This window comes from Perca fluviatilis, chromosome 2 (assembly GCF_010015445.1).
Source record: "Perca fluviatilis chromosome 2, GENO_Pfluv_1.0, whole genome shotgun sequence".
Classification (NCBI taxonomy): domain Eukaryota; kingdom Metazoa; phylum Chordata; class Actinopteri; order Perciformes; family Percidae; genus Perca; species Perca fluviatilis.
The window spans coordinates 21,255,534-21,490,060 of NC_053113.1; the positions used below are offsets into that span (position 1 = coordinate 21,255,534).

At 39.9% G+C, this 234,527-nt stretch overlaps 5 protein-coding genes and 1 pseudogene across 19 annotated transcripts; 1 reads left to right on the top strand and 5 right to left on the bottom strand.

Annotated features, from left to right (window-relative positions):
- Nucleotides 1-12,170: 12,170 nt before the first annotated feature.
- On the bottom strand, nt 12,171-34,761 carry blmh (bleomycin hydrolase). The gene is made up of 12 exons (XM_039787407.1): nt 34,609-34,761; nt 32,554-32,751; nt 31,509-31,618; nt 29,954-30,095; nt 29,042-29,130; nt 28,839-28,931; nt 19,295-19,450; nt 19,001-19,159; nt 18,814-18,881; nt 17,570-17,687; nt 17,186-17,252; nt 12,171-12,471 (listed from the first exon to the last, which is right to left on the bottom strand). Exons 1-12 carry the CDS (start codon nt 34,616-34,618, stop codon nt 12,323-12,325), a joined length of 1,359 nt encoding a protein of 452 aa, XP_039643341.1. The 5' UTR covers nt 34,619-34,761; the 3' UTR covers nt 12,171-12,322.
- Nucleotides 34,762-36,332: 1,571 nt separating this feature from the next.
- Nucleotides 36,333-39,826, top strand: si:dkey-52l18.4 (uncharacterized protein LOC560708 homolog). Its single transcript, XM_039780986.1, has 5 exons — nt 36,333-36,615; nt 37,516-37,842; nt 38,121-38,354; nt 38,461-38,489; nt 38,670-39,826. Exons 1-5 carry the CDS (start codon nt 36,564-36,566, stop codon nt 38,766-38,768), a joined length of 741 nt encoding a protein of 246 aa, XP_039636920.1. The 5' UTR covers nt 36,333-36,563; the 3' UTR covers nt 38,769-39,826.
- rap1gap2a (RAP1 GTPase activating protein 2a) lies at nt 39,816-149,995 on the bottom strand. 9 transcript variants are annotated; one of them, XM_039780915.1, is made up of 24 exons: nt 149,847-149,995; nt 131,660-131,695; nt 69,859-69,943; nt 60,613-60,648; nt 57,142-57,174; nt 56,419-56,451; nt 55,959-56,180; nt 55,740-55,843; nt 55,228-55,306; nt 53,334-53,387; nt 52,185-52,268; nt 51,947-52,047; nt 51,280-51,409; nt 50,837-50,992; nt 50,507-50,578; nt 49,613-49,699; nt 49,353-49,493; nt 44,790-44,939; nt 44,287-44,399; nt 44,043-44,141; nt 43,769-43,889; nt 42,450-42,552; nt 42,266-42,339; nt 39,816-42,031 (listed from the first exon to the last, which is right to left on the bottom strand). In XM_039780915.1, exons 1-24 carry the CDS (start codon nt 149,885-149,887, stop codon nt 42,023-42,025), a joined length of 2,163 nt encoding a protein of 720 aa, XP_039636849.1. In that variant the 5' UTR covers nt 149,888-149,995; the 3' UTR covers nt 39,816-42,022. The 9 variants fall into 9 exon arrangements, with proteins under 9 accessions (XP_039636849.1, XP_039636897.1, XP_039636882.1 ...); XM_039780963.1 differs by lacking the exon at nt 57,142-57,174 and adding an exon at nt 63,836-63,938 and having other exon boundaries at nt 149,847-149,994; XM_039780948.1 differs by lacking the exon at nt 149,847-149,995 and adding an exon at nt 137,602-137,985.
- Nucleotides 149,996-161,782: 11,787 nt separating this feature from the next.
- LOC120573852 (von Willebrand factor A domain-containing protein 5A-like) lies at nt 161,783-180,360 on the bottom strand. 3 transcript variants are annotated; one of them, XM_039823724.1, is made up of 20 exons: nt 180,212-180,360; nt 178,153-178,200; nt 176,492-176,694; nt 172,908-173,130; nt 172,135-172,301; nt 171,907-172,021; nt 171,649-171,797; nt 171,471-171,559; nt 171,239-171,383; nt 170,532-170,611; nt 170,322-170,436; nt 170,044-170,202; nt 168,762-168,862; nt 168,087-168,310; nt 167,577-167,624; nt 165,273-165,317; nt 165,039-165,083; nt 162,827-163,002; nt 162,284-162,407; nt 161,783-162,167 (listed from the first exon to the last, which is right to left on the bottom strand). In XM_039823724.1, the coding sequence occupies exons 2-20, from the start codon at nt 178,190-178,192 to the stop codon at nt 162,088-162,090; spliced, it is 2,328 nt and encodes a 775-aa protein (XP_039679658.1). In that variant the 5' UTR covers nt 178,193-178,200; nt 180,212-180,360; the 3' UTR covers nt 161,783-162,087. The 3 variants fall into 3 exon arrangements, with proteins under 3 accessions (XP_039679658.1, XP_039679666.1, XP_039679676.1); XM_039823732.1 differs by lacking the exon at nt 180,212-180,360 and adding an exon at nt 178,809-178,834; XM_039823742.1 differs by lacking the exons at nt 161,783-162,167; nt 162,284-162,407; nt 162,827-163,002; nt 165,039-165,083; nt 165,273-165,317 and having other exon boundaries at nt 166,555-167,624.
- A 7,449-nt stretch (nt 180,361-187,809) lies between these two features.
- On the bottom strand, nt 187,810-206,962 carry LOC120573817 (von Willebrand factor A domain-containing protein 5A-like). Of its 5 annotated transcripts, XM_039823663.1 has the most exons (21): nt 206,698-206,962; nt 204,867-204,914; nt 198,457-198,531; nt 196,314-196,385; nt 195,923-195,970; nt 195,475-195,677; nt 195,158-195,380; nt 193,903-194,069; nt 193,691-193,805; nt 193,426-193,574; nt 193,247-193,335; nt 192,794-192,938; nt 191,532-191,611; nt 191,313-191,427; nt 191,027-191,185; nt 190,793-190,896; nt 190,296-190,516; nt 189,017-189,079; nt 188,691-188,860; nt 188,162-188,285; nt 187,810-188,061 (listed from the first exon to the last, which is right to left on the bottom strand). In XM_039823663.1, the coding sequence occupies exons 2-21, from the start codon at nt 204,907-204,909 to the stop codon at nt 187,982-187,984; spliced, it is 2,445 nt and encodes an 814-aa protein (XP_039679597.1). In that variant the 5' UTR covers nt 204,910-204,914; nt 206,698-206,962; the 3' UTR covers nt 187,810-187,981. The 5 variants fall into 5 exon arrangements, with proteins under 5 accessions (XP_039679597.1, XP_039679606.1, XP_039679621.1 ...); XM_039823672.1 differs by lacking the exon at nt 196,314-196,385 and having other exon boundaries at nt 206,698-206,961; XM_039823687.1 differs by lacking the exons at nt 204,867-204,914; nt 206,698-206,962 and adding an exon at nt 198,703-198,924 and having other exon boundaries at nt 198,457-198,528.
- A 511-nt stretch (nt 206,963-207,473) lies between these two features.
- On the bottom strand, nt 207,474-221,431 carry LOC120573872 (annotated as a pseudogene).
- Between the last annotated feature and the right edge of the window lie 13,096 nt (nt 221,432-234,527).

Below are 234,527 nucleotides of genomic sequence, written 5' to 3' on the forward strand. Positions count from 1 at the left end.
TTGCTGCTTGGTTTGGTGACGTACAATAACAACACAAACAGCAATAATGAACTGCAGTTCTGACACAGTATGGTCATGGCAGAGCTCTCATTAAAGCACGCACACTCAGTGCGGACAGGGGAAGTCCTACTCTTGAGTAGCTGTGTGCAAATGTGGGGCTTTGTGTCAGGGTGCTACTCAATACTGTCTGTCACGCACACGCACACGCACACGCACACGCACACACACACGCACACGCACACCTGTTCTATACCAGCAGTACACCGACTCATTCCAGATATTCAAGTGTAAGGTATTTTGACAAATAAAGTTTAAATTCAAATATTCAAACAACTGAATTCTCTGGAAATCACATCACCAAGTTACTGAGCTTTAGTAATAAAAAGCTAGTTTCCCTCCACTGAACACACTCTAGTCTACACGCCAAGTCCAGACAGACACAAGCACAAACATGCAAACACTTTCTTACGCATACCCATGTTGCATGAACTATATTTGCAATCACACGGTTGAGTACGAGCAATCCTACATCGCAAATTATGAAATGTTGAATGAGTAACTAAACCATATTTCATGCTGGAATTTGAAAGTCTCTCCATTATTAACTGTGGATCTGCTCATGAGCATTTGCTTTTGAAATCCCCAAGAGATCCCGAAGGGCGCCTGCTCAGTGTATCTTTTACTCTAAAACAACTCATAAAGCTTTAGGCTCCACGCCAGCTTTTGTAACCTGGCTGTTTTTAAACACAGACTAACACCCTATAGTCTAGGCGAGAGACGTCAGGAATGGTTGAGTAAAAATAATGTGCTTATCAGTGTCTGCTTTGGCAACTCTCAGGGGTTTTTCCTGAAGAATTCTGGACTTGTGTTAGTGGCAAGTGAACAACAACAAGACCAAATCTTTCCACAGTATATATATATCTGTCTGTCTGAAAGTTCTCTCAGTCTGTCCGTCTGTCTGTCGAGCTATCTGAATCTGACTAATAGACGAGTTTTTGAGAGTGATATTGCAAGTTTAAATTTGAGCATTTGAACTTATTAGTGCTCTCCGGTGGACAAACTATGTAATGGAGACTGTTGACCTCAAACTATTTTTTGCATTTCTATACTGCTGAACTGTTTTTACCTATTAGCCGACATTTACACTGATACAGATCTGTGATATTGGCATATATATATACAAAAGTGGCTAATTTATTGGTTTAGCTCTGCTGTTTCTTTCTCCAGTATCCATCTGTCTGTTGGTTGCTATAAAGATTATTTCTGTAGACAAATCACAAAATTAATAAAAAAATTATGATCTTCGCTGAATTTGATGATTGTCGTGTAAAAACACAACAAAGGAATGAAAGAAACATCTGGCCGGCTCTTAAGGTATGCATTGTCAAAATGTCTTTGTCTTGCTATGGCAGCTCATTAAATTGACTAATTACATGTTAAGCTGCTTTAATAAAAATAAAGTATCTGGTAAAAACTAAATAAAAAGAGCAGGCAGAACGTAGATCAAATATTCTCTATCCTTTCATGAATATGGCTCTTGAGGGCATTGGTGGTAAGAAAGATAATCCTTAAACTAAAGAGCTTGAGTTTAAGCCTCTTTGTCAACAAACACCTGCTCTGCTTAAGTGTCTTTGAGCAAAGCACTATATTCCTCCAAGATCATAAGTCACCTTGCTGGGGCAAGGTAAGAAAATTATTAATTATTAATATTCATTATTGGCAGCCCAATATCATTTCATATTTCAAATCTTTAGATTTAAAAAAAAAAACTGATCAAACCATATGACTGACTGGCACGCGCACACACACACACACACACACACACACACACACACACACACTGACATTTTGTCTAATTCACAAAGAGCAGTCCTCTCTTTTATTGACACAAACGTGTTTTGCACTCTTTGGCATACACACATACAGCAGGAGCGCAGAGAGAGAGAGACCAACCTGACAACTTAATAATTTTAGCCTAATTGATAAAGTCCTTGTTTTGCTCTTTCAGTTTGCTCAACAAATCTGGGCTAATAGGTTTCCCATGCCCACCTGACATCATGCCAACTTGAGCCCTGGCTAATTTAGAAATAAACAGTGCTGGCAGACATGGGTGGGGAACACCGTTTAGTGCATTAGGCTGCTAGTCTGAAAGCCTCTACACTGCTGCCACATCTGCACAAATAACACTCAACTAGTCAGTGAAACTTGTACTACTTTAAGAGGAAACTACTCCCAGGAGAAAGGAAAAACACTTTTAAATGTCCCAGATTGCGGGCCAGCCTGATAAATTGACATGCAAACACATTTTTCGTGGCAAATTGTCAAGACATGGAAAGTAACCTGCCCTGAAGGAGAGATTTGCTTCCATTTGCTGTGCAGCAGTTGCACAAGACATTGGGAAATGTTAACACTATGTAACCTTTCTCGCTTCGGTCCCCCTACAGGTTGTCTCATTGGAACTACAGCTCACGCTAAAAGTTACATAGTGTTGCTTTAATGTAGGCAACATAAAATGACGGCCATTGGGGCGGCCTCTAGCTCACCCAGTAAGAGCATTCACTGATTGTATTTATAAATGTTGATTAGGGCTGGGCGATATGGAGAAAATCAAATATCACGATATTTTTGACCAAAAACCTTGATATCCATACCGCAACAATATTGAGGTATTGACTATTGGTGCTTTCACAAAATATTTACACAACAAGAGTTTTGATAAATAATCATCAGTAATGTGGATATAATGACTAAGTGGGTAAAGGCAAATAATAGAACAGCTACAACAGTCTGGTAAGTTCAGAAAATGACATCACTTTACTGTAATGCAGCCTTTAAAACCAGGAAAAGACAACACTTATGCCATATTACGATATTACGATATCCAAAATCTAAGATGATATCTAGTCTCGTATCACGATATTGATATAATATCTATATATTGCCCAGCTCTAATGTTAATAATGATTAACGACAGCTTTCTGCAGATACAGTACATGTTGGGCACAGCCAAATGGTCTTTTAAAAATGTTTTGTGTCACTGACAGACAGTGAGTATGAGTATGAAAATGGTGGCCTAATGATTTGACCAAAACCACTGGACTATATAATGTAAACTAATCTTAATGCACAGAAGAAAAGCATGTCTATTGATGCATATAAATAATCAAGTTAAAGGGAAACGAAAGTTGTAATTTGCACTTTTGATGGCAGTGGATGGCTCTATGTGCCATTTGTCACTTAAAGAATTGGGTGGTGTTTGCATACCATACTGTGGTCCCAAAATCACCCTGGGTGCCATTAAGAGAAAAAAAGGCAACTTTAGACACAAACTCTCCCTTGGATGGACCAGCATCCTCCAACATGACTATGGTGACATGCAGCTACTAAAAATAAAGACAACCCACAGGGCATCCAAGAACAGATTACAGGTGGTTGCTGATCTGAGTGTAATGACGACGACAAGGGTTCAAATAGTTCAGCAGAAGTTACGTAAAAAAGTCAGCCAGTCAATTCAGAGGCTACTGACACAAACGTCCATTAAAGACTGTATTAAACACTTCAGGTTCCAGATATTCAGGTGTAAGGTATTTTGACAAATGATGTTTAAAGGTCCCATGGCATGAAATTTTCACTTCATGATGTTTTTTTAACATTAATATGAGTTCCCCCAGCCTGCCTATGGCCCCCCGGTGGCTAGAAATGGCGATAGGTGTAAACCGAGTCCTGGGTATCCTGCTCTGCCTTTGAGAAAATGGGGAGGTAACCTTGCTCCTTATGAGGTCATAAGGAGCAAGGTTACCTCCCCTTTCTCTGCTTTGCCCACTCAGAGAATTTAGCCCACACATGAGAGAGAGAGAGAGAGAGAGAGACATCATGGCTTTCAAACGACCAAAGTGGCAGTTGGTCAAGGCCACCCCTCCACCTTGCCCCCCCTCTCTCCTCCTCAATAGCTACAGACACAGAAATGGCACATACTAAGGAAAGCTCATTGTGGGACTGGCTCTAGTGGCTGTAATTCTGCACCAAGGCTGAATTTCGGGAAAGAGACTTCAGATACAGTATTAGGGGACCTCTAAGGCCTATATAAAAGCATCCAAAGAGCACCATGTCAAGGGACCTTTAAATTCAGATATTCAAACAATTGAATTCTCTGGAAAAAACATCACCAATTTACACCTGACTGTATGTAATGTGGGTGTGTGTGTGAGCTTTAGTAATAAAAAACTAGTCTCCCTCCACTGAACACACTCTAGTCTACACGCCAAGTCCAGACAGACACAAGCACATGCAAACACTTTCTTATGCACACCCATGTTGCATGAACTATATTTGCAATCGCACAGTTAAGTAAGAGCAATTCTACATCGTAAATTATGAAATGTTGAATTAGTAACTAAACCATATTTCATGCTGGAATTTGAAAGTCTCTCCATTATTAACTGTAGATCTGCTCATGAGCATTTGCTTTTGAAATCCCCAAGAGATCCCGAAGGGCGCCTGCTCAGTGTATCTTTTACTCTTAAACAACTCATAAAGCTTTAGGCTCCATGCCAGCTTTTGTAACCTAGCTTTTTTTAAACATCACACATGTAAACAAAGACATAGGTCTTTGTTTAGACATCACACAAGCTAGGTTATCAAAAATGTCAGAGCATCTACGTACACAAGACATCCCAGTTCTTAAAAAGCACACCGGGGGCAACATGACATTAAATGGCTTCAGGTAGAAAAACGAACAACAATGAAAACAGTACATCATGAGGCAAGAAGAAAACATGTTATTGCTTTCAGATTATTTTTAAATGCACTTGGCATGATGCTAATGGCCTCAGCATGAAGCCAAGTGTATTTTGTAACGAATGGCTTTCAAGCCATGATGTAATCCTTATAGATGGGAGTGACATTGTACACAGCATCTCGGAGATGTTGTTGTGGAAAGATATTTTCCAGACCACCTTTAGCTGCAAACATTATCACCTCATTAATTACTTGAGAAATGATTATTAGAGCTATATACTATTAATATTCCCCATAGTTTTATTAGGATATCAGTATTTCCTTTCCCCAATAGATTTCTGAGAGGAAAATGAAATGATTTAAATACTGAGGATTTATTCAAAACGTGTCAGAGGCATGACCTATGGGTGGTTGAGAGTTATGGCTTGCGTTGTGTTAATTATTTTGGGATTTCTTGAAAAGTGAATGGCTTTATGCCCACATTTTTGCGCTTAAGTGAACAGTGGGAGCTGATCTGTGAAACACTTCGAGATAATTTCCAGCGTTTAAAAAGTTACAACCACACACAACTCTTTCTTTAGTGTTAACCAAAATAACAGATAGACAGACAGACAATGGATGATAGATAGTCAGTAACACAGAAAGTGTTTACAGTATATGGTTTCCCTTCTCTGAGCCTCTCTTGTATTTTATAACACAGAAATTCAAGAAGTAGAAAATTAAACATTACTTTTATATCTTACCTTACTAAACAGAGGGAAAAAATCATAGTGCCATTTCAATTTTTTTCTTTCATTCAATACAACAAGAGACTACATATGTAATTTAGTCACTGTGTAAAATAACAGGAATTTGGATTTGGGTACTAAAATTCCAAATTATATACATTTTACTAATTAAATTGCCAACCCCCAAATCTGGAAGTTTCTAATTTGTTTCCCAGTCACAGATTATAACAAGTCTTATTTTCAATTGTTATGGAAATAATACAAATATGATACGATATGATACAACTTTATTGTCAGCCAAGGCTGAAATTCTTTGTGCATCCCTGGGTAGCTCGTATAAAAAAAGAGGACATACACATACATACAAACATACATGAGATTAATAACACCAACAGACATACATGAAACATTACCACAAATGACAAACCAAATAGAAAATGACATGAACATATACACACAGACAATGTCTGGGAGATGTATATCCCTGAGATAAGTATTGCACTGGATTTAATGTAGCTGGGATGAATGATGAAAAGAAAATTTAAGAAAATAAACTTAACTCACCCTGAAGCTTACACAGAAAAAAAAAAAACTCTCACCTAGTAAACTGCGCAGTGTCACTGGTCCCTGGCTTACACACATGCGCTACATATGTACATATCTTACAGAGATGGCTATCAAAATACATCTATAGCTGAGAAGTGATTGTAGCAAACAGTGATTGTAGTGAACAATGAACCCGCTGGTAATAAAATAATGGGTTGTAAAAAGACAGGGTGGTCTTACCTTGATATTTTTAGCATGACAGCTTGCGTTGTCCATGGAGCGTCTGGTCATCTAGTGTCCAAGACGTCGCCTATCAACGCAGTCTAAACCCAATCACACAAATCACACATGCCTGGGCTTACAGCAGGCCGTATTCTGCTCTGCCTGGCTTAAGACACAAACACACACACACACACACTCAAGCATGCATGCACCCTCTCACACACATGCTCTCACCCAAACGCACACACGCTGAGCTTTAGAAAAAGATCCCTGCCCCTAATCCAAGACTCCTTGATGCATAATTTGTAGGAGGGTCAAAGAGGAGTAAGAGGGGAAGGGAGATACATAAATTATTTTACAAAATGTAGAAAACCATCAAGGGGAAATATTTATATGATGAAGTGTGTGTGAGTGTGAGAGAGAGATTATATGAGTCCCAGCTTTTCTGTGTCATGGTCTAACTAATTAACACATTTACATTAACCTGGAAAACTTCTGGACCAAAAGGCACCATGCCAGGTACGGTAGTAGTCAGTCTACTTCGCCTTCATTGTGTGTGTGTGTGTGTGTGTGTGTGTGTGTGGGTCTATGTGGAGAGAGCTTGAAGAGACATAAAAGAGGGCAGCCTGGGTAGAAGCAGACAACACAGTCCCTGTCATGTATAATCACTGTGTCCTTTCTTTCCATCTCACCCAAACACACACAGCGTCCAGTCTAACCTTCTTGTTAAAAGCCAGCCTGTGTGTGTGTGTGTGTGTGTGTGTTGAACGTCATTCCAATCAGCATCAGCTGAAGTACTAGGTTAATCCTCATTGCAACACACACAAATCCACACACAAATCCAAACACAGACACACACACAACTGAAAAGGGGAAGAAGAGTGGAACAAATTGAAGAGAATAATGAGACCAGGTGTGTGATGAACAGCCGTATGGTTCAACTGTGAGCTAATTCCTCCCGTCAAACACAAACATGGAAATTATCATAATACATTTTTGATGTCAGGACTTGTAAGCCAGGGTGGATGGGTTCAGAAGTTCACCACCCTGCTCTGTTCTGCATCTCATACCTGAAAACATATCCACAGTTAAAGCTGCAAGCAATGACGAATGGGCCCTCGCACCTCCCCGCAATTGAAAGATAGCAGATGTCGTATAACACTGAGTTGCATATTAAACTGGGCCTACAATAACGTGTAGGGCAGCCAAAACCTATACCTTTTTTATTGTGCATACAACACTAAGCTATTAAAACAATAATGATTGAAATATTCATATATTTATACATCATGTTTTAAGGTTAAACATACATGTTGCACAGTGAATCCTTAAGCTTACCTGTATCTGTGGATGGCTACCTTAGTGGCTGCCTTACCTACAGGCCAGTAAGCCTATCGTCAATGTTGTGTACATGATAATGAAAATAACAAAATCACAAATAGGCCCGATTTATCTATGCTAATAATATGATATATTATATATATAAATATATCAATATATGTTTATGTATATTTTCAGACATATTTTAACTTTTGGAAGAAAGACAAAAACTTTCAAGAAATGCTCAAACAATAATTTGGTGGCCCACCAGCAATAACTCTGAGGACCCCCTGTTGAAGATCTCTGTGTTAGACCACATGGACAAAACATGCATTGTATTCTATATCAAGTTTACACAACACAATGCAAATTTAATGTAAATCAGATGATGTTTATCACATGAAGCGGACTTCCTGTTGCCAGTTAGGTGGCGCTATGACTATGGGTCAATATTGGCATGTAGGAAAGGATCTAATAAACATCAAATGACCAAAATGATTGAAATTATAAATGACCATACTGTGAGCTCACATGCACAATTCTCACATGATGGATGTCTCTCTTTTTAATTTTATTTATTTTATTTTTTATTTTTTTTAAAGTCTTTTTGGGGGGCTTTTCCCCTTTATTTGATAGTGACAGTGGATAGACAGGAAAGGTGTGAGAGATGGGGGATGACATGCAACAAAGGGCCGCAGGTCGGACTCGAACCTGGGCCGCAGCAAAGGACTCAGCCTACATGGGGCACTCGCTCTTACTGAGTGAGCTAGAGGTCGCCCCAGATGTCTCTCTTTTAAAAGAAAAATCTGATTTAAAATGCATCCAAAATAAGCAAACAAGTGATTTACGAGTAACTTGGAAATGGAAAATAAAAGAATGACAGAACAGATTTTTTAACTAATAACACACATTTGTTATACAGTTTTTGTTAGTGATTTGTTAGATCCAATCAAACAGCTACTGTATTTATGATTTAAAAATGTGCTTCCCACTCAGTTGTTCATATTTTGTTTGATGTACATTAGATTGTAGTGGAAGCAAAATGAGTGCTAATGGTTTAGACATTTTTAAGTAATAATAATCGAATGCAATATTAAGTTTGTTGAATGGGAACATGGTGTTTGGGTCGGAACAAATGTTGTGAACTCGAGCTGCCTAGCTCTGGTCCACAAGCTCAGACAATATTTATTGGGTAAGTTTTCCAAAACCTTCTTTATAGGGGCTGGCCAGTGTTTGTAGACCAACACAAACGTACACCTAACAGTCTTCACAGGTCCAGTGTAAGAACCACTTGATAGGAACAGCATGCAGTGGCAGATTTCTATAACAACATAACACAGAATACAAAAGCTCTTCCTAAAAGTTTCTGTGAAGACAACATATATAGCCTTTCCTAATTATATTCACTAAGTCCTTGTGACCCCTAACCCCCTATTTGTTTAGCGACCTTGGATACCATGAAAGGCGCTAAGTCCAAGTTATTATTATTATTATTATTATTATTATTATAGCCTAGTGCAGTGGTTCTCAACCTTTTCGAGTCGCGACCACACACACACACACACACACACACACACACACACACACACACACACACACACACACACACACACACACACACACACACACACACACACACACACACACACACACACACACACCACAACGAGAAAAGAGCTGCAAACCGCTGTAAACAGTTGTTTCTACATGCCTCCCCCTGCTGATTTTGAGTGCTTTTTGGGAATGCTCTGATTAATACATATGTAAAGAAACAATTCTGTTTACTTTTTTGTTTAAGCAGGTAGCATCTAGCCTTGTCCAATGTGCTCAAGGCTCTGTGGATTTTTGATGCCTTTGTGACTTTTTCTCTCCCCTGACCTTCCGGAACAGCACCATTTCTGTGTTCCAGGACCTCCTGGTTTACAAATTAAGCTCTGAATATAACTCATGAAATGTACCAAACTTCACACAATAATATAAAAAACAGTCTAAAATATGTCTTTTTTCTCCCCAACCATCTGGCGGCCCCCAGAAATTATCTTGCGACCCCCTTGGGGTTCCCGACCCCCAGGTTGAGAACCACTGGCCTAGTGCATAATGGAGGCTTTTATAGTAAATACATTATAATGTATAGGCCGATTTTATGACTACACTTATAAACACACACACATAATGCTTTCTGGTGCACAATATCAACAGTCATATCACATTATAGATGTGACTTATTGTTAAAATGATAAGTTTAAGTGTATTATGGATGCTCTAGACTTTATGTTGGCAGCTGGGGCTTATAATGCATGACTACCATACACCTCAACAATCAACAGTAGTAACGACAACTACATTAGCCAATATGTAATATGTAATGTCAAACATGATTGCACCTTCAGGAATAACCAGGAAAGGCTTAAATCCAAATCTGACTCAGATATTTAGACCAGTGGTACCATGGTCACCAAACTTTGCCAAGCAAAAATCACTTTTCATGTCTAAATATAAACAAAGACAGATATATAGCTCATAGCATCTGAATTCACATGACACTTGTATGTCATGCCCATGAGCAACAACCATCAAGTTTTGTGATGCACACCAATACTGTAGTTAGAGCGAATACAGTGACCTGTGCCATGACAATTCGGGGATAAGCACAATGCATTTTCTGTAGCTGCGTCACAATAAAAGTCTACGTCGAGCTTTGCCATGAAAAGCTTTTACTTTGAAACACGAGCAGCAAGAAGTGCTCGCTTTGAATTGGCAGTAATTCAGCAGCAGATGCAATCCCAATATTCCAATGTATTGCAAATTACTATTCTACCCTAAATTAGACACGGCAGAGATATTCTGCAACGTTTATTATCCACAACAAAAAATAAATAAATGTTTTGGTGCAGTTGGCCTATATTTTCGTTTGAGCTAAAGTGTAGCTAGATATTACCGCTAGGCTATTTACAGAACTAATTAGTTTGCCCAGGTTAGCTAAATAATAGCGGTGTGGAGGAAGGTCTGGCAATGCGAGACTAGCTAAATAAAAGTACCCTGACAAAATATGAACCATTTTGGTGATAACAGACATCATACCTTATATGAACCTTGATTTATCATCAGGAAAGCATTACAGTAGAGTGTTGAACTCCTTTACAATTTTAAGGAGGTAACGTTATATCCGTTACCTGAGAAGCCGTGTTGACTCCTCTGTCCTGATTGGTTGTCTGATAAGCTCCAATAACCAATTAACACACACCTGTTGCATTATGCTTGAACGGACAAAAACTCTACTGACCAGATGCAATTACTTCACCGACATAAAAAAAAATGCTATGTTAATTCCTTTCTATGCTGGTGGAGACAGTGTCTCAAAGAATTACTCAACCTTGAAATATTATGTGTTAAGAAAAATCACTCTTGCCCAAAGTGTGACTTTGAGGCCCACATGTTCATAGTTTCTTAGCTTTCATAGCCAGCTAATAGTTCTAGTGCACTCTACTCTAAATCAAATCCACATAAAAGAAAATACCATTCCTCTGAGGGAAGACTTCTAGGATAGAAATTGTTGGGCATGTTATCAATTAACACTTACATCTCAGAATCAATCCAGCTTATGTAGCAGGTTTATTGTTATTATATCAAAACAGCTTGACTGTCACTGACTGTATGTGGATTTGATGGATGGAGGAAAACTGTGGAAAACTGGGCGAACGCTTGCCTGACGTCATCATCCTAAGATTCTAGTCAGAAAATGAACAAACTTCCCGACCTCAAATGTTGTGGGCGGGGCTAAGTTCCTGTCACAATAAAAGCTCTCCTGTCCCAGGTCTCCTATCTACCTTAAGCCAGTGATGCTGAATGGGCACTTCTTGCTTTTAACAACCACGCTATAGAAGGTGAGCAGCAATAACTCAGCTGACTGACCAACTGCTGGGAGGTCAGAGGTCGCCCAGACCTTGACAGGAGTGTTTTAAAGCAGGAAGAGTTGGAACGTCACTAAGAAATGATTACAGTCTGCACAGGAAAGTGCCTGGATTTTCACCTGGCAGTGCAATGTAGCTGTTCTGTGTAGAAATGAGGAAGTATTGTTTAAGTATGACCTTTTCCTGCTTTTGACATTCCCAATCAGGGGGGATACAGGCAGAAGATATGAAAACAAATACATATACGCATGCACACACGCATATGCTACTTTTTCTGGTTTACACTGAGTTGTTTGCAGGGAGAGGAAGTTATGGGAAGATTGTGTGTTATTGGAAATGATGTAAGCGTTACTCCAAGAACAGCAAATCACTGCTGTTTGGTCGTGTCCGAGTGAAAGAAGCTGTGGACGACACAGGGGTATACGTGGCATTCAACAGCGGAGTTGACTGCCTTTTACAGTATTTGTCAGAATATAACCATGTCCACAGCTCAGACTGCAGTTACACTCTTAAATCCTCTGCCGTTTGTGAAGCTGCATGGTCTTGAAATGAAGTGTTTATGTAGCAATAGATCCATTTTACCTTTTAAATGCTCAGGCCCAGATTCAGCGACATATTCATTTCACAATCCCAGAAAACAAAAAGGTGTGGAAGTGTGAAGTGCCACTCTCTGGAAGAAATAAAGATAGACACAAGACACAGGCAGTCCAGTAAAAAAAAATCTTTATTATTTTTGTCTAAAAGAACAGGCTGTTTTGGAAGGAGGTGTGGGGGGAATATTGAAGAGGTAAAAGCAGCCGAGGAATAGGGCAGAGTCAAATAGACCAGAGGTTGGGGTTAAAACCTGGATTTCCCTAGTTATGCCAGGGCTCCCATTGGGTCCCAGGCAGGAAGTACAATGGGCTCCTGTTGCATCACTTCCAGGACATCAGGGGGGAGGAACTTCTTGTCTACCACCACCTCGTACACATATTCAGAGAACCAGTCGTCAGTCATGATCAGGTAACCTACAGAGACAGGGAAGACAACCAATCAGTTGTTAAAGTCGGAATATACTGCATCACAACAGAGTTTGATAAAAGAAAAAAAAAAAAAAACATTTTTGGACAGGTGTGTAGATTAGTACAAGATAATTAAACCTGCCGGTCTAAATAAACAGGACCTTGAATGTCTCTTTGTTACAATGTTTATACAATGCATATAAGAGTGGTGCTTCTCCAAATTTGAACATGGTCCTGAGCAGAAAAATTCCTCAACTTAGATGCTGTTTATATTCTCCTAAAGTGAGAGTTTTCCAGCCTGTTCACACTTTTTTGCTAAAATAGCAGGATTTGTGGAAAAAAGTCAAAGTCAATCCGTCAGTTCAAAGAAAGCCTTAATCACAACACATTATTGTGGAGAGAAATACGTGATTCAAGATCACATCATGTCACTAATTAAGCCGAGAGAATGGTCAAACATATTTTACATTAAATTGCTTTAAAGTGCTCTTTATCACTAAACTCTATTGTTTTAACAGGCAGAAGGGTGGAGGACCGGGACCCTCACGGTTCACACTCCCCCACCCTGCAGTGCAGTATGCCTTCAACACTTCTGCTATCACCTCTGTACACCCACCCTGATAAAACTAAACAATGTCCGTCTCCCTCAGCGTGCGTTTGTGTAGTCATAGCGGGTCAACGTGGCCAAATCTGGGGTGTTTATGAAAGCCAACCTTGAACTTACACTGAGAGAAAACATGTTCGGATAACCTAATCTCTTTTTGGAGGAAGACGTAACCCCATGCTGAAATGACTACGGTAATTAAAAGGAAAGATGTCTGCAACAGCTCCGATCTGGTACTGAACTGACACATAATGGAAGCTGGATGAGAACTGGCAACCAGATCTGAGAGTGAAATTTAAATAAGTTATCTCTCTCTCTCTCTCTCTCTCTCTCTCTCTCTCTCTCTCTCTCTCTCTCTCTCTCTGAGTTGAGCAAACGAGAGCATCCCTCCTACTGTCAAGTTGACTTATCAAAGACATCAGGGCAACCGCAAGAACGTGCCATAGTTCAAAACAATGTATCGGGGATGGCGTGTCTGGGTTGTGTATGTGTGCTCTTCCAAGTACGCAAATCTTAGATGGCACGTTGCCTGGTTCTCACTGCGGTATCCCGTGTGTGTGTTGATGTGAGCTTCCTGGAACCCGCGTGTTGGGTGGCATGGTGGTGTGTGTGAATGTTGGGTGTCCTTATTTGTTTTTAGGGATAGGCTGACTGTCCTGTCTCAGAACAGATGGGTGTACTGTAAGCTAGAAGAGTGTGGAGCAGTCATCTTGCTTTCCAATTTGAGCAGCAATCCACAACACCGGACCATCACCGGCCAACATGAACCACGACTTTCATAGAAATTTAGTCGAAATAAGAGAAGTGAACAATAATTAATAAATAAAAAAAAAACTAAGATTTATTTTATTAAACAAGTGAACTGAACAGCTAGGCAATATATCTACTGTATATTAAAATTATAGTGTGATATGAGACTAGATATCGTCTTAGATTTTGGATATTATGGCATAAGTTTAGACTTTTCTTGGTTTTAAAGGCTGCATTACAGTAAAGTGATGTCATTTTCTGAACTTACCAGACTGTTGTAATGGTTCTATTATTTGCCTTTACCCACTTAGTCATTATATCCACATTACTGATGATTATTTAACAAAAATCTCATTGTGTAAATATTTTGCGAAAGCACCAATAGTCAACACTACAATATCGTTGCGGTATTGATATCGAGGTATTTTCAGGCACAGTGGTGCCTTGAGCTAAATGCTAACAATAAATATCTTAACATGCTTATGTAAAGTAGGTATCATTTTTGACCATGTTTTCCATCTTAGTTATTATAAGTCATTAACATATATCGTCTGGGCACCATGAATTACATGCCAACCCATCCAATAGTTGTTTGGTCTGTGGACTGATCAGCTGACAGACATTGGTATCCCTTGAGCCATGGCAGTAGCTTGGCTAAAAGCAATGCTTAATATAGAAACGAAGACACAAGAACATAAAAGTCAAATAAATTGTCACGAGAAGTAGTTTTAAAATGCTCATATTATGGTCATTTTCAGGTTCATAATTGTATTTAGAGGTTATATCAGAATAGGTTTACATGGTTTAATTAAAACAAAAAAAACAACCCATATTTTTGTTGTACTGCACATTGCTGCAGCTCCTCTTTTCACCCTGTGTATTGAGCTCTCTGTTTTAGCTACAGAGTGAGGCATCACACTTCTGTTCCATCTTTGTTGGGAGTTGCACATGCGCAGTAGCTAGGTTAGGACTACTAGCCAGTCAGAAGCAGAGTATGAGGGAGTGCCACGCTAGCAGCTAGGCGAGCATTATAACGTGTGTTACAAAGTGACGCACGATTATCATGGAAGTAAAGGCTGGACTACAATAGAGCTGTTTGGAGCAGTTTGTGAACAGTGTTTTCTGTTGGAGATGGTAAGTGCCTTTGGGGTGGACTTTGGGCTTTTTCACGTTGTAAACCTAGAACATGCACAAAAAGATACATAACACTATAAAAGGAAAGGGAAAAAGACAAAACGCATAATATGAGCACTTTAAGACTGTGGTCATCCTTTGTAGTTTTATGTTTCCACTTGAAAAAGTGGCAAAGTTGTGTGAAGACCACAGAAAAAGCCTTTTTCATTTGATGGGAAATAAAAAGGGGACCTTTAAATGACATGAGGGTACAGATATGTAACTGTGGGTTTGGTGCAAATCAATGGCAAATGATTAGAAGCATACTGAAAAGCTAATGAAGTTTCTCTTCCAAAGAATCTGTTACGGCTGCTACAAAGGAAATCCTTCCATCCACATTAACATCATCTTCTTTTCTATTTACTTAACAATAAAAACATGTGCAAAGAAAATCATAGTTTCTCTCTCTCTCTCTCTCTCTCTCTCACACCGTTAAACGTATTCAGAGCTCAAACAAAATCCGTGACACTTCAGGCTAAAGTCCTATCAAATTGAAAATAAAAACCTCAGAGCGTGTTGCCAAACATTTAGTCTGAAATGGTTTTAAAGTGGCCATATTATGCTCATTTCAGGTTCATAATTGTATTTTGAGGTTGTACCAGAATATGTTTCCATGGTTTAATTTTCAAAAAACACCATATTTCTTTTGTACTACACATCTACTTGCCTTTGTTTTTTCCTTATTTTATAAAGTTTCTACCTGCAATGCGCCTCCATTTCTGTCTCAGCTCTCTCCTTTCTCCTGCATGCTTTCCTCTCCTTTCCTCCACTTGTGCCTCTTTTTCCCCCTCAGCTTTTGTCGAACAAACAAAGACCCCAGATTCCCATGTGAACTCCACTTCACGAACTGATGTTCTCGAAAACTTTATTAATTTGGCTGTGGACAAGCTGGGGGCCCTGGCCCTCCCTATCTGCTGGTGTTTATGGAATAAGATATGCGTGAAATACATTTGATTTGACTGAGGGATTTTCACATGTTTTCCCAACAGTCACTACGGTTTGTGGGTTCAAGCAAATATTGTCGGTATGTGTGTGTCTCTGTGTGTGTATACGCTGCACTGTATGTGTGCGTTGCCAGACAATGCACGACTGACCTGAAATACTCTCCTATAATTTGCAGTGGAATGTAGAGCTCAGAGATGGAGAAGAGAGACAGAGAGGGTCAGAGGAAGATGAGAAACAGAGATGAAAGGATAGAGGGAATAACAACAGTAGACCGTAAAGTCTGGGACAGTGATGTGGACTACCTGCTGTGCTGTGGGGCCTGTTGCATATAGACAAACAATTCTTACTTACTTAATGACAACATTTTCCCCCAATGCATCAAAATGACTTACTGGTAGCCAGCCCAAGACTGACTTAGTTTGTTAAATTCATTTTGAATTTGTGGTTTAAAAAAAACAACTTTGTTAGCTTACCAAAAAAAAAAAGCTGGTTCAAAAGTTCCCAGTTTTAAAAAAGGCTAACTACAAGTCTTAGGTCGCTGTTGCAATACAGAGTTATACTCTTCTCTAGTGTAAAGTCTAAAGGCCTGGTCACACAATCAATTCATTCGGGTAAGCTCCTCAGCTACAGTAGTTTACCAACTTAGCCCTGTTAAGTAGTCACTATGTCACCAAGCCAAAACAAGCCTGTAAAACCAAATATTAATATATTTGGAGGAATTTCACTGTGCTACTTTCTGACCTTAAATATTAGCTTATTCTGTAACTACGTTCATGCAACTTGACCCAGAGGCAGCAGAAAGAGCACAATAAGGGCTGCTGTGCGTGCGTGCGTGCGTGTGAGAGTCTTTATGAAACAGGACACAGCCAATTACAAGTTCATAAAGCAGCAACACAGAGGAACATCTCAGTCTAATCCTGTTCTTAATTCAATAGACACAAACAGGAAGATGAGGATTTATCACGAGACACCGCGGTGTGAGAAAGATGTGAAAGAGAGATGGGGAGGCAGGGGGCCTTTGTTGCAAAAGCATGGGTCAGATTTTGGGACTATATCCAGGTGAAAGCAACCGTTTCAGATGTTTTCAAGCAGCTACTTCTCTGTGGCATGACAATGTAGCCTATTACTTTTGACAACGTAACAATCAGGGTAAAATAACTTATTGCTAGTAATTCATTACAGGTTAACCCTAAAGGAAAGGACTTAAAGTAGGAATTGTAATAATGCGTTACGTGTCTTTCAACTCACCTTTGTTTCCACGGTCATCGCCCCAGGAGTTTTCCACCCTCCACTTCTCATAGCCTTCTTTCCCATCCTGAGAGAGAGAGTGAGAGCGAGAGAGAGAGAGCGAGAAAGAGAGCAGACAATGTGGAGATAAGAGGGACAAGCCGATACTGGAGGAAAGAAAGTGTCCTAACAGCTGGGGTTACTTACAGAAGGGGGAAATTGACATCACTATGAAAAACTGCAGCCGATTAAAGCAACGTAAACACGCAGCAAGGCTTTGATGCAATAAAGCCTGGGAAACTCTGAATGTGTGTATTCCTCTCGGCCTGCTTGTATACATACTGTATGTTTGCATGAGTTTACCGAACAGTCACCCACCTGTGCTGTATGTTTGTGTGAGCGTACCTTATCTGTGACAGCAGTGAGGATCATAGCGTGGGTCATGAGAGAGTCTCCATATATCAGTCGCTCTGCTTTAGAGAGGTTCTTCACTGAAACTCCAAACACTAGCTCATGGTTGAACCTGCGCACACACACACACACACACACACACACACACACACACACACACACACACACACACACACACACACACACACACACACACACACACACACACACACACACACACACACACACACACACACACACACACCTCTGATTAAAGAAACTCAAAGTCTGCACTTGAGTTCATCTACATACTAATCATTTCAAGAGAAAAGGTAACGTTTTGATACTTAATGGGTAATTGCCTATATCATATCCCATCAATCCTAATATTATATTTTTTTTGTAGGGGAAGGGAAAGAGGTGTGATGACCATAAAAAGCCAAATCAAAATCTTCATTAGTCTGGGATTCTGCACGGGCGAACATGTTTCTTGAACATGACTGTAGAAATCAGGCTCCATTAAGCCTCAGCCTTATTCCAATTATAATCTACCAGCACAAGAAAAGATCTGTCTGAAAGATGAGCTACAGCAGAGATGGTAACAGACATTTTTTGCACCATGCTGGATTGGTTCAGTGGGCAAATTTAACCCTGGCGCCAGCAACTCAAGACAGATGTTGCTGCACCTTAAGGGCAATGATAAGCAACCTTTTTCCTGTGGAGAGACTGACACCTCATGAAGGCTCCTGTGTGTGAACCCTGCAGTCACAGCACAGACAAGACTGGGACACAACAGTGCCAAACACAAGTGCGCCAATTCACTGGTAAAATCCATTTTAAGATTGCCATTTTACATTTAGGTAAGTGTTGGGCTGGTTGGTGTTCAGCCGCCTCAAGCATTTCAGAGTGGTACGGTTCAGTATAGTGATAGTGACGAAAAACACTGAATAGTCGGTCCGTAGGATATTGTTGTATTCCCTTGTTGCATTCTCCTCAAAGTATTGTAGTAGTAATAATAATAAAATATCTATCTATATATATTTTTTTTTTTAAACAAACCTACTTGCCCAGAAAACCCACCTCTCCTGAAGGGCTTTGGGACATGCTATCCCCACCTTTGACAAATAAGAACCTAAAGCCATTAATAATGCTAAATGTTAATAAGCTAAATGCATTGCTTCTAATACATTGGACAAATGTGCAGCAGACTAGATTCAAATAGCATTGCAAATAACTTCCACATGATGCATTTTACTTACACATTCATGTCATTAATGCCCAGCTTGCCATGGAAATGTTTCCCGACGTCACAACCAAACCACACCGCCTAAGAGAAAAAAAAAAAAAAAAGGCAGCCGTTTTTGAGATTTATTAAGTTTACACATGACGACACCCTCAAATGGACAAAGGTGTGTGTACAGCTGAAACCTGTTTGCCCCAACCTACCTCTCCGTCTTTGATGGACTCAGCCGCAGCCTTTTTAAGCAGCTGGATGGCCTGGTTGTTGTACAGAGTGCTGCGACCACCAACCATGTTACCTAGAAACTCAACACTGTAAAGCTTCCCATAAGGGTTCTGGGGTCGAGGGTCGTTCACGAGGCAGACCTGAGGATAGAGAGGTCCCATTCAGGCTCAGAAACCGTACAACTTCCCATAGGCAGTCAGAAATGGAGGTCCTACACAGTAGCAACCAACAGAAAGTTACATGGCCTGATCTGATGTGTTTAATGGGTCACATACTTTGTCCTGAATGTTGTATAGAGGTTTGACGTGCTCATTGTAGAACTCCTGTGGGGTGAGGGGTCCCATGCGATGGAAGTTCTTGTCCTTGTCTCTGTATTCCCAACAGATGGTCTCAGGAGGGCTGCCTAGACAAACGCTGGCCACCCGGAACACCTACACAACACACACAGTTTGAACATCAACTTCTTTACCAATCGCATTTGCGTTAAACTAATTTTTAACATGCACAGACAGTCAGTTATTGTTCAAACAAGTTTCAGAGTGAACAGACAGTATCTCTATTTTAACATATCCCGAGGCGACTCCTAGACCTCTACTGAGGTCAAGAGAACCACCACGAGTCAAACTGAACAGGGACATTTGTACGTTCTTGCCTATAGGGAGGTTGTTGGAGAAGTTTGTAAATCATAATTCCAGCTCATATTTTTAACGTGCGCTCATCTAACCCCTACTACTCCATGTCTGTCCTTGCATACACTCATCCATCAGTGCCTGGGGCTCTCTCAACTTTCCCTACATTTCCCCCTCATTTGCCTCTCCTCCATCCTTTTTCATACCCGTCCATTTCCCCATTTGCAGACCACACTCTTCCCCCCTCCCTCCATGTCTTCCTGCGGCGCTGGAGTTCAGACTGAGTTCCTGTCGGCTAAATCGGGTTGTTTGGACTGGGCCGTCTGTCAATCTGGCCCTCCTAACCTCTGATATAGTTATCTCAGGAATTTCCCACTTTTGCTTTTCACCTCTCCCATCCTCTGCTCTCCTCTCCCAGGACCCAGCAAATGCTTTTCCAGTCAAATACGATTAAAAAAGTGCTGAGAAATTAGGATGCGGTGCAGTCCATTGTTGGTGGTAGACAACAGTGTGTACTACGGGGAGTATTGTTCTAATTGTGCAGATGAATGGGGATAGATCACACTCTCACTGTTATGACTACGGGTGTCACAAAGGACATATTTCCAATATATAATGTATAACACCCTGTTTTTATTGACTTCTATTACTGACATCCAGACAAAATTAAACTTCTGTCTAGCTGAATACACAGCTGATGAGGGATTATTTTTGGCTCAGCCTGGAGATATATAGCAGCCATGGCAGCAGTTTCCCCTGCTTAGTCAACACATATTAAATGCACCCTACATAAAGATGACATTCTTGCTTTCTGGTTAGTAGACACTGAGCCCACTGAGCCCACTATTCTCACCCCAAACCTACCCGGGCACATTCTCGCACAGAGACAAACACACAAAAATGCATAAATTCAGGCATGGCTTATTCAAACAAACAACCCCCCCACCTTGTCATCACAGAAATGCGTAAAGTCAAAAGTACAGACGCACACAAAAATACACACATGGGCAGAGTCAACAAAGGCATCTGCTCAACTCCTCATCACCCCCGAGCCATTTTCCTCCTAATTCAACTGCTTTGTTTAGACTTCCCTGTGGGCAAGACGAAATGCCAAGGTGTCCATCCCCTTGTCTGGTCTGTGTTTGCCCAGATGCCCTCGGCACCTTGACAAGACATCTCCCATTCCCTCTTGACCCCCGCCCTTTTCTCTTCTTTCCTGCTTTTTGTCTCTGTCTTCCAAGAAAAACTCTGCTCTCCCTGGTAACTTGAAACTTCTTCACTCCCTTTACAATTTGTCTTTCAGATGGCCCGAGACATACTGTAAGCATCTCTCTTAATGCCAGTTTAGCCTTGCGCCGACCAATCCTGTCCGGGCAAGGTAAATAAAGCAGGTGTGAGGCAAGGGCTGGGCTAACCGAGAGACCTCAGTCAGAGAATAAACAGCCACGGTGACATTTGAGCAGGACCAACATTGAGACACCTGCGGCTTTAATGACAGATGTGTATGAGAAAGACACACAGAAAAGGGAGAGGCTGACAAAACCGTAAAATACCCATCCATATCAAATTAATTACATGATGTCGCTCATTTAATTTGCTGAACACGCAATAACTGCTTTCATAATGCACTGGGAGTTTTAATGATGAATACTGATCATACTCATATGTTAGCAAATTCATCACGGTTGGTTTTTCAAAACAGAATTTACAAAAATAATTTGAGCCCAAGCCCTCAGGGTAAAAGTTCTTCATTACGTCAACCGGCGTTACTCAGAAACTCGACTCATGTTTGGACTGTAACTTCAAAAGACCATCTCATTCATACTTTACCATTCTGAAACATAATAATCAAACTTCACAGGTTGCAGGAACCAGCAGTTTGTTAACAGGCAGTGATCTCTTCAACTCATCAGTCTCTAGCAGAAGGTCCACCTCAGGTCAGTCTCAATTCTGCGACATATCGAGTGTGCGTGTCTCGCTATAAACAAAAAGCTAACTGACTGCACGCTATTGGGGCTAACCGCAACTAATGTTTGATAGCATCTGTACTGCAGTGTCGACCGGCTGGCATCCCTCTGCATGTTTATTTGTTTTGCACAACCCAAACAAATCACCTGGAGTTAGGAGTGAGCCTAACACATACAGTAAGCAGGTCAAACCAATGGCAACACACTACAATATATCTGGATATATGGGTAACCTCGAGCATTCACTCCAGTTTTTAAGATGTCAGCCTTTCCTCTCTCCTGGACTATCTGTGTGGTCCACTCGTTGCCTAAGCCTTTGTAACTTTGGATACATTCTTACTAACACCTAAGTGACTTTATCTATTTATAGGAAAAGTTAAAAAAATTTAAAAAAGGGGTGGCATTTACATCTTTGATTTAGCATGGGCTTTAAAGGCATTATCAAATCGGATGCACCTGCTATCCTGCCCAACTTTAATTGAGATTGGCATGGAACTGTCTAGTTTTTGTAAGCTTGCACGTTATATCGCTTTACAGATGAACACTGAAATAGCATTTTATTTTTTGCTTTTATCATCTTGTGTGGTAGTAAAAAGTGTGAGACTTCTTCTTAGTCCAATGCAGCAATATGTGCACCTGTAACTGACTATCTTGTTTCATTGATAAATATTTATTACTGCAATTAAATGCCAAATACCTGATCAGTCTTCTAAATGAAGTGGATTAAATGCCCCTTGTATTTTGTACATTTAGCATATACATGAGATAAATTAAAATTGTGCTGTGAAAATGATGCAGCCAAATTACTTTTAGTAGAAATAATTTTAACACAGACATAATAAGGGTCTAAAGCTGGCTCTCAACCAGTTAATGCCAAATTGAGGAAAACATGCGCCTCATTGCTACACTGATGCAAATGTATAACTATTGAATAGAAGCTGGACTTGTGTGTGTAAGCAAATGACACCATGCAAACAGTTTGGATAAAAATGAGCAAGGTTTTGATTAAAACCTCCATGTTTTGTAAACATGCAACACATGTGGTCAGTGTTACATTCTAACAATGGTGTAAAAACATTTGAGAAATGTGAGTGGAAATCTATGAAATGGCCAAGCTATCGTTGCAGCTCCTAACAATGACAAATGTGTAGCAACCCACCCCCATGAAACAACCAATCAACTGAGTCAATAGCCAGCAGCGCTGACCCTCGCAGCTCCAGCAGGAAAGTTCCTCTGCGATTTGATGGCTGTCTCGTAAATTAGACTTGTCTGAAGAACCACGCTCCCTTCATTCAGAGCCAAGACCAGAGCCGCACATGGTGTTTCTGATTCCATGACGCAATGGAGCACGGAAGGGCTACAGTTGTGGTGTGAGGGATACAATCTGTGTGTCTCTACTGGCAACTGTACGTGCATACGTACAGTTGCCATTGAATATCACTTTATCTGTTTGGTGCACGCTGCCTACTTGTCTATGTAAGTGAGAGTAGAAGAGCAGGGACACACACCAGATACAGCATGAAAGAGAAAGACTGGCTTTGAAACATAAACTAATCCATTCTGCCTCAATAATGCAGCGTATGGATCCTGTCATCCTAACAGCCTCTATAAAGACAAACGGTGCATGAGATTAGCTTGCTCATTCTTACTGTAGGTGCAGCTTAAAGTGGGTAAAGCTGCTGTTGCAGAGGTTTTTCGATGAATGTGATGTGCAATGCGCCTGACCAATAGATTCTTGACACGCAAAGGGATCAATTTAAATCAAGCGCACCATCAATACAGTAAGTGAAAGCAGAGATGTTGACCCCGGTTGCCTGTCATGGGAGTATGTGTGGGGCTGGCGTGATAAAGACCAGTGCACAATCAAAGCCGCCGCTTAGGGAGGGTGGACAGCATCACCTCCACACACAGCAAAGTAGGACTGACGCAGCACTCAGACCCTGAGAAACACATGTGCACCCATAGATGCAAATGCAGGTGAACATGTATAGGAAACACTAGTTTCCCACTTGTAAGAGTCCAAAGAAACCCTACGCAAGTCTACACACGCACAGTTTTGCACATGCTAATGCGTTAGCTGTTGACCGACAGTACTGTTGAAGCTGGAGAAACTTGCTCTGTAGATGGGGTTATGTGACATTTCTTAGACTGACTTTGGTGATTCTGTATACAATTAGGGATTATTTTCATTATCAACTATGTTATTGGTTATTTGTTAGATGACTCTCTAACTCAATATTGGAGTCACAATAGGATCAAAAGCATGATAAGGTAAAAGTAAAAAATTATTTTGTATTCCATTTGATTCATGATTTCAATCATTGGGATTTGCACAGGTGTGTAAACAATGTACAGATTGGGATTAAATAAATTTTACTTTTTCTACTGAGGTTGGTGTCCAATTATAAATATTGGTTTTTAGAATGATTCTGGTCAGTGATCAAACTATACCGTGGCCTTTGGGGGAGCCCTCATTTTTCTTATTTTTATACATATAAAAATACCTAACATCTACAATTGTATGCACTATACAGGATTTACCCTATTATACTTTATCGACAGGAATTGATAGGTCAAACAGCAAACAGCCACCAACAAATAGTCTATAAACAAAGCATCAGGCTGTCTTTGAGATTTCACATGAACAACAGTTAAAGTTACTCAGGCTACCGAAGAATACCATAATTCCTCCATTCAATTAGGCCTAAGCGACGCACCCCCAAGCTTCCATCCTTAACAGTTTTGCCCACAGCGTGTTAGCATTTGAACAACGTGCTGTGTGTCCACAGTGTGTGCGGACTGTAGTTACAGTTTTGGCTGAGGCCTCTTGGAGGAGCAACACTTAGGTTTTAGTTTGTGATCTCCCTGCAGGGGAAACTGCCTCTAACATGTTCTGTTTGAGCTTTAACTTTACTCTGCAAACAAAAGTGTATTGGGAGTTGCACCTGGAATTGCCTCCAGCCTGAAAATAAACAAGACCTTTGCTATTAAAATGTGAAGTGAAAAACATGCCGTTGTTACTTGCATCTATTCTGAATAAAACCAAAGGATGCAGCCAATGGCCAAGTGTGACTTTGCTCAAGATGCAAAGGCGTTACACTGCCAGCTATTCCATCAATATAATCTCTCTCAAAGGTTAACGATGAAACAAGGGTTAACAAACAGCCATGTATATCAGCTCTTCCAGTCTCTCCACTGCTGGCTATTCCAATTTAACGGGAGAGAGGAGCAAGAAGGGTTAGGATGGTGACCGGCCTCTGACGAGCTGTTACCACCACCATCTTCAGCCAGAGAGGACATTATTTCTTCAGCTTCTTCTTGCGTTGTCACCACTGGCGGGAGGTGTGCTAACGGGGCATGCAGCAGGTGAATCGGTCGTGCTATTAGCGTCATCCCTACACAATATCTTAGTAAAACCAAAATCAATTAAACTGCCTTGTTTTCTTTTTGCCATGGCTATATGATGCTAACTGCAGAATGAATTTCAAGTACTTTGCGCCCCGATTACTGGCCTCCAACTTTTATATTTTTTCTACGAATCTTTGAGTTAACATGTACTAAACAGGAGTTGAATTTGCACTGCAGCACCACCACGCCTTGATGCTCATGACAAGAATAGCATGTTTAGTCATCTTTATTGAAGTGAATTAGGTTTAAATCTCCCTCATGCATGAATGAATGATATTTTTGCAATTTTACACATAATAATCCATGATGATCACATTACACAAAACTGAAATTGCATGTCAAAAATGACACACTGTTAATAATATAGATCCCCACCCCACCAAAAAATTTGTTTTCACAAATCACGTTTTCAGGGGAGCCCATGTCTTATGATGGGGAGCCGAGCTCCCCCTAGCTCCCCCCGTAGTTCGCACCCTGATTCTGGTCAAATGCAACAATATCATTGAACAATTTAGCTGGCTTTATGTCAGCAGTTCATCTGACATGACAAAATCCTTCATCACCATCGGCAGTGACAGAGTGGTGTTTGGCAAAACAAACCACTTCCAGGTGGACAAACAAACACACTGACAACCCTCCAGCCCCCCACTCTATCGTGCAGTGCAGTGAGTCTTTACTGTTGCACAACATACAGTTGTGCGTGTATGCAGAAGTCTGTGTGGGTGGGGGGGGGCGCGCTGTGAGATACAGGCGACTGTTTAAACAAGCAAACAGCCAGCAGCACAATGCAACCAAACAGCTGACTACAATGGCAGCATAACCAGACCCCTGTTCTGTGTGCAATCGTCTCAATGGGAGGCTGATTGACTGACTGACCTTTTCTCTCTCTCTCTCGACTGCATTTGGTAACACTTTATAATAACCATCATTGTTAAATGGTAAATGAATGGTTATTTCAACTTTAGGTAAATGTTACTGTTTTCATCATTAGTTACAGGTTATATAAAATTATTTGTTCATACATTTAGATATATGGTTTACACTTTTTCTAAGGTTAAAAATTGTTTTGTTAACTATTTATAAATTTGGCTATTATAAAGTTGCAACTAATGATACATTCATTTGGCCCAATTAAATCTTTTTTGCTGATCTATAAAAGAGATGATTTGTATATAATAATATTATATTAGCCATCTGAATAATGTTGATTGATGCTTTTTTTAATGTATAAACCATTAACAAAGTGTTCAAATCATGGCAGCCATCCAAATAATCTGATGGTTTACAAACTATTTCTTAAAGGTTTACAAATCATTAAGTTATTATTAACAAATACTTAAATATATAAAATGGTATGTGTGCAACAATAAACTGTTAAATAACATACATTATAGCATTACTAATAATTAGTAAACATTAATGATGATCATTTCATTTATTAATTTCATTAGATTTGTGTTAACAGTAAAGTAACTATTAACTATCAATTATAATTATACCCTGAATTTCAGTGCATGCATACATGGACATAAGTACATAGTGAAAGAGTTTGTTTACATATGCATGGATTTGTTTCATAAACATTCACTTTCTGGGGGTATGTGCAGGTTATTTCTTTTTAAATAGGTTGCTTTTACACACTGTGTGTAATGTGCACATATTGAAAAAGGTACTTTAAATTATACTACACTGCAGACACAGGCAGGTATTCTGCAAGTTCTGTTATAAAAAAATATTTTTTTTAGGCTTTGGAAGTAAGACAGTAAATGGACCTGCAGTGAACGTGAACAAATGTTTTGTTATATTGAAACTATATAAGAATCATTTCTCCCTGTACTACACCTGTCAGTTGAAATGCAAGTTGCTTGCATGTTTATGCACTAGTATCACCTCTGCTATTAATGTAATGGTATGTTGAATTAAGTCAGTTTGATATGAAATCCTAATGATGTAGGTATTATAAAGTGCCACAATATTTCATTGTTAAACCTTCTTGAGTATTAAGAAACCTGCTTAGATTTGCCCCTCTTATTTGGATGGTTGACAGCCCCCTCTTCTGGCAAAATGGGAAAAAAGTTAAACGAGGTGTGCCATTTTTCAATATTTATTAGGTACACCTGTACAATCTATTGGAAGACAATACAACAGCTCTGCCATAAATTGTACCTTTATGAAGTGTATAATGATGATGATTTTTTTTTTAGATTGTCAAAATTGTGTGAATTCAATTAAATGCGTATTACTGAAGTCATGGTTAAAGAAGAAAATGTTGACAGTGTTAAAAAAACCTGAACATTATATGCATCAAAACAGTAGACTTTATAGCAGGACAGATGTAGAGGATTGCATTAGACTGCACAGGCGTACCCAATACAGTGGGCACTGCGTGTATATCCATAAACAAGTCTGCATGTGTCCTTTATTCATGCCTTTATTTAATATAATTCACCCTCTATCAACCTCATAACTTCACAACACATGCAGCATGTTGGAACAGGTAAGGAGTGACTCTGGGTCACTTTGATGTCTCTCATTCCCTCAAATAGTTCCATAAAACTATGGAACCCAAGGAACTAAACTCGGGAACTGAACTCACAACTCAAAAGCCTCTCTTTTGCAAACTCCCACTTGCGTTTCCATTGCCTGAAGATTAAGCCAATTAGACCAATGACGGAACAAAAATGACGGCAGCATTTGAGACGAGAGAGGAAACGCCACCGACTCATCCTGTTGTTCTTTGGCAGTGGAGCGACTTTGATGCCTGGATGGATGTTCTAAATTAATGAAAAGGAGACTAAAAACTTCATAACACCTATCACTAAAATCAAGATGATCTGCTGAGTGACTGATGGTTATGTATTTCTGCTTTACCACATAACCATGATAAAAAAAAATTACCAAAGCTTTATTTCTCGTATTTCACCACCACTTCTTTATTTTCTGTTCTTTTTTTAACTAGTCAAGAACATGACCAGACTACATAGCTGTTTTGAATGTTAACAAACATTATCAAAAATGTCAGTACTTTGTACCAGAGTGACCTAGTGTTTCCTTATTTTGTGAATAAAGCTGTACAGTTGTAATGTTTGATTAATCAGTGACGCCATTGACGTGGCAAACTCTTCCCTGATAGTTCCTGAACAGGGACTGAAGTTAACTTTTTTGGCCACCAGCCACTGTGGCAGTTGGATTTTAAAATCCACTAGCCACACAGGCATTTTACTAGCCAATTTCTTTGCCTCATAAAAGGTGAAATACAGGAAATCCACAAGCATTGTTCTTGAACTTGTTAAGAAAACACATTTAAGTGCTGTGAAGTTATTAATGAAATCAATATAATTAGTGACTCTTATCAAACATATTTTTTTTTATAATGATTTCCTATAATGTCATTTTTAGCTCAAATCCAAGAAAATGGCAGACTTGGTTGAAATGTGAAAGAACAACAATGGCAAAAAAACAACTCTGAATCACTCAATTCTCATTGGCTGCCAAGGTGGCAGGTAGATTGACAGTTTTACCCGCCAATGGCAAAATTCACCCGCATCTGGTGAGTGATCGGATGGTAATTTCAGGCCCTGTTCCTGAACCTTTGGAAAGAACTTACCCACGAGCAGGGACTATTTTTGGCACCTGAAACATATGAGGAACTATAACCCATGTTTGACTGGAAGAACTAGAGACTACATTTAGTTCCTCCAGTCAAACACAGGTTATGTTCCTCAGTTCCTCAAAAGGTTCTTAGTTGGGAAACTTCTTGTGGTGAATATAATATGTCCTACAGGAAACAGTTGTATGTGCTCTTTCAGTCTCACCTCCTCTATCATGGTGTCCATAGCATCAGACAGTTCAGCTTTAGTAGCGTCGCTGGCCACCATGTTCCTCAGTCTTAGGCAGTATTCTCTTAGCTGTAAGACACAGTGAGACAAAATCAAAAGTCAGCACTGCCTCACTGATTACGTGACTCACTGATATGTGAGCGTAATTAGTTTGAACGGAGCGAAATGTGTAAACGCACCTTATGATTAAGGATGTCATTCATTCTGCGTGAGGCCTCGGAGCTGTGTGACTCTGGAAAGCATTTCTTTGGGATGACGCCATACTTTTCTGAAGACAGGACAATATAAACAGAGACGGATTAGAACCCAGATGTCCCAACTAAGAGTAGTTTCCAGTATCTGTGTCCCTGTGGGCTCCACCACGGCCACGCCTCTTTAGGAGACTAGCGGCAGGTCCTGAGTGTATTGATTCCAACAGGAGAAGTGAACGTGAACACAGATTATGAGCGATTCTTCGCCCCAGAGTCATAGGTTATATATTGGTAGTATATATTGGATCCATTTTTCACAAGCCACATATCTCCAGAACATTCTGACACTAAAATGGCATTTTTCAGACTGAAAATCAACTTTGTTTTGAGACCCGTTTCTGTCTCAGGACCAAACTATCGCGAGATCTGGCAACACAGAGAAGCTCACGTCAGCTAAGGTTCGTGAACGCCCTAACAAAACTAATCTCCGTGATGCTAAATATGTCTTTTAGCTGTGTAAATATCCAACGTTAGCAAAAGAACATATTAATAAATGATATCAATATAACTTTTCATCCATCCGCACAACGTTCACTACACTACAGGAAGTGTGTACCGTTTAATTCCATCGGCGCTGCTTGAAATGTGTAAATCTTTAGTATAGAGGATCTTTGGTATAAAACACAATTTAAAACAAGATTCTTAATCCAGTCAAATAACTCTAATGTTCTACCAGTTTTTTCTTCTGTAGAAAGAAGTACAGCTCATTTTTCTAATTACCAAATAGGGACAAATTACCCAACTTAGTCAATCATTCAACATGAACTTCTTACCCAACTTAGTCAATCATTCAACATGAACTTCTTATCAAGGTGATTAGGTTTTATGATGGGAACTAACCAATGAGGTTGACCAACATGTCCCACTGTCCTCCGTCATTGGTTGGATTGGAGAGCAGGAACTGGACAAGGCGTCCGTCGACGGGCTCCTTCCTCTGTGCCGTCTCCACACAGGCCTGGAGGAAGTAGTAGCAACGCTCAACCTGTAGAACAAACGAGCAAACACAACAGAGCAACATGGTGACTGAACAAAGAAACTGTAAGGGGCTGTAGAATCTAATGATGTGACGTTACTATATGTAATGCAGAAGGGTAGACGTGTTCGACTTAAATCACATATTGAAGACTGGAAACCAACAACAATCAAGCTTTTACCTGCAGAAAAATAGAAAATAATTAATAAATAAATGAAGTGCTTGTAATGCACTATCCTTAGATATAGAGCATCTTTGCTATGGATAAGTACCTCATAAAACCCCACTATAAAAAGATCCGAAGTAACCCTAATAGATTTGACTTGCTACAGACTTGCCAACTCAACACATGTAATGTAATAACCTAGAGCACTGGCTGAGAGTGGGGCAGGATATTTTTAGAGGTCCACATTTACTGTTTTTATTCTGTTGGACTATTAGAGTCAGTGTTAGTCCCTACAGCTGGCACTTGTTACACAGAAAAATGTATTCATGGTGGAACAGCCAACTGTCTACACATGTGGGAGAAAAAGACACAAGGTCATAAAGAGAAAGAGAGATAAACATTTAACGAGGTGTCACTGTGATGTCGGACCTGTAAGAGCACTGATCACAACACACAAAAGAGGGTTTTAGGTGGACAATGACTGTATAGTAGTAAAGTGCTGCATAATATTACTGTACCAATGCGTGCACGCACACGCACACACACACACACACACACACACACACACACACACACACACACACACACACACACACACACACACACACACACACACAGTCCTGACTGCAAATCAATAAAAACATTGAAGACTAATAACTTAAAAGGTTATGTGAAAAACACCTACACAACATGATAGCAATCATACCAGGGTTTGGTACTTTGCAGCTAAGGCGGCAGCCTAAGCAACACATGCCTGCCGCCTTAACTACGTCGTCAAAAAAAAATGTATATGAGCGGTATCCGCCGTGTTACTCTGTCCTGTTTTCTCCCTTTCATTCCAAACCACACAGTTGACAACCTGCAGGTGGAAGCGGTGGAGACAGGCTCGGACATACACGCCACAGGCGTTTCAGGAAAGTGGCTGCATGTGTCCGACAATGCACAGAACATTAACCGGTACAAGCCTACAGCTGTCTGCCGACACGGAGTGCGGAAAATGTGTCAGAGCCTTCCGGACAGGTGAAGTGAGACTCCGTTTCCTGCTTGACGGTCAACGGTTAATGATCTGTTAACATTTAATTGTTCTATCTTTTGGAAGGCTGGCTGCCAAAAAAATAAATTAAAAAAACACCCTACCACCTTAACTAACAAATTTTCTGTGGGAAACCCTGCATACCTTACATACACCCGCCCACACACACACACACACAATCACACTAAGGAACAAAGAACACATATGTGGATCTACGCCTTACCTTGTCCCAGAAAAAGAGATAGGACTGACTAAACTCAAACTCCTCTATGTTAAACTTCTTCATGAAGGGAAGTCGCATGACGTTGAGGCACGAGAAGATCCAACATCTCCCTAGTAATGAAGAGAAGACAAAGACAGACAGAACTATGAATTGAAGTGAAACTATGCAGGTCAGTGAGCAACATGCATTTGTACAGGCATCAGTAATGCTGCTTTTGCTCTACATTTAGCTGCTCCGATAGGTGACGAGTCACAAACACACTATGTTCACTAATAACTTCTAAACCCTCAAAGGCTAGAGTCACCGTTCATTACATTTTTTCAGTGAACAACTGAATCATCAATTATCATTTCGAGGTGCTAACAAATGCATGTGGATGACCTATAAAACTTGTCAGATTGACGTAAGAGTTACATGGACCTATATGAAGATAGTTTTGTGTCTCTGTAGGTTTATATCATACCATGATGAACTAAATGACAACAACTGATGGCAAGCAAGTATCGGTTGCAAAACCTATGGTCTTTGTAATGTGTTCCGCATCTTCAGGATGCTCAAAGTGCATCCATCTTTACACTTTCTTTGTTTAGACATTTAGTCTATTTTTGAGACAAAACTAACTTTTGTTGCCTACACTACATCCACCAACACATAATGAGTGGTTCCAGCTGACCAGAGTCCACATAGCAAAACAAGACTTCTGCCAAATAGTGTGTGTATATATATATATACACACACACACACATACATACATACATACATACACACACACACACAAACAGAAGGTTTTGCAGCTTGTCCGGAAAATGTCTATGTTAATTCTGAGCTATTTCAGAAGACTTCACTTAAAAATTTGCGGTAAATAATATCCGTTTGTGCTCTTTGTTGTTGTTGTTAGAAAAATTAAAAAACTGCAAAATCTTAGGCATCTGTGTGTGATAACCCAAGCATGACATTCACTCAAACCCGCATTTGGACGCATTTCTTTTTACTGTATAAGGTACATTTATAATCATGAATGTTGCTATAGTACATTATGTCCTACCTGAGTTTTTCTGGTTGGTGACGGGCTTGCCCTCTGTGGGGATAGAGTGCTGGAAAATGTGCACAGTATCCTGGACAGTCTGCCGGTGCAGACAAACCTCCAACGGGTCAATGCAGGTTGACACATTCTGAGCTAACAGGTAGCGTGGCTCGGCCCGCAGCCGCTTGAGGAATGTGGCTACCTTGTCCTGACTCAGACCTAGAGGAGCAAGAAGAGAGAGGTAGAGAAGGTTGAAGGGAATAATAAAATATAGAACAAAGGAATGACGGAATGAATGGTAAAATAATGAAGGTGGGAAGACACGCAGAAATAACGCTAACTTGTAACAGGAAGACTTTAAAAGATAGGCAGTCAGACAGCTAACCGTAACTACGAGGAGGAATTTCCTACTGTCCCAATTCCCGTGACTCATCTTTGCACTTTAGGCATACAGATTTCCCTCTTAAGATCTGATTTATGAACACTCACATACTCAGATGTCACAATAATGCCGGGAAAATACCAGATCAATAGTCATAAACTAACAGCACAATCACGATTAGAGCGCTGAAAAAGAATGAAGGACAGACTTGGCATAGGGCAAAGCACAAGAGAAAGAACAACAAGGAAGTAATCAAGCATGCTTTCTATAAGTGGCTTTAGGGAGCAAAGGGCCGATCAGAGCTGGCTGGTATCACTTATCTGGCTCCATCTGTGAGAGGAACAAACCGGAAAGCTTGTCTTGTCCCGCCGCACGGGGAAGGATGAGTGCATACACACTTTGATGGAACACACTGCCACTGATGTATATTTTGTAATTCCGTCAAATAATAGTGCAGAGCAATTAAACATTGAGGGGGACATTGCCTAGTCATGCATGCTGCCTAGGATTCAACCCCTCTCTCTCAGCTGCATTCCGTTATTTTCCATTGACACAAATGCACTGACCGCTGCAGATTAGGACCGTGTCAAACTCTATTAACTGTAATGCCCATGTTATCAGAAAATAAGCAGAACCAGGGCTAAGGCAGAGAATATTTGGAGAGCAGGCCTGCATGGGGTCCCATGTCCACATAACATTGATTTGCTTGTGGAGCAAACAGCAGAATTTTTTTGTCGACACTGATGAGTATGCATGGATAACTAAATAGTGAGAGAATCTGTAACAGAATATTAGCCGACAGCTATAAACTGACAGCAGTTTGCACATACACAACATAAGAGTGGTGTGCGTTGAAGAACAAATATTGAAAATCCTAACTAAAGGGTGAGTAGTTGGCCTGGCTGTTATTCAACAAGTGGAGGAATTAATGCTCAGTAGCACACAGAGGTTTTCTATGGAGAGAGGCCAAACACAGGCAGCCAGGGTGACTTGCAAATTTACACATCAATGGTTATACAACTGGCTTTATATTAGTTAAGCACTTTATTATGCCCATCACTGCTCCATGTGCAAAGGGCTGAACTACAGTTGGCATGCAGCCTAACAGTGGAGGCTCAGTAGACATACACAAACAAAATCAGGCCAAAGATCAGAATAGTATGACACTATCAAAGTCCTTATTTTAATTCATACTTAAGAAATATAGGAAAAACGAATGGCTCTAAGAGAACAGTTAGTTAACACATGTTTTCGAAATAGCATATGAGACCAAAGCCTTTTCCTAACGAAAACTGAACCAAAATGAATCGCTACCACTTTAAAGACTTTGACAGCATCTGGTATTTCCAACTCCATTCTTGAGTAACGTTAGCTAGCAACACAAGCTAACATTTCCGGCTCGTGGAAGTGACACCAGATTTTACACAAGTTAAGGTGGGTTAGCTAGCTGTCTTATTTCTCCAGTTTGGATGACGGTACCTTGCTGACAATGTATCAGTATGATCTGACAAAACTAGATGAGTAAACGACGGCAAAGTCATGCTAGCAGGCTGGCATGCTAAAGCAATGAGTGCTAAGTTAGCCTGTTAGCTCCCTCAGCTGTCATCCTCTAGCTGTCAAATACAGACTGCGCTCAGGCTGCCGGTGAAACAAATCACCAAGACTGAAACAGGCGAAAGTGGCACATAACCTACCAGTTTCCATGTTTCCGTGGAGCTTGAGGAGTGTTGTCCGTTTTCCTGAAAAGTTACCGGCTCTTTGTTTATCTCATTCACCGACAGTCAGTGTGTTACAGGGTGCGCTCGTTTGTGGAACCGTTTATGCACTCGCGGGCCGGTCTTTGACGTGGCGGCTGGGCGGAGTTTGCGGGTCACAATGGAGCTGCCAGCAACAATGGGGCTGCCAGCAAACAATAAAAGCTAAATTCATTTAATAAATATTGTGTTTACACTAAAGGACTCTGAAAACATCCATTTATTTATTTGTTTCTAGTATTTTAACCACTTCAGTGTACACTTCCAACGTTTCACAAACAAATAAAGTTTTCTGTAAGTGATTCCTGAACGTGTCATTTTTGGTTTAAGAAATTGTAGGCCTTTTTAATCCGTTTTAGGTCATTAACCTAAACGATTTTTATCTTATTAAAATCGTAATAGTAGAATTTTTTTTTTTAAACCAAACATGTTTATTTATTTGTGTTGTGTTTTCCAACACTATTGTATGCATGACACAACACAATATTCACTAGCTATATTTGTGCTTTCAAGTGCCAAATTAATAATGTATACGTTGAACAAGGCGTGTGGTGGTCCATGCAGACTCAAAATTGTTGAAACAGTTAAGAAACAAACAACCCTAAAAATATCCTCCAGTTTTGGTGACCATTTTCAGCCTATCATCTCTCTCCAAAGTTCATGATGACTCCTGCTGTGAAAGTTACCTACACTGAACTAAAGACAAACTATGATCGAATTCTTGCTGCCTAAAAATTAAATGGACTTTACAGCTGTCATATTTTGCGTTAATAGAGGGCACTACGGGTCTTCCTTCCTCCGGGCTCTGTTATTCCCACAAATCACGTGAGTGGGAGGACACGGAGTGAAGTTAAACGAGCGCGCTTAAAATCAAATTTGACAGAATAATTGCGTATTAAACGTCCGGTTAATGTTTACAAAATATAACCACGCTTTGCAACTATTTGTAAGTATCTCCCAGACTCCCAGTCCATCACTAACACGAGGGGGGGTGTCTTAATGTCGGGTATGAACATGAGGAATAATTACAGCAAGCAAGACCTGCCAAAAAGGTTGTTTAATATGTTTTTCTCTCATTATAAATGACAAGCAGCTTATATTTTGAAGGTTATATTTTGCTGAAAATCGTTGTAATCGCTGGAAATGTACAGGGTAAGGGTGTACACGTAGGTAAAGGATATGACTTTCTTTTCTTAAACTTCTCTTAACTTACTCAGTTAAAAGGAAGTCATCAGTGTTGTAGTGAGTTATTCAGATTTAGCATGCAGCAATGTTATATTTTTATTCCCCTACACACGCACGCACGCACGCACGAACGAACGCACGCACGCACGCCGCACGCACGCACACACACACACCAACCAACAAATAGACCATCATCTGACAGGCATTTTTAATAGGAGAGTATACATTATAAATCAAAAAATTTTGTTTCGATATTGCTTCGTTTTTCCCTCTGTATTAGCCTACTGTTCCTTGAAATTGGCCCCTTTCCTGTTGGGAAGTTTATATTACCATTCATGAGGTCATTGCTTTCCTGTAATTTAGTATTTGAGCCTTGTGGGGTGTGTGTGTGTGTGTGTGTGTGTGTGTGTGTGTGTGTGTGTGTGTGTGTGTGTGTGTGTGTGTGTGTGTGTGTGTGTGTGTAGGGGGGTTGATTAGTTGGTCACTTCCTTCCTTTACCTCCATCTGGACAAATGCAGCAGCAGCATAAAGGAAAGCCTGTTAAATTATTGAGAATAGGAAAAGAAAGTGAGATAAAGAGCACGCTGATGGACTCCCTGCAACTGACAACAATTTGAACAAGCAGTTTTCACACAAGCCATGACTTTGTCTGTACAGAGGAAATAAAACCGACTTGGAATGAAGGTTGACCAACACCGTTACAGTTAGACATGTGTTACTATCTCCTCAGAACAATCAGCTGTCTCTGCCTTCTTCATACTAGTAAGTAAGACATTTTAGTTCTTATTCATATTGTTTTTATAAACAAGGGACATATCTCATACATTAAATTGCATTTGAGGAACTTGGCTGGATAATCTTACCTTTGAATTCACCCCTATTGCAGTAGCTTTGGTGAAGGCTACTCACTGTCTGTATTAGATCTTTTAAAATAAATTATTGTAACTTATTGTTGATATTTGAATTTTAGACATTTAGTCTAACTCCAAATTATATATATAGTTTTTGCAAAGACAAGCTGTGGTAATCACAATCCTGTTTCAGTGTGTCATTTTGCATATGAAATGTTTGTCAAACTGTATGTCTCCTATAATTTGATTAGATTTTTTTATTATTATACTGGAAAAGTAACATTAAAAATGTTACATTTAAACTTGCCAGACCTCATTGCCCAGGCAATTTAAACTGGTCTGACTCAGTTAAAACTGGTTTACTATGTTGTCTCTTTAGTCATAAAAAAGCATGCCGTACAAGCATAGTGTGATATAGGTTATTGCTCTAATGTAATATGGAATCCAGATTTTAGTGTATGTGTGAAAAAAGGTATAATAGAAAAATGTGCTATTGTACGACTGCACAGTTGTTGTAAAATATTTGTAGTTTTATTAAGTCTATACACTTCAAACGAATGTATGATGGCATTATGCACTTCTGACCTTTGTTTGGGTTAGTTTATTATATGACAGAAAAACCGCATGAACGTCTTAATCGGTCAAATGTTCAGACTCTTTATGGTCACATACTGTCTTGAGATAGTACAAGTAAATGGCTTTATCAAAACACTGTCTAACAGTTACCACTGCACAAAATGACAAAATGTCTGTCTATGCAGTTTGTTGTTGCACTACAATGAGCTATAATAGGAGACTTCCCTGTTTTCAGGTCTCCATGCTGAAGAATGCAGCCAGGGTGTACTGGCAGAACGTGAGACATTGTATGTACCAGCAGGGGGCAGTCTGTCTTTGTCCTGTGTGGTCCAGCACTGTGGAGGCGCCTGGACGGGAAACTGGATGCGGACAAATTCAACAAATGAAAAGCTAAGTGTGAGGCACCATCTGACCAATGTGACGCTCTCAGCCAATAAAACTCAACTCATTTTGAATTTCCTGAGTGTCAAACAATCAGACGAAGGTTCTTATGGATGCAGTGTAAAATGGGGCCAAGGTGATACTGATCAGGGACATTTCAAGTATGTGAACGTCACTGCAGGTATGTGCGGCCAAATGTGTGTCAGTGTTTATTAGCGTGTATGTGTCTGTATGTGCAATGCTGAATTAGTTGTTCTCGAAAAAGTAAAGAGCAGAACTACAGAAATCCATCAAAATAGTTCATAAAGGCAAGGCAAGGCAAGGCAGCTTTATTTGTATAGCACATTTCAGCAACAGGGCAATTCAAAGTGCTTTACATAAAACATTAAAGTAATACAACAACAGTGTACTCAGTCTAATTGCATTATTTGTGTATATTATTCTGTGTCCCTCCCCCAGCTGTCCCCTTCCAGAGGAGTGTATTACACAGGGTTTTGGTCTGTGCCGGTGCTTCTCTTTGTCTTCCCATCATTCTGGGATTGGCTCACTGTCTAAGTTCAAAAGTCAAGCCTCAGCCACTTCCAAGGACGCTGTCCATTGCTGCAGCTGTATACAGAGACCAACCACACCCAGCTCCACAGCCTCCACCTCGATGCCCCATACCCCAGAAACGTAGCACTTCCTTTCACAAAGGTATCTTACTTAGTAGCCTGTAACATTGATAAAAAAGTTACTGTAGCACTGTCAAAACTGCTCTATTTATTGCATTGTCATTTATTTATTTTTTTGCATTTTACAGCTGTCCCCAAGTCTAGGCAGAAGATTGAGGTGGGTAAACGTTCTGTTTCAAGACAGGATGCACTCTACAAGGCCCTCAACATTGTTTGTTTCCTCTGACTGGCCTTGAACATGTCTGCAGTCTATGCATATGCTCTCGTGTGTGCTTAAATGGGCTGGCAAAGCGAGACTAGTGCTTAAATAAGCCTTTTCCCATTCACAATGTTAAAGGTGGTGTATGCAGACATTTCCCAGGATGCACTGAGACAACAGGGAGCCACCAGGGAGCCTGACCAGTCCACTGTGTACTCATCCGTCAGATTTTCCTGACTGCTGTCAAAGCAGGTGAACAATTGTCTGCTGAGGATTAATTGCGTTATTTTTGTGGGACTGTGGTTGACCCTTGACGTCTCCACGACATCCTGATGAATATTTCACTATTACGTCATTCTTAAATTCAAGACTTTACCTGTGTTTTGGAAAATCATCACAGCAGAGGAAAAAATAAGCTACAAATTAATGAATTAATATTTGTCTCTCTATGTCTAAGGGCTGTCCTGATTACACTCTGATGTGGAAGTATAGTGTGCAAAAAAATCCTTCATGTGCAGGTAGCATAAAAGACAGCAAGTGTTGTGGCCGGTTAGCTCAGTTGGTAGAGTGGGCGCACATGTGCAGAGGTTTATTCCTCCACGCAGAAGGTCCAGGTCCTGTGACGGTTTTCCTGCAATTCTTCCCCCCCTCTCTCTCCCCTTTCATATCTCAGTTTTCCTCTCTAATAAAGGCAGAAATGCAGTCTGAAAAGCAGATAATGAGGAGATATTGCAGCATTCATCAACCAGCTGAATTGTTAATCAGTGTTTTAAGCCCCCAACGTCTCCTTCCAGGCAGCGCTGCATGGAAGGCACTAAAATTAGGCAATGGTTATGGTTAGGGTTAAAGTTAGGTGCCCTGAAGTCAACGGTCGCAGCACTGCTCCAGCCTTGAAGTCGATTAGGCAATGGTTATGGTTATGGTTAGGGTTAAGATTAGGGTTAGGTGCCTTGAAGTCAATGGTCGCATGGCTGCCTGGAAGGAGACGTTGGGGCCTTGAAACACCATCGAGCAGCTTAACCACAATGAGGTGCTGCAGAGAGCAAAGACTCAGCTATGTGGCATCATATCATTAATATCACCACTTTTAATTATCTTGAAATGTGACTGCGGACAAGAAAAACATAATGTTTTTAAAATGTGAAACAACCTTTGTCTATAATATCTATATATATAATATCTAAGTGTTCCGTGTACATAAAATATTAAAGTATGAACAAAAATACCCATGAACTGTGCTGTAAGCTTGTCGTGTGAGATTAAAAAAATGAGATACCACATAAATGACACAAAATACAACATTTTATTTTAGAATAAATTCTCAATGGCACGTTACATAACCAAATATACATATACATGTTGAGACATCTTTTAAATTAATATATTTCCTTTAATCATTTTACCTTATTAATTAGCATACTCTGCAGTTACATTTGTACATGACATCAAGGCAAAATAAGTTTTCATTTGAATAAATTAAGCATATTAACAGAGGAAAGGCTGCAGAGCATTAGGCGATACCTGCTACAAACAAAAGTACATCTCAACTTCCTGTTTTTGTGTGATTTCTGTCCCTGCTTCCCTTGTTCAAGGTAATCACTGGCCTAACTGAGCACAGTGTGTATCAGTCAACAAGCTGTTCCTTAAAGTCAAAAAATCTGAACTTTCTTTCAGCTTTTCTACAGCTTTCTTGCAAAAATAAAAAAGTCACCCAAATTACAACATATGTGTTTGTAATTTGGGTGAACTGACTCTCTAGGATTTGAGTTTCATGTGACAGAACTTCACACACTATCCCGCCATCCAGGAATGGTTGTCTCTACAGTAAGAGCACATATGCATTCTTTAAAAGACCTACATGCTTGGTTGTTTGGTCACACAGGAAACACATCTGGGTGTCTTTAAGCTTTTTCTTGATTAACACACTCACACCTTCCCCTGTTCTAGTTTAGGCAGCTCCAGGCTAATGTTATGATAGAGTTGAGGACTAGTAGACCTATTGTCCTGTTGTGCTTGTAAGCACCTGGCTTTGCAATTTACTTTTAAGAGACTTTGTAATAACAACTAACAAAGTGTCAAATCAAAATTACCAAAAAAAAAGAGTTCACATTCAATGTGTGGTTCAAAGGTTCATTTAACCTGAAGCATCTTTTTTTCAAGTCATTATTATCAGCGCACATGCTGGGAAGCTTTAAACCCAGGATACTCTCCTGTTCAAAAGTTCCAACAAACATAGCCACAGATACACCGAGCTAGCAAGCTTCAATGGGAGGTATCAGAAGGTGAAATGTTTTCATCGGTGCATCGTCTATTTTCAGTATATGTGGGTGTTAATCGGCTACCCACGACTGTGCTGTAAGCGGATCCAGAAGATTCTTGTCCTCTCACATAGTGAGACAGACAGAGAGAGAAAGAGAGAGAGAGAGAAAAAAAGAGAGAGAGAGAGAGAGAGAGAGAGAGAGAGAGAGACAGCGACAGAGAGCATCAGTGATGAAAAGGGCTTTTGATAGATTGTAAGGCGCGGCTTTGGCTAAAATAAGCGCATGGCAAAATGTGTCGGCAGTGTCTCCTACTGTGCTCCATATGAGCTAATTTCCATTAACCAAGCACTAGAGTTCAGGGATTTGAAGTTACCCTTACAGGTACAGAAATGCTGTCATAGGTATTTCGACTGAGTTTCAGCAATGTCGAGTTAATAGTGCAGTAGACACAATGCAGCAGCTAGCAAGGTTACAAAAGCATCTCGAAAATCAAAGGTGTTTCCTAGAAAAGCATTTTTATATGCAAAGAACAAGCTCAGATCGTACAGTAGAGAATTGAGACTCCCCGTGTTATCATCTCCAAAAGGCTGCTACTGTAAGTCTACATTATGTTTCTGTGCATGTCTGTGTTTGCCTGCATACGTTTTTTTTTAGGCAAAAGAGGAACTGCTGCCAGACGTACCATTCAAGGGCAAAGGCAAAAAGGGAACATCCTGATGTCTGACATTTCCAATTCCACTGACCACTCAGCAGTCGAACAGATAACGAGTAACAGTTCGGCCATAGTCTCATGTTACCATTCTTCTAGATCACTGTATCTCTCTAATAAACTAGATGCTTTACAAAAAGCTGAGGCAGAGTCTAGCTCAGCCTGCACTCACAGTATTACAGCCATGCTAGGACTTCATGTGATGTGAACATTTAACAACTGAGATGCAGCAACTTGTAACAACAGCAAAGTATTGACTAATTTCTGTAGCCTAAGGTTGGTTGAAAAGAATGCCAACATGTCAGCTGCTTCACTTCAATAATACGCTCACAGTATTGTCAGTTAGGTTATAGTGTGTGGGGACTCTGGTGCACTATGTCATCTTGTCAGATTATCCTTGGCATCGGGAAGTGGTTCTATGGTTATTTTGTGGTTGTGGTTGTTGTCATCTTTCTTTTTGCAGCTCCGTCAACCTGTGCAGTCCCTTTGTTGTGCAAGTCTGATATTTCCATTCCACAAAGCTACTCGGACTGAAAGAGGGGAAAGTGAAAAGAGAGTCCAGTTAGAGGAGAGTGTATGCTGACAGCATGCATCTTTCAATAATGATGAGATGATAATAATAATGAGATGACTGTAAGATGGACATTGAGTGTATCAAAAACACACCAGTGGACCTTTCCTTATTGCTTTCAGCCTGCTGCACTAAATACTGTGGTTTCTGCTCTAAGAAGTTATAACCTAAGAAGTTCTAACCTAAGACTTACAGTTGTGGATGAGTGGCTCATTTTGTCAAAGCGGAACTTCAAATTTGACCTCGGTGATGTCTTACTTTTCACATCTGCAAAATATAGAAAAAGGGAACGGAAAAGACAGGAAGGAAATTCTCATTAGATAATCTGTCATCTCTAGGATGTCTTTCTGTTAAAATGTTGGAAATCGTAGGTTTACCTGTTGGACTACGGCACATGATGACAGGGGTACCTGATCCCTGGCTGTCGACACTGAGGGAAGGACTAAAGGCAGAAGAGGACGCTATAGAGGGATGGCCGGCCTGGGGTACGGAGAGCACAAAGGAATTTAGAATGGAAGAGGAGATGGAGACTTAAAAATTCCTGTCAGCAAAGTTAGAGGAACTGAATGTTCGGCAGAAAGTACAACTGGAAATGGTGCTTTGCAGAGAAGAGCTATCCGAAAGTCCTTTTTTGTTGTTGTTGTAATTTGCATAATATACTTTAAAGTTTTAACGCTGGCACAAATCATTGTGATGCAAAGTTATCATAAGGAGTATTAAAGCAATAAATTACCTTGGAAATACATTTATTCACTTTTGTGAAGCTGCAGCCAGCAACCGGTAGGCTTACTTTAGCATAAAGACTTGAAACAATGGGAAACAACTACCTAAAATCCCCCTAACAGCACTTCTAAAGCTCACTGAACACGTTAAAAAACCAAAGCGTAAAAATCAAAAGTTGCTGTTTCACAGGGGGATATGGGCTGGACTATTTCTTGACCAGAAGCAATAGCTTCTTTGAATCTTTTCCCAGAAATAGTCTGATAAAACCACAACTTGTTGTTTTTACACTTGGGTTTTTGTGGGGATTACACAAACAAGATTTAACATATTAATTATTGAGCGTTAAAGGTGCTGGTAGGCACATTTTTAGACAGAGCCAGGCTTGCTGTTTCCCCTGTTTCCAGTCTTTGTGCTGAGCTAAGATGCTTCATATTTACCGTATGGATATCAGAGTGATATAGATTTCCCCATCTAACTCTTGGCAAGAAAGTGAACAAGCAGATTTCAGTGTTGAAATATTCCTTTAAACCCATCAAAATTTAAAGAGGAGAAAAGCAAAAATGTATCTAATTTTGTGATGATCACTGGTGTACTTTGCTGCTCAATAACGATTTATGCATTTTGAAAGCCCACACTGAGCATCCATGCACACGGATCCCATCCAGTTAAATGGTGAGAGTAGGGACAATTTGACAGCATTTCTCACATAGACACTGACAAGCAATGCCATCTAATACACATAAAGTGAGAGGAGCTGTAATCATTATAATCAATGCGCTGACATTCAACACTCACTAGGCAGTTTTTGGTAATTACAGACTATTTCACCCAGAAAGCTTTTGATGCCAACAACCTCACTCAGAACGTGTTTCCAGTTCTGCTCTCTCTTTAAACCCAAACACTCAATTTCCTCCTTTTTCTCTTATAAAGGCAAGCTAACTTGGTTCAAACAAACTGTGAGTGTTGCACTTACTGTCTCCAGTTCTTCCAGAGCTTCTGTTTCTCCCGTGGTGCTGCTGAAGCTGCTGGTGCTGGATGAAGAACGAGAGATGTTTGGCCTGCCACTGCCGCACTCTTTCAGCTTGATGAACGGCCTGTTGAGGAAAACAGAGATGTAGAGAACTTAACATGAGAGAAAATCAGACCAGTGACAAAAGACCAACTTTACCCACTTTGCTTATTAGGCATCTCTTTCTACAGAATATAGAAAAGCTTTGATGATCTCCAGGAACTAGTTATGGTCTTACCTCTCTTTGTTGGGGCAGATCTCAGGTGAGCTGGGATTGGATAATGTCTCTGACCTCACTTCCTGGGACAGCTGGTAAATATCTGCAGGCTTTTGTTCACTGCAGACAAAATACAACACATTAATGACAACACTGACGAGACAACATTCTGGACTCCTGCTACCTGTATAAAAACAACACAGACAATCATGGTGTCTGTGGTGTAACATAATCAAGATACCGAACAGAGTCCCAGAACACCAACCTGCGTGTGTGTTTGTCCGATGGGGATTCTGTGCTGGAGTGGAGACGAGGGAAGAGGCCTGAGCGACGTTTCACTGGGCTCTTCAGAGGAGACTTGGCTGACAACACAGGAGGCTGAAGATCACATATTATAGAATTAGGTTTCTCCTTTAAAAAAGATATGGGAAAAACTCTTGTTTGGAATCAGGGAATTGTCCCTTATAAAATGGCCTAATTCACTGGTTGACACAGAAGCTCTCTCTCTCTCTCTCTCTCTCTCTCTCTCTGTCTCTCTCTCTCTCTGTCTCTCTCTGTGTACTGTGTAAGAGATAGGTCATTTAATTACCTAAAATGACAACACGGATGTACTTTTTTCCCTATTAACCCCCCATTATAGTACTTTAAAGTAAAAAACACTTTTTACCCAGCGGCACAAGTTCTCCTTGATCAATCCCTCCTTCTATTCTGAGTGACCATCCATCTTTCCCTTCCCTCTCTCCCTTCCTTTTATTCCCTCTCACTCACAGTGAAGGTGCTCTTTGTGCATTCGCTGGTGCTTTGTGGTAGCCCTCCTCCACTCACGCTGGCGGGCACCCCACCTCCTACCCCGGGGCTCCTGTGACGGTGGGACCCCACCATGGTCTCCATGGAGTGGCTCCTGACACGCATGGCTCTCTGGAGTATGGAGAAGAAATGGAGAGTGAGTGGATAAGGGAGAGGAGGAGACCATGGAGCACAGAGGAGAAGGGAAGAAGCAGATGGGTAAAGGAAAAGTCAGTGACAGGGACCGTATACGTCGAAGGACAGAGAGGGGAATGGGTGTGAACATAAAGGTACTGAACAAAAGTGAGTTTTTATCATCTTAAATGCAGGATTATTTTAATGTATGAATTAACATTTAGGTTCATAGATGCTATTGCACAATGCAACCACCAGGGGATTCAGTTCTCCATTAATGAAGCCAAGTGATTTGGATTGAATGAATGAACATGTGTTGTATGAATCCTTATTATTCTAATGACTTTACATTCATTTTGTTCATTGATAACAATTTTCATAACATTTCTTCTAGACTCCATAATACATTACAGCCAGTACAATTGAAATAATAATAAAAAAAAACTATTATATAATAATAATGTTTTGTCTTTTTCAATGCTGCTATGTACTGCAGATCCATCATGAAGTGCTTATTTTCTTTGGAAGCATAAACACAAACAACATCATATAAAATAATGTTTATTAATTATGTGGCAATCCTCTTGTATTTACAGTATTGCAGACAGGTAATACACAGTGACTGCAAGGACAGCAATGAGAACAGCACCCCCTGGGACCGACTGCTGAAAGTGCAAAGTAGCTGTCCATAATGCCTGTGAAGAGTAAGAGAGCCAAATTATCACATCAGTCACACATTCATCACACACACACACACACACACACACACACACACACACAAAAAACACACACACACCACACACACACACACACACACACACACACACACACACACACACACACACACACAACGTCACAAAGTGTAGCCAGGCAGCTAGTGTTTTCTTCATATTTTTATTGTAGGCCTGTGTTGTGTTTTGCTTTTGGTTGTTTTCTTTGCTTGCCTGGCACAGACACTGAAGACACCTCCAAACACACCTGAGGCGCATCTCCTAATCACAGGAGAGATGGTGGACACCTGAGTTGGTGCAGGGCTAGATGGTTGTGAAGAACTACAGAAACACGCTCCGGGGGTGCAGGACGGTGCGAGGCTAGACGGGCTGGACAGCGGATCTAGATACAGGAAAACGGGCAGGCTGGCCGGGCAGCGAGAAGTGCGCAGAGGACGTCTGGCAGACCGGCGCACCAGCATTGCACAGATGCCCTGACCAGGAAGAGCGGACTGGACAATACGGGTGCCGCTAGCCCCCTTCCCCACCTCCCTCAGGGTAAAGACTGTAGTCCTTTTCTACAGACTGCTTTAAATCGGATCTTCTATTTTTTTTGTCCACTATAAGAATGTACATTAGCTGCTAGTAAAACGAAAACCATATAAAGACTATTTTAAAACTAAAACCAACGTCTCTATGTGTGTATCAAGCCTGGTAATTTTAAAGGACCTAAAATGTCTACTTTGGGACATTTGATTTCTTGGCGTTGTCAGCAGGATTCCCAGTTCTTGTACACACCTGATTGATAATGGATAGCCACGCAGTAGCTAGCACAGCTAGTACACGGGCCCCCAAGTATGATGTGGGTATGGTATATGGGTGTTCCATTTGCCCCAAAATTTCATGGTAAAAATTTAATGCAATATGGAGACTGGGAAAGTAGGATGAAAGCTCTTCTCAGGGTTCAAGGTAACCCTGTATTTCCTCTTCACTGCAGTAAAGGCTGATACCAGGAGGAAGGTTCACTTACTAGAGGGACAACAAAGAGACACTGCTGACAAAATATTTGACTTTCTTCAAGGTTTATATGGAGGGCAGACCGCAACTGCCAATCTCAGAATCAACTTTTTTAAATGTGAAACAAGGCATAGGGGAGACACTGGGAGACTTTAGCCTCTGGTTAAGAGAAGCCCTCCAAACATGAGGAACTGCTGAACCAGACGGGTCAGCTCATCTGCAACACACAGTGAGGGATCAGATGATACTCGGCCTGCAGTCTGGTTCGCTGAAGGGAATCCAGAGGCAGGTGCATAGAAGCCCAAACTTGACGTTTTCTGAGTTGTTGCAGGAGGTTAAAGAGTTGGAGAGAGAAGGCTTGGCAGAGGAAGGAGATGGACTGTCCTAAAGTCTACACCGTACCCCCTGCTGACCCCCTTGCCAAGTGGAAAGATCAAACCCGCACAGAGCTGCTTAACATGGTTGCAAAGTTGAAGCAAGCCTTGAAAGAGGAGATTGTGAGTACCATGCAGTCAGCCAAAAACAAACTGAACGTCCCAGATGTAAGCATCCCCTGTCCCGCCCGCATTGGAATGACCAGGGGCAGCCCATTTGTCTACACTGTGGACAAGCTGGACATCTTCGACGTGACTGTTCCCAGTGGCAGACAAGTCAACCCCCTTTAAACTCCCAAACCTGGTCACTGTAGGGCAAGGTGACGGAGCACTGGAAGTGGAGTCACCAGCAAAGCCTATTTTTATTTTTTTTTGTCAGAGAATGCCCAGCTGTGGAGGTGTTGACTGGCAGAAAATGTATCCCCTGTATTCTAGACACAGGCTCACAGGTAACCCTGTTTAGTGAAACGTTTTTAAAGATTTATTTTAAAGGCTTTGAGGCCGAGATGGGCACTAAGATGAACTGGTTGAAAGTGAAAGCAGCCATTCAATTTTGGATTTTAAAGTGGGGGGGATTGATGTTCCACAGAGGGGAGTACTCATTGTTTCTGATGACTGTATGGGCCCCTGCCAAGGGCTGTTGGGCATGAATGTTATCCAACCAGTGTGGGAGGCTGTTGGAGAAGGGACATATCCAGGGCTCAAAGCCTTTAAATCCACTGTTCCACCTGCCTCCCAAAGATTGGGAACAGACTTTCACCTGCTGCCAAAGGGTCCTGTCCTCCGGGTCCACCGAGGTCAGACCAGTGATGAAACAGCCTGTGATTGTGCTCACTGAAAGTGAAATGGTCCTATGGACACATGTTCCAGAGAACAATGGTAAGCACTACACAGCTCTGGTAGAAGGCCTGGACAGTGAGAATGAGTGGCAAGTGGCAGACAGTGTAGTAGAGGTGAAGGGAAATATGTAACCGGCACGCCTACTCAATAAAAATGCCACAGCGTCAGCCATTGGCCAAAGTCTGTCAGATATCCCCTGAACAGATTGATGCTAATGACCTTGTGTTGCATAAAAGATCAGATAGGGAGATAGAGGTGGCTGTACGAGCCATTCAAGAGACTGCTGAAGATGATACCTCGGGTGGGGTCCCTCACTGTCCAAACCTCCCCCAATCACAATAGGAGAGGGTGAAGCAAGTTCTTTGGAGGTGTATTTTTGCTCAGGATGATGAGACTTTGGGCGCACTAATGCTGTTTTAAACCAAATGCCCACGATGCACCCCCCTCCCGTGAGCGCTACAGGCTGGTGCCCCCTAACACGTACTAAGAACTACGCTCCCTCCTGCAGACCATGCTGGAGAAAGGAGTAATTTGAGAGAGCAGCAGCCCGTGGGCGACACCAGTCGTCCTACTTAAAAAGAAAGACGGAACCTGGAGGTTTTGTTTTGATTACCGGCGGCTGAATGCCCTCACCCATAAGGAGGCCTAGCCCTTACCACGCATCGAAGAGTCTCAACACCTTGTCCAAACAGAGTGGTACTCAACCTTGGATTTTGCCAGTGGCTACTGGCCGGTTGAATTGGACCCAGCAGACAGAGAGAAGACTGCTTTCACTACACCATTGAGGCTGTTTGAATTCGAGAGGATGCCATTTGGACTAAGCAACGCGCCAGCCACCTTCCAGGGGCTGTTGCAGCAATGTCTTGGCTAGCGGGCAAATTATTCCCTATTGATTTACCTGGATGACATTGTGTATTCAGAAACTTGACAACCATCTTTCTCACCTAGGACGAGTGTTTCAGAAACTAGCATGGAGTGAAAGACACACACACAAAACTGGGTGTGGGAACAGGAAGCCCTTATGCTGTGATTATAGATAAGATCTCAAAGACACTCTGCCATCTCACACACACACACACACACACACACACACACACACACACACACACACACACACACACACACACACACACACAGATGAGGACAAAAGAGATGTTGAGAGATGAGACAGAACCAGTTAGATGGCAAATAAAAATAAACTGAGAAGTAAGATTCGCAAAGAGAAAGGAAACATTTTGTTTTACAAATACATAAGCACAGTAGTGGTTGCATTCATTTCCACACACACATACAACAACGCTACTGATGGTTTAGCACCTAAGTCATTTTGCAGACCTGTGACATTTAGTTGACCTACAGCAAGAAAACCTCACACACTTGTGCAGTAATGACGGTGATTAAATTAACATCACAGAGCTGAGGGAAGAATGCATGGTGTCGTGTACACTTCTGTCCAGGTTCATGTTCACCTTGAAGGACTCTAGCAGACCCCCGTGTCCCCCGTTCTCCAGCTTGTCCTCCTCTCCCGCCTGGCCCAGACCCAGCGTGGCCTGGCTCTGTCTATGCAACTCGTCGTGCAGGTTGTCCAGCAGCGCAGCTCGCGTTCGCCCCTGAAATCAATTTACACACATCGAGAAGGTGATTATGGTCATTATTATGAACAAAGCTGAGCTGTGAATAAAGGCATGCTGTGGTGTTAGAGTGTGGCTGTGCCGCAGACGTGTGTCACCTCTAGTTTGGCAAATTTGTCGGATTTGTAGCAGGCATTTTCAGCATTGATCAACTTTGTCAGCAGGAAGTCTCGAAACTCAGGACCCTGGGGGGTGGGGGGGGAGAGAGAGAGAGAGAGAGAGAGAGAGAGAGAGAGAGAGAGAGAGAGAGAGAGAGAGAGAGAGAGAGAGAGAGAGAGAGAGAGAGAGAGATCAGAAGGGTGAGGCGCAATGTTAAGGAAAGGAAAAGGTGAACTATAATCAGCGCCATAAAGATTACACTATTGCAGGAGTCTGATCAAGATAATCAACTTTATTGATTTAACTCCATCTGCTTCAAATCTCCTTTCTCCCCAAATGCTGCAACTCATGTCCTGATAAGTAACTGAATCTTCTACTGAGTCTAGAAGCCAGACTGTTTTCACAATGCAGTTCCCCCATTGTGACAATGGTCTGATAGAATCATCAAGGCTACCTTTTTAAAATGCAAGATGAAAAGGAGGGTTACAGTTTTTAATGTGCACCCACATGTTAAACTGTTTTTAAATGATTTCAAATACCTACAAGCTGTAGTAGAAGAGTTGAGAACGTTTAAATGCACACCAATATTCCACTATTATTCTGAATATGACAATATTCCGAATTTGATACAGGTCATGTAAACAGCATGTTACGGTTGGATATTCCGAATAAGTCCTTTTTCCAAATTTATCATTTTCCGATAAGACATGGGATATTTTGGTATTATTTGTTTATTAGAAGCATTCTTTACTGCATTTTACCCCCAGTTTACTGCCAATCCCTAAGCCAAAAAACTGAATATTATGTGCATGTAAACGTAGTCAATGTAAAAATACTCCACAAAATCCTAATTCTACTAAAATGACAGAAGTTTTATCTGCTCTTTTTCTCACCTTCCTAAAGACAGCTGGGTTCGGTAGAGGGGGTCCAAAAGAAGGCACATCCTCCCTCGCTGTAACTGACACCTGTTGATATTAAACACGTTATTAGCTCGTATTCCACGAGGGCTCAAGTTTCGAGCTGGGACGATGAAACAACATCCGAGGCAAAACTTGAGAACACTTTGTCTTCGCGAGATGACTATTATTGATGCTTAATTCGTTGTGTACTTGCAGTTATTTATGTGAGCACATGGACCACTGGTAGTTTGAACAACTAATTTAAAGTTATTACAGAGCACCTGTAGGAGCTGTGTCATTTCACCACACAGGCCTTGCTGGTACCTTGTATGTTGTGTGTTCTGTACAGGGGTTCTCAACCTGCACCAGCACGTAAGCATGCAGGAAATTGGATGCGATCATGTCTGGAACAAATGGTGTGGGCTCTTCCTGGAAGACGGTGGCCACGATGTCGTTTCCTATGTGTCTTTTCCTCTGGAGCTAAAAAAGCAGAGGGAAAAATTCATAAGATTATAGGTTGGTAAACAGATTTGGTTTTGTGGTTGTGTAGCTCAGAGGACACTTTTAAAACAAGAGCACAATTTAGGAGTCTTCTATGACACACAAACCACTGAATGCACAGGGGATTTATTGGTTTCTAAGGAGGGTTTTATTGGCTTCATATCAAATAACTTTTAGCCGCATCTGTGCGGTTGATCCTTACTTTGCAGCTCAATCCATCGTGCCTTCAGTGTCACAATAATAAAGCAATTATCAAAGTCACGTACCTGCTGGACGTCTCCTTCAGTAAAGGGAAGCTTGGTTGACACATGGAACATAATCTCTCTCTGCCTGAAGACAGTGTAGACAGATTCAGACCCTGTCTGTCCGTGGGATACATCCAGCCCACCGCGGAACCTGTCACATTATCAAAGCTCATGTCACGTTCTGTGTGGATTCCAGCCTTCAGTAATAAGATAAGATCATATTTTATGTATGTTAAATGTCAGTTTCATCACATTCTCACTAGCTCCAAGGCCACCCAAAAGTGTTGTGCAGCTTTCCGTAACGTGTCTGCTACAATTTAAAGCCTCCCTAACAGTAAAAGTAACAAGTGTAACACAATAGAAAAAAGCCTGCAAGGCAATAAACACCGTTTACAAAGCTCTGATTACCTGTCCATGTGGCATTTTTTTTCTCAGATCTGTTTCGCTAAGCAGTTTATCCCGGTGGCACGCTGAGGCCGAAACAGCAGGACAAATTGCTCCAGGGTTACAGTAATTAAACACAGCTTCTTTGCTCTACTGCAATGCACTTCAATGGCATATCCTTCTTTTTAATTCTTGTGGACCTTTTTTATCTGGTCTCTATTTATTTTAATGTTACGGAATCCTGCCTTTTTTCAGTTTTAAAGCACTTTTCTTTTATAAAATCTCATTCTAGAAATACTCTTACCCTTTAAAGTCTTGAAGTTCCATATTTTCACCCAGGGTACTGAGAAACTCCTTGAAAGCTGGCGTCTCCTCATTATTCCCAAACAACTCTTCCTCTGATGTCTGAGAGGGGGAGACATGATTATAGTATGGAGAACAGAAAAAAGGGTGGAAGATACAAGACATAAACCGTGTATAGGATCAGACGGTGTATGTGAGTTAAACTGGAGTACACTGACAAGATCAATACGATCGCTCACCTGTCCAAACTTCTGGTATACGACTCCAAATTTGAAAGTGTTGTTCACCTCGTGTTCATCATAAGCCACTATCAACTGGGATCCCTGTGCATACACAAAAAAACTATTACTTCCCATGGTTACTTAATTCACTCAACTTTCTACATTTTCTTCTTTCTCCTTAGGAAAACATGTTTTCCTGTTCAACATGTCTCCAGGACAGGTTTATTGGGGCCCATGTTATGTAAGGCTGACATGCAAAGAACTGTCACGGCCCTCAGCAAAGGCAGTGAACTCGTTGCTGCCTCTTGCAGCCTGAGACAGATGGTTTTTCTTTCCTGAGGCTCAGGCTGAAAGCATGCTCCATCACACTCCTCCGCCTGGCTCACAGGAGGAGAAACAGATCCATTGTGTCCATTTTAGAAAGTTGTTGCCCTCTTGTGTCATCAGTCATTTTTGAATAATGCACTTACTGAACAGGGCAGATGTTAGAGAGGTAGGGGGCTTACAGACTGATTTCAAGTAGTGGCGTATGTATGACACGCCAATTTGTATGCCATTTTGGCGTGTTATTAAGACGCATAATCGCTTTTTAGCATGTTTATCAACACTGTTTGGCCTCCATTGACTTACATTACCAAGTAGTATGAAGCTATAGCTCAAAATGCGTACAGATAACATGCCACTTGGCTTTAGAAAGTGGCGTGTATGTTTATGTGAAGTCATGAGGTCATGTTGCGGGCTTATGAGGGTAAATTGTGATAAGTTGTTATTTTTTCTGGTTAAGAGGGCACGAAAAGGAGGTTAAAGTGAAATGTTAATGAAGGTCTTGGTGTATGGAAAGGTGGGTGATAATACAGTAATTAAAGGATACACTGCATCAGTTGATGTAAAATAAAATGCCCCAGGCCATAAGTGAAGGGCATTACATTTTCCTGAATGTGCAGAATATATAAAACAGTTACTAATGAAGGTATAAAGTTGTGGCAGATATTATTGAATGTAGCATTAGCCCTTTCAACCCTACAGTGCCCCATTGACACCCCGCAGAGGAGGCAGAGACAGGAAATGGTAACTCATGTCAGCTTGAATGAATACATTTATAACAGATGAGCTGAGGTCAGACTTGTAATGATAAAGTTGCAATGTGGGAGCTTAGGATAAACTCACCCGAGGGTACAGGACCGGGTTGAACTTCAGCCCTGTGGCATCGTCACACAGAAGCTGAGAGAAGAAAGAGAATCATATATTTGACTGACATCATATGAGAGAAATCTCATATTGTATGGAAAGAATACCATGGTAAGATACAAAAGGGAAAGGTTATTTGATGCCATTGAGCTTATGCACAAAATCGTAAAGGTCCCATGACATGGTGCTCTTTGGATGCTTTTATATAGGCCTTAGTGGTCCCCTAATACTGTATCTGAAGTCTCTTTCCCGAAATTCTGCCATGGTGGAGAATTACAGCCACTAGAGCCAGTCTCACAATGAGCTTTCCTTAGTATGTGCCATTTCTGTGTCTGCAGCTATTGAGCAGGAGAGAGGGGGGGGGGCAAGGTGGAGGGTGGGGGTGTGGCCTTGACCAACTGCGACTTTGCTCTTCTGAAAGTCATGATTTCTCTCATGGCTGGGCCAAATTCTCTGGCCAGAGAAAGGGGAGGTAACCTTCCAGATCGGCCCATCTGAGCTTTCATTTTCTAAAAAGGCAGAGCAGGATACCCAGGGCTCAGTTTACACCTATCGCCATTTCTAGTCACTGGGGGACCATAGGCAGGCTGGGGGAACGCATATTAATGTTAAAAAACCTCATAAAGTGAAATTTTCATGCCATAGGACCTTTAATTCCAAAAATAACAATATGCTTAATGTACAGCCTTGGTCTATCACCACATTTGCTTACAGAATGTTATACCTCTCTTAGTCTGGATTAATGGAAGTACATTTCCAGGATAAAGCCTGACATCCGGCGTGCGGCTCCGTTCTGTTTGTGTTGCCGTTCTCAAAATCCCTTCGCTACGGGAAACAACAACAAACTTCAAACTAACAAGCCACACGCTGAAAATTGCAAGTTTTGGAGAAAATTTGTATCGTTCAATGAGGCAGACCTGCTTAGTTTTAAGTAAATTATTGTAAATGTTGGGACATATTGGTGGGGATTGCTATGGACAATGTACACATGGCGATACACTGGTAAGAGCAAATTACATTTTACCATGTACCCATCTAATTTAAATAGCTCACGTTACTGTATTGTGTGTAACTTCATTTAATATTTTATATGGCATTTTCCTTTGCGGGGTGCTAATATATAATAAATATAAATTTATATTGATTTTCCTCTTTATTTTCAAGATATTGTCTTCCTGAATTGTGTTTTTATGCCGGTCTTTTAACATCTTAAGAACACAGTTTTAAGGGGATAATCATTTTGAACAGTTTTAGTAGTTTCCTTCTCCTGTGTTTGAATAAATTATTCTAACATTCTCTGTCCTTGTCGTCGTTCTTTTGAGTTGCCATACATTCCTCTCCCTTGTAGAAAAGAACCTAGGCCTACCACTTGAAGTGTTTCACAAAACTAGGTGGCGTCGTCGGACAGCAGCTTTAATTAAATCAGCGGTGCCACGCCAGACGCGCTTGGCACCCGTGGCCACACATACACTGGTGGCCAAGCTGATAAACATTCACACACATTCACACACACCAATGGCACAGCATGGGGAGTAATTCTGGGTTCAGCCCAAGGAGACTTCAACGTGGGATTGAACCACCAACCTTACAATTGGTAGACAACCATCTGAGCCACAGCCACAGAGTGTGATTGCAGTGTTCACACCTGCCCAAACAAACCGCACCAAGGGGATAAACTTTTCAGGGTTCGATTCAACCGAACTAAACAAGGCAGGTGTGAAAACACCTTTAATTATAAGATCAGTCAGCTGCTGTAAAGATGTCCTTCTCCATAAGCTTCCTTTATTAGTTAGCCAGCCAGCCAGCCTCTATCAAATCTGGCACTTCAGCTGCCATTATGTCTTGTGTACTTGTAAACTACTATATATCTTACCTTGGCAATCTGGGGTACACTAGGCAGCTGGTTGATGCCCGCTAATGAGATCCTGTCATGGACTGTTTTGATCCTCGACCTGCAAAAGAACAAAAAGAGGAGCTCTCTGGGTCAGAATGATCAGAGATTTGTTACATCAAAGAGATTTCTTAACTTTTACACCTAGTTTATATGCAATTAGGCAATATTAGGAAAAATGATCATGAGTTTAGTCTTAACAGAGAAAGAAAGAAACCGAGAAAAAAATGATGAAAGTTGTCTCTTACAGCACCACAAATCTATTCAGAGGTAATCATGACAAAGAGCATACAGAGCTGCAACAAAAGAGAAGGGAGGAGAGAGGAGTAGGACCCAAACACATTTTCAGGAAAAGAGAGGGAGTGTCCAGGTAGGCCTGCTTCATTATTAATTGTCAGAAATGTTAACATGTCATGTGGTTCTGTGAGAAATTGACAATGTAAAATGCTTCAAATTAAGATACTAATACTGACAGAGCATGTCCCTCATTGTACCTGAGCATGATGCGTAGGAACTCCTGTCCCTCAGCCTCTTCGTGTTTCAGAGACATGATGAGGTTGCCTATGCTGCTGCCTGTGCAGTAATAGTTCATGTGTTCCTGGATGAGTGTAGAAAAGAGGTTATGAGTGTGAGAGAGAGAGAGATTTGAGGTCAAACACAATAACAGTCTTTCTCTTCTAAATACACACTGATGTTAGTACACAGACACTCACATTGCCTATGAAATATTTGCGGTAGGCGCGGGCAGTGCTATTACACTCCAGGCGGTAGCTGTGTCCCCCACCAGGGCTCATGCCCTCTCCTCCGTCCTCCTCCTCACAGAAACTGGACTCTGAGGAGGAGGGGGTCCCTGCTGGTGCCTCCACATCCTCAATCCAGTAACCCCCAAACTGTGGCAGGATTACCTGAGGGTATGGACCACCTTTCTCCAGTATCTTTGTACAGAATGGCAAGGGAGACAGTGAGTTAGATAAAAGCCAAATATATCATTAAATGTAATAGCTCTGGGGAAAGGAAAGTTCTCTAGAATTGCATCTTCATAAATTAAGCTTGCAAAGTACTTCTACTTTAAATGTATTATCTATTGTCGGAAACACTCCTAGCTAGTGGGTACAAATGAGAGGGGTGTAAATGTGTATTATGAGTGTATTGTGTGAGTGAAAAATGACTCACATCTTCTATTCGTGGGTAGGGGATATAGTCATCCTGTCAAATAGAGGACACACACACTGTTAAAGGGAGTCATTTTAACATAGGTGAACTTCACTGACTTTCAGAACAATGATACAGTTGCGAGCACAGTCACAAACACAGGAACAGAAAGGTAACAACTTATAATGCCAAATAGACTTTTAGGTGATGATGCAACAGCCTGAAATGCACAGTCATCAGCAAACATCAATGAGGGCGTGTCACCCCTTCATGATATCAGAGCTGTTTTGATTCAGTAGCCCCTGGGGTTAAGAGCTGTTATGAGCCTGTAGTTATTTGGCAGTCTGCTAGAGTAGCACAGCTCCAATGTATGACCTCTAAATACTGCTGAGGCCCGTCTGCACCACTAAGGGTGCAGCGCTACGGACAGCCAGTCATTTATATTCTGCAGCAGCAGGACTCAGGATACTGGCAGTCCAGAGAGGATCAATTGGCAGTTGGAGTTCATTCAACGTATAATCAATCAGATCAGGAGACTATTGATTTTTTGTACTTTAAAAGCCTTGAGAAAATTTTTAAAAGTGTTCACAGTGGGGGGTTCAGAATCCCTCATGGGCTGACAGATGAGACAAGACCAACCACAGAGAAAATCAGGAGGCATGGTGAAGCAGTGATGAAGTAAAACATGCAGAGGCATAATACAAATGGATCAGATGTGTACAAGTGTGTGCTGTCTGGTCACACCTTCCATCTTTTGGTCTCTTCAGCTTTAGGGACCTAATTAGTGTCCGTACGCAGCATGAGGACGGAAAAGCACAAGGGTCAAAAAGCAAGTTTTGTTTATTTTTGTGCATTTAAAAACTGTGCTGGAACATGGCTCTCTCGTTCTCAGACCACATTGTTTTGTCAGATGACAACTGAGTGAGTCATACATGCTAATTAACTTTTCCGCACACAAACACACACACACACACAGGTAATACAGACCCTTAGTTATTCTATCTCTCTGAATCCAACTTCCAGAAATGCTAAATTGTCCTTGCCTTATTATGTTGCCTTTTTTGTGACACAGCAACACTGAGACACGGATTGAGGCTGCAGTGTTTTGTATATATATGCAGATATGAAAGCCAATTTACACAGAGTAAATTGGCCAATTATGGTAGAGGCCCAGTGGAACAGCTTTTCTACATGGCTGAGCATAATGTAGAAGTGATTTAATGAACATGTGTCAGAGTACTGAACATACACACCACTCCCATCACGTCTAATGACACCAATCATGCCAAAAATGTATTTGTCACAGTACAAGTACAGACACATGGACCACACACACACACACACACACACACACACACACACACACACACACACACACACACTTCTCAGTCTGGTCTGTAGTGATGTGTGTCTGTCTGAGTGCATATTGATGGAGCAGCTGTTATTGTCACGGGGGAGTCATTATCAACAATACGAGACTGATCACCAAGACGCTCTGAAGATGATTTAATTTTCAGTCATAGACAGAGAGACAAAGATGATGAGTGGACAAAGGAGAGAAAAAGGTAGAGGTGGAAAGAGGTGAAGTTTGAAGAGGAAGGAAAAAAGAGATTGGGATCAAAAAGGTGACCTTCATCTGCACCATCCAGATTACAGTATTGAAGCACACTTTGAGCACTGAGTTCCATATGCGGAGTTAGAGGTGGCAGAGTTCAAGAGAGTTGGTCGATGCAAGCTGAGAGTCAGAAAAGATGGATGAGGTGCACAGTTTCTGTGTGTGTGTGTGTGTGTGTATGTGTGACAGAGAGACTCTTTGATCACTGGGCTGTATTGACTGACTGTCATCAACCAGTCACACTTTCCAAATAACTCCACTGATGTCTTCAGTCAGCCTGTGCTTTTGTATCTCTCTGAGCAGCATCTTTCTAACTTTCTCCTTCTGTGTTAGAAATCATGATTCAAAATGACAGTATAAGGCTGGCCTTATTCTATATTTTTAGAGACAAATCACATAAAAAGACCAAGAATATGCTAGTCCCAACTTTCCTAATGTACCTTGTCTGTGGCACTCAAGCCTATTCCTTCATAAAGAAGATGTAAATCTAAAAGAATAGGGTCTCAAATATATAGTTTTATTTTTAAAATAGAAATTTCCTAACAGCTGACTGAGTTTTTTCAGCAAACTTTAGTCAAACAGGGTTCAATTACGGTTCCTCTGAAGTGCAAACCATGACAGGAAATCCCACAACACAATTTTATGTATCATTTTTTTGTATATTTACTAATTTAAATAATTTTATAAATTAAATTACTAAAACACATGTAAAGGTGCTTTGGTGACATTTACCCACCTAAAAGAAATAATTTAAAAAACGGTCAGTCCGTTGGCTGGTCTTCAGTGGCAAGTTTACTCAAACATTGATTCAGACGTTGGGCCAACTGAAGAAGGCAGTGCACACCAACAGTTTACACCAACGGATGATCTTGTGCCTTTATACTCACATAAGGAATAAATTAAAGGGGGTATCTGTCATTTTTGCAAATATACAAAATTAAATAATACATAAAATTAAAAATAACAGTGTCAAATACCCCAAAATATAATATGTGCCACACAACCAACGATCAGTGTCCAATATGTACCTACCCTTTTCCTTTCAGTCTCACCAATGCTGTCGTGTTGTGGTGAATTGGTGTTGTGTCGTTGGATTTGCTGTCGTGTTGTGGCGATTTGCTATTGTGTTGTGGCGATTTGCTGTCCTGTTGTGGGATTTGCCGTTGTGTCATTGTGGGTTTACCATTTCCTTTTTGGGTAGTTGAATGTGCTGCATTTATAGATTGCTACAAAAAACTAACTTTCTCTAACTCATTCCTTTCAGTGTCTACTGGATGTCAACCATGCTGCATAAAAGTCATTCTATTCTCAAAATATGAACATTTCCATTGACTAGGCCTGGTACGATTGCCTAATTCACACATCTTGGATATCTTATCGTGGACCATAAACCCTTATTACCCCCAAAAAAGTCTATATCCTTGACGTTCCACTTCCGGGATTGCTCCGTTGCCGCTGGAGAATCCGTCGGGTTCCACTCATTTAGGCCGTATATCCGTTGCCTTGGACTTCCTTTGTGTTGGCATTTTAAACTCAGGTCAATTTATGAGGACTATGGTTAATGTTTTCTCAGATCTCTGCAGGGTAAATCCAGACAGCTATCTGTCCAATCTGTGTTTTCTGTTGCACGACTAAAACAACTTTTAAATGTACACGTTCCACCAAAACAAGTTCCTTCCGAGCCTATTTTGCAGCGGCACCGCAGCTTTTCTCCGGTGCTTAGCACTGCCCAAGACGATTGTGACTGGTTTAGAGAAATGCCAATAAACCAGAGCATGTTTTCCTTCCACCCCCGAATGCTATGTGGAGTAACCAGACTCTCCTCCAGTGCACTTTGGAGGAGGGTCTGGCAAAGCGAGACTACCCCCAAAAGAACCTGCAAGAAGCACTTCAACTTCTGGATCTTCCTTTGGCCATTTGTTCTCTTTCTTTTTCTGTGCCTTTCATTTCTCCTCACACCTTCTTCCTTCTCCTTTTCTCCCTTTTGTATATCCCCATCTGTCCTCAAACTACTCAGCATGTGCCCTTAGGGGCTTGAGGTGGCAGGTGGGGGGGTTGTGGGCGGTTGTGGTAGCGAGGGGGCTGGCACAAAAAAGTGTCACAGAGAGAGAAAGACTTTTTAAAAGAATCAATACATTGAATATGTTTCATATGGAGAAGGAGAGAATAGTAATGCCAGTCCAGATTGTTTCAGTGCTATTCTTCTTTGCCCCCAGCATGCCCATTATACAATCTGAGCAACAGACTGAACCCAGCTGGCTGACCAACACTGATTGAATCATTAATGTCTGTTTTATCCTTGTATAGGTTAAATCTGGCTGTGGTCAGGGAAAATGACAGGACAAACTCTATCTCCCAGTGTGTTCAAAGTTGTACTCAGTGCAAGAATCTCCTGAATTCACAAACATGCTGCAATGCACATATGCAACTTTTGCCCAATGGTACAGGCTTAGTCAAAGAGAGAGAGAGAGAGAGAGAGAGAGAGAGAGAGAGAGAGAGAGAGAGAGAGAGCGAAAGAACAGAGGTTGTGAAATAAGGAAGAGATACAAGGAAAGAAACTGGATTTACAGTAAAGGAAATAATGAATAAGAATGTCATACCTGCATCCTCTCCAGCATATCGAAGAACTCTGCAGACTGAAACAGACAGAGGGAGATTACAATACATATAAAACAGGCTGTAACTTTGACTTTCAGAGCACCAAAATCGACTAACACCAAATACAAATTTAGTCAGTACAACAGCAGAGTCATTGCCCTTAATTTACACTTTAAATAAGTATTTCGAAGCTCAAAGCAAAACCAAGAGGGCAGGGCAGCGGAGAGACTTCCAGCCTTTCACAACAACATGCACACACAACTAAGCAACCATATCCTCAGAAAGTAACACACGCTCACAAAAACACATGCATCCTCAAGTACATTCACACGTCTCTGTCTCCGGGGCATCCACCTTGACACTTAAACAAGCTGTGAGGGTGATAATGGTGTACATGCTTTGTGTCTTTGTGTTCAGATGTCAGCAAATGTATAATGTGGAAACGCAATGTGTATAGGGTGGTTTGGACCATAGAAATGTGTGCGTGCACATGAACAGTACGCACTCACTTACACCAGATGTCAATTCACGACACCAAACTTGACTTCCTGTTAAAGGAAGAAATTCCTGAAAGCATTTGTAGAAAAGAATCTATGACAGCAGTACTATTCTTCCTCTTTAAATGGCTACACAGTACACTGCTGTTGAATCATGATGTTACCAATGAAAAAGACCCACTTTTCTTGATAAAACTATAACCTATTTGAAAGGACTTTGACAGCCAATACCTCACAGTAACATGCACTATCCAACAGTGTTGTAATGTAACGGAGTACAAATACTTCGTTACTGTACTTAAGTAGAAATTTCACGTATCTGTACTTTACTTCGCTATTTAAATTTATGTCAACTTTCACTTTTACTCCACTACATTTCCTAGATAAAATGTATACTTTTACTCCGTTATATTTCCACTAAGCATCTTCGTTACTCGTTACTAAAAAATAAAATTAGAAGAAATGTGTGCGACTGCAGTAAGAGAGGTTTGGCGAATCACTGCTCCTAGATTGCATTACGCACGCTCCGCACGCCGCGCGCTCTATTTCGGTTTTTTTGTTGCTAAAGGAGGAGGAGGACGCACAACTGAAACCGCCATGGAAGCATGAGCACCTACTGGAGGACCTCCCGTTATCGTAGACGACCAGGCTCGACATAAGCAATGGCCCGATGGCCCGGGGCCAGTAAAAACGTATGTCGGGCTGGTTGCTGCCACAGTCACTGGTGTGTGCGTTACATCACGCAGCACATTTACTTACTGGAAACGTTACCGAGGATTATTTACCGCCGATGAACTAACGCTATACTCGTTACTGTAAGTAGGTAGCCTACAATAAAACCTCCATGATTAAAGAGTCAATACTTATTAATAACCCACGTACCTGTTCTACAGGCAGAAACACATAGAAACCGTCCACCGCGCTGTGCAAATAGCGACTTTACAAACGAGCTAAAATGAAAGATGTTTGTAGTCTAACTGTCTTAATTTGCAACCAATCTTGAACTTTGGACAAACTCTTGTAAACGTAGCTGCTGTCTAAACGAGCCATCCTCTCCGCTGGAGCGGTAAACCTATGGATGTATTTTAAGATCAAAACAAATACATGTGGCTACTTAATATGCACATGAATGACACGTTCTTCATTCTTGACGATGTTGCCGGTTGTATTATTTAGCAACAGAATTGTCTTATTTCAAATTAGGCATACAGGACTAATCGGAGATCATTTTCTAGTTAAGTAGCCTATCTAGTTATCATTATGGATTTTCCATGTTTTTAGGGGTTTGCTTACTTATGTAAAAAATATAGCATTAATTTAGTAAGAAAGTGAAAATATCAAACAAGATGATGCGTATTAGGTATAATTTTATTTTCTTTATTTGAAAGGCCGGCCCCTTGATGTCAGTTCTAAAAATATGCTGTTTGTTCTTTGAACTTAAGATAATTGCGCCTGAAAAGTCCTAGAAAAGAATGTGATTTTGATTTGATGAGTGAGATTAAGAAGATATGGGAACCCTGCTTTATGCTTTACTATAAGAAAGCCACAATAAAAGTTCTAACCGCTTGCTTTTAAAAAAAAAAAAACTTTGACTTCAAATACTTAAGTACATTAAATATCAGAAAATTACTTTTGATACTTAAGTACAGTATATCAGATACTTTAAGACTTTTACTTAAGTAATATTCTAAAAGGTAACTTTCACTTCTACCAAAGTCTTTTTCTAGTACGATACTTGTACTTTTACTCAAGTATTGCTTTCTAGTACTTTATACAACACTGCTATCCAATATCACGTTTATAAATGCACCAGTATGGGTGCTACACATTCAGTAGCGTGATAAAATACAATGCAAGAGGAACCGGGAAATAAATGCCTTACCAATAAACTGTAGCTCCTTAACCAGGAAAGTCCGTAAACGTTTTTACAGCCCTTTAAATGACTGTAATTAGCGGTAATAAACTATAAATAACAGCACAACTGTACTAAAAAATAAACATATTACCCTACACTGGTTACCTGCACTCAGCATTACCACTGCATACAAAACCACACACACAGACAGAGATTATCAAGGAGTTAATATTAACCAGTTCAAGGTGCTGTAAACCGATACAGCGCTGTGAGCTGTACCTGCAGAGTCAACACCTGACAGCCAGACCAACAATAAGCACAGCTGCCTATATCTAGCTAGATAGCAACTTTGGCAGTCAGCATGTGTTCTCAGCCAACTGCCCATGTTATCATGAGGTGTGTGTGTGTGTCTCTGTCCCTCTGTGTGTGTGGTGTTATGCTTTACTGGGATTATTTGAGGACCACTAGAGGAGGTGTATTACTAAAAAGCAGTTTTTGCAGCCTGAGCTTTTCTTTCTTCTTTGAATCTATCGAGATGTCCTCACACACTGTTGACCATGGCAGTTTTAAAGACGCACTGATGCAGCTTGTTCTGGCACTATTTGAGTGGAATCATGTAGTGCTGACAGCGTGTTCAATCATCATGTACATCCCCTGCAGTGACCAGACAAGAGCAAGGACAAGCAAGACCTATCTGTCTTTCTGCCTCCCTGTCAATCTAAAAGATGTCTGTATTTTCTGTCCTTGCACTTTTTTCTGTCCCTTTAAGTGTTTCACAATCCTAATGTGTCCTCTCTCCTCTCGTAATGCTCTATTATCTTTTCTTTCCCAATTATATTTTTGATTTCTTCCCCCTTTCTTCTCCTTTCCTACCTCTTTGCACGTTTTGCCTCAAAGTGTCTCCTTTCTAGCCCAGCAACAAGATCTGCATCTCTTCTCCCATGGCTGTTCACCTGACCGGCAGCCTCATTGGCAGCTAGAATTCACACATATTCATGTACAGTCATGGACACAATCATCCGCACATTGACAACAATGATGATAAGTCACAGACAGGCACAGTGGCCTCCATTTCTCATCATGTTATCTTCAGCATTAAAGGAGTGTTAGTGAATTTAACTTAAACAAAAACACTAATTGAAAGCTTGGGGAAAGAAATTAAATGGGAACGAGCTAAATTTTAGTTTCTTTCTGTCATTAATTGTTTATTCCTTTTCACTATTCTTTAGTCCTGATGAGTCCAACTGTCAAGAGTTCCACAGATATCATGCTCTTATTATATCCACTAGGGGTGTAAGAAAAAAATCTATACACTTGAGTATCACGATATTTTATTTAGCAATATTATACTGATTTTCAAAAACGCAATATTGATTTTTTTTGTTTACGTGCAAAAATATTCATGTAAGACAGTGGTTCACGTTTATGTTGTGTTTAAACCCCCTACCACTAGATGGCTATGCTGAGACACACCACTAGTGTCCTTGCCTAGCAGTGCCTTACTTTTTGCTAGAAGCTAACAACGTAGCTATGGCTGAACTTTGGCCTACTTTAGCATATAAACATTTGCTCACTAAGAACCTGTGGACCACAATCCCAAACTGGCAGTTTGATTTTCTGTGTACTGAATTGTTTATCTAAAGTAAACTTCTTTGACTTTTATGCACATCATGTCTTTTTTTTTTAAATATTAGTTTTTCTAAAATTATACTTTAAAAAAATCCCAATATATCGCCTTATGCACAGTATCGAAATATAGTGCAATAAAAGAATCGTGACCCATGTATCGTGATACGTATCGTATTGCCACATTCTTGGCAATACCCACAACAGCCACTCGTTGTTTTTAGTTGTGTGCAGTTCAGTTCTATTTAAGACAGGCTTGTTCAAAATTTTGAGACAGCCTTGTTCAAAATACCTGCACCTCAGCCAAAGACAGCATTGTCCTAGCATGACCGGGCAGAATCTTTTCTCCTGCCCACAAAACAACTCCTTCTCTGGGTCAAAAAGGTGATGAATGGATGAAGGGATGAGCTTAAGGTGGCAGCTCTGGTCTCTACAGCTATCAGATGTACAGTAAGACCCAAACACCCTTATAGCACAGCTCTGTCAGATATCTGGAACACTGGCTGGCATCTGTATTTAATACATCAGTCAATACTGCTTTGGCTTGGTCCCTGGGTTATGAAATATTGTTGTGAAATGCTTCACATGTGGGAGTAAAATGTATGAAAATCTGCTATAAATATGACATTAAACTGTAGAGATTTCAGAGATGCGGTGCTTGTTCCCCTGCCAGCTTTTTCAAACTAAGCACATTACTGTTAAGTTCTCTACACAGTAGGCCTGATGATGTATTTACAAGGTAATTAGCATGCTGCCGCTGAGCAGTGAAGTGATGAATGGAAGACATTTCCAGAAATACATTTTGAGTGAATTGCTACCTAAAGTCAATGGAGAATTGATATGCAGGTGAACTTCCACACTAAACCACACACTTTGATCTGAAAACATTACATAATAAATTGTTCTCAGTAACAGACTGTCTGACAGACCGTGACAGTCTGGTTGTTTTTTCAGTCAAAATGCAGACTCACCTTAACAATAAAACTTTACCTTAGCTGGTAAAACATCTGAGCCCTCTGATGTCTCTGCCTACTTCTTCTTTTTACTACCCTTCTACCTTTGGAAAGGGACTTCCCTATCACTCGCTTTTAATCTGTATTTTATCTTTTAACGCCTAAAGCCTGAACAGGTAAGTCAAGTCACGCAGCAAACTGAATCTTATGTGAAAACAGAACAGGTTATTCAAGTGTCGACACAAAACACACACACACGCACACACACTAGGTCACCTTGTGGGCCATGTCTACGTTTTGTTTAGCTGTGTCAGCAGCGGTTGACAGTTAATATTAAGCATAGTGTGAGTCACTACAAAGTGTGGCGCACACACACACACACACACACACACACACACACACACGCGTCTCACTATCTTTGTGGGGACCCGTCATTGACATAATGCATTCCCTAGCCCCTTACCCTAACCTTAACCATCACAACTAAATGCCTAACCTTAACCCTTACCCTCACCCTAACCATAACCTAATTTTAACCCCAACCCTAAAACCAAGTCTTAACCCTCAAACAGCCCTTTAATGTTGTGGGGTCCAGCATTTTGGCCCCACAAAGCTGTCCGGACCCCACAAGTATACTGTATTCCCAGTTTTTGGACCCCACAAATGTAGTTAAACGAAAACACACACACACACACACACACACACTCAGTAGGGTTGTGTATTTGCAAGAAACTGGCGATACGATACGTATCATGATACATGGGTCACGATTCAATGTATTGCAATATATTTCGATACTGTGCGTAAGGCGATATATTGGGATTTTTTTAAAGTGTAATTTTAGAAAAACTAATATTTAAAAAAAGACATGATAAGCATAAAAGCCAAAGAAGTTTACTTTAGGTAAACAATTCAGTACACAGAAAATCAAACTGCCAGTTTGGGATTGTGGTCCATAGGTTCGTAGTGAGCAAATGTTTATATGCTAAAGTAGGCCAAAGTTCAGCCATAGCTACGTAGTATTGCTAAGTATGGATACTCAAGTGTATCGATTTTAACTTACACCCCTAACACACACACATACCAACAACTGTGAGGACTGTCCTTAAGCCCATTTATTACCTAACCCTAATTTAAAGGGTCATTTCGTTTTTTCTCAACCTGGGCGCCATTTCCCTTTGCATTTCTGTCTAATAGACTGATGTGAACAAATATTCTGGCTTCCCGGGTGTTATGGTAGGAGGTGTAGTGTACAAACCTATGCTTTATGTGGATGACACATTATTTTTTGTGTACGAACCTTGCAGATCAATACCATGTCTACTCGGGATCATTGACTCTTGCTTGAGGTTTTAAGGTTTGTGTGGTGGATTGGTTCAAGTCAGAAGCCTTACCTTTGCCAGCTTGTGCCACGTGGCAGCCTTCCGATTGGGTGCATTTCAGTTCCCAGGGCAAGGTGTCGTGTGTCTGGGTGTCTTGTTTTTAATTATAATGACCTCATCAACACGGCACCGAAAATCTTTTAGATAACAAACCTAATTTCTGTATCCTACTCTAAAACAACCGATTCCCGGAAAGCCTTTTCTCCCGACTCACCCGAAGCTGAGCCTGTCAGAAGCAAAACCAATCACTTTTAGTGGACAAAAATAGAGGGTGCACAATAGCTCCATTACGTTACACTGCAGCCCCGTTTGCGATGGACGGTCACTGCATTCTCGCTCAATACTGGATCAATTTCAAAGATTTTTTGTCACATCGGTCTATTAGACACAAATGCATGGGAAAATGGGGCTAGGTTAAAAAAAAGACTAAATTACCCTTTAACCCTGTCTACTACGGCATATATGTTTACCCACCACTGCTACCTGATCTCCAAGCTTAAACATCCATCGTAACCTGAAAACTCCTCTTACTGTAAAGAAGAAAGGAAAGACAAAATGTCCTCAGAAAGATCATACAGTTGCAGTGCACACAGTAGCGTGCCGCAGTATGTGTGGCCCCCCAGGACACTCATCTTCGCGGCCACTGTATTAGAAGCAGCAATGCCAATAACTACGTGGTGTAGCAACAGCATGTAGTCTCTGCAAACAGCATTTTGTATTACAATGAGTAGTGCATTATCCAGCACATACAACGTACAATAGAGGACTAGATAGCCTGATACTTGGGCACTATTTTTGACATTTTGTGAAGATGTTTTCCGGTTTGTTGTCAAATTGTACTGCCTTTTTGTTGTAGTAACCTGCAACATGATTTATCTGTGAGGGTTATGCAAATGAGACACCATGATTAAACCAAAAACAAAAATTAATTAACAAGTGCTTATCAATCTAAGCGGCAGGATGAATGTTTTTGAAGAAAGCCAATGTAGTGTATAACTCAAATGTTTAGGCTACTGCACATCATCATCTGTGGTTTCTTCAACACATTTTCCCCTCATACACATTACAGTCTCTTGATGGATTTGATGTGGACTGATTACAGTTACACAACTTCTTTACCAGTGTGACATTGACATATCTGACCACTCTAGCTCACAAATTGTGGGTTGCCGATTGATAATTACCAGAGATCAACCACACATTGAATTGATGTTTGATGTTCAATTGATGCTTTCTGACTTGAGTAATACCTCTCATAAATGTTCTCATATATTATAATGTCTCTTTCTGTCTTGGCCTGACCATATTTTCAGTAAGTCTTTCTCACCATGAGCAAACTTTGCTTTTCCGTTGCCCTCCTCTCTGTGCTATCTCCCTATGTGATGTCTTCAGATTCAATAATGATGGCTTAGTTCAAGGTGACATACTGCAGAAAGTGGCTCCCTCTTGCAGGAGCCGTCATCTATTTCCTGTATATCAGCCTGCTAATCTGCCTCCCTGCAAAATGTATCCTCTCTTTTATCATGCTGGAGGAAAATGATTAATTGTCAGCTGTGGAACAAGTGCAACGCAGTGTGAGTAATGAATGTCTGAAAACGTCAACACCTTACAATCTCATATAAATAGTAAAAACCTTTCTCTATATGTGCAGCACTATAATATGTCACTGCATGAATCAGTGTGACACACCTGAGAAAGATGATCCTCTACAGTCTGATGGATTTAATTTGCATCATTAAAAAAAAGTTTTTGCTCTGATATTTGTTTTTTCAATTTGCAGAGTCACAGCAAAAGTTTCCTTTGATGACACCGTTGGATTGAACGTCACAATTTGTGTTCAGGATACCAACTGAGACTAAAGCTTCCAACCTTTTCCTACTTCAATTGAAATTCCTTTTTCATAACGCAACCTTTTATTGACAATACTATACGCAACCCAAAGACTAAAGGCCATTTTACAGTAGCCGCAGCCAAGCTGGCGCGCGCCATTGTGACGTCAAAGTGACATAGATCTTGCTGGCGCGCCCGTATTTATAGCGCGCAAGCAGAGGTCCACTCCTTTTTTTTCAGCGGTGCACGACACAGAAAGCGTGAACGAGTTCCTGCTCAGGACTCATAAACTTACTGGGTTAAGATGAGTTCTTTTATGGTGAATGAAAGGCTTGATCCGACGAATTAGGTCATCCAATCAAATCGAAGCATTGATGTCAATGCTGCTGCCAGTTCTGCCGTTGTTTACCTTTTTCTTCTTCTTCTAAGGTCCGTAGAAAGAGCAAAGTAGGTAGCCTTTCCTCATTAGCGCCACCTCTGTTCAGGAGAAGACTGCAACTAGTGTCGCGACCACCAGTGCGGGTATAAATAGTTACGGCGATTCCATGACGTCACATTTGCGTGCGCCAGCTGGGCTGCGGCTACTGTATAATGGCCTTAAGAGTCATACCAGAACTGCAAATAAAAGTAGTCTAATGAGGGCAAATAAAATTAAGTTAGATCATGATCTGGCTCGTATTCCCCCCTGCCTCCAAAGGCAACTTAACAAATATTTATAAATACAATATTTGAAATAAATTATGAAGAATCTTACTTGAACAGAGACCGTCCTAACTTGAATTTTGATTCCCTTGATGACCTTGAGATTATAATATACTGATATGCCATACAAAATAGCACAAAACCAAAAAATGATACACGGTGTCTGAGCTGAAAAGTTTGTTTTAACTAATTTTATGTATTAATATGCCAAAAGAATATACTGCTTTGCTTACTAAAATGATTTATTTGCAATAATCAGAATCAATAGATTTTCTAATAGGCCTGAAGGTCTCAAGGGCGAAATACGTCAATGAAAAACTTTGTAAATCAATATCTAGGTGTGTGTGTACACATGTATGTCCCACTATATGTGTGCATGCGAACATGAATGAGTGTGTCCTACCTTCATGTTCGGCGGTGCAGTGCGAGGCGGTGAGGGGGGACATTCTCCTAGAGGGACGGTGGAAATATTCAGCAGCTCCTGTTTCCTGGAGAGAAGAGGACAATATGAGGAATAAACAAGATTGATTGATGCTGATAACCACCAAAATGTTTAAAAAAGGTCACCAGGCTTTATTTTCATTCGCAGTGCACTTTTCACCGTAATTTGATTGGGATAACGCACTGCCCTTCACTTATTTAAGTGTGTGGATAAAGGGCATCTTAGACAATTATTTCCCCTCTGATTACCCTTGCAACATATTCATGGCTTGTTCTGCGCTCGACATTAGCTTAACTGCAAAGGACGTCTCATTTTCAAGAAGTTAATTTCCCCCGTGTCACATGTCTTCCTTTTTGCAATCACTTTGACAAAAATTGAAGAATAACCACATTATATATATAATCAAAAAATCCCTTGAAGAAACTAACAACAAACGTATCCTACTGACACGTTTTGTCAGTGAAAAAACACAATTGTTGTCTTGTAACTATTTAAAACACAAAAAAGTACATTGCCTAAGGAGACATAATTAAGAAGCTCATACACTGTAAACCCAGATTTAGTTGTAATTAAACTTTTTAGTGGTAACTAATTATTCTTTCATGTTTTGTTAAAAAACATATTCATTACTAAATCACTTTAGTTGTTTGCAATAATCAGCTTAAGTATGCAGTGCACATATCATATTAAGCAGAGATAACTAAGGATATTAAGTTTCTGAATGGGAGGGACGGGGTCACTTGAACTGTTTTGGGCTGAAACAATTCAAAGACTCATGGGAAAAGATATATGTTCTGAAAGGTTTTTTCCTAGTTAAAGTGTGTTTTAATAATGTTCTGTTAATGTTTTGGGTGTGCATTTATGTTATCTGGGTTTTAGTTTTGTATGGTTGATTTAGGTTCATGTTTATCTACATTTATTGTTACACCATGACCGAGACCCGGGTAGGGACTGATGGGGTCTGGGCAGCAAGCAAACATTTAGTGGCATATACTAAGAATAGACATTTGTAAATTTGTTTGCTTAGTGATATAGAGCTCTAACGTTTTTTTGCAAACAAACAAATGTAAAGTCATACTGTCCTAAAAGAAAATAAACAACATTTATAGGAACTAATTAGTTCTCTGGTAGTGATAAGAAGTGTAATGTTTTATGTTTGTTATGTTTCTTTGCTTTTCTGTCTCCCCCATAAGAAGTAATGACAACAGAACTGTCGTTGCATCCACATGATACAAACATTCCCTGATCTCGCGCACCACCCCCACCCCTCCTCCATGCAGTTGCTAGTAGCCAAGGAGGACACAGATGATTAAAAAAAGCATGGTCTCTTCAGAAGAGGTAATTCTCTTCACATGATTTTCTGCGCGCGAAAGTCACCGTACGACACCAGTTTCTGAATATAGACATACTAAGAAATTTTTGTGGAACTGATTTTTAATTAGATTTGTATCAACTAAAAACGTTATGCACTAGCTTTAACATGCTTATTTTAGACAACATGACTCCAGAACAAAAAAAATTATGTTTACTAATGATTTTTAGTAATGACTACTAATGCTAACATTTTGTCTACTGCATCAACTTACCGCTCTGTGTTAATACAACTTAACGTGTTAAGTTTAACCTTGTGTAAAAACTTAGACGGTTTAAGGCGTTTCCACACAAAAGTCAACTAATTTGGGATAACAATGTAAGTGCTACATTATCGTGCCTAATTTAGCTAGCTAAAGTAAGGCTACCTCAACAACTAAATAAAAAGCTCACTGGAGCTATCTAACTGTTAAATAAAAACCCAGAGCCATTAACTTACTAAAAAGTACAATTCTGTTTTAACTTTTATTGCAGTTATAATTTAAGTGGTCCAGAGAGCCTATTGGTAGTATACAAGGAAGTACATGATGGCTCACTGCTGTTTTTATATGCTCTCTGGAGTCTTAGGGGCTGTCAAGGAGACTTTAAGATAAGTCCTCAAGAGCTTGAAGCCTCTTCTTCTCTGTTATGCTTTTTTCTCTGCAGCATACTCAGAAGCATGATTGCACATTTTTGATCCCAGATGTGAAAGGTTGAGCTGTCACTGGGACACAGCCAGACGATTAGCTTACACCCCAGAAACCTGCCATCTATTTTCATAAAATCCAGTGGTTTTTCACAAGAACAACTTTAGATACGATACTTGTGGTGGTAATGGACACCTGTCATGCTGAATATATGATCAAGAAAGTTTACAAAGAAGTAAAGAGAGAAAAGAGCAGCAAACCCTCTCTAACCCTACATTGTAGCTGCAGAAAGCACTTAAAACAACACTTTTTCCCCTTACTCTCCTCATCTACCACCTTACTCCAGTAGCTTGTTGGATGTGAATTAGTCATATACAGCCTACCCTATATCTCATCCCATAACCATATTGAGAGAGCCTTTTGTCGGAGTGTAGCACATCAGACTTTCAGGAGGTCGTCACGGATTTGCCCCAGTTACTGCCTCTAATGTTTTACCATTCACTGAGTCACAGGTCTAAACAAAGATGGTGGACAGAAACATGTCGTCTGACAGACGCAAACTGGGGTTAATCGCATTACATTCGCCTATTTTATTAACCATAGTCATGCTATTTCCTCAACCTGAAATCAAATGTTTTAGGTGCCTAACACAGATCATACCCTAGTTTATTTGCCATAGCCACAATCTTTCCTAAACATTAACCTTGCCATGTGCAGATGCTATAGAAAGCAAAGCAAAAACGTTGGGATTGGATGCAATCCAGAATTTCATAGAATTGTTCAATACCAACATAACTGTCTTGTGAAGGAGACTGAAGTAAAGGCCAAAAGACACAGATTACAAAGGGTGACTAGGGGGACCAAAGGGAGGACAGTAATAAGAGATAGATACAAAGTATGGTAACACAAAGAGAGAAAAGGTATCTTGCTGCAAGAGGGGCTCTGTTTAATCAATGTCAGCTCTGAGGAGAAATGGGTGACTTTTTGGTTATAGATTTTTATTAGTTCTGTTCTGTTGATACCTTCACTTTTCACTTCTCTGTTTTAGCTACAGAGTGAGGCATCGCACTGCTCTTCCATCTTTGTTGGGAGTAGGGCTGGGACGATTCGTCGACGTAGTCAACGTCATCGATTACGTAAATGCGTCTACACAAATAATTTAATTTGATGCGTCACTAAATAAAATAAATAAAATAAAACTTGCGTGCAGCCTGGAGCCTCTCGTGTCATGCCATCTCGTCTCATGCCGTCCCCGCCTCGAAAACTTTGGTCTTCGGGTCAGTTACAGAAGGAGGCTCCAGGCAAGAGAGTGGTGGATAAGACAAGGACTGTGTGTCGGGTCAGTGTACTTGGCGGCCAACGGATTTTCGTTTTGAAAGGAAAAAAACAAATACGAAAAACGGCCAGTTTCCCAATTACCATTAGTAAATAGGAAAACCAAAAACGGAAAACAACCCATTATTCGTTTTTTGTTTTGATATTAAAAAACGGAAAACGAAAAACTATCTCGTTAGCCGATTTTCTTTGATGTGTTTGTAGATGGAACTCGGAAATTAAAAATTTTTTCTTGACCCGGAAGCGATCGTAAGTAGTAAGCGGCTGCATACCCGGATCATTTGGACATCAATGAGACCATGGACAGTTAGAATGATACGGACGTAAAAATGTTTATTGGACGAATATGCTAGTTTTATATTAGAAAACCGAAAGAATGGGATGTCTTGTGGGGATATAGCAGCTGCGTTGGGTTCACAGTTTGGAACGGTACGGGGGTTTTCTGAGAGGAGTGTGCGGAGGTGGTGTGCTCAGCAGGGACTTGTGGCGAAACACAAGTTGACTTTTATTATGATGTGGTCACAGGAGATTAGCGCTGACCGCTCTCATTCATCAAAAATGAGTCTACACAACAAGACAACCATCATAGTCTAATAATAATAATAATGAAGCGAAAACATTTTCAAAACTTCTCATTTTCACATAAAAGGTCTCTAACGTTGTTTTGCGCCATTGCTTTGGCAAAGTATCTGTCAAACAAACTAAAATCGAAACCATGATATGGCTTTCCCTTATCAAATCGCAAAAGTTTTGCACAATAGATTTGCACTATTACTTTGCACTCTACATCCTTATCTATTTTGTATTTTGTTGGTAGAACGTTCCCAGAACGTTCTACCAACTTTCCATAATAACCAAAACACAACCAAACCTTACCTTCAGGGAACGTTCGCGCAACCAAAAACGAACGTTCCCAGAACGTTCTGGGGACCAAAAATTGTTAGCTGGGTAATGGTAATTGGGAAACTGGCCGTTTTTCGTGTTTGTTTTTTTCCTTTCAAAACGAAAATCCGTTGGCCGCCAAGTACACGGACCGTGTCGGCGTTGTTCAGCAGTTGTTGGGTATGTGAGTGGAAATATATCTAAAACATGCTAACGCATATCCAACACTATCACCCAGATGTGCCAATCACTGGAACGAGGCAAAAAAACCTGTCCAACTTATAGTGCTTAACCCTTTAGATACAAATAATTAAAGTTAAATTAAAGGGAGAAGAGCTAAGCAAGAGCTTATTCATTATTTTGCCTACTGTTAAAAAAAAAGCAATTAGAAGGCTACTCTTTTTGCACTTGATCTGTTTACTTTAAGTTTTTATTTTGTATTCCTCCTGAAAGTGACTTTATTTTGTGGTTGTATTGATACCCTGCATCTGGCTTCAGGTTGCACTAAAAATTCATTTTACTTGAACAGTGCAGTGTTAAACTATTTTAATGAATAGAGATTTGAACCTTATTGAAATTTGTTTTGTGTAAATTGTTAATATTTGAGCAATGGGAAAATAATCGCTAATTGAATAATTAATCGTTAGATTAATCAAAAAATTAATCTTTAGATTAATCAAAAAATGTATTGTTAGATAAATCGACTAATCTCAAAAATAATCGCTAGATTAATTGTTTAAAAGATAATCGTTTGGGACAGACCTAGTTGGGAGTCGAACATGCGCAGTAAGTAGGTTAGCACTGCTAGCTAGTCAGTTGCAGAGTATGAGAGTGTGCCACCCTAGCAGCTAGGTGAGCATTATAACATGTGTTACAACGTTTGTCACGGAAGTAAAGCAGTTTGTGAACAGTGTTTTCTCTGGAAGATAGTAAGTACCTTTGGGGTGGACTTTGGGCTTTTTGACTTTGTAAACCTATAACATGCACAAAAAAAGATATATAACACAATAAAGGAAAGGGGAAAAGCCAAAAAGCATAACATGAGCACTTTAAACCTCAGGCTCTGAGCTGATGCAAACAATGCATGGCAGAAATTTCCCAGACAAAGTGCAGCGGTTGCCACACAATTACATTATTTTAATACACAGTAAATACTGGCTGCAGGGAACTTAACGGCAGCTGCGTTGGTTTGTGTAACTCTCTCTGGCTGGGCGCTCTGCCAAGAACAGTAAAGTCACCTCTGAAAAAAATGCCTTCATCCACAACAATAAACATGCTCTTTAAAGGAAAGTTAACTCAAGCCTCTGTCACCTCAAGCTAAGATTAAGTGGTTGTAAATCTGCTGGGCAAAAATAGAGCAGATCATGCTCCACATTATCAAAGTAGTACAAGATGTACATTTCTTGTGCACCAACATGTCTATACTCCTGCTTGCATTTGGCTGCCGCTAATTATTGTTAATTCACCAGTAATTACATCTACACAGTCATCATGTTTATCTAATGATGCCAGTAATGTATGTGTGTGTTTGTATGTGTGTGTGAGAGAGAGAGAGAGAAAGAGAGAGACAGATGGTAATACATCTCTGTTATTTCATGTATTGATTAGACCGTTGAGATAAGATTAGGACAGCAGGACATTAGGCACAGGCCAGAATACAGTGAGGGGATTAGGGTGTGAGAACAAAGAAAAAAGGGTACAACACCTCCCCACATGTTGGACTGATCACAGGAAGAGGAGATAGGGGGATAAAAACAGGAAATCAGGGTGATGGAGGGTGCAGAGAGGATACAAATAAAGTAAGTAAGATCAAGGAGAGGGTAAACTGCGGGTCTGGGATATGAAGCTCCTGTTTCCAGTTGGGCATAATATTTGTTATGAAACTTGATAAGGAGACTGATCCTCATGCCAATTTGCCAATTACACAACTGATGGTTTCTGTAATGGAATTAATAGAACAGTAATTGGAGACAGAGAAAAGGAGAAAGATGAGGGTTGTGTAGAGAAGGAGACCGTGGAGGGCAGGGAACATAAGACAGCCTGCTGTGGAGGGTGGGATCCATCAACCCTGATGTGTATTAAAGTAGACTGAGAATGAAGAATCACTTTGCACAGCAAAATCCTCTGCAACATTACATATTAGACATGACAGTCACAACTCTGATAAGCACTTTAAGGGGCTGATGTCACAGGAGGCATGTGGGAAAGGTGATGCCCGTTGCTTAATATAAGCAAAGTTAAAAGCTTTAGTGAGTAACATTTGGATATTAATGAACGCCCCTGACATTCAAGCCATTGCCAAATGAGTTGATATAAAGCTAATTAAGACTATCAGCTCCACACAACTCTCTCTGTATTTCTCAGTATGGCTATGTTCAGAAGATTGTGGCGTCCGCCGACTTTCGCGAGCAGAAACTCGAGTGAAGATAATTACCTCTTCTGAAGAGTCCACCATGTTTTTTTTAATCCTCCGTGTCCTCCTTGGCTACTAGCAACTGTGTGGAGGAGAGGTGGGGGCTGTGCACGATCACGGAAGGCTGTATCATGTGGATGCATCTACAGTTTTGTTGTCATTTCTTAGAATTCCTCATGGGGGCAACAGAAACTACGCACTTCAGCTTTAATTGAGTTAAATTAAGTTACGAGAGTGTGAACACATCTTTACAGAAGATATAAGAAGTACATGGGGGAAGACAATATTTGTGAACATGAGCTACTTTCTCTCACAGCCAGAAACCAGAGCAATAAGTCTCAAACTTGTGATGTCATCAAGTATAAACTCTGAAGCTGCACTATAGATGTTGAATGGGAGACTGATTTTATGGATCCACAGAATGTTTGTTTTCTTTTTTATACCCAAATGAACTTTTTTTATTGCAGTGTTCTCAGTACTATAACAGAAAATGTACCCATGTACTCAGAACATTCCCTTAGGTGCTCTCAGTGTCATCTATAACTTCTACTATATATAACATCTATAACTAAAGAATCTTTCCTGATTTATGGAGCAGGTTCATACTTATATTTACTTGATGAGATCACACATTTGAGTTTTAGCACTCTAGTTCTTGGATTTGGGAGAGAGTTGTTTACTAATATTTTTGGACTGTTCTTTGACCATAGCAATACTATGCACACATTTTGAAAATGGGCATAGTTGCCCTTTTAGTTCAATTTAGATTTGCAACATAAACAATTACCTGCACAAAGCAGGAAACAACAGAGACCACCTTTAGTGGAGTATGGGCACAAATAATGTTAACAACTCGATCAGCTAACCTTCATTTGCGTGTAAGCAGTTGCATGTTTATTCATTTTTTCAGGCTTATATTATGTTTGAACTAAACTTTTAAGTGGCTTTAAGTTCTTAGCGCCACCATGAGATTCACAGTTTGAGTGAATTGGCTCCAGAAATAATGCTACAGAAATAATATAAAAACTACATGTGGAATTGATGTTGAATACATTAATAAACAAGTACAAATATCTAAACTAAATTCTTAAAATCTTAATTTATTGCTCACTAAAGAGTAAACTATTAAGGGTCTATTATAGGAGGTAGTGAATGAGTGAACAAGGGAATGATTTTCCGTCAAAGGCTTATAATAATAATATAATATTCTGTTATATTGTAAGGTACATCACAGTGCTGTCACGTCTCTTGATGCCAGGCAGCATCACCTTGTCTTCTTGTCCTTCCTCTATTTCCCCTGTACGATCAACTATCTATCATTGTGCTCCACATAGATAGAATGTATGAGTCAGTCAGCTGCCAAACAGGAGAGTACAGGCATCTCAGCTATGTGCAGATATGCAGAGAGGTCAGGGGAGAAATAATTAGGAGGCAACTGCACTTTAAGTCACCGGCTGTTTCCTGTGGGAACGCTAGGCCTCGCCCTCTCTCTTACTGTGATATGAATAGATACAAAGATGACAGCAGACAGGAGATAAGACTGTCCAGCCAGACAACCTAAAACACTCTCATTATCAATGAGAGGAAGAGGAACAGACAGACGGGTAGTGAGGTTTGTGATGAGGAGGAGGGGAGCAGCATGTCTCTGGGAGAAACATCACTACTTTAAAAAAAATAATAAGTCCTCCAACTACAGAGCTGGCAAGCAGAAAGAAGAGGAAGTAAATAACATTTTAATATAGCTTTCCCACTGATAGTATAAAGAGAGGAAATGAATTTTGAGTGTGTGTGTTTGAGTGTGTGTGTGAATGTGGGCTTTGTTGCAGGTACAAAACACAAATTCAGACCCTATTTTACATTATGCAAAGTTTAAAAAAACAACAACACACAGCCTTGGTCATTATCACCATCACAACTTCTTTGTGACGGATTAAAATCCATTTTAACAACACACACACACACACACACACACACGCACACACACACACACACACACACACGTTTGTTTCACTATCTTTGTGGGGACCCATCATTGACACACCCTAACCATAACCTAATTATATCTCTAATCCTACAACCAAGTCTTAACCCTCAAACAGCCCTTTAAACTTGTGGGGTATTCCCCCGGTTTTTGGACCCCACGAATATAGTAAAACAAACCCACAGACACACACACACACACACACACACACACACACACACACACACACACACACACACACACACACACACACACACATGACCTTCATGCCTGCCAACACTCCCGTTTCCTGGGTTTCTCTCGGTTTGTTATTTCTCCCTGGATACTCCCGTAATTTAGCTTAGAAATCTAGATGCACCCTAGTGGCAGCAAATTTATTTTGCAGCCAGGGGGGTCTAGGCACTCTCCGTTGACTTGCGAGCTGGAAAAACCAAACTCTGGTCAGGCCAATCACATCGTGTATAGAGTCGGTGGGCGGGCTTATGGCTGCTGCTGCTGGGAACAGCGGTCTTCTGGAAGACTTGGAGTTAAGCTTTTCTTTGAGAAAAGAACAAAGAACGGCACTGAAATCATTCTTAAAAAAGGAAGATGTCTTTGGGGTTTTGCCGACCGGATACGGCAAAAGTTTAAACTATCAACTATCTTCGCTACCTTCTTCGTTGCTCTGCCTGGTTGTAGCACTATCCTATTGCGTGCAAAGGGAATTTGAAAGACAACCGTTTATCCCGCCCCTCGGATTGAGCTCCGTCAATGGTGAGTTCCCAGACCCAACATCTGGATGTGGGTCTGGCTTGTCAGGCTACCCGTAATTTGCATGGCCCAAACTCCTTTATAAATAATTGGACCAATATGTTTGTCTAATGTTGACCAGTTGCCAGATCTTGAATGAAACGCATCCTATTCACACACAATCCACACACCATATACAATTTTCAACCCGTTTGTCACCTCAACCTGGCAATCTGTAACCCAATTGCGCAGTTGATCTCTGCGCAAGCTTCGCGGAAAAGTTCAGACCCGAAAGTGAGCCGATAAAAAAAAGGCAGGTGAAGGCGGTGTTCCCGCAAAGAAATCAAAATATAGCTGTAAATTTCAACAGTGTTGGGCGCAACAATTTACATGCATCTTACCTAGTCATATCGACAACCTCCACGCTTTTTGTAAGGTGTGTCCCATTGATTGTAATGTAGCGTATGGCGTGAAAAAAGACATTACCCAGCACATTAAAACACAGAAGCACCATCGCGCAGAAGAGGCACAAAAGGGCACACAGGCGATTTCATCCTTCATCACGAAAGGACAGACAGAGGCAGAAAACGTGATGCAAGCTGAACTCACTTAACACTAACAATACACTTAACCGTGCTAAGAGACCTCTGATAGACATGCACCTATACTTACATCCAAAAAGCAGGGAGACACTGATAAAGGCCAGGGGTTGAATCATGTTTGTTTCTTTGTCTAGGGTTGTGCTCTATACAGTTAGTCACACTTTAATGGGTAGCTTGGCAGGGCTGATAGTCAATTTACTTTATTTAGTTAGGTGTCTATAATACATTAGTAGGTGCATAAACATGGATCCAGTCAGCACCTGAATAGCAGCCCAATCTGAATAACAAAATGTAATAAAAACACGTAATTGAAAGAAATGCCATTCTGTTTTGGTTCAACAGATGAAAAGATGTCATTTAATTTCTCTTTTGAAATTAATTTCTATTTTAGAATATAGTCACATCCCCTGGATATAATTCTAAGGTGTTCCATGGGAAGATGCACAACTCTTCATTTTTTGTCATTTGCAAATGCTCTGCACACTTATAGTGTTTGACAAAAAATGAGTGCATCTTCTCTTCATCTAAAGAGTGTTCCTATTTCATTATGTGTTAGAGTGATTAGATTAAAATCTTTTGATTTCAACCAGTAGAGGTTTTTTTGTGGTTTGGCACATTACAGCATTGCAGTGAACAAACATTTCTCTGTCATATCATAGTAAATGCCATACATCCTATCTAATTCTTTTCATTTACTGGAACCCACTTCCTCTTTACCATTGCCCAATCTCACACAGTCTCACTGACTTGAGCCAAAAGAATAAAGAAATAGAGTTAAGCATCTGTCAGATGACATTGAATACTGCTCTTCTCAACCAACTCCACCACTACAGACAAGCTGATAACCACAGCAGAGCAGAAAGGTTCTGAAGAAAAGGAGAGAGATATGAAGACAGAGAGGGAAAGGTGCAGAATGAATGAAAGAGAAATTCATCAAAGAGAAAAGGCCACAGAGATAGGTATGGAGAGAGAGAGAGAGAGAGAGAGAATAAATGAATCTCTGCAGACTAAAAATAGCACTCTGAATCCCCTGTGCAGAGCAGGTAAATAGGTCCGCTTTGGGTGGGTCTCTGGACACTTGTTAGAGACAATACCATCTCATCTATTACACCCAAAGACAAAGCTGACTGTCACACACATGCACACAAACATATTTGTACAAACTGACAGCAAAGAGACATGTGAGTTCAAGTGCAATCAAATGTGTGCATGTTTGTGTGTGCATGTAAGTGTGAGAGACTATAGTGGTCCCCCCGCAGCTGTCAATCACAAAAGGAGTGAAACACACAAGAGGAACAAGAGGGAGTTTAAAAAGGGAGTAATTGAGGGTAGAGTGGAAAAACAGAGAGAAGGTGTAATGGAAATACGAGTGAGTCAGTGGAGAAAAAGCAGTTGTGTTAAACAGCCGGAGGAGAAGGGTTCAACAGTGTTTGGAGGGAAATGACAGGACAAGGAAAAACTGTGTAAGTGGACAAAAAAAAGCATGAAAGACTGCAGTTTAAAACATCAGCTCTGCCTTCCTAATTCACATGTGCTAATTGAGTTTTCGATAAACCTTGCGCTAGTGAGAGTGATACTTTGCAATATAAATAGTTTTAAAGAGTGTCTTTTTATTTACCTTCCCAAAACTAAAAACATAAGAGCAAAGTCTAGGAAACACATTACACTGTGTGTTTATCCCAGGCCCCCAGGATGTGTGGAGGGCTTTGAAGCCAATTTCCGTAGTGGCCAAACAGAGAAACTGCAGGTCTGTCATGTGATGTCCTCTGGACCAAAAAGGCTTTTTCCCATATACGTGCATGGGGAAAGTTATTCAATCCAATTCAATTTAATTTAATCATAACACGAGTTATCTCAAGACACTTTACAGATAGAGTAGGTCTAGACCACACTATAATTTACAAAGACCCAACAATTCCAGTAATTCCCCCAAGAAGAAGCATTTAGTCTAAGTGGCAAGGAAAAACTCTCTTTTAGGGAGAAACCTCGGGTTATGTCTGTAAATCACTGGATACATTTTTTGAGCATCACAACCCCTGCGAAATGACTCGTTTCACTATCAGAATTGGATCCAATAACATTCAAATGTTAGAGCCGCATGATTAAATTATTTTATCCCCATTCATGTTAGATGGAGGGCTAAAACGGAAGTAGTTTGGCCAAAATAAGTCTCTGTATGCCCCAGCCAAGCACGTTATCTGAGATAGCATTACGTTTGCCAAGCACATGAGTTATCCTAATAACCTTTTCTCTTGTAATGTTAAAAGTGAAAATACTGACATGCAATAAAGCTTGTTGAAAAATGCACCACAAAAGCAGCCAAATAGACTCATATTTATTATACTAGGGCAGCCTAGCTATACACAGCAATTAAATAACAATGCTGATTATTTCCATGTCTTTAATATGACATGCAGCTTTAGCCTCAGTGTTTTAGCACAATATTATTAATGAAGCCATCAAGTAGTAACCCATTTAGGACACCTTTTATGGGTTTCTCGTTTTCAACCAAGTTATGGAGCTAATATGTGCTTAATTTTCTTGCTAGAAACAGCTAATAGAATTTGCAAGTTACATCATTACAGCCAGCAAAATTGGTGGTCGCAGACTATAAATGAAAAGCCAGCTTTGTCTACTTCTGTCGGAAATCAAAGACAACTTCGTAACACTTTATAATAAGGGTACATGAATTATCATGACTTCATGCATGAAAAAGCATGAATTAATTAATGTAGTAATTCATGAACTATCAGTAATGTGCAAGGTATAGTATTTAATGCATGACTTAATGCAGGAACAATAATTCATAATAATTAATTTATCAATTAAGGTATTTTAATAATTTCTGATTTATTAATGATGTTCATGGCTTCTTCATAGGTAAATCTATAGTTAAAGAGACAGGCTAAAATACTAAATCGTAGTGTTGTATTCATGATTAACTAAATGTTACTTCTTCAATACTTCAGCATGTTTGTGGCCCTTCAAATAAAGTGCTGACCTGGTCCAACATTAATAAGGTATGATTAATGGTGGCATATGCAGCAATCATCTTTGTGACCCCTCAAATAAAGTCAGCCCTTCTGTCTATTTAGGCATCTAATTTTGTGAAAAATTAAATTAAATAATAATTATGGACTTCATCAAGAAATTTCAGGTGTACAGACACTAAGAAGTCAGTAAAAAGTAAAATTCATATCAATATCCTACTTGGTTGAGCATTGTTCTCAGGCATTACCATCTGCCATATGTTGAAGCAACTTTAAAAATGCATCTTCAGTATTCTGTATTTTGTGTAAATGTAATGACCTCAGTATCCTTTTGCCAACCCACTCCTTTAATTCTTAATACTTTTAATTTTATGCTACCATTAATCATCTTATTTATCAATATTAAAGATGGACCAGGTCAGCAATGTATTTGAAGGGCTACAAACATGAAGAAGTAATGTTTAAATACTCATAATTGCAACACTACAATTCATCAGTATATATGTACACTGCTGGGATTGGTCAGTTTTTTGAAGAAGACATGAACATCATTAATAAAATGAAATACCTTAATTGATCAATTAATTAACGTATTTTTCTGCATTAAGTCATGCATGAGATACTATTAATACTTGTACATTACTGATGAATGAATTCATGCTTTTTTATGCATTAAGTCATGCATGAATTCAAGATAATGTACCCTTATTATAAAGTGTTACCAACAATTCTTACAAAAATGACCATGATTTTGAGTTGGACATCTGCTACCATGCGAGAACAGAAAGCTTGATAGGGGTAGCAAGTAAGCCAAGGGTCAATTACAGCTATAATGCCACCAGCCTTCATTTGTTCTTTGCCAATTTTAGCTTGCCTATTTGTTATCAAATTAGATTGAATCAATGTGCAGTCACACAACAGAAGTTAAACCTACATAGATGCTTTGGATTGTGCATATGTGTGTGTCATTTTCCTCTTCTGGACCACTGGCTGGCTGCAGTATAGCGGCTGACTGTGTGTCAGAGGAATGGGTTTGGGCTGCGACCAGCTGCTAGCGTAATTTATTCTTTCAGTTGTTCAGCGCCAAACATTTCAACAAACACATGGCTATTGCAGGAAACAGTTGCACATACTCTAAAACCCGACTGGATGAGAGGCTCTAATCACGAGCTGGTCAATTTAAAAAAAAAGAGAACTTCACCATTAGTGTGCATGCTTGTTTGAAAAGTATAGACATTTTCTAAGCGCACCATGCTCTTCATAGAGAACATCACTCAATTTGTGACCATTTAAATTTCTGTTGTTATGCCCTGCAGACTTCCCTCCACAACATCTTCATATTAAGGACCCTCAAACAGATATATAATAGACCACTGACTAGTGTTTGATGAGATTTTCTCTTTAGGGACTGCAGCTGTTGAGATACTTGCATGTACTGTCAAATCAATTCAATCTATCACTCCAAAGGGAAATATGTTAAGCATGCAGGGTTAAAACACCAAAACAAAACAAATCAGACAACTGGGATAATCACACAAAACTGTGAGACCATAACAAATGATTAAAAACAACTCTGAGAGAAAAAAACTCAGATAATATCAGATTTAATTTAATTTAAGTACAAATACATATGTGGAAAATGCAATATTACAGAGAAAAAAGAGGCCAAGAGGTCAGCTACTAATACTTATACAGTTTTCCATGTTCGGACTATCAATAGTCATCCATACAAGGACAACATTCAGGATTATTGTCTTTATAGCACTGACATGAAGGCAGAAGCTCAAACTCTCTGTGCAGGAAAATCTATGGTTCTGCTTGCAGTAGGGGTGTCACGATACCAAAAATTCAGTAGTCAGTGCCAATACCAGTAAAATAACACGATTCTCGATGCCGATTTCAATACCACGGTAAAAAGAAAAAGGATTTTCTAAGATTCCATGTACTTTAACTTGAAACATGAACTTCTTTATTAAAATATTTGAAAAATGTCATAACAAGACATACAAAACATGTACAATAAAGCATAGAACAACATAAGGTCATAGTGCAACAACTAGTGTCCCCAGACACATTCCAGACTTCTAGGCATCTTTTCAAAAGGTACTGTGCAAAAACAACAACAGTGTTTCTAACAGTTGCGTGACCAGTAGGGCTGTAGCGATACACTAATCTCACGACACGATACGATACACGATATTCAGCTCACGATACGATATATATCACGATATTCAGCCAACGATACGATTCGATATAATTCGATACACTTACATCATTTTCTGAAAGATTTAAAGGGGACAGAGTGATTTTGGTGACATCTTGTGAATGTTCCATTTACTTGGATTTAATTAATTGAACTGAAAACATCAATTACACAATATATGTCTCTGACTGGACAGAGAATCTACAGCAGGGATCAACTACATTTTTTTCAGAATTTTTCTAAGCACTCTGGCAGCCGGACTTTCAAATAAAGAAAATAAAATGAATTTATACCTAATACGCCTATTCTTGTTTGAAATTTTCACTTTCCTACTGAATTAATGCTATATATATATACATTTTTTTTTTTTTTACATTAGCGTGAGCAAACTCCTAAAAAACATGGAAACTCTATAATGATAACTGGCTCTTTAACTAGAAAAAGATCTCAGACTAGGAGGCAGTTCACTGAGGAGTGATGGTTAAAGTCTGTGATTATGGAAAAATTATTGTAGTATGCAGCGTCCTGATTGGTGGAAAATACTTGCAGAAAGAAAGGCTGTTGTCAGGTAAACATGTCACTGTCAAAGAGGCTGAAGCAAAAAGTTGACGTGGAAAAGCCCAGCTTTAATGATGAATGGACTGATAAGCAGGCTATGCACTTGTCATGTATGCCTCATTTGCAATGAAACAATGTTGTTGCAAAATAATACAACCAGCATCATCATCATCACTCGAACATAACGATCGCGTCATTCACGTGCATATTAAGTAAATCCAGATTGTCCGCTCTAGCAGAGAGTTTGGTTTGTTGAGCCAACAGTGAGGTTTACAAGAATTTGTCAAAATTTCCAGATTCCCGGCAACAAACCGACAGCTTTTGTTTTAGCTTGTTTGTAAAAATTTGCTATTTGCAGAGTAGAGCTGTGTTTGCGTAAAACAGCGCGGTGGACTGAGCAGATTGAAATATCACTTTCTACATGTTTATGCTGGTCTACACAGGTGAGTGCATTGATAAGTATTGACTTTCTACTCACGAAGGTTTAATTGTAACCTATTTATAGAAAAGAGACTAGCGTGAGTTCATCTGCCCCAGCGGCCGTTGGTAACTCTACTCACGAAGGTTTAATTGTAGCCTATTTATAGAAAAGAGACCAGCGTGAGTTCATCTGCCCCAGCGGCCGTTGGTAACTCTGTATCATTCCCAGTCAGGTGCTGCGTGTTTTAACCTTTAACGCACACACATCTCGGCTCAGCTGTGTGTGTGGAGCTTGGGCATCGCTGTACAGAATCCCGGCATGTGAATAGAGATGTAAATACAGGGGGCTGGGTTTTTGCTCTAAATGCTTGAAATGATAAATAACAGAACGCATTTTTTCCTCTTAACATTTTGTGAATTCATGATTATTCTGCGGGCCAGACTAAAAGCTTTGATGTTGGCTGCTCTACAGCGACACTAGCGGCTGGCTGACCAAATCGCTCTTCCTGCAACGCGAATGGGGGTAAACACGGGGGATTTGAATGGGACTTATGTATCGATACTCACGGCTTAAAAATCGATACTTTCTTGGGGAAAAAAATATCGATTTATATTGCAGAACCGATAAAATTGCTCAGCCTTAGTGACCAGAGACGTTACAAACCCCGGGTAAATATTGGAGATGTATTTCAAAGATGGAGACAGCTTAAAGCCCAAAAGGATGCCAAGTTCGCTAATTTCCTCCTGAACAGGTCGCTAAGCATTAGCTTCAGGCGTATTTATCACGGCTACAAGGGACGGGCATTTTATGTAATTTCAACATTTGTGTACTCACATTGAATTATATAGCTAGAGTATCCGAGTTGGTTACTCGCAAAAACAATTGAGACACAGCCAGTAAAGTGATCCCGACTGGTCATGGCTAACGCCGCCATGCTAACCCTGCTAAAGGCTAACGTTACCGGAGAAGCAGGCAAGCGGGCCACGGCTGTTTACAACGTGTAGCCTGTTCAGCTGCTGTAGCCGACAACGGTGAGTTATTTGAAGCCAAGAAAGGGAGGCTGTAAATCGGATAGAGAGGACTGTGAATTTGCAGTGAACATGCTGTTTTTTAGGTCGGGTAGAGTTGACACTCGTTCATATTTTTTCGAAAGATATGTACCGGAAGTAGAAGGACGTGAATTCGGCCACTTGTTCATTCTTCTTCTGAATGTATCGACTGGAACACGGTGAAGCGTATACTGCCTCCATCAGTTCCGGAAGAGGCGCAGCACTGATGCTGCTAACACTGGCATCGTCGCTAACGGTGCCTACGGTGCTTCAAAAAATTGCCATCGTCGGTGTTTTGTCATTTTAGAACCGGAAGGTGTCGGTAGTATCGGTTCTCGTGACATCCCTAGCTTGCAGTAAATATCCTTGACAGGGACTGACTCACTCCTACTGTCTCTTGTCACATTAACAAGCCTCTTCTTTCCGTCTGTGTAACGATTTCCATGTCAGACAACAGTAAATAAAGATAAGATGCTTCTATGAAACAGTCATCAAAGCAGAAAAAAACACTTTTTAAAGAGGTCCTTTTACTCAGGATGAAAATATGCTGCTTCACTATTTAAGAAATTCAATTGATTTTAAACTGTTTCTTGTCCAGAACGGTGCCCAACTATTTGTCGTGTTCCACCAGCTCAATTTCCTCTCCCTTAATAATAACATCGCTTCAAACAATCGCTTTAGCAGCAGAGGATGACTCTCTAAAATCAATAGTTGTGTCCTTAGTTTTTGCTACATTTAGCATGATGAAGGACTTGTCACGCCATGACACAAAGTCCTCCTTCAGTCTGGTGATCCTATTCCACCCCATTCGCGTAGCCTGACTGACTAACAACCGAATCATCAGCACATTTTATTATGTGTCTGTTCTCATTATTACTTTGGTGTTGGTGTTATTATAAATAATACATAGTAGGTGAGGAAGACCTGGTGGGGATCCGAAAAGGGATTTAATTTAAGGGGTTTACAGTAACTGAGATCTGTTGGTAAAAGAAATATGGTTTACATTAGATGGAGCATAGTTACAGCACATCACATGTAAGGCTATTGACATTGATTTCTTTTTGATAGAGCTTTTATTGTGTAGTTATTGAATAATTCATTGTCTTTCACCTTTTGTGCATTGGATGATTGGCCAGACCTCTTATCTTAGGGCCTAAGATAAGATCAGCCTTTGTTTGACAAATACGCTTATTTGCTTTATTGCTGAGAGTTAAGTGTAAGGATTGATACCACTCTCATGTCTGTTTATTAAATATGAAGGTGGAGCCAGCAGACAGTTAGCTTAGTTTAGCATAAAGACCGGAAACAGGTCTAGCTTGGTAACCCAATTCTGCCTACAGCACCTCTAAAGCTCACCAATTAATATGTGACATGTTGATTGTTTAATCTTTAAAATATTGAATCATCCTAGCTGTTTTCAGCCTTTGTGCTGAAGCTAACAGGCTGATGACTAGCCTCGTGATTGCTGGTCACATATGAGAGTGATGTCTGTCTAGTCTGACTCTAACTTTGAAGTGAATACATGTATCTAAAATCCATCCGTTATGTTAAAATTAAGGTTCTTCATATAAATATGTTGCTGGTGTAAGTACTTATGCAAGCAGCTGTGTGAAAGATTTGGAGGGCCGGATCTTTACTTTTTCTTGTTTTTTAATACTGAACTCAGAGGTATTTTCTTTTAAAAGGGTTGCCTTGAGTCTTTCACAGCTGAAAGGTAAAACCCTTGATCATTTAAAGGGAGTATCCACAATTCACAAACACCCTTGAAAGATTTCAATTGTAGATGAAAAACAAAGGGGTTCACAACCCCACTGTTAAGGCATTAGGAAAACAGACAAGAACAAGACCAAATCACTATATGTATCCTTATAAATGTATTATGTATATTACCGTAGTACCAATTTACATCCATATGCTGTTAATGCACCTGCAACAACCTCTTCCTGTAAAGCCTTTGAGCAAATAGAATTGGTTTGGGTATTTATTATGAAGCATCTGCTCAGCCTCTCTAGTTATAGTCGCTAGCACATTTCTCCCTCTGTTTGTCAGTGAATCAGTCTTATACAGTTAACCTCTTAATGCAGTTTATTTAAGCCTCAAACCTTTAACAGTGAAGGTCCTGCTTTATCTTTTGCCATAACTGCTCAACTCCCTGTAATCAACAGGAGGTAGTTTCCCACCGGGCCAGTACGGTCATAGAAAATGCTAATTAAATATTGTTTGCAAAACAGATGCATGTTTCTCTCAAAATGACTTTGACATTGTATTGGAACTACAGTATATAATGCTTCATGTCTTGACCAAAATACATGTAACCTAGCATGCCATCTATTATGTAGCAGTAAGTATTGTCATTAAAGTAACATAATTCCGAGATTAAAAGCATTTAATCTGAAAGGGGGACAACACGGTGTGTGAATAAGAAGCCCCATGCTGTGATTATAGATTAGGTCTCAAAAACACTCCAGCATCACACACACACACACACACACACACACACACACTCTTCCTTACCCACCGACTGCACCACATTACCACAAATCGACAGAGAAATGCAACCAAAACCGCTGAGGCACTTGTGTAAGAACCGCCTAAACACAACTCATTCATACAAAGCTACACACTATGGGACAAACATCTTATACGCAAGCACACACACAGACAAAGCAGGTCTGCAGTTGGAGATAAATGCACTGTGGAGGACATTAATGCATGGAGGGTAATATAAACATTCACATACAAGCAGCAGACCTCATGCAGTTCAATTTAATGGAGGGCAAATACATACAGTACGATACATTATGGCTCTATCAGTGCAGAGACAAAGAGTGAGAGGAATACGCGGAAGAAACAGGCAAGGAGCAAGATTGCCTGTATGTTTGCATGTGTTGTTTTGTGTGTTGTGTTGGTAGGAAAGCAGTAAAATGTGGACAAAAAGTGAAAAACGAATTTTCACAAATTCTCTGCTGCAGTCAGGTGGTGTAAAAACCCAATAAAACACTTTTTTTCCTAGACGTCTATGCAAAGTGTTGATTAGTATGTTGTTGTCTTCTAATTTATATTTCCTTGAATTCATTGTTAGAATAAGTTTGTTTTTGGGGGCACGAACTATCTTGTGACAATGGATTGCCGACAGTACCCGGTAGCTCACCCGGTAGAGCGTGTGCACCGTGTATCAAGGCTCAGTCCTTACCACAGCAGCCAGGGTTCTTCCAGCCCAGGCCCTTTGCTGCATGCCATCCCCTTTCTCTCTTTCCCCTGCCATTCCTGTCTCTCTCCAAGCTATCACTATCCAATAATGCAGACATGCTTTAATGGATAGTAAAAAAAAAAAAGAAAAATGTCTGCAATTGTGCATGGATCATTATGTGACATAGCAACAGCAATAGAAATGACAACAGCAAATATTCTTAGTATTCATAGTATCATGCCCTGGGATAATTTCTGCTGTCCAGACATGATTAACGTTGTCATTTAACACAAGGCAATATCATGCAGATTTAAAATTATAAATCACATAGCAAGTATGTGAAAAACATGCAAAAAAGTGTATGTTTTTGTATATCTGTGTGACAATGCAGTATTGTTGCATCACAGACATTCACAGCCTACAAGCGGCTGGATTAATCCATTAGTGCCCTGGGTCAAAAATCAAGTGTTGGGGCCCCAATGAGCACCCCTTCCTCACACTCACTGTGTATGTGCCGTGTTTTGCCGTCAAGCACATATTTTGACCAGAGCCACAAAAACCAAACACGTAATTGAAAGGTGGAAATTCACTTAGCCGCAGGTTTTCTGTATGTCAATTAATAAAAACACATTTATTTTGAAATATATTAATATACACAATGTAAGTGTATGATAAAACCAAGACTTCAGGATTAGGTAATATTACAGATCTCCATTATTTTAGTTGACAATTGTTTTAGTGTTACATATATCTGAACTAAATACAAAATTAATCAAATCACCACAAACCATCTGCCACATAATGAACCTGCAGCTTTTATGGGGCCCAGGAGGTCTGGGGTAGTTTCCTGATTGGCATGGTTTCTAATCCACCCTTGCTTTCCGGGGTTTATTTTACACTATATGAAACTAAATTAGACACACACACACACACACAGAGGTCAGATAAACTTATCAGCATTGGCAAAGTGAGTTACAGTCTATTTCGACGTAGCCTATTTTGGTCCAGGCTATTAAAACAGAGTAGCAAAGTGCAACCAGTGCTGCATATCAGATATTCACATACATACACTTAACCCAGACCACACTGTATACATCCTTCTCCACAATAACACTCAATAATCAAACTCAGTCTGCAACCTTCTGCTCAAGATTCCAATTTAACTGTACTTGCATTGCTGCTAATGTTAGCTCGGCCAAAACAGGTCTTCCCAGAGGGAGGCTTAGTGGGGGAAAGTGTTAGGAGTCTCGACCCTGCCAACCTCTTACACTGTTTGTTACCAGGTGGGATATTCCCAGGGGTCATATTGACTGCACTCATCTCAGGTAGTATAAGCAGGTAGTATATACAAATGTGCCTCCGTATGAAGGTTCTCATGAGATTGCAAAACACAGTTTTGTTTCTTTATTTGCAGCATTCATAGTCAATAATACATTTATAAAAACACTTCTTAAATCCTATATTTACAGCTGCTTTTTACAGCAGGTTTATGGACACTGCACTCTTTTCTCTACTGTAGTTTGCAGCCAGTACACCAACCTACTGACTGATTGATTGATTGATTGATTGATTGATTGATTGATTGATTGATTGATTGATTGATTAATTTTATTTGACCACTTAAATATAAATGAAAGAGATTAAAATACATAAACAGTCAAGGATGACACAATAAAGCCCAAAGACTTATTTCCATTGTGGTCCCTACAATCCTGTGTTTACAGTGCCATAGGCAAAAGGAATACAAAAGTTTCATCTGCATGACAGGCATCAAGTGTCCATTGATGCTTGTGTATACAGCAAAAACTGTAAAGAACCAGCTACACAAAGACACAAATGGATGAGTGGATGACCTTTGCTCTGCACCTTTTACTTTTTATTTGATGCATCTCTCTCTTTAAACACTTTTCATTCTATCTTTCTTTTTCCCATGCTCCTCTCTCTCCGCACCACAGCTTTGCTCGTGTCCTCTCAGTCCCTCTCGTTTGCTCTTCAAAAGCACTCAGAACACCTCTATTCATCTACAATCCTCAATACCCTACCTTTCTCTCTCTTTTCCGTCTTTACCGAGATTGACACAAGACACACACACTAACACACACTAACACACTGACACGTGCGCTCTAATAAAAAGGATCTAGGGTATTATGACTGCAGATGCAAACTCACTGAACCGTAAAAACCACAAAGTGTCCCATGCCTCTGGAATAACAGACATGACCAGCTAATAAAGTGTCCCTAAGCCATACATTATCTACCCAGCCTGCCTCAACAGACGACATAAGGGTACAAACTTCACCCACCCTTCGCTCTCCTCTTTCTCTTTCTCTCTCTCCTTCTCCTTGGCTTTGCGAGACTTGTGCAGGAGTCCGATCAGGATCACGGCGGCCCGAATGCCAGCCTTTTTGTTGTGGAACCGTCCTCCGGTCTGAGACATGCTGGACGTCTCTGCCGGTGCCAGGAGGGGTTCAGGTGACCGACGGTCCAAGGTCAGGCCGGCTCCAGGGTCCCTGGGCTGCAGGACCTGCTTGGTCGTGGCTTTGCGGGGTTCCAGTGTGAGCTGTGGGTGTCACAATCTTGGTTCTGTATGCTGTCTGTTTTTGAGACAGCTGGCAAGTTTCTGCCAAAGCAAGTAGGCTACCTGTTTGATTTCTGGCCCAAGATTGTCACTTCCACTGCCTCGCTGTCAGACGTTCTGTAACCTATAAGTCTGGACCAGTAATCCAAAAGTTAAAGATTCAGAAGACACTCTTGGTTTGGCAGGTTGTCAGATCCGATTAAATCCCTGTTGATGTTGGGATCTATAAGCATTTCTTGTAATCCCAGAGGTCCAGAGTGGCACTGTTGGACTCCAGCTCAAGGTGAACTTCTATCTGCATCCCCCGCTTCTGCAGTGAATCTGTAAATCGTAGCTCCATAACACATCATTGTCCCTGAAGAGAGGATGACGAGTTGCGCTGCTGACAGCCTCACAGACACACACACTGTAGCACTGCATCTCTCGGTCTACCTTACCAGCTCTCCATGCTTCTCTAACATGCTCTGTTTCTGCACCGTCTCTGTGTGCAGCAGCGCTGCACCCTCCTTTCTGACTGCTGAGCCCCGCCCTCCTCCGTCTGATTGGCTGGAGTCGGTACATGGACTGCCTCCTCCTCTTCCTCTACTGTATGGCTCCCTCTATCTCTGCCTGCCCTTGTTTCTGCCTTGTTAATCTCTCTGACCTTGTTCTATCTATGCTTGATTTTATGATTTCATTTCTAGGCACATGCATGCACACCTACCCACCAAGTCTCTCTCTCTCTCTCTCTCTCTCTCTCTCACACACACACACACACACACACACACACACACACACACACACACACACACACAACACACACACACACACACACACACACACACACACACACACACACACACACACACACACACTCAATCCCTCTGTGTGAAATCTCAATTCAAACAGGCTTATCAGCCTATTGCCTGCTGTGCAGTTGCCAAGGACATTGGAATTGAAATGTAACTTCACAGAATGAAAGGAGATTAAATGACACCACATGAAAAAAATTATAATTTTAACAAATTTTGCATGGTCTCTTTTGTGCACAGACACACAGGGAAATAGATGACACATTTTCACACTGCATTTCTTGTTCGTTGCCTGCTATTACCCTGTCGCGACATATCCTCTCCAATTTACTTACTTACCTTATTTACTCCATTTGTATTCCTCCCACTAATAAACTGTCTGCATGCTTTTTGTTTTTTCTCACAAACATACAGTCTACTAAACTAGTGTTTCTCTCCAGTTTCAGCCAGAGACAGTTTACTCTTCACTTCCAGATTAGTAAACAGCGCTATAGTCATCTTCCCAGAATATATTGATCTAACGTGTTCTGTTCCATCTTGACCTGTTAGTGAGCTAACCAACTGATTGACTGAGTGAGTGTGGGATATAACGGTTATCTTGGCCGAGCATTAAGATTGGAAACAGCAGCCACTGGTTGCCTGGTTAGACTGATTTAATAATAGTTAATGAGTAATTTGAGTGTGTTTAAGAGGTGCCCATTGATGGTTTTTTTCACCTTTGGTTAAAGTCAGTTTCCAGTCTTTAAGCTAAGCTAACCGTTTTCTGGCTCCAGCTTCAAACTTAACAAACAGACATGAGTGCATTATCACTCGTCTCACCGAACTTGCAGCAAGAAAATAAATAAAAGCAATTCCCAGAAAGTCGAACCATTCCTATTAGAAACATACATAGCCCTTTAAGCTTGCTTTTTAAAATTGTAAAAATGAATCATACAGCAAAAGTGCATGCACAAGATGTCAAGATGGTCTTCATTTAGTTGACAACCATTTCGCAAGTGCTTCAGTTAATTTTTTCGATTTGTTTTCATCCACAGGTCTGTGGCGACTTGCACTCTCCAAAATAGTGCTTTGCCTGAGTCCACTAACATCAACCTGATTAGCTGTACTAGCTGCATGCTTAGCTCGAAGGTGGTAGCTTAAACTTGAAGTACTTTGGTGATATTTTAGTTCCATTTCACACAAGGTACATATCGCTTTTGACTTCTCAACGGAGCTATCTGGGAGTTTTTTTAAGTAAAACGTGCTATTTAGAACTGTGTTGTTCATCTCCATGGCTGCAGCAAGAGGTAGGAAATGTCTGTGGCAGCTTGACAACAAGTAAAGGTGCCTCAAAGGGTCAAAATAGTAGCAGCCAAAGATTCTAGAGCGTAGCACCTCTTTGTAGCAAAGATTATTTGGTAACTGCACCAGTGAGGTTGTAAAATAAAGAATCTTTGGTGCATGCAATTAATGTGATGAACACAATTATATCCAGTGCTTAATTTGTAAAGTGGGAGGTCCCGGAGCGCAGAGCGGGGGTGGATCTGGCGACTCAAAACAGGGTTTGGAGGTAACGGAACAAAAATAAATTACACTGCCTACGTAGCTTCTCTGACTAAAAAAGCCTAAACAATGCTGTTTATTTTAATTTCAGAACATGCGCTGCATGGGTACGAAATGTAATGTCTCCACATTCTTGATCGGCGGAAACTATTTTTGCTTGTTTGGGATCTGACTTGCCAGCGTATTTGAAAAAGTTAAACAAACTTTGTTGTCTTTTTGACATTTTTCCCCTGAGTGAAACGAGGCTAACAGCAATCTCAACCAGCACAAGCGCATGTGTCACTTGAAGTGCCTCCCCTCCCTCCGTCCCTCTCCCCCCTCTGCCTTACCCTGAAAATTCACCTCAAAACGCATCGAAAATGCAAACTCAAGATTTTTGTGGAACTTCAATGGGGAATAAAGACTAACAAGACAGATAAAAACATTAAATACTACACAAAAAGAATTTTTATTTTTTTATTTAGGCGATTCATTTTTCATAGTGACACAGGAGGTGCTGGATCCAATAAAAAATGAAGCCCTGATTATGACGCGTTATGCTCTGTCTTTAATCTCATCACGATTAACAGGTTAATGTTGACAGCCCTAATTTTTACAGGCATAAACAACAACCCATTTTTTAAATATTTCATGAGAATTCCAGTGACTGGAAGACTCAATTTGTTAAAATAAGACTAATACCCTTTTTCCACCAAAATGAGCGTGTGTATGGGAAAACCAGCTAAAAATAGGTGATAGACTCCTCTCCCATTTCCGGTGGTTACAAAGTTGTGCTAGTAGACAAGTATGCCTTTCTGTTTTTTTTTCTGGTGTGTCACATTCAACGTCACAAACCCGCCGGAAAACAGGGTTAGTAAACAGAAAGCAGCATGGATGCCAGTGAAAATGTTACAGTGGTTACTTCTTTTTTTATATATATATATATATGTTACTTATTAGTCTTTCAAACTCAGTGTTGACTAATTTTGAATGATGTTCAAGTGCTGCTTGCACAGAGACGGACAGAATTTGTGGCTGGGATGACAAAAAGTCAGAAGTTACAGCGACAAGCGCCATAGCAACGTGCCGAAAAAGGGGTGAAAATAGCGGGTCCACCCAGGTGCCATGTTTCCATCACTGCCAATTGAAGTTGGAGAATACTTGTGACTACTGCAGAGTCATTTGTCCTGGAAATGAATGCTGAATGTAACTTTTTCCACTAAAGACAAAAGCCAGATGTTAGTGGGTGTTTTTTTTGTTTTTTGTCCATTGGGAAAGGGGCTTACTGTATTTTATTTTTAGGCCAACTTCTCTCCCAGAATTGTATTCTAAGTAATGTGGAGAAGGCTTTAAGACATGCTGGGAAATGAAATTTACAGAGAGTTTAATTGAACAGTTGCTTGAATAAATAAAATGTGAAAAACCCAGATAATTAGAAGAGGCTGTCTTTTTGGCTTTTTGGTCAACTCAAACTCAGGGTCATTGCAGAATATGGATCAGGGACTCATGACCTCAGTTTATAAGTTATAACATTCTGGCTATCACTTTGCAAGAAACACGTAACATACTGTTTAATTACAATTTTAAATGAAAACAGATGATTCAAGGAATAAGGACCTGCCTTTCTCAAAGAAGTTTAATCAGTGAGTTTCTACTGTAAATGCCTGCAGGTATTCATTCAATATACCTCCACCCACTACTAAACTACACCATATCTGCTCTGAAAATGTATTCAAGTATACTGCTACACCTTAGTGTATCTCACAGGAACAATTTCACACCTTGGGGTGTGTGTATCAGTGTGTGAGTTTGAGAGTGAGAAGAGGGGGGTTAAAGAGAGTGAGTAGTGTATAGATACAGGTGTCTCATTTCCCCTCTTGATGACGCACAATAGGACCCTGAAATGGCCTAATTACTGCAAGTGTGTGTGTGTGAAGGAGAGTGGGTGTATGTGTATGTGCACGTGTCTATGTTTTTTTATTTAATTTTTTTTTTTTTACAGTCGATCTCTAGAGGACATTTGATTGTCCAATTGAGCTTATTTGTATGCCTCCACACGGGGTTTGGGAAAGTCCTCAGGTGGTTTTGAACGAGGGAACCATAATCAATCAAACGTGGATCAAAGATTACAAACTACGGTTTTTGGAAGCAAATTCCACCAAGGGCATTAATCAACAATCTACCGAGCCTTTTCTCGGGTAAGGTGTCAAGGGATACAGCCTTGGCGGTCCTCCGGGCAGATCATCTGGCAGCTGTTCGGTTGCTATGGCGCTGATCACACACAGGAAGAGCAATGCAATACCTTCCATTTAATTGTTGTGTTTGTTGCTGCTGTTTCCTCAACTTAATCTATTCCCTGGCTGCTGTATGAAGCATGTTATCTACTCCAATGTCTTTGTCTCTTGTCTTGACTGATGCATTTCCCTAATTATCCTCTGTACAAGGAGTCTGAGACACTCCATTTCAGCTATCGAACATAATCCCCTTTACTATTGTCACACCTGTCACCCAGGCGAGCTGTACCAGATGTGCAACTTGATTCACTGTGATGTAATTTTCTGTCAGGTTTTTATGTTGCTTGCTTGTTATGTCTGTGTCCTTGTCTGTCTACAGAGTTTTATCTTTGCTGCCATGTGAGAATCCCATAATTCTCCTGGCTATTTTTTTTCTTACCTTGAATTGAAAGTTTATGTTTTATGTTGAGAATGTTTACTGGTCCTCGGAAATATATATAAAAAACCTTTTCAAATCAATGCAGACAAGCCTGTAACGCTCCGCCAGATGGATTGCTTCGCATTTGCTCTGCATATCCATCAGGGAACTTTCCGTTGGAGAACTTTTGGGAAGGGGCGAAAATACTTGTTAGCTAATTGGATAAACCATCTGTCAACCAATCAGATCAAACTCTTGCCGAAACCAGTCGGGAGAAGAGCAAAAACATCTTTTCCTCAGAGAAAAACCTCTAGTGCCGTTTTTTGCTCTTCTTTCAATGAAGAAATACTTTCTAATTCAGATAAAACTTGCGCGTCAGCTACGCTCATCTCATCCGTGGAAGCTGCCATGTTGTTTAGACTAACAGTCGCTTCTCGTTGCGTCACACCTAAACCCGCCTCAAAACCAACGCTGATTGGCCCGGTCGTTTGGCGAACGGCTCCAAATTTTCTCTATCTCAAGATGCCAGACTGATCTGCGAGTGGAAAACTGGAGCTCGCGAGATCAGGACGGTCTCACGAGGCTACTGTAACGCTGCCTGATGAGACAAATGAAAGGTAACAAATCAGCAGCTGACCCGAATGCTTCGATGCTTCGAACGGTAATCTACGTCCAAATCAGTATTTTAATGTTTCGTTGTTGTTTTGTTTTTTTGTTTTTTTAAGTTATTACATATGCATTACCCCCAAAATCACCCATGTAATAATGTATAGGCCGAGTAATCCAACATTATTCATTATGAATTAACATTAATTATTATTAGGTTATATTCTCAGACGGACAGACTGTTTGTTGTGTGTGTGTCAGGGGGTGCATAGGTTTCACTACAGCGTGGGCAGTAGATGATATATACTGTATATATATAGCCTATATATCATCTATATATATATATGTATATATATATATATATATATATATATATATATATATATTCCAATTGCAAAGGTGTTACAGTTTCTGTTATTACTGTAATGCAATGAAAATATATCTTTTGTTTCACAGAAGACAGTGGCTATATCTTTAAGGCAAGCTATATTTCTGAAGACATTGATTTTGTTACCTCAGTCTCGTTGCACATCTTTTGATTTGAAATAATCAAATAAATCTAAAGGTCAAGTTCATAAAGTAACTTTCTTTGCATTCATTTGATTGCCAATCAAGAAACACTGGTAAGAATTGGTTTACATTGATAATACAGACTTAAAAACAGTTATGAAATGAAAAATAATTGAATTTTAATCACGTGATAAAGCATGCAATTAATCGCGATTAACTATGAAATTCAGCGATTAATGGCAATTATGAAAAAATTTATCGTTTGACAGCCCTAGTAAAAATATATATATATATATATATTCTCTTGATTTAGTATTGCGTCGCAGCAATTAGTCAGTCACATCATTTACACTTGTGTTGCAAATGTAAATGTTTGCATGTACAGTTACAAACTCTCTGTTTCTCTTTATTGCACCTACACAGACACACACACACACACACACACACACACACACACACACACACACTGACTTGTGCCTCAATGGTTCTCTAGGAGGCCAAAGGAAGCCTGGCCTCCCCTTAAAAATATAAAACATAATTTAAAATATAAAAACTAAATTTATGATTACCACAGTTGTGTGTTTTACTGATTCTGTCACTGCGTGCATGGTGCTCTGTCTAGTGGTTAGTAAAATGCTACGAACGCTCAAAGGAGGCCAGCTTTTCCTGGCATCCCCAAGAGAAAAAGTAAACATTTTCAGCCAATCAGATTGAGTCCAGGTTTGACCGAGCTCGACATTGAATGGTCAATTCATCGTAAATAAAAAAAACAGGGAGGCCAGGCTAATCACCAATCACATGCCTCAGACCAGATGCGTAATTATGGTAACTACAAGTATGCGGCGGTGCTAGCCGGCGTCAGCTAACAGTAAGTTATACAATGTAAGATTACACAATGTATGGCGATCTTTAGTTTTTTGTGAAAAATGACTTCACTGAACTTGCTTTTGAGCTACAACTGAAAATGAAACACAACGGTAGGCCTACACCGAAGGGGACTTACGTTATGACGCATTGCATTTCTGACTTTGTCTACATTCATTTTCCACCAACAGCACTCAGCAACACTCAAAACTCAAATAAACAGAGTTCTCTTGTAAAGGCTCTCTTGTAAAGGCTAACGGTGCTCGGTTAGCACAATGACAGCATGTTAGAAAGCACAGCTGAAACAATATGTTTTAAACGGAGTAACATAGTGTTAGCCACGCTGCTAACGGCATTGATAACCAAACCACATGGTGCTACTATTACTACAAATTTCTTGCAGATGTCCCGTTAAGAATACAGATGTTAATATATGAAGTCGATGCAGATTCTGACAGCTGGATTAACATTAGCTGTCTACATGAAGCTCCCAGCTGAGGTCCTATAATGTTAACAAGAACGAGCTAATTAATGACAACAGAAGCATTTTGACTTGGTGGATGTCAATTTTAAATTCATGTTAAAAAAGTACAACTAACTCTGTCCCTAAGAAATGACAATGCCTTGTGTTGACTTCTGGTGCTGGTGCATAAAAATGACAAATAAAGGAATCTTGAATCTTGTGTTGCTCACTCCCGCTAACTTTATTGTTCAGATCATCATCAGATGTGACATGACTAAAGCATTTCGTTTCTACATGTGCGTAGGCGTGAGAAGGGTTAGATTTGCAAACGCTGGCCAACACATTTATAAGAAATACACATTTGAATAGTAATTTCAGCATTTGATTAGTATCAATTGTTATGTGATACTCTTCGAATTACATTTGACTTCCGGAATTTCATTGTCAACAGTCATTATCTAACCATAAGGCAACATGATCTCCATACTAAGCTCACTGGCTTCCTCTGTAAAATTTGCCACTGACCGCCACTGGTGCCTTTCTTGTCACTTCACAGCTTCTCAAGTGTCTCACAGACCAACAGATGCCAGTCTACCAACGTCAACTCTTTTTTTCAGCTCATTCTATTACAGGACACACGCACACACACACACACACACACACACACACACACACACACATTGTGCAGCATCAAGGGAGAAAGGGGCAGTGATGACTCCACAGTCCACCAACTTGCTGCTCTCACTGCTGTGGTTAAATTTCAACCAACTGACCCAACTACAAGCCCGCTGGAGAGAATAACCTTCACAACTGCTGCTGAGTAACTACTCAATCATCCCCCAACCGACCTATACACACACACACACACACACACACACACACACACACACACACACACACACACACACACACACACACACACACACACACACACACATACACACACACACATACTCCCTCCTCCCACTTTCCTCTCCAATTCAATCCCCTTCTCTGAAATACTCCATGTTCTTTCTAATAGAAAAACAATTGATCATGCCACTTGTGTCTCTGTATGTGAAACCCATTTATAGTTGTCCATGGGTCGAATGTCATATGGATATCACTGGTATGGCCTGTATGCCTCCCTCTTTTAACTATTCCCTCTGTGTTGCTGTGTATGTATTTGCTCTAACCTGAAATTAGTTTTTTCATGTTAAACTGCTTATGCTGCCGTCTTGACCTGGGACTCCCTGGAAGAAGAGATATTTAATCTCAATGGGACCTTCCTGGCTAAATAAAGGACACATAAATAAATAAACAAAAACAAAATAATGTGTGTCTGAGTCTGTGTGTGGGAATTTCTGCAGATGTGGACCTCCATATAATCAGCTCCACCATGTTCTGTTAGTGGCTAGGACAGGAGCACGTGTCCAATTTTTATGAAGAAACAACAAGGTTCAAATGGAAATGACAAATGTACCGCAAATGAAAGATTAAGTCTGAAATGTCATATTGTCATGAACATCAAAGTTGTTGCTGGTGTAATGTTAGGGAAATTAAACTGGTATTTTATCACTTTAATTAGAGGGATAAAGTCTGAGATGTATTGTTTGGTTTAATTTACCAATTATCTTCTCTATAACTTAATCAATCCAAATATATTGTTTGTCCTTCAAATCCTCATTTTGTTTGGCTTTTACTGTAACTCCTAATGTTAAAATAATCTGGCTAAAGATGTCTTTACTTTGGCTCTCACAGTTGTCCAGCCTCGCTAAGGTTTTTCTGGAGCTTTCTTCTCATCTGTGTCTTTTCACTGTACTACATTCCCTTTTGTTGCTGCTATTTTCCATTAATCCATCTCTTTTTCCCTTCTAACATTCTCCTTGAATTTCCTCTCCCCTCTCTCTTTCTATCTGTTCTGCTTATCAGCAATATTACAAACTCACTTTATAACAGATTACAAATATGCAATTATAAAAGTCAGAAACTGTTATTTAGGGAAAACCAGATAAAGGATAACTTCTGTAGAAAATTATTTTGTTTCAGAACATGTACAGTATATGCAGGAGGCAAGAGTTTTGACCTACCAACCCAATAATTCACATTTTGATGATCACAGAATAACTGATAACACAATCTCCTCTCTAATCTGCACAGTCAGTGGATTTCCCGACATAAGATGTTATCACTGATCATGTTCTATTTAGACAATCAGTAATTTGTAACTGATTACCTGCATCAATTTAGAGTCTAATCCACCCATCCACGCCTAACTGCCGCTTAGTCTCACTTTGTATCACGCCTCCTTTTAATCTCGCCTCTCTGTGTGCCCTCCTCCATCGACCTGATTCTTTTCACCATTCAGTATTTGAATCCAGGCCCATTTTTCCAACTACAGAGTGCACTACTAATACAATGACACACATTACCGTTTTTGCCGATTGCTTACACAATGAAATCAAAAGTATTACACAATTATCAAAACCTTACACTCAAGGAGCAAAACATTGGCCCAGATGTGCACCACTATAAGCACAATGTCAGCCTCACACATTTTGCAAAACAATACACACAAAACACTAAACACACTTGTATACATTAGACACAGAAGTATATCATGATGTCACTTCCTTGCAATTCCAAAGCACTGACAGAACACTGATGTTTGTCTGTTGTTTGTTTAGCTAACAGTGTTATGCACACTACTGTAGCAGCATGAAAACTGGGACATGTTTTACAGTTTTTCTTGATTGCTTTGACCTGCTTACAGTTTTTTCCAACTGCTTACACACAAAATCTTTTCATGTCACACGATTTTTGAAACCTCTCACTCAAAGTGCAAAACTACACAGCAAATCTCCAAAACCATAAACTGTTTCTCAGCCTTTCACTCAGTTTTCAATTGCATAAAACACTTTTTTCAAAACATTTAACACAATTCTCTACCTAAGACACAAAAATCTAACAAGAAGTGACTTGCTATCCATTTCTAAACACAACCAATCAAAATGCTACACTTATTTACCAGGGCACACACACACACTCCTCACATGTGCAAACACATTATGTCATAACTGAACACTAACCAATCATTGCTTTAGTATAGGCCTATACAGAGGCCAAAGGTCAGATTACCTGTTTGGAACAATGGATGCCAACAATAGACAGAGAGCAAGAGAGGAGGAGGAGGGAGAGACAGGGGGATAACAACGGAGGAGGAGGAGGGAAGAAAAGAGTAAGAAGGAGAGCCATTTCTGATGAGATCAGGGAGAGAAGCCCATCTTGAGTAGCTTTACAGTGGCGTCCATACTGCATGCAACTATCTAATGACTATTTCAGCATTACAAATCAATCAGACTTTGTTGTGCACAAAGTGCATACAATTCTGTCCCCCCCCCACACACAAGCATGCACAAACACTCACAACACTCAAACACACACACACACACACACACACACACACACACACACACACACACACACACACACATATATTCTTTATTCTAAAAATGATACCTTTGTCTTACATATGTTTATACTTTTTTTTTCTTGTGTCATGCTACTGTATACAACACTGGGCTACTCTTACAGACTTAATGTTTTGCCCAATACATATTTTCTGTTTTACTGTAACATTACATTGTTTTTTACAGTGCACTTTTCAACCACTTTCAGCAGACTACTTTCTCTCTAGAACATTGTAGATATAAGCCTATGAAAGACAAAACAGCTTTAGATTTAGAACAACAGTGTGTACATGGTATATCCAAAAATTTTGTATTATGAAAAAAGTGTTTGCCATTTGATGCAAATGCTTCATTTTGAGATGTGTTTATGGTATTTTGAATGCAGTGTTTCATTTTGAAGGAGATGTGAGGCATTTTGCATTTTGTGTGTGCAGTTTTGGGAATTGTGTGTAGAGTTTTGAAAAAAGGAGACATAGTTTTGAAAACGTGTGTAAGCAGTTGGAAAAAACTGTAACACGGATGTCATTCAAGCAGTCCAAACTCTATTGTTTTAGCTATGGTAACCAAACAGAAACCATCTGTTCCTAACTATTAAAAACTACCTACATCAGTATGAAATCACTGAAGCACCTGTTTGACACTCCTTTACAAAAATCTTCGATTAGCAATGAGTGTGCAGGGTTAGGCCATGTGGCCCCATAGATCAGTCTGCAGGGTTAGGCCATGTGGCCCCATAGATCAGTCTGCAGGGTTAGGCCATGTGGCCCCATAGATCAGTCTGCAGGGTTAGACCATGTGACCCCATTGTGAAGACACAAGAGACTGAGTATAAATAGTGGCTATTTCTTATACTCTACAGTAATAGATGTTTATACTTTACTGTAATAGATGTTATTTTTATTTTCTTAATTTCTTATACTCTAATAGATTTCATTTTGGTTTACACGTATTTTGTGTAATATTTACAGTATTTCAGTTTTCAACCACAGTTTTAAAATAAGAATCAATGGAATCTGGGTCTGCCGAGGTTTCTTTCTAAAAGGGAGTTTTTCCTCGCCACTGTTGCAACAGCCACTGCTAATGTTTGCTCTTGAGGGAATTACTATAATTGTTGGGGTTTTGGAATTTATAGAGTGTGGTCTAGACCTACTCTATCTGTAAAGTGTCTCGAGATAACTCTGTTATGATTTGATACTATAAATAAAATTTAATTGAATTGAATTGGAATCAATAAAATTTGCATCAAAGCATTTCTGATTCTGGATCCAATTCTTTGCAAGAAGGCAAATTTGACAACAAATGGCACTGGCATGACAGCTACGTAAAGTAATTGGCTACAATAGAGATAGATAGATAGAGATACTTTTTTTATCCCGAAGGAAATTAAGGTGTCCAATAGCTTATACACAACATACATCCACATAGGCACACAGACATATGACATATGACATCCAAGCACACATACTACATAAATACAAAGAAAGATATCAATAGTGTGCCCTTACAGTAAAGTTTGGTTGTAGCGTGTTTAAAGGAGCGGTGTGGAAAAAATGCAGAAAGGTGCAATGGTATCATAGTGCAAGATAGCTTCAGTGCAAATTATATATCTATTCAAGTACAACAGGCAACACAATACATAAAAAATAGAATAATCATTACTTAACTATACATAGACACTAGTAAAAGACTTAGTAGAAAAGTTTAAGTTACGTAAAGTTGAAAACTGTCCATACAGACAAAAGGACAGCATGGTGTATTGACCATACATGCAAGCTAGCAAAACATGACAAGCAATGGTGCACTGATTTGCACTGAGTGCTGTATTTAGTATTTTGTTGTCCACTGTGTAATGGTTGATTGGAAGAGCTCATACACTTTTTTCACACTTTTTTTCAACACAACTTTGCAAGTTGTGTTGTTTGATGGCAAAATTTGCTTTTGTTGCATATGTTAAATGTTTTGGCACGGTTAGAGCCTTTTGCAAACAAAATGTGTCATGTTGACCATGAGTGCCACTGTTTCGGGCCTGTGTGTTAACTGTTTTGAAAAATGTGGAGTTTGAGTTGACTGCTGCGTCAAAGCAATTACAGTTTTTTACGATTGTTTACACACTAAAATAAAAATTTTCACACAATTTGCAAAATTCTACTCCAATGAGCAAAACACCTCCACAGATTTGCACAACATTACACACAATGTCTGCTTCACCCTTTTTGCAAAACATTACACACAGTGATTTGTAAAACTCACACACATTTTCACACCTTAGACACAGATAAGGATTGTGAGGTTACTTCCTTGTCATTACAAAGCACCGGATTGCCAATTACCACACTAATGAACGAATTGGATAAACACATCTACCAGGTGTGGAAGCACACATGTGCTAATTTGAAAACGCAGCACTGAGGTGTGCTATAAAAGGCAGGTGAGTTCACCTGTCTTCAACCAAAATGGAAGGAGTTAGAAGAAGAAGAAGAGTGAGAATGAGAGGGGGAGCTCAAAGAGGAGATGAAGGCGGTAGAGGAAGAGGAGAAGGAGGTAGAGGAAGAGGCCTAGGTAGAGGAAGAGGAGAAGGAGGAAGAGGAGAAAGAGGTAGAGGAAGAGGCCTAGGTAGAGGAAGAGGAGAAGGAGGAAGAGGAGAAAGAGGTAGAGGAAGACGCCTAGGTAGAGGAAGAGAAGAACCTGAACAAAGAAGACGAGGACCAAATTTGACTCGAGAAACACTTATTGACCATGTTATCAACCATGGACTGACACTGATGGAAGCTGGACAAAGAGTTCAACCAAATCTCAGCAGAAATACTGTTGCGTCAGTAATTCGGACATTTCATCGAGAAAACAGGTAAGCTAACCACACAGTATAAATTGAAACTGAAGCTTGTATAATCAATATTGTTTACTGTGACATTTGACTGTAGGCTGTCATATATTTATAAATTTATTTATTTATTTTTCTTATTTTTTTTTTACATAGGATTGAGGGTCGAGGACACCAAGGTGGAAGGGGCCCTATGTTTACTTGTGTACAAGAGCCCGCAATTGTGAACATGGTTTTGGCCAATAATTGTATCAGGCTACGAGAAATCCAAGCCAATATCATCAATGATGACATCCAACGAGTCTCTCTGTCAACATTAGGTCGAATCCTAAAGAAAAATCAAATATACATGAAGCAACTGTATCGGGTACCATTTGACAGAAATTCAGAGAGAGTGAAACATCTGCGCAATGAGTATGTGGAGGTATGCATTGTTCATCTGACTATGGTGTGGTATCATGCACTGCTCATAATGTTCTGTCACAAAAAATATACTGTGCTATAGATATTGAATAGCATCCTATTTTCTTGTGTTTCAGAGAGTCTTGCAAATGGATGCTGCTGAAATTCAACATGAATTTATATATGTGGATGAGGCTGGATTTAACCTTGCAAAAACAAGAAGAAGAGGGAGAAATGTAATAGGGCACAGGGCAATCACTAATGTGCCAGGGCAACGAGGGGGTAACATCACCCCTGCGCGTGCTATCACACAAAATGGGGTCCTCCACCACCATGCAAATCTGGGACCCTATAATGCAAATCTGATACTTGCATTTCTTGACCGATTGCTTGAGATTGTCACCGCATTACACTAAGTGGACCAGATGCGGTACATTGTCGTTTGGGACAATGTCCCATTCCATCGGGCTGCTCTGGTCCAGAACTGGTTCCATGATCACCCTGATTTTGAAGTTTTATATCTTCCCCCATACTCCCCCTTCCTGAATCCTATAGAAGAATTTTTTTCAGCGTGGCGGTGGAAGGTATATGACCTGCGGCCTTATGACCGTTTGCCCCTCATTCAGGCCATGGAACAGGCATGTGATCTTATTGAAGCAGCTTCAGTGCAGGGGTGGATTCGTCACACAAGGCGATTCTTCCAACGGTGCCTTGCCAATGAAGACATAGCCTGTGATGTGGATGAAATTTTATGGCCTGATCCAGCCAGACGGAGAGACGAATAGTTACAGTATTCTTGTTGCTTTTACTGTAGCTTTCTTTCATTTCTGTTTACTTTACTTTTCTTCAGAGTCAAAGTGTATGTACTGTAATTCATGCAGTAATTTTTATTTGTCTACAGATTTTATTTGTTTACAGTAATTGATATCATTGTTGGTTGATGACTGAAACTGATTATGGTAGAAATACTGTAAGTATTGAAATAAATACTAGTCTGCAGCATCAAGTGTTGTGCAGTGACTGCTTGGTAAGGTTATAGTTGGCATACAGTATTTGTGTACTTTCTCCTTAGATCTCAAAACAAATCATGAATGATGTTGTGAGTTTCTCACTATTTTTTGTCACCTAAATTATCTCTTACATAAGAATGTCTTGCCAAAAATCTAATTGCCTACATTTTTTTTTTTTTACAAATATGTGTATATGTTTTGACTGAAGTGTGTATTTTTTGACTGAAGTGTTTCATTTTGCAAACAATCTAGGAATTTTGCAAATTGATTGTGGTGTTTGGATAATTGTGATTATATTTTGACAAAAAGAACCCGGTTTTCTAAATTGTGTGTAAACAATTGAAATAAACTGTAAGAAAAACTGTATTGTGATTCTCCATGTTGACATGTTGACTGCTTTGGGTACATGGAGAGAAATAAATAATATTTTCCTCAGTCTGCAGCATTGGTCTTGTGTAGTGTTTGGTAAACTTATTGTATATTTGCACTTTCTCTGTGTACTTCATTTACAGTACTCTAATCACTGAGAAGTAGAATTGCTAAACGTGTTTTAGGTTAGCAACAGCAGTGTGTATCTGGTTCAAACTGAATTAAGACATATGAAACGTGTGTTTCATTTGGTAACAAAATATGGTTTTTATATGTATAGTTTTTGCAAGAGTGTTTCATTTTGCAAAGGGTCTGAGATGTTCTGCTAATTGGGTGTGTGGTTGTGCTAATTGGGTGTAGTTTTTTTAAAAACCTGTCCATGTTTTCAAAATAATGCTTAAACAATCGTAATGTAATGTATACAGATATATATACAGGTAAAATCAAACACATGCAGGTACACTTGAAAACAAATGTGCAAACACAGACATAAAGTGAAGGCTGTGTCAAGTGATATAGAGGTGTTAAAACACTCAACAGTCATACATAATCATAAACGGTTCCTCTTTCTGTTCCACTCATGTCTTATTAAGTGTAATTTCCCACTCTAGAGTGTGTGTGCAGTCAGGTCAGCAGTGGTCTCTTGTGTTTGCTCTTTCAGCTAAAATTAGAAGTATAGTGCCAGCATGGAATGCCAGATCATTACTGTATATGCACTGCAGAAAGAAAACATATTTACAAAGAATAAAGTGTAAGTGAGTGAAAAGACCAAAACCTAAAATGAATTGATCAAACAAACAAGTAATGTCTGTGTAGCCTAATCACTATTCCTCTGTGCCATAGAGCTCCATTGTTGTCCAGAAACTATTAAATGTCCTGCTGCCCCAAATACTCACTGGAGCACTAAATATACAGTATCTCACAAAAGTGAGTACACCCCTCACATTTCATTATATCTTTTAATGGGACAACACTGAAGAAATGACACTTTGCTACAATGTAAAGTATTAAGGTTACAGCTTGTATAACAGTGTAAATGTGCAGTCCCCTCAAAAACATTTTATTTTAATTCCAAAGGCCAAGGGAACTTTATCAGGATGCATAGTATCCTGGATCCATGAAATAACTTGCCTTTAAAAATAAAAATCTGCCTGCCTCTATGGGAATTTAACATAGGGGTGTAGTGACTTTTGTTGCCAGCGGTTTAGACATTAATGACTGTATGTTGAGTTATTTGAGGGGACTGCACATTTACACTGTTATACAAGCTGTAAACGTAATACTTTACATTGTAGCAAAGTGTCATTTCTTCAGTGTTGTCCCATTAAAAGATATAATGAAATACTTACTAAAATGTGAGGGGTGTACTCACTTTTGTGAGATACTGTAGAAATATAGTCCAACAAAATTCACCTTTTGCGCCTGTTTGAGTATTGTTTGCTAAAACCTACAATGACCAGATGTTTTAGGAAATGACTTAGCCTTTTATGATTTTTTTTTTTTTTTTAAGATTTACATTGTCAATAGGAACAAACAGGCTTAGGGCTGAGTGCCACTGATGGACTGGAGAGTAAGTTTTGAGATGTGGACTAACACATATTTGACATTAGTCTTTTCAGGGGGCTTGGATACACTATATAATATTACCAATATAATTCTCTCAATTTCTATTAATTAAATATCCTTTCTTTACTTTGGATTCATGGTTTGTATACAGTAGCCATTCATTCTCAAGATCACTTCTGTTCTTTAGTCTACAAGCCAAGTTAATGTCGATTGACCCAGTCTTTTCCCATTCAACAGGCTTGTTTTTCTTGAAAAAAAAATCTGTGTGGAATACAATAATAAAGGCACTCAATGTAGACTTCACCTAATAATACAGAAGAAAAGGAGACAGCGAAGTCGATGTTCATTCAGACACATCACTTTTCTTTTCAGCATACTTGCCTTCATCTGTCCAATTAAGCTGTTGTTTCTTTTGTCTTGTTTTTCTGTTAATAATATGTGAGTGTCTTATTTGTCTGTCCAGGCGAGGCAGCTATACCCATTTCCTCTGCAGGCAGCATAAAATGAATCACCAACTGAGTGATAGAGGATTTTTCCAGACCTACTTGACAGCTGTTTATAAATGTAAAAGCTTCATGAATCACTGTTGTACCATATCAGCGACAGAGCAGCAAACACACCACAGAGGGTGGTGGATTATTACTTTAAGATAGCTTCACTGCAGCATGATGTCTGTTCGTCTAAGGCAAGGTAACAGAAGTAAGTTCTTACTCAGACACTGTACTGAGGCAGGGAAATTGCTCTTCTATAAGTAATGCATACATAAAATAACATAGTCACACCCACAGACAAAAATGTACCCAAATACATGCCTGTATATCATATTACTGTATGTGACATGGAAATAGTGTTGGGAGCATTATTTAAAAAATGTAATCTGATACAATTGCTAATTACCTCTAGTCTAATCCACCTATCACGATATTGAAGTAATGTAACTAGATTACTTTCTGTTACTTTTGGATTACCTCAATACCAAATATGCAAATAAAGACAAGAGAAAAGAAATATCAATAAGATGACTTTTATTTAAACCTAATACGCACTTGTGTATTCTTCAAGACAACAGAACAATGTAACCTTAGAAAAAATGGGGAAATCAAGATTTTTAGCATCAAAAATGTGTCTTCTGCTCAGCGTAATTTTTTTAAAGAAAAACATACTTTTCATTAAGCAAATTCACGCAGTAGCCTATAGACCCAGAATGAAAGGACACAACACATGATCACATTCACTCGAGACCAGAGTGGTGTTGCGTGAGACTCATGAAGTGTTGTGATGTGTGCGCATGTGCATGGTAGTGTAAGCTAGTTTGTTGAGTTGCCTCTTAGCGAAGGGCTTTTAGTGTGAAAGGTAAGAACGGTAGGGTGAAGTTGGTTTAGACTACGGAGCAGTCTTGTATAAAGTGCTTGACAGCAATACTTAAGTAAAAGTACAAGTATCTTACCAGAAAATGACATTGGTAGAAGAGTCAACTTTTAGAATGTTCCTTATTAAAAGCCTTAAAGTATCTGATAATTACTGTAGTAATGTTAGAAGTAAAAAATTAAATAAAAAAAAAAAACTTTGATTATGAACTTAATGGCCAAAGGTGTGTAACGTTATCTTCATCACCACTGTCGTTGGGGTGGCCATCGTCTGTATCCATGGCGGCAGAGCCTGCACCAGGTGCTTTCATGACGCTATCAGTTATTATGCTACACCCTCTTCTTCTTTAGTTTTGGCCTATGGGTTGGGTTTTTTTGCTTGCCAAAAAGTAGGCTTTAGGTCACCAACTGGAATGGAGCGAGCAATTTAGGAGCAATGATTCACCACAACAAATTTTATTTTGTAGTAACGAGCCGTGGAGTAAAAGTATACATTTTATTTAGGAAATGTAGTGGAGTAAAAGTTAAAGATTCCGGAAATATAATTAACAAAGTAAAGTACAGATATGTGAAAATTCTACTTAAGTACAGTAAAGAAGTATTTGTACTTTATTACCTTCATAAGTATCAGCGCAACCATAGAAATAGAAGGAGAGTAGAATGGACATTTCCATTCAAATTAACATAGCAGGATGGTCAGAGCGGCGGCCATTTGTATTTGTACCATTGCCATTGCAAAATACTGTGACCGTTGTACGTGGCTAACTCATTCTATTTCTATTGTTTTTCTATCGTTTTTGTTTGAACTAGTCAAATGACCACGACCATTCTACTCTCATTCTGTTTCTATTGGCATAACCATCAACTACAGTGTAGTACATCATTCTTTATGTTAAAATGTCTTTTAAAACAGTACACAACCACAAATGGCATCAACGGATGACAAACCCTTTTTACAGTAAGTACAGTAAATGAATACAAGTCATTTCTGTATACATAAACAGTAAAGTGATGGAGTGAGCAACCTATGTTGTAGAGTATTTTGATATGCTCCGTTATGCAATTGCAAGTGACACTTAATGCCTAGGATCAGTGGATTTCTGTTCTTCAAAGCTTTTACTGAAAAGCAACATAGACAGAAAGAAAGCCTAAGAGCCTGAAAGGTCTGAAATTTCATCAAGGTTTATATTTCGCTCATGGCTGTCTTATTATTAGGGGCCCGGATGCCTGACTTTGCCTCTTTCCCACCTACAGCTCATATAGCCGCCCCAGTCATCCAAGGATGGGGGAGATCTCTCTTAAAATGTCCTCAGGTTTATTGAGGGTTTTCCGTGCAATTTTATCCTTGTGTTCTTTGAGAGCTTGAAGCCTGATTTGGGCTACTACTATACATATAAACATGAGCTGTAGATGGATGAAAAAAAACACATGACACAAGACAAAAAGATGCAACACTGTCTACAATGTAGTTAAAATGACTAATTTCTAATATGGTGTACTGTGCAATATGACTAGCCATTTGGTAATCCAGTTACTGTAATTTATATCAGTTTACAAGGCTACTTTAGTTCAGTGTTTTAAAGGTTGATTATAACAGCAGAACATTGTGTTTGGCGGCCAGACTCCGACCTCATCACTCTCCGTAGTTTGGGTTTACATGAGATATTGGGGAGTGATGATAAAGTAGCTTCCCCCTTGCCGGAGCCTGCAGGTGGATGCTGAGGTGATGCATTGACAAGGCAGAGATGGGGAAATTGTGCAGCTTAAATAGACCGCCAAATTGAAGGGGTGTGCTTGGTAAATGATACGGGTGTGAGGCATGTGTGTACAGCAGTGCAGCTCGAGTTGACTGCCTGAACTGGCTTGCAGACATTGCCCCATTTGTGTTTTACTCAGGTAACCCTATACTTTCTCACAACATAACACAAGTTTCCCTTTGTTCTCTGCCTTCTTTGCCTCTCTCTCTCTCTCTCTCTCTCTTTCTCTCGGTGTTATATTTAGCATTCCGGGAGCAATAGAGGTGTGACGTCTAACACAACAGCATCGGCGTCTAATGTGTGTAAGCCAATCCGCAATGTTAATTAACCACGTGTACCTGACCCAACCCACAAACAGACAACTTAATGCATTATAGTAGCCCCATCGTCAATTAGAGAGAAGGACAGAGACAGCCACAGTACCCATGATGTGTGTGTGTGTGTGTGTGTTTGTTTTTGTTTGTGTACTCAGAATTCTGCTTAGTCATTTTTTGACCTGCCTGTGGGTTGACTCGCGCATCGTACTGCACATAGTCCCGCAATGGCGGCTGTCTTTTACACATAGACGGCTCTATGACTACCTCCGCTGCCGGCTTAAAGGCAGCAACAACTCTTTCCCCCGATTCCGTCTTTGTAACTTTCAAACTGACGGCGAGGCAGCTTAAAGGCACAACATTCCCACCTTGAACAGGCTGTGTGAAAGGGGCTAGTGACTAGCTGGTAAACATATGGAGCATTTAATGTCTGAAGAGCCAGATATTTTCATCAGGAATTGATGGAGACCAAAACAGAGCTACAAGAGAGTGAATATTAGACTTATATTTGTCAGGTAGTCTCGCTTTGCAAGTTCACAGAGCATTCCGGGATGGGAGAAAAATGTGCTTTGGTTTATTGGCATTTCTTTAAACCAATCACAATCGTCATGGGCGGTAACGCTAAGCTCCGCACGGAGCTGCTGCACTGCAAAATATCCTCAGGAAGGAACTTGTTTTGGTGGAACATGTTCAAAAGTTGCTTTAGTTGTGCGAGAAAAAACTCAGATTGGACAGATAGTCTAGCTAGCTGTCTGGATTGACCCTGCAGAGATCTGAGGAGCAGTTAACCATAGTCCTCATAAATCCTCCGGAGTTTAGAATTCCAATACAAAGATAGCGGAAGGTAATGGACATCGGCGAAAAGACATGCATGAATTTACTGCAGCACCGGAGCAATCCCGGAAGTGGAACATCGTGGATATAGACTACTTGTCAGGTGGCCAGAAACAGGACTCCAAAGTAAATGCTAATGCTGCTCAGTATCTGCAAGATATGTAAACAGGCACCTGTTTGCTAGAACAACTGCTGTAACAATTACTGTAATACAGGTTTATACATATTGTAATTGTTTCTGCTTCTATCTTGCCATGTCATGCTATCGTCCTCAAAGTGTTGGTCAAACTACAAGTTCTTGCAACATACTAAACATTTAGAAGGACAGTGAAAAGTGGATTTTGCTGCACTAGGTGTTTGAGATGTTTTACTGGTAAACAGATGGAAAAATCACTTAGATTTGTTTTTGCATACAAGTGGTTAATTTGATGAATTGAATTGACAACACTTTTAGACAATGACATACAGGCCAGAGCTCTCTTTTTAACATTCAACATGCATTCAACATGGTGTCATGGCCCTTTAAGGTTCATATCCTGCCTCTTTTTTCTTCCATCGTAATTTACATGAATTCAAGATGATCAAAGACTTGTGAAGGAGTAAACTACAGATGGTTTACTTTCACGTCTACATGGGGAGAGTGTTTTCTACAGCATGTGTAGTCCTTTAATAAACAATTGGAATCCTAGAGATCTGCATGTCACTTGAGTCCCTGTGACAGGCAGTAGACTGGCACTAAAACATGGCATTCATCATGAGCTGGTGCCAGGTCTCACCCTATCACCCTGCATGCATGTTGAAGAAAAAATAATTACCAGGATAAACTCCTTCTGTGTCGATCCCTCTCTGAGTCTGTGTTTCTCTGTTTCTCCCTGCCCACAATTATTCTCAGTGTTCATGCCTGTTTGCTCTTCCCATCAGCCTATTCCTCTGCTCTCTGTGTCTTATCCTCCTCCATACAAGGTTCATACTCTGGCAGAATTTTCAGGACACACAGGTTGAGTCTGCTAACAGCCTCAAGTGAGTGGACGGCAGTAGATCGCCATTTTATTTCTTGTCTTTCGTTGCTTTCCTTGCTTATTAATTCTCTGCCCCATGATGCACCCGTCTGCCGCATTCTCTGAACTACTGTAAACCCCTACATGCCCTCTACATCACCGAGTCCCGTTATCCTGTGTGTATGATACATGTAGCCCACAGAGCCAGGGGCCTTGCTGAGTCGCCCAAACGAGACACCATGTGTTTGTCAAGAGGCGACAGATGGTGAAGGAGGAGAGGAGAGGGACAGAAAATGGGGTGTGGGAACACACACACACACATACATATGCACACACGCATACAGTATGCACACAGGGCGAGCATTAAAGAGTGAGATTAGGTGACAAATAGAATATGTGCTCATTAAAACTCAGCTGTTGTTAGCTGTTTCACACTGTACTAAAGCTGAAGATAAATCTGTGCCTCAAAAGTCTGAGTCTGAAACAAACTGAATCAGTGCTGAGTGCATGAGGTCAGTCAAACCAAAACAGCAAGATTAGAGTAATAACCAAACTGTTATAAAGTGAAATTGCAGATAAAGCAGTTGAAAGTGTGGTTACACTTTTCAAAACTCCACGCAGACAACGCTCAGTGCAATATAATATAATGGCGAGCCAAAAGCTCTCACGATGTGGTTACACTTTCTTCACAACAGCTTTCTCTATGTCCTGGTGGGTTTGGGAGGGGAGAGTAAGGTAGGGAGAGGTTTTATTCTGTACACAACTGAGAGAAAATACCCCAAAAAAGTATCGTTGGGTATGGGTACCAAATTCCATGGCACCGGCACCGGTATCGGTTCAAATGTGAACCGTACACAACCCTACTCAATATCAAACTGAATGATACCAAATTGTCTAACAGACAATTTTTTTAACTTGCCAAATAGACAATTCAACAACCATGCCCACGTTGTGCGGCAATTGGACTAAAGTCCCAGGTATGAACACATTGGTCTTTAATGGTCCAATGTGTAGGAATTTCTCCCATCTAGCATTGAGATCATATATCGCAATCAACTCTCTCGCACCACACAGTTCAAAGTACGTATTACAGCTACGGTAGCCTTCACGCTTCAAAAAGCGAAAGGCGGAGCAATACGTCCTGTATGTCCCTTACTATTTCAAGATGGTGCATGAATATGGAGCATCTACCTCAGTTCATGCAAATGGAAATGTAAAATTTCAAGCCAAAAGGAATACTTGGAATTGATGGTGGAGGTAAATATTCATGAAAAAGGACAAGTTTGTGAACGGGCAACACAGATTTTGATAATGAACAACTAAACACACTGGACCTTAAATTGACGTTGGACGATGGCGTAAAGTCTGTTTAAGAACATATGAACCATTTAAGGTAATTATTGGGGTGTTTTTAACTGCACTTGGAAATTTAATAATTTTAAAATAGGTTGAAATATCACAAAACCGTTTTTAGGAGGTGGAAAAGTTCATGTATTTTAAAAAAACTATATGCAATTAAATGCAATGGAAAATGACTTGTCAAAGAAACCATGACACACCATGACCACCAGCTGTTTCTGGAAAACACACATTATTCCCATTTTCTTTTGACAATTTTCTGGAGAGATTTGCACTACATTTGGATGGAGACTTGAATATTGTTAATAATATAAGTTATAACTATGCTTTTCCTGCATCAACAATCAAAATATCTGCCGTGGAAAAGCTGTATTGGTCTTTGCAATCTTTGCTATCTATCTTTGCTCGGATCTACCATTCTTGTCTTTTTATCACTACTTCTTCTGAAAAAAGTAACATGCATCAGCCATCTGGTGTTTAAGGCAATAACTGTAAAAGCTTTTATCAACAGACCGTAAGATTGATCACAGCTGTCCTATTCTAATGGGAAATAGACTGTAGCAAATGTGATTAATATGTAATTTTTGTGTTATTACTTTAATTTGAGCTTGAATGCCTCAAGTGTTGTGACTCATTAATATTGGAAAACATGAAGCTCTCTTCGTATTGTGGCAGTAACTTTGCTAGTAGTTTCTTCTCTAACTGTATATATATATATATATATATATATATATATATATATGTGTGTGTATGTGTGTGTTTAGACTTGAATATCATGAGGGATGAGTCAATGTAGACATCAAATTCTGCTGTACATGAACAGTGTTTGTCATGATTGTTGCATGTTCGTTCACCTGGAGCTTGCATGGCCTTGAGTGAAAATGGCAGTAAACACAGAAGCACACACACAATGCTGGGGGACAAGCTGAGCTGCAATATGGGCGAGTCGTAACACATACATGCACATATGCATGCACACACAAACAGCAGTTACTTCTCCTGGGTCCCAGCTGTGGGGAATAACGGCAATAAACTAAAGAGGAAATAGTAATAAAAATGTCTTTGAGAGTGTGCGTACCAACAGGACCAAGTAGCAGTCCTGTGAGATTCAGAGCAGAACGGAGGAGATACAGAGGAGGCAAACAGAGGGAAGGGCCACACACACACACACACAGCACGACAGCCCAGACAGCCATTACAAACTGCTCTCTTGCCCCCAGAGCATCCAAAGTGGTGTCTGATGAATGATCCATCACTATGGGTGCCTGGTCTCCAGATAGGCTGTGACACAGACAACTCAGACAGCCAGTATGCAACACCCTGGCTGCAGCATTTATAATATGAGCGATAGAGTCCTACATGAACACACAATCTATTGCCAAAGTTACAACAGTTTTAGTTATTTCATGTGACAAATTTGAAAGTAATTGTTTTGTCTGAGAAAAACAAACAGAAAAAAATGAATGCCTAATTGACACCAAATCTCATCATGCAGTCAGCCATTTCTTCTTGGTAAATCACTGATGTGACATAAGTGAATCAGTAACAGCTGTGTAGTGAAGCACCGGCCTGCATATGTCCAGTCTTATAAAACATCTGAGACTGAGAAAATGGAGGGAAGTTAGGGAGGAGGAAGTGGATGTGTTTCTATCCATCCTTCTCTCCACCCATTTTCTAGACCACTTATCCTGTTCAGATCGTGGGGGACGGAGTGTATCCCAGTATGCATCACGGGAGAGGCAAAGTACACCGTGGCCTGCACAGGTCGTGAGTCTAACACAGGGCTGAGAGGATGTCTTTTTAAGATTATTCGAAACTGTGAGCACAGAGGCCATTTACAGTATGGATTACATCTTGGTTTATCCAGTCCCATGGCATAACTCTTACAGCATCAGCAATATTTTGACATTTTAGGAAATACGCTACCTTTTAGCCGGGAGTTTGATGAGAAGATCAATATCACATTCATGTCTGTACAGTAAATATGTAGCTGGTTAGCTTAGTTTAGCACAAAGACTGAAAACAGCAGGACTGGCTAACCTGGCTCTGTTCAAAGGAAAACAAGAGTCTCCTCTAAATGTCACTAATTAACATATTATATCTCGTTTTTGTAATTTATACAAACTATTTGGTATAAAACCTAACCTGCGTACAGGCATGAGAGTAGGATGATGCTCTTATCTAACTTATGGCAAGAAAGTGAATTAGTGTATTTCCAAAAATCTCAAACATTAAAGCAATGGTATTGAACCTGTATCCTGAAAAATAGGAAGAAGAAATCAAAAGAGACAAGGATTATACAAATTGTAAAACAGGTAACCAAATAAAAACTAATTATATTATATGGGAAAAGAGTATGATTGAATGAGGAAATGAGAGACACACAACAAACGAGAAGAATTAGCAGTGAGAGATTACAAGAGCTGGAGCATAGAAATGAGATGTGAGTGATGCAAGGCGAAGATGATCAGGAGATATATCCGTTCCTTTTGTGAACGCTGATTACAGTGTCAAATCACAGACAGTCCTTTGTTAATCACCTAGCACACTGGCCTTGACTAGCCCTCCCCTCACTGTTTCGCCACAGAAATGTCCTCTGACAATTATTTTTACATACTCAGGGGTATGATTGTGTATCTCTGCTTGTGATTTGTTGGAAAATTGGAATTGGGCCATCATCCCCCCCTCTCTCTCTCTCATTCAACATTTAACACATTTACATACAGTTGTACAGTAGGATGGAGACAATAAAGCATAAGGTTAACATTCGTGCAAAAGCAACAATCATGTCAAATTTACTCATTGTTCCTCAAAGTGTGGCAGGTAAAGACATAGTCTCTGAGTGTTCTCCCAGCAGGATTGGCATTTTATTTATGTTGGTTATTTGGTCAAATGTAGGGTGTTTGTGTTTGAATTTAGGGAAATATTTAGTTTGGACTGGCTGCAGTTCTGTGCATTCTGTCAGGAAGTGCAGCTCTGTCTCGACTTTGTCTCTCTTGCACAGCTGGCAGAAGCGCTCCTCTTTGGGGAGCCACGATTGTTTGTAGCGGCCTGTCTCGATGGCCAGGTTGTGTTCACTGAGTCTGTACTTTGTCAATGTAGTAGTTTAATATCAGTAACTGTGGTCAGGTAGTCTGCCACACTGTACTCTCTCTTTAGGGACAGATAGCACTGCATTTTGCTTTGTGCTTTTGTTTGTGTGTTCCAATTGGTGATGTAGTTTTGTTTCTGTTGTGTTATAATTTACTTTAATTGGTTCGTTCCCAGACTGGTTCTGAGGCAGAACAGGGTCAGGAAGTGAACTGAGCATCAGGACCAGCTGAGTGAGGAGACTCTTCTCTTTGCTCAGCTCTTGGTATTGCAGGGCTTTCTGCTGATAGGAGTGGGGGGTCACTGTTTTTTAGATGTAGCCAATATTTGATTGCAGATATCTCTCTCTGTCTGTCTCTCTCTCGTATAAAAACAGAAGCGGACGAATTAAGCTCAAAAGAGTTTTTCTCCCGCTCTTTTATCCCTTTGTGTTCTTTCTCCTACCTCTTATCTGACGTCATGCACGACATAAATCAATTTAAGGTAGGTAAATCAATTTCCTCAGTTTGTTTGGCAACTGCTTGAACCTCAGAAGCAAAGAAAAACACTGGGAATTGAAACGGGGGCGGGGGGGGGCATTGGGAAGAATTGAAAGAACTCATTACATTACAGTAGAGTAATTGTGGGGAAGTTTGCACTCCTGCAGCAGGTTGAGAACAAGTTAGTTCTCAACCTGAAAGCCTTTTCTCTTGTAACTGTAAACGTGAAAATGCTATAACAAAATTTTTTAATGGTTTAAATAGTACTACCCCCTTTTTGCACAAGCAGCTGTCACTTTAGCAAAACGGTACATATCTCACTTTACATTTAGATTTTCATCTTCTGTAGCCTGTAATTAGATTTTTGTAGTGAGACTGGGTGTAAATTGACATGATCTATCAACACAAGCTGTAACCATTATACATTGTTAGTAACAGTGTATGGGCAAAGCAGGCAAAGACGAGTTAAGGCCGTATCTGTAGGTTGCTCATATGGAGATGAATTATTCCTTTGAAAGCAAATTGGGTTTCAGCTGAGTTCTGCCGGAGCGAGACAGGGCCTTGTTCCCTGCCTCTGATGTATGTACAAAATGGATGTATGTACAAAATGGACACACCGAGAGAAAAAGTCTGTGTGCTTTCATATATATAAAACACAGAGCTGAACAGGAGCCAAATGCAGCTTTAATATAGATTTGTCCGTTAAGTCCACTTATGACGGCAAATAAGAGCAAGGTAAGCCAATAAGAAACGTGGTTACTCCTGAGCCTCTGACATGTAAAGACACAGTCAGAGGTTAGAGAAAAACAATGGTTGGTTTGATAGAAAGCTCTGAAATGGCTTCTGAATAAGAGGATGGACAAGAACGTCAGCGCTCCACCATCTGTCAACAGCTTTCATGTGACTGTTTGAGGATGACCTCACAGGGTCACAGAGAAGCCACACACATGCATTCACTCTCTCTTTCTCCTACACATGTATCCACAGAGGTCAAACTTTACATGGAGGGAGAGAAGAAAGATTTTCTTTCATGACCCCCAGTCCTCTCGCTTACTTTGACCTCCTCCTTTCTGCCCCCCCCCCCACGCTCTTTTTTCCCAACAGAGAATCCATTTCCTCTCTTTTTTAGATGTGAAGAGCATCTCTGCTGTGCGCGGTAGACAGCAGTGCCATGAAGGAAAATGAGGAAGTACGGTCTGACTTTCTCCTCTCCTTTCTGTTTGTCCAATCTCAACAAAGGATCCATCTCCCCTCATCTATTATTGTCTCCTTGCTCTCTTCTATCACCCTTGATCCTTCTGTCATTCGTCTGAACCATACAAAGTCTCCCTGCATCCCCTTTTTCATTTTCTGCATCACCCTCCTTTCTTTCGGATGCTAAGGAGACGGGCTATAAACAGCATATGTCAAATGTTTGTCTACAAAACAGTAACAAGTGCAATCACAGAGCATAATTTACATCATACTCCTAAGTTGGTTTCCAACAGCAACACCTGGTGCCTGGTGAGTTATGGCAAAGACTCCCAGAGACACAACAGAGATTGACGAAACGGAGAAGAGATGTACTGGGTTGGAACACAACACAACAAGATCAGTTGCTCTGTATCAAGTAGCAATAAAAGATGAAATCACACATATCATTGGGTTTTATTACTTTCCCTAATGAGGACATATTAGTATCCTGCACTTTTTAATCAGCAACTGTGAGAATATTACAGTTATGAAACCCCGTCTAAATGTCAGATTGCTAAAATACATAATTTCCCAATTCGACTTTCTCCTAAATAGTCATCACATTTTCAGCTAGTTAAGATGTGAAATAGAAAACTTAACTTTCTTTTGCTGGAAGATTCCTTAAAATCAGCGCACTAAGTTGTGGATAAAAACTTTAATTGTAATTTATTCATTTAATTTAAAATGTACAGGATAAGCCTGGTGTTATTCCGTATTTCCGTATATATTTATATATATATTTTTTTTTTTTATTGTCAACAATTCCAGTGAAAAGACCAAAACCAACAATGTGTTAGTCCATCTCTCAAAACTGATTTCCCTTCCCTGCCTGTGGCTTTCAACCCTAACTAAGCCCCATGGTTCTTACTGAAGATATACATTCTTAAAAGTGGCCCATATGTATACAGTATTGAACAGTTGATAGTGCATTTGTTTGGGGACTATTTTCAGCAGTGGATTATATGGGGGCAGCAGGACCGTGTGTAAGATTTACTCAAAATAAACTACAGTGTGTGTTCATGGTAATGAAGGAACATGTCAGTGTGTGACTAATTGATGTTTTTAAAATAGTTTTTGGACAGCAAAGGATTTCTCTGTATCTGTATCTATGGCACAGAGGAATAAGCTATACCATGTGTTGGCAATACAGACAATAATTGTTAGTGGGATCAATTCATTCATTTGTTTTTTTTATGTATAAATTATATATTGAGCAACTTAGGCTTTATGTGAGGAGCATCACAATCAAACGAGTAGGTGCCAATGATGTTGCTTTGAACCCCTTTACTGTGATGAATAATGACATTTTTCAGTAACAAATCCAAAGCTGGCATGTTGTATAAAGTTGTCAGATGTGTATTTTGCAGTGCTGCCGAATACATAACTTTAGGATCAGTTTGCAGGTTTGCAGAATCAATCTCTGTATATCTTTATCCTCAAAGAAAGTCAGTGAGGGCAGTAGAAATGAAGACATTCACAGAACAAGAACAGGTACATCCTCTGATCCACTCAACTCCTACCTGTCTCACCTCCTACATCCCCCGTGGATACGGATGTGCATGTAGGTGGCTGGATGTGCATGCGACTGTGCGTGTGTGTATCCACGTGCAAAAGTGTGTGTACTGTTTACACGTTCTCCAATAGGTGAGGGTCTGTTTTATGAGCCCTTAACAGCCAGCACTTAGGCCAGATGGTGCGCTTATCAGCTACTCTGTGTGTCTCAGTGTGTGAGTGTGTGTAGCATCAGCCAGAAGGCAAGAAGTAAATATTTGACAAAAGCAAAGAGGCAGCTGGTTGTCTGGGGGACTTTAGAGTAACAAGACTCCCGCTTAACAAGCAGAGCACACACATAGACACACACAATGACACTAGTGGCAATACATATTTTAGAGATTGAGACTGACGAGAGAGAAAATCAGAGATGATGTTTCATTGTCAGGGACATGGCCATTCATTGACAAGCTGTTAATAAAGCAGTTTTCGGCGAAAAAAGGAAAATAAAAATGAAAGCTACAAAATTACACTAAAGAACATATAGCAACAAATGCCACATACAGGACACAGTTAAATCCTTACTGGCTTGTATAGTTATCAGTTTTATCAGTTTTATGCACACAGTAGAAAACTACAGTACTTCCCAAATTCGAGTTTGGCCGTTTATAAGTAAAAAAAAAAATTAAAGGGACAACTGTTAAGGGTGTTGCATTAATGTTTGATCACAGTAATTAAAGATGTCAATCAACATACAGTATTTATATTAACAATGGATCAAATGACTACATGTATGTGAAAGAGGGTACTTATAGTGACCAATCCACAGATATCACCTGACTCTACAGTTTTATAGCTTCTTTCAGCTCATTGTTTTGCTTTTACAACACGCAACTTTGTTGATTTGGTTTATACCCACCGCTCTCACAGTGTCGTTTCCAGATGCAGCAGGCAGCTGGTTACAGCACCAAATGGCAGACAGAAACAGTTAGCGACTGGCAGGTGAACATGAAGCATTTAGCTGTTAAAGTGCAAAATGTTTCCCTCAGAAGTTGGCAGAGATCAAAACAGAGGTAAAAGACAAGTTCATTTTGGACTTAAATCATCCTGTAGCCAGAAACATTGTGTAACAAAGCAAGTTGCAGCTTCCATCTCTTTACGGTGTGCAAAAAGAAAACATTGACATGTTCTTATGTAACTTTGGGCAAGATAAACATGATGGAGTGCTCATTTAGGCAAAGGAAATGTAAAATGCAAGAAAAACAAGACTTTTAATTGATGACAAAAGTCAAAACATATTAACTCATAAGCATCTCCTCTTATTTCCCCTGAATACAGTACATTAGTGCAGCCTCCACCCCTTAACAGTCACATCAGATTTAACCTTGTTCTAAGCAGAAGATCCTGTCCCTACCTGGTCATCAGCCAGCACCATGCACCTGATCATCCTTTAATAAAGCTGCCTCTTCTCACCATGTCTATAAACCTTGACGCATCTCTTTAATTCCTTCTAATAAAAAGAATGCAGGGCAATGAATTAAATGAAACTTCCCCTACAAACAGTTATGGATCATAACACAGGATACAAAGTACTGTAGGTGTCATGTTACCGCTCATGTTATGCTGTCCCGTGTGTATCGCACACACACGCACGCACGCACTCTTGCACGCACGCACTCACGCATGCACACACACACACATACACAATCTCTAGATCCATTGGGGGAACACACTGTGGTTGTTATGGGCAACCACTAGCACTGCAAGTCAGATTATATTTCCACTGGTCATGTTTTGATGCTCTGGCAATACAGTCTGGCTGCAAGGCGAGACAACCAGGGCATATCACCATGGTAATAAACCATACTGGACCGTCCCTTAGGTGATCATCAGTTCTCGTTGCCACGGCAACAGCCCTGGCTCCATATAGGCTGCTCCTACATATGGCTGAAAAAACATGGTTCACTTGTCTTGCAGTGGTAACCTATACACATAAGGCTACTGGGTTTAAAGTACTGTGTAAGTGACATTTATATGGAGGATGCAGTTTGTGCAGAACTGTGGCTGTTTTTTTCCACCTTGTTTATGTGTAATATAATCAATGTTTGAGTGGTCAAGACACAGGCAGAATTAAAATAAACCATGACTCTGCAATAAAACAAAGATACCTTTTAATTGTCACTGAAGTGTCATCTCTTTTCTTTTGGTTCAACTAATAGATAATAAAAAAGGAGAGTAAATTGGCTTTGCATTGAATGCCAGTCATGTAGAGCTGTTTCCAGTGTCAGCTTCAACAGGTAGACGTGTTAAAAGGTGGGTCAGAGCTCCACACTGATTCAGCACACATGAAAATAAAGAAATGGCTTACTCTAGTGGTCATTTCTCCTCACTTCAGCTGCTTTCACTGCAGTGCACTGATTTCTTCCTCTGAGCACATTGACACAAACATGTGCCGTCAGCTCCATCTTGCGGTCACAGCAGAAATAGGTGAAAATGTGTGGACTGTACTGTTCTACCTCTTGGACTGAGTCATACAGTATTTTTGTGCAAGAGGACAGTGCAAGAAGTAAATCCGTGACCAGAAGATGTTAACCTCAATTAATCCAGGAAATGTTGATTTGAGAGCTTTTTTTCAATGAATGCTGATATAGCTATGCTGTAATCAGCTGTAATCTTAAATCTCTAGTTTAACATAATTTTGATTTCATTCAAAAATAGTTGCCAAAAAATATCAAAAGTCATGTATTAAATTGCTCTCATAAACTGAATTATACTTTGTAGCTCAACGCCAGTGGGATTGAAGTTGTGAGAGGAGAGGAAGTGCAACATCCTCTCCTGAGCGCTTGAGGATGGGTGGAGTTCCACCACTTCCCACATCGTACTGCTACAAGTATTACCGCAACCTTGTTTTTGGTTTCTCTACCTTTTTCCCACACACAGTCATAAAGCCACCCATAGGCAGAGGGAAACAAACTCACAAGCAAGGCCTAAAGTTGTATTGTTTTAAAAAGTAAACTGAAACTGTGTTACGAGAAGTGAGTCAATCCCACCAGATAGCTTTACATGTGCGTGTGAGTGTTTGTGGTCACATTGAATCTTGGTTCCCAAATTAACTCCAGCTGAGCATCATATTGGACAGTAGTGTATCAGATAAAAACTGACTGAATTTCCTCCATTACTGCTCCAATGCTATTGCCTGTGGGCCTGTATTACGTTAGGTAACAGACTGTAACTGTGTACACTACATCAACAACTGCTTCCAATAAGCAAAACACAATAAAACTGACAGCTCATTAAGGCTGCATACAACCTCCCTGTGACTAATCATTGCTTCTTCTCCCGGGATATAGACCAAAGCCTTGAGCTTTAATAAGCCATCACCTAAAGTAAATATGATACCATCAGACATTTGGTCCTGTGTTTGTCTGGTGGCCACAACACACCATCGTTCCCTGCAATATAGAAGGTGCACCAGGAGATAGAGTAAATGCCAGGCTCCAGATATAGCAGCAGCCCATTTGCTCTTTTCCATGATGCTGGCAGACAGATAACATTTAGACCTGGATCCAAAAAAGTAGGCTAGACAGACAACGATAAGGGGAGGGGAAGTTTTAAGGAGAAGGCCCCTCCTCTGATCATGCTCTTCTACTCTTTAAAAAAAAAAAAAAAAAAACATATTTTCATCAAAGCCTATTTTCTCCAGGGCTCTTGTTCAATCTCAGCCTCCTTCCTGTCACTCATCCTGCCTTTCAATCCACACAACAATCCAATCAGGTGGACATTAATGTTATGTATGTTTTCTGTTATATGTGTGAATGAAGTCAAATGTAAGATGATGCAGTCCTAAAACAAGGATAAAAAAACATGGTGGTAAAAATAATTATTTAATGCTTCATTTAGATGACATATCAGCACCATCCAGCAAGGAGTGGCCTGGCTGCAGCCATACTCCTAAAAGCAGAGAGAACGCCGCAGGTGCCTCTCTCTCTCTCTCTCTCTCTCTCTCTCTCTCTCTCTCTCTCTCTCTCTCTCTCTATCACACACACACACACACACACACACACACACACACGCACAACAAGTTAACAACTACCTAAAGCCCTTTTACAACACATACATGGTACAAGACATAAGCACAATTGGCACACTGGACACTAGCAGCTCTTCTTACAAGACTAATTTGAACTAGACAGTGACACACTAGTTAGCAAAACAGATTGATGCATTCTTCCAACTGATGCCAATCGAGTCATTTCATGTATTCTTACTCAGAGCAGAGCCATATGATTGGAAACATCAAATATCCTGAGGGAACACACACAGATACTGTTTTATTATACTGCTCTTGTCCACTCTGTCATATACTGCTCTATATTCTGTATTCGATTCTATTCTATTCAATTTGGCTTTACTGTAGTCCACACATATGCACTCCTCTCCTGTCATTTGTGTCTCCAGATCCCCATTAGCCACTGTAACATCAACAGTAGCTGCTCGTTCTGGGGTCCACATAAATCCATTTACAATATTTTACAACACACAATAACTACAAAAGATAGCTCTACATAATATTATCACCTCTCAGAGAATTGTGATAATCGATTAAGTCGTGAAATTAGTAAACCTGTGACCTCACATAAAGCAGGACAGATAGCTCTCCCCAGTACTATCACATTGTGTTGGAGCAAAACCAGTGCTATCTGTATCCACTCTATTTATTTTGTAATAAATACAACCATAGCTTTTTATTAAAGTGTGCGCTGTGACATCAAAATCCAATCAAGATCTCAAAAAAGTAAACGTAAGTCTAGATATATGTCTTATAACATGTTTCGCAGCCTTCATTCCAAAACGTATAGTGAATTAATACCAATCAAATCACAATACTAATACTTTATATTGATTATTAGCATTCATTCATTTTGGTCAGTGTTTTTTTTGTTTATTGGTAAATGGTGTTGTAAATATTGTGAGCAGCTGTCTTATAACGATCCATCATTTAAATAGTAAATCGTGACGCCAGCAGTCCTTACATGATGTACGTCTCAGCTTGGAAAGCAACTCAACAACAACAGCTTAGGAAGTGAAGGAAAAGAAGATAAAATACTTGTGATCAAGTAATTACAAGTATGCAGGCAGTACAAATACACACAAGACAGACAGCCGTTACTCACCACAGTTTGCGAGGCATCGTCTCACTCTAATAATAAGAAGCTGATCAGGTGAAACCTTTTGCTCTCTCTATCTCTGTTTCATCCTCTCTCCTCTATTATCCCTGTTTGTCCACTTGTAATATTCATTAACCCTCACCACCACTTCAAGACAAAACCCACACACAGATGCAGGTGTTTGCTGACACACACACACACACACACACACACACACACACACACACACACACACACACACACACACACACACACACACACACACAGGTTTGATTATGCAGTTATTAATGAGGTGCTGCATGTACTGTGAAGGCAGAGAGAGATCTCTTTGTAGTAACCATGAGCAGAGGAAAGGCAGAGGAACACTGGGGATTAATGGCAGAGAAGAGAGGGGAGAAAGTTGAGGGAGGAATAAAAGCACACTGTGTGAACTGAGGGCAGGCAGGACAGTAAAGGGAGAAGAAGACAAAATAAAACCCTCACACCAGCTGCCCTGCAGCTGCAACTTTGAAGTGAGCCATCCATCTAATGTATTTGTTCCATTGGTCCTCCACTTTCCTTTTTAACATTTCTCTTTTTTTTGTGGCTTTATTCTCCTATATATTCCTCCTTGTACAATTTCATCGTAGTAGACCAGCTTACAATCAGAGTATGACAAGCTGTGAGTCATGTTTGCTAGGTCCAGGCTTTGTTGGCCAGCTTTGCTGTGACTCAAAAAGGTATTTCTTATAGTCTAAAAAAGAAAATTTGAAATCCCCTGTTAGCAGATCAAGCTTGGCCACAACAAGGATGATAAACTTAAGTTCTCTATCTTTCCGTCCTCACCTTTGCATTGGATTCTAATTGGGAGCCATTATAAGTATAAGGTTAACACATACTAATCGTTTTTCATCCTGCAGAGTGCCATGTCTGATCTTCTCTTTCTTAACTCTATGGTGCTTGTCCGTGCAGTCTTACATCTAACACCGGGATCAAACACTCTCTCTCTCTCACACACAAACACACACACACACACACATGCACACACACACACACACACACACACACACACACATGCACACTAGTCGGAGCTATTCAGTGTCTGGGCAGAGTCACGACTCACTCATTCATATTCAGAGCCACTCCAGAGCAGACGGTCTAACGACACCTGGCCAGGGACTGAGGGAGACACTGGATGTGTGTGTGCATCTGAGAACACTGTAGATAACATACAAGTCGTATTTAACATGACTCAGGCCAACCTGATTTTTTTCTGTATGTCTAAAGCCTGCCTTGTTTAGTGTTTTATCACTGTTGCTTGGAGCCCAAGTCCAGCAGTTTAATCCTGTGTTTCATATTCATGTTCTAGACTATTAAAGGTTTTGACTTTCATGTTCTTTTCATGCAAACCTTTTACAGCCTCAAAATACTCCTGACACACTAAGTCTTCATATGTTGTTAGTCCTCTTATACTGTAGAAATCCAAGACAATCAAAAGAGTAAAAACTAATTTGCACCTGTTTCAAAAGCAGATCATTGTATCTGGCATTTTATAAAATTAAGTATTTTCCTTGATTTAAGTGACATGCCTTACTCATTCTTTTTTTAAATTCTGGAAACAGGTGGACATCATCACTGCTGGCTTTTTTTAATTTTGTTTTTAGGACTCAGTTATAGACAGAAAGGGCTGTCATACATGGTACACACACAATTAAGTCTTGTGATGATTGACCAAACTGAACAACATCCAGGGTAATGCAAGCATTTTTAACTTAAGGCTACAGTACATGTCTCCAAATTGAGTCAATTCTTAAAGAAAACCCCCAAAACAAAGTCACCAGTGAAGTGTAGAGTTTCAACAGGTGGTGCCATTACTGCAAGTATAAACAGCCTGAGCCATGGCAAAGGCAGCAGCTGGAGAGATGAAGACAGTACTTGGGGAAACAAAAAAGGTTTCAACATGTTTGTTCCGAGAGTACATATCAGTGTAATTGACTTAAACGTGAGTGAGACACATACAAAGTGGGGTTAAGGGTGTGGGTACAGACAGAGTTATTATAGACATGCACACACAAACACACACACACACACACAGAAGCTCTTTACCTCCCATCACTCCGGCAACCTCCATTAGCATGGCTTGCCGGTGGTTTGTTTCAACAAAGAGAAGCTCCTCAAACATAATATAATCAAAGAACGTCACATGATGTAGGTACACAACTCAGCAAATGATATTCACATTGGCTCTCTGCTCCAATCCAGAATTCATTTGACCATATACTGTATACCTCCAATGATAATATTCACTTCAAAATGTTTTTTTGCACAACCCAGTCATACATCACAATCCCCATATGTCAAATCCTCTGCTGCTGCTTCTTTGTATAGCTACGAATTGTAAAGGAAACTCATTATCTGTTGAACATCATCACTTCTTGTTTCCAAAACACAGACAACCAAAGTGAGAGTGAACAATGGCAGCTGTCCAATGAATCAAACATCAACAAAGTAAGTGGTGGAGCAACACAGGACAGCTAACCTCAGCTATTAAACCGTACATTGGTCATGTTAAAGAAAAATAATTGGTCAAATCTGACTTTTGTTAAAAGCAACATAAACTACCCTTCCTCATTTTGAAGCTATGGTCTGTCACATTAACACTATATAATATATTTGTTTTAATTGTAATGCTGAGTTCAAGATTTTAGTAAATAGGAAGTATTTCTTCCTCAAGAAACACTGTCCCAAACATCAAATAAATACACATAGGATGTAAAAAAAAATTAAAGGGGTTGTTTTGAAATTACACTCTTGCTGCTTCATATTTATAAAATAAGATAACTTACTACATTCACACCTGGCAGTCACAATACAAACAGTCTTTTACTACAACTCACTGGAGCAAGAAGTTGAGTGCCATGCCCAGGGACTTGGCAGGATGTGATTTTAATCACATTCCTCACATAGCGGCACATGAAGGCAAGTTTGAAAGAGGTGGCGGGTACAACAGTGATAAAGCAGTAAGTTACAATCTCGTAGATCTGTGTTTTGTTCTATTTGGCGATAAGCGGTTATTGCAAGTGGGTTTTTGTATCTCACTTCCCAAAGATAAAAACAGTGTTAGTCTGTTGCGTTAGCTCCGCCTACCCTCTCTGGGGGACCAACCACTACTGGCTGATGGAAAATGCGTCACTAACTGTGCGCCGCTTGTGATTTTTCCCATGAATGTTGCCACAGACACCCAGTTCGTAATACTGCAAATGCAAGGGCTTTCATCATAGGCTCAATCACTATTTAGTTACCTCAAAATGAAATGAAAACCTTTGAGACAATAAGATAGCATCAAAAATGCAGAAGAAAGGAGTCCATTAAAGTCATTTCACAGTCATTTAGTGCAGTGTGAGTTGGAGGGCGTATTGTATTGTGTGCTGCTCAAGTAAAATGACAATAGCGCTATAGTGAATCTATTGTTGAGGTTTTAGTTATAATCAATCACTGGAATGGAAAATAAGTGGAAATTAGGTCCAGGTTCAAAGTAGCTTTTAAGGTCAACCAAAGTCACAGGCTCAGTGTTGATTGGTGCGCAGTTACACACCAGTGCTTCCCCGGAATTTATCCACAAGCACATTTACAAAAATGATGGCTTTGCCTGAGATTAGAATATTGACTAGATATTGAGTACAATTTGATTATATTAGAAGCAAGAAGGTGACCAAAACCAGGATTGAAAGAAGAACTTACCGGGCTTTCAGTGCAGACAAAGTGGACTTGTCAATCCTGGAGAAGAAGCAGGAGAGAAAAGCAGACAAAAACACACATATAAATTGAGATATTATTGATCACATCTCTGATACAAATTGCTCAAAAGCATCAATAAAATGTTGGGCTGTAAATGCCCTTTTTTTCTTTACAGTAAAAAGGACATGAACACCGCAAATAAATATTGTGCATGGTTTCCCTGGGTGCTCTGGCACTTAGAAGAATGTGATTAATGTGTAATTGCTTCTCATATTGGCATTCACTTTAATGTGGAAGGGGGAAATCTTCTTTGATGTGAGGCCTCAAAGTATGCTTACAGCAAACTTGCATGAAACAAAACTGTCAAGATTTCTGAGGCGTGTAAAATGCATTTTGTATTTTGTGCTACCAATCTAATTTCCATAAATTATCTTTAATTCATACAGAGTAGGTAGAGCCGGAGGACAGTAAGTGTTTACAGTTTCAGTGTAAAGTCACTGGCATCACAGCTGACTTGATTTAACAAGGTTCCATCTCTACAAGCTGCTCAGAGTGGTTGAGAGTGTTTATAAGGGATTAATGCATGCTTCAATACACAGTGTTCATACTAAAAACAGTTCAGTTTATTTGCTATCTACTGCTAATCATAGAGGAGGATCTGTGAAGCATGTGAGGTTTGAGGGAACTGTACGAACATGTTTTCACCTCATTTACGTGTGTGTGTGTGTGTGTGTGTGTGTGTGTGTGTGTGTGTGTGTGTGTGTGTGTGTGTGTGTGTGTGTGTGTGTGTGCGCGCATGCATGTATAGCTGCTTTCCGACCGAGTAGCTACAGGAACGTAGTTATAGGAAAAGTCCACTTCTAAGCAGATCTACTAACTACTCTCCCCCAAAACCGTTTTTTTCCATTTGCATTCAAAAAAAAAAAAAAAAAAAAAAAAAAAAAAAAAAAAAAAAAAAAAAAAAAAAAAAAAAAAAAAAAAAAAAAAAAAATAAAAAAATAATATATATAGTCTATAAGTTTAAAAACTAAATTCGGCAAATTTTTTTTTTTTTGTATTCTTGTTTTTGTGTGTGTGTGTGTGACTGTGTTTGTTTTTGTGTGTGTGTGTGTGTGCGCCCGTCAACGGCAAAATAAAAGCCTCTTATTTACGAGATCGGTCTGAGAGACCTCCAGCTTACAGTGGGGTCTCTGAGTATGACTGGCTGAGCAAAGAGCTAGCGGCCGGGGCAGACGCTAGCTGGCTGTCGCGTCACTTCACGGAGCTTCTCAACTCCGAAAACTTTTAAGCAAATTGTCAATTCAGCATCGATTTTCGCAAGTCTGCCTATATTCGAAATCTAAACAGTTCATTTCTTGCCTAAAACGTTGTCAGAAGTGAATTTAGTGATGAATAAGATGGCGAAAATTGTTAAAATTGTCCCGTTGTTGGTCTGTCTGTACTGGAAACCCGACCCTCGTTGACCTAGGTTCCTATGCGGAAAAGGGAACAGCGAAAAGAGCCTGCCCTGAAGTAGGAGCTGAAAGAGTTACAGGAACTGCAGTCAGAGGAACTTAATAATCCCCAAATTGGTCCAGTCGGAACACAAGAAAAAAAGAGTTCTAGGAATTTTATGTTCTAGGAACTGCAAAAATCCCTCTGGTCGGAAAGCGGCTTATGTATATGTGCATTATGTATTTGCATGTCCAGTGCTTGTTTTACAGCACCCTCACATCGAAATAGGACGTTGTCACTGAAAATTGTAGTGACACTTGTGTAGTGTGGCCACATTTTGCCTGTGTGCTGCTTCATGAAAAGCTCATTATGTATCCAAAATGAAGAATGCTCTTCTTTTCAGAAAAATAAATATGTATAATTTCAATATTAAATATTTTGATAGTCCTTTTTTATGAATGGCAATAAAGGATGGCGGCACAATGATTCATCCTCAAAACCAGCTGTTAGGGCGATAATAGCATGCTTGTTTAAGATTATTGAGTGAGAAAGAGATATGCATATTGTCCCCTAACATTGTGTCTGCTTGTCTGTCTTTGCTGCATATTGTTATCTATTAAAAGCCCACACATTCTTGACAGTAATCCACTATACTTGCCTGATATTTACATACTTTCAGTTAAATTTAGATTAGTTTCCCTGCAGAACTGATACACAGCAGGAAAAATCCTGCTTAATGCGTTTTTTCATTTCATATTTAGCCTTTAAGACATTCTAACAAGCCAAAGTTCTGCCAATAAGGTAAAATAATTCCCCTTTTTCAGTGCAGCTTCCCCTGTTTCAGGATTTAATTTGGATTATTGGTAATTATTGGGGGGGGGGGGGAAAGTGTCCCAATGAAATTAAAAGTATAAAAAATGTCTCCCTGGTTTAGTTTTCTGCAGCAGGACAGTTTATTCAATAAAGCATTCCTCAATTTGTGGAGTAATTATTGTGTGAATGCTGATTCAGCTGCATTTACAGTATTGTTTCCCAATTCTTCCGTACGTTTTTCGGTCGCCTACTACTTCTGCATACTTTCAGCTACAAAAACCATTCAAATATTAAAATAATCAGCGCTTTAAGGACATTTGGGCTTGTTTTCAACTTTTCTCCACCATTTATAGTTTTTAAAATATTAAAGGTGCTGTAGGTAGGATTGCGAAGATCCAGGACTTTTGAACATCGACAACTTCTCAGTCCCTCCCCCCTACTTATTTCGACATAATATAATATGACTTTGTTATCACTTTTTTCGACATAGTATACTAAGACCTTTTTCGTAATACTACAACTTGAAATTTTAATGGCTATTTTCGACATACTATACTATGACCTTTTTTGATATGACTTTTTTGTCACTTTATTCGACACACTATACTATGACTTTTTTTTGACATACTACGCTACAACTGTTTTCAACTTTGATTTGTTTGTGACACAATGTCTCAGTGGTTGTCAATGCTGCCAGCAAATAACCTGCAAGTAGTTGCTGAGGACTCTGACCCAGGTTTGATACCCAGTCTGGGCTTACCTGTTTTATGACGTTTTTTTCGACATACTACACCTGACTATAAAATGGCTTTTTTCAACATACTATGCTATTACTGTTTTCAACATCAATTTTGTGGCACAATGGCTCAGTGGTTAGCAATGCTGCCAACAGACAAACAGCAAGTGGGCAATGCAGAGTTTGACCAAGGTTTGTTACCCAGCCCAGGCTGGCCTGTTTTATCACATTTTTTCGACATACTATACTATGACGTTTTTTCCACAGGCTTATACTATGACATTTTTTTCGACATACTATACTTTGTCTTTTTTCTGCATTTTGACTTTTCAATTATGACTTCATCAATTTTATCGACATAATATGACTTTGTTATCACTTTTTTCAACATAGTATACTATGACCTTTTTTTATATATTGTACTGACTTTTTTGTCACTTTTGTCAACATGCTATATTATGACTTTTTTCGGTTATCAACATGCTATACTATGACTTTTTTTCGACACACTATACTATGACTTTTTTTCGACACACACTACACTTAAATTTTTTTAGCACTTTTTTTCAACATACTATATAATATTACTGTTTTCAACATGTAGTTTTTAGAGGCACTATGGCTTAGTGGTTAGCAATGTTGCCAATAGGCAAACATCAAATAGTCACTGCAGAATCTGACACAGATTCAATACACAGTCCAGGCTGGACTGTTTCATGACCTTTTTCGACATAATACAGTTTAAAATTTAAATGGCTTTTTCATACTATTCTATGACTTTCTTATCACTCTTTTCGACATACATAATATAACTTTTTATCACTTTTTTGTAAATGCTACACTATGACTTTTTTTCGACATACTATACTCTGACTTTTATATCACTTTTTGCAACATACTATACATGCATACTATACTATGGCTTTTTTTTCAAAATTTTCGACATGCTGTACTATGACTTTTTTAGATGTGTTATGCTATGACTTTTTTTTCAAAATTTTCTATATGCTATACTATGACTTTTTTTTCATTTTGGACATACTATAGTATGACTTTGGACTAGGACTTTGCTATAGCATGTCGAAAATGTGCTGACTTTTTTTCGACATGCTATAGTATGACTTTTTTCGACATACTATACTATGACTTTTATTTTTTTAAATTTTTGACATACTATACTATGAATTTTTTTCAACATTTTCTACATGCTATACTATGACTTTTTTTCCAACATACTATACTATGACTTTTTTCGTCATTTAATTTAATAATTTTTAAAATGTATATTCTTTATTGATCACCAATGGGGAAATTACAATTTACACTCTGTTGTTATTACACACTACACACAGGCCTGAAATACACACACATGCTCAAGAGATGTCAGAGTGAGTGGGCTGCGACTGCTGAACAGGCGCCCTGAGCTGTTGAGGGGGGTTCGGTGCCTTGCTCAAGAGAAAGCAACTCTCCTGGCATCTCTCCAGCTACCAGTCGACCTCTGTACTTCGGTCTGTACGGGGACATCCTCCGGTTCCCAACCCAACTCCCTACGGACTAAGCTACTGCCACCCCCGACATACTACACTTTGACTTTTTGATGGCTTTTTTCATACTATACTATTGCTGTTTTCAACACAAAGTCTTTGGTGGCAAAATGGCTCAGTGGTTAGCAATGCTGCCAACAGGCAATGAGAAAGTAGTCACTGCAGAGTCTGACCCAGGTTCAATATCCAGTCCATGCTGGCCAGTTTCATGACATTTTTTTTCCGACATACTATACTATGACTTTTTTCGACATAGTACACTTTGACTTGTTAATGGCTTTTTTTCGACATACTATACTATGACTTTTTCCAATAAACTATACTATGATTTGTTTTGATATTTCACACAAACGTATGATGGACATTTGTGTCTCCATTCATACAACATTAAAATGTGTTGCTAACCAGAGCTGGTGCTGATCTGTCCAGCAATTTAGAATTGCACTTCCATTACATTGGTGGACTACCAAGAGCCGGACTTAACAAAGAATGTTCAAAATCAAAGCAGCAGAGGCCAAGATTACATTTTTAGTCCCTAATGGGTAAAACCCACAAAATCACCAGATTTTACAATTCCCACTATGCAACTCAGTGTTATTTTTTTTCTTATGGTAAAATCACTTTCAGAGCCACTTAAGACATTATACAGCTGTTTTCACAGAGCAAGTACTACTTACTTTTGTTTTTTTATGTCTAATTAACCCTGCTACATGTAAAGTGCTGCTCCACAGCTTTGTCTGTTTCAGGTTATTTCAGCCTGTCTGCAGGACGTGCTGCCTGCGCCAAGCTGGAAGGTTTAGTGCTTTTAAGCAGAGTTTCAGTGCCAGAACGACAACCAGCAGGGGAGCCAGCACAGAAACACCGCATTCGAGTGTGTCAGCACATTCAATGCTAAATGGGTGCCCTAGCATCAACTTCAACACTGCATCATGGGAACTCTTTTTACCAGATACAGCAGCACAACATGACTGGTGAGAGCTGTGCCCATAGTTCCATAGCAGGACAGCAGCAAGAACAGACGCAGACACAGACAAAGCAGCCTGTTGATTGTAATCCCTCCTCCCTCCCTAAATGGAGACAGCACATAGTGAAACCATAGTGAATCACACATACACACACACACACACACACACACACACACACACACACACACACACACACACACACACACACACAAAGGACTAAGTGTCAGAGGTGTGACACAGAGGAGCAGCCTCAGCCCTCCACCCATCCTTCCTTTTTAGAAAAAAGTTTACATTTCTGCACAAGACACCCATAACAACCAGCACATACACATTTCAGCAGCATAACATGCATCATTATACACTCACTATGCATCCATAATCATAATATGCACAATCATGCATACATAATGCAGACACACATACACATTAGCATCCAATGAAAAGGCAACCTACCATCCAAATCCACCAAATGACACGCTTCTCCTCCTCCTCAGCATTTTGTCAGACTGAACTTCTCAGCAGTCTCTCTCGCTCTGAGGCTCTCTCCTCTGGGAAGTGTATGCTCTGCTGACAGTCTCTTTCTCAGTACTGTGTAAACTTGCACTTTGTGTCTCTCTCTCTCTCTGACCCTATCTCTCTACTTACCACCCTCCCTTCTCTTTCTCTCTTCTATATTTACCCTCTTTGTTTTTCCTCTTTTGTCTTGTTCTCTTGTTCCTCACCACTTTGCCTCTACAGAGCTGTCGTTTTCCACTTTGCCACTTGACCAGTCAACTACTTTCCTGAAACACTGCTTGCTCTTTGGCTTTCACAGGCTGCTAAACAGACACAGTCTAACACGTACAGGTACACTGAGGTATATACAAACGTCTCAGCAGGGGGAGGAGCAAGGTGAGAGGGAGGGACCACAATCTACCAACTGAACCTCTGTTTCACAAACACACTCACACTCTGTGAGCTGTTCTGCAGATTGTAGGAAAAAAAAGCAACCGATTCTACTCTGGCTCAAAAGGCCAGAGTCTTTTAAGAACCACCAATCACTTCTCAAAGTTTCCCCTTTAAATATTGTGTTCGTTGAAAGGCAGACGAAGAAATGAATACTCATGATTCGTTCAGTTAAACTATAACAATCTTTAGTAAAATGATATTGCAAACAGATATTTCATATGCACATGGATCAGCCGCTCCTTCGAGACTTTCTCTCCCTAACCACCAACAAAGTCTTTCCGGGTGTTACACCGGACCTTCCTTTTCCCTATTATTTTATTCATCTTCATGTTCCTCCTCCCGCCATTGCGTCTGGACCGCCAATTGGTTGGATATCACTCAGATTTTCTGTCTCCGAGAGGATAGAGAAGTTGCGCGCTAGCCTTGGGATCGCTCTCATTCTCTTCTTCTCTCACGGCTTAAAGATTGTCTGTTCCTTTAAGATATTTCATTAGATGCATTCTGTTCCAAATGTTTATTAAACAACTCAGGAGCACTTTTGCTCCACTAAATTTGAACCTGTCTTATCTTACACATGCCAGACAGGAGGAGACAGCGAGGCCATCCCAGGCTACAGGACATTCTTATTCTAAACCCAATATATTTCTACAAGATGCAGTAGCATTTTGAATCTTGAATCATCACAACCAGCCTCAACATCTGTGGCCTGCCCACAGCCAGCAAATGAGGCCATTTCCTGCACTGTGTAACTTGTGGTGAGCCAGGTGGCCACCCACAGTTCATACTCACACAGTATGCTTACTGATAACTCTAAAATGCAAAAAACATCCTGAATGGGCAAAGATAAAGCAAAGTATACTGGAATTACGATACACCCACAACACATGATATACCTGCAGTGTGATAAACAAAATAACAATGAGATCATGTTTCCAGTCAATGGTTCAAATCTTGATATTTCATTTTGGATTGTGTAGCTTGAAGGCACAGAGTCATTACAATACATTACTGTAAAACTTAATTGCTGGACTCCGTGTTGAATGGAACTTCTGCCAGATGATTTTGTAACACAGAGTGTGATATTAGGGGTTGAACAGTCGTGCAGTCAGACCGCGTTATATACATAGAAACCTCCCATGTTGTGACCAAAGGGAGTGTCCTTCCTGACACCCTTCCTCATCACTACAGGTTTGAAAGCTCTCACTCTCAGAGTTAACGTTCCCACAGCTAATGTACTTTTAGAACTTTAGAGTTTTTTTCAAGAAACCTTATGGGATACATTGCTCTTCAAAGCTTAACAAATTTGATTGTTTATTATGCTATTTGCATATTGAGACCTTTTCATTAATATCTTATATAATATGTAATGTATTACAATGATGGGCAAAATGTACTTATAGCTCCTATTTTGACCCCCAGCCACACAACTACTGCCCTCTGTGTATTGTGTGTATAGTGCAAAAAGCAGATTACACATTTTAGCTTCATTATCTGTCCAGGGACCCAGAGAACAACCAGTACTACCAAAATTAGCTTTGTGCTAACTCTGGTACAATACATAAAATGGCAACATTTCTGTTTACTATTGTACATGGCCACTATAACAAATCATATTAAATAAATACTGCTGGAGAAATACTACCTGGCCCCAGTTTCTGAAATTTGAATTATCCTCACTTTATGTACAAGGAAATATATTGGAGGGTTTGTGAACCTCTCAGCTTCACTAAGGTCACGACTTCTATCATCATAGTCTTCTGTCGCCACAGCTTACTGTAAATCACAGATGGGAATAAGCTAGCAATGTCAGCCCCAAGATGGTTAACCTGAAGTGATATTAGGAACTTCATTTTTATATAAAACCTACAACTCTGTCCTTTCTTCTTTGAAAAGAACATTGATTTTGAATACCTTTTACTGTAAAAAAAATAATGGCTCAAGAAACCATACAGGCACTTCTGAAACATGTTGAGAATGATTATTGTCAAAAGCCTTTGCAATTAAAATTACCAATGTGCTCTGACTCACTCATTCGTTGTGGCTGATGAGTGGATGACTGGATGTGCTCTCAGTCCATACCTCTATCATGGTGAGACTGCACTGATTAAAAGCAATAAAATGCTCCACTGGCATAACCTGGTGGTGGTGGTGGTGGAGGTGTGTGTGTGTGTGTGTGTGTGTGTGTGTGTGCATGTGTGTGTGTGTGTGTGTGTGTGCGTGTGTGTGTGTGTGTGCGTGTGTGTGCGTGCGTGCGTGTGTGTGCACGTGTGTGTGTGTGTGTGTGTGTATGTGTATGTGTACCTGCATGTGTGTGTGTGTGTGTGTGTGTGTGCACGTGTGTGTGGGAGAGAAAGGTGAGAAAAACAGAGAGTCAGTCTGGCATTGCATTAGTAATAAGAGATGAAATAGAATAGAAAATGGGTTCAACAGCATTTAAGAAACTGCACTTCAATAAAACAGCATGTATCCAAGTGACAGTTCTGAATGCAGACCTCACCCTCCCTCTAGTGGTTTAGAGTTACCCTGTGCACAATTTATTTTTATTTAAGTCAGACTGGTGCTGTAGAACAGGGGTCTTCAAAATTTTTTTGTGCAAGGACCCCTTAGCTGAAAGAGACGCAGAGCAGGGACCCCCCACCACATATATTGTTTACAAATTTTGTTCCATATTAACATGGGCAAAAAGGATGGATGGATATTTAGAAAGTTTATTATCTAGACATGTTTTAATGTCAAACGTATGTGAAAGGCACATTAAATCCTTAAACTTACTTGTACGTATGTGTGGCTGGCTACCATAATGGCATACCTTATCGTAGGTATCATCAATGTTGTGTAAATGCTTTTTTTTTACTAATAGGCCAATTAATCTTTGCTAATAATATGTTGGATTCATGTTAATATATATTAACATGACACAGACATATTAAAATTTTTTAAGAAAAAAAACCTACTTCCAAATAAATATCAAACAGTAATTTGGTGGCCCCCCCTGCAGATACTCTGAGGACCCCCTAGGGGTCACAGACCCCCTGTTGAAGATCTTTGCTGTAGAAGAAAAATGAGAGGAAGAAGGAAAGAAATAATCATTTTGTTCATCAGTTTGTTGTATAATAAATGTTGTAGAATTACAATATCTTGTAATTTAAGGCCCAGTTTTAACACTTGGTTCTTCTTGGTTTTTGCTCAGTTAGCAAGCAGTCACATACACTAACATGTGAAACATTACATGATCTTTGTAGCCATTGATGAATATTAGGTAATGTGCTGAATTAAATTGCAGATTAAATGCTGCTATGGATCACAGTGTTTTTAGGAACGCAACGGTATCCAGCGTGGAAATAGCTCATTACGCTTTTTGAAACAGTATGGCATCGTTTGGCCCTAGCAAGCTAATTTTTTTAGCAAAAAAACTCTAAAACTGACTTTATGCTATGTGCCTAGCATCAAATAGCAGACAGACACAGTAAGACACTAGCTGGTGAACATACTGGAGCATTTAGTGGCTAAAGAGCCTGATATTTTTTATTAAGAATTGGCGGAGAGAATTAGGCTTCAATGTGTCCAGAAATATGATTTTGAATGAATGCTATGTGCACCTATCAGCTGGATATGTAAATAGGCATCTGTTTGCTAACATGTTTGCCTTATAAACTTAAAAAGTGATGGTATGCCAATGTTGTGTTTAAAGTTTGTTGTGCTATCCCCATGTGACCAAAATAATCCATTACGTAATATTGGAAAAGAAAAAAAAGCAATTTCCAGATTTTCTTATTTTCTTTTGTGTTTTTCTTTAGGAAGTGTCCATGGTATTAAATGTCTCAACCTTGTTTGTGCGAAATCATTTTCCTCCTATCAACCGTGACCCTGAAAGGTCAATAACAACATAATTTAGTTGATGTGTCAAACACACACTTACAAACTGTATATTTTTCACAGAATAAAGATAAATATAACTTAATGTAGATACAGCAAAGACAGCAATTCTTGTTTTAATGATTTGCCTTCAGATCTAAAACAGATCATTATGTTCTGTTTGTTTTATGGTACATCACCTCATGATTCATGCATTGCACACAATGGTTTTATTTGTTGAACCTGGCTGCTACTGCAATGCCCACATGTAATGTGGGCAACTTTTAAGAACATTATCAATTTCGAATTTAGAAGAGTCTGGAAAAGAGTCCTCATGTGTCCTCAGTGTGTCAAAGTAAATCGACATTATCAACATTATTCCAAAATGAGAAACTTTCATTCACACATTTTCTGTTACCACTGAAATGTTAGTAAGTGGGTTGTGTGACATCACCCTACAGCAACCAGTTGGAGGATGACATCCCGCTCTATCGCACTTACATAAACAGGTGTGTATGTGTGTGTGTGTGTTTGTGTGTGTGTGTGTGTGTGTGTGTGTGTAGGTGGTAGAAAAAGGTGAAAAAACAGAGAGAAAAAGCCAAATTGCGCTAAGCTAAATTAAACTGTGGCTAAATTTATAGTCTCAGCTAGGCACACTGACATGCTATTTGTATTCACAGATCTCTAATAGCAGGCCTTGTTTCGGCTGCAGCACTTTAAACCTGCAATCATGTATTTTTTTTGGTTACTGCAGCTGCAGCTGCAGGGTAGCAGAAATAAGTTGTGAATACAACATCGACGTATCATCAGCTTTCAAGTTGATACTGCAAACTTGTTAGCAAACAGATGCTTATAATATTTATATATTCAGCAGTTATGAAGCAACATTATCATTCATTTGGCATCATGTTTGTGTCCACCTGATAAATGTAACTCCATATTCACTCTGGTCTCTATCAACTCCTGAGGGAAATATCTGGCTGTTTAGCTGCAAATGCTCCACTATGTTCACAAGCTAGCCTCTAACTGTGTCTGTCTGCTGTTTGGTGCTACAACAAATTGTGGTTTTGGCACAAATTTGATCTCTCAAAATCTTGGCACATAAAAAACAAAGCTAGCTGGTAATGGGATACCACTACGGTAAGTGAGAAAATATGTTTTCTGACTCTTTAAAAATGAATCTTCTGCAAAAGAACATTGTGATTTACTGTTTTGCAGTTTATTCATGTTTCATGCAAACAGCACACAACAGTGCTAAGTGTTTTTTAGACGATGAGTATCCATAGTGATGCAGTGTGTGTGAAATGGATGCACTGTCTCACTTATAGGTTATATATTTATGTCTCACAGACAATTTTTTTAAACTTCATTAGTTCACTTTTTATTGTGTTCTATCTCAACTTTTTCTCTTTTCGATCAATCCAGTTTTATTTAGTTTCAGTCCCTCATCTCATTCTTAATAACTTTCTCCCTGTCATCCATTCTTTCTCCCTATCATCAGTGAGACTCCATGAGAGATGTGATGTTTCCATCTTTATTACTTTTGTTCCTTCAACGCTGCCTCTCGTCTCTTCCATCTCTCTCCCCCACCATGTAATAACGTATTTTGTCATTAAATGGATTCCCAGGGGGGTGATATATGCCCAGATGGACTTGAGAGACCTTTCTCTCTGCCTTCATCTATCTCTCCCTCCCTTGATCTATCCCACCCTTCTGTGTCTCTAGTAGCTTACTTAGTCATGAGGTTTTGCAGGAGGGTTGCCGATTCAGAGACTGAGCTGATGCATCGACAGCCATCACTATCTATTATGACACACGGATACTCACATTCACAGAGCTCAGAGGCACCAAGCCTACATATCGAGCAACAGCCGATTCCTGAATGCAACTTGGTATTACTTTTAATGCCTACATGCATACTGACCTATGATACCAACTGGTAAAGCACGGCTGTTTCCTAAAGGGAAATAGTTTAAGCTGCAAACTCTTAACTTCAAGTCATAAAGATATAAAGTTTGAATCCAGCTAGTAAATGAGTTGACCATGATCATACCAGATGCATTTTATTCCGATTAAATTAAGATTGTTATCCCATTATCATCACATGTCAGCGGAGATCACAAGGGATTAATTTATCATAATTAAAGTTATGACGCAGACGTTGTACCCTTTTGGATTCCTCGAATTAAATCAAAATCATTGTAAAAAAGAAATTGTTAAATGACGATTATGAGATAATTCAATAGTGTATACATGAAAACATGATGAGCTAATCACATCATTGAGTTGATGTTGGGAAATTAACAGTAATTAAACATTTGTGGCCTGACTTTGTATATGTGTTTTAAAACACCACATGGACACATGCTTTGAACATGAGTAAATAAATCAGAATTAATCGAATTATCAGGAAATGCACTTGCAATATCTTAAAGTACTTGAAGTATGCATTATGCAGCAGAATAGCCTCTGTCAGTGTTGTGTCATAAATATTATGATGTTAGAGATGATGTATTAATGTGTAAGAAGCATTTATTTTATTTTGTCACTGATGGAGGTGGAGCTAATTTTAAATACTTGATATCCTGTTGGGCAGTTTAATCTATACCAATGCATTTTATACACTTTTATAAAATGATAATGTGTTTTGTATGTGAACTCTAAATCTGTACAGTAACAATGAACTATACTATGTAGTAGACTAAAAAGTGTAACATTTGCCTTTGAAATGTTGTGGAGAAGAAATAAAAGTAAAAGACACGTACCTAAAAATAATTATACTTCAGTACTTGAGTTAATGTACTTACAGTAGTTTTTCTCCACTTGTGCTGGTATTGAAGGAGAGGTTTGTAGTGTTACATTTGTGGTGGTCTGCACTTACATGGCTAACGGTTTGACTTATAAAGGAGCTTAGCACATTACCATTACGATCAACAGATAGTAAAGCAATATTACCTAAACATACTTTTATTACATTTTAAGGACATCCTTTAGCTTTAATCTTCCTTGGGTACAGGAATGTGCACACAAATATGTAGATATGCATTTCTTCTTTTATTGCATTCCTCTATCTTGTTCCTAGCCCTCATTATTTTCTATCCTTCTTATATCTTCCCATTTGTCATCTTTCATAATCGCCAGTCATCACTAAACCCTCTTCTTGTTGTTGAATTCTATTTTTATTTTCTTACTTTTCTCCCCCTATAGTTCTTCTCTCTGCAGTTGGATTTGAGTGAAAGTGACAGCAAGCCCACCCATACACCCACTCTTCCAGATCACACACACACAAATGAATGTATCCATCCTACACACAATCACAGACGACCACAGATATACATACAGCACTGCATGCGCTCATGCACACAAGCACACAGGCTTGGTTCGTATGCACATTCATGCACACACATTAACAAGCTGTGACATTTGCAGACACACACACACACACACATAATGCACCTCCTCCACCCACGGCCTCCACAGTGCCTTCAGTCCTCATTTGCCCCATTGTTCACTCTTCCAGACGACATTGATCAGAGAAAAACATCCATTTAATTCACGTACTTCCCCTTCACTGCAGCTCTGGCAGGCTATAAAGAGCAGCACACAGACCTAAGATCCTACAAACACAACGAGAAACACCCACAGGGGCAAATGCTCAGCCCACACAAAACCAATTTAATCAGGTGCGCCCTAAGAACATGGCAATTTCCTCACACCGTTTCATTTTCCACTTAATGGGAACACACAAATACAAACCCAAGCTGCAGTAGTTTAAAGCAAATCCCCTCTGCAGCTGCTGTGTCTCATGTGTCACTGTATCAAAGTTGGCATTGATCTCATCACCAAAGGAGGTGAGGGAATAAGAGGCAGATTAATGGAGGAAGAGACTAGGTTCGGTTAGGTTTGGAATCAATTAGAGCCAAAGAATAAAGAAAAGCAATTACAGAGGTGGAGCGCAACAAAGGTTTGGAAAGGTATGCGTAACGATCTATGGGAGGGGATGAGGTACAATTAGAGATGAGACGTTAATGACCACAGGAGCATGGGTGACAGAGGAAGGCATGAAGGTGTAAAGGGAAAAGGAGTAGGGAAGGAAGACGGGAAGTGAGAAGTGTTAGCAGATTGAGTGTGGATTAATTAAAGATGGTTAAAGACCAGCAGAGGAAGGAGGAGAGGAGAGGTGAGAGGAGAGGGTGTGTGTAGTCTTCTTTGAGTGGTTTTTTACTTTTATCAGCTCTCAAGTGGACTACTTAAAGGGATACGCCACCGTTTGTTGAAATAGGGCCTATCACGGTCTCCCCTAGCTGTAGATAGGTGGGCCAACGCATTTTTTGTGCATGCATTGTTTTAGTCCGGTGCAACAATGGCAGCGCCGCCGCCAGTTAGCTTAGCGTAGTGAATGGTATCCTATGTTAGCATGTTGTGAGTAAAAGTGAGCCAACAAAAGACAAAAAAACAACCTAATTACTTGCACTGAGACAGAAAATGCGTTGGCCCACCTATCTCCAGCTAGGGGAGACCGTGATAAGCCCCATTACAACAAACGCTGGTGTATTCCTTTAAGTCATAATAGGGACCAAAAAGAGATGTTGCAGAGAGTGTGGGCATAAAGAACACATTTACTCCAATACTAGAGTAAAAAGAATTAGGGAAATGGCACATTCACTTTGAAAGGTAATAACACTAAATAATAATAATAATAATAATAATAATAATAATAATAATAATAATAATTATTATTATTATTATTATTATTATTATTATAATAAAAGAGAAAAAAGAAAACATTCCTGTCTCTGGCCAGTTCTGGCTTTCCAGAAGCGTTGACACTGGTAGCACACAGTATGTGCAAGTGCATATTTGAGCACACACATTTAAGTAACTGGGACGAATCCTGAATTCATGCCAGCTGAGAGGTACAGATAAGCCACCATCTATTTGGAGCTGGAATCAGCAGCTGATAGTACACAGAGCTTCCTTCAGGACCATGCTGCCCCCTTGACACTGCAGAACTGTGATTTGTCAAGAGTCTCTTTCTGCCTTTTTGGTTGATATTGGGGCTATTTATTCATATCTTACTCTGCACTTTAGCTGTATTCTACTGTTTAAGTTGTCTAATTCTATTTAAGCTTATTTTTATGTTCTATTTTAGTTTGTTTTACTTTTTAAAAATCCTAATGTGTCTTTTAAAGGTGCAGTAAGCGGTGCTGCGCAAAGATTGTTGATATTTGAACTCAACTGCCAAACAAATAAGTCCCTCTTTAGAAGCTCCGTCCCCCAGATCCATAGACAGATAACTACTGGCCAGCAGGCACATTCACATGCTGTCCCCCAAAAAGTGTATTTGATTAACATCACTTACTGCACCTTTAATATTGCTTTGTGTTTAATACATGTTCTTAATGCCTTTATTTCTTAAAGCACTTTAAATTGCCTTCAGTACTGAATGGTGGTGTACAAATAAACGTGCCTTGCCTTTATATGAGCATGATTTAGAAGCTCCAAAGCCTGAATAAATATTACAAAGTCAGCAATCACGGACAGTCATACTTGGAGGGTTCCAGCTGCAGCTGGCAGTAACTCCCCACTGAGCACACAAAATGTTGACACAAATCAATTTCTTACACAAAAAATGGTGGTGGGATACCAAAGATAGAAATGTGTTTTCTGGTGTGTATTATGTCACTGATAGTGCTCAGGGTAAAGGAACTTGTTTCAGAGAAGGGTTTTAGTAAATCGAGCTGTAACTTTTTGCTAAACAGCGGCCACTAGGGCCATAAATGATAATTATGGGAAAGTGCTAAATGTCAAAGCGTTGCGTAACAGTGGTAGAAATGAGTCAGAAAGTCAGTGAACTGACACAGTTATGTGTAGATATATCTAACTTCAGTTTATTAACATTTGCTAACATTAGCCACCATAAGTTACTGGTCATGGCAGATCAAATCTATCAAATCTATCAACACCGTTATTTCCCATTTTTTGGGCTTAATAAAAATCTATCTATCTATCTATCTATCTATCTATCTATCTATCTATCTATCTATCTATCTATCTATCTATCTATCTATCTAAATAAGGCTGTCATGGGAAAAAAACAGAGGGCAATGAACTGTGCAAGGGAGCTTGTATTAAGATTGTTTTTGGGCATGTTAGGCCTTTATTTGATAGAATAGCAGAATATATGAAAGGGGAGAGAGAGGGGGAATGACATGCAACAAAAGCAAAGGTACACAGGTTGGATTCGAGCCGGCGGCCTAAAGATTAATCTTTTCATTTGTAGGAGGGAGAATGTTATTCTTCCAAAATTACAGTCTTACTATAAAGTCAGTCCAGAACAGAGAATGAAATATAATAATTTTCTGCATTAAAGCTAGTGCATAGTTTCTGTCGCCCCCATGAGGAATTCTAAGTAATGACAAAAACGCTGTTGGTGTGTCCACATGATAAAAGCCTTCCGTGACCGCACACGCGCCCCCACCCCACCTCCATGCAGTTGCCAGTAGCCAAGGAGGACACGGAAGATTAAAAAACATAATGGACTCTTCAGATGAGGTAATTATCTTCACTCGAGCTTCTACGCTGGAAAGTCACCGGACGTCACAATCTTCTGAACATAGCCATACAATAATAGAGAGAGAGTGTTTTGTGGAGCTGATAGTCTTGATTAGCTTTGTAGCAACTCATTTTGGCAATGGCTTGAGTGTAACGGACATTTATTAATATCAAAAAGTTATGCACTAAAGCTTTAGTAATTGAGGTATATCACATGTACCTCATCTGTTTTTCAGATGATACAAGTAGATCTTTGCATTCCTTTGCTGTAAATGACTTAACTAAAACCTTCATCTCTTGCTAGATGTCTTGAAAGATGTTTAATGTCCACTATTACCACACACACACTGCTTCCTCTGGAGAAACAGACTCATACTGTAAATCAAACAACATCTCCCTCTGTTCTGCATTCAGAGGGAACATGTTTGCTCAGGGGGACTTTTGCTTGCACATATTACACACACTCACCATGTACTGTACATGTATATGCACATAAACATGAATGAAGACCCACTGGCAGTGGCACACACAATTGCTAGAATGTTCATGCATGCATAAAGAAATTTACCATTTGGCTCACTCAGTTCAGAACACTCACATTTCACATAATATTCACATATTCTTCTTCTCATGACAAAACTACAACTACAAATAATACAAATTAAGAAATATTCTTATTTTTATGTCCTAGAATTATAAAATATCTTTTGCTTTCCTTGAATTTCCTCCTGTGGCATGAACACAGTATTTTGAGTTTAATTTATGAAAATATATAGAAACACTGTTCCTATCCACCCACTCCCATATGCAGAAACCTAACTTCATGCCCCCCACTAATCGTCCTTTCCACAGTCAAACACATACAAACATATGAACACAAAATGGTGCCATAAACCGTCCGAAAATATAGCACCATAACCAGACATTGCAGCACCGTTGCAGCATTACTCGAAAGATAATTTGCATGCCACCAGGCTTCCACTGGCTCTCTCACAGTATGTACAAGGAGACTTATGCACACACGTTTACTCTACACACAACACAAATACATACTCACACAGAGCAACATTTTTCTCAAGTTTGAGACAATACAGAAAGGTCAAAGAACAAATAGATTAATTCTTCACTTGATTATGTGTGTGTATCTAGCTCACGGTAACAAGTGTTTTACTTAACCTGCAACTCCAGCTGGAGAGTTCTCACAGAAATCAGCACACACACACACACACACAAACACAAACACACACACACACTCGCGCCTTTCCTATCATTCATTTGATTTTCAGTTAGCTGTTGTCAGCAGCCATCAGCTCCAGAGGGAACGGTTATGAAAGTCTTACCTCGGCTCCCCTGCAGATCCTTTACAAGCTGGGGTGAACATCTCGCAGTCAGTGGATGGTGCAGCATTAGCAGAAGACCAGCTGCCAGAGCAGGAGAGGTTGAGTGTATGTGTTTGATAGAGGAGAGGAGAGAGAGGGTAGCTGGAGAGGGAGTGCATATAGGGGGAGGGTACAGCGATAAAGCGCAGGGTAGGACAGAATTACGAGATGAGAGACAGCAAGAAAATGTGTGTGTGTGTGTGTGTGTGTGTGTGTGTGTGTGTGTGTGTGTGTGTGTGTGTGTGTGTGTGTGTGTGTGTGTGTGTGTGTGTGTGTGTGTGTGTGTGTGTGTGTGTGTGTGTGTAAGAATAGAAGATGGTGTTACCATGGAGAGGGCTACGCCTAAAATCCTTTGGAGTACAAGAAAGCTGAAAGAGAAAATCAGGCTGAATTCTTTTTTTTTGCAAAGGCAGAAATGACAGACTTAAAGATCATAGGGGATAGTCACTAGAAAAGGTTTTTAATAAGGAGAGAGGAAGGGAGGGGTTAGGTCACTGAAAAGTCCCAAAGGACGATGACCCGGGGCAAAATGAACTCTCAGCTCATCATTAGTAGCGACAGCAGCATCGCACAGGTCGAATACTGGTACATAGTCTGACTTTATATGCTGCCAACAAATTAAATTTGAAAATCCAGATTGAACTATTTTTAAGATGAATATTTAACCTAAAGAAATCATCACAATAAAACCTACATAACACTCTAAAAAAAAGCACATACTGTGCTCTGCCTTTGGATCATCTTCAGAGAATTCAAAAGTTGGTATCCACAAACAAAATGTGTTCTGACAGCTTTCTTGTCCATTTGTGCTATTTGTTTAAAAGAATAAACTTCAGGGATTATATGTTTCTGTGTTTTCTAGCTAGACATTTATATCTGTCCATTTGCCATTTAGAGTATATTTATATCAATAATATAGGCAAAATCAAATTATGATGTAGTGCACTACAACATGTAGTGAGTGTGTTTTTGGCTCTGTATGACTATTACAATGAATAAACCCCTGTTCTCACCTCACAGAAGTGTGCTAAAAGGTTTTACAGTAAAGGTCACTGATTTTGATTTTTGACACATGTTTCAACTCCCATCACTGACACACGCATACACACAATAACCACCAAACACCATGGGACCATTGGTGTCTGTTATTCAATAAAGTAGAGCCCAAGTACAAAGGATATCAGATCAATCACCCACCCACACACACACACACACACACAGTATGTGATTGATGTGCTGCTCAGAGGCCACACTGGTCCACTGATGGCCATAAAGAAAACACTCTAAACTATTTGTTATTGATCTGGTTTCCTGCCTGTGACTTGAACAACACACAGACCCACAGCAGTCTTAGAGAGAGAAACACAGGAAGTGAAGGGAAGATGGCAGGTTTAATTACATCTTGCCCCCTTAATGCAGACACAACTGAGCCTCTGTCTATGTATCTCACCCCCCACCCCCACCACCACCACCACCACCACGTGTGCACACACACACACACACCAACACACAAACACAGACTGACAGACCGACAGATCAGAGCACCGTTCTTTCATTTGTTGTGTTTGTTTTGAGGATAGATGAAGAGGTGTCTTCTTTCCCTACAATCTCCAGGCAGTTTAGTGCTCGGGTGTCCTTTGTCAATTCTAATTGGTCCTGCAGGTTGGGGTTGCCTTGGAAACCAGTTCAGAAAGTGTTGGTTGGAGGTCTGCCAAAGGTTTGGGTAAGATTGGCTGTAATGAGCTACTGTAACTGACACTGTATCACTGATGCAAATAGAGACACGCTAACACTATGAATAGTGAAGCGGTTTGCTATTTGTAGTCCTCTTTAGACGTCAGAAACATGCCGTCTTAAGTTATTTTAAATACAGCTCCAATGAGTTGAACAAACAACATGCTGCATTTGGTCAATCTTTCTGAATACAGAGTACTAAACCTCACTTTGAGGATGACAAACATCCAAATAAACAACCATAACTTGTGTAGTTAAGAGGAGGATTTATAAGATCTAAATTGGAGGAGCCTTGGTTGACGTTGGTGACAGCAGGTATCACTGTTGCATGCTGTCAACAAGTAACAAGTCCCCCACAGGCTTAAATTTGTCTTTCTGAGCTTCAGTAACATGCAAACTGTCTGAGCCTTTTTAGGGTGTGAGCTGATGGTAAGCCAGAGCTTATTGTTCCTTCCTATTATATCTGTAGGCAGGAACAGACTCCAGCAGACTGAGCACTGCCTCTTCCAAGTTGTGACACCACAGAGAGACTACCGCCTGCTCCACCAATGACAAACACTGGCTGGACGCAACTACCTAGCTGTATGTTTTTTACAATTGCTTACACACTAAAATTAAAACTTTCCCACAATTAGCAAAACCTTACACTCGAGCAAAACACTGGCCTAGATTTGCACAACTGTAAGCATATTGTCAGCTTCACACTTTTTGCAAAACATCACACACAGTGATTTGTAAAACACTAAACACACTTGTATGCATTTGACACAGAAATTTATCATGAAGTCATTTCCTTGCAATTTCAAAGCAAAGGCTTTCAAATGAACACACACATGAACCAATTGGTAAAACACAGCCACCAGGTATGCAAACACATGATTGCTTAATTGTAGATACACCAATCAGGTTTAAGCACTATATAAAATGCAGCAGGTAAGTTCACCTGCCTTCAACCAAAATGGAAGGAGTCAGAAGAAGAAGACTGAGAGTGAGAGGGAGAATCCACAGAGGAGGAGAAGGAGGTAGAGGAAGAGGAAGAGGCCCAGCCAGAGGTAGAGGCCGAGGCGGAGGTAGAGGAAGAGGGAGAGGGAGAGGAAGACCTGAAGCCGGAGAATATGCTCAAAGAAGAAGAGGACCAAATTTATCAAATGAAAGTTGCGCAACACTAGTGGACCATGTTGTGAACCACGGATTGATGCTGAGGGAGGCTGGACTAAGAGTTCAGCCAAATCTTAGCAGATATACAGTGGCATCTGTCATAAGGACATTCAACAAGGAAACAGGTAAAAGAAAATCTGTCTACAGTTACAGTAATCAGATGCTCATTGTATGCACCATATCAGCACTTTTGATACCCCTCCCTGTGACATTTGAGGATTGAGGGTCGAGAACAACAAGGAGGAAGGGGGCCCTTATTCACGCGAGGGTTTACGATCTCCGGCCCCAGGCTCAGGTACCCCTCATTCAGGCCATGGAGGTCGCCTGTGACCAAGTCGACGCCGCAGCTGTGCAAGGATGGATTCGACATTCAAGACGGTTGTCTTGCCAAGGAGGATATCGCCTGTGATGTTGATGAAATTCTCTGGCCAGATCCAGCTAGGCGAAGAGATAATGTCTAGTATTTGCTGTATTTTTTCAGATCTTTCATTTTGTTTGTCTGTTTTTTCTGTGATTGTAACCTGTACTGGATACCGTATTTTATGTTTGTCTGTTGTTTGCTGAGCTAACAGTGTTATGCACACTACCATAGTAGCATGAAAACTGGGACTTGTTTTGTTATTGATTATCCATGTTGACATGTTGACTGATTTGGGTATATGGAGAGAAATACATTATATTTTCCTCAGTCTGCAGCATTGGTCTTGTGTAGTGTTTGGTGAACTTATTGTATATTTTCACTTTCTCTGTGTAGTTAATTTACAGTACCGGTACTCTAATCACTGAGAAGTAGAATTGCTAAAAGTGTTTTAGGTTAGCAACAGCAGTGTGTAACTGGTTCAAACATAATTAAGTCAAATGAAACGTGTGTGTTTCATATGGTAACAAAATATGTTTTTTATAAATTAGTGTATAGTTTTTGCAAGAGTGTTTAATTTTGCAAAGGGTCTGAGGTGTTCTGCTAATTGGGTGTGTGGTTGTGTGTAGTGTTTTGAAAAAGACTGTCCCTGTTTTCAAAATTGTGCTTAAGCAATTGAAAAAAAACTGTAAGCAGCTCCACCTTTACCAGTTTCAACATTAAACCAGTTAAAATTATAATCACACAATATAATTTACATTTTTCTGAAATAAGACATTCTGCATGAATACTTTAACTTCTGATGCTAATACTTTTGTGCTTTTACTTGAGAAGTTTTAAAGCCTGACTTTTACTTTTAACAGAGTATGTTTACACTGTAGTATTGCTACTTTTACTTAAGTACAACATTTAAGTACTCCTCTGCATGTCTTATTATAATATACAACTATTAACAACCTTGAGAATGTAATATTGATACTAAGTTGACTCTCCCCTTTGTTTAGATATTGATTATCAATTGGTCTCAATAGCTTTCCATTTTTCTTTGCCGTACAATTTAAACATTTGATCAAATCCATTAACTTAAAGTGCTCATATTATGCTTTTTGGCTTTTTCCCTTTCCTTTATTGTTTTTATATCTTTTTTGTGCACGTTATAGTTTTACAAAGTGAAAAAGTCCACCCCAAAGGCACTTACTAAAGCTCTACTTCTAAATATCTACAGGCCACCTAAATACTGTGCATCCTTCTTTGATGACTTTACTGAACTGCTGTCTATAATCTGTATTAACTTTGACCGTGTAATTATTGCTGGTTATTTTAACATTCATGTTGACAACCCCCAGGACCGAGGGACCAAAGAACTGTGTTGTGTTTTTGAGAGCTATGGACTGACTCAGCATGTGACACAGCCCACGCACAATAAGGGGCACACTCTGGACTTGATTATCTCCAAGGGTCTGAACATTTCCAAGGTTGTGGTGACGGATGTTGCTCTCTCTGATCATTCCTGTGTTTTCTTTAACGGCACTATCTCTGTGCCCCAAAGTGTTCAAACAAAGTTAATCAGAAAACAGTATATCACTGAAAACACCAGTGAATCATTCATTCAGCTTTTCTCCTCTACACCCACCCTCACTGGGGCCTCAGTCACTGAGCTTGTAGATAATTTCAACTGTAAAATTACGAACGTTATTGATGCTATTGCTCCCACTAAGGTCAAAGCTGTCTCTGGTAAGAAAAGATCTCCATGGAGAAATTTTATAGTTGTGAGAACAGAAAAAAGAGAGTGTCGAAAAGCTGAACGCAGTTGGCGAAAATCTAATCTCCAGGTCCATTATAACACTTATAAAGAGAGACTTCGCATTTATAATCTGGAACTAAGAAATGCAAGGCGGGCCTTTTTATCTGACATTATTGCCAGAAACAATAATAATTCACGTGCTTTGTTTGCTACTGTTGATAGATTAACTAACCCTCCAGTACCAGTAGCATCTGAACTGTTTTCTACCAAGGCTTGCAATGACTTTGCCTCCTTCTTCACAGACAAAATTCAGAAAATTAGACAAACAGTCAGTGCTTCCATATCAAGTACACGATATGTGTTGTCACAGTGTGCACGCAAAACAAATTCCAACATGACACAATTTCATACGATCAACCTTAAAAACCTGGAGGACATTATACAACATCTGAAAACCTCCTCCTGTTGTCTTGATATTCTACCAGCGGGTGTTTTCAAAAATGTTTCAAATTGTTTGGCTTCTGATCTTCTACAGATTGTAAACACATCTCTGCTCTCAGGTATCTTCCCACAGGCCCTGAAAACTGCAGTCATCAAGCCACTCCTAAAAAAGAACAATCTAGACACGACACTAATGAGCAACTATAGGCCAATATCAAACCTTCCATTTTTAAGTAAAATCATAGAAAAAGTGTTTTTTCAACAACTCAACCTTTTCTTATCGCTAAACAACAGTTTTGATGCCTTCCAGTCAGGTTTTCGACCACACCACAGCACTGAGACGGCGTTTGTTAAAGTCTTTAATGACATCAACTTAAACACAGATAGTGGCAAAATTTCAGTCTTAGTATTACTTGATCTCAGTGCTGCATTTGATACGGTAGACCATGACATATTGATTGACCTATTGGAAAACTGGGTTGGTCTTTCTGGCTCAGTCCTAAAGTGGTTTGAATCCTATTTAAAGAATAGGAACTACTTTGTGTCTATAGGTAATTATACATCTGAGCATACAAATATGACGTGTGGAGTTCCCCAAGGCTCAGTTCTGGGGCCTCTTCTGTTCAACATCTACATGCTTCCACTGGCTCAGATTATGGAAAACAACAAAATAAGTTACCATAGTTATGCGGATGACACCCAAATTTACATAACCTTATCGCCAGGGAACTATAGCTCAATACAACAATTAAATATGTGCATTGAACAGATTAATGATTGGATGTGCCAGAACTTTCTTAAATTAAATGAAGAAAAAATGGAGGTGGTTGTTTTTGGAGTAAAAGAGGAACGATTAAAAGTCAGCACTCAGCTTCAAACGACAATGTTGAAAACAACAGACAAAGCCAGAAATCTTGGTGTAGTCATGGACTCAGACCTGAATTTTAAAAGCCACATTAACATAATAAAAAAATCAGCCTATTATCACCTTAAAAATATATCAAGGGTTAAAGGACTTATGTCTCAGCAGGATCTGGAAAAACTTGTCCATGCTTTTATCTTCAGTAGACTTGACTACTGTAACGCTGTCTTTACAGGTCTCCCCAAAAAATCAATCAGACAGCTGCAGCTGATTCAGAACGCTGCTGCTCGAGTCCTCACTAAGACCAAGAAAGTGGATCACATCACTCCAGTACTGAAGTCTCTACACTGGCTTCCAGTGCCTCAAAGAATTGATTTCAAAATACTTTTACTGGTTTATAAATCACTAAACGGTTTAGGGCCAAAATACATTTCTGATCTGCTACTATACTATGACCCACCCAGACCTCTCAGGTCGTCTGGGACAGGTCTACTTGTTGTCCCCAGAGTCAGAACTAAACAGGGGGAAGCAGCGTTCAGTTTTTATGCTCCACATATTTGGAACAAACTCCCAGAAACCTGTAGGTCCGCTCCAACTCTCAGTTCTTTTAAATCTAAGCTAAAGACCTATCTTTTTGATGTTGCTTTTCTTCAAATAATCTATTTTATTAACTTTAATTTCTTATACTGCACTGTAACTTTTATTCTTATACTGCACTATCAATTTTATTCTTGTCTTTTAATGTTTTTAATTAGTTTATTGATGTTTTTAAATTGTTTTAAATTGTTTTCTTACTGCTCTTTAATGTTTTATGTAAAGCACTTTGAATTGCCCTGTTGCTGAAATGTGCTATACAAATAAAGCTGCCTTGCCTTGCCTTGCCTTGCCTTACCATCTCCAACAGAAAACACTGTTCACAAACTGCTCCAAACAGCTCTATTGTAGTCCAGCCTTTACTTCCGTGACAAATATGCGTCACTTTGTAACACGTTATAATGCTCACCTAGCTGCTAGCGTTGCACTCCCTCATACTCTGCTTCTGACTGGGTAGTAGTCCTTACATAGATACTGCGCATGTGTGACTCCCAACAAAGATGGAACAGAAGTGTGATGCCTCACTCTGTAGCTAAAACAGAGAGCTCAACACACAGGGTGAAAAGAGGAGCTGCAGCATTGTGCAGTACAACAAAAATATGTATTTCTTTGAAAATTAAACCATGTAAACCTATTCTGATAGAACCTCTAAATACAATTATGAACCTGAGAAATGAGCATAATATGAGCACTTTAACACCTGCTGTATGTTTATAAATAATATAAAAAAAAATATTGGTATTTTGTGTTCTCAGATGTTTCAAAGATGATCAAAAATGGATTGACTTTGGGAATAACAGCATAAATATATAGACACTGATTCACATATTTTTTATAAAAACAAGGCTTTTCCAGAGTCATAATATCTGTGTATATACAGCATATTCATAGAGAAATATTTTAAATAGATAAAAAAAAATGTATCTCAGTTTTTCTCAGACAGAACACTCTGTGAATTATGCATCTACAAGGCAAGCAATATATCTTGTCACTGACAGAAAACAGTGGGTGAGAGGTATGATTGAAAGAGTGAGTCAAAGGTCTGTTTTCTGACTGAAATCAGGTTAAAGGATAGGTTTAATGTGAATTTTTTTTGCTGTCCATACTGGACGTTAAGAGATCTTATCCTTTTGCAATTTTAATGCAAGTGATGGAAGACAAAATCCAGTCCTTTTTCCGGTGCAAATATACATTCAAAAGTTATCTAAACTTAAAAGTGTTAGAAGTATGAGTTAATTAACTCATTATTACAAAATTGCAGTAATTTTAGTATAAATCTTCATCTTTCCCTGGACAGTGTTTTGTAATGAAAATATATCAACCTTATATGGCTTCAGATACACTTTAGGAATACATTTTTGCTTAACAAAAGGACTTTGGATTGTGTCCCCCATTACTTCCATTGAAAGCAGTAAGCACATTTATTCTAACGGCCCGTATGAACAGGAAGAATGATTACAGCAAGCAAGAACTCTTTCAGTGTATATGGGCACCTGACTATTGTTTTAAAAATTGGTATCATTTGATGGCTGGGTCATACTCATGTAGCTGGCAGGAACATAAGTCAAGGCAGTACAGGACAAAGGTCTTCTGTGTAAAAAGGGAAATCTAACGTTAAAGGTCATGGAAACACAGAAAAAGTACAGTTTTTCATTTAAGAGAGCAGAGTAATTGGTCTCTTAAACAAGTATTCTGGTATTCAAATTAGTAGCTTTGGCAGACACCTACTATCATTTAACTTAAACTGTAAACGCACACACACATACACACACACACATACACACACACACACACACACACACACACACACAGTGATGGCAGTAGCAATAGATAAAGAATCAATCAACATTGTGCAACCACATGGCATATTTCCCATCTCATCTTTTCACTGTTAAGAAAAATAGAAGCTGCTCCTGATATATCTGCCACAGCAAGCTGAAAGACAAAACATTTTAAAAAGCTAGACCAAAACCCTCCCCATAACCAGTCACAGATGGAAGATTTAGAAAAACAGAAATAGTAAAAGATAAAAAGGGTCAGGGGTGCTGTGATTAACTGGCCTTGCTGTATCTCCCATGGGTTTAACTACTGGATGACTGAAGCCAAGCTCCAGGTTTATCTCGGACCTCAGCCCTGCTTGTAATTTTTTTTATTTATTTTTTTATTGATTTATTAGACAGTAACAGAAATAAATGCATAACAAAATGCCAACACAGTGACATTGTACATTTATCAGAACTGTCGAGGATAACACAAAAAAGTTACAAACTTATTTCCATTGTGGTCCTCGTTGTAGTCTGACAAAGATGTCCAGGCAAGCTACAGATGACTAAAAGGTACCTTATGTACACTCAACCACATCCAAATACAAAATAAATACAAATATATACACTGTAATAATAAATAATATTTTAAGACTACATGAAAGATTGATTCTAATTAGCATTTAACAACCATTCACCACATGCTCGATTAAAACAACGATCTGACTGGTTTAACTTAATCCCAACTGGGAGTTTGTTCCATTCCATTGCTGCCATGTACAAAAAAGTATTTTGCCCAGAACAGGTCTTAAATCTACACGGAACTATGTCTGTGGCAATACCTCTCGTTGAGTAGCTATGAGAGTTTCTAATAAGCTTAAAATAATCTTTAAAATACCTTGGCTCATTTTTATACAAAATCTTTCTTGTTAATCTTAGTTTCAACTGTCTCACCCTGTTTTCAACTGTCAGCCATTTTAATTTCTTAAGTTCAGAAGAGCCAATATGTTCTCTATAGTTGAGATTTAAAATCAACCTGACTAATTTATTCTGTGCCGTTTGAAGTTGAACTTTTATCCTCTTGGGTGTGCTACTGTACCATGTAGTACAGGCATAATCGAAGGGTGGCTGAATTAGAGCATTTGCCAACATTTTTAAAGTTTCTTTATTTAGAAACTGAGCCTTACGAGCCAGGAATTTTATTCTTTGGTTCACTTTAACTGTTAATTACAGACACTATGAAGGGACCTTTTAACTTGTGACACAGAAGAACTACAGCGAGAAATTTGTCTTGTGGAGTTATGCTGTGAAGGAAATCATACACATACTGTGAAGCCCTGCACTGGCATTCCAGTTTCTACAGGTTTGTTCATTTCACGCCATTCACTATACAGGAAGTTCATAAAACCCTAAAAGCTTTAAATCCTGGAAAACCTACAGGTTTTATGCTGATGATACCGTGATATACTGCTTTGCACCAACTCTTAAACAGGCTATTGAAAACATGCAAAATGCTTTCATTGTCGTCCAAAATACCCTTCTTCAGCTAAAACTCATTCTGAATGCAGATAAGACCAAACTTATGTTGTTTACTGGCTCCAGAAATAGACCACAAAATGTCCCCTCTGTGGTCACTCTTGGCAGTAGTGAAATACAGGTGGTTACTTACATCTTACAAATGCCTGGGCATTGTAATTGACTCCCTCACCATTAAGCCTCATGTGCTTTACATGATAAAAAAAGCTGAGGCTAAAGCTGGGTTTTTATTTTTGAAATAAGTTGTGTTTCTCTTTAAAAGTAAAAAAAATGACTTGTGGCTGCTAATTTTTTTAATCTGTTCTGGACTATGGTGATTTGTTGTATATGCATGCCTCTGTTCATTGTCTTCGGTTGACTCAGCCTACCATGCTTCCTTGAGGTTCATTACCAACTTTAAAGCTTGGACTCACCGCTGCGAGTTGGCCTGCTCTGGCGACTCGTAGGCTCCATCACTAGTATAACTTCATTTATAAGGCAATGCTTGGTGTGCTACCTCCCTACATATGTTCTCTTATCACGTGGAAAAGTGCTGGTTGGCACTTCTTACAATCTCACATAATTTTGCTTTCTGTCCCTAATGCGTGCACAGAACAGGGAAAAAAGGCTTTTGTGTACTTTGCCCCCTCTGCATGGAATACGCTGCAGAATGACTTGAGACTAAATGAATTTATCTCTGTAAATGCTTTTAAATCCAAAATAAAAATAAATGGAGGCAGACTGTTTAAGATGTCAGTGATTCCTGGTTACAAAAATGGCTATTTTAAATTGATATGTGAATTGCTTTGCTTTTTTGCTTTATTAACTTTGTCCTCTTGTGTTTCTTGTCTGTAACTATGTGATTATATATGATGCTGCCTGTCTTGGCCAGGTCACCCTTGAAAAAGAGATTCTTAATCTCAATGGGTTTTCCTTATAATATTACACATAAGGACCACTAGGTGGGAGTGAAAGACCAATGTAATTGGATGGCATTCAGCTTGTGGTGCTTAAAGCGCAAAAAAAAAAAAAATACATTTGAAAAACTAAACAGCATGTCTCTTTCCAGAAATCACAACCCGGTTGCTCAAGATAATCCACAGACCTGGTTTAGAGCAGTTTCATGTAGGAACTATAGTAGAAAGAAAAATAGTACTTTGAGGACCACAAGCCGAGTGCCATAGTTCCATTATATTGGAGAGAAGGCAGACATCTCCAACACTAGGCACATCAAAACAATATAGATTGATAAATAGCACTACAGCTAAGAGGAAAAATATTACGTTTTGATGGGGTGAACAATCCCTTCAAACGAGTTTGAGGTGAACAGTGAAATATTCATAACACACCCACCTGAGAAATGCCACAACCAGTGGATTGTTGAAAAACGGCAAAACTAAGGTTAGGGTTAGGTCTTCTGTCGCCCTCATAGCACAGAATTAAACAAGCATAATTCATTTAAAAAAAATACTGTATTTTGCTTCCACATAGAAATTGAATTGGTGAAATCAGTCACTTTAAAAACATAACATTGTATGCCAACTATCAAACCATAGCTAACTCCATTTTAAATCCTTTCTCCCTCAGTTTGAATGTGAATGTATGGTGTATAGTAGTGCCTTTGTCATGTTCTCATACCATTTACACTTTCATAGTTCACACACTAAAGATGAAAGATGAGTTGGCATCTTTTTTTGTGCCTTCAAAAATGAGACTGAAGGGCACTTATTTCTTCATTCAAATATCCTTCATCAGGTTTTATTTTCACAAGTAAAACTGTTTTATATAGAACTTGACATTAAGGTTTCAAGCAAAAGAACTTGTTGTTACATGACTGACAATGGATAGATGTAAGGCCTATCTTGCAAATTAAATATGGCTTCTTCTTTTTCACGTAAAATAGTGCAAAGTATTTTTCAAATCAATTCATTCCTGCTGTGCAAACACGCAATGTTTATAATGTAAAGCTTGTAGGATGGAGATAATCTGCTTCGTTGTACCAATCCTAAAGAGAAGCCACTTTAATGAAAATCTTAGAGTCCCAGGGCGTCTTTCTGCATGTGGCAACCCAACAGAGCATTTCCAGCTTTCACACACTCTGTCACACGTCGGGCTGAAAGAAAACACAAAAGAAGTGAGTGCAGCCGAGTAAATGTGAGTAAACAGCTGATTTTAACCAGCACACACTGTTAAAAACAACAGATAAACACTTATGATTCTGGTTATTACCATTCTGGGCACGGAGCCATGACACCGCCTTCATAGCCAGAAGCTCCCACTCTTCCTGAGCATCCATCTTGAAACCATGAAGCCAGATCAGAGCCAGAATGGTGGCCCATACTTCCTGGTTCACCTAATTCAACAAATCAAAAGGAAGAAACATAGAACAGGAATATAAGAAAAAAAAAACATCATAGAGAATTAAGACGATTGGGGGAGGGTTTTAAACAATCGTTCATCTTCACTATGTATGTATACTATCTTACTATATTCTCGTCACCTAAAATATTACTGAGCAGCCCTGATAATATTACCGCACTCTCGTCTTTGTCTCATACAGATCACAGCAGTAAAGATTTTAACTGGTGTTCAGTAAAGACACAATGTCAAAGGTTTATCATTATTATCATGATTACATATCCAACATGTTTAATGAAGCAATTTGGTTTCATATTTTCATATTTCTCTTGCAGAAGTTTTTAGTGAGCTCTTTGTTGATGCACATTTTAATATTCAATAAATGTTATATTATATAAGCAAATAGTAACCCACCAATGCAGGCTTGGGCTTTTCCACCTCCCTGCTGGTCTTTCCCAGTGCAGCAGCCAGAGCTGGATCCAGCACCCAGCAGCCAGACGCCTTCTGGAGGGAGACCAGCTGCAGCAAAGGGTCTCTGGGTGGCTGCTTGTGCTCAATGCTTATACTCTCACATTGAAACATGGGGAGACCTATAGTAAAGGGTGAAAGCTGAAACATATCTCTGAGAATGAATGGGGCAAACTGAGTTTAGTTATTGGTACCTAAAGAATTTTCAGCAGCAAATTTTCAGGTTACTTAAGCTGATCCAAGGGCCTCCCTATGAGTTTTCATCTGATCGACTTTCTACTAATAGAAGAGTTGGATGTACCTCACCTTCCACTTTCTTTGTGTTGGCATTCTAAACTCTGATTTATTAGTACTATGTGTCATGATTGTGGGTTTCTGTTGTAGTTTATTTCTATTGTGTTTATGTTCTGTATTCTTGTTTTACATCTCATGTTTTCTGTCCTCTGTGCTTTTCCTTGTGTGTTTATTTCATGCTTAGTTTCCGGTTTTATTTTGTAGTCTCCCTGTTTTTCCCATTGTCTGCCCCACCCTGATGACTTTCACCTGTTCCCCAGCCCTTGTGTCACCTGTCCCTTGTTTCAACCTTGTTACCTAGTGTATTTAGTGTCTGTGCTGTCTTTGTCGCTTGTCAGATCATTGTCGTCTTGTCGGTGGATGTATTCGTCTTGGGTTCCGTGTCTTGTTTCCTGGTCTGCTTGCCTTTTGTAGTAGTACGTTTGTTGCCTGCCAAACTCTGGACACGTTTTGTGGTTGTTTTTGTTAAATAAATTCTTAACTCTGCATTTGGGTTCAAGCCTCGCTATTTATGTGACACTATGGTTAACTGCTCCTCAGATCTCTACGGGGTAAATCGAGATGGCTAGTTAGTCTGTCAAATCAGATTTTTCTTTTGCACGACTAAATAACTTTTGAACGAGCACATGTTCCACCAAAACAAGTTCCTTCCCGTGGCTATTTTGCAGAGGTTATTGCATCCGGTGTTTAGCGACTGATTGGTTTAAAGCACGTGTCAAACATAAGGCCATAGTTTTTGTCAGTTGTTTTTCAAAGTTCTTTGAAACTATTTCCGATGTTTTTGTCACTTTTTCCAGCATTATGTTGCTTTCTTAGACAATTTTGTTGCTTTTTTTCTATGATGGCTAAGGAACATTTTTTGCCGACAAGTTTCGAAAAAGTGCCTCGTCATTAATAGGAGTGAATCTCGTCAGTATGCCAATAAGCACGCCGTATGCTTTTACAAAGACCTAATAATGCTGGTGATTGGCTGCCTAACGTTATACATCGTAGAGACATGCAGGAAAGACTCTACGTTACGCACAGAGGCGGGGCTACCGTAGTAGGAGCTGAAAAATATATTAAAAGATTTGTGCCATAATGTGTAATGTTATAATTTCTTTTTGTTAAAATGTGGAGTTTAAGTACATAACACTAGTATAGCTGGGCTGAAGTATGCAACATTGTTAGCTGTCCACTGAATATGATGTGTAAAACCCTCGCCCATTTTCACCAACAAGTGAGTGAATTGTTATGTATTGGTCCCGGGGTTGTGACCCTGGTCGTATCTGAATTGTCATGACCAGAGATCAACCTGTGTTGACTGACTTGGTTTGAATTGACAAAAGAAGGGTTGAACACAAGTCTGATAGATATGCAGATATATATGCCTATAGAGATCAGAACGGCCCCCAACCTTGCTATCTTCAAGTCGTTGGTAAAAACCTATTTATTCTCATTAGCATATTGATCTCCTTTTTAGGTTGGTTCTTCTTTTTTATACTTGAGTCTGTGTTTTAAGGTTGCTCTTAGCTTTGCTGTTTTTATTTTATGTTTTATGCATTGTTTTGCTGGTTTTATTTTCTTATATGCTTGCTCTGTAAAGCACTTTGGTCTGTCTAGCGGCTGTTTAAATGTGCTATATAAATAAATGAACTTGAACTTGATAACTCTGGTCATTGGTGTGGAGGAGGTATAAATGACCTTATGCATTTAGAGTGCAGTCTCTAAATTTCACTTCACATTCTGTCTGAATGCACATCTACAAAGTTGATATGCTCATAAACAATCTATTTTTATTGGAGAATGTATTGTTAGTATTCAGGTAAGATGTAGTTATGTGATAAATTACAGTGTTTAACAATGCCTTTGACTCATTACTTACTGTCACACATCATCCTCTGCTTTGCAACTGAGGCACATGCACTTCCTAAAAGAAACATGAATGGAGTATCTTTTAAGAACACCACTTTAAGTTTAGACTGAAGTAAAAAAATAACAGTAATTTGTATGTAACCCTAGAATTGCTAAAATTGTAAAGAAATGCATTATTCAGTGTTCATTCTGAGATAAATAAATGTAAATATATGTTGAAAAGTTGCAATGCCTTGTTACTTACTTGTCATTCTCATGTTGGATTGCATTGCACCAAAAACCATTGGGCCTTTCAAATAAACAGAAAGAAAACCCAGGGCCCCATTTCAGGAAGGAGGTTTAACAAACTCCGAGTCTAACCCTGACCTCTGAGTTGATTTACCCTGAGATGTGAAACTCTGAGTTTTCGGTTCCAGAACAGCTGATTTTAGTTGGTTCAAATCAACTCAGAGTAGGTTCAAGCACATGCACCACCACAAAAAAAGGCAGCATGAATGGAGCCATGATACTACGATTCACCATGGTAACAACCACAAACAAACGGGTCAGCGGAAATACTCATACGCACATACGTACATACAGCGAGTTAAAATAACATTAATAATAATAATATTCCAATATAGTGTATATCAGAAGTAGGCTATAGCCTAACATTACTGGTGAAATGATATTGAACCTATAATCTATTTCATTTAGGTGCAATACTGCAGGCAAAAAAGTACTACACCTACTAATCCCACTCAGCAGCACCATCATTAACAGAATTATAATTCATAATCTTTTATTTCAAAGGGTTTACCTCATTCACCTGCAATCATGTGGAACATATTTTTAATGACTCTTACTGGTTTGTGTCCAGGGAACACTACAAAAATGTTTAAAATACGTTTCAGAGCGAGTCACACTCTTCTGACGGCGCTTTGTGGCTTACTAATATGCTCCGCATCACCAATGTTGTAAAGAAAACTGACGTTTTCATAAAAAATGTATGTGACACAAATAATCTGCTGGGATGTAGAGCATGCCCAAGATGGGTGACGTTAGTGATATGAGGACGGATAAGGTTTGTAGCCTATAGGCTGCATCCTGGGAAGAAAAATGATACCGCTCGAATAGGAAGTTATCTGAAAATTAAAATGTCGGGGCTTCAATATCATCTCCCAACATAGAACACCCTGCGAAGTAAAGCAGCTTCTTCATCAACGAGATTGTCGACAAAAGGAAATGCCATGTTTTAAGAAAAAAAAGTTTTATAGTCTGCCTAACATTGTTAATAAACCAACACAGTTTTTTTTATTCATACCGATAACAAACTTTGCTAAAATGCGCCTGATCCAGACTGAATGAATGAATGAGGAAATGAAAGAGCGCTGTGTCAGAGGGAGGAGACTGAGAGAAACTCGAGGTTTCTTGAAGAAAGCCTGCTCCCGACCAGGTTAGGTTCACAGGCTCAGTTACCATAGTAACTGACTCTGAGGTTAAGTTACCTCTCTTTCTGAAACAGAAAACCCAGAGTTTCCCTCATCTCAGGGTTAACAAACTGAGAGTTTTCACTAAACCTGCTTTCTGAAATGGGGCCCATCTTAAAAATGTCATTCAAATCAGATTACCAGAAGCAACACGTATCTATATACCTTCAACACATGTTGAGGACCAAACAGGTCAAAACAAGAGATGAACAAATCACATAACAATACAGAAAATTGGCAAGAATAGAAAAAGTCAGTGGACGGTTCTGGAAACTTCAAACTAATTCACTTGATTTTGTTTTTCACAAGCAGAATCAAATTGTGCTCCCCAAATGCAAAGTTTGTTGAATGCAGCAGTGTAGACATTTTCTGAAAAAGCTGCGCAGTCAAGTGAATATTACCACGTGATCTTATGAGGACTGACGTGGGGTGACGTCTGGATGACAATTTGCTGGAATAATCCTTTGCAATGACAAAAAAAAGGAGAAGGCAAAACAAACGTGGATAAAACACGGGTTGTCTTTTCTTCAGAAAGAAAGGGATGTGAGGATTTAACCATTTCCGTCTCCTGTTTACAATTGCTTGGCAACAATATCAGCTCATTGGCTATTGTGAAAGTAATGACTTAATCATAATCATATAATCATAAGATTTGAACTACATATCAAACATGTTTAAAAATATCTGGGTGGCCCTTATGCGACCGCGAATAGGTCGGGAGGTTAAACATAAGATCTGTACACCGCTTAAATTACCAAATAATCTAGGCTGAGCATCTGTACCGGCCAAGGTCCCGGACCAGATTTCTTGGCAGATTGTCAAGAGGGGTGAATTGGGGCTAAATCGGCTCGATACTCCTGTAGTCTGAGCTCAGCTTAAATTTAGACTGAAGTTATTTTTAGAAAGCAACTACAATCCATGTCATTCGCTTAACAATATGGCCATCAGCAACTACATGGACGACAGAGAATTGTTCACATGTAAAGCTAGTAAACATGTTAATGCATTTTCAGTGTTAATACTGAGATAAATAGAAGTATTCAGATGTGTGTTGAAAGTAGCTTTGCCTTGTTTCTTACCTTGCATCATTGTGAGTGACCGCAGCGAACCGCAACCACCCGTCAGCCCTTTTGAATAAATAAAAAACAGACATAAAGCCCTGGTATCTTGAAAATGTCATTCAAATCACTGACTGATTACACAAGATTTCCAGAAGAAACACTTATCTATGTTCCTTCCATACATTTACTGTACTTACAGAGGCAAAACAGGTCAGAGGAAGAGGAACCAATCATAAGAATACAGCATAAAAAATAGATGCACACATGCGGTTCATAAGGCGTACATTTTTTGTTTGTTTTTTTGAGTTTATCAAATTTATGATCAATGGAATACTCAGTGGACTGTTTTGAAAACTTTTCAGACTGTTCTAAAATCCCCAGAATTTTTTCAGATTTCAATTTTTTTCAAACAAGGTAAAAAAGTAAAAGTGATTGTGTAGTTTTGAATTTCAGTTCATTATCATTTAATTCAGGACTATCAAAGTGGTGAGGGACATATTAGTTTCAGCTTTGGCAAAAAACACTCACAGGGTGTTGGAACATTTCTGACCACCAGAGGTCCTTGAATCGCCTCGCCATCTCCTTTGTTGACAGCAATGAAGGCAGTGAAGGCACTGCTCACTCCTGATTGGACACTGAGCTCCACCAGCTTCTTCTTCACTTCTTCATCCCGCTCTCCTCTGCGCAATTCGCTCTCCTCCATCTCCAGAGAGCGAATCAGACTCCGAGCACCCAACCTGTGGACTGTTATTCTTCAGAGAGGAGAGGGGAGTAAATCTTTAACATATGTACAGTATGAGTCCAACCTATAAGTCTATAAACTGACTTTATAGGTCTAAAAAATAGGGCTGATAGCTTATTGGCAATCAGCATAATTTAAATTTGCATGTCTTATGCAACAGAAAATGCACCTGAGTGACCTCTCGATGTAAACTAAGTGTCGGGCCAACATTAATGTAATTATTTTATCTATGTCTAACCCATTTTTCTACACTTCATCACAGCAATATGAGATGATAAAAGTCATAAAAATGAATTAATGGCAAACATACAGCATTATTGTTCAAAACAAGTTTATTCAATTTAGTTTTAATTATTGTGACTGCCCTCCCTTTTTATTTAAGACAAACTGCTATAATGTAAAAACAATGACCAATTATACTAAACTTTACCCAGTGTTACCCAGTGTTTAACCTGTTTTACCCAGTGTCCTCTGCAGGTTTGAGACTGAAGTGCAGCTGGTTCTGAGTGGGATGACCTGCCAGGCTGTACTTCACCGTCACACAGCCCTCCGCTGCTGAACTCTGAGAAAACATTACAGTGTTGGAAAGTGTGTTTAGTATACAAAAGTTTTTTTTTTTTTATATTTCAAACTTTGTCTTCTTATTCAAATGTCTTCATATCATATTCCAATTAAATATTATTCTGCTTGAACATTTTCAGTTTGTTCATTTTTGTTTATGCTCCTGTTTTAAAAGATGGCTCTCTTTTGAAAACTGCAAGCAAGAGTGACAATGAAATTAAATTTAGGAATCCAACCCACAGACACATTTACACTACGAAGCAATATTACAGTATATGGTACTAAGGAATAATAGACAGCACTATAGCGTGCAAGATTGCAGCACACTAACGGAAGTATAGTAAACGCACCCTTTTGGTGTGTTCATTCAGAGATTAAAAACCAATAGAGTTGACAATGCTGTTAAAATTATTTTGCTCCTAAAAGCCTGCTTCCTATGTTATATACCCTAGTGTTAGGGCAGTTAATGTTGTGCATAATTAAGGGATGTTTATAATTAACTGTTAAAGCTATAGTGCATAGTTTTTGTCTCCCCCATGAGGAATTCAAAGTAATGACAACAACACTGTCGGCGCGTCCACATGATACTTTTATATATTTACCTTTTTTTTTTTAAAAGTGTGTTGCATGGTAAAAGAAAAATAGGCTATACAATCTATAATTCAACTGCTAGGCAACTTGCTAGTTCCAACTTTGCATTAGCAAATTGCGTTTTAAGCTCTTATTGTTGGCTAAGTTCATGGCTCTCTGCTGGACCAGTGCTCACAGCGGAGACCTACGTGACACATGCCACTGTACCAATAATGAGGACTAGCGAGGTAAATCGGCTGCCCTACACAGAGTATTCCGGGCAGACACACAGCTGAGAACATGATGGAGAGGTTTGGACATACGTTCCACAGACAGCTGCAGAATTGTGACGCTCGGGCAAACGTGGTTCACAGAAAGTGGCAGCATGTGTCCATGACAATGCACGCAACATTGTTGCTGCGTGACCGGTACAAGTCCGCAGCTGTCCACAGAGCGTGAAAAGAATGTTAAAACCTACCAGATGGCTGAACTGGGAACTGTATTTTGTTCATATCCAACTAGAAAAGTACCATTAGGCACACTACCCTAGAAACGTACTTGGTTCTCCTCATTTGTAGAATCGGATAAGTATGTGGTAGGTGCTGCTCTTACCTTTCCAGTGAGCTGGGCATAAACCAGTGACCTTTGACCCTGGAAAAGTGCTGTGATTGGTGGAGAGAGACAAGTAACAGACACTCCCTTTGGCAAATCCCACTTGACTGAGATGTCCACCACAGCTGGGTGCAGAGCAAAACGCAGCGACTGCATCACCTGAAAACAGTTTACAAAAACTTGGGAGTTTTTACTTAATCATCCATCTGGAAAAGCAAATTCAATTCAATTTAATTGTTGCATTGTTTAATTTGACAGCTTTATTGTGTCACTCTTACTTTGGGTTGCATCCTGTCAGTCCCTGTGATGAACTGAGCGTGACCTCCTCCTTCCTTGGCCAACCCGTTGATAAGAGCAGAGCTGGCCCCTTCCCCAATCCCAAAAGAGAAACACCTACAATACAGTAGTTTTCTTTAAATACATAAATCATTAGAACACAGGACATATTCTGGTAGTTTTGTGGGTGTTTGTTATGTTTTTGGTTTTACCTGTGGGATCCTGAATTCTTCTTCACCAGATTTATCACTTCTTTGGTATTCCCCACCTCTCCATCAGTAAAGACAAATAGCTAGGGAGGAGAGTTTCCATATCATTCTAAGTTACATCATCAGTAAAATCAGAAAGGAATAAACCAACGATAGTAAAATCTGAAAAATAATACATAAAAGCAAGAACGGAAAATGTCACAACACTACTATGTATTAAAAGCCATTCTAAATAAATAAGTTTTGAGGTTAGATATAAAACGAGCTACATTTGTTATAGTGCAGCTGTCAGGAGGTAACTTGTTCCAAAGTCTCTCTGCCACAACTGCAAAAGCGTCATCACCCCACAGTTTTTACCTGTTGTTTTCGCCAAGAGTTAAAAAAAACATTAATATCATCTTAAAATCAATTTTAAAATGAACTGGGAGCCAATAGAGAGGGTAAAGAACAGGAGTAATGTGTGCATGCCTGAAGGTATTTGTTAAAAATCGAGCAGCAGCATTTTGCAGAAATTGAAGGTGGGAAATAAAAGTTAGGGCCAAGAATGGATCCCTGTGGTACCCCACAGAAGAGAGGAGCAGGTGATGAGAAGAGGTCACCTATCATTACAAATAAGTGTGTGTGTGTGTGTGTGTGTGTGTGTGTGTGTGTGTGTGTGTGTGTGTGTGTGTGTGTGTGTGTGTGTGTGTGTGTGTGTGTGTGTGTATTACTTGTCTAGGTTGACTGGGAATGCAGGGCTGGCTGTAAATGTGTTTGAGGGGCTCAAGGATCTCTGTTCCTCCCAGATCAGCGCCCATCTCCTCAATTTTCTTCAGAGCTTCTTCCATGGTCTTCTGGCTGTACTCCACACTCTCACTGCCACCACACACATACATATACAAGCATTAACACCAAAAACAGGAACAAATTTGTTGGATTGAGTGTCATGAGCCAGTGACTTACGAGAAGATGTGTTCATGGCAGGACCCAAAACTGTAGATGTTGAAATAGCAGCCTATGGGTAAGCTCTTCAACAGGAGCAGCAGAGTTTCCTAAGGGCAGAGAGAAAACATAGTGAAGGCCACTGTGTCAGAGGGACACTGTGAATGATTTAATGTCAGAACTAACACATAATGAATACCCTGGCACTCTTTATACGGGACCCATCCATACTGCCAGATCGATCCAGTAATAACACAAACTCTCCACATGAGGCGACTGAAGACATCACAGCCTGGGGGAACTCAGGGTACAGGCTCAGCATCACCACTGGATCACCCATCAGAGAGCCTGAAACACAGAGGACAGACAGAAAAATGACCACAAATCTGGCATTGTATTATTTATTCCAACATATGTAACGTATCAGTTGGAAGATGCAGATAATAAACAGTCTCACCAGGCTTAGCAGAGGCCTGTCCTACCTCCACCACAGCAGTGGGCTGGTGGGCATCTTTGTAATAAATCAGCAGTTCAACATCTCTGTCAAACTTGTGTCCTGCAGCCAACTTGACCTGCAGTTCACAAAACACACTCATAATAATCATAAATATTAATAAAGTAATTTACATAATGTTCTCATTATTGAGGAAGAATCACACAGCAGAGACATCAGCCCTCTACCTACCGTAGCCTGGGTTTGCTCTGTGTTGAGGTACTGGAGAGCGTCCAGGGCACAGTTGGACTCTACTTTAGAGACTGGACGAGGAGAGGACACTCGAGCAGAGAAAGACAGACTGTAGGGCACCAGAGAGGCTGGAACAGAGGTCACCTGGATACAAACATCTTCACTTCCTGTGAACAAGATCAGATAGGTTTGAAATGATGTAATTGAAGAGGCAGTAAGCAATCAAATCCTTTTGTCCGGTTGTAACTGTGAATGACCCAGGGAGACTAGAGAAGGGAAAAGTGCAATTACAATCATATGGTAAGGGCTATCAAATACAATACTTTTAGTGATTTTGAACAAGGAACAGAAATGCAGAAAACTGTGCCCAATAAACCTTTTTTCTTTTTAGATAACCAATTATAATTATACTATTTTTTTATATATTGTTTATTTTTCAGTTCTGTCTTTCTTTTCATTGTTAGTTGATTGAAATTGTAATGCTGTACGGCTGTTTCTATTTACTGATAACATAAAACAAAAGAAGTGCATGAACACTTATTATATATTATATGGTTTTATGGTCACATCTCAGTACTTTTTTTTGTGAAGCTGCACAACCATTTACAATACAGACTACAGGACAGGTTTGAGACATTGTGTTGTCCCAGTGTAATGAACAAAGCATTTTTATTTTCACCAGTTTACTGTTGGGCATGTGACTGTTGGGCAGGTGTGGTGTGCACTAAGCTGAAGTTTAAATTCCTGATGAAGGTGATGGCTGGGTTTCCTACCCTGAGGTTGGTAGCGAGGGTTGAGCACAGCAGGCAGACAAAACCTCAGCCCTTCATCAGCCTGCACAGCCAGCTCAGTGACGTACTCCAGCCTGATGGAGGCGCTCTCTCCTGGACGCAGACTGCCCACACTCAGAGAGAATATATCTGGACTCTGATCACTCTCCTCCAACAGGAAGGCCTGCTGACCGGAGCTCAAAGCGTCATCATACTCCTCACGAGCCTGGAGAACAGATGACACATGTGGGTAACATTTACTGTGTTTGCTCTGTTTTTAGGCTCCATTGTAGTGACTGTGGCCAAAGAATTTCTAATATAGGAAGAAGTTCCACTCCCTCGTTACTTCCGGCTTCTGAACTGGTTGCAGTACCACCAGAGTTCCATATAGGGGGCGCTCACAGGCCAGTGCAGAATGAATGGGACTCTATGGAGCTATACCCCTCAAAATCCACTTTTCTCAGGATATGATTTTTTGTCTAGTAATTTGAATGTTGCATTCGAAAGGGGAGGCAAGAAAATACACACTACTGGGTGTTCGATTTTTTTTAAAGTCGTTTTTTTGTTCTAAAAAGCCTTTTAAAATGTCAATGAAGTCATACACATATACGGCCAGAGATACTGCTTCACGGCAAGCTCTGAGTCATTTCCTTTGTTCTCTCGCGGCATCGACAACACAGCTAACAGGTAAGGCTCTCCCTGTCAACACACATGCTAGAAAGAGGTTTGCTAATGTTTTAAAGACCACGCCGAAATATTCACTCTGACATTCTGGCTCTGCTTCAGATGCCGTCAAGCGGGATCTCCAATCGTAATCAGTCACTTCACTTCACTGACCAATCAGCATTCATTAGCAGAATGCTAGCGTGTTATGGGCTACAACGACTCACCCTGTAAGAAATCAAAAGGACATAAGTACTCATTCATTCAACTTTCGACCTATAACCCATGTTGAACTTGCAAAAACTACAATCAAATCTGAGGTTTCTCAACGACAATCAGGCGAAAGAGACAAATTTAGCCGTCTAGCTCCATAGAGTCCCATTCATTTTGCACTGGACCGCAATCACCCTCAGTGGAACTCTGATGGAACTGCAACCAAATTCGGTACGGGGCTGGATAGGCAGTGGAATGGCTTTCCGTAGACCGGCTTTGATATAATCAATTTAACAGGAGAAGGACAAGTCATCAGTTGATCACTTATCAGCAATGGCAGATCTGGCTCTTTTAGAAGACCTCTATGAGCCGGTACAACAGTGCACACGTACGCGCACGTGCCACGGTGGAGCGCTCCATCGGATTGTTTAAGGACAGATGGCTTGCATCAGCGGGGGGGACCCTATACACGGCAGAAAAAGTCTGCAACATTGTTTTAGCCTGTGGGGTTCTGCACAACATCTCGCAGGAAAACAAGCTGCCATAAATGTAGTGATGGAGCCAGATGACCCGATGCCCAGAGAGCAGTGTCCAGCACAGCCCCAACTGGGGGCTATACGAAGTAGACAGGATATTATTATTCCTCGCTTTTAAAAGGAAACATGACGATGCACAACATTTTTATTTATTCTTCAGGTTTTCATTTCTCTGTCGTGAATGATTTATTTCTGCTATTGACCGAGTTATTTCGGCTTGTTTTTCCAGCCCCTCTGCTGTCAGGAGACAGGGTCGGGGTGGTGGTCCAGCACAGGGGGTGGAGGACACGCACTCTCCCTCAGCTGTTGCCTCATTCTGACTCATGAAATAAACACGAGTAAAATAAAAGACACTACATAAACTCCACTACTGTGTTTATTTAAATATAGGTAGGGTGATATCAGGTAAATTGGGCCACTTTTTGGTAAATCGTTTGGGACAATAATACAATACCATATATGCCTTTTCCTTGTGTTTTTATGATTACTAATGACTGTTTTTGATAATTTTTTGATGAAATTATGTAATAAAATATAATTATTTAGGCCCTACAGTTCTTGAAACATCAGCTGTGCCAACCTTTTTTGCATGCAGTTTCAGGTAAAATGGGCCAGCTGTTCAGGTAAAATGGGCCAGTCAAACTACAAAGGGAAATAGTAATTTATCATCAATATTAATTTTAAAACACAGTTGCTTATACAGCCACATAACATTTAAATTGCATTAAACAAACATTCATATGTGCCATTAAAAAAAACATAAATTTTGGGTGCAAACCCACATATTCAAATGTGCAATTAAAAAAGTCCATTATGGAACAGCATAGATCAGTGAACTGATGTCAGTGTTGTGTGTGTGTGTGTGTGTGTGTGTGTGTGAACGGGTGGTGTGGGTGTTTTGGTGGGGGGTGTGTGGGTGGTGTGTGTTTTTGTGTGGGGGGGGTGTGTGTGTGTGTGTGAAGAACACATTTAGAACGAAATGTGCAAATTCAGTTCAAAATTGATAACTGATATGTTTGTTTGTGATGAAAACAACAATATCTACTACCATTATTACTGTTGGGGTGTATGTGTGTTATTTTTTTTTTTTTTTTGTATCGTACGCATACATACACTCACCTCACCCACCACTCACTCACCAAACACGCATGTGTGTTTGTGGAGTGACACAGATGATGGCCCATTTTAGCTGAAACCATGTTGCCCATTTTACCTCAGTGGGTTAAGGTAAATTGGGCCGCCAAGAAAAACATTGTTTTTAAAAATATGTTCATATACCAAACTAACAACATTGTTTCTGATTGATGCCATCAAGACATATTAAGCATAGTTTTTTTGATGTGCATGTTTTTTTTATATAGATTTATCATCCTTATAATAGTTTAGTTAGATTTGGTATGCCAGGCTACTTACCATGCAACTTTCTGGTGCAGTCTTGATTTGAATTATTGCCCCGCCCACCATAGCAACCATAAACCAATCAAATCACCTGTTACTTGTCAAGTACAGTTAAGACAACAGTTTGAAATCCTTTGCAGTCATTGGCTCTAAATTCCAGAGGGGCTGGGACCCCCAAACCTTAAATGGCCCATTTTACCTGATGGCCCATTTTACCTGATATCACCCTACACCATGTAGGCCTATGAGATTGCAATAGAAGCATGTATATTACTATTAGGACTATAGAAAATGTGTCAAGGATGTATAAATTAAATAGGCTAAACTTCAGCTGGAGTCCGATTTAGGCTACTACGATAACACTGTTGACCGCATCAGTGATCTCTTTTCATCAGGCATTCTTTCTACAGCCTTTAATACCAGTTTTCAGGCTGCCAAATAGTACACACGTTAGTGCAAATGAACCTGAGATATCAGGGTTTCAATCTCCACCTCTGAAAAGTGCCGCTTCTCAGCCGGATTACGTCTCACCATGTCGTAAATTGTAGGGGCGAGGCCTCAAAAGCGAGAATATATTGGGGCGTGATATTTAAATGACGATCGTTTCCAGCTGCTGCATTTATCAATGTACGACCATTCTTACGCTCTGATTGGTGTGATACAAACGTTTCATGAATCACACGTGAAGCCTGTCGTAAGACAATTTCTGCGCTCATATCTGCGCTGGTTTCTACGTTAGGTTGATAAATGAGGGCCTAAGTCTACTATCCAGCTCACCTTCTGTTTCTCCTTCACCTCAGCTACAATCTCTGTCTGTCCAATCTTAGCACTGAAGTGACAGACAGCAGCATCTCCAGGCAGAGGGAAGACAAAAACAGCCTCCAGTGGTTTGTCCTCCTTGTTCTCATAGTTCAGAGTGGAGACCACTGTAGCCACATGGGCCCTCACCTCCAGCTCCACCTCCACGCTCTTCAGAGGAACTGATCAAGAAACAGGATAAAATGCGCAAATGATTAATGATGCCAATCAACGATGATACTTCATTATTCTTATTTAAGTCGTTCCCTTCACTCCTTATCCATGCAATTTTATGTTTAATTTTGATAAGAAAAGCTCCTTTGCTGCCTCACTGTGGCCCAAACACAGCCTGGCTCCGCCCTCCTACATACTTCCGCTCAATTTTCATTTTCCTTCAGTACACCATCGGGGTTTGCAGTATATTCTTGGGTTTTCTCCAGCCAAATCTTTGGCAGTCCAATCAGAAAACAGAGGGAGTGGCTGAGAACGATGACGTTGAGGTCGTGCGGTAGTTTGAGTTGTAGTTCCGTAACGCAATGCTGCTGAATATCCAGAAGTTAAAGCCCGAGCAAGAACAATCTTTGCTGAGTTTTATTGGTGGCCATGATGTTGTGGCCATCCTCCCCACGGGGTTCAGGAAAAGTTTGATTTTCCAGCTCGCTCCGTTAGTGCTGAAGGAGTTAGCTACGGCAAACGCTAGCGATGCTAAGCCGATGTCACGACCAAACGTTAGCGATTGGTTATAACAGATCCAGAGTGGCTCTGGGCAGATCCAATAGTTTTAAACTTCAACAGAGTACTCGCCTTCAAGGAAGTTAACACACACTTACATGGAAAACTATCTGCACACATGGAGACACACCAGCAAATTCAGAACCACCTTATTCATTCACTCCCGTGACAGTAAAGAAGGAAAGTCAAATTACTATATGTAACCTTTTAATGTTTCTGAAGCTCCGTCATTTTTCATACAATGGTCTTAAATGACCTGTAACAGCCAACGAGACTAACAGTGAAAAGAACGCCATTTATATAGTTTTTATTAATGCCTCTGCCTGGGTTTGATTTTTACCGCGCAGTCACAGAATGATTTGCGGCAGGAAGATGGTGCTACAGTAACGCATTCTGATGGCTCACAGATTTCTTTGTTACACCGAAAAAGCCTGTGTTAGTATCCAGCCTTTTGAGCCAGGTAAAAGGAAGCAGGAGATTTCTTTATATAGGCCTATTGTATTTTAATGTTATTTTAGGAGTTATCTGTTGTGTTTATGGTTGATACTGGGGCAGGACCATCACAAAGAAGGAAATTAAACGAAGAACAACTAAAAGGGAAAGGGAAAGTGAAAGACAACGGCGATAACGTGAATCAACTTCGGTCGGGCTATCAACAGATGGAGACAATTACGGGATTGTAAATTATTTTAAACCCACCCTGAATTGGCCCTCAGGTAGCCTATGTAATATGTCTATTTCATTCATAAAATAACTTTACAATGCACGAGAAAGTTACATATAGCCACTTTAAACACAAGCAAGTAAACCATGTTGATTTCACAGGGTGCTAAACACTTAACATCTGTTATTTAGGTATGAATGGAGACAAAATAGTAAGGTTTTAATGTTTGCTAACAACTCTTTACCTGGTTCCTTCTGTGCAGTTAGCAGACCACAGCACTTCATCTTTGAACCTATGTAACAGAAAGGGAGATTTCCATTTTCTAAAACTATTCATTTTGCATCTATTTCATGTTTTAGAGATAGCAAAAAAAAGACAACAGTTACTACAGACAGTGAATATGATCACATACAGAACTGAATAATTTATAATGGTCTTTTTCAAAAATACCAACTCCCAAAAAGTTGTAAATATTCTATAAAACATTTGCTTAACAAATCACCCAAATGTTACATAATAATAACAATAAATAATCAAATAAGGATTACGGAAATGCCTCTGCAGAAAAAACTGAAAGAAAAAGAGTTGTTTGATCCCAACAGGCTACCAGTATCGGAAATGCCTCCGAGTGTATGCACTGATCCAAAACCATGTGATTTAGCCCAGAAAAAAAATCTACTTTAAAGTAGTTTGTTTATGTTCTTATTCCATTATGACTGACTGTCAAACTAGATAATGAAATAAAGTTTCATTCTCCGTATGTATTTGTTTTACAAAAGGGTTTAACCTGAGCCAGGCCATACAACAATGATAGCAATCATATCACATTCATACAGGACTAGTAGTATACACAGCTGTTAAAAAATACCAAATTATGTATTTATTTCTTTTCTAACTCACTGGTATTGGATCGGTAATCGGTACCCAGAAGAAAAAATGGTATTGGGACATCTCTAGAAAGAAATTCAGAGGGAAAAGGTGGAGGACATTTAGTATATTCTCATCCTAGATTTAAAATTGTGAATTCAGGTAATGTGATACACTTTGGTAAGTATAAACTCCAGTAGACAAAAAACTGGTTGTTTCTATAAATCATTTTAGGCCTTGCCTGAATGTTTATTTATTATTTGTTTTACTTTTATTTTATTAGACTTGTCATTGAGAAATAGAATGTCAGATGCTGCTGCGCTGAACTTGAACTGCTCGAACCATGGATGTATAACAATCATGGATAGGCTCACACTTGGCTCGCACAGCAGGCTACAGACTTCCTGTAAAGACAGCCCCCGCCCATTTTGATGATGTCAGACCAATCCAAATCACATACATATATATATATATATATATGACTCCAAGTTTCATAAGAATACACACTTGATGTTTATATGCTATTGATGTTTACCTGATTCTTTGTATACTGCATTTTGTATATATATATATATATATATATATATATATATATATACAGTACAGGCCAAAAGTTTGGACACACCTTCTCATTCAAATGCATTTCCTTTTTATTTTCATGACTATTTACATTGTAGATTCTCACTGAAGGCATCAAAACTATGAATGAACACATGTGGAATTATGTACTTAACAAAAAAGTGTGAAATAACTGAAAACATGTCTTATATTTTAGATTCTTCAAAGTAGCCACCCTTTCTACAATGTAAATAGTCATGAAAATAAAGAAACACATTGAATGAGGTGTGTCCAAACTTTCCTGGCCTATATATATAGATATGATAGATAGATAGATAGATAGATAGATAGATAGATAGATAGATAGATAGATAGATCTATAGGCTTAAATATATATAGATCTATATATATAGATATATAATCCAAGTCAGATAAAAAAAATGGCTTTGTGTGCACCACAGATCATAACGGTTTGGTTTTTGTCATTTGAGGACAATGTCGTCAATGGTTAACTGGATTTCACCATTTAAAGTTCCAAATGAACTTTTAACTATTAAAAAAAATAGTTGTACCAAATATGTACTGGGGAGTTCAAAACGCTCAGGAGAGCAGTCTCTAACTGCCACGCCCCGACTTGACAGGCCAGGGACGCACGCGCTCACACACGCGCACATTGACTACAATGTCCATTTCCAGCAATCCTGCACTGTGAACATAAATGTTCCGCTTGTTCAGTATCTGAACCAAACTATAAAGATCTGAACCGATCTTATCGTCTAAAACTTCCGGGGTTTTCTTTTACCCATTCCAGATATGACTCTAAGAAAAAAAAAAAACTTTCTGACTGCGTCATATTTGATACTTTAATAAATACCTACCTTTGAAGAGAATGATTCTGTCCAGTTAGTTTCCACCTGCAGATATATAGCGTCAACTTTAACGTTAAACGTTACAAAACTGGAATGGTCTAGACAACCACTGCGCACAGCTGCAGTATGCCGGTTTTGTTTTCATAGGATAGCGAAAGCATGCGGAAGGTTTAACCCGCTCTACTCTCCCTCTGATTGGCTAGTACTTGTTGCCTTTGTTGGTTGGGTTGGTTAGATTCTCAGGAGGTTAGGCTAAGCCAATCAGAGGCAGAGCAAGGCGGGGAATGCCTTCGCCATCCTTCAAAACAAACAGTAGACACACAGCTGTAACAGCCTGCGTAGTGCGCTTTGGAGCAGGGTCTAGCAAAGCGAGACCACGCCTGTGAGGTGCGCTTGATTCATGACATGCATCGGGTGGATGGAGCACTGTTTCTGCAACTAGTTTGGGGTTTCACTGGTCAACTACACGTTCCTGCTTTATCTCGTATACTTAAATTATATCATATAACAGATTAAAATTAACACAACTAGTTTTTAAAAAGTGTCTAATACTAGCCTAACGTATTCTTTGATTTTCAGTGGTAACTTCTGTCCTTGGCCATGTTTCCTCACCATCAAGAATTTAAATCTAAATCACACATGAAAGCAGACTTCTCAGCCTAACAGTAGCTGATGTTGTTGTCAAATTAGCAAGCCATTGATCTGTGTCAAGTTGTTGTCAAAGAAAGCTGTTTGAAGATGTTACTAAATTCAAGTCACATTGTTGAGATGTTTAATGTCAATAGTTCCAAGAAAAAAAAAGATACTGCAATGATAGAAAGTGGTATGATGTTGGCCCATTTGTGGTTTTTCATTTGTTTTAAAATGGCAAAGATTTACTTAGCATACCATATTTGTCATTTAATGAAAGATTATATTTTTAGCATTTAACAACAGCTCCAATGAGCCTTAGTCAGCATGGTATATATACGCTCACCTAAAGGATTATTAGGGACATCTGTTAAATTCCACATTAATTAAATTATCTAATTAACCAATCACATGGCAGCTGCTTCAATGCATTTAGGGGTGTCGTCCAGGTCTAGACAATCTCCTGAACTCCAAACTGAATGTCAGAATGGGAAAGAAAGGTGATCTAAGCAACTTTAAGCGTGGCATGGTTGCTGGTGCCAGATGGTCTGAGTATTTCACAATCTGATCAGTTACTGGGATTTTCACACACAACCATTTCTAGGGTTTACAAAGAATGGTCTGAAAAAGTAAAAACATCCAGTATGCAGCAGTCCTGGGGGCGAAAATGCTTTGTTGAAGCTAGAGGTCAGAGGAGAATGGGCCGACTGATTCCAGCTGATAGAAGATCAACTTTGACTCAAATAACCACTCGTTACAACCGAGGTATGCAGCAAAGCATTTGTGAAGCCACAACACGAACAACCTTGAGGCGGATGGGCTTCACCAGCAGAAGACCCCACCGGGTACCACTCATCTCCACTAAAAATAGGAAAATGAGGCTACAATTTGCACAAGCTCACCAAAATTGGACAATTGAAGGCTGGAAAAATGTTGCCTGGTCTGATGAGTCTCGATTTTTGTTGAGACATTCAGATAGTAGAGCCAGAATTTGGCATAAACAAAATGAGAACATGGATCCGTCATGCCTTGTTACCACTGTGCAGGCTGATGGTGGTGGTGGTGTAATGGTGTGGGGAATGTTTTCTTGGCACACTTTAGGCCCCTTAGTACCAATTGGGCATCGTTTAAATGCCACAGCCTACCTGAGCATTGTTTCTGACCACGTCCATCCTTTTATGACCACCATGTACCCATCCTCTGATAGCTACTTCCAGCAGGATAATGCACCATGTCACAAAGCTCGTATCATTTCATATTGGTTTCTTGAACATGACAATGAGTTCACTGTACTAAAATGGCCCCCACAGTCACCAGATCTCAACTCAATAGAACATCTTTGGGATGTGGTGGAACGGGAGCTTCGTGCCCTGGATGTGCATCCCACAAATCTCCACCAACTGCAAGATGCTATCCTCTCAATATGGGCCAACATTTCTAAAGAATGCTTCCAGCACCTTGTTGAATCAATGCCATGAAGAATTAAGGCAGTTCTGAAGGCAAAAGGGGGTCAAACACGGTTATTAGTATGGTGTTCCTAATAATCCTTTAGGTGAGTGTATAACTCTAACTCTATACATAACTATGGTATATATTTTAGCTAAACGCAACAACAACAAAAATATCTCATGGTTCAAATGAGAAAGCCTTCAATTTTTTTTTATTGAAGTAGCAGTAGTACATTCTGACAGTATTTAGCATAGAATATAACCAGAGGAACATGGTGCGGCTTTTTACTGATGAAAGAAACCCTCTGAGCAAACTCAATGTCCAAAATAACTCCCATATTCATTTACTAATCCATGTATAAGAGACAATCAATAGCTTACTATATAATTAACAGTAAAATGAAAGTTTTAACACTTATTAATCATAATTTTGCATCATCAGACAGCTGTAATTTCCGCATCTAAAAACTGTGGCTCAGACACATCAGTTACAGATGCTACTGTAGTGGATTAGACTAGAGGCTAGCAAGGAAAAGTGGTGCAATTTTGGCCTGTAGACACATTAGCATTAACCTACTTTTACAATTCAGCATCCACCTAAGTGCATGTGTGCCTCATGCATTTACATTCTCACGGTACACGCATGAACAAATGTGTTGTCATTTTATTTGAATTCTATGCACAGTTCTTTATTTATTCATAATCATAATTTAGCCATACATGTTCACTTTGTCCAAATATTAAAAGTTAAAACTGTTTCAGGTAAAAAAGCAACTGTAAAGCTGCAGAGGGTTGAATGCAAAAATAATATGAAGTAGACTGAAACCTCTTCCTGCAGCTCTCCCTCTACCCCTCTCTTTCTATCGAGCCAAGACGAGATGCAGACGTCTTGTATCTAGATATATCTAGATCTATCTAAAAGTCTAAAGTATTATGGGATTTTTTTCCCAATGATGCAAAAAATAAAGTGCCCAGCACAGCTTTAAAGGCTCAAAACAGAAGAACTCTATTTGTGCAGTTACATGGCTGATGGAAGAAGTGCAAGGCAGATATAGTGAGGATAATTAGGCACAAAACCTTTTCCATGCCAGTCCGTCTCTCAACAAAAAATGTAAATCAGTCCTTCCAGAAAAACGCGTTGTTTTTTTGTGATTGTTGCGGGCAAAAATCCTTGATTATGCGGCACGTTTTCTTAAAAAATGCGATGGAATATGCGGGATATTTATGCAATTTTATGCGATGGAATATGCGGGATATTTATGCAATTTTAGTGATGAAATTGCGGAAACTTGCAAAAACTGCGGTTTGATGAAAAAGAGAAGAAAAAGTGATTCCCCCAACACCCTGCTTTTTTTAAACTTAATTTCCAAAACGGATAATTTACAGATATTCAGTCATTGCAATAAGTAAACAAATAAGATACAAAAATATATACAAATAATATAATATTAAAGTAAAAATAAAAGTAATAGTCTAAACAGAGAGAAATAAAAGATACAAAAGAGACAGACTTTCAAAAATCGTTAATAATATAGACAGTAGGAGCACTTAAACAGATAATATCAGATATTAAGATAGCTTTCTTATTGGATACCAACTTAATAGACTCAAAGTATCAACCTCCAACACCTGCTTTTCGCTTTTATATATGTCAATAGGCTCGTTCGAGATGAACTGCGCCTCGCCTAGACGAGAGCAGGCGGCAGCAGCAGGGGGCGGGGACAAAAGTCCGCTCTCAAGTCGGACAGTTTTCCAGCTGACTCCTGCAGCTTCCAGGCTGAACAGGAAGTGACACAAACACTGTGGTCCGGTCGGGTCCGATTCCGATTTAATAAAATGTTATCAGACCCATATATCTGCTCCTACACAGTCTCCAGTTGGTTTTATTATGACAGAGTAGCTGTCAAAATGCTCTACATGCGATCTGTTGCTGATTTTAATTAACAACAGACTGTAGGTGATCTGTAATCTGAACAGATTTAGTCTCTCTGACTTCTAAACATCACTATCAGCCTCACAACATGTGTTCTGTAAGGAATAAGCTTTTAAATCAGACAAATCGCAGTTAAAATCCCTCCGATTCAAAATCAATAAAAAGTTTATATAAAACGTCATCATGTTTTGTTGTCCGAGAGGCTAAATACCATCTGCCCCTTTTTTCTGCGGGGGGGGGGGGGCCTTTCCCGCCTGCCCTGGGCGCTGCGTCCGCCTGGCTCCATTGACGCCTGGCTCTTGCAGTCGGTGAAAAGCAACTGCGCTGCCTGCGTCTCATAACCGCTCAGAACTGCGGCCGCCTTGGTCTCGTGAGATTATCGTTGCCCACGTGTGCATGACGTCAGAGCAAGTCGGGATCAAGTCGGACACAAATCTAACCGGCATGCATTGTGCGCCGATCGCCGGTGATCGATTCTGCGCAGATCTGGCTCATCTCGAACGAGCCTATTGATTTTGAATCGGAGGGATTTTAACTGCTATTTGTCTGATTTAAAGGCTTATTCTGTACAGAACACATGTTGTGTGGCTGATAGTTATGTTTAGAAGTCAGAGAGACTAAATCTGTTCAGATTACAGATCATCTACAGTCTGTTGTTTATTAAAATCAGCAACAGATCTTATCAGATTTTATTAAATCGGAATCGGACCCGACCGGACCACAGTGTTTGTGTGACTTCCTGTTCAGCCTGAAGGCTGCTGGAGTCAGCTGGAAAACTGTCCGACTTGAGAGCGGACTTTTGTCCCCGCCCCCTGCTGCTGCCGCCTGCTCTCATCTACTTTACAGGCGAGGCGCAGTTCATCTCGAACGAGCCTACTGTCTATGGGATCAACTCGGACACAAATCTAACCGGCATGCATTGGGCGCCGATCGCCGGTGATCGATTCTGCGCAGATCTGGCTCATCTCGAACGAGCCTAATGGCTTTTCGACATTGCTTTTCGATGATGTTCACGTCGCGTAATTACGTCACTTCATAACGTTCCCATGGCAACAGGGGAAAATGGCTGCTCTTGTGTGAAGTAAACGCAACACTAGGCTCGTTCAAGATGAGCCAGATCTGCGCAGATCTGCGCAGAATCGATCACCGGCGATCGCCGCCCGTTGCATGCCGGTTAGATTTGTGTCCGACTTGATCCCGACTTGCTCTGACGTCATGCACACGTGGGCAACGATAATCTCACGAGACCAAGGCGGCCGCAGTTCTGAGACGCAGGTAGCGCAGTTGCTTTTCACCAACTGCAAGAGCCAGGCGGACGCAGGCGGACCCAGGGCATGCTGGGAAACGCCGGTCTCTCAGCTGATCGAACAGCTGATTGGTTCAGAATCGACTCAACATGACGACGTTTTATATAAACTTTTCATTGATTTTGAATCGGAGGGATTTTAACTGCTATTTGTCTGATTTAAAGGCTTATTCTGTACAGAACACATGTTGTGAGGCTGATAGTTACGTTTAGAAGTCAGAGAGACTAAATCTGTTCAGGTTACGGATCATCTACAGTCTGTTGTTAATTAAAATCAGCAACAGATCGCATGTAGAGCATTCTGACAGCTACTCTGTCATAATAAAATCAACTGGAGACTGTGTAGGAGCTGATATATGGGTCTGATAACATTTTATTAAATCGGAATTCGGACCACAGTGTTTGTGTCACTTCCTGTTGAGCCTGAAGGCTGCTGTCAGCTGCTGGAATCAGCTGGAAAACTGTCCGATTTGAGAGCGGACTTTTGTCACCGCCCCCTGCTGCTGCCGCCTGCTCTCATCTACTTTACAGGCGAGGCGCACTTCATCTTGAACGAGCCTATTTTTGAGAAGGGTCCAATGGGTCCAACTGCAGCTTGCAGCAGTCGCTCACGCCACGCCCCTTGCTTACGCCACATTTTTTTTTTTTTTTTTAACAACACGGTGATGACGTCATGTTGGGGAGACGTGTATCAGCCTGGTACTAGAACTATGGTGACTGTGTATCAGCCTAGTACTGTAACTATGGTGACTGACTGGGATGAGGAAGATGTGTTTTTACTGTCAGTGAATAGCACCAAGTGAAAGTCAATGTTTTCTTTATATCTAGTGACGGTGATCATGTCTTTAGTTCAGATAAGTACCGGTAAACTTATCTAGATCTAGAAAATACAAAGCATCATGCTAGCTATATGCTAGCAATGGGCTAACTTGCCAGTCCCACCTGTGAACACCCCCCGACAGTTGTAAACATATTGATTAGATATCTCACGTTTTGATGGTAGCCTACTAGCTCCAGTAACAACATATTTGCCTAGTGTTTATTTATTACTTGGACGGGGATGTTGTTCAGCTTTTCACAAGTTTAGACAGCTAGCTAATGCTACGCCGACGTTTCGCTAACGTTAGCGTAAGAGCGTTAGCCTAGACGGCTAGGTAAATATTACGACTCAACATAATACCTGTGGCTTTAGTGCTCCTTTTGAACCATAATGTTATTGAATGAAACGTTAAACGAGATGGGTGAGTTTTTGTTAGTTACACACAAAGCTAACTGGCTATAGTTAGCCTGTACGTATGCTAGCGGACATTAGCTAATGTTGCATAGCCAGCCAGCAGCTTCGGCAGTAGTTTCGTCAAGCTAAGAACGACAGCTAACACATCCATATGTCTCCATTTCAAACATCACTGCAGATTGACTGCTTTTAGCAGCAGAGGTTGATTGTGGGCGACATACTGTCGTGGTTAGCTTAGCCCGAAAACTACTGCCGATTGCCGGTTGCTGGCAGCGTACGACGATATCCGCTTAGCATACGTGCAACATGGCCAGGCTTAACGTAAAAAAACATACCTATTTCGTATGTTGCAAAAAACCTTCTAATACAAACTTAATCATTCAATTAAAAAAGTATGATACCAAAAGGAGCCCTAACGCCACGCTCTTATGTTGACAACGTGGGCGCAGCTCCGAAGGCAGTTGTAATACCGGTATTTAACTAGCGCCTCGCGGCGCGTTCCGTAACACAACGTCGGCGTAAGCGTTAGCTAACTAGCTAAACTTGTGAAAAGCCGAACAGCATCCCCGTCCAAGCTGTGTTCCACTTTCCCTCCAATATTATTATACACATAACAAAGACACATTGACTCGGTCGAGACCAAAAGCCATGTTTTTCCAGAACAGTGGCAGAAACCGTGACCGGGACAGCGCCAAAAAAGAAGGGGGCTTTTTTTTGTAAAGTGAAAAAAAAGAAAGGGACTTTTATTTTGAAGGCAAAGAAAAGAAGGGGGCTTTTATTTTGAAGGCAAAGAAAACAAGGGGCAGGCCTGGCCGTGGCGTGAGCAAAGGGGGCGTGGCGTGAGCAAAGGGGGCGTGGCGTGAGCAAAGGGGGCGTGGCGTGAGCGACTGCTGCAAGCTGTAGTTGGACCCTATTGACATTTTTTCAACTTTCTGCTAAGATATATGTGACTTTTTTGCAACAAAAATGCGGGGATTATGAAATCATGCAAGCCCCGCATATTTTGCGCGGAAATCGGCAATTTATGCGGCGAAAGTGCGGCATATTTGAAAAAAAGCTGAATATGCGGACTTTGGCTGATTATGCATTGAATTATGCGATCGCATTATCGCGTTTTTCTGGAGGGACTGGTAAATAGTGCAAAGAGTGAAGTGCAATGTTGAGAAAATACAGTTAAAGTTGTAGGATGGAGTAGATCTGCTTCTGTGTACTATTAAGGGAAGTCACTTCAGAGTCCCAGGGCATCTTTCTGCACGCTGCAACCCAGCAGAGCATTTCCAGCTTCCACACACTCTGTCACACATGAAGCTGAAAAAAAACACAAAACAAGTCATCAGCAGAGAAGACTGAATTTCTGATTTTAACCAGCACACACTTAAACAGATTAGGACTTATTATATCATATTACCATTCTGGGCACGGAGCCATGACACCGCCTTCATAGCCAGAAGTTTCCACTCTTCCTGAGCATCCATCTTCAAACCATGGAGCCAAATCAGAGCCAGAATGGTGGCCCACACTCTATGTTTCACCTAATGCACCAAAGCAAAGAAAAACAGATGTTGAGAAGAAACGGAAATCAAAGAAAACAAAGGAGAAGCAGAATACCAGGGGAAATGTGACAGCACAGTTTTTAACAATTATTAAGTAACAATATTATATAGCCTACTAAATAAAATAAGACTTTTAGACTCATCTCCATTGATTGTTTGTATCTTAGCTTACCTTTTCTATTATATTACATAGCCTACTGCATAGCCTTGTTGTTATATTCTTAGGTTTCTCTTTCAAGTTGTATTTATGTTCTCTTTTATAACTTTTACATGGAGTGCTTCATTAAATCCATTTTTTAATAAGTACCATCATTATAAACCATGTCATGAAACATGTTTTAAAATAAGTCCCATTATTAATTTGTGTCGTTGACAGTGACTCACTGCTGAAGGTTTTGTGTTCTCAACCTCTCTGCTGGTCTTTCCCAGTGCAGCAGCCAGAGCTGGATCCAGCACCCAGCAGCCAGACGCCTTCTGGAGGGAGACCAGCTGCAGCAAATCCTCTCTGGGTGTCAGTTGGTGCCCAATGCTCCCACAGTGAAATACATGGAAACCTAAAATAAAGAGTAAATATAACAAATCTGTAACGTTTGAAAGAATAAAAAGTAATATAAAGTGAAAAGAACAACATTCAAGCTGCATCAATTGATTTTGGCCACATGCAGGCAGAAAAACTCCACACCAAGCTGAAATACCAAATTTGTGCAAACCTTCAGAGTGAGAAAACACACCATGTCCGTGCATGGCCACTTCAACCTCTCCAGCAGATGAGTCTGAGGAAATAAATCAAAGAAAGTGCAAAGATAAAAAATGTCCCAGTATATTATTCTACTGGTATAAGTATTAATTTTAGCCTTTTTGATACGATATTGCAGATGAGACCATTTGAACAGCTAACTACAGCCAGATATATTTCAGGTTCGTATCCATGTACTTTATTTATCCAAATCATACTATTGCTTGCATATTTGAATATGGCTTCTATTTTTCCAATTTATGCAACTAAAAAATGTTTGCTGTCAAGCTGGCTTGACTAGAAGAAAACATTATATATCAATAAATATTTTTTTATTATTAATCATTTTTATTTATTATTTAAACATGCAAAACATACAATTCACAAGATGAACACACCCCCCCCCCACACACACACACACTTGTTATCACCACCCACCCAAACAAAACTGTAATAATAATAATATTGGGCTGAATGGAACCTTGGTCCCTGCAATCTGACATGGATCCTAGTCCAAAATTCCTGGACCTTGTTATGGTAAACAACCATAGGACATGAAGCAATAGGCCATCCTCTATCTTACATTTCCAACAATTTGATGTGTCTTTCAATCCAAGTTTAAACAATCTGGAGGCAGTCCAGCAGAAGCGATGCAAAATCTGGAACTGAATGAGGCGTAACCTTAATGTTTAATATTCCTACAAATTGTGTCACCCGCTTTATCTAGTGTTATATTCAGATCCCGTTACAATTTCTTTTTGAGGACTGACCAGGCTCCATCCCCCAGGTTCTGAATGAACATAGAATAATACACAGCAGCTACATGACCTTTACCATATTTCATCAACACCTTATCTAAACATGCTGGTGCCTTTTGGGGCCCTCAAACATTTATGGAATTCTTATGCAACACATGGACATTAACTACCACTGTGCCAAGTCTTTAGACAACATTACAATTAACAGAGCATGTCAACTCTGGCTCTCTTTCACACAAACATAAAACCAACAGAGTCACAGCATCACACGAACGAAAGTCACAACGTATTGCTGGTTTTTAACAGAAATATTATGATTTATCATAGTTATACATTTTGCTGATGAAATGAAGAAGAAGGCAGACTAGCCATGTCTATCACACATACGTCTTACTGTACTGAGCTGGGAATAAGCCACAGTATTAAACGTGAACACTGTAGTTAAACTGGACAGGTTTCTTGCCTTTTAATTTGTTCTTGGAAAAACATACTCACTGGGTGTGGGAACATTTCTGAGGACCAGAGGTCCTTGAATCGCCTCGCCATCACTTTTGTTGACAGCAATGAAGGCAGTGAAGGCACTGCTTAATCCTGATTGGACACTGAGCTCCACCACCTTCTTCTTCACTTCTCCATCTTGCTCTCCTCCTCCTTCTCCCTCCTCCATCTCCAGGGAGTGAATCAAAGTCTTAGCAGCCAACCTGTGGACTGTTAATCTGCAGACAGGAGAGAGATGTAAACACAGGTGGATTTCACTGTTGGATTCAAATGTTGTTTTACTGTACCATGTCTCTTTTAGGTTACGTTGTAAACAGCATATTTCATAGAAAAGCCCACATAGGCACAATTGCAGGTGATTGAAAACATCTGAATGTGCTGCCTAAAATCAACTCAAGCACATTAAAATTGTATTACCCTTTGTAACCACTTCAAATTTACCCATACAACCAACATAAACTCTGCAAACTTATGCTGTCCAAACCCTGTTTTACCCAGTGTCCTCTGCAGGTTTGAGACTGAAGTGGAGCTGGTTCTGAGAGGGATGACCTGCCAGGCTGTACTTCACCGTCACACAGCCCTCCGCTGCCTCTGAACTCTGAGAAAGTATTACAGTGTTGAAATCCTCTTATTTTCATAATTATACAAAAATCACTGTAATACATATTTTTCAAACCTGACACATCTATCCAAAGAGGTATTTCACTATGAGATGGTGCTGCTCTTACCTGTCCAGTGAGCTGGGCATAAACCAGTGACCTTTGACCATGGAAAAGTGCTGTGATTGGTGGAGAGAGAGCAGTGACAGACACTCCCTTTGGCAAATCCCACTTGAATGAGATGTCCACCACAGTTGGATGCAGAGCAAAACGCAGCGACTGCATCACCTGATGAGTAAAAACAGTTTCCAAACATTGGAAGAGCCACTGGGTTTTTACTCAATGTATTTACTCACATTTGTAATCATGTCTTAGCATTTTCAATCACATGTATATAACTACTGTGATGTCTTACTTTTGGTTGCATCCTGTCAGTATCTGTGATGAACTGAGCGTGACCTCCTCCTTCCTTGGCCAACCCGTTGATAAGAGCAGAGCTGGCCCCTTTCCCAATCCCAAAAGAGAAACACCTACAATACAGTAGTTTTCTTTAAATACACAAAGCATTAGAACATCGGAGATATTCGAGTAATTGGGCAGGTCTTTGTTATGCTTTGTGTTCTTGAGGTTTTACCTGTGGGAACCTGAATTCCTCTTCACCAGATTTATAACATCTTCGGTATTCTCCACCTCCCCGTCAGTAAAGACAAACAGCTAGGGAGAAGAGTTTACATATCACTCCAAGTTACATCACATCTTACCCAGAAGCATGCAGCTTGTGCTGAAAGTGATTCACATCCTTTTCTGAGAGTTGTGTTAGATTAGTGTGGATCAATGAAGGTACATTTCCAGGATAATTGCCTGTCCCTCACCTTCCACTCTCAGTGTGTTGCCGTCCTCAAAATCTGTTTGCTTCAGGAAACAACAAAAAACTTTGAGCTAGCAAGCTTCACGCTGAAAATTACATTATTTAAGAACATTTGGATCGTGCAACAAGGCAGGTCACTGAATATCTTTGTTATTTTCATGGACTGAATCTAGAGGCACAGCTTAGGTATGGAGAGTGTACAGTATGGGGGCCTCAAGATTGCATTTTTGCTTTTTGTAAATAACATGGTTCTGCTGGCTTCTTCAGCTCGTGATCTACAGTGGGCATTGGGATGATTTGTGGTCGAGAGTAAAGCAGCGAGGTCAGATGAGAGTCAGCACCTCCAAGTCTGAGGACATGGTAATCGGTGAAATGCCCCCATTGCCTCTTTTGCCCTAAAGGAACTCAGCTGAGATGGTCTGCATTTGTGATTTGGATACCTCCTGGATGCCTCCCTATGGAGGTGTTCCGGGCATATCTAACAGGGAAGAGATGTTGGAGGGGTTTACATATCCCATCTGGCCTGAGAATTGCCTCATGATGCCCCAGCTGGAGGACAAGGCTGGGGAGAAGAATAGGCTACCTTTTGCCACCACAACTTGGACCTTACCAAATTACCAGGTAAGCCATGAAACAGAAACGGACTTGGTTCTAAGATGTCTATTCTCAGTGTAATGTCTAAGACCAAATTTCAACCAAAATACCAACAACTTGCTTCATGCTGAAATACTTTAATCACTCTTCCACTTGTTTGTGTCTCCCACCTTTGCACTGTAAATACTGTGACACAAAAATACCAAACAGACAGGCAAAGTAAATTTGAAGGATAATTCCAAACAATCATAGCATTGTAGTTCTGTCAAAAAGAGACAATTATAATTTAGGTAGTTGAGGACTTAATTTTATGTCATTTTTAATGGCTCAAGATTATTTTTCAATCTGTGTGTGTGTGTGTGTGTGTGTGTGTGTGTGTGTGTGTGTGTGTGTGTGTGTGTGTGTGTGTGTGTGTGTGTGTGTGTGTGTATTACTTGTCTAGGTTGACTGGAAATGCAGGGCTGGCTGTAAATATGTTCAAGGGGAGTCAGGATCTCTGTTCTTCCCAGATCACCACCCATTGTATTAACTTCCTTCAGAGCCTCTTCCATGGTCTTCTCATTGTACTCCACACTCTTACTGCCACCACACAAATGGAGGAGGTCAGATGGTGGGTGGTTGTGTAACACTACCATCTTCTACAGAGCAACTTGGAATTCACATCCAGTCTCAGACGAACTTTTCTAAAGTATAACTACAATCTTGTAGGTTTAATTCATTTTAAAATGTTGGGAGTGAACATTTAAAAACATTTACATTAAATATAACCAATTCTTTTGCAGAATCAGCCAATATCAATGATCTGTCTGCCGAATCGTGCCGATAGAGCTGACATAAGTTACACATGTACAATCAGTGATATCAAGTGACAGGAGCCAGTGACTTACGGGAAGATGTGTTCATAGCAGTCCCCAAAACTGTAGATGTTGAAATAGCAGCCCATTGGTAAGCTCTTCAACAGGAGCAGCAGAGTTTCCTTAAGGGAAGAGAGAAAAGATGATGAAGGCCACTGTGTCAGAGGGACACTGTGAATGATTTAATGACAGAACTAACACATAATGAATACCCTGGCATTCTTTATACGGGACCCTGCCATACTGCCAGATCGATCCAGTAAGAACACAAACTCTGCACATGAGGGGTATGAAGACATCACAGCCTGGGGGAACTCAGGGTACAGGCTCAGCATCACCACTTGATCACCCATCAGAGAGCCTGAAACACAAGGAGAGACAGAAAAATGACCATAGATCTGGTATTGTGTAATTTATTCCAACATATGTAACGTATCAGTTGGAAGATGAAGATAATGAATAATAATGTGAACTCACCAGGCTTGACAGAGGTCTGTCCTGTCTCCACCACAGCAGTGGGCTGGTGGGCATCTTTGTAATAAATCAGCAGTTCAATGTCTCTGTCAAACTTGTGTCCTGCAGCCATCTTGACCTGCAGTTCACAAAACACACTCATGAAATAAAATGATATATCTTGCTTTCATTATTGAAGAAGAATCACACAGCAGAGAAATCAGCCCTCTACCTACCGTAGCCTGGGTTTGCTCTGTGTTGAGGTACTGGAGAGCGTCCAGGGGACAGTTGGACTCTACTTTAGAGACTGGATGACGAGAGGACACTCGGGCAGAGAAAGACAGACTGTAGGGCACCAGAGAGGCTGGAACAGAGGTCACCTGGATACAAACATCTTCACTTCCTGTAAATAACATGAGATAAGTTAGGGAATACTGTAAGAGCAACACATTCTCACTCCCATCACGTAAAATACGGAAGCCTGGTCAGTTGCCTTTGCCGTTGTCATTGACACTAAAAGTCTCCTTTAGCATCATATCAAAACGCGCTTTATCTCAGCACGCTTGGTCAGGACTACTGGCGTCACTTTTGATGCAGTTAGGTTAAGGAAAAGATCGTGGGTGGGCTTATAAAAGGTATGTTTCAGTAACACGCAGGACAAGAACGGGACAGCTGGGTTATGAACAGCAGAATGCTACAGTTGGGTTTAGGAAAAGAACAACAGGACAGTTGGGTTTAGGTGACATGTAGGACACAAACCCTGGCCTATAGGGTGAAAGTGAGGGAGAGGGACTACTGAGAAAGTACTACTCGCTGCTGTTGCCTCTCCTAATACTACGTCATCTTCAAGCGCCGCGTAGCTGCTGCTGTACCCGGTGCGTTCGACACACGCTGAAGTGTGCTTTTTGAATCGTATCTGACGCTGACAGCCACTGCCCAAGCGTCCGTATTTTACAAGTTCGGAGTGATAACGGGTTGGTAAGAAACATTACAAATTGAGAACATTTGGTCCAGCAGAACCTTTGGTAAGAAACACTAAATGGGGCGCCCAGATAGCTCACTTGGTAGAGCGTGCGCCCATATATAGAGGTTTACTCCTCGACACAGCGGGCCTGGGTTTGACTCCGACCTGCAGCCCTTTGCTGTGTGTCATTCACCCTCTCTCTCCCCTTTCATTTCTTCATCTGTCATTCTTCTATTTGTTTAGAAGAAAACTCATTACAGAATTTATAAGTGCTTAGATACAAGTTATATTAGCCAGAATAACATTTTCTATAATATCAATATGGATTTCGGTCTCAAAATCCCAGATTGTTTAGTGTGTACTTGGCAGCACAATTGGAAGACTTCTAGACTGCAAATGGAGTTGTGAGAGGATGTGTTCTGCCACTGTATTGGACATTGGTTTTTGAACCAATTTGTATGGACAAATATGGTGTGCACTAAGCTGAAGTTTAAATTCCTGATGACGGTGTTTGCTGGGTTTCCTACCCCGAGGTTGGTAGCGAGGGTTGAGCACAGCAGGCAGACAAAACATCAGCCCTTCATCAGCCTGCACAGCCAGCTCAGTGACGTACTCCAGCCTGATGGAGGCGCTCTCTCCTGGACGCAGACTGCCCACACTCAGAGAGAATATATCTGGACTCTGATCACTCTCCTCCAACAGGAAGACCTCCCTACCAGAGCTCAAAGCATCATCATACTCCTCACGAGCCTGGAGAACAGACGACACATGCGAGTAACATTTACTGTGTTTGCTCTGTTTTTAGGCTCCATTGTAGTGAGTAAGTCTTTACTGTCCAGCTCACCTTCTGTTTCTCCTTCACCTCAGCTACAATCTCTGTCTGTCCAATCTTAGCACTGAAGTGACAGACAGCAGCATCTCCAGGCAGAGGGAAGACAAAAACAGCCTCCAGTGGTTTGTCCTCCTTGTTCTTATAGTTCAGAGTGGAGACCACTGTAGCCACATGGTCCCTCACCTCCAGCTCTACCTCCACGCTCTTCAGAGGAACTGATCAAGAAACAGAAGTTAACACAATGAAACACAACTTAGGTTTATTCTTACTTGAATCGTTGCATTTAACCCAGAGGTGTGCCTCTGTCTGCAAAGTATGCAAAGCAGAATAAAATGAATGCCCAATAGCAATTACAGCTAACATACATGTAAGCCTTTGCATTTCAAGTTAACATGAGTACAAAAAAAGTAATGGAGAAAGTCTGACATTTTTGTCAGTTTCCTTTCTAGTAGCTCTGTACCTGGTTCCTCCTGGGAAGTTAGCAGACCCCAGCAGTTCACCATCGTACCTGTACAACAATCAACAAGAAGATTTGAGGACTTCCTGCTGTAGTGATGAATGCTAACGACGTTCTTCAGCAAATCAGCAATCAAATTTTGTGTTTTATAAAAACTAATAAATATATTATGGTCATCTATAGCTAACTATAAGTAACCCTGAGTAGTCCCTGTTAACCATACTGATAGTTAAACATGCTGTCAAAAAGTATGCTAAGTATGCAAAGCAGGATAAAGTTAGTGCCCTATAGGAATTACAGCTAACATAAGCCGTTGTATTTCAAGTTTACATAAGTACAAAAAAGGTAATGGAGAAAGTCATTTTTGTCAGTTGCCTTTGTAGTAGCTCTGTACCTTGTTCCTCCTGGGAAGATCGCAGACCACAGCAGTTCAACATCGGACCACGGGACTTAATGTGAGTTAAAACTACAAAAAAGTATAACAATCCCAACAATAGGCTCCATTTTATAAATTTACTGCACAAATCACCAAAGTTACAAACTAAATAAACAACCCATTATATTATTAATATGATAATTAGATTTGTAACAAATGTTGCTGAACAATTGATTGTCTCAGAAATAATTGCGATTAACAATATTTTTGTCTCTTTCAGTCAATTATTTTTTTTTTTATAACTTTTTCAGACAAATTAAAGTTTTGAATGAATCCCAGGATACATCTAGATACTCTTTCTAAAACCAGATAGAGGAGGATTTTTTTTCGGCATGGCAGTAGAAAGTGACTGAAAACCTTACATCCGTGTTCACCTCCTCCAGGCCATGGAAGAAGTCTGCCTAGACAGTTCAGTTGATGCGTTCCAGGGGTGGATCAGGCATGCAAGAGGATTTTTTCTGCATGGCTAGGGCATATTAAAACTGTGATGATGACCAGATTCTCTGGCCTGTCCCAGACCAAAGACGGGATGCTGGGGCAGAATAACCTTTTTGTTGTTGTTTAGTGTATTATACTGTTCAGTACATGTAGGAATAAAAAATATGCAAATATATACATTTGTGTTGTCTTTTCTGCAGAAAATGATTGACCTTCCTTCAATTTTCGTTCCTTTTACACATAGGCACAAAACAGGCGCACATTTCTCATTGGACATCCCAGCAACCAACATCCCCATATAAGGTAACTCATCCTCCTCATGCTCTTCCAATCATTTATCTAAACAGTTGTTTGAGTGACTCGGAAACCACATACATCACGACATCAGACGTCATGTAGGCTGGAGTAAGTCAAAGCAAGTTTCATAGCAGAGTCTTGAGACCAGGGTCAATAAAAGTTGACACAGAAAACATAGGGTAAACACAGGGGCACCGCCAGGAATTTTGGGCCCCATGACAAAAAATCTAATTGGGCCCCCTCTGCGCAGCCGTTGTCACCACATCTCTAGGACCTAACTGTCCCATCAAAAGCTTTACATAACTCTAATTAAAGGCTTGCAACTGTCTTGCTGCTTGTAGTTCAATACTAGTACTAGCACAATATTTGCTGCTGGTGATTTGTACATGCATGCAAGCAGGGGTTAAATTGGAATTTGTTATGTGGGGGGGCTCTCCCTAGGGGGGTCCGGGAGTATGCACCCCCAGGAAAAAAAATTGAAAAATAAACCGTTAAATGGCACTTTCTGGAGAGTTTTGTGCAAAGAAATGGAGAAATAGAGTCTTACATGATATGTGGAAAACTGCAAGGTTAAGAGTCTATATTTTGCATTGTTGTAGTATCAACAGGTATTAGGGCATTAGGGACAAAATAGACATGCCATTTCAAACATCTTTCATTTATTGTCAGAAATATCATGTTTTCAAAAGCATCACTTTCATTATATTTTATGTGACATATTTAGACTGCAAGCAGGCACATCCGGACACGAGTAGGCTTATATGCCGGGGCTGAGCCCCGGAGAGCGCCGGCCCAATTTAACCCCTGCATGCAAGTCTAGTATGTATTTCACTATTTGATGCAAGATTGCCATATACTAATAAATAACACTAACACTACAGAACATTGACCCAAATGACCTAGTTCTGTATCACCACCACTTGATTACATACATTAGATACAATAGATTTTTTTGTTTGTGTGTTTGTGTGTGTGTGTGCAAGCTTCTCAAATAACTTGTCTTTCATTATGGGAATAATAAAGTCTGTATCTATAGATGTCATTCCATAATTCAATCTAAATGAACGTATCAAACTGGATTATTTTAATATTGTCTGTATCTTACATGCAGGCTCAGGTAAGCTACTCACTGTTTCCAACTGTCCAGCATCCAGTACAGACAGTAGGTTGTTGTTTTTTTTATTTTATTTCATAATGATCATTATGTGATAAAATAATTGTTATTCGTGTGTTTGAATTTTTGTCATTAACAAATATTTCATTTTCTTTTTTTGTAATGGTAAAAAGAGCAAGAGAGACAGAGAAATCCCCACAGACTCCCTGCAATGATGCTAACTGGCATGTCATTGAACACAATGTTGCTCACCTTCTTCACTGGGACAGGGAGGGGCACAGTTAGGGGGAGACTGGGGTGCTGCTGAGTCATCTGTTGGTGAGTCTGCTAAAAGGGGCAGGGACAATGATTGAATATGAATATCTTGCTAAACGTTTCCCTGCACTTATTAAATGGTGATTAAATGTAGGCTAACACTAGTCTGTAGCTAGCTAGCTTATTTCACTATGGACATTAAGCCAACAGGTTAATACCACTCACAGACTAGAGGATACCCACCTTTCTTGGTGAAAAACTGGGTTACAGTTTGACACCCTTTCCTTTGTTTTTCCTCTCTTTTCTCTCTTTCCTTTTTTGAAAACCAGATTTTGATATAACGTTACTTGGCAACATTGTGGTCACTGTAGTTCTGGCGCATCTACTGACTGCAACTAAACACCGTCGCTGAGTGCGCTAAGGCAGGACCAAACCATTTCATGCAGATACAGTGGGGTGGTCGGTCAATATGGATGTTTACTTTTTGGTCAATGGGGATATTTAACTTTTACTGCCAAAAACAAGTAAAACAAAGAGATCATTAATGTTATTATTATATTTGAAATATATATACTTAATGATGATGGTTTAATAATTTTATATTAGTTTTTACATATTTTTTGGGACCCCTGTCAGTCATGGGCCCTTGGAATTGTCCTAACTTTTCCCCCCTATACGGCGCCCCTGGGTAAACATATTCAGTTAAAGTACTAGATTAAAATAGCAGAGTAAGAGATAAAATAAAAGTCATACATGTTTGTCATGTTTTGATGGGGGAGAACCACAACTAACAGTACTTATTACTGTTTTTTGTAGTAATGTTTTGAGTTTATCTCACCAGTGTGTGAGACAATGTTGTAGTTTGTGGGTTTTTGAGGGCTTGTGTTTCATGTCTGAGGGCAAGGTTTGGTTTTTCAGCAATATTGAATGGTTTTGAGTGGAGAGTTTCATTTTTAACTGAAAATAGGAAGTTTGTGGAACTGGATGAGAAGTTATGGACAAGTCTTTAGCGTTTTGAGAAAAGGAGGCATAACTTCAAAAAATGTGTTTAATCAATCAAGAAAAACTTTAACATCACAAAAGACTTTATTCAATGATGGATCCAAATTAACTTTAAGTAGGTCGGACTGGGAGGGAATAAGATAGACAGGTATACGATACATTCCTTGGGCCACTGAATAAATCAATAAATTATTTAGAGAAATGCATAACCGAGTTGTACAAAAACACTACAGGTGATATTTATAAGCAGGAATAAATCCATCTGGCTCCAGTTTAGCTTTAGTTTTAAAAACTAAAGCATTAAATTTGAAACAATCCATCCTCCAATCAAGGGTTTTTAAAAGAAAAAGAGAAAGATGTCTGTTATAGATTTAGTCCTAGATATGAAAGATAGCAATGATTACAGTAGCATTTAAAGCCAGATATTTTTGCATTAACAGACTCATAGTTGGTATACAGCAATCCAAATTAAAATGGGTTAAAGTAGCTTAACATAGCTGGACGAGGTCAAGTTAAATTGCTTCATTTGGTATCCACTCCTCTCCCGATACAATACTTATTTTCACAAACTACTTCTGAATGACAGTCAAGGATCACATAATGCCCTGGTACCCAGAGAGAATTTATGCCATACGCTTCAATTAAAAATATCTGAGAACCCCACAAACTGAAGAACTCATTGAATTGTCAAAATGTTCATTAGATGTTCATTACAGTATATTAAAAAGGCACCAGGACATTTTTAAGTAATTCATCAGTGCATGCAGTAGGAAGTGCACGCTAGTGGAAAATGTGGTGTCTACAGTATGTGAGCAGGTCTCATTGAAATGACTGGGCTGCCATATCTACATTCATTATCTGTTGTTATTACCTCCATGGGTAATGGGTTTCAATAAAAGGAATTACACATTTATTCTTAAGAAAGCACCAGCATCAGACTGTACGAAAAGAATCAATACAGGTTGTCAAGTCTGTGTACCACTGAAACAAAACATACCTTTGTGTTGGCACGGGTCATATCCAGTATCCATATCCATTTTTTTGTACTTATGTAAAGTTGAAATACAACGGCTTATGTTAGCTGTAATTGCTATCAGGCACTAATTTAACCCTATACTTTTAGACAGCATGTTTGACTATCAGTGTGGTTAACAGGGACTACTCAGGGTTAAAATGCAAGGATTCAAGAAAGAATAAACCTTAATAGGCTAGTGACAAATGGTCAAAAAGGGCTTTAGCTTTTGAGATACCCCTACCGGAGGTAGAACTAAACCCAACAATGTTTTTCCTCATCTCTAAGGTCTCCCATATATGAAATGGATTCTTGGCTAAAAATATTTTACTGCTAAGATTGTTAAATTAACAGATATTGTTACACACCCCAAAACCAAAAAAGGACTAAAATATAGCATGTCCGTATAGGAGTTAAGGCATATAAACTAATGCAGATCAATCACACAAGCTCTGAGAGCTTTGAATCTTGGCATGTTTGTAGTCAGGAAGTTGCTTTACCTACTAGAAAAGACTGGATTTGAATATCTTGATGTATGGAATAAATAGAGACCTATAAACACACACCTAAAATATGTGAACATGCAAAAAATGATCTATGCACAATGTTTTCATTTACTTTGTGGTTACTTTGCCAGGGATGATCATAGAAACACATATGATGGCTTGTTGGAAAGGTGGGGTTGTGCTGAATCCAGCAATACCAAAGATGTAAATATAGCATGACAAATCAGGGTGTTCTTTCACTCAGTGTATGAGAAAAGAAATGGAAAAAAATGAAAGAAAATGGAACACTGACATAATTTAGACTCAAGTCCAAAGCCCATTATCAGTGGTGAGAAGAATGTTGAGAAATTCAAATATAAGATCCATCCATCTTCTTCCGCTTATCCGGTGTCGGGTCGCGGGGGGAGCAGCTCCAGCAGGGGACCCCAAACTTCCCTTTCCCGAGCCACATTAACCAGCTCTGACTGGGGGATCCCTAGGCGTTCCCAGGCCAGGTTGGAGATATAATCCCTCCACCTAGTCCTGGGTCTTCCCCGAGGCCTCATCCCAGCTGGATGTGCCTGGAACACCTCCCTAGGGAGGCGCCCAGGGGGCATCCTTACCAGATGCCTGAACCACCTCAACTGGCTCCTTTCGACGCGAAGGAGCAGCGGCTCTACTCCGAGCTCCTCACGGATGACTGAGCTTCTCACCCTATCTCTAAGGGGGACGCCAGCCACCCTCCTGAGGAAACCCATTTCGGCCGCTTGTACCCTGGATCTCGTTCTTTCGGTCATGACCCAGCCTTCATAACCATAGGTGAGGGTAGGAACGAAAACTGACCGGTAGATCGAGAGCTTTGCCTTCTGGCTCAGCTCTCTTTTCGTCACAACGGTGCGATAGATTGAATGTAATACCGCACCCGCTGCGCCGATTCTCCGACCAATCTCCCGCTCCATTGTCCCCTCACTCGCGAACAAAACCCCAAGGTACTTGAACTCCTTCACTTGGGGTAAGGACTCATTCCCTACCTGGAGAAGGCATTCCATCGGTTTCCTGCTGAGAACCATGGCCTCAGATTTAGAGGTGCTGATTCTCATCCCAACCGCTTCACACTCGGCTGCGAACCAATCCAGTGAGTGCTGAAGGTCGCAGGCCGATGATGCCATCAGGACCACGTCATCTGCAAAGAGCAGCGATGAGATCCCCAGCCCACCGAACTGCAACCCCTCCCCACCCCGACCACGCCTTGATATCCTGTCCATAAATATTACAAACAGGATTGGTGACAGAGCGCAGCCCTGGCGGAGGCCAACCCTCACCTGAAACGAGTCCGACTTACTGCCGAGAACCCGGACACAGCTCTCACTTTGGTCGTACAGAGATTGGATGGCCCTGAGAAGAGACCCCCTCACCCCACACTCCCGCAGCAACTCCCACAGTATCTCCCGGGGGACCCGGTCATACACCTTCTCCAGATCCACAAAACACATGTAGACTGGTTGGGCATACTCCCAGGCTCCCTCCAGGATCCTTGCGAGAGTAAAGAGCTGGTCCGTTGTTCCACGACCAGGACGGAATCCGCATTGTTCCTCTTCAACCCGAGGTTCGACTATCGGCCGAACCCTCCTTTCCAGCACCTTGGAGTAGACTTTACCAGGGAGGCTGAGAAGTGTGATACCCCTGTAATTGGCACACACCCTCTGGTCCCCCTTTTTAAAAAGGGGAACCACCACCCAAGTATGCCACTCCTTTGGCACTGTCCCAGACTTCCACGCAATGTTGAAGAGACGTGTCAACCAGGACAGCCCCTCCACACCCAGAGCCTTGAGCATTTCTGGACGGATCTCATCAATCCCCGGGGCTTTGCCACTGTGGAGTTGTTTGACTACATCAGTGACTTCCGCCTGGGAAATCGACGACAATCCCCCGTCATCCTCCAGCTCTGCCTCTAACATAGAGGGCGTATTAGTCAGATTCAGGAGTTCCTCAAAGTGCTCCTTCCACCGCCCTATTACCTCCTCAGTTGAGGTCAACAGTGTCCCCTCCTTACTGTACACAGCTTGGATGGTTCCCCGCTTCCCCCTCCTGAGGTGGCGAACAGTTTTCCAGAAGCACTTTGCGTACCGACCGAAAGTCCTTCTCCATGTCTTCTCCAAACTTCTCCCACACCCGCGCTGCTTGCCTCTTTCATGGCAGAGGCTGCAGCCCTTCGGGCCCTTCCGGTACCCTGCAACTGCCCCTCGAGTCCTCTGGGATAACATATCCCGGAAAGACTCCTTCTTCAGTCGGACGGCTTCCCTGACCACCGGTGTCCACCATGGCGTTCGTGGGTTACCGCCCCTTGAGTCTCCTAAGACCCTAAGACCACAGCTCCTCGCCGCAGCTTCAACAATGGAAACTTTGAACATTGTCCACTCGGGTTCAATGCCCCCAGCCTCCACAGGGATGCACGAAAAGCTCTGCCGGAGGTGTGAGTTGAAAGTCTGTCGGACAGGGGCCTCCTCCAGACATTCCCAATTTACCCGCACTACCCGTTTGGGCTTACCAGGTCTGTCCAGAGTCTTCCCCCACCCCCTGACCCAACTCACCACCAGATGGTGATCGTTTGACAGCTCCGCCCCTCTCTTCACCCGAGTGTCCAAAACATAAGATACATTTAATAATTAAACATTTCATATGGCACCTTGTACTATACAGTCCATATGGAAACAAAGATTGAAATCGAAAGATAACACCTTACCATAGCACAAACAGGAGACCAGGAGTCCGGATTGCAGTTTGACCTTAATGAGCTTTTTAATAAAACTATAACTTAACACAATATAAATTAAATCTTAAATTAAACAAATGGCAATCTAACCAAACAAACACTGTGAGGGGGAATGAGTCCTCTCCTCACTGAATCTCCAGCTCTTCTCAAGCTGTTTTTTTCTAGCAGCAAATCTGTCGATTTCAATCTTTGTTTCCATATGGACTGTATAGTACAAGGTGCCATATGAAACTATTCATTATTAAATGTATCTTATATTGGAATTTCTCAACATTCTTCTCACCACTGATAATGGGCTTTGGACTTGAGACTAAATTATGTCAGTGTTCCATTTTCTTTCATTTTGGACACCTCATACACTGAGTGAAAGAACACCCTGATTTGTCATGCTATATTTACATCTTTGGTATTGCTGGATTCAGCATAACCCCACCTTTCCAACAAGCCATCATATGTGTTTCTATGATCATCCCTGGCAAAGTAACCACAAAGTAAATGAAAACATTCTGCATAGATCATTTTTTGCATGTTCGCCTATTTTAGGTATGTGTTTATAGGTCTCTATTTATTCCATACATCAAGATATTCAAATCCAGTCTTTTCTAGTAGGTAAAGCAACTTCCTGACTACAAACATGCCAAATTTCAAAGCTCTCAGAGCTTGTGTGATTGATCTGCATTAGTTTATATGCCTTAACTCCTATACGGACATGCTATATTTTAGTCCTTTTTTGGTTTTGGGGTGTGTAACAATATCTAATTTAACAATCTTAGCAGTAAAATATTTTTAGCCAAGAATCCATTTCATATATGGGAGACCTTAGAGATGAGGAAAAACATTGTTGGGTTTAGTTCTACCTCCAGTAGGGGTATCTCAAAAACTAAAGCCCTTTTTGACCATTTGTCACTAGACTATTAAGGTTTATTCTTTCTTGAATCCTTGCATTTTAACCCTGAGTAGTCCCTGTTAACCACACTGATAGTCAAACATGATGTCTAAAAGTATAGGGTTAAATTAGTGCCCGATAGCAATTACAGCTAACATAAGCCGTTGTATTTCAAGTTTACATAAGTACAAAAAAGGTAATGGAGAAAGTCTGACATTTTTGTCAGTTTCCTTTCTAGTAGCTCTGTACCTGGTTCCTCCTGGGAAGATCGCAGACCACAGCAGTTCATCATCGTACCTGTACAACAATCAACAAGAAGATTTGAGGACTTCCTGCTGCAGGGATGAATGCTAGTGACGGTTAGGCTACTTTACATTCTGGATGTTCTTCAGCAAATCAGCAATCAAAAATAGTTTTTATAAAAACTAATAAATAAGTCTAAAGGTATTGTCACCAAAAACATATTATAACCAGTATGGTTATAACCATGCTATGACCACAGCACTAAATATGAGGAAAAACTAGAAAAGAAAGTATAACAATCCCCAAAATAGGCTCCATTTAATAAATTCACTGTACAAATCACCAAAGTACAAACTAAATCAACAACCCATTATATTATTAATATGATCATTGGAGCTGTAACAATTCAAAATGTTGCTGAACAACTGATTGTCTCAGAAATAATTGTGATTATCATGGTGTCCATAAAAAAGTGATGTAGGATACCTACTTAAGGAGTTCCGGTGAAGCTGTCTGTTTACTGTTCTAAATGAATGCGCTACATGAAATCAAAAAGGAAATGTGGATTTGTTATTTCCAACTCGACGAGTTGGCGCTAACACGTACACTGCAAGAAGTAAGTTATACTTCCCCTCTGGACTGACGTTGTCTCACAGAGAATAACGTTATCTCACATCCAGTTCACTGTTCAGCTCGCTGCTTCAGGCTGCGCCGCTGCAACCGACAGTAACGTTACACATCGCGGATCAAATTATTCGTAAAAGTCGTTATATTGTTTTGGGGACAATGACATGGCTGGATAACTAGCTTGTCTTGTTTTTCAATATACTGTGAAATTGTTTTTATTGCCAACTGTACACAGTGTTATTGACTTTGGACCTTGCTAGCATAGCGTTAGCTTTCTGGCTCGTAGTTAAACTGAAGGGTTCTATCAGCTGAGCGGACTATATAAATATCTCCGGTTGCTAAGGGAGGCAAGTCGTATCTAAGGTCCTTCCTATTTCCTGGAGGAGTGAACAACGTTTGCATTGCATAAGAACCTGATGGATGGGAATGATTGTTCCAGGTATTAGTCAAACCTTCAGGCGTAACCAGGGAATCAGAGTTAATGTTTGGATAAACTTTAGATTTCGTTTAAAACAAATTAAAATATAAACTGATGTTTTAAAAATATGTTATTTGGCAAGTGACCATGGTATAAGCGGGTTAATGCCCTTCGAGGTGTCCATTGTCAGGTATTAATGGACTTCGGCGGACTCCGCTGCGCGTCTGACGGTTCACGCCTCGCCGTTGTCCATTAATACCTGACAATGGACACGTCGTCGGGCATTAACCCTTACTTAATATAATTTTCTACTTAGCTAAGTCAAATTTAAACATATTTATGTATGTATTACTTATTCAAACAAATTAGTCCTGAATGAATCCCAGGATACATATTTTGTTATGCCACGAGATATGAGATAATTAGATTAAACAGTATCGTTACACAGGTAAACCACGCCGCTTTTTCTATCATGAAACATTGCGTTTTTTGCTTAACTTGGCATAGAATTGAAAATAGAAAATTTTCTTCATCAAAAGACAAAACAAAACATTAATCAAATCCGTTTTTTCCAACTGTACATTACTCAGCTGTTTGTTTTTATAAATAGATTTAGACAGCTTCTTGCTTGCTACTGAGATTTAAACTTAACTAGCATGTTAAATTTACAGAAAATTACGTTGTTATGCTATAATGATATTCTCCTAAAAATGCATATGAATATTCAAAAACAAATATTTCTGCTACCAGACTAACGTTACTTAAATAAACACACAGGAGAAGAATGCCTACCTCGAGGACAGATGGGACAGATATGTCTAACGGCAAGTTTAACGGCAACTTGTGGATTATAACTAAAGCAGAAAGATGTTCCGCCAAAGTCACGTCTTCGACACCGCCCACGTTGAGCACCGCCCAGGATGCAACTGCACTGGGGTACTTCAGAACCGGTACGCTTGATTTAACATCAGGAGAGCACCGGGTGGGTTGAGCTTGAATTACGATCTATGGTCCTTTTCCAAAAGCTTTGTGTTAGCAAAACAAATATCTGACTCCTGTCTTTATTCCAAGATGACTCTAAAGTGCTGCAACACAATAGCTCAACATTGGATTTGGTTGTAAATTGTAACTGCTAGGAATGTCACAGCTCACACAAACTAATTTCTCTGCTGTAATGGAGCAGACTGCACAAAGTTTCCTTTTGTAATGTGCACTACAGCCGAAACAGAAATGCAAGATTATGTTATTGCCAGCAGTTCTTAGGCTATTCTTCCTTCCTCCATCTTTGCAAACACACTCACAGACACACGCCTATCTAATGACAGTATAATATAACTCACGTTGGACTTTGTCTAAGAGGAATAAAAACTGTTCAGCCTGAGCCCTGAGGGCAAAATGTTAAAAGTTAAACTATCCCTCAGACTCAGCAGTTATCAATCATCCCTAAACATTACAAAAAGTTTGATTTGCAATTCAGTGTTAGCTTAAGTGCATGTAAGCCTGGTGTCACACAATTTTACTGCACAATGAATAGAGCAGGTTTGAAGTCTCAAAGTAAGCCATTAATGCTCATTTTGTCCAAAGCTCCGAGTTTATTTTTCAGTTAAACGCAAATTGACAAAAATCTTTATGTAATTACTTCACTTTTACAATGTTGGAACCAAATTAGGTATAAATTCAAAAGACCAATCAACATAAAAACAAGAGAATACATAAAAGAACAAGATTTAACTGTTGCTAGGTAAATAGTATTGTGCAGATCTAACGAAAATCTCAGAGTCCCAGGGCGTCTTTCTGCACGTTGAACCCCAACAGAGCATTTCCAGCTTCCACACACTCTGTCACACATGGGGCTGAAAGAAAACACGAAAGAAGTGAGTGCAGCAGAGTAAATGTGAGTAAACAGCTGATTTTAACCAGCACACACTATTAAAAACAACAGATAAACACTTATATCATATTACCATTCTGGGCATGGAGCCATGACACCGCCTTCATAGCCAGAAGCTCCCACTCTTCCTGAGCATCCATCTTGAAACCATGAAGCCAGATCAGAGCCAGAATGGTGGCCCATACTTCCTGGTTCACCTAATTCACCAAATAAAAAAAACACACAGTCAAAAAAAACATTGAACAGGCGCTTCAGGAGGAAAGAAAAATCAAAGAGAACAAAACAGCAAAAAGGAAAAATCTTACTTCCTCACAACGTAATAATAAAATAAGACACTTAAATACTTCCACATAAAAATATGAATTAAATAATTGATGTTATTATATTTGACAATAACCCACCGATGCAGGCTTGGGCTTTTCCACCTCCTCGCTGGTCTTTCCCAGTGCAGCAGCCAGAGCTGGATCCAGCACCCAGCAGCCAGACGCCTTCTGGAGGGAGACCAGCTGCAGCAAAGGGTCTCTGGGTGGCTGCTTGGGCAAACAGCTTTCTGAGACTATCAAAGTGCAAGAATAAAGATCATCTTTGTGGATTATTATAACAGATTTCCTGAGGCTAAACATATTTGAGTCAATTACTAAAACATAGAAATGTGAGTCAGTGTAATCCAGGTCAGCATGCCAGTGTTTATATCTTCAAATTATATTATTAATCCCTATTTAGAATCCGGCTATTTAGCTTTATTATTACCATTCTAGTTAGTTTTCTTGCATAAATTAGGTTTATAGTGCCAACTTTGCATGTCTGACTAAGAAATGAAATAAATAAGTTTTTTCTGTCTTGACTTTGATAATTATGCAGATAATAAATAAAGAACCAGACAACATGTTAATGTTAACATGCTAACCCTAACCCAGAAACCCACCCCCGCTCCCCCTCTATTTTAATTCAAGGTAACCCGCAACCCATCCAACATCAGCAGGTGCTTCTTCAATAATATCTTTGTTACTTACCATCAGACTGGTAACAGTAGTCCCTCACTTAAAAAGAAAAAGAGAAGAAGGCCATTACAAAAAGGCAACCACAGTAAATACAAGGAACATAAATTGTAATACACGGAAATCCTCCATGTCTAAACTACTGGACCAGAAACTAGGGCAGAGTTTGATACAAATACAAAAAACGTAATTACATAAAGAAATGTTTCATTCATTAAATTTTTTCTTGTAAAATCTAATGGCTATATATTCAATAATGATTCATATTTCAACACAGCAACTTACAGTACATTATGAAGTTAATGAGGCTGTAACAAAAACGAATCATCAAAATCAGCCCTCACAAGTTCAATTGACTCCAGCTAGCAGCTTTTCCAGAGTTCAATTAAAAACAATTGAAATGAATGCTCATTTCACTAGTTTTTGTAGGAAATCTATACCCAGTTATATTAATATTAACTCAGAAATTAAAAGCCTTTAATACAGGTTTTACTACTAAATATTGCCTATATAAAATGACAAAATAATTCCATGTTTAATTTTTGAGTTTGTTTTTATTTTCTAACGTCCTGCTCATGTCCCTTGTCCGTGTTTTTTACAATATCCACATTAGTCATATATTGTCCTTAGCACAAATCTAATGTGGCGCTTCAGAAACATCATATGATTTGATAACTTCATGTTCTGATACCAGCTGTACTAGCTGCCCCCATGTGCGCGCACACACACACACACACACAGCTCCATCTTCCTCACTTGCTGCATGTCGCCAACAACCAAAACACACTATTGGCAAATCATCTCCTACTGTACACACAGTATTTAACATTCAAGCTGCACAAAAATCAAAGTGCAATCTGCCACAGAAATGTGTTTTGTTTTAATCACATCAATTTACTTTTTCTATAGAAACCCACATACGTGTGTTAGTGCCATTCAGCTTTTTTACTTACTAGGTATCAGACGAGAAATGGAATTACGATACTGCGGCATAGGCATACAACAGGCCATCATCCCTTCAAGATTTAAAAATAAAAAAAAGTGTATGAGGTCATGACATGAGACTTAGCAATAAAATAAATAAATACAAAATATTCAGTTCTTTGAAATATTCAAAATATCTCAAAAGTGCATGTGAACGTGAACGGATGTGCAAACCTGCTGTGAGCAGAGATCAAATGCCAGCTCTCAACTCCAAATGAAATTCAGATGAAAACTGATTTGTAGATTTGCAAATGATCAATGATTTTCTGAACTGTAAAAGCAGTACGTCATCATGCTTCTCTACACTATTATTCATAGTCAGCTACAGTATAGTATCTCTTTTTTTCTGTGGAAATACTCACTGGGTGTTGGAACATTTCTGACCACCAGAGGTCCTTGAAGCACCGCCTCGTTTTTCGCGGTCACTGGGAAGTGACTTGGCTGACGGCAGTGAACACCAGGCTATCTGCTCTCTTTCTCCTCCTTCTCCAGGGAATCAGATCCGGGTCGAGCAGCCAACCTGTGGACCGGTAATCTGCAGACAGAAGAAAGAATATAAACACATCTGCACAGAGATTTGCCATATTGGTTTTGCCATTAGTTGTTATCTATACCAGCGTATCCTGTTCAGGATCCTAGAGAGATGGAGCCTAACCCAACACACACTGAGTGAGAAGCAGGGTGCAGCCAGGGCAATGATATCATGTACAGGAAACCAATAGCACCTACTGTCAATACAGCCAATCTAAAGATGCCACATTACCTAATCTGCACATCCGTGATAGAAAACAAGAGCCCCCAGAGAAAACTCCACACAGAAGGCCCCAGCTACACTAAAGGCCTGTCAGCCAGGTCAGTAGTGGACACCAGCTCTGTATATGTATTCTGTCAAAAGCCATGTTATCGAAGTATTCATTTCTATAGAAATAAAAATACTTTGTATCTGTGAGCCCTATTTGAATAGTGCAAACACAACAACAAGTGCAAGGTAGTCATGGCATCTGCCATTTTGGTTCATGTGTGTGCAGCAGCGCAAAGTGCATAAGGGCTGGGTGAACTTTCAGCCAGTCACATCACTGGTCTCATTGCTCTGAAGCAGCTGAGCCAATCACAGTGATGCATCACAAAAGACTATTCTACAGGGAATCTAAGCTTTAATTGAGTCATTGACTCATGACTGTATTGTAACATGTTTAAATTTTAGAGAAATAGAACAAAGTATTTTTACGATATTGTTCAACTGCAGGGATCCTTATGTTTCTTTCACAACACAGTTAACATGTTACCATTGTCATTTTGATGTGTTTTATTTATATTTATGCAGCATTCTTTATTTCATTTGAATATAACAGAAACAATTCTATCATCCTGAGAAGTGTTTAAACCAATTGTATTAAAATATATACAAATACCTAATGTTTAATGTAACTTCACATGCTTTGTCAAGTATTGAACATATACCTGCAGTCTTTATTTATGTAAAAAAAAAACACAATTCAAGGTATTTTCTCCTGTAGTGAGAATTTGACAGAATGATTACCTTTATAACCATTTTCCTAATTGTGGTGTCAGCCACTGAGCCAGTAATGCCAGGTATCAGCACAATATTCTTTTAATAAATATTGTCATGTTTCATTTCCCTTGTTTATTTTTACCCAGTGTCCTCTGCAGGTTTGAGACTGAAGTGGAGCTGGTTCTGAGAGGGATGACCTGCCAGGCTGTACTTCACCGTCACACAGCCCTCCGTTGCCTCTGAATTCTGAGAAAGTGATCACAGTGTTGGAAAACTCTTACTATCATAATTACATACAAATCACTGCCATTCAAATGTTTCAAACCTGACACATCTATCCAAAGAGGTATTTCACTATGAGATGGTGCTGCTCTTACCTGTCCAGTGAGCTGGGCATAAACCAGTGACCTTTGACCCTGGAAAAGTGCTGTGATTGGTGGAGAGAGAGCAGTGACAGACACTCCCTTTGGCAAATCCCACTTGAATGAGATGTCCTCCACAGCTGGATGCAGAGCAAAACGCAATGACTGCATCACCTGATGATGAGTACGTACACTGTTGTTTTAAGGTACTGGAAAAATGATTTCTGAGTATAAATGTCCCTTTGCATTGTTAAATTTGACAGCTTTATTGTGTTTAATGTCATTCTTACTTTGGGTTGCATCCTGTCAGTATCTGTGATGAACTGAGCGTGACCTCCTCCTTCCTTGGCCAACCCGTTGATAAGAGCAGAGCTGGCCCCTTCCCCAATCCCAAAAGAGAAACACCTACAATACAGTAGTTTGCGTTAAATACACAAATCATTAGAACATGGGACATATTCTGGGTATTGTATAGGTCTTTGTTATGCTTTGTGTGCTTATGGTTTTACCTGTGGGAACCTGAATTCTTCCTCACCAGATGTATAACTTCTTTGGTGTTCCACACCTCTCCGTCAGTAAAGACAAATAGCTAGGGAGGAGAGTTTACATATTACTCTAAGTTACATCACACCCAGAAGTATGCAGCATGTGTTGAAAGTTCAGAAACACAAGTGGTTTTAACAGTAAAGTGTAAAGATCAAGGTGTGGTAAGAGTGAACCTGTTTAACATAGAACAGTAGGTGTGTGTGTGTGTGTGTGTGTGTGTGTGTGTGTGTGTGTGTGTGTGTGTGTGTGTGTGTGTGTGTGTGTGTGTGTGTGTGTGTGTGTGTGTGTGTGTGTGTGTGTGTGTGTGTGTATTACTTGTCTAGGTTGACTGGGAATGCAGGGCTGGCTGTAAATGTGTTTGAGGGGCTCAAGGATCTCTGTTCCTCCCAGATCAGCGCCCATCTCCTCAATTTTCTTCAGAGCTTCTTCCATGGTCTTCTGGCTGTACTCCACACTCTCACTGCCACCACACACATACATATACAAGCATTAACACCAAAAACAGGAACAAATTTGTTGGATTGAGTGTCATGAGCCAGTGACTTACGAGAAGATGTGTTCATGGCAGGACCCAAAACTGTAGATGTTGAAATAGCAGCCCATTGGTAAGCTCTTCAACAGGAGCAGCAGAGTTTCCTTAAGGGAAGAGAGAAAACATAGTGAAGGCCACTGTGTCATAGGGACACTGTGAATGATTTAATGACAGAACTAACACATAATGAATACCCTGGCACTCTTTATACGGGACCCATCCATACTGCCAGATCGATCCAGTAAGAACACAAACTCTCCACATGAGGCGACTGAAGACGTCACAGCCTGGGGGAACTCAGGGTACAGGCTCAGCATCACCACTGGATCACCCATCAGAGAGCCTGAAACACAGAGGAGAGACAGAAAAATAACCACAAATCTGTATTATTCCAACATAAGTAATGTATCAGTTGGAAGATGAAGATAATGAACTTCTTGCAAAGTAACACCATAAGGTTTAGCCCCAACGTGGAAGGAGACATGGACTCAGGAGTTCTTCACCTGGTGCTTTGATTTATTTCTTCCCCATTCACGTGGAAAGTGCAGTAGTGCAACGGTGAATTATTTATTACAAAAATATGTCAAAAATAACAAAAACAAAACAACAAGAAAACTAAGTACAAACTATTCAAATTATCATACCAAACGAATATTAAACACTCCAGACTCTGCCACTTCGACCCAAATCCCTGCTTGAAGATGAGAACAGGTGAATGAAACATGCAAACCTTTGGAAGACCTTGGGTAAATCCAATAACCCTAAATAAATGACTTGAAATTAACTGTGTATGTGTTGAATTTATCAAAACATGATTTCTGCTCCTTCGACTAGTACTGAAATGAAATGAAATGAAATGACATGAAATGACACGCCATGTGTCCATTGATGCTAGCCCACATGCTAATAGTAATGCTAACGCTAACAGTCCTATGCTAATGCTCATGCTAGGCTTAGCTTAGCATGCCAAGACCAATGCTACCACTGGCTTAAATGAAGGCATGGGGTAGCCCCATGACAAACACCTTCACTAATTTGTACTCACCAGGCTTGGCAGAAGTCTGTCCTGCCTCCACCACAGCAGTGGGCTGGTGGGCATCTTTGTAATAAATCAGCAGTTCAACATCTCTGTCAAACTTGTGTCCTGCAGCCAATTTGACCTGCAGTTCACAAAACACACTCATAAATATTAATAAAGTGATATATCATTTTCTCAGTATTGAGGAATAATCACACAGCAGAGAAATCAGCCCTCTACCTACCGTAGCCTGGGTTTGCTCTGTGTTGAGGTACTGGAGAGCGTCCAGGGGACAGTTGGACTCTACTTTAGAGACTGGACGGGGAGAGGACACTCGAGCAGAGAAAGACAGACTGTAGGGCACCAGAGAGGCTGGAACAGAGGTCACCTGGATACAAACATCTTCACTTCCTGTGAACAAGATCAGATAGGTTTGAAATGATGTAATTGAAGAGGCAGTAAGCAATCAAATCCTTTGGTCCGGTTGTAACTGTGAATGACCCAGGGAGACCAGAGAAGGGAAAAGAGCAATTACAATAATATTGGCAGGGCTGTCAAATACAAGTCTTTTAATGATTTTGAACAAGGAACACAAATGCAGACCATTAAACTTTTTTACAGACGCTGAAATTTGAAATCAAGAAATAAAATACATTATATATTTATATTTCAGTTCTGTCTTTCTTTGTAAGTTGATTGTGATTATAATGATGTATGGCTCTATCTATTTACTGATAACATAAAGTAAAAGTGCATGAACATGGTCACATCTCAGTACTTTTTGGTGAGTGGCACGACCATTTACAGTACAGCCTACAATAGAGGTTTGAGATATTGTGTTGTCCCAATAGAACGAACAAAGCATTTTTATTGGGCATGTAACTGTTGGGCAGGTGTGGTGTGCACTAAGCTGAAGTTTAAATTCCTGATGACGGTGTTTGCTGGGTTTCCTACCCCGAGGTTGGTAGCGAGGGTTGAGCACAGCAGGCAGACAAAATCTCAGCCCTTCATCAGCCTGCACAGCCAGCTCAGTGACGTACTCCAGCCTGATGGAGGCGCTCTCTCCTGGACGCAGACTGCCCACACTCAGAGAGAATATATCTGGACTCTGATCACTCTCCTCCAACAGGAACGCCTGCTTACCGGAGCTCAACGCATCATCGTACTCCTCACGAGCCTGGAGAACAGACGACACATGTCAGTAACATTCACTGGGTTTTCAGAGATGGCAAAAGTACTCACTTCCCGTACTCAAGTAGAAGTACAGATATTTTTGTTAAAAAATACTCTGGTAAAAGTAGAAGTACTGCTTTAACTTCTTTACTCAAGTAAAAGTAACAAAGTACAGGCTTGGAAAAAAAGTCTCGGAAGTGAATTTGGTAATGAAACATTGCAGTGTCTGGAATATGAGATTCTGTCGTGTCTCTAATGTGTGTGTATGGGGATTCGCTCAACCAATCAGCGCGCATCTCTAATGTGTGTGTATGGGGATTCGCTCAACCAATCAGCACGCAGCTCATCTAAATATTCATGAGCATACCATATTTGGAAGAAAAGGTCTTGTTACAAATAGGGCCAAAACACAGGGATGCATAAGGGCCAATATAATATCAACCAGGCCATTTTCAGCCCAACCAATGTTACATACCCCATTAGGAGACCACAAGGAACAGTGTGAAATACCCTATATAATCATTCTATCACCCCTTTCAGACTCTATTGTATTGAGTACATCTCTACTGTCCAGCTCACCTTCTGTTTCTCCTTCACCTCAGCTACAATCTCTGTCTGTCCAATCTTAGCACTGAAGTGACAGACAGCAGCATCTCCAGGCAGAGGGAAGACAAAAACAGCCTCCAGTGGTTTGTCCTCCTTGTTCTCATAGTTCAGAGTGGAGACCACTGTAGCCACATGGGCCCTCACCTCCAGCTCCACCTCCACCCTCTTCAGAGGAACTGACCAAGAAACAGGATAAAATCTTAAAAATGCACAAATGGTTAATGATACAAGTCAATGATTATACTATACCTAATTATACTTATTTATGTTGTTTCCTTCTCTTCTTATCCATAAGATTTTATGTTTAATTTTGATTAGAAAAACTCCTTTGCTGCCTCACTGTGGCCCAAACACACACTTACATGGAAAACTATCTGCACACATGGAGACACACCAGCAAATTCAGAACCACTTGTTCATACACTCGCGTGACAGAACAGATAAAAGTCAAATATACAAGAAAATACTTTAACACAAGCAAACATATGCAGTAAACCATGATACTGTTGATTTTACAGGGTGCTAAACAATTAACATCTGTTATTTAGGTGTAAATGTAGATCAAATAGTAAGGTCAACTCTTTACCTGGTTCCTTCTGGGCATTTAGTAGACCACAGTTCATCTTTGAACCTATGTAAGAGAAAGGGAGATTTCCATTTTCTAAAACTATTCATTTGCATCTATTTCATGTTTTAGAGATAGAAAAAAAAGACAACTACTGACAGTGAATATACCACAGACAGAACTGAATAATTTATAACAGTCTTTTTCAAAAATACCAACAACTCCCAAAAAGTTGTTACATAATAACAGTGTTTCCTCTATGTTGATTTGACTGTGGCGGCCCCTCACGGCAACATTTCTGCCCCCCACGGTATCAGAAATAGGGTTGCATTGTTAGAGTGCATGTCGGAGAATAGCGCGGACACACAAGGATAACTAGCCAGTTGAGATTGTGTGTGTGCGTCCTTGAGAACTGTAAAGTCGTATAACTTATGTTGTCAGTTCATTTACGTCTGATCTTTCAAATTTAAATTAAGTTAACTGGTGATTTTCGTTGTTTGTGTTTTTCACCTGTGAGCTAAATTGCACGTGGCTGTTGATTTCCATATAATAGAGATTGCTGAACACCCTTGCCTACGTTTGTATTGTAGGTGCATTATTTACATGCTGAAGTAGTGACACTACATTAAGATAATGTAATTAATAGTGGGTTTATTGTTATTTGCTACAGAATGCTTAGCCTATATGTCAAGATCAAAGTTGGCCTATATAGTAACTAAAAAAGTACAGTTCAGTCACAACTGAAAATATGCCTCACTGTCCCCACTGCTAAAAAATATAAGGAATAAGGAAATGCTTCTGCAGAAAAAAACTGAAAGAAAAAGGGTTGTTCGATACCATTATGCTACCAGTATCTGAAATGCCTCTAGTGCAGCAGATTAATGGCATATTTCAAGAGAATCATTGAAATTGGTATACAAGCATGACATTTGGCACAGATACTCTCTAAGGGTCACTTTTTGGGAAAAAGGCATTGGCCACCCAAAAATTCAAGATGGCAGCCATTTTTTCAAGATGGCCGCTATTTCTGTCAAATGCTTATTATGTCAATCGTTCAAACAGTGATGTAGGCATAACATTTTGTGAAAATACTCTCTTAAGAATATTTTTGGGAAAACGGTGCTTGTCCCTCAAAAATTCAAGATGGTAACCTTTTTTCAAGATGGTCACCATTTCTCTTGAATCCTTACATACATTTTTCAAATGGTGATGCTATCATCAAATTTGGTACAAATATTCTTCAAGGAACATTCTGTTATTAGGCCGGTTAAGACCAAAGGCATTCTATTCTTTCAGGCCTTTACAGGTTGTGATACTGTATCAGCAGGGCTCTCAAGTTTTGAACAGAGTTCAGAGTGAGATTTTGGCAGCAGGGGTTTGGGTGGGGATGGGGGTCTGATCTGATAAATGACACATAAATTCAAATAAAAAAATGTTTATTTAATTCAGCATTTCTTGTGTGTGTGTGTGTGTGTGTGTGTGTGTGTGTGTGTGTGTGTGTGTGTGTGTGTGTGCAATAATTAATACTATGCATTGTCTGGATAAAATATAATGAAATAGCCTGGGCCAAAGGTTTTCACAATGGGGGCCGGGAGGTTGTGTGGTAAAAATAAAAGGAAAGAAAAATATTCCAAATTATTATGGGTATTGTTATAAAAGTATTATGGGTAGGCCTATTATAAAATGGGTATCTTTATAAAAAATATAAAACTGTCAGAGTAGCCCTGCAGCTGATTCAACATGTAGCTATAATAATAATAATAATAATAATAATAATAATAATAGTCGCAAAAGCTAGCCAGTGTTTTCCTCTATGTTGATTTCTGCCGCCACAGTATCAGAAATAGGGCAGACGCACAACAGGGTTTCCGCTATGTACATGTATATAAAGTCATAATTACACAACTCTACAGAGCCATGTGCTCTACTGAACTCAAGCGATCTGTCATCCGCTCTCTCTCCCCTCAACTGGAACAGTGACAGGACGTCATCACTCGCGAAGTCATGGCAACCAGATAAACAACAGGGAGAGTACACTTGTCACTCAATCTTAGGCAAAGTCACAAACAGCGACGAAAGCCGCAACTTGAAATCCGCACTCACTCAGCTGGTGCGTGGCAGGGCCTTCTGAACTCTATGGGGAACTCACTTGATTCCTCTACCTGTTCCACTGTTTAAAAAATAGTGGCGCAACTTGGTGGGCGTTATCCTGGTAATTTCTCTGTGTGAGAAATACAAGGTGTGGCGTGTGAACGGGTTGAAATGTGTGTGTCTCACGCCCAATGCGTGAGACTTGAGAGGTATGGTATCAGCCTTTCGCAAAAACAAAGGCAAAAAAACTGCCTGGCAAACCTGGGACATTTTCCCTGAGGCCTCTCTCATCTTCAGCAAACTAAGTCAATACCCTCCTGTTCTGACTGATAATGACCTGGAGATCCATGAGAAGTTTGTGGTCCTGCTGCATGATCAATCAAGCACAGCTGTTAGTGTAGATGAGGCTAGACTTGACATGTTTGCCCGAAAGCAGAGGTCATATGAAGCTATTCCTCCAACAAGAGCAGCTCTGCTTCAACACACTAAACATGCTGCATATCAGGCAGGTTGCATATGGGGTCAAGCAACCCAGTGTCAGCCAGAAGCAGAGAGTCCTGCTGAATGGAAAAAGCTTGGTGAACAATGGGGGGTCTTCTGGACAGCAAATGCACCAGTTGCATAAAGTTGTGAACAACTAGCCAAGTGTGGCTGCAAATCAGAGTGCTATGGAAGATGCAAATGTTTTAGATTGGGTTTCACTTGCACAGAACTGTGCAATTGCAAATGTGAATAAAAAAGTAAGTGGCCTTGCGGTGGGCCAATTTCCTGATTCTGGACCGTGATGTATATGTACACCTTCCTGGATATGTTGCCCTTATGAATGTTGTCTTTATTATGACTCGGCAGGGCACAACCTCTCAATCTCAGGTTGGACACTCTAACCACGGCCTTTGAGTTGGTAAAAATGTGAATAGAACTTATGTATTTTTTTTTTCCAATCCTTCCTTTAAACTCAGTCCCAACAGAGTACACTATTAAAGCAACACCCACCTTGAAAAATGAATCTTGAATTTTTGCGCTTGCCTTTTTCTAAAAGTGTCACAGTATTTTTGCTAACATGCATGTGTGCATCAGTGTACATACTACCGAAATGACATATTGAATTTTTTAGTGGCCAACCCCTTTTTCCAAAATAGTGGCCCGAAGTGAACGATTTTTTTACTAATCTGCTGCACTACTCCGATAATGCTTGAAATTTTGGTTTATGTAGATACGCAAGTGTATGCACCGATCCAATTCAGCCCCCAAAAAATCTACTTTAAAAGTAGTTTGTTTATGTTCTTATTCCATTATGACTGATTGTCAAACCAGATAATAAAATTAAGTTGTATGCCATTAATTCTCTGCTATTTGTTTTACAAAAGGGTTTAACATGAGCCAGGCCATACAACAATTATAGCAATCATATCACATTCATACAGGATCCGTAATATACCGCTGTTAAAAAATAACAATATTTTTCAAGAAAGACATTCAGAGGCAAAAAGGGGGAGCATATTTTAGCCTTTTCTCCTCCTAGATTTAAAATGGTGAATTAGTGATGTTTTTTTTTAATCATGTTAGGCCTTGTCTGAATGTTTTTATTTAGACTTGTCATTGAGAAATAAAATATACAACACATTCTCACACCCAACTCGTAAAATAAGGACGAGAACGGGTTGCAACACATTCTCACACCCAACTCGTAAAATAAGGACGAGAACGGGTTGCAACACATTCTCACACCCAACTCGTAAAATAAGGACGTTCGGTCAGGAGCCTTTCTCGTTCTTATTTGACGTTAAAAGTCTCCTTTAGCGTCTCATGTAAACGTGCTTGGTCGCCACTATTGCCGTCCCTTTTTCGGAGAAAAACAACGGGGAAAGGACGCCTCAAAAGCCGGGAAACACACCGCGGGTGAAGCGCGACAATAACGGAATCGCGGAGGTTAGGTTTAGGAGAAAACCAACGGGGAAAGGACGCCTCAAAAGCCGGGAAACACACGCCGTAGACGGGGGAAACAAAAGAAAAACAACGGGAAAAGGACGCCTCAAAAGCCGGGAAACACACGCCGGAGACGGGAAACAAAACGCCACACGCGGGGCACGAACCCGAGTCTCCTGAGTGAAAGTCCGGTGTTTTACCCATCCCAACCACCGTCCTTACCCAGCAATTTCCCCTTACATACTACTCGCTAAATCTCATCCAACTGCGGCTCTCCCCAGTACGTTACACAAATACGCCGAAGGGTGCCTTTTTCGTCGCATCAGACGCTGAAGGACACTGACCAAACGTACTTATTTTACGAGTTCGGAATGAGAACGGGTTGAAATATAATATGCTGCTGCGCTTAACTTGCGCTGCTCGCACCATGGATGTATAACAATCATGGATAGGGTCACACTTGCACACATGGATGTATTAAGAGAACTTGCACATTCCAGACTTCCTGTAAAGACAGACCACGCCTATTCTGATGAAGTCAGACCAATCCAAGTCTCACACACTTTTATAGGGCCTACTCACCTATGTTAGGACAACAACCCAACAACCTCGACATATTTTTTTTACACTACCTGTGTGAAAATGACCGTTAAATTTAGGTTTAACTGGATTGCACCACTTTAACTTGAATGGAGAAAATAGTTGTACCAAATTTGTAGCCTAGAAATCTAGATGCTCCCTAGCGGCAGCAAATTTAATTTGCAGCCTTGATGTGGGTCTGGCTTGTCAGGCTACCAAATTTGTACTAGGGAGTACAAACTCAGGAGAAACTTTTGTTCATTGAAAGCAATAGGCTACAGTGTCTAACTGCCACACCCCGACTTGAAGGCCAGAGACGCACGCGCTCACTCACGCGCACATTGGCTACAATCCACATTTCCAGCTGTGAAAATAAATGTTCCGCATGTTCAGTATCTGAAACAAACTAAAACGATCTAAACCGATCTGAACTCGTCTAAAACTGCCTTCTTTTTTTCTTTCTTTTAACCATTCCAGATATATGACTCTATCTGGGCGGAAAAACTTACTGTCTTTACAGCCAAGACAGCACTGAGTTCGTTATATTTGATACTTAAATAAATACCTACCTTTAAAGAGAATGCTTAATCTGTCCAGTTAGTTTCCCCTTACAGATACGTGGTGTGAACTTTAACGTTGAACGTTACAAAACAGGACTAGACAACCACTGCGGACAGCTGCAATATGCCAATTTTGTTTTCATAGGATGGCGAAAGCACGTGGAAGGCTTAACCCGCTCTACTCTCCCTCTGATTGGCTAGTACTTGTTGCCTTCGTTGGTTGGGTTGGTTAGATCATTGACATATATATGGTTAGATTCTCAGGCAATATGAATGTGTAGGTGGGATCGGTTATGCAAAGCCAATCAGAGGCAGAATAGGGCGGGGAAAGCCTTCGCCACCCCTCAAAAAAAAACCTTGACAACTGAGTCACGTCTGTGAGATGCGCTTGATTCATGACAAAGCATCGGGTGGGTGGAGCTTCTATATATTAATATAATAATAATATATTGCTCTGTTTCTGTAACTAGTTTGCAGTTTCACTGGTCAACTGAAACACATAACTTACTACTTTATCTTGTATACCTAAATCATGAAATTGACTAAAATTAACTAGCTTTCAAATAGTGTCTAGTGTCAGGTAGCCTAACATATTCTCTGATTTTCAGTGGTAACTTCTGTCCTTGGCCATGTTTCCTCACCATCAACAAAGTAAATCTAAATCACACATGAAAGCAGACTTCTCAGCCAAACAGCTGGTAGCTGATGTTGTTATAGAAAAAGTCAAATTAGCAAGCCATTGATCTGTGTCAAGTGGTGTTTGAGCAGGTTTTCTGAGAGAAAAAGACAAAATAAAAAAGTGTTGGCATGTTTAAATAAAAAAAAATCCCCAAACAGACTGCAATGAAAGCAAGTGAATGCTTTTGGCCCATTTGCAGTTTTTTTTTTTTTTTTTGAAAAAAATTTATTTTAAAAAAACATAATTTTTTAATTATTTATTAAAAAAAATTTTTGTATTTTTTGACAGCCCCACGGCCCCGGGGGCCGCATGCATTGCAGAATAGCCAATAGGAAAGGGCTCTCTCTCTGAAATGACCTGTGATTGGCCAAAGTCTCCCGTCACAGCTAGATTTTCTAAAGGCTGAAAAATGAGTCAAGACGAGATGCAGAATTCTAGTTTCATCTAGATCTATAGTAGATCTATAGATGGATTTTTTCCCCCAACGATGCCAAAAATAAAGTGCCACAGCTTTAAAGGCTCCGTGCAATTACATGGCTGATGGATGAAGTGCAGTGCAGATATAATGAGGATATAGTCTCGCAATGCCGCACCTTCCTCCACAGCGCTGTGGTGCCTCTGGTGGAACATGTGTACGTTCAAAGGTTGTTTTAGTCGTCCAACTGAAAACTCAGATTGAACAGATAGTCTAGCTAGCTGTCTGGATTTACCCTGCAGAGATCTGAGGAGCAGTTAACCGTAGTCCTTGATAATCCACCGGAGTTTAAAATGCCAACACAAAGAAATAGGAAAGTGGGGAAGCCTCTAGCTCACCCAGTAAGAGCATTCGGCCCATGTTGGCTGTCCTGCAGCCCTTTGCTACGTGTCATCCCCCATCTCTTTCCCCTTTCATATCTAAGCTTTCCTATCTAATAAAGGCCTAAAAATGCCACAAATAAAATCTTAAAAAAAAAAAAGAGGAAAGTAACAGACATCCAGCTAAATGAGGGACATACCGTGGAATTTTCTGCGGCAAGCAATCCCAGAAGTGGAACGTTGTGTATATAGATTATAGTGAGGATAATGAGGTACAAAACCTTTTTCCATGTAGGTACATCTGGAGTTGGGCAACAAAAAATGTAAATAGTGCAAAGAGTAAAGTGCAATGCTCAGGGCTCTCAAGTTTTGAAGACAGGCAAGAGTGACACCCCCCAAAAAAAAAAAAAAAAAGATCATGGATTGGTGGCGGGTTGGACAAGTCGCAGGAATAGGGGTGTTTCATTAATATTATTATTATTAGTGTTTTTGTTGTTATTATTACTAATTGCTCATATTCAAACCAGAAAAGATTTGACACATGGCACTGACAGTTCAACCAAATACAAAGTATTTATTCAATTTCTGCATGGTTACTTATGATAATGGGGGGGTCTGGGGGTCCTCCCCCAGAAAATTTTGAGCATTAAACTCTTCATTTCCTGCATTCTGGTTAATTTGTATGCACATATTTCTACCTTTTTCTGAATCAATTTATGCTGGAAAACTTTATGTAAAGGTAAACATAGATTAAAATCCAAATATAAAAACATAATGGAATATATGGCAGTTAGGCTCAGGCATTCTGTATTGCTTTCATCTATTTATTCTCCTGTAGATCGACTTTTCTAATTATATCTGAGTCAGCACACATGTAGCCTTTAGGCATCATTTACTCTTCCCTTTTGCATCTTTTGTTGAGGAAGTAACCTCCTAAAATGTGCATATGACAATTATTCACGTCAATGATACATTAATTCATTTTAATGAATTAATAAACCCCTGGACTGTAATATGATTTGTTAGAGCAAGATTTCTGCTCATGTTCAAAACTTTGTGCACATTCAAAATATCTCTTTTATCTGAGTTTTGGAGGAGTCGTGATACTTTGAGAAAAATAAAGTTATAATAGTCAATATATTTCAGAAAATAATCTACCTGCACCATAGTCTGCTGTGCATTACGTGATTGCTCTGCTGATACGGTAGATCACAGACTGTCTGACAGACAGAGCCCCGTTTGGGTCTCTGGTCTCTGAATGAGCGAATGTTCAGGGAAGTGTCTGTATGCTTTGCTTTTTTTTCATTGGTTGCTGCATTAAATCTTACCCAGATAAAATAGTGCTATTTTCTGATTGGCTATTGTGTAGCCCCTCTCTTTTTTTTGTTTGGCTGATAAGTGGCAGACTCGACTTACACATTAAAAATGTAAGCTACAAGCCGTGGCTTGGTCACGGTCTATGGGCTTGGTAGCGTTGCATTTCCCCTGACTCGTTTCCTGGTTCTATTTCTCCATAAACAACATGAAATCAAGGAGAGGGTTAACTTCTCCTGCTCCAGATCTCCCACCGTGGTCAGAAAGAACAGGAGGAGACACTTTGTTTCTCTCACTAGGACTCTAGAGTCGGTACTTGCTCCAAAGATAATCGCTGTCACTCTCTCACTTCTCCCTCTACCACACACTCCCCCCACACACACGTGTGGCTCGACGCACACACCAGCGCACAAGCATAAACATCAGGCCACTTATGTAGACTACTGCAAGTGCTCTGCGTGGAGCCTCCGCACAACTGTAAAACGGCCAGACGCGTTTGATTCCTGCCGGTTCCATAGTGAGAGCGGCGCAGCCAGAGAAATGTTGGGCGCTGCGGCATATTCAATTTATTATAAATAATTTTTACGCGTGAGAAATACAATGTGTGGCGGGAGTGCGTGACAAAAGACCGAAATGAGTGACTGTCACGCTCAAAGCGTGACACTTGAGAGCCCTGAATGTTGACAAAATACAGGTAAAGTTGTAGGTTGGGGTAAATCTGCTTCTGTGCACTTTAATGAAAACCTCAGAGTCCCAGGGCGTCTTTCTGCACACTGCAACCCAGCAGAGCATTTACAGCTTCCCCACACTCTGTCACACATGGGGCTGAAAAAAACACAAAACAAGTCATCAGCAGAGAAGAGTGAATTTCAGATTTTAACCAGCACCCACTTAAAAACAATAGATTAGGACTTATTATTCTGGTTATTACCATTCTGGGCACGGAGCCATGACACTGCCTTCATAGCCAGAAGCTTCCACTCTTCCTGAGCATCCATCTTGAAACCATGGAGCCAAATCAGAGCCAGAATGGTGGCCCACACTGAGTGAAACTCAAAGAAAACAAAGGAGAAGCAGAATACCAGGGGAAAATGTGACAGCACAGCTGTTAACACAAATACTGTACTTTCAGACTCATTTCCATTGATTGTGTCTATCTTAGCTTGCCATTTTATCATTATACATTGCCTACCTAAATACCATCATTATAAACCATGTCCCATTATTAAGTTGTGTTGACTCACCAGAGATGGGAATAAGTCACACATGGGCAAGTCACAAGCAAGTCTCAAGTCTTAACCTTCAAGTCTCAAGCAAGTCAAAGTCATTATTTGTGACAATCAAGCAAGTCAAGTCAAGTCATAGCTTTGGTCAAGCAAGTCACAAGTCAAGTCATACCAAAGTTTCCATTTAGCAAACAAGCTAAAGACAGTGATTATGAACTGCTGGAGTTTTATTTGCATTTTTTCCTACTCAATATTCAAAAGACATTGCGTCCACATACATCTGAACAAAATTAAATTAACACAGGTAAAAAAGCACAGCCTAAAACTGATATTAGGCCAACAATAAATCAACATTGTATATAATAGTTCCTAAGTCAAATAATATTCTTCAAACATGCCTCACTTTTACGGGACAGAAACACATCCTTTAACCTTTCCTTCTCTTAAAGAACAAAACATTCTTTAAGGAGGAGCTGAATCCCACCACATTTGCTTATCACATGGAATGGAAAGTATATGTTGATATTTGTCAGTGTATTTGTGAGTGAACGTGTGCTTTTTTGAGAGAGAGTGAAAAGTTCTTAATATTGGTGAGTGAATGTGCATGTGCGTGTGTGTGAGAGTGCAGTGTGTTGTATGTGTTCTAGCTTTATTCACATACTTACGTCTGCATGTGTGTGTGTGTGTGTGTTTGTGAGAGAGAGAGAGAGAGAGAGAGAGAGAGAGAGAGAGAGAGAGAGAGAGAGAGAGAGATAGAGAGAGCAGTTTGTGTTGTGTGCCTAGTTTTATTACCGCCACCTTGAACAAAGAGGGGAGGGTGTGCTTATTCATGGACAAAAACTGAAGGGAGTTCTGTCCATCACAAATGTCCAAATAGTGGTTCAGCTGAATATGGGGACTGGAACCCAAATATCTCCTGATTTAAAGTGTCTGATGAAATTCGACGTCGGAAATTTTTGTACTGCAGACCTTGCAAACTGCCGTTCGTTTCTTCTTTGCCTGGTCAGATGTGTAATCCTTATAGCCAAACTTTATTATTTTCTGTGCATAGGGATCCATGACGTTAAGTTACTAGCAATAGCCAGTGTCGTTTACTGCAGGTCTGGTGCCGCGTTAACTCCTCCTCAATATCAGAGGGGGAAAAAATATATTTATTAAACAGAAAATCAAGTCATTTCAAGTCAATTGACTCAAGTCTAAGTCAAATCTCAAGTCATGAATATCAAGTCAAAGTCAAGTCGAGTCCGTTATGAATGTCTATCAAGCAAGTTTCAAGTCCTAAAATTTGCGACTCGAGTCTAACTCGAGTCAAGTCATTTGACTTGAGTCCCCCATGTCTGTGACTCACTGCTGAAGGTTTTGTGTTCTTAACCTCCCTGCTGGTCTTTCCCAGTGCGCGCGGGCGGGAGAAAAAAAACAACCACCCGGCCCCCCAAGAAGGGGGGGCCCGGGGAAAAAAAGGCTGGGTGGGGGTGTGTGGTGGTATTTTTGGGGGAAAAAAAAGAGTAAATACAACACATCTGTAATGTCTGAAAGAAGAAAGTGAAAAGAATAACATTTAAGCTGCATTAATTGATTTTGGCCACATGCAGGCAGAAAAACTCCACACCAAGCTAAAAAAAACACACCATGTCTGGGCATGGTGACTTCAACCTCTCCATCAAATAAGTCTAAGGAAATAATCAAAGAAAGTGCAAGGATAGTATATCATTTTATTGGTATATTTTTAGCATATTTGATACTATATTGCAGATGAGACCATTTGTTCAGCTAACTACAGCCAGTGTTATTTCAGGTTAGTATCCATGTAGTTTATTTGTCCGAATCATGCTATTGCTTGCACATTTGTATATGGCTTCTATTTTTCCTAATCATGCAATGCAACGCAAAATAAATTTGTCAAGCTGGCTTGACTAAAAGAAAACATATAATGAATCAATACATTATTAGGAGAAATGCATATCTGAGTTGTACAAAAACACTAAAGGTGATATTTCAATATTTATCTCTAGTTGTTATTGTTATTGCGAAACTGATCTTGTTATTGTTTTTCCTTGTCCTTACCCTGTAAAGTGCCTTTGAGTACCTTTTAAAGTAAATAAAAAAAAAAGTAAATAAATGTGTAATTATTATTATTATTAAGCAGGAATAAAGCGATCTGGCTCCAGCCTAGGTTTAGTACAAATTATTAGAGCGTCAAATTTGAAACAATTCATCCTCCAATCAAGGGTTTTAAAAAGAAAAAGAAAATGATCAAATACATATGTCTGTTATGGATTTAGTCCTCGATATGAAAGATTGAAATGATTGCAGTAGCATTCAGTCAGATATTTTTGTAGTAACAGACTCATAGTTGGTGTTAAAGTGCCCATATTATTCCACATGCATACAAACTTTTAAAAAAATCCATCCATGCTGTTTTGAGTGTGTCCTGCCTTCAGTCTCCAGGTGAGCTGGTCAAAATCTGCATGGCTTCCTACGTCACTAACCGAAACGAGCTGGCTATCCGCAACCGTTAGCATTCTACCTCGTTTTCAATGGCAAAGCACTGTTACAACACACACAAGTTCACCATAATCTACAAAAGAACTACTAACATGTGCGCCCTCATTTAGAAGAAGTCTCCCAGCTAATTCTGCCTTGTAACTGACCGAAGTTGGAGAAACTTTCTCTTTTACTGTCTATGGAGCTAGCTGACATGATCTACAATCTGAGCTACTGCGCATGTGCAAGTGCAATCAAAGATAGTACAGAAGAAAAAGATGTCTCACTCTGTAGCTAAAACAGAGACCTGAACACAAGGTGAAAAGAGGATCTGCAGCAGTGAGAGAGAGCTGTGCAGTACAACAAAAATATGGTGTTTTTTGAAAATTAAACCATGTAAACCTATTCTGGTACAACCTTAAAATAAAATTATGAACCTGAAAATGATCATAATATGGGCACTTTAAAGTGGCTCAACATAGCTGGCTAAATCAAGCGAAATTGCTTGGTTTGGTATCCTCTCCTCTTGCATTATATTACCTTTTTTGTACTTTGGGATGACAAAGTGATGAAGTGACACATGATGCCCTGGGACAAAGAGAGCATTTATGCCATCCACTTCAATTTTAATTCTTCACTTCTCATAATCCGAGAAGCCCATAATTAAAAAAGGTTTTGAATTGTCACAATGTCATTCATACACGGTATATCAAAAAGGCACCACGGGTCTCATTTATGCGTAGGATCCTTACTAAAATTGTATTTACGCCCAAAAGCCAAAAATGGCGTACGACAAAAGTTTAATAAAACCGTGTGTACGCACATCTGTAAACAATGTTCCCTTTATAAATCACAGATTACCCACAAGTGTGCGTACGAGAATCAGCCTCTTATCCCGCTCTGTACACGCCCATATGTCAATGAACCTGGCAGTTCTTTCGGTATGCCGAATCATGACGACTGGCGGGGGAAAAGCAAAAAACTTCTCAGTCGCTCGGGAATTGCTGCAAATTGAATTATAATATCGGCCTGTTCTCGCACAGTGTAGGGAAACCTGATACCTATTAATGATACCGTCCAAAATGGCAGGCATTACGGCACTCGGGGACAGCTTCGATATACCAGACCTATATGATAAGATTTAACAGAGCTATATATTATATTCAAACAAGCATTAGCGATAAAGTTGAAGATTATATAGAATATTTATTAAAAAATAAAACACTTAGCTGTCTGCCATTTCGTTCTGGAAACAGCCGGTTTCCCCCAGAATGGTGAGGGCCTGTATTTGGACCGGGATGACACGTTTTCGGCGCGTTGCCCTCTCTACTAGACCCAATTCAGTACATAGAGCCAAGAGCACAGTTTTAGGGAATTTAAATCGGCATATTAGCCAGTCATCGTCATGGTCCCTGAAGCCTCTTTCTCTCCTGATTCTTCCATTGGCGTAGTCCTGCAGTGCCAGCAGTGCCATCATGCAGCATTACGCACGGGAGTCACCGCAGTTATATATTTACAACAATTTGTGATTGTTAACATTTTGATTGTTAACTTGCCAAAATCACAGCATCAAATAGTGGTATCCCTCACCCCTAATAGGCAAACAAAACATGCAGGTTTTGTCACGAATAGTATTAAAGTTCGGACCGATAACGAGGACATTAAGTGTAACGATTGCGCGAGAGCTTAACGGCTGTGTTTCCAGACTTTGACATTTGATGATATATGCACAGTATTAAAGACAGGTATTTCAAGCGATTTAGTTATTTAGACTGTGTTCTGCCGTTATCTAATGGGTATTTGATGCTATCCTGAATTCCATGCAGTTGGGCCGTCTCATCCTCCTGCGCTCCGTAGAGGACAATGGGAAGGTGAGACAACGCCGATTAAATATTAAGAACGGATTTTTATTAAATATTAAGAACGGATTTTTATTATTATGAGTTGGATTTTATAGTCGAAGTGTTTATTACGGTGGCCGGGAAGTGCAATGCAACATTACAAAGAATGAAACACTTTTACATTTTGGAAAACAAATTTACATTTTGGAAAACAAAATAACATTTTAGAAAACAAATTTACATTTTGGAAAACAAAATAACATTTTAGAAAACAAATTTACATTTTAGAAAACAAATTTACATTTTGGAAAACAAATTTACATTTTGGAAAACAAAATAACATTTTAGAAAACAAATTTACATTTTGGAAAACAAAATAACATTTTAGAAAACAAATTTACATTTTGGAAAACAAAATAACATTTTCGAAAACAAATTTACATTTTAGAAAACAAATTTACATTTTGGAAAACAAAATAACATTTTAGAAAACAAATTTACATTTTCGAAAACAAATTAACAAGATGCAAAAACACTTTTACCAGTCCCGAAACAAATTTTTACAAATGACAGATTCTTCACGGAAAGGGAATGTACCACATACCGGAAGTGATGAGGTTTTGTATACATGTCGCCTTGACTACGGCAGTTATGGATCGAATGCGTCAATAGAGCCGCCATCTTGGAACAGGGGATGCACTGCCTTATATACTGTCTATGGGCCGTCCTTAATGCATCAGCGTCAATGTAGGCAAAGGTCTAACGGAAATAAAATCACTATAAATCGTCAAAATCTCATGCGATGTTCTAGTTTTTTTAAACAAAAAGACAAAGAGACTAATTAATGTGTTAATACAAAGAATATTTATTATAATTCAGTTCACAGATATGAGTACAAACGGAAACTTCACCCTTCTGAACTAAGAGGTTCTGCTTCAAAGTGAAGTTTAAAACAGACTGAAATGTCCAGGCTCACTCCCCCACTAATGATTCATTTATTTCTGCATGTATTTATTTATTTAACGAGACTTTAAGTCGTGTTTCGTCGTCCACAGTCCGAGTCCCGCCAGACTCCCTTTTAGGAAACCTGTGATTTAAACTTCAGCAGGCTGTGACAGTCCGCTCCGTTCAGTCCTGGATCTGATTCTCCCGGGCTTCCCTTCCCTCCAGCGGGCCCAGCAATACGGCCTGGGTCTCCAGCTGCGTGGTGTCGGTTTTGGCTCCCAGGAATGGGCAGTGAGCTCCAGGTCCTGCAGCTGCAGACGGACTCAGCTGCCCCCCTGCTGTAGCTTCGATCCGGCCGCGGCTGTCGATACGTTCCCTGTTTTTCCAATGTTTCGCGTCGGGCCCGCGTCATATTAAAACTCCAAACACCGACCACACGTAAAGTCACCATAAACTTCATTCACGCCATATACCTCCACAACAACACAAATTGACTGCGCTCACCAACAACACCTCATCACTTCCGGTATGGTGGTACATTTCCTTTCCGTGAAGAATCTGTCATTTGTAAATTTGTTTCGGGACTGGTAAAAGTGTTTTGCATCTTGTTAATTTGTTTTCGAAAATGTTAAATTTGTTTTCTAAAATGTTATTTTGTTTTCCAAAATGTAAATTTGTTTTCTAAAATGTAAATTTGTTTTCTAAAATGTTATTTTGTTTTCCAAAATGTAAATTTGTTTTCTAAAATGTTATTTTGTTTTCCAAAATGTAAATTTGTTTTCTAAAATGTTATTTTTGTTTCCAAAATGTAAATTTGTTTTCCAAAATGTAAATTTGTTTTCTAAAATGTAAATTTGTTTTCTAAAATGTTATTTTGTTTTCCAAAATGTAAATTTGTTTTCTAAAATGTTATTTTGTTTTCCAAAATGTAAATTTGTTTTCCAAAATGTAAATTTGTTTTCCAAAATGTAAATTTGTCTCGAGCTTTGTAAAAGTGTTTCATTCTTTGTAATGTTGCATTGCACTTCCCGGCCACCGTAGTTTATGGAACAAGTATCACTCAGTACAAGTGCAAATAGCACTGCTGGATTTAATCTTCATGATAATGTGGATGATAGCCTACTATGGAGTGAAAAAATGTGCGTGAGGCATCAATACTTGAAAATATTACGAGTAATCATTATTCCCACATTTACTTTCTGTAGTCTTACTTCAGTTCACCACCTCACCATCTGCGTTGCCAATTCTCATTTTGTCTCCAAAATCAGAGTCAGAGGGTCAGAGTTTGCGTGGACCGCACATTCTCCCGTCAAGTTTGTTTTCTATAAATTACACCCTTTGCATGAGAAGTTGCGTACGCACATTTTCAGCCCCGTTTTACGCCACAATAATAAATGAGACCCCAGGACATTTTTAAGTCATTCATTAAGGCAGTTAGCCAGGCTCGGCAAGATAAAGACAGTGATACGCATTATGGGCACCATAACAGTAGGAAGTGCACGCTAGTGGAAAACGTTCAAAGTCTACAGTATGTGAGCAGGTTTCATTGAAATGACTGGGCTGCCATAACTACATACAGTATATATTGTTACTACCTCCATGGGTAATGATTTTTAAGAAAAGGAAAAACACATTCATTCTTAAGAAAGCGCCAGCATCAGACTGTACGAAAAGAATCAATACGTTGTCAAGTCTGTGTACCACTGAAACAAAACATACCTTCGTCACTGCACGCGTCATATCCACATTCTTCATTTAGTACCAAACATCTGCCACAATCTGTTGTTTTAGAAGAAATGCACCATTACAATAGCAAAACAAATAATGTTATGATTCTGATCGAATCTATAATCAGTTTTCTAATCTAACATTAAATTGGGCAGTACAATAAAGTGATGCTGCATCTTGTTCATCTTCACCTGTACACTCCCATGACCCTGACCAGATTCAACAGTCTCAGACCCTTAGTCTGTTTGGTAGTCCAGAGTTGCAACTCACTAATTTACTGTAGAGCTCCCCAAATATTAAATATATTTAAAAGAGTTTGGGACACAAACCAAAGACACCTGTTGAATTCCAAATTATTTCACAAATAAGCATTGAATCTGTATGGAAAAGGTTGCCTGTCTAGTTTATAGAAAAATTAAATGTTTACTTTTTATGGAATAAAACCATTCAGTTATTGTATTTATAGCATCTATTGTATTGAGTACATCTCTACTGTCCAGCTCACCTTCTGTTTCTCCTTCACCTCAGCTACAATCTCTGTCTGTCCAATCTTAGCACTGAAGTGACAGACAGCAGCATCTCCAGGCAGAGGGAAGACAAAAACAGCCTCCAGTGGTTTGTCCTCCTTGTTCTCATAGTTCAGAGTGGAGACCACTGTAGCCACATGGTCCCTCACCTCCAGCTCCACCTCCACGCTCTTCAGAGGAACTGACCAAGAAACAGAAGGAAACACAATGAAACACAACTGCTTAAAGTTTATTCTTTCTTGAATCCTTGCATTTTAACCCTGAGTAGTCTCTGTTAACCACACTGATATTCAAACATGCTGTCTAAAAGTATAGGATAAAATTTGTGCCCAATAGCAATTACAGCTAACATAAGCCATTGTATTTCAAGTTCACATAAGTACAAAAAGGTAATGGAGAAAGTCTGACATTTTTGTCAGTTTCCTTTCTAGTAGCTCTGTACCTGGTTCCTTCTGGGAAGATCGCAGACCACAGCAGTTCATCATCGTACCTGTACAACAATCAACAAGGGGATTTTAAGACTTCCTGCTGCAGGGATGAATGCTAATGACTGTTAGGCTACTTTACATTCTGGATGTTCTTCAGCAAATCAGCAATCAAAATTTGTTTTTATAAAAACTTATAAATAAGTCTAAAAAATCTAAAGGTATTTTCAGAAGAATGTCACCAAAAACATATTATAACCAGTATGGTCATAACCATGCTATGACCACAGGACTAAAGTATAACAATCCCAAAAATAGGCTCCATTTAATAAATTCACTGTACAAATAACCAAAGTACAAACTAAATAAACAACCCATTATATTATTAATATGATAATTGGAGCTGTAACAATTCAAAATGTTGCTGAACAATTGATTGTCTCAGAAATAATTGTGATTAATATAATTTTCTACTTCAAATTTAAACATTTATTTCTGTATTACTTTTTCAAACAAATTAAAGTCCTGAATGAGGATACATACAGTATTTTGTTATATGCTAGCTATGTGACCGAGATAATCTAATAACACTATAACATCAGCCAATGAAGTAAATCATGTCGCTTTTCTATCATAAAACTGCGTTTTTTGCTTATATTGGCATAGAATTGAAAATAGAAAATTTTCTTCATCAAAAAAACAAAGCATTAATCAAGTCAGTTTAGAATGGTTCCGCCCGTCTCCATTTTTACCAACTGTTAACGTTACTCAACTGTTTTTTTAAAATAGATTTAGACAGCTTCTTGCTTGCTACTGAGATTTAAACTAGCATGTTACATTTACAGAAATTACGTTGTTATGCTATCACGATATTCTCCTAAAAATGCATATGAATATTCAAAAACAAATAGTTTCTGCTAACCAGACTAACGTTACTTAAATAAACACACAGGAGAAGACGGGACAGTTTAATTGCAATTTGTGGATTATAAACTAAAGCAGAAAGATGTAAGAAGACACACGTGAGTCACGTCTTCGACACCGCCCACGTTGAGCACCGCCCAGGATGCAACTGCACTGGGGTACTTCAGAACCGGTACGCTTGATTTAACATCAGGAGAGCACCGGGTGGGTTGAGCTTGAATTACGATCTATGGTCCTTTTCCAAAAGCTTTGTGTTAGCAAAACAAATATCTGACTCCTGTCTTTATTCCAAGATGACTCTAAAGTGCTGCAACACAATAGCTCAACATTGGATTTGGTTGTAAGTTGTAACTGCTAGGAATGTCACAGCTCACACAAACTAATTTCTCT

Excerpts from the sequence above, each read along its gene's own strand:
- LOC120573852 (XM_039823724.1), bottom strand. The coding sequence starts at position 178,192 with ATGAAGTGCTGTGGTCTGCTAACTGCACAGAAGGAACCAG. Across the intron at positions 172,022-172,134 it reads CAGAGCAAACCCAGGCTACG|GTCAAGTTGGCTGCAGGACA; the intron begins GTAGGTAGAGGG and ends TGTGAACTGCAG. Across the intron at positions 171,798-171,906 it reads ACAGGCCTCTGCTAAGCCTG|GCTCTCTGATGGGTGATCCA; the intron begins GTGAGACTGTTT and ends TCTGTGTTTCAG.
- LOC120573817 (XM_039823663.1), bottom strand. The coding sequence starts at position 204,909 with ATGATGAACTGCTGTGGTCTGCGATCTTCCCAGGAGGAACCAG. Across the intron at positions 195,971-196,313 it reads ATCTTCCCAGGAGGAACAAG|GTACGATGGTGAACTGCTGG; the intron begins GTACAGAGCTAC and ends ATTGTTGTACAG. Across the intron at positions 190,897-191,026 it reads ATGCCCAGCTCACTGGACAG|AGTTCAGAGGCAGCGGAGGG; the intron begins GTAAGAGCAGCA and ends ATACTTTCTCAG.
- si:dkey-52l18.4 (XM_039780986.1), top strand. The coding sequence starts at position 36,564 with ATGTGTTACTATCTCCTCAGAACAATCAGCTGTCTCTGCCTTCTTCAT. Across the intron at positions 37,843-38,120 it reads GTATGTGAACGTCACTGCAG|CTGTCCCCTTCCAGAGGAGT; the intron begins GTATGTGCGGCC and ends TCCCTCCCCCAG. Across the intron at positions 38,355-38,460 it reads TAGCACTTCCTTTCACAAAG|CTGTCCCCAAGTCTAGGCAG; the intron begins GTATCTTACTTA and ends TGCATTTTACAG.
- rap1gap2a (XM_039780934.1), bottom strand. The coding sequence starts at position 92,684 with ATGTCTCAGACCGGAGGACGGTTCCACAACAAAAAGGCTGGCATTCGG. Across the intron at positions 56,181-56,418 it reads CCTACCCACGAATAGAAGAT|ATACTGGAGAAAGGTGGTCC; the intron begins GTGAGTCATTTT and ends TTCTGTACAAAG. Across the intron at positions 53,388-55,227 it reads GTGTACCCCAGATTGCCAAG|CTTCTGTGTGACGATGCCAC; the intron begins GTAAGATATATA and ends TTCTTCTCTCAG.
- blmh (XM_039787407.1), bottom strand. Across the intron at positions 19,160-19,294 it reads TATACAACATTCAGGACAAA|GTCTGCCTCGTGAACGACCC; the intron begins GTATGTGACCCA and ends CTCTATCCTCAG. Across the intron at positions 12,472-17,185 it reads CGATGACCGTGGAAACAAAG|GTTACCTGATCATGACTGAC; the intron begins GTGAGTTGAAAG and ends CTGTCTCTGTAG.